Genomic DNA, 243,793 nt, shown 5'->3' on the forward strand with positions numbered 1-243,793 from the left:
CCCCCCCCCCTCCCTCACCCTACCACCACCCTCACCCTCACCCCCCTCCCTGCAACCCCCCCCCCCCTCTTCCCTGCCGACTGCCCATTTGCTTCCTGGCCTCAGCTCGACGGAGGGGATGGGATCTGAACCCAACTTAGACACAGAGTTTCCACATTTCACAGATGGCTGGGAGAGGCTTTGCATGGAGGTGAGGAAACGGAGGGAGAGAGAGAAAAGAGAGAGAGGGAGCATCATCGCCGCCGCCGCCGCTTCCGAAGCGGGGCCGATTTCACACCGCAGCAGTGCGCGCTAAAGCAGGCCGCCGCTAATCCACTCACCGAGGGGAAGGCCCGGAGCCACTCCGCCGCCTGGCCGCCATCTCCCTCCACAAAGCCATAAATGGTGCATTATACAAGCGGGCTTCAGAGACACTGCTGATATGCTGATAGGCGGCGGACAAAGACCCAGAAGCAACCACAGGAGCAGAGCCGCATGCAGGACTGAGGGCCTTAGCGCTGGGGGCAGAGCAGCTCACACCGGCGCCGCGCTCGCTGAGGTGCGGGCCGTTAGCGCGCCATAATCTGAGCTGTCGATCGCGGCCGGTTCGACCTCCCGATTGGGCCTCGAGACGGCGATGGACATGTACTAACGCATCTTCTTCTGCTCTCCAACAAAATAGCTCATCCCCCCCTCCTATTTCTCTCCCTCTCTTCATCCCCACTGCGAATCCCTATCTGCAAAGTTACCAAAAGTCTCGAAGATGAGTCTTTGAACTCACGAAAGGCAATCATTGTGAATGAAAGGAGACAGGAAATATATAAACATGGGGGAATTTAAATAAATTGCCACAAAGAAAATCGCGGCGAGGGCAGCGAATTATGTAACGATAAGGCAGCCACCAGCCTAAGCCACAAAATGAGATGTTTTACATGAAACGAACAGCGGCCTAGATTAGAGCGCCATCCTGTTTAGACATGAAGCCAATTGGGGTTGATATCACATGTAGAGGAAATTTGAAAGATAAGTGGGAACTATGAGAATTGTTATAATCCAACTGTAACAAAAAGCTGAAGTACATTCTTTTTCTTTTTCTTCTCCCCTCCCGCAGAAGCACGGCGCGATAAACATCTCTGATGAAAGAAGTTCATTACTCCCGTGGCGCGTAATGCAACTCATTGTGAGTCCGCGCCAAACTACAGCGAGAGGCGGTCTCCAAATGAAGCCTCAGGCACTTTAATGGACATCATTAGGTGAAAATACATAAGAGATAATTATGGTAATTACAAATCCCTTTTATTGGCCCTGAGTCTTTGACAAGAAGGTTGTCATATCAGCCACTTCAAACAAACAAAGAGTTGTTGTCTCCTTCCCCCGAAATGATGTCCGGTTCCATTTGGATGGGGATTGTTTTCGGATTATCCTTTTTCTCCTCTTTTTTTTCTTCTTTTTTTAATTGTTGGGTTAGCGGCTCTGAATAGAGGCTACATTTCTTTTGGGGGTGGGGAGTCGAGAAAAAAACTTGATTAAAACAAGCGATTCACAATAGTAGAATATGACTTGCATTTGCATAGGCACTTCATTACAAGTGAGACCTTGATCTTGAAAGCAGCCCCATTCAAAGCTAATGGACATGTCTGTTATGTCTATTAGAGATGGGCTCTCAGAGGAGCCGAGGCCTTCTATTTAATAGCGCAGACATCACTACGGTGCACCCAAAGGCCCGTCTTATTACATTTTATCCAGCTCCATGACAATAGCAAAAGGAACAAACACTGTCTGGCAAATACTCCGCCTCATTCTGCCCCAAAAAACAAAACCCAAAACATCTTCCACGAGTTGGTTTTGGTTAGACCTAATCCAACTGTTAGTTTTGCCACGCGGGGTCAAACCCGGAGCAAGCCTTGTCACTTCATCTTAGCGACGCGCGATCTGAGGAGCACATGCAACGGGATCGCAAAAGACTTGGGTGTTTATTTACAATATGCATCCAATCATCCTTTGTCACAGTTCCACGTCCCCTCCTCCTCCCTCCCTCCCTCCCTCCCCCAAAACCGCAGAAAAGAGACACTCCATAATGGCGGAGATTCCATTTTTTGGCCCTCTTTGCTCACACAAACTCATAACGCGGTGCCGTCTTATCAGATCCCGCTCGCAATAACAGATCCACTCTTGAGTCAGAGGGAACCGTTGTTTAACCCGTTCATTCCCACTGGGGGGAAAATTCAGCTCAAACAAGTCAGGAGACATCTGCCAGTCCACGGCGGCAGCTGATGATGTCAACGGGTCGCCCCCCCCCCCCTCCCCAAGTTTTCCCCCCAGCACTTTCAATCACTCCTCGTGAGATTACGGCAATAGGATATTACTGTACAAACTATGACCATGTGTCCCCGCTGCCACAAAGCTTAGCAACATATTACAGTTTGTCAAAGCAAGCTATTGCGAGGGGGAGAGATAGATACAGAGGGGAGGAGAGGAGCCGTTGACCTTTGTGTCCTTCATATTTGCCTAGCTTCGCCTCCACCCCAATCTCAAAGAGCCAAATCATCTGATCCCAAACTAACTGTCAACTGGCGTGTGATGGTGGCAAAGCCAGCAGACATCAATCAATCAGATTTTCTCCTCGTCTATCAGAGGAGGCTTTTTTTTCTCTCTCCCCTGTTTTGCCCGGGCTTATCATCTGACCCAGTTGTTATCCTGTTTCTGAAGCTTTAGAAAAAAAAAAAAAACTTGATTATGGTCAAATGTATGTCTCGGAAGATTCAGGCACATTCTAGACCGAACGGGAGGGGAAAGAACCCACTATCACCACAGAAATGAATGGATGTAATGATCATTCTTCTTTTTCCCTTTCTTTTTTTATTATCAAAATGAGGCTCTTAATTCTACACTCATGGTGGAAATAAGGAGTTTGAGCCAGTTATCTTTGGTTTTCAGGAATGCGTGAGCCCAAGATAAAAATCCAATCTGATATCATAAGACAAAAAAAAGAAAGGGAATAAAAAAAAAGGCATTTTAGTTGGCTACAGCACTTGCTCAATGTCAACAGTTTTTTAGTAATTACCAGATAAGCATTCTCTGGAATACACAGAGAGAGAAAATTGGCTGATTCTGAAATAATAGCGGCTGCGTCTCTCTCTCTCTCTCTCTCTCTCTCTCTCTCTCTCTCGCTCTCGCTCTCTCTCTAGATGTTTACTCTGTCACTTCACAAAGCCTGCTTTGAAATGATCAGAAGCAGGAGATGCAGCACGTCACTCCTTTCGTCACTGTCCAATATATATATATATATATATATATATATATATATATATATATATATATATATATATATATATTACACTCCCCATCCAATCTGCTTTGCCTACTTTACACTAGGTAAATCGATCATCATCACCAGTGCTCTGATAGCAGCGTGGACCCGTTGTGGCTATTTCCTGCACAGCGGCGCTCGGCGAGTGCTAATCACAGGCGGGGCAGACACACGGCCCGCCGATCACGTGACGCGTAAGCCGCGCTGTCAACAGCTTGAGCGGCTTTTCGCGATGGCGCGAATCAAAAACACGGCCTTTTTTTTTTTTTTGAAGCATTAACACGTTTCTGAAGTTTGTTTTATATTTTCAGCATATTTGACATAAATTGTTTATCTGTTAACAAAGCTTTGTCATTAGCGATTTTCCAGCGGGGCCTTTAAGTTGCTCGCGCCCGTCCGTCCCGTCTGGCGGGGAAATGCTGATGTACAAATTGAACTGAAAGGCTTGTTACTTAATCCGCTGTTGCCACCCATCCTTTAACTATGGAGCTGGCTGCATTTCATCCCAATGCAAAGTTCTGCCCCCCCTTCCCCAACACACACACACAGACACCACACACACACACACACGCACAGACACCGACACAGACACACACACACACACACACACACACACACACACACACACACATCTCAGTAATTCCTGCCAAGCCAGAGATTTACACTGAATAACTATTAGGGTGTGCCAGCTACTACCCTGCTCACCAAATCATCCCCTCCTATTACCATCTATTAAGACAACAAAAAAAAAGATCTTTTTTTTTTGATGTGCTGAAACAGTTCATGTGGTTGGAGTCAAACTCAAGGCTTCTGCTGTACACTGCAAACAACGTATTGTGACAATGCCTGTCGCGAAACGTGAGTCACATTCCCAAGGAGAATTTCCCATTTCCCTTTTTCTCTCGTCCAAGATTCAGTAAAAAAATTCCATGAAAGCGTTTTGATGAGCTGTGGCTAATTCGATTGCAATAAACAGAAAGGGTCTTAATACACTCATACAAGTTGCAGCGGAAGAGTGACAGACTGTGTTCCTTGAACACGCCGGCGAGTCCCCCCACCTCTTCTGTTTTCTCTTCTGGGCTGTGGCGGTGTCAAAGCATCGCACACGCGACGAACCCAATATCCATATCCATGATACATCAAAACCCCGGCGCGGCACAAAAATAACTGCAATACCTTGGGAGCGACCTCAGAAATCCCCTTAATTGAGCAATATCTCCATTCCTGATCCATGTGCATCACCGGGGCGGGAAGGGACCGCGCAAGTTAAATGAAAGGAGAATTCATGATGTGTGGCGGCCTCTCTCACTCACCCTGGCTATTTCCCCTCTTGGCAGGGGCCAAATAGAGAATGTTAAATGAGGCAATTGTGTCCCGGAGGCAAAAAGAGGAAGAAAAAAAAGAGGGGAGGAAGCGGGCAGTGCCCTGCACTCTGCTCTAACCCGGAGGAGCATTCTACAGCATGATGAGCTGCAGCCCAGCACCCGGGCCTTCCCAAATAGCTCAGACCAGAACTTCACTCTCATACACAGCGTACGCTGCTCACTAGTATGTCCTGATTATGTCCTGAAAATATTGACCTTTTTGATCTAAACTTCAGCGACATCTCAATAAGCCCAGACGTTTGTCTGATATTGAGAATCAAATCAGAATAATCAAAGTCATCTTTCTTGGAGTCATGAAAGGTGACTCAGTACATTTACTAAAGTACTGTGCTCGAGCACTTTGCTTGACTATCTCAAATGTATGCTGCTTTTGATTTTATATATATTAAATATGGAACTTTCTACTCCCCTACATTTATATGTAGCTGATGGTTACCTTTGCAGATTATTGACACGCAATCGTCTTTGAAAGAAAAACGTGTTCAAAACGGCACAATGGACAGAATAAAAACAGTAAAAAAAAAATGCCTCAAGTTGAATCGGTCCTGTCGAATAATTTTTCATTCAGATCGACACGACTGGCGAGCGCCAGGATGTTCTGCGCGAGGGCCGAGGGCCGCAGAAATACCCAAATACCCAGGATGTTAACATTCTGCGGCTGCAGGAAACTGAATCCCCCCTGCAGCCACCGCACCGTCAGCCATACAGACATACTCCGAGGTGACACGTCTGATAATCAAAGCTTTGTCTGGGTCTTAAAAGGACGTACTTGAAGAACAGCGAGACCAGAGGCCCTCTTTGCTTGTAACAGCCTTTGGACATCAATATTTAAATCTTACATCTCTGTTGTGATTAGAATGCTGCCTTTTCTCTGTTGTTGTCTTCTTTCTTTTCTTTTTTTTTCACCCCTCTCTCCCCCGAAACAACAAGGTGGGGGTAAAAAAAAAAAAAAAGAACGACTTAAATCGATGATCTTTGAGTCTAAACTAGATTCCCAAGCAGTTTGCCACTCTCAGCAGCAAGATAAGATAAACTCTCTTTGACCTAAGAGATGAAGTTGCCATGACGATCAGGGAGTCCACTTTCTCTATTGATATTTCGCTGATGTAACAACAAATGGAACCAGATCCCGCCCTTGATAATGGTGATTAATTAATACCAATATTGATCCCTACAAGCAAGAGACAAGGCTATTAACTTAAAGCAGGCTGAAAGTCAATTGTTACCCGGGGGCTCAATGGGCGTCATTGATATCAAATCTAAATAAACGGAGAGGAGCGCGGTCAGGGAGGGAAAACACAGCCAGCAGAAACGGCACGAGCAGGATTTTGCCTTTTGCACACATTCTCTGAAATTAACACTTTGCTCCCAAATCGTTGACAGCCGCAGCCCGAGTTCAAGAGAACACAGCGGCCACAGCTTTGAGCGGCGGGTTATTGGAATAATAGCAGTGGAATTCAGGAAAGAGGAAGATAAAGAGGAAGCGGCGCGAGGAAGTGACCTCCACCTCTGCAGCAGCCCTGCCCACATTTCACACTGCTGTCCAGGCACACTTGCAGGCCACAGCGACAGAGAGGGCAGGATCAGGCACCGTCAGTCCATCGCCTGCCAACCACAGCTCATCCAACGCATCACACACACACACACACACACACACACACACGCAGAACTGATCTCAACAAAGGAAGCAGCAGCTGCCATACATTCCTCTCCCTATAGCTGCTGTGACATAAGCAGCCTCTGCACAAGAAACATTGTACTTTTAGAATAGATACGAAAATAAAAAACATTACGAGAAGATGACATTCATCTGCATTGTTGCTTTGTGTCAAAAGTGAGGAGGCAATTGGGGATCCTTCAGCTAAGACGAGGCAACGGCACAAGCTGTTATTGGCAGGGAACAGATGTTTGAGGGAAAGTTGGCATTCAGCGACCATTCTTCTTCTGACAGAAATCAACAAGAGAAACACGAGAGGCAAATCGGCGATTGTCATCCGATGAAAGAGAAACCCGCTTAAATATACAGGGAGGCTGGCATGCAAACACCGTGTTTTTTTTGTTTTTTTACACCCCCGAAACATCTGACTGTTCGAGTTGCCAGCGTTCGTTGGTGAAAACGTGGCGTCTACCACTTCCACGGCAACGCTTGACTTGTACGCAAAAGCATAGTTGTAGTAAAAAAAAAAAATCAAGCTAACAGCTCTGACCCTTCTGCTAAAGACGCACGAGTCGTCCCACATACCGCACAACACACACACACACACACACACCCACACACACACATTCAGATACAGGATGTTGGCAGTCAATTCAGTAAACACTCCCCTTATCCCTTACTACTGTAATCTGCCTCTGATAAATGCCCCTCAAAGATAGAAATGTCACCTGATATGGTAAACAGCATGCTGACGTTACATAAAGTGGCTTCATGCTAAGGAGTTGGAGAGATTAACTGTAGAGCAGAGATGGAAAAAAGAATAAAAAATGGTCGCCACGATAAAAACAAAACAAACAAAACAAAAAAAAAAATACTTTTAGCTCTCGCAGAGAATCTTCTTTGGCTGTCGTTCAGTTCCAAACGGACTAGTTGAGAAAAGCAGGGATCTAATTATACAAACCCAAGGGTTGTACGTCGTACAGTATATTACATTTAAAGTAACACAGTTGTCAGTGTAAACAGAAGTAAACAGTGACAAATAAACAGTTGGCATTGCATTCCTTAAAAGGCAACATATATTCGTAAAAAAAGAATAAGAAAATGGATTAGGAAAAAGCTATATTTACCAAAACACCACTAGTTCCTGCTCCAACTTTATCCACAAGGTATTATGGGTAAAACAAAATAAATAAATAAAACCACAAAAAGGCATTACTGCAGTGGGCCAGCTTTACAGATGTAAGATCGCTATCGCGCGAGTAGATTAGGACGTTGGGGGGACAGTAAGACACAGCGGTCGGCTCCGGGGACTCGTGCTGTACAAACTTACAGTGGCACAGCAGCGTGAATGGCGCTGGATTCTGGTTGGACGGCGGCGAGCAAAAAAGGAGGCAACATGAATTCTCACACGGTCCGTACGGTGGAGACAACAGCCGAGTGGGAGAGCACTAAGTCAGCTTAATAAGCACATTTGACATGAGGCCTCAGAGGGCCGCTCTACGCTGCGCACCCATAAACACTGTGCGAGGCACGCTCCCTACATCATCCTGATTCCACCTTTAACGGCGGGGGAAACTTTTGGGGGTGGCAATTTTGCAGAAAAATTACTCTGAGGGTGTGCTGGTTTCAATTCAGCCTGTTCATATCGGTCCTTGCTATTAAGCATCAAAATGTTCTCCCCCCTCAGTGTGAATAGAGGTACGGACGACACCGGCAGCAGGGGAGAAGCAAGAAGGGAGGGGGGGGTCGCGGGGGGGAGGGTGGAAAGGGGGGGAGCTTGGAGGAATTCACACATCATATTACTAGCAGCTAATCGCAATCCGCAGAGCATCGGCGATATTTTCATCATCCCTGTCAAATTCCAGCGATCCGCCTTTGGAGCGGCTAACAATCCGGGGCAATTTATTGGCATATTGGCACGGGGTGATAAGGCTAAAAACAACAGCAGCTAGCAGCTGGCCCCGGGAGATGGGCTGATAACATTGATATGTTCTCCCACACAAAACACCACCACCGCTATCTCCTCTTCCTATCAAACTCTTATTACAATAAAACTGCACGGGTCTTTTTTTCCTTCGTTTTCTCTTGGAAAAGCAACGAGGGGAAGGGGATGCAGAAAGGGGGCCCAGGGACATCTATTTATATTTTTATATAAATATATATATATAAAAAGAAATCAGATGTAACGTTTCACAGAAAGAAAACAAGAGGGGAAAATACATAATTTATCACTGTATTATCGGGATATCCAGGCAGCCTAATCAAGGAGCACTGAGTGACTATTTTTTGCCTTATCATCCAAAGTGGTGGAAACGGAGAAGGAATTATCAGCCAGCTGCAGATTGCTGGGCTGGAATTTTAATGGTAATAATCGGGGTTTCTGATGGTATATCTTCCCTGCTTATCTTTCCCATTATCTGGCCTTATCTCCCCAGTCATCGGAGCAAATTAATGGTGCTCTTTCAGCATCGCCTTTTTATCACCGCTCAGAGAGCACCCAAGGGGAAAGAATAAGCAAAATATTAAAATACTGCATAAATCACAATTTTAGATAACGGCCCAATGTATGCAGGAGGTGTGGGGGGGCGAGGGGGGGACTGCGCCCAACAACCTTTTTGTCCTTTAGAATGACTGTCTGTGCTGACTTTCTGTGCAGTGCCTCCTCTGCTCCTCTTTTTCTTCTTTCCCCCAGAGGTCCCAGGGTAGCAGGGAGGATCTAGGCTCCTCGTGACCTTTTCTGCTTCCAACTAGGGCTCGATTATACGACTGCACACCGGCCTCCATATTAACAAGATCTTTTACACATGACATACTAATTCACACAAGGCCGGGGTCACAAAGAACGAAAGTGCAGCACACACACACACACACACACACACACACACACACACACACACACACACAAATGTTGCACTTCCTTTTGCTCGACAACAAACATTTGGGACGCCTCGACGGGATTGGCCTGGAGACGAGTCGAGGCCGATCGCGTCACGACGTCGTCGCGCTCCTTTTGTTGATGAGAAGCGGTTGCAGGTTTGCCGTGATGGCAATAAATACAAACACGAAACTCAAAGGCAGTCAAAGCAGAAAGGTGTTTCTTAAAATATATATATATATAAAAAAAAAATATATATATATATATATATATATATATATATATATATATATATATATATATATATATATATATATATATTCATTCGGAGTTAATGGCAACTATAGTGTACCAGACTGTCCTAAACTGTTTGTGTAATTAAAACAATTAATTTTTTTCAAAAATATTTAACAACACCCCGTTTCCCAATAATAATAAAAAAAGGTTAAACCAGTTGATCGTAAAAATGTTACAAAATACAATACACTTTAAATATTACAAGTGAATTCTCGATTTTCTTTCACTAAAAAAACACACAAGATTGCCTTTAAAAAATAAACTTTAGTTTTAAATGTACGAGCCATGAATGTGTAAGAGGTGAAACAATAATAATTGCGTGCGACACAAAACATGACGACGCACAAAATCTCTTCAGTGTCGTAGAATCTGTGTCACGCAAAAGTAATAATAAAAAAACACTTGTATACCAATGTGGCCTCGTGAATGCATGCATGTGAGCTCTCACACACACACTTTGCAAGCATACACACCCACACATGGACACACGCACACACACGCAAACATACAAATGTTGCCTTAGCTCTGAATTCCCCAAAATGTCTCGCAGCACAGATAAACAGTATCATGAGTACGAGACAAATCAGTAGAAGTGGTTTGGTATTTTGATATTTTGACCCCAGAGAAAGCTCAGTTTAGTCCCAGCAGCAGCAGCTAGGAGCAACGGCATTCAGTGGACGAGCTGAACGCACACACACACACACCTACACACACACACACACACACACACACACACACACACACACACACACACACACACACACACACCTACACACACACACACACACACACACACACACACTCTCTCACTCACTCAGATGTCAGCTGAATCTCAAAGTGTGTTTAGTTCTTGTGTGTGTGTGTGTGTGTGTGTGTGTGTGTGTGGGTGTGTGTGTGTGTGTGTGTGTGTGTGTGTGTGTACACATCTCCATGTATTTAAGAAATCATCTACAGGCTCTTTAAAATCCTTACAATGTGGACAAGTTGTTGAAAATATCTTTAACAAAACATATATTTAATACTACTAATATCCAGCAATGTGAATGCGACACACTTCTGAATTAATTGTACTTCATGAATATTTCTGCGCCTTTGAAAAACAAATGCCAGTGCTCTAAATTTCCATTTCAGTTCCCATAAAATGGCGATAGTCAACATCAACACTTTGCACAGAGCTATTGTGGTGTACAGATCAATTCAATCCAAATTATAACCAACCATAACTTCTCACACTTTAGCCCTTCCACTGCCACACCACCAGGTATACAGCTGCTGAGCAATATTTACACCCTGAGTGAGCTTCACTGCCAGAGTTTGGAAGAGAAGGGAACAAAAAAAACTGTGTGTGTGTGTGTGTGTGTGCAGGGTTTTACACCTGCAAGCCAGAGTGTGTTTTAGTGGAAAAGGAAAAACATATCTAGCACAGTTTAAAGTGAGTGTGTGTGTATGTGTGTGTGAGTGTGTGTGTATGTGTGTGTGTGTGGTTGTGTGTGTGTGTGTGTGTGTGTGTGTGTGTGTGTGTGTGTGTGTGTGTGTGTGTGTGTGTGTGTGTGTGTGTGTGTGTGTGTGTGTGTGTGCAGGGAGGAAGAGATGCAGGTGTGTGTTGTTATCTATGAACAATCCCATGTCATTACCGAGCGAAGGCGTATTTAGCTGATTTCCCCCAGTTTCAGTGCTGTTGTAATTTGTGATGTATTGTTCCATAAATAAACGATAGCAAATGTCAGTCAAAAACAAATCTTATTTTTAAAAGAGTCTTGTGATACAGAGTCACTGCGTATTTTGTAGGATTACAAGTTGGAATAAATCCGCAGCAGTCCAACTTCGGACGACAACTATAATAGTGCATAAAACAGACCACAGAATAAATAACTTCATTTTTGAAAAATCTTTATCTTTTGCTACAACTTGGCAACATGGAGGCGGGTGTCGGTGGTAGTGGTGTCGGTAGGAGACGGGGGGGATTTCTTGGATTGTAAACGAGCCCTTCAAAGCATATTTTTGCGGTGGGAGACCGGGAGCGTGACGGGCAATCATCCCACAAGCGTCCGCTGAATCAGCCCCTCAAGCACGGACACTTCTCGGTTGCGATATTCCGCAAACTCTAATGATATGCTCCGCGGACGCGGCAGTGCGGCGGCTAGACGACGTTAATAAACAAACAAAACAACAACAACAACAAGAAAAAAAGCCCAAACAACTTACGTTTGATCTGCCTCGGGTTGCTCTGCTTCCGTCGGGACATGCCTGCTGCGCGGCTGGTCAGTGAATCCAGGTGTAGTACTGACAGATCGATAGCTTCTTGTTCATCCAAGCAGCCGGTTTGGGTTTGTTTTTTTCTGCGTGTGTGTGTCTGACGGAAATTGAGAAAGGAAAAAGAAGAAGGAGGGGGCACCGGTACTTTTTCTCTTTTTCTTTTTTTTTAACGCACAAGTCTATCGTTCCGTCTGTCTTTCCTTTATCTTTCTCGTGTCTCTGGCTCCAGCGCTGCTTCTCTCTCTCTCTCTCTCTCTCTCTCTCTCTCTCTCTCTCTCTCTCTCTCTCACGCGCGCACACGGTTGCACACCCTCTCTCTCTCTCTCTCTCCCTCTCTCTCTGTCTCTCTCTCACCGTCGTTCTCCGTGATGAGGCTGCGCTTCGCCGCGATCCGCACGGACTGACTGGGGAGGTGAGAGCGTTTCGCGCTTTTGTTTGAAGATAAGGTTTGTTCCTCCCCGGGTACCGTAGCCGCAGCTCGGTGAACTTCACTTGATCCACAATTACTTGAACTTCCAGTTATTAATTAGCGTCGCCCTTAATTAGCGCACGTTTTTTTGTAGGGGGGGAAGATGGAGACAAACTGAGCTCATGAGGGACCACAATGATGATACAAATTCATAATATTAAATATTTGCATCGCATTTATCTCAGGTAAACATGTTATCACACCTTTCCTAAAGGGTCTATTTGACATCAGTGTGCTGCAATATTAATGCAACTGCTACATTTTTTATATTGTACAACACACACACACACACACACACACACACACACACACACACACACACACACACACACACACGTGCGCACGCACACACGTGCACACACACAAAAGAGATGTTTGGAATTACCAGGACCATTTAATGCAGCACGTGGTCCTCATATCCACCAGCACATCTGAACCCATATTGGTCAAATACACCAGGATTAGCTTGGTTGCAGCTTGGCCACTCATTCCCCCATAATGCACTCTGAGAGTCTTGACCTCGCTTTATTTATTTTCTTAAACAGAATAAATAAAAGTCTGGTGCTTTCTCTGTTAATAAGCTGTGTATCCAACCTTTTACTTTAAAATATATTTAAATGAGCACACAGTGGATTTCCAGTGAGAGATTCTGATTATAATGTTTTGTTGTTGTTGTTTTTTATCAATATTTGATAAACTCAATTTTTTTCCTTTTTTTTATACAATTAGTCTGCCTATGGTCGGGAAAAATATTCAGAATATTTAAAGAGAGAGAGAGAGAGAGAGAGAGAGAGAGAGAGAGAGAAAGAGAGAGAGAGAGAGACGAGACCCTTCAAATCACTCCGATTTTGACTGCCATGTTCTGAGTAGTTGCCCAAACTGGAAATCACTCTTCAATTAGCCAGTTGGACTGCCAAGGAAGACAAGCAAGTGGCCTGTGAAATTATCTCGTAACCCAATTCCACAACTTTGGAATGGAGTCTGAAACTACAGAATAATTTATGTGGCAGACGGGTCAGCGGTGGTTCACCTTGAGGAGAGCATCTGTCTCCCGAGCCCTCCTTGGTTTGTCTCCCCCCCCCCCCCCCCCCCCCCGTCCCCGTCCCCGTCCCCGTCGTCCACCAACGTTTTAAGTTTTCTTTCTTTCTTCTTCACATGCAGGTTAGGATGCAGTGTGATAAACCGGAAACCGTTCAAAACATCCCAGCTTGTCACACTGCACTCTGAGGAGAATGATGATCCACTCAAAAGCAACAAATAGTGATAATCAATTTGTCAACCAATTGGTCGTTTTGGTCTTAATTAAGATTTATTAATTTGAAAAGTCTTTCTTTTTTTAAATGCTTTTTCAATCTGAATGGCTTGGACACATGTCTGGTAAACACAAAGACTTTAAAGTGGTGCTTTTGTGTGATTATTTGTGGAGAAGCTCAGATCTGTCGATTAAATCAACTGATCAATTTGTCAACAAATATTTTCTTTGTTTCAGGACAATAAATACAAAATAAAATTAAAGATTTCTCTGTCAAACATGCAATGAACTCTCCAAACACCCACAAGTGAAATAACATTGCCTCCAATTAGAAGGTTAAAATACAGCCATCCTACGCCCTCGCTAAAATCACCATGCTAAACATCCATAAATAGAGTTTACCGGCCATATTAGGGAGCCAGCACCAAAATCAATAATGATTTGTGGTGAGAGCAACAACATAGTGAGAGAGGGGAGTCAAATTGCCAGCTGCAGATTAATTTAACGCCACTCCTAAATCCTCTGAGACTGGAGCGTGGTTCTTCTCTGCTGTTCCAGAGCCCCAGTGGCTTGTTTGAAGCCGCCTTTGATTGACAGGTACAAATCTGCGAGAGGAAGAGAAAGCTTTTTTTTTCTTGTTTTTTTTTCTCCTCTGCTCAGACCAGATGGTTGTGATAATTAACATGATACTGTTTCCATCGCAAGGGAAATCACTGACACAGGGTTGGTCATATTAATAGGTTAAGGTATACTGTATGCTGTGGAGATGCTGCGCAGTGCACTCACATAATCTGATTAAAGGGGTAAAGGTTGATTTAATGCGCTAAATCATTTGATTAGAACTGCCAAGTCACATTTGGGGAATGCCATTCAGTGTTTGGGGCCGTGGAGGTGGGCTGTCTGGTGGCTTCATCATGTTCATTGTTAAGGGAAATATGCGATGAACAAAAAGGTGCTTCATTGGTATGCCCGGTAGTCTTCTGCCGGAAGTCACGTCGGCACGTCTGTGAACTGTAAGTCTCTTTTTTTTCGGAGCCAGAAAATGTTTCGCAAGAGCGACATGTTGATGTTAAATAATAGATCAAGTTTTGTGGAGCGATGCGGTCGTTCACTGGCAGCTCTGCCACAAATGATGGTGGATTCTTTTCACGTTTAAGAAGAGGGTGGTGGGACAGGTTTTCTTCAGTTTTACCTGCATTTTGCAGTCAATAAAATGTCACAATGTGTGTCAATAAACATGTTGCTGTGGCCTGATCTCGGTGGCACGGTCCCATCCTATCGTACACTCCTAATGGTCCTGTGTTTACATCACATAGTAGTAAGGGACTGCACCAACATGATTTGGATGCAAATGAAAATTCAAGACCTTCCATGGCAATATTATTTTCTGCACTCTGTGGAATCGGTACAACTCAATTTGTGTGTACAAAGTGTTCCGGATGTTGTGCTCTAGTTTAAGCCGTAATGCAATCAATTCTTTTTCACTTTCAAATCGCACAACAGGAGTGGAATTCACAGTATAAATAAATTTACGGAAAGCAAAGTAAAATGAGGTGTCCTGTTAACTTACTATATAAGCTGTACTTTAATGTTTAATCAAGAGCTGTCACTGTCATTTTATATGGCACTTTTAACATGTAACTATACTGTACTTCTGCTCTCTGGTAAGATGCACTTTTTGGAGTTAGAACCCTATAAAGATCCGCCACTTTTGTATTCTGTTTGAATAAAAGTTGCGTATTGATTCTAAATGATTTGGATGAGCAAAATAAACCCCTAAGACAGAGATAGAATTGTTGTCCTCATATTGCAAAATGCACCTTTGGAATCTGCGGCACTCACACACACACAACAAATCCAACCTTTTTATATAATTTTTTTGTTGTTGAATAAATAGAATCTTAATCTGTGAGAGAAAAAAAGTCAAAAGCCTCCTCCCTTGATCCCCCAAAAATGTTAGAGTGCCCTCCCTGCAGCAAAAAATAAAAATAAAACCTCCCCCTTTGTGATCCCAACTCCTCCTGTTCATTCTCGTACTGTCCCTATAGTGACGCGCGACTCCATCGTAACAAAGTTACAATACAACATGTCTCCAACAGTTAGGCATTACATTATCTCCCTGTGCAGTAACTTCACCAGGTGTTCCCAGATGTTAAAAATAAAACAAAATTGAATTGCTGCCATAATAAGAGCTGCAGTCTTCTGCTGTGCTGACCGGGTAACGTCACAGCGAGTCTGGCATGACACATTACTGGGTTGATGTTGTGTTTTTTTAAGGGATCACACATGTACAGTGGCACTGGGAGTGACAGCCATCAGATGGACGGGGGGCTCCATCCTTAAAGAGCGGCCTCAGCAGCTCAGCCTGGACATTGGTGTTATGAGGTTGCCTGCTGTGGTGTCACCCTCTGGCTGTTGGTGATTGGTTTGTCTCCAGAGGATGCAAGGTGTGTGTGTGTGTGTGTGCATGGAGTACAGTGATGTGTGGGTGCAGGGTGGCTGTGGCACATACATCACTGTTAAGGTCCTGAGTGTAAAAGAGATACAGAGGGGGAAAAGAGAAACACATGTAGGAACTGAAACCAAAAGGTGAACAGTTTTTATATTGTCTTTGCGTAATATCCCACAACTCTTTGCAATTTTACGATCAAGCATGTGTCCTTGAATGCTCCCCCTGTAGCCATGCATCCCAATGCTGACAATCACAATAAAAACAAATAAAAACAAACCCTGCTTTACTCATCGCAAAGAAGGCACTCCTTCCGTGTGTGTGTGTGTGTGTGTGTGTGTGTGTGTGTGTGTGTGTATATATATTACATTATAGGATTCCAGACTTTCAGCTAAAATGTTGAGTTGCTGTTGTCGTTAGGTAAGATTGCTGGTGCTGTTGTAGCTGAATGCTCCAGCCCCCCATCCCCACTCCCCCACCCACCCAACCATCCATCCATCCATCCAGCCAGCAGCTCCAGCAGCAGTGAGCAAACAGATGTCTGAGAGAGTGCCCACTAACGCTGGCTGAGCTGCCAAAACCACCCGCGGCCCTGGAGGCCTCGGCGCCAGCTCTTTTTCCAGGGAGGCTTCGCTCTCCGCAGCGCCGTCCAGGAACATTTCCCTCCTTTACCATCCCCTTTCTGTTTACCATGCAGGGAGCTATAGTAGAACATGCTGCACACTTTGAAAAAAAGAAGAAAAAAAAGAATCACAGCAAAGAAAAGAAAAAGAAAAAAAGTCGGAACGTTGAAACATTTGAAATCTAAATGCCACACGTCCCCGAAGCATCTTTAAAATTTACAGCAGAACGTTAAAGTCCAGGCAAGTGATGGAAGTGCTAAAAGAGGGCTGGATGAACAAACTATGCTCCTCCCATTGGGAGTGTGTAAATGTGTAAATAAAAAAGCTTTGTGTAGAGGAGGGCGGAGGAGGAGGAGAGAACCACGGGGCAGTATATTCTCACTGCTAATCTCACTGTCTTTTCATGTGGTCAAAAGCTGAGATTGTGACACCTCCTCCAGGGGATAACCAGCGAGCCCTTTTTGTGGATTAAAATCATAAATATCCGTACTCGTTTCAAGATGGTTAATTTTCTAAAATATTAACGTTGCATTATTTAGGACAAAGAAAAGAAAAAAGATCTGACAGTGGACAGTGAGGGAATGCCGCCTGTAGAATGCATTTGTCCATTAATGCGTTTCAGTGGGAAGCTTGAACATTAAACCAGAAGTACCTTTTAATAAGTCACATATCCACGAAGAAATACGCTCGGTTTCTGCCATACATTTGTAATGAAATAATATCTCTGAATATAAATATATATATATAAGGGCAACCAAATTAAAAGTTAGGCAAAAGGGAACTGATAACACTCGTTGGCTGTTGATCCCATAGGTTTTAACCCCGCAGGGGACAAAGGTGGCCGTGTGGACAGGATGGGAATAATGACGTCAGTTCTCAGATGATGGCTGCACAATATAGAATACTTAACCACTTCCTATAATTCCCTTTCACATGAAACATCTGTGTAACTCCTGCACACAATAAATTAATGCATTTTTTATTTTTTACTTTACACTGCATGGGATTGCAAAACACCACACATTCATGTCAGCAGATCAAGAGCTATCTTCTAACAATACTAGCACAAAAATACAACAAAACACTATTTAAATAATTTTCACAATCAGATCTTCAGACCTTTAACGGCTACAACTAAATTAATTGTCAAATAAAAAAAACATTCATCCTAGAGAAACTGGAGTCAGTCACCAAACTTAAACACATAAACAACTATTCCAACAATTTTACAAGACACTTTTTAGTGTTTTTGTATTTGGGATTAAAGAAAAATTACTTTCTCAAATCCCAATAGTTTGCATTGTAAGAAATAAATCACACAAACTGTTTAGCTCTTGAATAGCAGAAGAAGAATAGCAGTCCTCAACTGCTGTAAATACTGGATCCAAGCAATAAACATGCAGACATTAGTTTATGACGTCTTTAATTTATCTCTTAAATATAATTTCTATATCTTCGAAATCCTTCTTAAATTCTAGCACAATCTCAAGGTGAAGCATCTGCTATGATCTCAGTCAAGATCTGGCTATAAATCATCAGTTAAAAGGTGCACTATTGTGAAGTGTGCATGTTTCAATACATCACTGTTTGTACGTGAGTAAGTGGTTTGGATGCCAAGTGTCCAAATAAATAACATATTTTTGCTGCTGTTCGTTTTGACATCCTGTGATTTCACATTATTCATTTTTATGAGGTCAAGTAAATTATATTTAATACATGTAGCAGATCCCCCCCTTTTCCCCATATGTGCACGAATAGCTGAGGACCCACATCTAAACGCAGCATTATAATACAGTCTGTTGATGTATTTTAAAAGTGTGTCTGCTGGTTTATTACATATGCAGAGGCATCAGTGCACAGCAAAATGGGGGAAAAAAAATGCATCAATCTATTCACAGAAAGGCAGGCCCGTGGACAGCTCAGAAAATAAATCTACATCTGCCAGGCTCCATGCAAACAGCAGAGCCATCCTTAATGGCGAAACCATCGATGAAAACAGATAAAAATATTAAATATTCAGACATTCCTTTCAGCCAGTATCAAAAGCGTCCAGATGTGAGGAGCTGAAGTTGTTATCACGAATCCGACGACAGGCATTGAAAGGAATTCCTCTGAATTTTCAACCATATAAAAGTATTTTATGCCATGCAAATAAATGGTAATTTTTGACTATGGAGGAGGAGGGGGAAGGGGGGGAAACATGCCAATAAACCCTATCATTTGGGACTAAAACTCCACAAACAGGAGATACTTTCAATTTGCTTTGCCTGTCTCCCCGCGTTAGATGCTTGCGATTGCCGCGAAATTAATCCATTTAACAATCTGTGGCTTGAATTTGAGGATTTTGAGCCTTTTTTTCCTCCCGAATATCAATAAGTTCCAATTGAAGAGAGGATTCTTTTGCAATTCAGGCATGTGCGGGCGATAACGGCGGAGTTGGCATGAAGAGAGGCAAAGATGGATTAATTATGCAGGGAACATGGAAATTCTGCTTATCATCGCTTAGCAAAGGAGCCCAGCTCACATAATCAGAAAACGAGGATGAAAAAAGAAAAATAACAATGCAATGGCACCTTCCAGCCCATCATCTTACAAGTTAGATTTTCCCTGTAATTAAAAAGTAACATACAATTATATTCATATCTCATATGCAGACTATGAGTGGGTGTATATTAAATAATTGCATTGGGATATAAGGGTTGATGTATAAAAAAAAAAAGGAGAAGTTAAAAAAAATATCTTGTCTCTCAGGGGAAAAGCTCCCCTGGGTTGGATTGAACTACTTAGAAACTGGAAACTTAAATTATCTTTGGAAAGCCAAAACAAAGACAAAGGCTAAAGAGAGAATGTATATTTACTTATTTATGTTTTTCTGATACGTGCACTTGGTGCATTCTGCAAACAAGCATAATGCTGTCTAAAGGCGGTTCTGCCAAATCCCCCTCTGAGGACGTATGCTATGGAAAGATATATATATAAATATAGATATTTATATACACGTGTGTGTGTATTTGCTGCGTTTTGTTTCTCATTTCATGTCGCCGTCAGATTTCCCCATCACAGTCGGGCATTGCAGGGTGTCGAGGAGCCGTGTTCAGCCTGCCAGCTCTGTGAGCAGCAGCTAATATGTGCTGGGCTTAAAGCTTCGCTTCTCTTATTCCTTAAAGAGCAGCAGATTAAACTGTTAGTGTTGTACAGTCGTCGCTTACAAACGGGCACGAGGTTTAAGACCTCTTTTCCTGAGAGACCTTTGGTTTAAACCAACACATGTTTGCATTAAGGTCAAAGGCTATTGTATTGGTTGGATTTACAGACATATACTGTAAAATATCAGAAATGTTGCATGCAGGGTGAGCAGAATGTTCTTGCAGAAATCAATTTGGGATCTGGCTAATGACTGGTTAAAGGAGCCTTTGTGTTGCTGTATAATGCAGAATTGTCCCATCCAGCAGTGACAAAACCAATCCCGTGTTACCAAGGAAACATAGAGGATGTGTCATGTTATGTTTCGTTTCATTTTCAAGTCGAAAGTTGCTCATGTGTAAAATAAAAAGTGATCCAGACTCCTTCCAGCATCCGTTCTGTAATTGTTCCGCCGCGTGCCTTCAGGAAATGATGAACCTCCGCTAGCATCTCACGCTAAGAGATTCCCACCAAATCCTGACTCCCTCAACTGACCTCGCCAAGCAAATCCCTTGGAACTTCTCGAACCGGCATTTTTTCTTCTTCTTCTTTTCTTTTTTTCTCCATCCGAGATAGCTTTTCCAGTTCACTTGCAGATTGTCGGCAGCCCCTTTTCAGACGCCGCACCTGTTGCCCGAGCCTTGATTTGGCTTTTTGATCAGAGCGGCCCTTCGACAAAAGAGGGAAAGAAGAGGCCGAAGAAAAGGCAGAGGCAAGAGAAAAGATCCTTATCGAATGCTCTCCACCGGACAATGACATTCTCCCCCCCTCACCATTCAAATGTATCTGCAGAATGCTTGAGTGATTCATTACAGCAGATTCTGAAGTGTGACAATGGACCTCAGAAATGAGTGATGGTATCTCTTTGCTGATTTCATTTCCCTGATCCTCCTTATCCCCCTGGCCTGTGTACCTCTATTAATTAGAAAGTAGGGATTTCCACTCATCAACTGATGGGTTTCATGCTCTGCTCTGTCACAAATCTCCTGTCCATGCTATCTCTCTCTCTCTCTCTCTCTCTCTCTCTCTCTCTCTCTTTCCTCCCAACCCACGGCCGCCTCGGAATGAACGCGCTCGCCGCCCCGGCTTCAATCTCAGCTGCGAGTCAGGGTGGCTTTGGCGATTCATAAATATTTATAAACCGATTAAGAAAGAATAATAAAGTTATAAGACAGTGGTTGGTTACCCTTGAACAGTGCTGTGGATGACTTCCTCGCATGTGATCATCCTCACCGGTGCTTCCTCGCTTAGGAAAGCCTCCCTCCCTCACTGTTTTGAACAGCGGAACTATTAGTTTATTACTTCATCACTCACTTGAGCAACGTCGTGAAACGGTTATTAATATGAAATGTATGATGATTAGCCGCCATATGGTCCGCAACATTTGAACCCTTTTGTTGACATTGACCGCCTTATTTTAGGCCCCAAAGATCTCACCCTCTCTCTCTCTCTCTCTCTCTCTCTCTCTCTCTCTCTCTCTCTCTCTCTCTCTATATATATATATATATATATATATATATATATATATATATATATATATATATATATATAAATATATTTTATCATTACTATAAATGTTATTCTTCCCTTTTTTATTAAATATGTAACACTGACTGTAAGAAAACATGGAAAATTCTCAAAGAATTGTCATTACACCAAATCTTCCATGTTTTATGAGCTGTGCACGAACACATGCATTATTTAGATAGTTAACAGAAAGTCACCCAGACAAAGACACATACTGCACGTTATCCCTCACAGGGACGTCACTCGCTGTATTTTCTGGGTCAATCGAACCCCAGAAAGCTCAAACTCCCGTTCGGCCTCTTGTGTCATTGAACACAAATAACACGACTTATTTGGAAGAGAGAGTGCCATGTGAAAAGTACAGGTAACACCAATAACATACTATACGTAGAGTATATGTGCCTTATTTGTATTTATTCTTTTACCTTTTATTGTAATTCTGTGTTAGGAGGACCCAGTGAAATAAGCTTTTCATTGTATAGAGTTAACTGTCTGTTATCCATATGACATACAAAAATATCTTGAATCTTGAATGCAAATGGGTTGTATTTAGCCAAACAGAAGTATTGCTTCATTTTTTTTTGTTAGTTCAAAATCATATTTATAAGAAATTCTCCCTCCAAAAGCAGGGTTCATTTACAGTCGCCGCATCATTTTAGAGTCCAATGCATGGCTGTTTTTTTCTGTTCATATTTTTCATTATAAAGAAGTATCTGAGTGTGTGTAATATTCACTGTGTCTAGAATTACAAGAAATGTACTCCGGAGAATGATAATTTTATTTGAGCTGCTTTTTTTAAATTTTAAATAAGTCTTGGATAGTTAATTAGGAATTTTGACAAAGTGACAAATCTCAGAGCGGTGCTTGTCTCCTGCTGCGAAGCCTCTCATAAAATAACAACAGTTCCTGAGAGAAGAAGTTCTCTGCTGCCATGTAAAAAAAAGGCTACATCTGCTCGAGCAAACGACACAGCGTAGCTCCCAAAGCACCTCTCGCCTCGGTTTTTAGGGACAGGCTGACTCTTGAAAGTACCATTAATTATTAATGATACTCAGCACGGCTGAAATGGCCAATTTCCCTGTTGTCTCTATGACTAGAAGGGTGCTTGAGGGCAAGGACCTGCAATTAGCTGCTATATGTGGGTGGCCATTCTAGACAGCATCAACTCTTGTTAGTAGCATGACTGCAGAGGAAAGGAGACTGAACCCCAAGACTAATTATCCTCTCCCTCTCCCTTAAATATGAAGACATTAAAGTTGATTAGTCGTTCTAATTAGGTTATGCTTTTTGATACCACTTTGTGGTTTTTGCTTCTGGCTTCTATGTACGATAATCTCTCTTTTGCATACTTGCCGACAAAGTTATTCCATTGTGGTCGCACACACTGGTGTAACAGACGCGGAGACAGGAAGCACACATGGGCTGAGTTTCCATGTCCATGTGTGAATTAAATACCTTGTATGTGGCTGTTATTTTACTTGCAAATTACTGGCTTTTTCTTTTGGAGCGTTTCAGCACGTTTTTGTATTTTTTTTTTTTTTTTTTAACAAAAGGAAGTCCACTTCTACATGCATCAAGTTGACAGAGAGACGAAACCACAAGAGCCACTTAACCCGAGATGCTTCTTTCAAATAACAGATAAATCTGATATGCCAACCCGCCCCCCTTCTTTTTTTGTTGCAACGGCACACACACACACACACACACACACACACACACACACACACACACACACACACACACACACACACACACACACACACACACAAGGACATGACTGGGCAGAAAAAGGAGTCCTCGTCTGTAAGATTAGGTTTGGCAACTCCACTCCTCTCCTCTGGATGTCAGATCAGCGGAGTAAATTATATTGAGATCCTCTCAGAGATGACAGATGAAATCTGTCTCTTTGGGCTCGGCGTGGAGCTGCAGGTGATACATGATATGTGATAAGGCGGTGATGTCACGGCCGCAGGTGGCTCCCCTCCCCTCGTCCCCTCCACTTGTGTGGAAAATGGCAGCACTGTGAGCAGCTCACAGAGAACTTTTATCTCTCCCCATCTGTGTGGTCTCAGGCGCGATGATCTTGGACTCCAGCCATCTCAACCTTCATGCCATTTAAGAAAAAAAGAAAAATAATGGGTGGGGGGAGGGGCAGCAGGATGGAGAGAAACAGGAGGGAGGGAAGGGGTGAAGAAGGCTGTCTGAAGTTTTAGAGCAAGCAAGCAGCTGTTGCACGCCTTGTTGTTGGGCATTATCTAAACAGGTTCTCGTCCTGTCACTTTGCCTCATGCCTTGTGTTTATTGATCTAATTCATTTTGGTACTGTTCGTATTCTTCTATATTTAATGTTACAACCTTTTTAGTCAGATGGACTCTCGCAGCCCTGCATCCACAACACCTGGCATATTCCAAATGTCTTCTCATGAAGGGATTTTTAACCAATAGTTTTATTTGGAAAAGAGAGTGCCATATGAAAAGTACAGGTAACACCAATAACATACTATATGTAGAGTATATGAAAATGGGTTGTATTTAGCCATACAGAAGTATTGCTTCTTTTTTTTTTGTTAGTTCAAAATCATATTTATAAGAAATTCTCCCTCCCAGAACAGGGTTCATTTACAGTCACCGTATCATTTTAGAGGCCAATGCGTGGCTGTTTTTTCTGTTCATATTTTTCATTATAAAGAAGTATGTATATCTGTGTAATATATTCTGTTCTATTCTTGATGCACTCTAACAGCCCTTCATCAACAACAACAACACCTGTCATATTCCAAATGTCTTCTCATCAATGGATTATGAACTTGAAGAAAATAACCACTAACAATATTTTTTCATCCAATTGGTTTTTGATTTTTAGGCTACTTTGATTGTGTTTACATGACTAATTTTCATAGTAAAATGCTTGCAGCTTACTATTCCAACAGTGAAATGTTTTAGCTTGTATTTCAATAGTGAATAACTATTCCAACAGTTTTTAGCTCAGTGGGCAACACCAGATGTTTCACAACAATCAGTATTTTATGTTTCATAAGGCTTGAACTAAACTCGGGTTAAGTCTAATTTTCGGGACAAACAGGACAAGAATCTGAATTGGGGACAGTACTTAGTTAGTAGTTAGTATTTAGTGAAAGTTAGTACAACCCCCTGTCACGTGCAGACCTACCTCTGGTTGGGAATCGCTGCTTCATCTACTTAAAGTTAGAATTATTAAACCTTGCTTTAAGTGCAAATTCAATGAGATACGAAGCACAAAAGGAGCAATCAAAAATATGATGTGTAGAAAAAGTTAAACAGGTTAATGGCTTCACCCAGCGCTGCAAACAGGGAAGGTATTTTCTTGCCAAGCCTTCCTGAACAAACAGGTACGCCTGTAGTTCTTGATAGGGGCATCTTCACACTGCAGACACTGAGTGCAGCTTGAAGGACTTATCATTTTGAAATGAGGAAAAGTAAATATATGTTGCTTGTCAATAATTAGAAATGCCTCGCCTTTTGTTTCTATGCAGCAACTATGTATGCTGTTGTCAATGTGCCATTTTGGACTCAGCTGCACTTCAGAGATATAGAGGCTGGGCATGTTGTCTTCCCTGTATTGTGATATTACTGCTTGGCACAGTTCTTTCATGTTAAAGGATAAACACATGGCTAACAGTATATCAACCCTCAGGTTGTGTGTGTTTGTACACAGAATAGCTTTTAATATGGGCTATAACGTGGAAGATTGTTTTAAGGTTTTCCCATACAGTAACGCTGGAATTCAATTAATTTCTACGATTGTCTAAGCGCAACGAGACAGGGGGGCAGCGCCAAGGCACAACATTCTGCTAAATAGCTTTGAACTACAGATAGTTTCCATTAATTAAACTGGATTGCAAGTTGTTTAATCAATTTCAGAGCCCCAAACAGTGACAATCAAGCGCCTGCAGCCAGTGTGTGCGCTGTGTGCACGTGTGTGTGTGCGCGCGAGAGTGCGGTCAGAAAAAGAGACAAAAAAACGAAAGCGTTTGTCTGTTTGCAATGCTACCGGTGGCGCTGGCGTGTAGGGTCTCACTAATTAACCTCCGCGTTGATAATGTGCTTAATTACTTTATATTGTGATTTAGTTTCCTTCCTAGAGGTTATTCTCTCTTTCAGATTGCAGAAATAATCTTGCATGCCTCAAAGGTGTTGAGCAGAGAATGCGATGCCCCGGTGAAGCGCCGGCGCGGGCCGGGCAGGCATCTGTGGATAGACTTTGTGATTACCAGCGCATTGACATCAATGGGAACCGTTTGACACCTGGCCCAGGGAGAGGGCAGCGTCAGACTGCAAGAGCTTTGATTAAATAGGAAAGAAAAAAAAAAGACAAGCATAGTCGAGGGGGGGGGGGGACTTGATGTAATTTTGTCTGATCACCACACTGGCCCTGTGTCCTATCAGGCAGAGGACCTCTCATCACCTTTACATTTCTCTGGGCTCATGAAAAGACCAGACACAGGTTTGATACAAAAAAACAAAACAAATGAAAGACAGAGAAAAACTAAGGCAACACAAAATGGGGTGGAATGAGACTCTGATCCACCGCCTTTTGATATCTGGTGGAGTCATGGGCAACAATGTACCTGTAGTACAATTTGAAGCCCTTTGAATCCATGCAGGCTTGCAGAGAAGGGATAGACAGCACAGAGCAGACGGAACCTTCTGTATTGGCACGCTGAAACATGCAAAAAAGGCTCGTATCAATGGCATTGCATGCAGATTTTCAATGCATTGTTCCATATAAGGAAAACATGCAAATTAAGGAAAGATAGCAACAATAAGGAGGAATTTAAAAATTAGTTTGTATTGTAATGAGGGAATGTAAAGGACATATTAGTCCAGCGCCGTTTATTTATGGAACAATATATCACAAATTACAACAGCACTGAAACTGGGGAAAATCAGCTAAATACGCCTTCGCTAGGTAATGACATGGGATTGTTCATAGATAACAACACACACCTGCATCTCTTCCTCCCTGCACACACACACACACACACACACACACACACACACACACACACACACACACACACACACACACACACACACACACTCATCCCCCCCTCGCTGTTTGTTTTGGGCAGTGAGAAGAACACCTGCCTCTTCCCCAGTTAATGGTCTTTTTAATTCACGGCTCAAACCCATTTAAAGGCGAACCCTTTCACAATTTGCTTAATTTCTGATGTCATTTCCACCCTATAATTACTGTTTTCTCCCTCATTTATCAGTCAATGTACCTGCGGTGAAAATACAAGACCTTGACACCACTTTTGCCGAATCAAAATAGTATTTAATTTGATGTCTTTGGCCGTCAAACAACATTGTTCGAGGGACGTAATTAGGACAAATGTATCTTTTTTTTATTTTTTTTATTTTATTTTGGGGATATTGCCAAGACATGTGGGACCTTTATGATAAGAAGAGGGAAGAAAACGTTTGAACGCCGCTGCCCAGTATCTCGTGGTTATTGTGAATGGCTTTCAGAAAAATTAATGGCGTCGGGAGGGGTTGGGGGGGGAGATTGCAGCGTGGCCGTGGTAACAGGATGCAGATGTGGTTACAGGGCATGCAGGTAAGGAAGCAGTCGTTTCCTGAACGCAGCGCGGATACACACACACACACACACACACACACATAGATATTCACATACACACACATGCACGCTTGTATGTGTGAGAGGCAAACTAGGGATTTGGATCATTGTCATGGTGTGTTCCTACTCCCACCGTTCTCTCTTTTGTCGTTTGTGCCCCTTGACCCACCTCACCTCTCCCTGAACATGTAGATCTTTTTTTGTTGTTTTCAAGACTCCCATGAACATGGTTTGCTTGATAAACAATGTGACTCTTTTATTAGCTCCAGAAAAGTAAATTAGGTATATAAGATGTCCTTAAAATAGCCTCTGCTGTGTTTTGTAATATAAACATGAATTAAGAATAAGTGAAATTATGTTTATCTAAATATAGAAGCATAGACAAATAACAATAGTTAAGGACACTGTGGAAATAAATTGGGTACACTTCTTTCATTGGCCTTCGCTGGTCTATACACATGGGGAGGAATAAGTGAGGCAACTGCTCCCAGCAGAGTGAAAAATGACTCCTGCTCCCGTGTACAGCCAGATTTTCTGTACACAACCTGCTATATGTTATGTTGTCAAGAGTAATTTTTTTATTTTTTTTTTTCGCAAAGGGAAATTAATTGCAAAGAGGGACAAGAATTTGTTTTCATAGTGGCTCGGTGGAGCCGGGTGCCAGGACGGAGGGGGACAGCTGTGGGGGAAGGCTGGCCGACCCGCTGCCTTCTGCCTCTCCCATGCCTAGCTGCACAGAGTCTGTGACAAAACAAGCCTCCAGGAATACTGGGCAAACACTGAGAGCCTCTCACTGGGAGCCGCACTATTTCCCCGAGAGTGCCGCAGCCAGAAAAAAAAGAAAGAAGATGCCTCACACTTCCCCAAAAAATGGCGTCTCCCTAAATTGAATTGTTGTGTCCGTATCACGTCGCAATCAAAGACGAGGAGGGGTGTGGACTCGTCACGAGACGCTGGAATTTGCGAACAAACACGTTCTGCTCGCACGCTCAAACAACCACCGCCACGAGAGAAATAAGGTCAAGCACGCTGTAAGTGATTCCACCTCTCTCCTTCTCAATCTGCGTGCTCTCACTGTACGCTCAGCCAGGAGAGATGGGGGGAGATAGGGGCAGGAACCATTTTCACACCGCCACAATTACAGCAACCGTCATTACATTGCACACTCTAACTCAAATACAGATAGAAGGCCCACCCCTCCCTCCGTCCCCCCCAAAAAAAATGTATGCGCAGGCTAGGAGGAGAAAGTGGCTCACTTCTGTTTGCTAAATTAATCGCTTCCTAAATGGCTCCAGGCCAGGCAAAGTTAACATTTGCAGTTTCAAAGGTTTTCAGCGCTTGCAATGAGCCATGAAATTACTGCATGCCGTCGAAAATGGCAGCTGATGAAAAGCCCAAGGAGCAGGTCCCACAGGCGGAGAGGGAGCTCGGGAAGTGAAATCTTAAACACAAAGTCTCATTTCTGATTCGGATCGTGGTGAAACTCAGAACCACGACTGGAGAAATGCGTGAGCCGCGTGTCCCGACAGCAGGACAGGGTAGTTTATATATATATATATTTTTTGTGACGAGACAGATGAAGAGCAGCTGCTCTGCGGCCCGGCAAGTGTGCTGCCTGGTCCAGGCTCCTTTGGGTGGGGGGGTGAGTGCAGAGGTTGGGCTGAAGGAGCGTAATGATGATGTTGAGGTGCTCAGCTGCAGCCAAAATGGACTGACCCAAATTAGGTTTGATTAAATCACAGGGGTTAGGTGACGCTGCAGTTCCGCAGCACATCATTAACAGCGGAATGATTATGGCGGAGCACTTTTGGCTCAGCTGAACGGCCGACCAGTTTCGCACCATCGGTCTGAATGACGAGAGAACTCACATTACACATACATGTAGCATTACACCTGCTACAGAAAACTACACTCTGCTTTAACTCCCGTGGGAGATGGAGAGATTTGCACCCACAGCAACGCCACGTGACCCGTTCCCCAAAAAGAGAACAAGAATCCAAACAATCAAATGAGCACAATTAGGAATGTTACTTCCCTCCCCAAAAGGTAAAAAAGTAATAGATAAAGGTTTGACGAGAAACACATATAATCTGTCGTCATAAAAATGTTTAGATCCCTTTTTGCCAATTTCTTGACTTTTGATTCCACATTCCTCTTTAGTTGGGTAAAAATCATACCTCAGAGATGAACGGTTCCTGAAAACTCCCACTGTGCTTGGGATCTAGCTGCTGCCTTGCCAGGGAGAAAAAAAACCTCCCCCACATATCAATCTGCAATCATAGAGCCTAGCGGACACTTCGGATTGCAGAAACTTTGACCTATTTTTCAATGTTGGAGTGACCAACCAATTTAGGAGCCAATTTGATATATATATTTTTTTCATTGAGCATGTGTGACATGAAATTAGATCCTCAGTTAGTTGATATCTGGAAGAGCTTGTAGATAATCATTTCATGTTGCATGTGCATCTCCTAAAAGATGGACACCTTCTAAAAAACACTCTGAATGTTAAGTCCAGTCCGTGCAGCAGCACTTCAGCTGTGATGTATATGAATTCTGAATTATTTGGTCAAAAACAGGGGAGGGGCACTCTTAGCGGAGACACACGCCTGTTCCTGTTCCCACTAATAGAATTTTTTTGAGTATGTTTATCTTGCTGTTTATGTATTAATGACATTTAAATATGTTATGCCTCCGCCATAAAACCTTAAGCACTCTATTGTGAGGTCAAATTTGGAGTGAGACAGAAGTGGTGGCTGTTTATAAATGAGAGCTTAATTAATTAAAGAATGCATTAGATTTTAATGGCGAATTGTTAACTCTCGCCGTAGCCTCATTAACATGTGCCCCATGGGGATTGCAGTGCCATCGTCTCACCAGCAACCTGCTGGCTGCAGGTCCCGTGGCTATTTTATGGTGCCGGAGATTGATGGTTGACAAAGCAATTAATCACACGCTCAGTGTGTGTAGCAGGTGGAGGAACGGTTGTTTCAATTGTTAACAGTGATGAGCCAATGCTGCATTTCACACAATTCCAACGAACAGAGGAATTGATTTTCTGAAAGCAAAAAAAAGTAGATAACTGTTTTTTTAAGGGTCAGTTCACTGCAATTGTATGGAGTTATTTTCCCACTCAGTGTTATGGAGCCATGCAGAACCTTTTGGTTTAGTTCCCCCAGGTTTTGAGGTGTCATTTAAAGGTGGATGAAATGTCATTTGAAGCAAACGTGATCGTGCATTACTACGATATTATCGCATTATTTATAGACGTTTGAAAAAATAATAACGCTGTCAGTCATAATCATCTGTAACATCAGCCATTGTGTGCTCTTTTTTTTGTTTAACATTTTATTCTTTAATTACCCTCGCGCGGAGAGAGATTCTGTCGCCATAATTGTACAAACACTTGATTTAAGAGGCGCTGGATCATCTGCAAGTATCTAAAGGATAAAAGAATATGTATCCAAACTTGATGACACATTTCAATTTCTATCCAATCAAATTCACCCCGCCGTCTTTCGACACATCTGCAAATCCACGGTGGATTAAACGAGTCACGCTGCTTTCAAGTTTGGTTCCATCAGTGACCCTGTAACGTCATGCGACGCAAGCACACGAGCAGGCGCACACTAGATTTGACAATGGCTGCAAAAAAATACTGTTCTACTTTCACGAGGAATAAGGGACGTAGTTTATTTGGTACAAATGAGGAAAAACAAATGTGTGTGTCTCGTTTGCGTGTCCGTCAGTAAAAGATGCAATGTTGAGCGCTGCTTCCCCAAAGTCCACAGCGGCTTTTCATGGGACTTTCCGGGCTGGTTGCCGCAGAGAATGTGAAAGGAGCTGAAAACACCGCGTCAGAAGACAACAGTCTCTTTCCCCCCTGAAAAAGGCCAACACAACAACAGAGGTTTCGCTTGGTGGCGCACCCTCTAACGAAACACGGACCTAGCAACGCCATGAGGACTATCCAAAGGGCAAACAAATAAAATAAAAAAACCTGAAGCAAGTGTGCAACCATAATGATGGTTCCCAATATCCACATATTGATCCACACATCTAGCTGTGGATCGTTTTGCGTGAACTGGCCCTTTAATGCACGCTTGACTGCACAACCCTTGCACTGTTAGCTAATGAAAAAATAAGTTTAAAAAAAGGACAATGATTTCTACAGTTTTTAGGGTTTTTTTGTGTTACAACACTGATGCTGCGAGGAGAACCCACACAGCGGGTGCAAACATGTTAACACGAACACAACAATGCCATGTTGACTGGCCAAAAGGGCGCACAAATCCCTGCGCCACTTGAATGCCGTTGTTTAAAGCCTCTCCCTGAACCCGGCCGCTCCGAAGCCGCCATCTTCTCTCCTTTCGCTCCTAATTACCACAGCCTCTCCAGAAAGTCCTCTGTTGCTCCATCTGTCCCCTCGTGCCACTGACAGAGATGCTCTAATCACCTCGCATAGCAGGGCTCGCATGGGGAAAAAAGACTACACAGCCACCATACTGCCTCAGATATAGAGCCGCCGCCAACGGATGCCAATACCTCGCAGGGGGGTAAGCTATAAACACTGGCCGCAGCCTTGTATGGGATATGTTCAGTGATGTGCGCCTGAAATGGATCCATCTCATGTTACAGATCTCCCCGACGCTAATGCCAAATGAGGTTTTGTATGAAGTGGATGTGACATATGCTGAGTGTGCCGGCAGTCCATCAGTAGCTCACATCAAAATGACACTCGAGGGATGAAGCTCTGTTGTGTTTTAGTTTTGGACGGATACTGCAGGTTTACATTAAGGTACACACTGTATGTGAGCATGAAGTATCACAGCGGGAAGGCTTGGAAGGGAATGCGTTTTTTTTTTCTTCTTTTATGTTCAAGAATATCAGAAAAATAGCTCTAATTGAGAGCGAGAGATAGAGAGGGAGAGAGAAGAGCAGCTAGTAATTGAAAACAAAACTTTATTTTAAAACCCTGCATGTGTTCTAAAGCCATGCCTCCACAGATCCATGCATTATTTAATCTTAAGCCTGTGTGCCCTGCAGCTTGATATCTCACCCTCCTTGTATTTGATTTCCGTTATTCTCACCCAGGTTGACACCTCCCAACGTTTTTTCGCCTTACCCCACTCCTCAACGACTTTCATGTATTCTCTTTCTGCGGGGCCCTGCAAGTTTTTTTTTTTTTTGCCCATTCCGAAACTTTTTACCCGAAGCAAGAAGAGAGAAACTTTCCTGCTTCTGCCAAGAAAAGCCTTCTCATCTTGGCGGAGGAGCAGCCGAGGGAGCTCTCAAACGATGACAGCCATCGTGAAAGGGCAGATAAGCCCGTGTGGCTTTGCCTCTGATTGTATGTTCATCTCATTCTGATCCGGCCGCGATTCTAAGCCCCTGTCTCGCAGTCCTCACTCTCCCAACAGTTGATCTTCTGCATGTCATTGAAATCGTCTTATGGCTGATCCAAGAGACAGGGGGGGAAAGTGGCTGTTTGTCACCCAACTTCAGTCTTGGCAAGGAAGACAAGTTCTGCTGTATTTCTTTTCCTTTTATAATGTGACTGACTGACCAGTTAGTTTTTATCCCACTGAGCAGTACAAGATGAAACACGTAGGCGCGGTTGCAGAAGGATTCCAGATGAGTATTTTTTGTGTTTTGTCATGGGGAGATCAATATTTTAGTTCCCCCAGATAATTGGCCAATCGGACGATGTGATGTCATGTAGGCACCGAGAGCCGTTTGGCGCACATGGAAAAAGTCAGCGTAAAAGATGCAAATCTGGTGATCACCCCACGTCGCCTCAAACGCCCAGAATGCAAGAGTCCGTAAGACGCACTGTGTTTTGTAAAGGGCATTATAGTCGAAGCTCGCTCCTTTGCTCTCGCTAAGCCGTTCCAACAATGTCTTCAGACCCTCTTCCAAGAAAAGAGTTGTAAACCTGTTTGATGGTCATATTGGTGACTACTGATTGATGAACTAGACAGCAACAACCGCCAAAGATGATCTCATGACAAACCATGTACCGTCCATTCATTATCCAATTAAAGAAATCCAATTGAAATGTGTTGTGAAGGGTACAGTGTTCTCTGTTTTAGCTGCCATGCCTTTTCTATAAATCACACGAAAACATGAATCAAAAAGCCAACGTAGGCTGTTACCTACAAAAAAGCAAAACACCTACAGATTATTTGACAGTTTTTATTTAAATTAATTTAAATGGCTGACTCCTTCATGTGTGGGGGGCAATGAGACGCAAAATTAAATCAATCGTTACCACACGATCAGAAAAAAAATTGCTTTTCAGGAATGCCTTTATATCCGCCTCTAGGGGTGAGGTTATACATTTAATATACGGCTCCGTGTGGTACTCTTCTTTGTTTTGAATTTAATTTCAAAGCTTAATCCAGACGTCCTCTTTCCTTTGTATGTCCTTTAGTATTTTTAGTTGCATTACAAATTGTTCCTGATAAATATTATTCACGTCAACAGCCACGGGAGTTGCTAATAAAAATATCAAGGCAACAATTTCAACCAGTCGGCAGTAGTCAACTCCAGTTATATGAATGTAGAACATTACACATGAATACGAGACTGTGTAACTTCTACTGAACAACAGCCATTGTGTTCACTAGTCACACAAAATAAGGGATAGTGGTACCTGTCAGTGAAATGACCCATTGACCTTCGAGACATAGCAATATCTTATAGCAGCAACTCCCTGAGAGTATTATGTTAGAAAAGGGTGTTTTACTGCTCATGCATTCAACGTTCCCCTTGTGAGAGTGAGAATGTGTTATTTCTGCTTTCAAAAGACACGTTTGCAAATAGCATTCTGGGGAAACGTAGGGAATCGCTCGCAGAAGTAGCTTCAGCATGTTCAACAACAAAAATATACATCAATTAACAATATATATCAATGAGGGTTATTCAGTTGTCCCCCGCGTGCACTGATGAGATCTGAACAGTGCAAGAGCATCCAAGGGTTGACTTTTATCTTCAAGGCAAGTGGAGCAAACAGGAAGCCTGGAAGCAACTTGATGCTCCCGAGTTGGCGCGAAGCGATACAGTAGCCCATAAAGAAAGCTGAAAGGTTTATTTTTTTCCACTTGGAAAGACACATCTCCTCCACCACGGCTTATCAAAGCTTAATGTATGATTTTACTTGACCATTTTCCATAGAAAAAACAGGATAGCCACTGTGCGAGTGACAGACCCTCCCCCACCCCCACAGGGAGGTACGTACCCTGCTTACTAGAGTGTGCAGGCCGAACAGTTCCCTTCACTTAGCTTGACATTTCCAGCTGCACTGTCTGCGGCGGGTCCTGCGTGGTGTCACATCTACAGCCCCTGCAGTATGCACCGCTGAACGCCACGGGTCTTAAATGAGATCCCAGAGGGAAAGCCGGGCTGAGCATGGAGGGGTGGGGGCTATTATCTTAGCCGCTAATGAACAATTGTATAATTTCTATCAAAGGCAGTCATAAGGCCTGCTCAGTCTTACGGTATCTCCTCTAAATGCTGTCACGATAAAGGGACTGTTAAAAAGAAGCGGGCTGGTGGAGTGGGAGGAGGGGCTTGGAGCTGTCAAGAGGGGCCACTGTGGTCAGGAGGAGCGCAAGAAAGGAAAGTCTCTTCGCCTTTATCTGCCATTTCCTGCTCTCTTCCTGGCTGCATTAATAATCTGTAAGAGCAGACAATCACGCCCGGTTGTGGGAGATAAAACGCTGACAAAATATCAACTTCCTGCTACGAAAAAAAAACTCAAAGCCGTTATTAGAATATCAGGCACAGGCGGTAATTAATTTCAACTTTAATTACTTCCACTGTTCCTGTAGATTAGATCACAGGTTTGAGATGGGTTATTAAAACAACTAGGGAAATCTGCAATATAAAAAAAAAGAAGAAGAAAATGTTAATTTCTCCAACCCCGTCTCTTAACCTGCTTGTTGAGTGATGCAATTACATCTTTGTGGCGCAGACAAGGGTTGATACGATGTAGATGAAAAAGAAACCCCGATCGCTTCGGCTGGAAGCTGGGAGAGTTTCTACATCCAACACTTCTAAATGGTGATGGTATCGTCTGATCACGAGGGTTACGATGACCTCGTGTTTTCTATCTATGTCAATGGCAGACAATAAAACTGGTGTAATCCACTGGATCTTCAGGCGAGATAAAGCAGTGACCCTGAAGATAACAGCAATGTATCAGTAATGCAATATGGGCCTTACAGTAGAAGCAAGAAAGTCTATTATTCTGTTTGTTGTTTTTAGAAGAACTGAATGTATTGGTAAAGCCGGCTTCATCCGTCCTGGCGGGACTCGGACAATATTAATTTGAATTTTTTTTTTTTTTCTCCAAATAGTATTCAGTGACTTTATTTAATACCACTTTCTTTCTTTTATTGTTATAGTTATTTGTGTGGCATTTTTGCTTCTTTATTAAAGGAAGGATGTATAGCTTATAACATATGTAGATGTGAGGTGGCTACCATAACACATGGATACACGTGTTGCCCGTCTCGCATTGTCAATGCTAGGAAAAATACGGAGGTGAAAAAATGCAAAGTGAAGAAGCAAAAGTCCCAGATTGACCAAACACAAACCTGTCTCTAAGAAATGACTTTCACGTCTTTCCTGATTACATTTTGTTATTTTTCTGACTCCTGTCATAAAGGGAAGGGAGATGTGGTGAATGGGTCCAACAACCAGCAATCTTTTCGCCAGGAGACCACTGTCCGTTCCCCATGTGAAACAAGAAGTCAACGTTGATGTTTTTGTCACATAACTTTAGTATTTAGTCACGGCACTCTGTGGTTATTTTAACTCCAACAACGATCCTTTCCTAAACCTCACAAAGTAGTTTTGTTGCCTAAACCTAAGAAAGTGGTGGTGCCTAAACCTAACTAATTATTTTACAATATATTCCCTAACCTAACTGAGTTTCCTGTTAAGATGACAGTTTATTCAGAAAATACTCTAGGGAATTGACACATGTTGCAGGCTTTCGCAGGAAAATGCACGAAAACTGAGAATGACCTTTTCGTAAGATATCATTAGGTTGAATAAATACGTCTCAAGTCACTGCAGACTTTGTGTGCATTAAACCAGACCTAACAGTAACCAGGACTGTGTGAGTGCTTCCACAAGTTAAGAATTCTGTAATCACGACAAGTAGATATTGTATTGCCATGTTGGCAGGAAACAAATTAAATACTTTTTCAGTGAACATTTTAATGATATGATTTAATGATGATTTCAATTTTTTTCCAGATACGTTAATTGACCACATTTTCTCAATATGTTAACAGAAAACGTAATCTTGGTGGCTTTACATGTATTGTGCTGTTACATCGTTGGACATAAACCTAATATTTTCCTGCAGTCAGGGTTTCCATCACCGCTCGGAACAGTTTACCCTTCACTGTCACTTTCAAATCCCATTTTACAATGTTCACCTTTTCAAATCTGTATTTGAGCCCCCTTAATTAATTATGTGTTGTGTCCTGTTATTTAACCATTTCTTTTTATTTTGGTTGCTAAATTGGGTTTCTGTTTATATTCCATAAAGCGCTTTGGTCAAATGTACTAAACGTTTGCACAAAACCATAAACAGTGAATGATGGAGTCACGAGAGTCACATTTCATACACAGATTAGAGAACATGGACTCAAAATTGATCTCAAGCATAGATTCATTTATGTATAATTCTCATTCTCATTTCACACAAGGTGTAATTTCACATTATATCAAGCGTATCTTCAAAGAACAGGGATAGAGGGACAGTAAACAGCGCGCCGCCAACAAGACAGTGATCTTGCGACAGCTCCACAACAGCTTCAGTTCCATCACGACCGCAATTCCACTTGTTCTTCTCCTTGCCGTGATACTCTGGCATGCATTCAGCGATATGTTTAAATGTCCTTTTAATGGAGCATTCATGGTGTCATAAAGGGGCCATTCGGGAGCAATCCTCAAATATATCAGCACGACTGCATGACTTATGAGCACAGCCGATATGAGCGTGATGAGGCCTTGATTTCTATGCAGTAAATAGGACGCCGCACTCAGCCATGTGCCTTAAATCCCAGCCAGGCAGCCTTAGGACGACTCCGTATCGCTTGATTCAATGCACACTTTTCTTCATCAATCAAAATAACATCAGACGCCCTTTTCATACTTTTCATACTTTGCAACCTATATGCAAATAATCTGCTCCGAATGGTAATATCATACGAGCAGACAGCGTATACTCGCCGGATTATAGAGAAGAAGAAAAAAAATGCATTGCAGATATGCCATTTCAAATTAAACGCGCAGCCTTTCTCTGCTATCTGTCTTTAGATAGTCTAATTAATTTACTCCAACTATAAATAAATATTTAGCTCCTTCCTAGCACAGCACACAGGGCCTGTGCTGATTTGGTGCATCAAGTCTTCATTATACAGTAGTGCTAAGGGGTACGTGGGAACAGCTAATCTTCAAAATCCCTGCCACACAATAAACAGAGTGACAGAAAGGAAGGATGTATGAGATAAGTCGCCAGTAATGAAACTGGATGCCAAAAGGAGGGGACAGTATGTAATGAAGAGAGAGCAGAGGGGACTGTTTAAAATAAGTTCAAGAACAAAGATAAAGCCCAAGGATGATGTTATCTGCAGGATTGCAGAAAGCATTTCAGCTACAGAATGGTCACAATCACTTAATCAGCCTGACTCCACCCAGCGCCGTCCCTGTCTTCCATCATATGCGATTTCCCCGCGTGCCAAACAGTCAATTTTCACCGTGTGTGTGTGTGTGTGAGCGTGCGTGTGTGTGGGCGACGTCCGACTAAAAGGGTTACGGAAAGCGCTGATGGCTCTGTCATAGTGGAGGGTGGCCTTGCATTATCAAAGCGCTGCACTTCAGGCAGTGCGGCGTGTGAGTCCTGCTGAGAGGGCGGCCCATCTGAAACATGAAACAATGCATGTTGGGAGGGAAGGATTTCAAAATGTTTGTCCGTGGTCACGAGTGGTTCAAACTAAAACTGGTGCATTTGCATCAAGTACTTCAGCACAATCTTGAGGTCCCACTACTCCTTTGATCTCTATAAGGAAACAGGACAAGATGTTCACATCGGAAGAGTTTTGGTTTCCGTTTGTAGTCGATTACTGTTGACCAATCACGTTGGAGCAAGCTTTGGTTGAGTGCAGGTGTGGGGCGCAAAAGAGGTGGAACTCACTGGCCACAATGCATTCTGGGAACCCATCAGCTGTTGCCTGAGCACGATTTTACATTTTCTTGTCAGAGATTGCTGCTTCACTACATTTCAAAGGCAAATATTGTACATTTTAATATATATATATATATATATATATATATATATATATATATATATATATATAGCTGTAGTTACATATTAACTTGGTGTTTAATAATTTACACATAAAAGCAGCTTATAAAATTGTAAAGAATAATCAACAGTCTATAAACATTTTTGTTTTATGTATCTCCATTGTGACCTAAACATTTTGCTCATGATGGCTTTGTGGTACTAGAGTTTCAGTCTAACCCAAAGGATTAATCTTACATTTTTATAACACAAACAGTCGTTATTTAACTGTGTTAAATTTAATTAACTGTGTTTATTCAAGGGAAATAATCATTTATGATTAATACAAGCATTTTATTTGTACTCATTGCCAGCACTTTTAAGAATGTTGATCTATTTAAATCTTGTGGAAATTTCCTTTAATTTCATACTGGTAGTAAACGACTGCCAGACCCTGACATCATATTCCTTGGGTACACTTACATAAAGTGAGATAGCATTCATATGGACATTTTGTCCTCGATAAAGTACATTTAGCTGATGATACTTCTGTATTTCTACTTGTAAACAGAGTATTTTTAGGGGCTTTTCCACCTTACTCAAGTAAGTATGAGTTCAGATTTTAGTCTTCACGACAAACAAGGAATGCTATAATATATTGATCTTCTCAAGGTGTCAGACATAAAGTAACTAATGCTGATAAAACAGCTACACATATTATCTATTCGGTGGCTGAGCTCTCTCTAAACTTCCTCCCCTTTCACTGTGATCCAGCGCTGTACAGTACAGCACCGTCTCCCCAACAAGCTTATTTCCAAAAGCTGCCGAAGCTCTACTCAAATCCTCTAGATCCCGGTCCCTGCTGGGGCCGGACTGCCGGGCCAAACTGAGATCCTCAGACAAAGACTGGCCCCAAACTCCTCTTGATTTGGACGGGCACCCGGCTGCCGTGCTCTGCAAACACCATAACACCATCTCTGCGCTCATTTGCGAGGCCTTTAGCTGTTCATGAGTTTGCGATTAGCAGCGCTTTGGTTTGATGGCAGCTCACCAGTTGTAAAAGTCGGCGTGGACAGTGGCCCTCCCTCTGAGAGAGGCTGGTAACTTGGCCTCTAATGCGCCGACCCCACATGTACCGAGCAGGGCCCGGCCACAGTAACGCCGCTCAGTGAGCAGCTTGAAAGATAATGACATCACAGACTGCACAAATGTTGAAAACCCATGTAAATATAGCGCCAGAATGGAAGATAAGACTGCAGGCATCCATCGCTGCTACCTGCCTTGTTGTGTGCGATCGTGGCCCACTGTAAATCACTTTCACATGGCAGTGCAGAGCCGTTCTCAAGCTGTTCTGTTTCCCTTTCCTGAAAATGGTCCCCAGTTCTGAGTTGACCTTGATTCTGTAGGGTATCATTCATCAATGTTTGCGGATTTGTTACAGCGCATAGAATCACGGAAGGTGTAGCGGTAGCTTCCAAGGCTGCTTAGTCTGCTTGGATTGTCTTAGTTTTGACTTGTTTTCTATTTAAAGGGCACATGTCATGCTCATTTTCAGGTTCACACTTCAATTTGGGGTTTCTACTAGAACGTGTTTACATGCTACACTGTTCAAAAAAATACTTTATTCTTCTCATATTGTCCGTCTGAACTTACACGTATTCACCATATATCGAAAATGCTTCGTTTTAGCGCCTGTCTCTTTCAGCCCACCCCTCGAAAAAGCAGTCTGCTCTGATTTGTCAGCATATTCCGGTCTTCCACACCTGCGTTGTCGCAGTCTTCACAGCGTCACTGTAACCCGGAGAACCACTGTGTGTGTGTGTGTGTGTGTGTGTGTGTGTGTCAACTACACCGAGTTAGCGACAATTCTGCTGGTGACTGTACAGCTGAAACATCACATCCTAGTTTAAAGGCACAGTTTCTGAATATGGACTGGGGATTTCTCTGTGGATTTAGCGTTTTGATAATTTCCCAGTATGTATATGAATTACACCAGTGTACTCACAAGTCCAGGCCCAGCTAGACACTTAAAAGTCTATTCCTACTAACACGGTGCTCTGCTAAGTGATTCAATGATTCTGTCAAAAGATTGTTTCACTCCACAAATTGAAACATACGTGTCACAAATCATAAAAGTACATACCTGCATTCTGGCACACAAGGAAAGAATACATGTAAAATGTAATGTAAACATGTAAAATGTAAACATTACATTAATTTAGCATAATCCACTTATGAATCATTATTATTCAAAATATATATAGAAATGCATCCCATGAATATGATGATGTCAAAACATTGTCAGTGTCACATACAAAATACAAATATGTGCTAAACTGGCTCTCACAGAAGATGATTCACATGCTGGGACTAAACGGAAACTCATTTAAAAAGGCTAATCATTCATTATGCTCGAATGGCAACACTTTATTGGGGGCAAAACGGAACACATTAGGATCATTATAATAGAATATTATTATATTATAATGTAAATAATATAGTATAGTGCTCAAATGATGAAACATACAGCGTCTGTGGGAAAGAAAGTATGCATGTTATACTTCCAATTCAGTGTTGCAGTAGATTTTTAAGAACCATAAATTGCACTTTGCTATTTTAGTTTTCAGTTATTTATAATATCGTCATAATTAAAAACAATTGTTATGTCTGTACTGCATACATTGTAATGTGTTTGAACATTTAAAGCCCCACTCCAACAGCCCCAACGTGGTTGCACAACATGTTCTTTTGAATAACAGGTGTTGAATTAGAATGTGCATCTACATCCTGTACTGTGCATGTATCCATAGACAAATGCACAACACACACACACACACACACACACACACACACACACACACACACACACACACACACACGGTTATATTGTTTTAATGCCGAGGTTGTCTGTCTCTGCGTTTCTGTCCATCCACCTATTTGTCCGTCTGTCCCATTCTCGTGAACGTGATATCTCGCATACAAAACTTATTTTGACAGTAACTCAATTATTGTTATGCCTATTGTGCCAAGTTTAATGTCTGATAGGATACAATGGTGAAGTGATGACATTTTGAACAGACATGGATGTAAACTGCAACGAGCTGCAACTGTCATTACTGTTCCTTCTTGTTGGGATTTTAACTGAGATACTACAGGACACTCCAACTCCAATGGGCAGGACACAATTTGTCTCTGAAGTTAGAGCGGGACCACAACAGACAGGAGCAGTAGTTTGCATGCAACAGTCGAATCTTGAATCAGCTGGAATCACATCTTACATTTTATTGTATTTTCTCAACCAAAGCAGCTGAGTCCGTCTACATTTCCATAATGCGCATTCCATAATTAAACTGAAGAAAGGGTGTTTTACCGGTGAAAGAGATAATCAAAGTGTTGGACAGAGAGAGCGTGGGGTAAAACTCGCAGAAGGCTGATGGTTGCAGTAAGGAAAGACAAATAGACTTCAGAGTTCACTGGCTGGACAAACGGCTAATGTCTCCGCTCAGCGGGCCAGAGCAGAGCATACGACTGTCCATCATGGTGTTTACAGCTAGCAGCTCCTGGACTCAGGCCGTCAGGCTTTGGAGGGGATTGGAGGCCTCCGCCGTCCACGCACGCAGACTTCAGACTGTGTGTGTGCTATGGAGCCGGAACCCTCTGAAGCACCAGCTCCAGTAGGGACGAAAGAAAACACATTCAGGGGCTGCACGGCAATGAGCTTAGATTTCTTTTTCAGCTCATGCTCAAATATGTTAATGGGGTGTTAATAGCGGCACAGTTTGCCACAGCATGTGACGGTGTTAACAGAGAGTCACGTCTTTGTTGGAAACGATGCGCCAGTGCAGATTTCTGTACCGTGATGTTCCACAGACATACTCTACACATAGCATGCTAGGTGCTATTAGCGATCCAAATCCCCTCGTTTATTCGGCTGCTTGGGGAAAAAGAAGAGGTCTGCTGATTGTGTGAATGCCGCTTGATAGATCTTCAGAGCATGGGCCCAGTGGAATGTCTCCCCTCCTCTGTTTAAACAAAGCCTCAGATAAGATTTAAGGAGAATCCTTAAGGTGATCCAGCTGCCCTCCTCCAAGCTGCAGCAGGCACGGAGCCATAATGAAGACTGAGGGAAACGGGCTCAGAGACCCACCTCCAGAAGGCAGCGCTGCAGATGAATACATTCCCTCTCTCGTTTCCTTTACAGCTTATCCTCTCCAGAAAAGAGAGAGAGAGAGAGACAGTCAAAGAGAGATGAGAGGAAGAGGGATGACTCTGTTTTAGTTTTGTCACACTCCTTACTATCGTCCTCCTGGTGTGTTTCAGGGGAAGCCGCTGCTGTTGTCCGTTCGTTTAATCACGACGCCCCTGTCATATCGCCGGCTTTTTTTTTTTTTCTGTTTTGGATTTACATGTGAATTACTCCGGAGAGCAAATCATTTATGTGTCACATCCATTCCTTACAGCGCATTGCAATGATTACTCTGTGTTTTTGAGTTTTCTCAATTATTCCACGTCCCCTTCTCCTCCCCCAACTCCCTCCTCTTTCTCACTGTGGGCAAGAAAATGCATTTTGCCTTTTAATTGCACACAAAACTAAAAACTGAAAGAAAAAAATAAGTCAACTGCCCAATTGCATGAAAAAAAAAAGAAGCCGAGCATGCATATGAATGCATTTTTGACATACGAGCGATTACATAACATCAAAAGGATGTTAAACATTTTGTCCCATTGCGCTGTAATTAATGCAAAACATATTTGTAAGAACAACAGGGGGTGGGGGGTATGTATGAAATCATCTTTCGGGCCCGATGCTGCATGTTGCTCGGGATAATCCAGAGAGAGAGAGAGAGAGAGAGAGAGAGAGAGAGAGAGAGAGAGGGGGAGAGAGAGGGAGGAAATAATTAGCAGAGAGAAGCGATTGCACTAATGAGAGGAGAATTTGACTAGGATACTTTACTTGACCCCCAGTGTTCCTTGGCTGTCCAAGAAAAGAGAAAAAGAGAGAAAAAAAGGCTGATTTATAATTATACTCTGCAATGCACCATGAAATTGTTATTGTGGAATACCTTTTTGAAAATGTTATCAAACAATTACTTTAATTTTTTCCCCCTGGAAACTGTTGCACATGTCTACCAAAGAGAGATGGTGGAAGCAGAGTCTCCCGCCTGTCATCCACTGCTGTTCATGCAGATGAGCTGGGTTTTGTGTGTGTGTGTGTGTGTGTGTGTGTGTGTGTGTGTGTGTGTGTGTGTGTGTGTGTGTGTGTGTGTGTGTCTTCCCTCCCTTCCCCAGAGTCTCTGTTCCGAGGGATGCTGTGGCAAATAAAATAATACTCTGATAAAACTGAAATATTTTATGACAGAATGATAATCATTGCAAGCATACGTGCCACTGATATGGGGCTGTTGCGGTTGGGGTAGGAGAGGAAATAATCCTTTTTGTGGGCTTTAAAAAATGAATCTCAGTTGAATCACATCAGAGGAAAAAAAAAAAAAAACTCAAAGACAGTTCCAAGATGAGCCAACTCCAGGAGAAAATGACCTCCTCGTTTTGGTGATAAAGTTCTAGCCAAAATATGATATCAGCCTGCGACGTGACTCATTAGAAATGTGTGTATGGCGCGGAGGCAGCTCTCCCTATCTGCCAGTGCCTGGCTCGCCGACTGATAAGAAGCAAATGCAAATGTCCTGATAAGAACTGAATGCAAATATTTATGATATGATATTCCCTGGGAATTATGTGTGGATAAAACAAAGTGTTATTTCCTTGTAATTCTTTCAGGTTTGCCAAAATGTCCTCTCTTTTTTTTTTCTCCAGAATTTGCATTTCTTCAAAATTGATTGGGCCTGCGTATTATGTTAAGCTATTTGTTTGCTGAGGATGGTAATTAGTTACTGTAATTACAGCGATGACAGTTGCTAAATTGTTTTTAAAGCATTACAGTGTGTCTGTGCCAGAAGATTGCAGTACTTATTTTAGGATTTAAGCATTTGCTGGAAACACTCCAACTCTAAGGCCAAAGTGGGAATTTTTTTTGAACTACAAAGCATCCATTTTCTAAGCAAAGACATTTTTTTTTTGAAAATGTCTGTTAATTTGCACTAATTGCTGGTTTGACTGCGTTGTGTGGTTTCTTCTCCGATCCGGGACTTGTTACTGATAGGATGTCTTGGGGGATCAAAATGGGCTTGAAATAGTTTTTAATACAAGTGTTTGTTAGCTTTGTACGCTCATTGGAGTCACACTTTTAATGTTCTGTGTCACCCAAGAAACAAATTGTTGTTGAAGGCACATTTGTAATTGTGGTTTCCCAGTGTAGCCTATACAGGCTTTCAAGTTTAGTCAACATTAATTAGCGCGGACAGAGACAGTTGGGTGTTTTAGAGGGCGTTTCATGTACTGTGGCGTAAACAGCCAACGTCTGAATCACACGGATCAGGATGGCCCGAGCTGCGTGTGCACATTTCTAATGTGGCGAAACAAAAGCAAATCAGGGCATACTCCACACCATAATGATAAATAATAACTTGTGATATGTTTCGGTCCAATCAGAGTCTCACTTGTACGCATTTGCAGCGCCACAACAGTTGTAGGGCAGCAACTAACTACATTTACACTTACAAAATGAAATCAGTGAATTTTTGTTTGTAAAAAAAAAGACTAAAACAACGAATTAATGCTAATTAATTTTCTGTTGATTGTCTAACTAATTGTTTCGGCTCTAAACGATTCTATTATAGTGGAGCAGATTTTGCTGAAATAAATTAGGATTCCCAACCTCTCTGACTATTCCTAATATTTTAATTGACATTGATGCAACAAACTTAGACGTCGAGGTAATTACTGTGTTTCTCCGGAGCATGGACGACTATTGATCCCACCGTTTTGCAAACGCAACGTACCCCCGGTCCCACTTTTCGAGGACCCCCGTGGGCAACAAGCCTAGTTTCCTTCTCAAGCATTATGCCACAAGTGCATAATTGGATTTTCTATTAACATAATCGGACAGCGTGTGTGTTGACTTGGATATTCCTCCATGAGCTGCATTGCATCTTCTATAAACATATGAGATGGTGAACGTCTATCCTGGTCCCATGAGCTGGCCTTTTGTTTCTCTGATTTCAGCCCGACTCTAGCACTAGCACTTGTATACCTACACTGGCTTAAAGTGATACAAAATTCTAATCACAGAACATTTTCTAAAGCAGGGTCATAGGCCTCCAGTAAAGACACCTTGTGTATCACTGTAACTTCCCTTAGAATGAATGGGCCGCAAGGCAAATTGTTGAAAAGAAACACTTAAATGTGTAAACGAAGCAAACATCATAACATTTGAAAGAAAAATCCAGCACCTCATCGCAAAGGTAAGACACGCACAAAGGAGGCGTTGGACCATGAGCAGCGAGGTTCAGCGGCAGCAGGGGGACTCTGTTTCTTGTTTCTTGTAGCAAAACGAAAACTCTACCTAAGAGATACAGATTTAAGAGGCGCATACAATATAGCGAGGGAGGGGGACGGTGCAGATAGAAGAATGCAAGTCAAGCAGAAGCACAAGTGAACATGTGTGGCTCTGTCTGTGAAAATAGCTCGCTATCCAAGCAGAAATGTCGCCTTGGTTTGTGCGGTGAATTCCCACCTTGTGTTTCTGTTGCATACATATACCCAGCACCCCACAAACCCAGCTCTGACACACACACACACACACACTCACGCACACACACACACATACACACACACACACACAGCATCCATATTAGATGCACCCGCTAGTTACTTCTTAATTAACACCTACTGCAGCCATAATAATAGAATCGCTTTCCCCCCCTTTCTGAAATCCCTTTGAAATTACGCAGGATTAAGGAAAGTTGGTTGCTAAATTGGTGTGTGCATCTGTAATTTAATTGCATCTGAGGCCATTAATTAATAAGGTGCCTCCTTTAATAGTTAATGTATAATTGCTATTAATTAACAGCCCGTCTTGATAAAGTGTCACCAAAATCAAACAAAAACAATTAGCTTTTTGAGGTAAGTGTCTTTTAAAAGCCTAATTATTAGCACTAGAGGTAATATACAGTAGTTAGAATGATAAAGAAGCCTGCGTAGATTTTAATTTGGATGCGGAGAGAGCTGGGGGGGGGGGGAGAAAAAAACCCACAGTTGACATCCATAAGGGAATTACCATGCTGTAATTAAGGGATAAGCTCATTGTAACATGATAAATAATGCAGTGAATCTGTCCCCTCCAGTTAGGTTGTCTCCTCTTTTTACGAGGATGGACTTTAATTCCACGTCTTGTGTTGTACTGGAGCATATTTAGGTCCATTTAGCGTCTCATCAGTGTGGTGAAGATTGATCGGGACTACTAGCTTTTAAGACAAATGTGTACTTTTCGGACTTGAGTTTGGGCATTTGAAGATATGTGTCGCTTGTGAATCTCCGCTGCGCTCTTTTCTGGATGAAACACAGTCGTGTGAAGGCCCCGTGTTTAGGTCTCCGTCACACGGGGTAAACAGATCAAGTAATAACTCAGACAACAGGTGTGACCGACCGTTCATACACTCGTCGCGACTAGCAAGGGTTCGTGTTTGAACCAACGTCGCTTCGAGGCGCACTCAGGCGTGGAATAGCACCAAAACAATGCATTTGCTTTGTTCGTCTTATCTGGTATGAATCAGTAGGTTGTGGTTTTTAGCCGGGATTTAAGATTGGGGCGAGTTGCCGGCGCAAAATGAATTGGGTGCCAGGCTGAGAAGCATAAACACACTTCTTGAGCACAGAACTTTAAACAAACCCGACTGTTATTTGCGGTGCCATATTACCATGAATACAAATGACGGCGTGACCTCAATTTTCTGCACTGTGTGAGAGTGCTGAGGAAACCAACGGTTTTAAGTGCTGTTCCATCCCAAAGTGCTTGTTTGGTCTCAGTTTCACTCCTATCACAAAGTCAACAATCACGCTGTTCAGTATTGAATTGGTAGGAATAATATTCAGGGTCCCTGTCCACGGGCAACTGTTATAACAACCCTGCAATACGGTTTGTTGATATACATCACCAAACATACACACGGCAAGGCGGGCCTGTTTTAGCCTCTATTTAATGAGGCCTCGGCAAACGAAAAGAACTGGCAGTGTGGCAAACTGTTAGCCTAAGAAGTCCCGTTCACCTTGGTTCACTGTGGAGAGAGCAGCTCCAATCCACTCGCTGAACAATTACAGCTTATTAGCTACATGTCAGTCAGACCTTCCGATACATCTCCATTTATTTCCTCTCTACGTTTATCCTCCCCGTGCTCGCAGCCTCCTCTCTCCTCTCCCCAGACGGGCGGGGATGTGCAGGGGAGTCCGCAGGGAGCCGAGGAATATTTCACTCCGCCAGCGAGGCACCCGGTGGGAATAGGGGTTGAAACTGTGCGAGTGTGTATCTCATTAGTTCAGTTATGTAATTTGGAGCACTGATAATCCTCCAGGACTGCCACGTCGCGCACCTCAGAAACAAGAGTCGGAGTCGTCAACATGCAGCCAAGTAAAGACTAAGCTGCTAATTGCTGGGTGTGCTAATGCGACTGGTAATGTGAGCCATAGTCCTCTGCGGTATTAAGGGTAAACACGTGGTACAGTGGGTGAATGAAATGCTTCAGCTCCAGGTAATCAATTCTGGAAGTAAGAGAAGCAAAGATTTGCAAGAAATGCAAATGTGTGTGACATAATTTAGCATTTAGAATCAGAGGATCATACTAGTAAACTGTAGTTCAACAACTGTAAACATCTCAGGAGTTGATGGAGACTACAGCGTCAGAGTGTCCTGATGGGGAAGTGTTGACTGTAAGTTCCAAGCTCCGTTGTTTACGACCAAATTACGAACCACACAGAGTATTTCCAGTATGAGAACGCGTCTGACACGGAAAATCTACTGTTGTGGGCTAACTGTGTTAAAGGGCGACTCTGGACAATGTCCTGACCTGATACTACAGATATTGAGTTCAAATGAGAAAACAGCTTAAAGGGACAGTTCACCTAAAAACGGGGGTCACTAATAGGCGGACCTAGGCCCAGTTGTAGCTGGACTCAGACTTAAATGGACAGACTCTTATATGTTCAATGTTCTCACAGGCACCAATGTGTCTCATATGTTCAGAGACAGTGGGGATTTTTAAAAGCGGCAATATCAGCAATGTCACTACGAGACAAAGCACACATCTTTTGAGCAAACGTACGGACGCACATCCAAAATGAAGGCATAGAAAAATACACCTCAGAGCCCAATATGATCAGAACTCTAACACATTCATTCACTATCCAACAATGATGTTAAAAGAGAGGAGAATAGAGCTGAAACAAGTGGTTTCAATAACCAGATATGTCTCCTTTTAGAAGACGAGAAGCATATCATATTGTGTCTTTTTTGGGGTGGCATCTCCTCACACCTGAATTAACAAAATTTAAAGCTGCAAGACAAATCTGTTCCGTTATTTTTTTCTAGATAATGCACTTTTTTTGTATAAAGCTTTTTGTTTTGTGTTTTATTTTTTTATCTAGTCCTTTTAATCCAGTACATTTTACTTGAAATGAGAGAAGATCAATTATGTATCATTCGAGTATGTTCAAATTCCATTCCATTATCTGAACCATTGATCCTATTCAGGGTCGCGGGGCGCTGGAGTCGATCCCAGCTGACATTGGGCGAAGGCAGGGTTCACCCTGGACAAGTCGGCAGTTTATTACAGGGCTCATATAGAGACAGACAACCATTCACACTCACATTCACACCTACGGGCAATTTAGAGTCTTCAATTAACCCGAAGAGGAAGCCGGAGAACCTTAGAGAACCCACGCTGCCACGGGGAGAACGTGCAAACTCCACACAGAAGGACCGGCCAAGCTCGGGCCCCTCTTGCTGTGAGGTGACAGTGCTAGCCACTACATCACCATGCACTTATTCAAGCATGTATTATTTATAATTCATCCAGTTCAATTTGAAAACTGAAAATAAATATTATTGAGATATTATTTAATTGAACTTTCTATCATTCATTAGTTGACTACATACAGTCATTAATACAGCCGCTAGGCTACTTCAATATGGGACTAAATCATTCAGACATGATTGTGATGTTCCTGACCTTTGCATGAGGAAATAATTGAATACCCCTGCCCTAAAATCTAAAGATATTTTCCCTTTTACATGAAGTGCTATTTATCAATCTAGATTGTTTTTGTGTACGATGCCGAGTGTTGTGGTTAAATGTCTGTCTTCACTTGTGGGGGTCAAAGAAAAAAACTCAACAGCAGAGTCTCTTTCCAGAAATCATAACCTGGTTACTCAAGATAATCCACAGACCTTGTTGTGAGCAGTTGCATATCAGAAGTAGAATTTAGAGCAAAAGGCGCTTTGGACTCCACAAGCCGAGTGCCATACTGTCCCATTATGATGGAGGGAAGACAGACTTCTTCACGGACAATATTTAAACGAGGAAACTCGCACCAGAAAAAATCTAAATTGATAGATTGTAAGAGGACTAATGCATTTTAAATCTTTCAGCAAGCTGTTCCCGCCCTTCGTACACCCACAATTATTTTAGCTGATTAGTCTTCCTCTCATGACTGTGTGGAGGGGCACGCTATGCTTGATTGACATCTCCTTGATTCTCCTTTTAGTTCTTGTTGCAACTTGGGGTGGGGCAGGTTACACCATTATCATTCTTTTTTTTAAGTGTATATATTTTGGTGACCTCATCAAACTCCCATTATAGCTCCATCCAAGTTCACCACGAGCGGAGCGAGGTCTAATCAGCCCAAATTGAAAACACCTGAGTGGGTGTGCAGGGCCTTTAAATAAATAGTTTAGTCAATGAACTTTGAACCTGTGCTACTTGATCCTGGTCTGCTGCACTCAGAGCTGCCGGGTTTCATTCTGGGCAGCTAATCAGTGAGTGATGTACAGCTAGAGCGGCGGGTGAATGCAATTAGCTAGCTGGTGGGACGGATGCGCAATCGGAGGAACCCTGCACAAATCATAGTCGCAGCGTTTTACCCAAATCTGTGAGTAGAATGTATGTGATTGAAACATCCTTTAAAAAATTTAAGGGTCATTTTTGTTTGTAGAAAAATGAGACCACCCCAGTTAAAATTGGTAGCCGTCAGCCCATTTGTTTCAAGGTGCAGCACATTGGTGTAGCACATTCTACAATGTTCCGCAAAGAAAAAAGCTAAAAGTCCACGTTGTTTTTGTTTCGTTGTGTCACATAATAATAATGTGGTTCAGAATCTACAACTCATACATAGAAACTGTTTTGATCTTATTAGGATTTCCAAGTTGGATGAACTGGCACATGTAAACCTGTGCACATAGGCTAGCTATTTAGAGCAAACAGGGAGTTAGGAGTTTTGTTCCGAAACATGAGACTAGTTTTGATTCATTCCCATCGACCGAACCAGCTCAAAAAGTCCAACAAATACTGATTATGATAGTCATTTTGATTGCGAGGCACTTAAAATTGTATTTATTGCAGCTTTAAGCTGCAGCTAGGATAAATCACAGTGGCGAGGCATGGTTCACCGGCTGAGTGGGCGAAGTCTTCAACACTTGATCCTCTTCTTGGGATCACCGCGGGGCCTCGGCCTCAACCCAACCTGGAGCAGGAAAAGAGGAAGGGCAGAAAAAGGTGTCAGTATCATGTAGTGTGACATGCCATGTCCAATAACAACGAACAACATAACATCATTTAACCTTTACAACACTTGTATTGATCCATCTGGTTGTTATCACGCCGCGATCACAGCTCGGGGCTCGGCTCAGCTCAGCTTCAGGGGGCTGTTTGAATCCACTCGCCGATATTACCGGGAGACAAAGAGATCCAGGCCTTCTGTTTTTTTTAACCCTGTCCTTGGATCATCCTTTTCCCCAGCCCACTTTGTCTGTGGAACAGTGGGAAGATGTGTCACTGGCTGTTTCCTTGCGATGACTAAATATACAATGGTTGGTATGAGATATAATCTTGGCACAGTGGAGTAAAATGATTAAGAGAAAACGCCCACACAATCCCCTTGATGATTTTCCAATGATGCAATGAGTACTCATTCTAAACATGTAAAGATGTGGGGGGTTTTCTTATTATTTTTCTGGAAAATATGATTCACAATAACTTAATCAAGTTTTTTTTTATGTATTCATTATTTTATCTTTATTAGCATATTCACATAATAGATGCAGCATCAAAGCGCATATTAATGACCATTCACATTGATATTCGCTCCCTTTACCTGTTAAAAATACAAGATGCACCGTGGATTTAAGTAGAGCAAGAAGCGTTGAATACTTTAAAAAAGTACAAAATCATGATATAAGCTACAGTTGAGAAAAGTTGACTCCCTCCCTCAGGAGACATGCACCCAGATGGATTCACATACACCCAGATGGCCCGAGTTGACAGTCTGTTCTATCTAAAGCTGTTGCTCAACATTTCACCTTATTGGGTATATCTTTCACTTGTAGACTTGGAAATCTGAGGTCTACACCACATGAATGAATGCTTTGTCGATGCTCATGTACAGAGTTGTGTATTCATGACTGTAATCTTAAAAGAAAGATGGAAGATAATTGGTAACAGTGACTTTACTATCATGAGAAGAACAATATTGTCTTATGATGACAATTTACTTTTTGCTAAATCCCCTCCCCACATCCCACAAGCAGTGATTGTCCAATCATATAGCTAAGCAACCAGTTATGGCCGGTCAAGCTTTGGATTTGGCAAAGAGATGGTCATGTGGCTGTAGGAAGAGAGATACTATCATTTAAGGAGTTTAGAGGGTTCGGTCCTATTTCAGAATCACTTTTATAGAAACAAAAACAAAACAAAAAGAAGTTTGGTTGTCTGCTTTAATGTAAGATGCAATTGTTTGCATGTACGGCGAGCTAGCACACCACCTGCATAAGTAAGCTAGCTTAACTTCTTGTAATGTTGAAAGATTTAAAAACGTGTCTGAAAAAAAAAACGCCATATAAAATGTGATAATATTGATGTATAGTATCCCTAAAAAGTCATAGTATGCCAAGAAGTCATAGTAGGTCAGCTGGAAACATTTAAAAAGTTCAACCAACTCATGGCACTAACGTTAATGAGCTAGCTGTCAATTCAAGTGACCAAATCGATGGTCACCAGCTTTGTCTGCCTCTGTCTGAAATCAAGGACCCATTGTTTTTTTAAATGAATAAGTGCTTCGACTGTTAAACTTGCCACCATTATTGTAAACCACATACTGAATGTGCCATGGCGAGGATAGAAAGATTCACTGGCGTAACTGAGGGAGGCGGGGCTCAGAGACTGGTCCGTTACAGTAGTTTCTATGGTTGAAGGTTTTTTTGTTGCAGTTGTGATTGGACTTATTTGATGATGGCTTTATTCATCGCAACAAATACGAAAGGCAAATGTTCACAAGCAAGAAAAATAGGTCCAAGCAGCATCTTGTGTGTAGACTATAGTCAAATCTCTTCCAATTAATAACAGAAAGACACCAATGAGCATTAAAAGAGCACAATGACAAAGCCAGAGTTATCAAATTTTCCGTGAACGCTGATAATAGATATGTATGCTAAGGAAAAGGGTGCTTTAATAGAGTTTTTAACTGTAGATCTAGAATAGAAAATTGGACATACATTCTAATTGAATACCTGGTTGAGAATGCACCGAGCACACCGTTATAAATCATCTGGAATCAGTTTTCTCGAACTCCTCTCTCCCTCTCACCCACTTTACAAACACAGAGCAAGGCTTTTTCAGCCTCTGATAAGTGTTAATAAATTACCTGAATTTGAAAATTAATGGCTAGCCGCCTGCTTCAGGGAGATATCATTGTGTTTCATGAATATTTTGATTTTGTGATTAGATCAAAATGCTGTGAATTCCTAAACAGCCGTGCCCAAGCTCCACTGATCATAAACTCTTCCCTTCTTAAAAAAAAAAAAAAAAAAATCCATTCCATGCAAATGTGCTGATATGGAATAATTAAAATGAGTTTTGCCAGTATTTTTCTGCAGTAACATTTGCATGACTTTAGATCTCGCCCGACTGATCTGCTCCAAGCTGAGTGGGAAAAATGTATGTTTTTGTGCAGCTCCCCCCAAAATTTACCTTGCCAGACGAGATAATGGCTTATATTGTGATGTTAAAGAGGCTTGTATTTACAAAAAGAAACAAAGGCGACCCGCTTGCCAGTCCTGGAGGACATTGATTAGGCTCTTCCTGTCATTTCCTATTCACACACTGTATCAGTGGCATTCCAGCTCATCTGCTTTTGTGCGCGATAGGGATCAAATAGATTTCTGCAATGTTCACAGGTACGGGAATATGAGGAGGGGGGGGGGGAGGGAGTGTGAATAGCCGTGCAAACTTTGACTTAATAGCATATTCTTGCACGGTCTCCCTTTCCACACATGAAGTCTCTCTCTCTCTGTATTACGCTCCTGCCACAACCAAAGCATCATGTGCGGCATTCACATTTTTGTTTGGATACATTTTTCTTCTTCTCTGCTGTTGGCACTTTTTACGCTCTCTAGTTGGCACACAGGAATGTGTGTGTGGAGCAAGAAAACATATACTCCATGTGAAGTTGTGCGACTTCAGATCTTAGTTAGCCAAAGTGTGCTTTCAAACATAGAGGGATGCTGGTGGCTGCATGTGTGTGTGTGTGTGTTTGTTTGTTTGTGTGTGTGTGTGAGGGAGAGAGGTGGGGGATGTGTGTGAGTGTGTGTGCATGCGCACAAGTGTGTGTGCCCGGCAGCTGCACGGGGCCCCAGGGACGGGCCTGTGTAGATTGGGTCTCCTCAACCCACAGCTCATTAGTGGAGAGTGAAAGGAATCCACACAGATGGCTGTCAACGTTCAAAAAAGTCTGCATGCGTGAGACATGTCAATTGAGGTTTAAGTTCCTTCTGCTCATTTCTGTGACATTGCAGTATTCAAGCGATATTTGTTTATTCTACCCAAAAAGTACAAAAACACAGAAGCCTGGTGACATCTGAAAATGTGTTTTCTAATGAGCGCTCAGACTACTGAACAGGAGCCTGCACTTGTCATTCATCACCACAAATTACTCGTTCTAACTTGACATGTTTTCAGTGCTACAGATGACGGGCTTGTCTGTTCTGCAAACACCGAGAACGGTCCGCGTTTAAACTGGAAATGTGGAGTCGGAACAGTCCGGCGAGACGACGCAGAAAAATCAATTAGATTGTTTACCTGTCAAAGTTGGAATGGAGGCCGCGCCACTGTAGCAGTCGCTCATCATTTTCACTCCAGCGCTGTCACCTGCTCTCCTCCTGTTATTCAATTAATGCAATTGAACACACAGTTGTGATACGGGCGCTGGGTTTTACAGCGGGGGTTTGTTTGACCTCGCTCGCTCTCATAATATGGTTTACTGTAAACCTGCCCCTTGAACCCCATGCAAAGTAAAAAAGATTTTAACTGGCAGGATAAAAGCACTTTAACATGTTAGATGTTTTCTGCTATTAACATCGAGCAGCAGCAAACACAAAATGCATACGACTTCAAAAGGAAACCCTGCATACTTTAACTCACATCTGCACTTGTAATTCAAATTAACCCTGTACTCTGACATATGTGGGACTGGTAAATGAAAAGGTTGACCGTACATGTTTAGACGCGGCGGTGCTTTAATGTTATGGTGAGGGAAACGTACAGTAGCTGGAGGAAACTACTAGATCTGTCATAAAATCTCCAGTCGGCATGCAGCAAACAATTCATAACAGCTGTGTTTTGACAACAACTCACATCAGGTACGTGTAGAAAACCAATTTATAGAACAAACTGTTTGCGGATTAGGGATGACGTTTAAAAAAAAATATTGTTGAGGGAGAAGTTTACTTGCTCATTCAGTGGAGTGTGGATTAAAAAGTTACTCTCGACCAGAGATGCCACTTTTCAGTAATTGTACATAACAGCAATCTGAACACCACTTGAGCTGACCTACTTCTGGGGCTCAGAAACTTTTTATCCTGCAGCCAAGTCTAAAAATAACCCCCGTGGCCAGTTTTAGATTCATCTCAATGGTAACCCTGACAGTTTTACAGAGTGCCAGTGACAGAGTCCTGTTAAGCAGCAGCAGTCTGCAACAGCTTAGGCGCTTGTTTGCCCCATCACTGGACTCTCCTTTCACTCCACACGAAAGCCTCCACTTGGAAATGAGCGCACAATTAAAACGCCGTAAGTTGAACATGCATTCTCAGAGCTAAACACGGCGAGTACAATACTGCCACGTTATGCAACTGTGAGCTCAATAACTTAACACCACACAAATCACAGCGGCGCAACTGGGCTGGGAACGTGGAATCTTTGCATTTCCTGGTTCGGCTTGGGTTGCTTATTGAGCTTTGTGCGGGAGATCAATGTGAAGTGGCTCCCCCTTTAATCATTCGCTGTGAATGGCGGTAAAAAAATATTCTGTGAAAACAAAATTGGCTTCATGTCCAAGCGGAAATCACATGGAGTTTTTGTGTTCTCTTTTCTTTGCCTCCTTTTCTTTTTCTTTCTTCTTCCTTTTTTTCCTCGGCATTGTGCAGACGTTCCCTCTCTCGCCGTACGCATCGCCCCTTTAAGATGATTTGGAATTAGGGGGGCTTTTCATACAGCACATATTATGTAGCTTGGTGGGACTCCATTAGCCTGAATCAAAGAGGACAGCAGCCTGCGTGGAGCCACACAATAATGTGGCAGCCTGTGTTTCAGCAAATAAATAACAAATCCGCCGCTTACTGTACCAGCCAATGCAAACTAACTAATTAAAAGATGAAAGGGGGAAGGGGGGCGAAGTCTTCCCAGCAGTTTGAGGATGCTTTTTTTCTTTCTTTCAGTAGAATGGTAACACTGGAGTCTTGAATACTTGGCCAAAATGAGTGTGACGCTAAATAAGGATCTAGAGCAGCTAACAGCGTCGATTTTTAGGCGTACAAGGGGGTGCCCGACCATAATCTGCTGCTTGTGGAGAGAGTGCAATTAGGGCCAAAATGTTGTCCCCGAGCTGACACTGGCCGCTGGGAAGACAAAACTAGCTTTTTTCTCTCCGTTGAATCCATGGTCCCCTTCCACTCTCCACCTCCTCTCCGCCAGTGTTCCTTCTCTCCTCTCGGAGCATCTTGGGAGCGTTGAGCTCAGACAGCGGGATTAGTCAAGGATCCATCTTGAGACGCAGATAATGTTTTTTGCGCGCAGACTCCCCTGCTCTCCGCTGTCTTCTGCTTCGCTGATTAGAACTCGAAACTCCACCAGAAATGGCTATTTGTTCTTAAGCTGTTTTTTTTCTCCCTTTCTTTCTTTCTCCCCCTCTCTTTGTTGAGCTGTTTTTGTCAGCCATCCCTCTAATTCAGCGCAATAACGAGTCACAAGTAGGTCAAGACAATGCTGCAGCCTCTGAGCGGACTGACAGCAACATGGAAGAGCCACAGGGCTGTTTAAATATGCCCTCTGGTCTTTCCCTCTCGCACTCGTCTAAACGGCTGAAAGTGGGTGGTGTTGCTCCAACTTTTCTTCCTCCACAATGCAAGCCAATTTCAGGGTTTGTTTGAGTAGCAGCGCCTTTACCTAACACGAACAACTTCCTTTTTTTTACGCCAGCACTCCGACTAGCATAAGTTCAGTGCACTGTTCCCCGATGGCGTCGGAGTAACACACACCTGGAGTGTGTGTGTGTGTGTGTGTGTGTGCTCGCTGCCTCACCTGTCTGTCATCGTGAGTGACAGGGGAAGTGGGGGGGCGTTCAGGAGCCCAGCAGCTGGCTTCACACCTGCACAATCGCACACACAAGTCCATTTAGGGACCACGGCGTTCCCTCCATGCAGTGGCACTTTACAAATAATTAATTTGTTCAGTCTTGTTTTGCCATTTCCTTCTGGCCATGTGTCGTTGAAATAATTCATATTTAAGTCAGCAAAGATAGACATATCTTGGATTAAAAAGAAGCCCAGTAGAGAGCCCAAGTCACTAGTCACACGTGACTAGTGACTTGGGCTCTGCTACTCGTCACCTGAAGTGCTGATGTAAAGCGGTGAAGATAAAGCGCACTACATACATTTAAAGAGGCAGGTTTTTGGCCTGTTTAGTCTCCACTTAAACTCTCACAAGTATTTAAATCAAGCAAGTTGACATTTAAATATTAATAGTCTCCACTTGCGCACATGAAACAATTACATGTTTTGTGTGATTGTCAAGAGGGGTGAAAAAGAGCCTCAGTTTCCGATTACACACACACACACACACACACACACACACACACACACACACACACACACACACACACACACACACACAAATGCACATTCACAGCGCCGAAGCAGGGCCCGAGCAAATTTAATTTAGAGACATTCTCTCCTTCCCTCCACATCCTGGGCTTTTAAGACACTGAAGTGACTGTTCTCCGCCCGTGTAAAAGAACCCCATTATCAAAGCATTAAGATATGATTAAACTGACATTTTCTTAAGAAAACGAAAAGAGTTGGGAATAAAGGGAAGGAGAGAACTACATATTCCAGATCTTATCAGGAGGTAGGGAGGCGGGGAGGGGGGTGTGCATACTGATCTTTGAAGGAGCTTATTACAGAGCGAGCTAAGAAGACAAGCACAGTGGTGTACTGATCAGAGGTATGCAAGCCAAATGCACCTGCTAGATTTCACTATCATTCACAGAGTGTCAGTCAGTGTTGAGGCCCCTGACTGACACTCGTGCAACCTGAACGCTTCTGGGGGCACGCTGCAAAAAATATCCAGCTTAAGAAGCCATGCCGTCCAGCACTGAGTCGAGCAGAAGAGCACATAACAGCCTCCCATTAGGATGAAATCATTTCACTTGTTAACAGTGTCGTTTTGAAGTATTGTCACTTTATAGAAAACTGGCAAATGCCAGTCAGGACTGTGGAATATATGGCTTTTTATACATTGAGTTTTCACATTATGGATAATAAAACTGATAAAGTTGTCTTTTTTTTTGGTATGTATGATATAATTATTCTATCACATATTTAATGGGGTTGTCTATCAGGGGATTTCTGATAGAAGCTTCTTATTCTGAGTACACATTTTTGCTTGAAATTATAAGGTCCTTACTCAACACAAAGCATTGAACAACGTTTTTTAATGCATACTTACGATACAATTCAATACGTTCTACAAACAATTACTATTATTTCTCAGTACCACATCATGGACTGCGGTACTTTTTGTCTAGACGTTGCCTCGGTATGGTGTATTGTGAATATTCTTATTCAACTAGTACTAGTCTATAGTAGTAGTCTATAATAGTAGTCTATAGCTTTACTAAAATGGTATCATTACATAAGCCTGTGTGAATGAAGCTTTACTGTCAGTGTCTGAGCTCTGAATCTAGTCACTGTCATCATTTAATGTTAGCAGAAGTACACCAGTTACAGGATAAGACAAAAACCCAGTTGCATCACATCCCCAAAAACCTGAAACCGTTGAATGGGAGTGTATAGAGCACAACTGTTGTCGGAGCTGGCCGATCACTTTATGTTATTCATCATGTGATTTTAAAATCAAGACTACACTAAATCACTTGTTAAGATGGACATTTCTTGCAGTGTTGACCAGGGAGTGGAAGCGGCACCACCTTCTATTTGTCTTTCATCGTCCCCACAGACAAAATAAAGCCTACAGTAGATACAGAGCTTGGGGGTGGCGTGCACGAATGTCAGGATTTTCTTCTGAGGCTCCCAACTGAAGCCGAGGTATGCTCAGCATGTGATGTGAAATCTGTGTAATTTTTTGAAAGGCATCACACAATCAGGAGGAGTCAAAAGCTTTCTGGCAGTAATTGCCTTTTGGCCACAGACAGGATGTACAACACTTTGCAATCTTTCCCTGCAGAGATTTCTAACAAATAAACCCAAGGATGAACTCTGTTCAATCTGTACTGCTGGAATTTGCAGTTGTCTCTCTGTATTTACATATTAACCGAGTCACTGTGCTGTGGATTTCAAAGCACAATTTAACTAATAAGCTATCCACCATGCATCATCTTCTTAAGTCCAAAATGAAGCCAAGAAGAAAGGCTTTTAAAAGTACCAGAAGTTTTTTTTTTTTTATGGGCAAAGTCTTGAGTGGATTTGACTACCTCAATAACATTTATGTTTTTAGATTTCAGCATCCAAGAGGAGGCTGGAAATGGAATCGTTATGTACTGTACATCTATACGCTTGATGTGGAGCCAGCTGCCATGTCGCGTGAGGAAAACAAGCAATATACTGTCAAAAGATCTGAACCGAGATATTACAGACACATTTTGATTTATAGTCTGATCAGCTCCCGTCTGCGTGAGCCGCATGATACACTCTCGCTCACTCTCCTTTTAATTATCACATCTCTTTCCTCTCTCGGAGCCCACTTTCAATTTTCTTTTTTCGTTCTTTCGCGCAACCTTTATTTCTCTCTTTTTCTTTCTGCTTCAACTTTCTTCTTCCCGCTGAACCACACCCCACCTCTTAAAACCCAGCGGATGCTCTCATCTGGTTTGAGCTGGATCGTCATCCAAACACTAGGTCAGTAAGTAATCAAAAGGAATCAGTGAGCAACATAACACAGAGCAAAAGCTCCCCTTCCCCCCCCAAGACTCTCTCTCCTCCCTTGTCAACCCAGTCTCTCACAAAATGACCTTCCCATTCAACCAAACTACACTCTCAATTACTGCTTCAAGGCAAACATATTATATTTCGGATTACGGTTGCGGGTCGAAACAATTTAAAACAGGTGGTTAACATTGTAAATTGAAAACGCCACATAACCACTTGGTTAGGTTTAAGCATTAAAACTATAATTTATGTTGAAGAGACAAAACTACAACTTGTTTTTGTTAAAGCAACAAAAGTACTTCAACGGGACACAAACAGCATCTCCGGAGTTTCAGTTTTTTTTGTGTGTTATTATGTGTTATTCCACAACAAAAGAGCATTTCCCTCGAAACCTTATTCACAATGTACTTCCGTTGTATGGGAACGTAATTTCTTTTTTAGGATAAAGCGCTTCCCTCGTTTCACAGGCTGGTGGGAAGTGAGGGGAATAAAATGTGCATCGGTGTATTGAGTGGCTCGGCGTGTAGCGTTGTTGCTGATTTCCACAGCTTCACTCAACACACTCCTGCTGAGTTAATAATCCTGACCTGTGCTTAATTAAAATAGCAGACCATCCTCCACTGAGAAGAAAAAAAGAAGCAGTTTGAGAATTATTCAAACTAATCACTAATTAAGATTTAGCACACAAAAAAACACAACAAGAAACCTGTCGAGGAAGATGTATCTATTTTTAGAGCATGTTCGGAGGAAGCAGCAGCTGCGTGTGGACACTCAGTCTTCAACCAAAGAGGAGCCACAGTTCCTCTTGAGGGAGCAGTGTTACTGCTGCTCCAGTAAACTAAGAGAAATGGAGTCAAACTGGTGCACATGACGCTGTACGACAATTAGCAACTGTGGCGCAGAAACAAATCCCTTAAAACGAACCAACCCAACAAGAAAATAATCACATTTACAAGTGCTTATTTGGGATCTGAGGGTAATGCACCCCTTTCTGAAGACGGAGTCACAGCGTTGCTTCCTTAATTGCTCATTTTGTAGTGTTTGCTCTTTTGACTGAGCGAGGTGAACGAGGCCACAGACACAGTCACAACAAAATGATTGTGCTGTAATAACTGCGTCTTCTCTCTAGTCTCAAATCTTGGCCCCTGCTGCCGTGAGGGCTGTAATGCTGCAGCAAGGAGCGTTAAGAGGATATCATTATCATGTGTTTTCCGAGTAAGCTGGAGTTTTTGGTTAAATATAGTGGCGTTTTTTTTGTTGTTGTTTCCTCTCCTTTTCAGTTTTGCATTAAAGCTGGGTCAAGCCGACCCCTCCCATGGTGATTCTTTTCAAACGGAGCTGCCAAAGCGCCTCCTCTGCCACAAATGTAGCCAATATCGATGCCATGCTCAAAAAACTGATTGAAAAGAGACTTACATGTTTCAAAGCATGCTGGGAGCTGGGGGCCAGGCGGAAGCCCAGAGTATTAAAGCTGAGATAGTCACCAGTATGCTATAAAAAGGCAACATATGCCCACAAGTCCGACCAATCAGTCCACGTTATAATTCTGAAGATTTTTATATATATATATATATATATATATATATATATATATATATATATATATATATATATATATATATATATATATATATATATGGAATGTTTTCTTTACAATATTTTAGTTTTGTCTTTATTTTGTAAAAACACAAAATTAAGAACACAAATAGTCGTATTTCTTTAACATTTTTAAGTGCTGCAATATTAAGCAACACTGATAAATGAGGGCCAGGTGTAACGACATAAAAATAAAATGACTTGTTTTCGTTTGAATGAAGCTTTCACATTTCTGTCCCTGATCTGATTGAATAGTTCTTGTTATTCCTTTCATTCTCCAAAACCTTGCAGGTAAATGGGTCACAGCTTCTCTGAAAGCATCTTTATTTCAAATAAAAACCGACTTTGAAGAACATAGCCGAGCTGGTAAAAGAGTAAAGGACGTGACACTGCTGACTTAGGTTAATTAACGAGTGTGAATTCTATGAATCCCATTTTATTCTCTGATATTCAAATATCTTTTCTGAAAGTATCAACAGCAGATTTGTGGAAACAAGATTTTTAATTAGTCTAAGCGAATGAGTAAGAAGTGTCGTGATTTCTTCCGCTGATATCTGTAGTTTATCAGAAGATCCCCCATTCATCCAAATCCCCAAAGAGCCCCATTGTTATCTCAATATACTGTTACTCTCTAAATCTGAGCACATAATAGAAATTCTGCGGTGAAGTGTGGAGCTGCGCACTACGTTTGCATATTTATTCAGCTGTCATATCTATCTGAGCAGATCATCAGAGGAGATAAACTAAAGAGATGAGGGAATAATGGCTCTCGCTGAGAGGCTGCCGAACGACACATAGGCGCATTCCTGAAAAACACCAGGAACTTGGTAAACAAAACACACACACAAAAAGTACTTCTACAAAGCCACGCGATTGGAGAGAAAAAAAAACGAGCCTGCGGTTAATGATGATGGTGATGATGATAATGATGATGAAGATGCTGCGGATGAAATTTGAATGATGGAAAGTTTCTCAGGGGGCAACGATGCAAACAAACTTTTCTACTGACATGAGAGAAAACGTGGACTTTGTTTGTTTTTTCCCTCCCTTGTGTTTTCCTCAACGTGACAGAGAGCATGCATTATTTACTCGTTTCATGTCCAACACTGACCTGCCTGCATGCACGAGCTCAGCTCGTTAGAATGGAGTTCTGCGTAGATGCAATGAGGGTGGGCAAAATATACCTTGAACACTGGGCAACCTTTTGTGGCAAAGCATGTTCCTGAAAAGAACACGGCCCCTGACATTTCGTGAAGGAAACCTCTAAGGTCAGGCTGCGAGAAAAAAAAAAAAATTGAACGTCATCAACGGGAGCCAAGCGACACAGAAAAACGTTTCCCTTTGATTCACACTCGATACATGCATGTATCGCTTTTTAAAACAGGGTGCACCGCGTGTTGCACTTGTTGGAAACATTTGTATTTATGCCGCCGCTGCGACACGTAATAGGCGTTCATCTAATAAGTGAGGGTATCGTGGGGACCCTCGTGCCGTCCGTCCCTCAATGCACATGTACGCCCATTCAGTGGGGACAGTATAGGACAGTTAATTGAACAATATCCAGGAAGTGACAAGAGGACACAGCGAGGAGAAACTCTGCTCAATGGTGCCATCTAGTGGCTGCTCGGCTCCAAACGCAGTACAGTAGGAGCTCTCCCCTGCTGCTGCTGCTGCTGCTGCTGCTGCTGAGGAAGTTTGGATAACAATTATCTGTTGTATTTGCATTAATGTGATTGCTTTGTCTGCAGACTCATCTGACTGCAATTATAAAGAGTAGCATTAAAACACTAATTAATTAACTCAATTGTGGGTAGATTGATTAATTCTAAACAAACATGAGATCGCAGCAAGCAAATGAGCTCTGGAGTGCCGATGCATCTGGGAGTGCTTCTGCAGAAGACATTTTGATTATCTGCAGACACATGTAGTTGCAAATCTTTTAATTACCACAAATAGATAGTGGGGAGCCGCAGTCGGTTGTGCGACTACCCTGCTCGTTACACTTGTAATCATAATTTGGTCAGTTTTTTTAAAAGAATGAGGGTGTGAATGTGGACTGTGTTTTTATTTTTTTATTTTTTTGGAGACAGTGATGGAGAGGCAGTGCAATTAGTCCAAAGTGTGTGTGTGTGTGTGTGTGTGTGTGTGTGTGTGTATGTGTGTGTGTGTGTGTGTGTGTGTGTGTGTGTGTGTGTGTGTGTGTGTGTGTGTGAGACAAAATGAGTCTTGACATCGAAAGTCATCACACAAAAAAGAGATAATCAAATCATGATCAAAACAAAACAGATGGTCACATAAATCATCCATTCACATGTTGGACTGGTGCCTTTGTAGCAGAACAATGAATCACCGCCTATCAATGCTAGAATCAAAACATAAGGGCCGTTATGAATACAAAAAACATCTTATTATTACATCCCAACACACATCATAAAGTGGACATCACCTCGAACGTTTTGTTCGACTTCGAGATCTACAAAAGTCCGAAGCCTAACTATGAGAAATACACCGATTCTTCTGACTTTTTTTTTATCAAAATGTTCCCTACCGTCAGAGATTTTTCCCAGATTTCAGATTGTGAGGGGACAATATTCCCTTTTTCCAGCGTAAATACATGCATGCACCTTCTGTATCCATACAAATGCTGAACTCCGGAGCTAGATTTGAAGGGGAGCAGTCAGTCAAAGCTCCCTTTCTCGGTGTGCTGTCAGCATCTGCACATGCAGAAAAGCCTAATCAGAGAGATACCAGTAAAGTGCATGTAATACTTTAGAGATTTAATGCAGTTTTTAATTGGATAGAGGCCCATTATTTTTCAATACAGAAGGGGCACTGAGGCACATAAAGCTCTTGAATATTTTTGCAAATCGTGTTCAACAGCATAATGATTAACCATGGCACTAAATTTGCCTCACAAAATGAAAAGCAAACTTCATGCAAGGCGTAATTTAATTGTTTCCCTTCACATTTTCTGCCTCCCATTGTTGGAAGCTTTACATTTTTAGAGTCTGCTTAACAGCTGCCTTGTGATGCTTGAGCTGCAACAATGTGACTGACAAATGTTTTGAAGTAGCTGCAGACTTCTCTACTGTCTTCGTGGGCAAAGTGTCAGGGAATCTTACATCACTTTGTGTCGCATTTGAAGCCTTATTACATGGTTGTTGTTGTTTTTTCTTATTTAGGGCTGCCACCAAATGCGTCATTCAGCTGGTGCCGTACTTGACATTTAACAATGTATTCTGATTTTTGGTGAACAAAATCTGTTCACTCTGAAACCGTTCACAATATTACATCAAAATCTGAGATCTATATATTCCAGAATTGCCCCACAAACTTTAATTTGCTTCATCTTTTGAAACATATTTCACTATATTAGATCATTTAAAAACATATCAAGGTCTTTATTTGTATATTCCAAACATATCACATTCTTGTTTTGTGCAATACAAATCTTTCAGCAGACAGAACGACAGGTCACATTTCATTTCAACCTGAGGAGAACACTGCCATCTGGGCTGCAATTAGTGGTAATGCAATCCTGAGCCATTCGTTTGTGTGCATGAATATTCAGAATGATGCCTCGAATCAGGTCATCGGCTCACACGTATACTCCTTAACATGTGCTGCTAAGAAAAACACAAGGATAGGAGGATTAACAAATGGGTGAAAAAAAGTTAAAGATATAAAAATGAAATCAATTGTTAAAATAGGAAAGACGGTAAAAATGCAGTGGCTACACACACACACACACACACACACACACACACACACACACACACACACACACACACACACACACACACACACACACACGCAAATAGGATGCAAGTCTAATTGGTTCATGTATGCACAGCGACTGCTGGAGCACTGCATACCGTATACACTGGACTGTATGAATGTAAAGTGATATAACAAATGAAATACGGAGACACTCTGTCTGTGATAACCTTCGTTGTGCATCAATTGACGTGACCAGCTGGCTATACATGTCTGCAAAATGAATCACCGGTTAATGTTTGGAAACTGTCGTCACGCACTCACATGGATGAGTGAATCGCTCATCAGTGTGTTGCATTAATTCTTCTCAGGAGGCTGTAGTCCTTCGTAGTGCATGCCAGGGAAGATCAAATAGGCTGTGGTCTGGTTTGGAGGGCTACACCTCCCCTTGCCTATTTTATTGACTCAACAAAGTATCAACAGCCTGCGGGTTGAACTTCCTTCTGCTCGCACAGGAAGCTCATCTTCTGCTGGGCTTCTTATATGATCGTCTCCCACTTCAGGCGCTGAAAGACTGTGGAGCCCAGAAAAGCAGAAGCCTCAGTTCAGGCCGAACTCCAGCGTGCCCCACAATTGTGAGCATGTTCAGATTCAGGTCTTCGTGATTGGACCAGCAGGCCAGTTGCTGCATATCCATGAGTCACTTCGCACTGAGTATGACATGGGGGGGTTAGTGCAGGCGGAGGCTGGCAGGCTAAATTGAGTGAGCTCAGCGTGGATGTTTGGGTTGCTATTGGTCGTGTTGCAGCGAGTAAAGTGTTTGTGTGTGTGTGTGTGTGTGTGTGTCTGTGTAGGCTAATACAACCTTTCAGTAATGCAGGTCATCTGGTTCTCCATTTACCTCATCTTACCCATTTGAATCACATTTTTCGCATGCTTGTGAAGACATGTATTCTTTGCATTTTTCTTCTTTCATCCAGTTGGATTAAAAGGAAAATAGAGCTAAAATAGAACTTTTTGCATGACAAAAATACAAGACAAGCAAGTCTGGTGGGATTGGATTTAAAAAATAAATCTAACTAGATAAGAGATGAAAAGAGGACACACGTTTAATTTCCAACAAAACCTTCCTCTTAACAACTAAAAACAGCTATAGAAATGCCAAAACGACAGATTTATAATCTGGCCTTTTTCTCCTTTTCAGATTAGTTGTATCTCTTACACACATTTCGCTGTAGCCGCAGTGTGATGTGTGAAGTTTAAGCACAAGCGCGGTAAACAAGCCTCTTTGTGCCTGAGCACAGCGCGCTGATAATCTGCCTGAGCATTATCTTATGTCACTTTTTTGTGCATGCTGTGCCCTTCTAATGCCAGAGTTTTACCTTGTCAACGCTCTGGAGCTGCGCTTCGCTGAATTTGAATGCAGTCGAGAGAGAAACTGACATCTGTGTTGGTTTGTAATGCAGGTTGAGGAAATAGAAATGATAACAACAGCCTTCGTCTAAATCCAGCGGAATGGCAACTTTCCTCATTCAGCAGCACAGAGACTTTTGAGGAGATGCCATTGCTGCCTCATTGGTTTTTCACTCCCTCTGATTACTCCTCTCATCTTATGTAAATCCTCTTAAGTCACATGTTATTGTTTATTGCAACTGTGAAGGTTAGGTGTTCCTAAGCCCTGTGCGCACGCTTATCTCACCAGCGCATGCATCTTTGTCTCTCCAATGTGTCTTGTTTCCGTAATACACTAATGGATGAGAAAAGTTGTCTGGACTGATCCGGCGCCGACAACCAATCCACTGCAGTAAAATGCTAATCTCTCCCAGTGGCGAACAACTCTTCATGAAAGAGAGCCAGTTGCATGCTCCAGGGATATCACAGCATTATCAGAAGCCTGCTGAAATTGTGGATTTTTTTATTTATTTTTTAAACAACAAACAATTCATAAACATACAGTCACTTTTTTTTTTTTTTGACTAGTCAGCTTCCCTGCCTCTGTAGTGCCGCTATACTATTGCTGTCACAGGTTTTCTGAATGACCAGTCCGAGATTCTCATAGTAATGTGTGGAAAAAATGTACCAAAGTAGTTTGGAGGGAAAGGCCTGTTTAAGGGAGCATAGCCATTATTCATGTTATGAGTAAGTCATGATATAATGTCAAAATGTCTGTCAAGAGGTCTAAAGAGTGATGAAGACAAAAGACAAAATGTACTATATGTAAGAAAAGAAAGATTGCATAACTGAGGTGACATCTCTGGTTTCCATTAATTCTCTTACAGGGACGCTGGCTGGAGAAGAACAGGGCCAACCAGAGGGATGCTTTTGTGGTTCAGGCTTCACTGGCTTACAATGACTTTAAGACAGTAGGTAGTGAAAACAAGGACAATTTAAGAGAGTGTGGCGATAACATGTTCAGATAAAGCATGCTTAAAGGTGATTATTCTCAATGGCTTAGTATCTGGTTTACATTCTCCATCGTGACTTTCTCAATAATAAGACAATTAGAGTGACAGCCCTGTGGCTGTAAGCCTCCACCAACCAGTCTAATTGCAGTGTCCTCATTTCAACTTATTAGTAGATGTCTGTTTGAAATTGTCGTAATTTGCGTATTTATTCTTAAATTATGGCCAAAAAAGTGAATGTGACTTGGCTTAAAAATATATAATAAATATATCATACTAACAGTAGAATGAGGATACGTTGTATTTATCTTCCTCCCGGTATAAGGCAGTCCACTGATCAGGTGCAGTAACGTGACCTGAGGTCAGTTGTGACCGCTATAGGTTTGGGAACGTGCATAATAAGGATACTGGTACTACTGGTCTTTCAGTGTTGCAACTTTCACAAGCTTATATCTTGAACATGCTTTATATTCATATAGAGGGCTAATCACCCAGTTGCCAGAAATGTATTGCATTATACTGAGAGGTGCCTCTGTTATTTCAATTTCAAAGCCCTCAGAGGGCTTTACAATCTGTATAGCATACGACATTCTCTGTCCTTGGACCCTCACATCAGATAAGGACAAACTCCTTGAAAAAAAAAAACTTTAACTGGGGAGGGGGAAGGAAGAGATGTCAGGGAGAACAACGGAGGAGGCAAACCTCTCCCAGGATCAACATGAACAACGTGATAAGATGACAACAAAGTCAATCCATATGACAGCAATGATACACATAATAACAGCAGTAGTAGCAGAAATAATAATAGAAACATAATTACTAACAATAACAACAGCTGCACTGGCTATAATAGGAGGATAATGATAATTAAAGCAGTAATGCTGATAGAAATGTGACTAATAATAATAATAATAATAATAATAATAATAATAGTAGCAGTGGGTGTCGGCAGGCCCATGGCAGCAGGCTCAACTCCAGGTCCAGGTAAAAACCTGAACCACGGAAACCTGCGAAGTGAGAGAGCACAGCGACTCCGGGGAAGAAGCCAAGTTAGTAACACGCATTAATGGCCATGCATGCATCCAGATGGAGAGGGAGAAGGCTCAGCGTATCATAGGAAGTCCCCCGGTAGTCTAGGCCTATAGCAGCGTATCTAGGGGCGGGTCCAAGGCGAGCCTGAGCCAGCCCTCAGCGTTGTGAGAAGAGGAAAGGCTTAAGCCGACTCTTAGATGTGGTGAGGGCCCCCAGCTGAAGGCTCTGGCTCCCATTCTACTTTTGGGCACAGAAAGGGACCAACAGTAACCCGGCATTCTGGGAGCGCAGCGCTGTGGTGGAGTAATGGGGTACTATGAGCTCCATAAGATATAATGGGGCCTGACCCTGAAGGGCTTTGTAGGTGAGGATAAAGGATTTTAAATAATATTCCGGATTTAACAGGAAGCCAGAAAAGAGAAACTAACAACGATAGTAATTTGATCTCTTTTCTTAGTTTGTGTCTGTAAACTTGCTGCAGCATTCTAGATCAACTGGAGAGTCTTAAGAGACTTAATAGAGCAGCCTGATAGTAAGGCTTTTTTTTTTGCAATGTTACGTAGGTGAAAAAGGCACTCATTATTTACAGTGAAGTTGGCCAGTTGCGTCTGGCTTGATCGATATATATATATATGTATTGTCTGCATAACAATACAAATGTGTGGATTGCCTAAAGGAAGCATATATAAGGTGAATATAATTGGTCTAAGCACAGAACCTTGTGGAACTTGTGGAGGATTCATCGATTACATGTTCAAACTGGGATTTTATTTTGTATCTTTCTGGACGAAATGCATTCTTGGGGGAAAAAAACTAACTCTATGAATTTGTCTAAAAGTGGTTGTATCTGCTAGAGCGATGCTTTTTAAGATGTTCTGCTTTGGAACATTCTACAGGATACACAGCTCACACTTTTATTTAAGAAGCACCAGTTTACTAAAAAGCTGTCCATTCTACATACACATACTACCATTTTGTATAGTATGCCAGAAAAAGACTTGCATACTATGTCAAATGCAGCGTGGCAAAAATACCAGGATCCCCCTGTGCACCCAGCCACACTTGGCAGTGTGCAAGCCGGCATGTTTGTCTGGCCCTTCTGACCCACTGTGCTCTATGCATCAGATAGCAGAGGGGTCAAAGTTCAAGATGCAATGTTGTGAGGAAGTAGTTTGTCCCAAATGAATGCATAATGCATGCAACAGTAGGCCACATACTTTATACGGAGCTGTGATGATGATGTCATGAACGAGGAGAGCGGTGTCTAACAGAGGAAAACGCGCTCATACATTGCACAAGTCGAATAACCGCAAATGCTGCGCGTGTCCCAATCTTGCATGAACTTTGGAGTTGACCTACATGCGTTTCTTTTTTCTCTCCTTCTGAACTCCTTCTGAATACGTGCTACTCTGCTGTCGCCTCAGTTCAGTCGTCACAAACCGTCTTTTGTTCCTTCTGTCTTTTACACTCTCAGGTGCACAGCGGGGATGGCCGAGCCCAGCGGGATCTTGATAAAAGGGGGTAAAGTTGTGAACGAGGACTGCTCTGCGATCAGCGACGTCTACATCGAAAATGGGAAGATAGTCGAAGTCGGGCTGAACCTTCAGATCCCGGGAGGGGTGCGAGTCATCGATGCCACCGATAAGCTGGTGATCCCGGGCGGCATCGACACGCACACACACATGGAGTTGGCGTTCATGGGCACCGAGGCGGTGGACGACTTCCACATCGGAACCAAGGTGAACGCGTTCACGTCAGGTGTAGTAGTGACGGAAGTTACAACAATCCAGCATGGTCGTCAAGGTGTAATTATTGCATTCAAAATGTTCCAGGAGTACAAGTACAAAAGTATTTGCATCAAAATATTCCAAAGGTTAAATAAAACATCATTCTGATATCCTGACTATCTTATAATGTATTAAATTCGCTGTCTCTGGTAGTAACACCTGGATGACATGTACTGCTGCACCCGAGGCGTAGGATTCATGTGTGCTATTGGCATAACATCTGCACCTTTTGGGATTTGTTTAAAGTATTTTAAAGGAGCTTGTGCTAAATTCGATCCCATTTGATTACAATGCTGTATTTATCTTCAATTTGACGTGCAGTTGGTGTTTTATTTTGAAGGTTGTGACCCGAAGTGTTTTGAACTTGTCCGACTTAACTGCAAATGAGGACAGGGTGCACACACATCATCTGGAAGGAACTCCAGAGTTCCTCATGTTTCTGTTATTTTGTCCATACCTGGCAGTTTACCAGGCTGCTAAACAACTGAGTCATAATACATCAAAACCAATTAGCAGTTTGTGTCAGCTTTGTATGAGTAGTATCATAGGTATTATGGTGCAGGTGTCAGGGCGACATGAAGCAGCTCACAGAGGCACAAAGAGGCCAGAGAGTCTGTCTGAACGCATCAGTCACAGCCCTGCATGGTGTCAGGCAGAGGGAAACATAAGTATAGCAGTATATTCTCACCAACAACTCCTTCTTAAACTACAGCCTGAATAACAGCTTCACATTGGCAGTGCACAGGTCACATGGCTCCTAAATGTTAATCTTTAACTTGTATCTCACTGTGTGTGTTTCACCAGGCCGCCCTAGCAGGAGGGACAACAATGATCATGGACTTTGTCATCCCCCAAAGGGGCAAGTCTCTCCTGGAGGCCTACGACCGCTGGCGAAAGACCGCTGACCTCAAAGTTTGCTGCGACTACTCGCTGCATGTCGCCGTCACGTGGTGGAGCGACGAGGTGAATGAGCAAAAAAGAAATTGAAAGAAATTCTTGCCAAGTATGTTTGCCAATCCTAAATAAAATCGCATCAGACACGAGTTTCTGCTAAAACATAAAAATGTCAAAAAGGACTTGTTTTGTGTTTAAGGCACAACCCTCCTATATATCTGCCCCTATTTCAGAGGGGAACTATATGTACAATCAATGTTACTCAGATCTATTCCTCCATGTCAACCCTTTTCTTCTCCAGGTCAAACAAGAGATGCAGACGATCACGAAAGAGAAGGGAGTCAATTCCTTTAAGATGTTCATGGCCTACAAAGACGTGTTCATGCTGCAGGACTCTGAGCTATACGCGGCCTTCTCCCAGTGTAAGGAGGTCGGAGCCATAGCCCAGGTGCATGCCGAGAACGGAGACCTGATCGCAGAGGTTCGTACAGCGTGAGCGAAGGTCATAACCTGTTTATCAACCGGAGGGAATTCACTGAAAGACTTAAAGATTTGTACTCAAGAGCTACCGTACTACTGTGCTGGTTTGTTTCCCATTTTTGTTGTTGTACGTGATATTGACTCTTCCTGCTCAATAATGACTCTTATAGTGACACTAATGTGTTATTAAGGAGTATAACAAATACACAAGCTACTCAACACTTTTCACATTCATCCATAATAGCGATTGTTTCCTTTTTTTCTAGTGAAAGCTAAAAAGCAAAATAGTTAACTACGACAAATGTTCAGAATTGAACTAGTAGAAACTTCTTCTTAGGATGAACAGCTTTTTTGTTTGATATGTTGTATCCGGTAAAGCACCGGTGTGATTAGATGGTCCATTTAGAAGTGCTGGCTCCAGGGCCTCTTTTTCTGCTTTAACAAGTCAGAATGGCCAATCTTTTTTTTCTTTCTGAAATGTGTCATTACAACAATCCACCACTAGGAGGCAGCAAATGCCCAAAGAGTGAAACGTCCGGGCCTCTAGTGGCTGGAAACACAGGATTAATGCTGCCACTGGGACATGAGCTAAAGGTGTAGTTAGCATACATATGTGTTGTTAACCCAAATGATCTGTTCTGCTTGACTTCCCATTACTTTTTTCTAGCTTCATGAGAATATGCTTATTTTGAACTGATAACACATTTCAGAAATCATTACTTCTGTTTTGGTTCTCCAGCTGTAAAACTACTGTGCATTTTTTTGTCTGTGAATTACTTGTCAAACAAAATGAATATATATTCGTCCATGCATAGCACATACATACAGCATATAAAACAGATATTCTCTTTGTTGTTGCTCTGTTGTCATTTCCGTTTTCGGGCCCTTTCAAAATCTGCCAATCCAGTCTGAGACAAAGGGAAGGGGCACAAATTTAATATGTCTCTACATTTGTATTTTATTTTTTAAAGATCAAAAGAAAAGGGACAAAATACTGAAAGATTTTGCAAGCATTATCATTTATACATGTGTAGTGTTGGGAATGACCAGGAAGATCATTTTAACACAAGGTTAACATTTTTAAAGCACCGCTCTGAGTTGTTAGTCCATGCTTTCATATGCTCCTTGCAATATTAGTTTAGTTTGACCTGTGTTGGTTACAGATACTGTGCCGTTGTCATCCTCCCATCTCCAATAACCTTTACGCTGTCTTGATGTCTCCGTCCCCGCAGGGGGCAAAGAAGATGCTGTCTCTGGGCATCACGGGGCCAGAGGGCCATGAGCTGTGTCGGCCGGAGGAGGTGGAGGCCGAGGCCACCCAGCGCGCCATCACCATCGCACACGCTGTCAACTGCCCGCTGTACGTGGTCCATGTCATGAGCAAATCTGCCGCCAAGGTGGTGTCTAGTGCACGCAGAGATGGTGAGTGTGGGTTTTGCTGCCCCCTGTTCTTGAAATGGGGCAAGGTTTGTTTGTTTCAAAGAGATGAGATTTGCCAAGTGAACTTTTCGTCTTCAGCAGGTGGAACTTGTGTCATCATGTGACCACTGAAGAGTATTTTCTTGTCCTCTCTGTACAGGGCGTGTGGTGTTCGGGGAGCCCATTGCCGCTGGACTGGGCATCGACGGCACTCACTGCTGGAACAAAGACTGGGCCCATGCTGCTGGCTTTGTCATGGGTCCTCCCCTCAGACCTGACCCCAGCACCCCTGGGTACCTCATGGACCTACTGGCCAAGTAGGTGGAACTGACAGCTTAGCGACCAGACTTGTCACCTCAGATGAGCGTGCTTTGTAACTTAGCATGTGTGTTTTGGAGCTATTGGTTTTTGTGTTTTGAGAACAGGAGGGTGAAGATGCGTAAGCTGACATGGCAGCGTGAAAAAAACCAAGATAGAATTCACACAAATGGGCTGATTTGCATATTCACTGACCCTCAATGATTCATGATTAAAGTATGGCTGTTATGTATTTGTTCTGTATTGGTTATTCATTCATTACTAATTCACCCATACATATATTTATCCATCAAACATGCTAGTGATGATCTCAGTGTGACGGGGACGGACAACTGCACCTTCTCTGTGTGCCAGAAGGCTCTCGGCAAAGACGACTTCACCAAGATCCCAAACGGAGTGAACGGAGTGGAGGACAGGATGTCTGTGATCTGGGAGAAAGGAGTGGTGTGTACAAATGATAGGAATGCACTCTGACATTATTCAGCACTGACACGTCTGAAACAGCAGGAGTGATGTGAATTGATCTAAATTTGTAACCCCTACCGGGATATCATCAAATGTAATGTTTAAGCACGGATAATGATACTTTCCTCATTTTATTTGAGCGGAAATATCAAGTATTTTAGGGTTTTTTTCTATAATACAAACAAAGAGGCAAAAAGCTTTTGAAGCTGCAGATTGCTGCACAAAGCCGGCGTTGCATTTTCTCACAGTTGTTGTGAAGCCCGGCTGCCCCAAGGCCGCTGGGAAGATTCACCAACTTCCACAGCGCTTACAAATCACACAGGAGATGCTGCTTTGTGTCACGCCGGAGCACTAATGAAAGAACCCAAATGCACGACCCGAGGCAGAGAGTAAAGTTCACAAGAATTCCTTTATTGATAAAGGTAATATTGCAACAGGATAGAGTCTCTGGAGAAGGACCGCCGAAGGTTCTCCCGATGTAACTGGGGAGGGACTGAGGCCGGTCGGCAAGGCTCTGACCCGCTGTGGTGAGAGCAGCTGTCTCACTCAGGGGAGAGTAGAATCGCCAACGTAAACAGTCCAGGGTCATTCACAGGAAGGCAGTCAAACTCGGCAGAGGTACAGGCAGGGATCGGGCTTACTCGGAAACGAAGGGACGTCGGAATCAGAACAGGATATCAGGCAGGAAAACGCTGGTAAGTTGACTCACAGGTGAAGAAAAACAAACTGGCAACGAGACAAGTGAAGCACCGAGTATATATACACACTGGGAGGGGAGTTAACGAGACACAGGTGAAACACATCAGGGCAGGGAGAGGTAATCACACATGAGGAAGTAAAGACAGCGGACATGACACAGGAGGATGATTTCAAAGTAAAACAGGAAGTGACAAGACAACAAAATAAAAGCACTACCGTCTAGTGACGGTTGTGACACTTTGGCAGAAACGAGTTGCTTGCTGCTGCAGTTAAACGCTGACCTTATGCCTGCTAATTCTGTATTTTGTTGTCATCCACCGCGTTGCCCCATTTACTCGACCCGGCCTCTTTGTGCGTTTCCTCCCCTCAGCACAGCGGCAAAATGGACGAGAATCGATTTGTAGCCGTCACCAGCAGCAACGCAGCAAAAATCTTCAACTTCTACCCGCAGAAAGGCAGAATCGCCAAGAACTCGGACGCCGACGTGGTTATATGGGACCCAAAGATGACAAGGTGAAGACCCCGACTCCTCAGCATCAACACAACACTGTGGGTGTGTGTGTGTGTGGGGGGGGGGGGGGGGGGGGGGCTTTTGAAATGGAGCAAAGGGACATGGCGTGTGTGGACAGTTTCAAATGTGTTTGACTCCAATACACAATTCTGAACACTCTCTTATCTCTTCAGTAGGAAGTGAAACATTTCTTCCAGTGCTATCAGCAGCTTCTGCAGATGCAGACGGCAGATGGTGCTGCTGAAACATCGGGCAGACTTTAAAGCACGTCTCCAGGGTGTCAAGCATAGGGTTGAATAAGATAAAGTTAGTAAAGTTTAGCAGTAAAGCATGCATGCTATAGATACAAGCTACTAAAAAGAGAAGCGGTGTATCTTTCATCTTGTGCCACCTCATGTGTGTGTGTGTTGAGGTGGCACACTTACACTTACTTAATCGTAAGCCGATTGTGCTCTACCCAGAAGTCAGGGTATGTCATCACTTATCTATAGCTGCGACACAATTTACATATGAATCACATTCATCAGTCGGTTAAAAAAAAAATGGAATGATTCATTCTTTTCCATGTTTGGTTATTTTTTTGGAAGGCTTTTAACACTTGCTTGAGCTAGATGCGCACAGCATCAGTGGGATGATGCTGATGGGTCATGGTGAGGATCTTAGAGATGACAAATATTTCACGTGGGAGCTAAACCAATTTTCATAGTAGAGAGCACGCAGCATTACGGCTATTTTCAGTTAGCAACTCAGAATATCACATGAAAAAACAGTCAGGTGTTTGTTTCTTTCCATTTTCTTATTATTGGATCTGCATTTGGAGCGGAGGACAGTGTGCTGTCCTGCAGAGCCCGTCATGCACAGACGCAGGCTGCGGAGGACAGTGTGCGTTCCAGTAATACTGTGGCACACTCAGCCTTATATAAACCACAATGGGCTCAACCCCTCGGGGAAGTCACTAACCGCTGATGTGAATTGGAGAAGAACACATTACACACTGGTGTAATTTGCTGTATATGAATTCACTGGCAACAAAAAACATCTCGTGTGAGACCTGCACAATTCCTGCTGTGGAGGAGTTCACCGTTTTTCCATCATCTCGGGCCGGTCACCTGGTCCCGCGGGTCTGTGGACGCTGCGATGCCTTCTCAAGCACGACGGCGCCTTCGTGAATTCATCACGTGAAACTTCGTGATGAATTGCCCCCGGCGCTAGTGTCACTTCATAACATCCAGGACCAGGGGCCACAAACGGTTGCGTAACCAGGAACACCTGGAAAGTTGTGTCGATTGTGTCTCAAGTGGTGCTACTTGGATAATGAGGACACATCTTGTTTTTGTCAGTGCACACTTGGCATGCTGTCTGGCTCTACAAATCAATGGGACATGTGTGAATGTAGGGGGAGAGCTCTCTGAGAGAAAAAAAAGGAAAAAGACATTCACTGTGTTTCGTGGAACTGGCTGAGTCAGAGTTATTATACCGTGTCACGCTGATTTAGCCTTTTCAGTTCGATCTGATTTATATGGCAGACATCATCAATCTGTACAGTGCAGAGCGTTTGATTATTTTAATATGAAGCGTTTTAATTGGCTGTCCATCTCAGAGATTTATTATTTTCCAGAAAGCCCTTCCACCACCCTGATGAGAAGGTGCATTACTACCACTATTAGTAACTGCATCCAGTGATGGAAGGTTCTGTACTTAATTCAATCCTTTTACTAAAAGTGGATCACAAGTTGGCTCACAACGCGTGTGTACGCTCATAGTGAAGAATGTTTAGAGAAACACCTCAGAGTCGCTTTCTGTCTTTCAGCTCGTTCTTTTTGTTTTGCGATCGGAGACGTCGCAGTTTGGGCTCGCTGCTGTTGGCTGTTTTTTCGGGCACAGCCGGCAGCAGTTTGCAGCACTCTGGGGGGAAAAAAAGTACATGGAGTACATAATAATACACAATTAAAGTACAAATACCACAAAATGTTGTATTTGGTTACATTCATGATCGTGGTTGGAGAGGGTTCATAGCAGCAGCATGGTGCAGTTCAGTTAAAAGTATTAAATTATGAGTTTTACATAAATCTTGAGTAAATTAACCACAAGTGCTGTCAGATAAATCATTCACATAATTGTATTAATTTCTGCCTATGAACTCTATCGCAGCCATGCTACATTTGTTTGGGCATCGTCATCAAAACGTGTTTCTTTTCAACGTCCCATTCCAGCCTTTTTGCAGCAAAAGTAAAAAGACAATAATTAATTATATTGCTTGTTGACTGCAGTAACTCGATATCTGTGCATGAATACATCTTGGCAGTTTAGAAAATAATGCATTAAGCTTTATTAAATGCATGCGATAAAGACATTTAATTCCAAAATCTTTTTAAATTGAAATGTAGTTGTATCTTTGTGTCTTGGCAGGAGGATATCAGCCAAGACCCACCACCAGGCCGTGGACTACAACATCTTCGAGGGCATGGAGTGCCACGGTGTCCCGGTCGTCACCATCTCCAGAGGCAGAGTGGTCTATGAGGATGGGCGGCTGAAGGTGTCAGCGGGACACGGCAGATTCATCCACAGGAAGCCCTTCTCTGAATTTGTTTACAAAAGAATCAGACAAAGGGATCAGGTCAGTCAATCCCCACGACTTTTATGAGTAGAAAATAATACCCCAACTAGTACAAATCAGTGTCTGAGCTCCTATAGCCCTAAAAACCCACTATACACCTACCTGATCAGCACCAAACAGCAGACAGACGACACAGCTGACTAGCTGGTAAACGTAGTGCAGCGTTTAGCTACTCGGGAGGCACACATTTCCCTCAGGAGTTGGTGGAGACCAAAAACAGAGCTAAAACAGACTAACTATTGGACTTGCCTTCACCAGACTACAAATGAAATAACAAAATAAATGCTAATGCTGCTATGCATTAGCTCGATGTGAAGGCAAGTAACTGTTTATCACCATGTCAAGGTATACCAGTGTTTTGTTTACAACTTGTTTCTGTTGCCCTCAAGAGGCAAAGACAAACAGCTATTGCAGTTGTACACCAAGCGACAAATGGCCACTTGAGCTTGGCTCTAAAAGCGAGTAAATTCCCATCAACCCCTTTTTTTAAATGCCCAACTTTACCGCAGGAATGAACATGTATACAGCCTGGTACTAAAAGCAGTTTGGGACTCTACAGCTAATATCTCCGATCCACGTCTTTCTCCTTTTTTAGAGTTAGGCCGTCATAGCTTCATAATGGTAGAAACCTATGATTGACGTCATGTTGACAACATCCATATTTTATAAAGTCTATGAATTACACTCTTCCAAGAAATAGTCCAGGTATCGACTTTCTCAACTAACTCACTTTTGCTTTGTGTGGAATACTGAATGAGGGAGTGATTTCAGCACTGACGAACTGACTAAATATTTGCTGACAATGTTGATTCATCATTTCTTGTTTCATTATGTGAGCATCATAATTGTGAGCATCACAAATGAAACATAGAGGACACTGCTTATATGTAAAGCATCTTTCAGGGGGGACTGGAATTCAGATTTAAATTCAAAGCAAGCAAATATTGATGAGCTACTGGACACAAAGGTACTTAACCTTTCTCCCTCTGCTTTGTGTTTGGCCTGCAGGTGGGGACGCCTAGAGCTGTGATCAGAAAGCCCTATGAAGGCAAAGTCATTTCTGTGTGAGCAACTACATACATTATTCAGCCATTGGCCTTCAGCCAAACCACTGTGTGCAGTGAAGGTGGCGGTGTGGATGTTTAGGTCATCAACATTAAGGTCAATGTTCCGTTTACAGATAATACCTCTGCTATGTTTGTTCAACTGTGTGAGGTTTCGAGGTCAGCGCTCGGCACACAGCTGGGTAGAGTATATGTGCTCGAACACACATTAACATAAATACATTATGCAATCAATTCACTGCGAGGAATGAAAATAGGGCTAATGCATGATGTCAGGGTTAAAAAATGTGGTTGGATTTGAAAAGGGGATCTTTCATCATTTTAAAGTTTGTGCATCATTTTGTCATAAAATAATTAGCCCAAAACTGGCTTTAGATTCTTCTTCTACTGGCCTTTTTTTGTTTTTGTTTTATTTCTCTTGTTTTCCATCATGTTTGTTGCCATTGGTAACCCAGAAGCATATTTCCCTTTGATGAACTATTCATTAAAATGACAATATTTACTTTGTTGACCCAGATTGACTCTGTATTTGCAAATTCAGCCGGATTGCACATTATCATATGCACTCTAACTATGCCCATGTATGGACTTGCATTCATTTCTTCCCATGGTAGAAAAAGAAGAAGAAGGTCTGCGGCTGTCACCGAGCATCATGTGGCAGATTCCTATTGGGCTGGCACGCTACCGTGCTTTTTTGCCACAGGGCCAGTTGAGACATAATGTGAGTTTATCATGTTGCCACACGGGTCAGTGGCAGCGTGTGAGTCACAGAAGGCCGACTCATCCTTGAGCTGTACCACTTCCTTCCTCTTGTCTCTGACAGCGGAAGGGGTGGTGTGGGATCGTGTAGTCGAGAATGAGGATCTCTGAAAATGTGCCTTACTGAGGTTTCAAAAAGTAAATAACAAGGAAGACTTCTTTTTTTTGTTGACTCAACATTTTCGACATTGGGGAAGTGATTCATATCAAATTAACAATTCAACTCATAAATGAAAGGAAGTTAACCATTTTAGCAGAGTTGGAAAAGTTATTATTTTAAACCGGAATAGGTCATTGCCTTTTTTTCATTTTTATTAAATTGAGCCACATATGTGATTGAGAACAAACTATTGTGGTTTTACATCACAGCAAACTCTGATCATCTAGAGCATTTGTATGTTAAGTGTCCAGACTGAGAACAATATTTAAACATGTAATTTAGTTTAATTTGAACAACTCTTCCATCCTTAGCCTTTGTCCTGGTTACACATTGTGATGTAATGTCCATACTTTGGGGAGTGTTTCACCAAGCATGCAAGGTCTGACCGCATTCACAATAAACTGATCATAACTGCTTGTATAACAGCAATAGAAATGGGGAAGATATTGTAATATTAAACACAATAACACCAGTAACAATGCAGGAACACATACTTGCCCTGGTGCATGCTGGGAGCTTCCTCCTAAACACCTGTCAGGAGACTGCAATATAAACTTATACAAATTATTAATTAAAGATAGAACTTTGAATAGGATTGTTCTAGATTATTGTCCTACCCTGCGAATTTGATTAGAATAAAATACAATGGAATGTATTCAAAAATCTGAAGAATAAATTAATGAAGTTCTTAATAAAATGGAAAGAGCAATATATATACATCTAACTACTGTGAGATGTGAATGAACAACGACTGTGTTCACTGCACATGGAGGGGACATCTGGCTTATGTTATGTAAAGAAAAATCATTGTTCTACTCTCTTCAGTGGAACATTGTACATGGAGGTAAAATATAGAATCCTGTGGTTTAGGTTATTACAAGCTGTTTTTTTCTTTTATTTATTTATTATGTAAGATGAACACTGTAGGGCACTTATAAATAGCAGGATTAACGGCTATCGTCACAAATCCATGATTGTCGACTAGATTGTTAATTAGACTTGCAAAGTAAAATGAAACACAAGCTGTTTATTTCAATGCTCCAACAAGCCTCTAACTTTAATGAAATGTAATATGTTGTTCGTACATCACTAATCTATTTGATTGGTTGGCAGTACTGTGGTATCGATCCTAAATGTATACAGTATGTCCGGTTATCTCGAGGATCACAGTACACACATAGAATAATGTCATCTGTCTTGTTCTAAAATCAACATGATGTAATGTCAGACAAAGACATTTACATTTCTAGTTTCTGAGAGCTCATTGGAACCACACTGAATTAATTTGTTTGTGTGAAAGGGTTTATATAAAGCATCTATTAACCATTCAGGTTTACCAATATTGTCAACTGGCAGATTGGCCAGCTATGTCATATAATGTAAGTCAATCATCTACCACAGTATGCTGAATAACAGGTAGAGTCAAGCAATGGACCAACACGTATTTATTGTTTTAATATTCTATGGAATATAAAAAAGTATATGAAAAAAATATATTTACACAACACATACACACACTAATATAATACAGAAAATATCAGAAGGGACAAGTTTGCCTCAGTTGTGTTTCCAGTTAATACCTGTGGTGGCAGGGGTGTGGTTATGCTTAGCTGCGGAGGGGGAGGGGAGGAGCGGCTCAGGGAACAGGTGCCGTGATGAGGCCTAATTGGCCTCAAGCTGAAACTGTTTAGGTGTTTGTCTTGTCCCTATATGAGGCTCAGTAGGGATGGAGCGGGGAGAGAGGAGGGAGCAGAGGCACAGTCTGCCAGCGTGTGCATATGACAATAAAACCAGTTGCAACCGATATCTCAAGTGTGCTTGTGTCATTGGTGCTGGGAGGAGGAGGGGGGGGACTCAGAAGTAACAGGACCTTGTTACAATTACAATTACAAGGTGCATACTTAGTACCGGAAACCAGTCTTCCCTAGTTCAGAGTTGGTATTAAGAACTTTTAAAGCTGTCCTACTAACTGATCTGATGATAAAGTGGTTCAATTTGCAAACAGTATATCTCCTTAATCTATTGTATGTAGAATAGTTGATTGCATAATATACTGTATCTGTTAGAGTTCCATTATTAATATAGATCAGTGTGAACATCAAACTTGGTGCTTTGGAGTGCTTTGGAGTTTAGTTTACAAAATTATTTGCAATGATCAGTTGGAAATGTTGTATATTATATAATAAATATAAATTATGCATAAATAGCAGACGGCCTATTATTGATCCATGTGGGACACTTTGAACTTGATTTGAAACCATCTGGAAAAGCAGCTTATTTAACTGAATATTATACTGTAATCAACAGTATCAAAAAGCCTTGATCAGATCTACAAACAGTCATTGGACCAGGTCTTCAACCCTGACTGCTGCAGCTGAAGCACATTATTTATGGCCAGTGCTTCTCGGACAGACAGGACAGCTTAGGTATAAGCTGTCACCACCTTTGTTCAATGAGGTAAAAGTTGATTTAAAAAGTAAAGACGTAATAACAGGATCATCAGGAACTTAGATTCCGTTGTTCAAAGTTGTCTTCAGCAGGTGACCTTTTTATGCTTTCTTATAATAGAATAGATTATAGATTATATTTCCTATACTTCCTTACACGACACTTGGCGGATCCCCTTTGGGCCTGAAGAGGAGTGGGCACCAGAAATGTGGCTGAAAAGAGAAGAGAATCACCGTTAAGCGTCACACAGAGATTTACAAACGTAACCAGGATAGACAGTCATTAATACCTTTAAGTAGAGTGATGTGCGGCTGCAGTTGTCTTTTCCCTTCTTGTTTTTGCGTCTCTTCCTCAGGATTTTGGCGTGCAGGTACTCCACTCTCTCCTGCGCGGCGCTGGCGAAGAATCGCTCGCAGACCATGAGCCTGAGCTGCGCCGCTTTGGCAGCCATCAGAGCCATGATGAACAAGGTGAGTAGGATGGCAGCCAGAGGAGCTACAGAGTTGTAGAGCAGCAGCTTGGGTTTAGGAAGGCATCTCTTCTCAAACAGGGTCACAGAGTAGGAGAAGTCTTTTTGATGGTTCTCCTCAACAAGCGGTATGCCTATTAAAGTCGCGATCCCCTGAGAAGAAAAGGGAATTCATATTCAGCGACTGTCGGACGGCGACAAATACTGCAAATGCAGAAAGGTATCAGAAGTTCTTTCACCAGCATACTTACTTTGATGCTCATTATCAACGGGACATGGAATGGCTCCAGCTCTGATAGCTTTCTTGTTACAATATCAACAAAGCAGTACAATAGGGCATCCACAGTTATGAATAGGACCCAAGCCATGAAATGGGAGACAACTGGAACACCGAACTTCAGCATGGCTCTCCCCTCTCTGGCGGTGGGACGGGCCGAGGGGACGGCGGTGTACAGCTTCTCTTCCTCGGCCGTGAGCGGCAGGACGTGGGGCTTTCCCTCCGTCTTCCGCTTCTCGTCGAAACCAACAAATTTGCTGCTTGTGAACCGGTTTTGGTATTTTGCATCGCCGCGGTATTTTTTGAGGTGCAGCGCTATGAACAGCATGAGCACGAGGAAGCTGATGGCAGGGAACATCCTATCGGTCACAGAGGAGACCGTATTCATGAGGGACTGGACATACTTTACGGTGTCGTTCAGCTTCTGCTCCGCTTCACTGAGTTTCCACCTGAAGTTCTCTGATTCCAGTCTGGGGGTCACTTTGAGTTGGGAGTCGAGGTTGACCACCCCTAAGTCTGTCACCCCCTTGAGCATGCTTCCTAGCCACTTCAACATCTTGACATAGTTACTGAAGGGAGCGACGATGGCTGCTTTCTTGGCCTTTAGGTTGCAGATCATGCTCCGGACCAGGCCTGTGGTGTTCTCCAAGGTGTTGCGGATATTTCTAAGAACCACTAAACTGGTCCCGGCGGTCAGGAGCAGGTTCCGACTCTTCTTCATGAAAAGGGAGATCACAAATAGAGCCGCCGAGCACCTGACTCTCTTTGATAGGAAGAGGGCAACGGTGAGTAGCGCCTCAACGCAGACGGCGATCCCTCCGGCTGCCGCCAGCTCATAGTTCAGGGTGAAGAGGAGGTAGAGGAGGAGTAGGGAGCTGAGCAGGAGGCTGGAGAAGCTACATGTGAGGAGGAGGAGGAGAGTTCTTCGAACGCCATCCCTGTTACCAGTTATGAAAACATCCACAGCCAGGTAACCAATATCATCGAGGCTCTGTTTTATTGCAATCATAGCATCCTGGACACGGGGAGGCAACATTAGAGTACAGCAGCCACATGGAAGAAAAACAACAGAGGCTACATGAACAGATAGTTGCAAAAGATACACAACATGCAATGATGAACAAAATGGCTTTACCTTTCAGTCAAAATTCTAAAATCTGAAATTGCTCTACCAATAATGCAATCCGTAAATACATACCTGCGGTGCATCTGTTCATCTGTTCTCATGCATGTAGTTTGCAGGCTTCTTAAATATGTCTAAAACAGGAACTGTCCTGCCCCCTCTAACCTCAGCCATTTGTCAGTCATCCCTATTTTAAACCAAAAGCAGAAGCAGACAGGGCTAATATGAGCGTGAGACTGGCTTGTGCTTTTGAAGATTGCAAAGCTGTCTGCCACTAGTGGATGAATGAGTTCAGAATACTTGCTGTATATATGCACCTTAAAGGGACAGTTCACCCCAAAGTCTAAAATACGCAGTTTACAACAATGACACCTTTTGAACTGAAGGTAATATTTGTTGGCACAGTTCAGGCCGGGACACTGATTGAGAAACTTTGTTCAAACACAATAAAGGTGGTGCAGGAAAGCAAATTGTTTAGAGTAAACACTTTTGTATGTTAATACTATGTAACAAAGTATTCAAACAGTTTTTTATACTTTTGGAGATACATACACAAATTAAATTATCACTCCAATAAACCCTTTGGATCTCAAGATTTCAAAATGTATCTAATATATCATATTATTACGTCTGCTACATGCTTGAGTGTGCAAAATTAGTATAAATGTGAATGGGACATTACTTTGTGCCACTCACCATTCGTGCCACTGACAGGCATCGCCTTCCGTAGTGTAAACGTGTGTCCCACCATGACTACAATATTTGCATCTTGCAATAAATATTAATGTTCTTCATTACTTTGTGTTGTGTCTTTTTTCCTTTTCTGTTGAGAAGATAACAGACTTGTGTTAGCTTTGAGGCACTGCTGGCCTTTCAATGTCATTTATTAATGCTTTGTAAAACATAGATAGTCCTCACTTTAGATGAGGTCACATACAATACTTAACGACTAGTAACTACCTGAATTAATCACGATTTTCAGTATTAAAACATGTATATAAGCACATGTTAACATAGTGCCTAACCATTAGTGCATATCTAAATCATATGTATCAATAAATGCATGAAGAAATTACCTTTGAATACTTTTCTTTACATTTACTAAGACTTTAAAATTATCTCATTAAACATCTTTAAGTCCTTAATAATTGGTTTGCCATATACATTACTTTATTCACAAAATGTGGAATCCATCATTTATAAAGTATGAAAACCCAATCATGAAACGCATAATAGTCACGCTTATTAATCAAAAATAAAACTTTTATAACTGTGTTTATGAGTTGCATACTAATGAGTGTTATTGTTGGAACAATACTTCATGAATGATGAATTAAGTGTTTACTCATACTTAACTAATGCTAAATAGCGTGTAGTTATTATAAAGTGTGACAGGGAAATGAGCTCCAGATCAGTGGGTCTTTCCGGCGAATCACGGAAACGACCGAGAGGAAGACCAAGAAAAGGATGTTTTCAAGTGCTGATGATCCCTGAACACTCGTTTACTCAGAATTATTTAGGTGAAAAGGAAGTTTGAAAGGGGAATATATATTTATTTAATTATGTTTTCTTCAGGCATTATTATTAGGTGATGATGGTATGGAGTGATTGTGCAAGAGCTGTCACTGCTTTATTCCCAGTGATTATTTATCCTTGCAGGTGGTGAGGAGTTGCCAGGTGAGGTGAGAGTGGGCAGAGTGTGACATCACCATGGTTACCCCTGCTGCAGTGAGCTCTGATACTCTCATCATACCTGTTTTCAGTTTGTCTGTGCAGCATCTGTCCCTGTGCTATCGGCCCTCTCCAGAGCAGACAGCGCTGATGAAATATTTAGCTCAATTTGATTTGAGGTTTGAGTTGGTTTATATCTGTTATAATTAAAATATGCTTATATTTAATGTATAAAAACTAATAAAAATGCTGTTAATGATGAAGAGAATATACATAAGTGCAAAGTAACGTGTGATACAAAGTTAAATTATACCTGTAATGATGCCCCTCATATTTAATTTCTTCAATCTGGCTTTAATTCACCGCCTCACCATCTGTTTTTGGAGCTTGACCCTTACTGAATCCATACAGGATTATATTTCTGCAGATTCTATAGAAAGCATGTCACACTCTTGTGCGTGTGTGTTCCTCTTATCACCACCCAACTCTTGGCATCAGTGTAATATCAATTTTTTTTATTTTTAATTTGAAAAATAACTTACATAAATCTCTGTACTCAACCATACTTAACCAAGACATAGCCTTGGCATTAACACATTGCACCAAAAAGAGAAAATGAAAAGGCATTCAAAAGGATAAATAACATATGTCTTTGTCATCATGTGAGGCATTTTTCCTGTTCCAAACGAGTCTTTCGATCTATTCATGGTAGCTTGTTTATTCAAATTCTGACATCTAAAGTTATGTACAATGAAAATTAAAATGAAAATATATGCTGTAGCCTGTGACAGCTTGTGACAAGGTTTTCTTGGACGTTAAAAACGCCTCATCGTCATATGGAAAAGGAATAATGCCTCAGTTCAATTTCATTCAGACATACTGCAACTATAAGATTCATATACTTCCCAAACAAGAGAAGTATTTTATAATTACTAAAAATAGAAAATAAAAAATAAACTGGTCTTGGCTTTTAAATAAAACTAACAAAAATATAGTAAATTAATTTCATTTTCATTAAAACAAGAAAAAACATTTTCTGTGGCAATATCCCTTGTTATTTGAACTTGTGATTAGCTCATCTTCACAAACAGTGCCTGTAAAATGGAACCACAGCAACACACATCTCTTGCATGTTTGCTGCCTCTTGATTAGGTGTAGACCTCTTGCTGTACCAATACAGATTATTTTTGCATGTTCGTCAACAATACTGAAATAAAATACACTTGCAATCACAACTGTTTCGTCAACCTTCATTAAATATAAAATATTTTCCTTGTCACTTTTTTTTCTCAAAAACCTGAAAGAAAATATGACCTTGGGGGTGGAATGTTTTTGTTAAAACTTCAATAATTGGCCGTGGAAGACCAAGAACTAATTTGTCGTAGAGTTCAATTTAAGGTGAGGGAGAAAAGTAATGAAGTTGACATGCACTGTACAAGAAACTGCAAAAATTCCAAATATCATCTTTATCAAAACATGCTGAGTTACTGTAAGGTGTGCCCAAGCCATGTTGCAGAAAATCCTTTTCAACATGCTTGTTAAACAAATCAAATCCAAAATGAAATACATACTGAAACAAAACAGAACTGTAAAATAACCAACAGTCCTCAAATCTGGACAATATCAGGGGACTGAACAATGGTAGCAATGAATAGTACAATGAGAAGTACCCTGGGACAAGGAAGAAAAAGAGAAACATGTACAATTTGCACATAATGTTTACCTTGATAAGGCATGAGCCTTTTACAATGAAATAAATAACTTACATTTATTTCCATTATCACTTTTTGTCACATAAACATTTTTCTGTTAAATAGCTCCAAAAGTTTCCTTTAAGTTTCCCTTATCTGCATGTCTGCAAAACACAGACTCATGAATGGTCTAAAGAATGATAAACAATGTCTTTTTTTTAATCACGATGTTGCATTCACTCCCCTTGAAAACCATGCACTAGTGAAATTTATCTTTAAAAATAATATTAATTGTTGGAAATGGCTGATCTGTTTTATTTTTCATCTTTTATGCAAGTTGCAGCCTCAAGAAAATAATTTTCTTTTCTTTTTTTTTTATTCAGCTAAATTTGTGTCCATGCAAATGAACTAAAAGGGAAAAAAATATTATTTTTTCTCATTTAATTTTCATACAATATATCAACAGAGAAAGAATGATGGTAGATTTTACATCTTTTAATGGGGTTTGGATCGTTGCTGCATATTCTGGAGTGTTGATGGTAGCCACTTCAATATTGCCTCTGATTAACTTTGAAGTCTTTCTGGTCATTTACCAGTACGGTTTGATTTAGTACATAATGCAGGGTATTTCTTTTGGGGTGTGGATACAAGCTGGGACACACCTCACCCAAAGTGATGGTCTCCAAAACTCCATCTACACCGCTAGGTCTGTTGGCGTGGCGTGACCAAGCATCTGGTTAGAAACACTGTCACCCCTTCAGATATAAGAAGAACATTGACTCTAAAAAAAAGAAAGAAAAAAATAAAAGACAAAAGAAAGAAAAATAAAAGAAAGAAAGAAAAACATTTATTTTTCATTCGAAAAGGGCTTCTGTAGAACTCGTTTAGCGGTTCCCAGTACTGACCCCCATGGCTTCGAATTGGATGAAAACCTGGAACTGACGGATTCCTCGTGCTAAGGAGTTCATTCCAGCTTCCTCCAAATAACAACAACAACAACACCCGGCAATCCCGGCCGCCGGGCGCTTGCGACACGCTTCGCCCACGTGCACAATGTGCGCAACGTTTTTGCTCAAAAGACAGGATCACGTTTTGCACCCCTAGAAACAGGCTCAGAAGACACAACATCAAGCATGCAGTGTAACCGGGGGGCATGACCTGTAGTCGCAACACTGGCTGCTACAACAACGCTATCAGTCCGCACGCTGCTATGATCGAGAGAAACTGTCCAGTGACGATTGGGAAGCTCTTCTTGTCAGTGGGGCCAGAGTAGGGTCCACCAATGAGGAAGGAGGAAAGAGCTTAAACCAGCCAATCACCATGTTGGACAGGTCCAGCTCATCTAACAGTATCTGAACTGCTCCCATGAATGATTTATGGTCCATGCGTCCATAGTCACCCCAAACGATGACCTGCAGAGAAGAGCACAGACAAAGAAATGATTCAAAAGGATGAGACAAGTTGAAACAGTGACACATGAAGAGGTTTTAGTAAGACTGATTCATTCCTGTGGGACTGTTCGTACCTGTAAAACCTTCCCTCCTGGACTCTCTTCAAACGGCAGTTGCTGCTGGTAAAGAGGATCCAAGGTTTTTCTTGCTACTTTTGTTTTCTTTTTGGCTATGCAGACTCCGTTTTCTAAAAGGTAGACCTTTACATATGGTGCTGAGAAGAGAGGAGGAAAGAGGAAGAGCCAAGAAAAGTTAACAATACGCACAACCTCTGAACTGAAGTGTGTGATTGCCTGTGATAAGGTAAGGTGTGAGAGCTCCTCTAGTTACCTGGCAGTGCCTTGGAACCTGGTTTTCCCACAAGGCCACGGGCTCTGATGATCTCCACCTCCAGTGCTCCTTTCTTGTCCACCATACCGATCTGGATGTCTCCTGAGTAACAAAAGTACCTGCACTTTTAGCACACTACTGACTGATGTCTATCAGCATATAAGGTATAAGTATATAAAAGTTAGTGAGGTATACATATATATTTAGTTTACAGTATGTAAGGAATAACATAATATATCACTTGCAAGAGTATTGTGCTTGCTTAATTAAAATGTTCAACTCTTAGTAATTCTCAAGCCAGGTACCATAAATGTATTGAATTAAAGGATTATTGTTCTCACCCATAGGTGGCGTAGCCAACGTCTGTCGTCCCACAAGCTGAGCGGGGCCAAGACCATCCAGGAAGTCACTGAACTGGGCGTCTGAGGAGAGCCTGACACCAGGGAAGATGAGACTGAGGAGAGAAGGACACCCTGGTTACCACAGAGATGTTGGCATGAGACAGCAAACCAATGGAAGTCATGAGGACGAGGAAGAGTGAACCCTAGTATGAGTCATCAAATCAGATTGTTTTCTCTGTACGTTCAAACTGTTCCCAGGACAATATGTACGCAGGAGCTTTTTGACTGATGAATGTGCGTCTCCTTACTTTCCCTCGGAGCTGTAGCTGTTCATGCTGCCGTCCGTGGACTCCCGGCTGGCCTGCCGAGTCATCCTGCTCCTCATCTCCACCGCCAGGCCCGTCTCCGTACTCCTCTGGATCGTGCTGCGCAACTTCTTACCTCCCGCTTCTTGCACACAGAACGACACACGGGCGAAGGAAAGAGAGGAAGGGAGAAAGAGCGATGGAGACTGTCAATCCATGACGTTGCAGCACTTTGTGACTCATACAGCGAGTAGCACTCACACAGATTATTACCGACATTCCCGTGCTTTCATTTGTTTAAAGAAAAAAACACTCATTCTAGAAGGGAAACAAAACACAAAGACTACTCTGTGAATGAAAATCAATCTCAAGAACAATCAAGGAAGGTTGCTAACTCAACAAGCTCTACAGAGGTGTATGCGTCGAACAGAACAACATGAGCAGCTCCTCTGGTCTGTGCTGCCGTAGCGTTGCCTACGGGGGTCTTGTGGGAGCCCTGGTGAGTTCATGCTCCACCCATAAACATTCAGCGTAAACCCCCCCTCACATCCTCACTGATCCAAGATGACAGCTGACTCCAACCATTAGCCCTGCTGCTGCTCATCTCCACCCAGTCTCCCTGACATGGGGGCACGTGGCTGTGCTTTGTGGCACAAAAGTATTAATGCAACACGCCCACACACAACACATACACTACACATAAAGAGATATTTGATACAAGCCATTTAGCTTTGGAAAACTAGTATAGATAGAAAGTACATCTGTCTGTCTGTCTAATATGTTCTCACCCTGAAATATATCTATAATCTACAAGGGCTATGATAAAAGATTAATAATCCGAGGATTACAAAATGTTATCGCAACTATTACTGTCATGTCGTCTCATTTCTCATACAAATGAATGCTAAATGAGGGCATCATGTTATTTCCCAGAGGTCAATAATCCCTGCAAAACCAGACGAAGGTGATAACGCAGAGTTTATCATCACTTCACTGTTTCCCCCAAGTCATGACAAGCAATCCATAGATTTCCTTATGCCATTTCCTCTTTGTCATTTCCCAGTTTGCATGGATGAATCACATCTAGACTACAGCAGTCCTAATCCAGCACCATCACGGGCCCTTTCACCCTCCCTCCTCATGTCAGAGGAGAAGAGAGGTGATCCTGTTTCCTGTCTCTCACACGGGCATCAACACACATACAGCCTTTCAGCCTTGAAATCTCAGTTATTCAGCCGGCCTCCGCCTCCTCTTCCTGCTCTCCACACTTTACAATAGGAGACGAAGCCGCAGAGGTCGTATGTGACGTCTGTAGTAAACCGCAGCTTGTAGATGGGGGCCAATCAGGGGCCAGCCGGATGTTATCAATAGACATTGATGCAGAATGAAATGCATTTGTCACATATACTAATACTATGCTTACCATAATATCAATGAATGAGAGATTTTACAAAATAACTTTACAAGAGTTGCTTTGACAAAATCCTGTTTCCATACATACACACATATGTGCATCTACATTATAGACACAAATACACAAACACACACAGCGGCATTAGACGCAGGGACAGATGAGCCCTATCAACACTGGAGAATGTGTTGGCCAAGCACTTTGTACATGGCAACGTGAAGAAGCAGTAGCCTAAAAGTCAGACAAACTGGCTCGTCACCAGAAGGTCACTGAACTCAAACCTGGGCCTCGCCAGACAGCAAAACACAATGACTAGTGGAGAGCTGCTTGGTGACCAAACAGTGGAAGTGTGAGTGTGTGCGTGTGTGTGTGTGTGTGTGAGAAACTGTAGCTAAAAAAAAGACGGTACGAACAGTCAAAAGGTCGAGGTATGCATTGCAAATCCATGACCTTTTTTATTTGTCTCTAAATAAAGAACCCACAATGCCACAAGAACAGGAAACGATAGGAGCATCTTGCGAGGCGTAAATATTGTGCATACTGTGAAGCGTCTTCACTTCTGTTCAGACAGTCATAGGGCGATGTTGTATTTCAAAGCTAAAAAAGCACCCTCGCCCACAAGATACAAAACAATGATTCAGTCCAGTTACTAAATCCTTTGTTTTCATTCACAGAGCCAGATCAGGGGGAAATGAGATATTGTGACTAACATGATAATATAATGTCAGACTGGTTCATGTTAACACCACCACCAGCGGCAGTAGCAACAACAAAAGAAGAAGTGTGTGGATGATGAATTGACTTCTCTGGGGATGCAGGCACAGATATCAACTTTTAAATTATAATGTTACACACGCACCATCATCCTAATTTGTTTCTAATTAAATCTCTTAACATGATCTCCTAACAATCAATACCTCTGCATCTTCCTCCTAATCCTAAACCCGTCTCCTCCCTCTCTGTCGTCAGTTTAAACGTCTGTGCTGCCCCCCTCAGCCAGCAGCTGCTGCTGGGACACTTCCCCAGATGTCATCTTACCTCCATCCTCCTCTTCGAAGGAGTTCATGCAGGGGAAATAGACAGCCAGCGCTTCGAACGATGCAGAGAGGCTCATCTTGCTCTGGGAGCGCTGGATACGCATCCCGGGGACCGCAGCAGAGGTATCGTGCCCCTGCCTGCCCATGGTGACCGGCAGCCGTCCTTGTCAATGCGATAAATCGAATTGAATGCACGAGACGTCAGCTTTGCCTTCTCTGACTGATCTTGCAGGCAAAAGGTTTGAAAATCAAATCAAATCTAGTCCAGCAATAGGAGACTCTGTGCTGTGAGAGAGCAAATATATGCAGCGCTCTAGTCGGTTTCTAAATGCTCTGTCGACTGCATCTTAGGGAGGGCTTCAGAAAAGCATTGCTTCAGTAGCTGAGTCTTGCTCTGTCTGAATCTGACGTTCCTACTGCACCTCTTTCTTCAGGGGGGAGGGGAAAGAGCTGCATCGCGCTCCACCAATCAGAGAGCCAGGCTGCTCCGGCGCACCTCGGCTGGCTCTGCGGGTAAACGAGCTCTACCCAGAGATATTGAGCCCCCCACAGTTTGTTTCTCAACATTTACTTTAACCTCTTCTTCCATCATTTACTTTCTATTTTTGATTCCTCTACCTGCTGTTTTGTTTCTTTTGTGCTATTCATGACCTATATTTTCCTTCCCCCCCTGCCCCCCCTCCCCTTATCCACAAAGTGAAAACAAGCAGTCATAATTCCTGCCAACAGCCCTGCTCCTCTGTCAGAGGGCTTCAGCCACATGGCAGTCACTCAACATTCACGTGCCAAACGCCGATACTTTGTTTTTCTATTATCCCAAACTACCATACCACAGCTGTGTTGTGTGTCGGGAGGAATTCACTCTGCTTTTGCTGGCAGTTATTAGAGTTGCTGAGAATGTGAAGTGGATGATTATATTCACGTGCTAAGCCTGACAACTAAATCTGTCTTCTTCCCACAGCCTCACACAGCTATGTTATGATACAGGAAATGCGTTCTCCCCTGATCAATCACAAACCACACTTTCAAACAATGAACAAGCTCTTTGTTTGAACCAGACTTATCTAAACATTAACCTTTTTTCAGTCTATTTTTACCATTTGTGGACAGCTGAGATCAGCCCTATTTAAACAGTCGAGAGCAGAAAGACACAACAGTGGGGTCAAGAGAAAATATCTCTTCACCGGTGGTCCCTGGAATACTGATACATTTGCTACTGGCATGGTGTGTCGCACAGGGAGCAAATGTATGTCTTTAAACTAAACTCAAGCCCGTCTGCTAACTGTCTCTAGTGCAGCTTGGTATAACAAATGTTCTGCGTTGACGCACTGCCAGAGAAGCAATTATGGTGCTTTTGTTCTAAACATGTGTCTTGCATATTAGGCACAGGACAAGACAATTGACAATAAGCCCCGCCTCCCATCGCTTCTTCGTTAGGCTTTCAGAGCTAACATGGAGCCCACACTGTCACTGACTGCACTCTCTAATATAATCTAATATAATCAAATCCCTCAGGATGAATTGTAATAATTGTGTTGATCCCTTCCCTTTTTTTATCCAGCGCCATCCTCTGGTCAAAATATGAATTGGTCTTAAGACCAACTTTGGCCCTCTGGACAATCTAATTCCCTTCGTCCTCTGCTGTACTTGATGTTTGGTGCCAATAAACACATGTTATGGTGAACATGGTAAACGTTATACCAACATTGTTATTGTGAGAGTGTTGCCATGACGGTGAAACAGATGTGATTATACACTACAGGTCCTAAAAGTATGACCTGACAATGTTTCTGTTTTCTACTGTTTCCTACATGACATTCCACCACAAAGATGGATTTACTGATGAGACATCAATCAAACATTTTTAATATGAACTATTATATTGATATTGACCTTTTAATCATCACCTTGACTGAGATATTTTCTTTCTGCCACTAAGAGGACCTAATAATAATAAGATCACCAAGTGTGTAGTTAAAAGTATTTATTACAGCCATGGCAGGAATCTGAAGAACGCTGCCACTTCTACTACAACAACACAAAGGTGTAATATCCCAGAAGTCACACGTTATGTCCGTCTGGCGGGCGGCAGAGATCACAGGTGGAAGCTTTCGGAAGTCTTTCTGATTGATGATCCCAGGCCTGGCCCAGCGTCAGAGAGCGACTCTGGCACGCCGCACTGTAAACACGGCCTAATGGAGGGCTCTAACCCTGGCACTCACATGCACGATGTAGGTAAACACACATATCTGAGCGCTTACATGCACGCAGTCCGGAACACGCACCAATACTTACTCTAATGCAGGCAAACACGCTCTCTCTTCTCGCAGTTTACATTCCCTGCTGCCTACCTTGATGCCGGCCAGTGCCACAGACAGTTTGTCCTTTCTGTCTCGCTCAAACCTAACAAGCTTCATCAGGGGAAGTTTCTATTGCAAAATAAAATGTGACAACACCTTTGAGCTTACTACTGTTTCAACACTACAACACAAAGCTGCATTCATCATTTTTAGCTTGTAAATGTGAGACGCACACTCCTAACATATTCCTACCATATAAATATATTGTTATGGTTAATGTGTTAACAGCTACCAACTCAAAACGACCAGCAGTTTTTTTAGCTTTGAAAACATGAAACAAAAAATATTGGGGTCTTTAACTTGCTAGATATTTCACTGTCTTCAGAGTACAGTTTACTTATCAGACTTTTGTTGGAAAATGTTCCAGGCGGAGGTTAATGAGAGCAGTGAGACTTAAAAACTGTGGAACAAAAAAGAAAAGAGCCTAAAGAGGCTTATAAAAGCTGCATAAAGCCGCAGAGTTGGCTTTTAGTGTTCCCAGAGACGCATTTTGATTCACAGTAATATACAAATATGTATTAATGCAGCTTTGAATCCTGTATGTCCTGTTAATGCGATTGAAAGTCAGACATTAGCCTTGATGTCTCACATGAAATTAAATATGTGCCACCCAAACATGTGCGCACACTGTCCTGCCATTTACTTCACACCTTCACTGAAAAGGTTCACACCTTCAGTGAAAGATGTGAGGTAAGAGGGGCATATTTGAAATGGGAATTGCAGGAGGTGTAGTTGGAACAGTCTGTCCCCTGGCTGCCTGCCTCCTCTCAATGGTGCAAACACTGAGCCAACAACAGATGGAGAGCTAACAAGAGAGAGAAGGGTAATCTACATACTGCCAAGCCGTATATGTGAAACATCCTGATAGAGACTACCGACGTCACCCCAGCTGACATGTCACAACATACAAGCGTGATATGCGGAAAAACATCTCTTGCGTATGAAAACTGAAGCAAAAACAGGAAATTAGCATGTTTTTAACCATTTTTCATGACGAGGAGGACCATGCTTACGCTCCATGTCTACCCTGACCACATTGCTCATCGCGCATCCTCTTCGACTGACAGCTGCTGTCAGCGTTTAAAGACAAAACAATCACAGGAGGAAGTCATATTTTTAGCAGCGGTTGAAAAAATATCTAAAAATGTAGGGTGGAAGTTCACTTTTAGTCAAGTTCGGATAGGAGGCAAGAATGTACTCCACTGGAATGTGAGGATGTGACTACACAAGTGTGTTTTTAAAACTGTGTCCAAGCTTCACACTCAAGTCAAAGAGACATATGGCTGAGGAGCACGCGCCACACTGCAGGCAGAAAACAGAGCAGCTGGTGGAGCACGGCAGGGTTGAGAAGATGAATCTACAGCTTCTAAGCTGCGGTCATAGAGATAGATGCATTCTCTACTGGAAGTGATATTCCACTATTTTAGTGTTAAACTCTAAAAGTAGGATGGAATTGTGACAGTGAGATGTTGCATCCTTCATGTAGTCTGCTGAAATTCACGTGAGTCATAATGGATTTTGGTATGACGCGTTAAATGGAATATCTGTCAGAAAACAACAGGACATGATGATGATTTTTACCGCAGTGCAAAAAGAATGAAGACATTGTAAATGGTGCGTGCTCTTAGTTGTTCAAGGGTCAATCAGTACACAGCATTGGTTTTCTTGTCAAGGCAATGAGTTGGCAGCAACATCAGCAAAGACCAGAGCTTGGCTGGGTTAGTGTCCATGTTGACTTATCACAGCCTGGGATCACAGCTAATTTAGGCTATCTTTAAAACAAGAACATTGGTTAATTTCTCGAATAATGCAAAGTACACCGTGTGTCTGCTAAGCGACACCGTGTGCTGCTCTCAGAGGGAAAACAATTAATTTAGTCCACCAACTCTGATATTCACATTACACCTTGTGAATAAACATGAAGTCATCAGTGATCGTAATTCAACACTTTCAATAGAACCATTTTGTATAAAGACTGAATCTCAACAGGATCCATCTGTGATTCTAATATGAAAAAATAACTTTATCTCTTTGCACAGTAGATCATAAAAATGTGTCGGGGGAAATAAATTGTCTTTGATTAAAACATTGAAATTATACTTTTATCTTTAATGCTCTGCCACTATGAACCCTGACAGTAAAATATTAAAGACAGGGGTAAAAAAACAAAACTATTTTACATATCTTCATTTCATTACATCTTCATTTAACGGATGCTATCCTGATGACTGATGACAAAATGCGTTCCAAAACTGTCTTTGTTTAATGCTGACCTCGTGTGTTTAGGTTTTGCTGCAGGTGCACAGCAGCTGAGATAAAACATACAGTGGCCACAGAAACAGGAACTCTTTCAGTACTGTACATTAGATTTAGACATTATTATAAGTTTGAGTTTGAGTCTTAAAGTCGGGACAACACACACAGACACTTGATCAGTATGACAGTTAATGTCACAATATAAATGTGGGATACAACCAATTTTGGAAAACTGCACAAGGAAGAGGAAGTCTTGACACCTGCTGGCCACAATGGGACTCCAGAAATACTGACCGATAGCCGATGGGTTCCAAGATTGCTACATGTAGAAACTACTATCACAAGGATTTTGAGCATGGTCTTACTGCGGTGGCGTTTTCTTTGTTAATATAATTTGAAAGGTATAAAAAGCTCCGCTACTTCCGTTTATTTACACGTATTTAGGTCAAGGCCGAGTCTGAGAGCTCAGGCGTTAAACAGCCATGTGTCCTCTACAGAGCGGTTGTAAAAGGGATAGGGAGAGAAAGAGAGAGAGAGAGAGAGAGAGAGAGAGAGAGAGAAAGAGACACTGCAGAGCTGCTGGAAGAAACGAAGCAGAGAAGACACAGGGGAAATTAGAAAGTGAGGGAAAAGACAGAAGGGATATGAATGATAGCGAGATACAAATGTCAGTTTGGAGGGAATGAGAGAGTAAGTGAGGTAGAAAGAGGGATGGGGAGAAATCAGTGGGGCACTGGTGTCCCTCTGCCGCGGTTGTACCTGTGTTCCTATCATGCATCATCCTGCGAGCAGCATGTCTGCTCCGGCCCCCTCAGAGATTAATTAGCAGCCGCAGCTAGCCGAGCAGCTGCTGATATAGGCACCCGACTTAACTCAGAAGATAAACTACCTCCGCTGAAAGCCCAAAGTTCAGCTATTTTACCACATGCAAAACAGTCTGTCGCAGGACTTTGGAGGTCCAACTCTATGTGGTGGAAAATTGTTCGCTCCTCTGTATACATTTGGCTATTCTGGACATCGCCAGTGAGGTGGCATACATACTCCCTCTTAGTAAAGTTATACATTCATCATCGAACACAGTGCACCTGTGGTTCTTATGGTGTATTGTAAATCCAAAGGTATAACATAGCTGCACTACATTACTTGCAAGCATCACCATCACCTGGTCTTTTCAGGACAGTGATTTCACAGGTTGATTTAAACTCACTTTTAGAGCCACTGCTATGGCATCACGTGTAACCTTCATTCTGAGGGAAACCGAGTGAGTGACATGCCCTAATTTAATCCTTCTCTCTAACAGATACAATTCCAACTGAGAGAGGGACACATCTGGTCCACATAGTGAGGTAGAGGAAAGTAGGACGTAAGAAGAATCACGCTAGAATAGCCATGGCTGCACCCAGGGGAACAGACAACTAGATACTGTACCAAGTACTCACAATCCTCCTCACTAATTCCGTTTTTTTTCTTCTAAATCATTGCTGGCAACCGCGCCTGTTTTTGCCCATTAAAAAACAATTTATTGTATTTCCTGCACTGTTCACCTCCTCATCCTTCACAATTGGAGGCTGGTGCTGAGCTGTAAAAGCATTTCTGAGACACCATTAGGAGTCTTTTAGAGGCCATAATGGGGCCAAACCACTGACATGGATTATCAGGTAGAATGCTGCTACATGCTGATTGTACAGATGGTAAAATAAAAAGCTTAATAATTCTGTAATACTGTAAAAGATATAGCATTCATTTTCAATCCTGTAATTCACAATGCAAACAGATAGTTCACCTCATGCACAGCACAAGCAGAAACCACTTCATAAACCTCGTTATTTACAAAATAGGTTTCAGATCCATACAGTCCAAAAAATACTATGTTTTCTTTGTAATTGTTATACATATACATTGAATACATTAAAATATATCATTAATGTATCTGTGTGTGTGTGTGTGTGTGTGTGTGTGTGTGTGTGTGTGAAATGCTTAAATGTGTTTGTTTTAAATGAACAACCATGGGGTACACTAAGCAGCAAACACCAGAGCCAATAAAGATTCACAGTAACACTGAAGTGAAGATGTGAACAGCAGGTCAATCCTGTAAAATGCTGACAACGTCTTCATCAGCATATTTCTGATGACGGCGTCCCCACTGAGAATATGTAGCATAGTTAGTAAATGCACTGGAATTAATGGACAGAGAAAACAGGCCTATTGTTTTCAGATGCCAAACAAAAAGGAAAACGCACGGAAGAAATGCACGGAAATGCACAGATTACTGCACGGAGATGGGTTTTCAATAAGCCTGCGAGATTTGATTGTTACTGCGTGGTTTCAGCTGAGTCGGGCCGTGTAGCAGCAGTTTAGCTCTCTATTGAGTTTAAAACATAATGTAGCAGGGACAAGAGGACTGCTGACTGGTGGATGGTACAATTGAGCTAATAAATCAAATTGATGTTTCAGCTTGCTCATGATGACCAGCAATAAAGTCCCTGCACAGGCATCGGCTGATTATTTTCAAAAAGTAGTTTTCTAAAAATTGAGACAGAGAAACTTTAACCATGCACAAATAAATAAATAAATTGAAAAAAACTGCATCTAATTTATCATCGAATGAAAAGTAAATAATGTCTTAAACATATTCTTGTTTTCTTTATCCCAGGTGTGTTACTGTGCTTTGCATCGTGTGTTTTTGTGTGTGCGTGATTAATCAAAACCACATGAATGAATCGGTCTCAGAGTGTGTCCCCATTCTTCATCAAACAATTGTTCACTGCTAGACTTTCACCTGTTGGATGCTACAATATGCTGAAAGTAAAGTCTCCTCGCCCCCCTTGCACACAGGTCCTGTTACAGAGTTATGGATGTATGCACGACGTAATCCTTCATTGCAGTTGGCAAAATGAAGCAGTTATGACTGTTCGTACACTCCAAGTGCCTTCCAACGAGGACTGAGAGGACAAAACCAGCAGTTCACATCTAGAGCTGCAAACTGTGTACACACTACTCAAGGCCGGGCCACCTGGGAGCACATCCATTCCATCTGACTAACCTGTGTTTGTCAAAGCCAGAGTTGTGCTGCCTGGCGGATCGGACAATCCCCCCACCACAAGCACTTGGCAGCGCCCACAAACTTAAACTCGAGCATCCTTTGAATGCACCCTTCAAGCGGGCGATGAGCCTCTCAGGATAACACACAGCAAAGTAGGGCACAGGGGCAGCTTGGCAGTGTTATGGGCTGGTGCAGAACCAAATACGGATCTCAAACATAGAAAGGTAGATGTGTGCGAGCTCCCACAAACTCCATCTGATGCACTTAGAAGCACAGAGTGAAATATTAATAGCTCCAGGAGATTCAGGCTACTCAGTTTGCACGGGGAAGGAGTGTGTGCGTGTAACTTTGTTCCTGCAGTTGTGCAAAACCGTTCTAATGGGTAGCTTAAAGTAGATGTCACAAATGTCAGTTGTTTTTTATTCCCAAAAGTAGACTCGTTAATAGTCAATAACACAAGTCTTGGAGAATTGCGTCACAACGCAGTTACTGATTAGGAACGATCAGTCATCCAGCAGCCATTTCTATACAAACATACCTAAATGCCACAAAAATAGGGATTGACATATTGATGTGATTAACTCAAAGATAAGGGCCAGGACGGTGCAGCACCAAGAGAGCGCACCGCCCCTCTCACCATACATCCATCTCTCCATACCTCGGCCATGCTATCCGGCCAGAACTGGACAGAGAGCACTGATGGGTAGAAATGATTATCGACCACTTTAAGGTTGAATAGATGAGATGAAAAGGCGCTCAATGCTTAGAAATACACTGGAGAGCCGCGGCAGCGGAGGGGAAGTGGACCAATCAACTGACTTTTTTTAATGAAGAGAGCAGACCCCAATCTGTCGGCCAGAGACATCACCGCTCTCCACCTGCTCGGCTGTTTTTTCACACTGTCTGGTAACAGCTCAACCCCTCACAAATGGTTATTGAGCGTGCTTGTAAAGAAAGTACCGTAGGGGAAAAGTAATAGCCCTATGTTCTGCAAAATGTAATCGTTTTCCTTGCAGGAAAATGCATTTAGTTGCTTTCAGCTAAAGGAAAATAGGTTTGAAAACAGCAACACAACACACCGGTTCTTGTTCATATCTCGCATGTGCACACACTCTCACATGCACTCATCGTAACAAATACAAGCGATGCACACGGACACAGTTTGAGGTAGTGTTTCACACTGGGAAAACACGAGCGTCAAGAGAGCGTCACAACATAAGCACGGTGACAAAAGGTGACCTGCGACAAGGTCCATAATGTGGCAGGAAGTGCAAATCAGTTACAGCATCTTCCAAAATGAAACGACGGATTATTATGAAAGCACAATAGATCGTCGGCATTTTGCATGAAAACACAACCCCAGTGGCGTAATAAGGAGGAAAACGGAGGTAGAAAGACAGAGAGGAGTTTCCACAAGAGCTGTAACCTAGAAGAAAGAAAGAAAAAAGGTATGAGAAAAGGTCACGCTGGTTCTTCCTCTCCAGAAAAGGGCCGTGCTGAGTCCGAAGCCCCTTCAACAAAGAAACAACTGGAGGAGAAAGAGCAGCTGTATTAGAAGTCAACATTCACAACAGAAAACAACAGAAAACAACACACAGACAGAACAAGAGGCCACAGGACAGATGCACATATGAACACACATACAGCACACTGGCTGTGCAGTGGGATGCCCTACCTGTTTGGCTGAGCTGAGAGGTGCTCCGGCTCTTGCGCGACATGCCGACCATGGCCTGCATTTTGGCACCAATGCTGGAGCGCCTCTTCTTGTCGTCGGTGCCTACCGTGCCGACCGCCGTGTCCGACTGGCTGCCGTCCGTCTTCTCCAGGTTACACATGTCGCCGCTGATGCTTGTGCTCTTGGTCATGTTAATGCCGCCCGACGAGCCCATCTGCCTGTTTTTCATTTTGGATGCAAAGTCACTGTCAGCCACCACCATTGACAGGAGGGGGGGAGGAGAGGGTGTGCAGGCAAAGTCAGAGAAGAGAGAGGACAGGGCAGAGGAGAGAGAGGATGGCCAGAGGAGAGGATGAGAAAGGAGAGATGACGGATGAGGAAACAGAGAGGATGGAAGAGGGAAGAAGAGAGGACGGGAGATGAGAAGGCGTGGGGCGAAAAGGAGAGAAGGACAGAGTTCAGGTACAGGAGCTCATGACTTACAGTATAGCTGAGTTTAGGGTCTAAAGTGGATGGAATTTCTGTTGTAAAAAGATTGTTCATGCAGTGAACTATGACATAGTCTAGTAGTCTGTGTCCACTAAGTGAGGTGTAATTTTGACCTGTGAGAGTTGCCTTGTATTGTATTATGTCAAACACAAAGCAATTGCCAAGCGAGTGAACACTTGAACCGACTGTGACTCCATCGGCCAGGAGAAATTGTTCGTAACGTTTTAAAGTTATGGACCACTTCCAGAGTCTGAGTGCTGCAGTCAGGGCTTAGTCTATGAGCATGTCATGTTTGGTCTTGATATGTCAGTCGTATCATTCTAGGAGGAGATTTTTTTTTTGTATGTAAGTATGAGTGCACAAAGAATGTCACTTACTTTTAAGTTTTAATTTCATTGTTAAGGAGCATTTTAAGGAGTGCATGTTGGCTGAAAAGTTGATACTGAAAGTTAATTCTGGACCTCAGTGGCATAGGATGGAAAAGCTCCAGGATAGCTAACGATGTATCCTGTGGTGAGATTGTTTTGTTCCAACTGCTGTTGAAGAAGGAAAGGTGTCTTGTGGTGTTTTCTCTTCAAACAAGCGGCCCATTTACATTCAGTGTTCCTCAACACATTGTGTGTTACCTTGAGGCCTAACAAACATGTTGGATGCATTTCCTTCCTGATTTAAATGTTTTACTGTAAGCTGCATTATTTACATCCACGTTTACTTTACTCTCAGTCTTCTTCTTCTTCTTCACTGCCTTTGCCGGAAATAGTCCTGCGTTTCTTGGCACATTACCGCCACCTTTAGAACAGATTGTAAAGCCCTCTGAGGCAAATTTGTAATTTGTGATTTTGGGCAATATAAAATAAATTGAATTGAATCAGTGGAATACAGTGAAACCCCCCGCAGGACTGTACTAGTGCATGGACACAGAAAACAGGGACCCACATAGTGTTTGAAAGCGCCACAGGGTCACTTTAGCTTTTAATCTCAACTTTTAAGGCGACATAGACAACGTGTCCTTGGAGTTCTCAGAATAGAGACATTTATTTGTCAAATGTTCCCATTTATTTCAATTCTAATATTTCAGAGCAAATGCACCACATGAAGATGACTTAGTGTCTATGTTTTATGTTATGTTAAAGTATTGGTTTATTCACATATATGCAAGTTCTTGCTAGTTCACGTTTGGAGCTCTCTTGCTCTCCCTCATGTCCACCTGGAGATGAAAAAGCAACTTCTCTGCGTTGTGACCGCACTTCAACTAACATGGTACGTTAAACTGCACACAAAAGGAAAAGTTGTCTGTCATCAGCATTATTCTCCAGCACTTGCCGTTTGAAAGGAAATAGGCCAGTGTCCAAATTAGGATCTTATTTTAGCTCCGCTCGTAATATTATCTTTAAGAGACAAATTACATTCTGTATCATGGGCTCTGCATCCTTAATGGGATAAGTTTCGTGTAGCGCCCTCAGGCTACTACTCATTAATTAAAGTGTCTGACCTCTGTCATGTAACTGTCTTATAAAGGAAACTTATGGAGAGACACGCCGACTAAAATGGGAGAAGAATCAATGCAGTTCGACAATTGACTCCATCAATTACTTCAATTAGGCTCCCTCAGATTCTGCTCTTTCATACATTAGACATTAGTGTTCGACTCCATTGTATCAGAATTAAGAAAATGATCATTATATAATCAAGATTATGTCCGCCATTGTCATAGGATTTCAAGTGCAGGCAGCAATATTGCATTACCTCAACATTGAAGGTGAGTGATGCTTTTAATTTAAATGTTAACCCTTATGGGGTCTTCGGCATGTCCACATCATAGCCTGGTCTCTGGTGTTTTTAAGCTTAAAGCTGCCTGAGAGAGACAGACAAAGAGCTCCATCTTGCTCTCGAGGAGCTGGACCATGAATAATACTTGCCACTTAATGAGTGTATGAGAACACAGAAATGTTTGCTCGCTGCTAACAAGGACACTATCCACTATGCATGTTTATACATCTGATTTTGGTTGCCAGCTGGTGGTGAAATAAGTCAGATGTGCTCTAAAAGAGCGTGCACGCCTGGTGCCTAAGCATGCAGTATAAAGTATTTTGTTTATGCCGGTTTTTAATGCCAGTGGGTTCTGTTATGGATCAGCCTGTACTGTAATACATACATATTTAATACTTATTGGGGGATTAGCACCTTTGATCAGTTGATGCGGTCCAGGGGCTTTGAAGCCGACTTCAAGCGTCTTCTCACAACACCACGAGCGATGTGGTACAGGTGACATTCTAAAATATGCTCTTTCGCTGTCACCGCAGTGAGGCTGCACTTCATCTGGTCCACACAGGGCAGGTGATAATGCTGCTTCTTCTATTACATCATTCATTACAGTGGCAAGGTCAGGGGGACTGGGCTTCTACAAAGTATTGCCCACTGAGGTTAAAATGGATGGGCACAGAGATGATTCAGACCCTTTCAAATAGATATTCATGTTGCAGGATATATGTTTAAAACACATTCAATAATTGAAAAGTAGATGCAATGTATTCATCTAAAAGGACCAAATATTCTTCTAGTCAAACTGGAAACAGCGTACTAGTCAACATGTTTATATCTACTGTAGTGCAATCCCTGTTCCATGTCCAGGAAGTGGGCATGTTTAAGATGGCCATTTGTCTAACATGCCCTTCATTTTGTCCTAAATTAACAATGTGATTCTAATAAGACATACTGCCAGAGTCTATGTGGGTTTATTTGATTTCCCTAAAGGAAAAACGTCCTGCTGGTCTTTTATTTTTGTATTGTTTCTCAATTTCCAGTAATCCATTCTCCTAATTTGATATAAACAGACACATTATTTTGATGCAGATTATTAAATTGGTTTAAAGTGGCTAAATAATTTGTATAATTTCGCTGGGTATGTTATGGTGGTCTAAATGAGCATGTTAATTATCTAAATAGATCAATCTTCCTGATCAAACATGACACATGGTTGTACTGATTTACAATAAACATACATGTACACCAGCATCTACTCACTGTTCCTCAGACAGCCCCTTTCAATACTGTATCTATACTCTCTGAACAGGTCTTGGCACTCTAGCCGGTCTCTCTGTGTAAAATGTGCATGCTTGGAAAACTGGATCTCAAATCCAGGGGATTTGAGATTTTCGACCTCAGCCCAAAGAACATAGTGTTCTTCATCATGCAGATTGCTCACCGTGCATTTTCATCTAGGCCAAGATGTTCCCAAGGCAAAACAAGACCCGGAAATGTCTTTGTCTTGAGGAATTGGTGACAGCATTTCGTCTCAATGTGAGATAACAACAGCATACAACCTCTAGATAAAAAGGTAAGTATACTTTTTCACTTGGTGATCATCACAAGACAAAACAACCATGAAAAGTAATCTGTTAACAGACTTGTAAAGTGTAAATCAATGTTTTTAAGACTTTATCTTCATCTAAAAACAGAATATCAGGAAAAATAAGCGGCATTACTATAAAATAACGTAGTGTACTTTAAACCTCTTGAAACCTGAGGCTCGTATATGGTTCTTTTTTTACGTCTTTATTTTATTCAAGTAGTCGTATGAACCCCAAATGAGTTATATTACTTGTATTATTCATAATTTATTTGTGAATAAAATGTATATTTTCAAAAAAAACACTTTTTTAACATATTTTGATCATAACTATTAATGTCCAGCATGATCTATGCTAGATTTCCCCCCAAAAAAGTAGCCGAACTTTTACAAACTCCATATTTCAGGCCCTAACCAACATCCAAAATACTAATAGGACACCTTTTTGGAAAGCTTAGGACCTAAATAATCAGAATATGCAAACAAAAACCACTGTAAAACCAAGCTTTGATAAATTTGATATACATTTGATATATTTTACGGAGAGGATCACTGCTTCTTTGTCAGGTGAGGCAGAAAAATGCGTTGCCATGGCAACTGTGCCCCCGGACGGAGCATCAGCATGCGTTCATGCCTGCCAACACAACTCCCTAAGATCTTTGTCAGAGACCGAAGGTGATTAATTGAAGCCTAAAGCTTGTCATGAAATGTTATCATTCACCGTAGATGTAAGTCCCTCTCAGTAGACACACTTAAATGGGCTGGGTGGCCCAAGGGGTTAAAGTAAGCAGCCCCTCCCTTCTTTTTAGAATTGATGAGCCCCTGTCTTTCAAAACACCAGTCTGTACTCTCCCTCACATGAATGAGCCATGACCCAGGCTAAAACGTATTGCATGAAAGAGACACCAAGGAGCAGAGGTGATGTGGGATTTAAGAGTGCTGACGGAAAGCTCCGGCTGGACACAACATCCGCTTAGAGCATGTGAGCGTTTGCCTCTCTCACGTCGTGTTAGTGGACGGGCCTGTTTAATGTGTCGCAGATGTAAATTTACACTGTGACATCGATACAAAGAAGATGAGTCATGAGTCATGAGTCATGAGATGTGAAATCATTCCGCTTCGTTGCTTTCATGCATTGATGAGCATGAGAGCAGGTAACAACTCAACCATTGCACCGCAACTTGCCGACTCTTCCAAAGATCTGTGGAGATTACTGTCAGTATTACAGTATCGACCTTGAGGCTCAGTCCTCTGTTCACTGTTTAAGTTCAGGCTGCTTTGAGTGTGGTCACTGGCAGAGCTTACGTAGCAGTACATGGAAAGTAGAAGTCCCTTTTCTTTTCCCTGTGGTGCAGAACATTTCACACCTCTAGGTTTTTGAGGTTGAAAAACAACAACCACTCGTCTCATATTCAGTTTTACAGAAGTGAGATTGGTGGCTTCAATATCCAGAGCCACACCTTTAGAATGTGGCAGGCATCGAGACTGTCAACTGTCTGTAATATTGTTATATTGTAATTGTAATACAGCTATTACACCAACAAAGATTATCGAATAATCTGCAGATTATTTCTTTGGTCGATCAATTCTTTATTTTGTCTATGGCATGGCCATTTTAATAGTATTTAATTTGCTTTTGTTTTTTTTAAAGATTTTAAGCTGACAACAAACAATAGAAAACACATTTTAGAAGCTGAAACTAGCAAATTATTTAATTGAAAATTACCTAAATGATTAATTGATAATTAAAATAGTCGCTGATACATTTTCTACTGATTGAATGATTTAGTCAAGTAATTGTTTCAGGCCCAATGTTCTTGATATGTCACACAAGTCTTCATTAAAGATAATGATATGCTTCCTTTATAATTCAAGCAATGACTTGGCTGGAAAATCAGTGAGCACCTTGGGGCTGATAATAACAATAATAATAGTGCATGCTATAATTTCCTGACACAATGTGACATTGCTCACAAACAAATCAAAAAGCAGGAGCACCCAAAAACAGGTGCTGGGGCTTAATAACGTGTCCTGAACTCTAATTGCCAAATTTGATATTCTGAAAATGACCCTTTAAAATAGGATTATTGTTTGATTTATTTGGAGCAACTTAAGTTATTGTAATAAAGGGATACCGGTAGTTTGGCTTTATTGAAGTGGGGAGGGTACAAGGTACATATCCAGAGTCAGTGTAGTTCCTACTGTAGATAGTGGTCGGCAAGGAGAAACAAACAGGAGTATTAACATTGGACCAAAGAAATGACCTGCTGTAAACAGGGGCAGCAGGAAAAGGTAATGTATACACCTAAAAGAAAGACCCACCTAAAACATTCAAAAGCCGTTTAAAATGACTGTTTCTATCAAAGGAGTCTTGTGGAAAATATTCTAAATATAGCATAGACTGATATTCTTCTTTTAGGTGTCTACAATACGTGTTGCTGCTGCCCCGGTCCACACTAGTACCTTGCTTTGCTACCGTGCTGGTTCTCCTGTATGTTTCTCCAAACTGGGGATGCGCAGACCGCCATCTACTGGAGGTAATACATTGACTATGATCCAAGTACCTCATACAACCCCACTTAAAACAATCTGAACTACCCCTTTAATGTCAGTTCATAAAAACTACAAGCTGAGTGCAACTCTCGCATGAACATCTTCACTCAAGCTGAATGAGTGGTAGAGCGGAATGCTTTTCTGTTTGCATTCCTTGTGTCCAAAAAAGAAGGATGTGTGATGTTAAAAAGTCAGTATGTTATAGATTTATACTGTAGCTGTCATGAAGGATTTGGGGTTGATCACACAGATAAGAGTTGTCAGCATGTTGAAAGCAGGACCAATCCAGTTCACTTTCCGTTAAGGAGGAAGACAATGTTTGAATTTAGAATAACGTAACTGAATCAGAATGTATCTTCAGAACGCCTTTGCTCAGGCAAGTCTTTTGTCACATGAATTATAGTTTCCAGTAACCCTTAGCTGAAAGCGAATTGATTGCTGTTTTACAGTCTAGGTATGAGGGTTGTGGTGTGACACACAGACAGAGAGAGAAATGTTCTTGGCATGGCGAGGAGAAGCTAGAGGTATGTGAGAGGTTTCGGTTGACAAGTTGCAGGTGCAGAGCGACGCTGTAGGACTCAGACAGCATGTGGAGACAGACAGCAGGCAGACAGACAGACAGGCAAAAATACTAACGCAACATCCCAGCACTGAGCAGACAAACAGTAAAGCAACTCAAGACTGCAGCCACAGTAGACTAAAACTGCACCTACTCAGGATTTGTACATCTTCTTTTAGCATTAATCTGTATCTAAGAAAATGCACTCTGTAGATGTTGTACCTGTGTAGCTTTCAGTGGATCTGCTCACATTTCTGCTATGGGCATTTGGCATCCCACGCATGCATTTTCTTAATCAGACTGTACACACTGGCGCAGTGCTAATCACGCATAAGAGGGAATAGCTTTTATCTTAATGAGTTTTCTCTCAAGTCCAAGCACACACTGTGCAGTACTAATATGGGTAAGAAGCACTAACTTGGATCCTGCTGTGAATCTGATTTGACAGAGAAGACATCTTAGTAGCTGTGTAAGCTAGGCTTTTATCCTGCTGTGGGATTCTGGATCAGTTTGTTCTTGAATTTGCTCTTGACATACTTTTACCACCTGCTAGCCGTGCACTCTTCAGAAATGAAACGTTACTCTCTTGTGGCCAATTAAATAGTGTCATGTTAAATATAGTCTTATATATATAGTATAGTGTTATAGTTAAAACTGCAGTTTGATGCATGCATGAACTTACAAAATGAACATTTTCTGTACATGTATATGTGATTGATTACAATGAAATACAATCAAATTGTATCATGCTACATAATGAAATATAAATACTTAATTCAAATCGCTGAGCTAAATAATACTCATCAAAGTGGCTCACAAGGCAAAACTATCCATCGAGAAATTAGACAGGCACTTGACAACAAGAGGAGGATTGTAGAACAGCACTGTTACTGTGAACGAGATGTTTAACAACTGCAATCTGTGAGCAAACTGCAAGTTTACATTTTTAGTATTCTCTGTGCGAGTGGAGTTTGTTAAAGTATCTCACCTCACTGCTGTAGGTATAATTGAAAGATCTTTAATTTTCTCCTAATTACACCTCGTGGTATCTTACCATGCAGACATGCAGGTTTGGTTTTAATCACAGAGGTTTTGAGATATCTGAGGTTTCTGCATTCCCCCAAAGCCAATGGAGCTTAATATTATTTAGATTCACCTCCTTTGTCCTGTATTGTGTTTTTGATTTTGTTTCCATTTTCAAAAATAACAAATATTTTGACCAAAGTCAAAGGAAAATATTCTTTGATGAAATCTTTTGGCAGTGAACACTGGATTAGAGTCACCAGGACATTGTTTGTATAAAGAGGCATTGTAGATTTGGAGATGGTGGGAAGACAAAGATACCATTAATGTATAATAATTTCTATCAAATGTTCTCATGCTAACACTCTACTCTTGCAAGTAGTACAATTTTACCTAAACTTATCATCACTTCTGCTTTCCTCTCCTAACTGCGACTCATATCTATACATAACGTATATACTGCATATGTATGTATTCCTGCAGACGATATCTTAAAATCTCTGCAAATTAATCTGAACCTGTCGTCATAAACATGTTTTTTTTTTACTCTATAAAGAATAAGTGCTACTTCGATCTTGAATCTCATCTTGAATGCTTGTTGCACTGCTTCCATGTAGGAATGCTACTCTACTTTAGTACTGGTATGGGTTAATAGGGCCACCGTTATCACGATTAAAGGGTGGAGGACAGTCACCACACTTTGCACATCGTTATATAAACGTGCAAAAGTCAGCGGGCCACTACGGGTCTACGTTGTTGTTAGTAGGAGTCTACGTTTAGAGGCTGCCACACACGCGTTACCTGAGGTCAGTCTCTGAGATACTCCTTTGGCGCAAGTCCTCTTCCTTCTCCACCAAATCTTCCTGATGCTCCTTGTCTGTGTCTAACACCCCCCCTCCCTGCGATCTCCCCTCTTTACTCGCCCTCCTCCCCTCCGCCCCTGCTCCTCCCACGCCCGCCTCTTCCTCTAGCACTTCTCCTAACTGCTCGTCTCCCTCCCGAGACTGGCTCCTTGATTGCAACTGGCTGTAGACGGAGACGGAAGCAAGTGAGCGGCTCATGCAAAGCAGAAAGAAAAACCACACAAAGCATGAATATTGTCAACAACAAGAGAAAGAAAGACAAACACAGAGACAGTGCAAAACAGATCAAAAGCAGACTGATTCAAAATAACAGAAAACAGATACTGTATGTAGACGTACGGCAAAGCACCATGCAACATTTTTCTGTTGTCGTTTTTTTGCTTTGATATGAGACAACACCGAAGAGATGCAATGTGTTTTATGTGTTAGTGTGTGTCGCCAGAAATGGACAAACTTCCCCCCACAGCCTGAATGAGCAGAGTTCAACCCTTTGGTTCCAGATTTCTTCATAAAGCGGAGCCAAACCTGAACTCAACACAGGGAGAAAATGACACACGGTGCTAGGCGGTGCATTTCCCCCTTTACGTTTAACCACGTGCAAACTATTTCAGAGCTGAAAACGTTTGGACTTGGCAACATAAATGGTGAGACATGTTCACAGCTGAGGGGGATTTGTCCATTCCTGATAACAGCTTGATGGGTTTGAGGAGCGAGACGAGTTCACCGTCCTACCGGATTTTGCGGTTTCCTTGCGGCCTTTCTGATTGGACAGACATGTAGCTCGTGCTGCTGAACCGAGAGGCACTACTGGTTCTCGAAACAGCGGACACGTCGCTTACATCACTGTCCGATGACTTGGCCGACAGGTTGTCTGAGCCCCGTGGATCTCTGCCCGAACGCTGCAGGGAGGACAACAACAAGACAATGTTATGGTGAGGTCTTATATCACAAAAGCATATTTCTTGTGCTTGACTTGTGCAGTCGAAAAAAAATCCAATTTTAACTCCACACTCTTGTCAAATGTGCGTATTCATACTGCGAGACACTCGTTTAATTTAATAAAGTATCGAAAGGGTATGAGCTTCAAGCGCAAACAAAGCGCTGCAGCTGATGAATGTGAACAATGCAGACTTATTGGTATGCTCTCACAGGAAAGCAGAGAGACAGAGTAGGGATGAAGTTGTTACAGAAGGCGTATTAAGTGTGCTTTCTGAAATGTCGGAATGTATTTTTCAGTCAAATTAACCGAGAAGAAGATACGTCTGAGTGTTGAATCTTGCAGGTTTCCTCATTGTGAGAGGACCCATCTGGGAACACAGAAGTATGTTCACATCATTTAGTCACCAGCAGTGAATAGTTTCATTATTTCATGTTGGAAGTTTGATACTTTCATTCATCCTACATTCATCTGACAGAAACACGTATAAATTACCTTTTCGATCAAGATTGTTATTACTATAAAAGCATATGATTATCTTAAAAAAATACATGATTAATCTTTATCGGTCATTTCTTTTAAATGCAGTTTAATTAAACACAACTTTATTTCTGAATATGAACCATGTGAGCAGATTAATTCATAATGCGGGACGGCCCCTTGAATTTCTAAATGTGCATTTCATCAATTACATACAGCCACCTGGCAAACAGGTAACCTGGGGGTCTTAGAGGCCCAGAGGTCTGAGGTCTGATGGTAGTAATCCAGCCTTACCAAAATTATTATATAATGTAAAGCAGTTACATTTAGCTCTATCCCGACTAAATAAAACAATAAATCCTGCTTACATGTTAATGCATCTGTAATAATCATTTTACTTTTGATAAATTAAGTATATCTTGCTGATGATAATATGGGAAAGCAGACCGTGCCACATAATGTGAAAAAAGTGATAGAGTTTGACTCAACTATTTACTATGAGGCTCAACTGGGATGACGAGTTTGGCATCACCCTGGTTCAAGAAATAGTCTAGAACTGGATGTGTATATATAACAATCCTTTGTGTATTTTCTGTATATTGTTTACTGTAAGGGAATCTGAACTGAGTGTCACAGTAAGTGTTTCGTATTGTATTTTAAGAGCAAGCGCTCAAGTCTTGTTTAATAACGGCGAGAGCTTTGTTTTGTCACTGGCGCTTCTAAGGAGGATCATGTTCAGCAGAAAAGCGACACCTCATAATTTCATCTGCTTTTTATGGGTTCCTAGCAAACACATGGGCAGCTACAAATGCTGCAGTTTTCATTCCAAAGACTTAAAAGGAGAGCGGCCCAGACTGCAGTGAGGACAGCAGGCCTGAGCTCTCTAAACGTGTTCAGCACCTCTCCAGAACAGAGCCGTAAACACTCGACTCTGCACACACTCACTGTCACATTCCTCGAATTTACAACAAAGGGCTTAAAGGCTCAGTTCACCCAAATGACGCGAAGAAAACATATTTTCTAACTTTCTTCTTGTTGTATCTAGTCTCACAGACAGTTTTGGTTTAATGTGCTAAGCTCTGGAGGTATTCACTGTTTGTAAGACTGCACTGGTGACAGAGCAGTGTGTCTTCCCAGAATTTTTGTTACTCAAGAGAATCCACAGACCTCTCTGTGAACATGATTTATTATTATTACAACTATTTCCCTTTCTTCAGCTAAAAACATTTCCCAACAGAAACTGATGTCCGGGAATTATCCTGAGTTACTAATTCATGGTTTATGGGAAGGTACACTTCACCCTCAAAATGACCATTTGTAGTATATCAACTGAGAAACGGACAAAAAAGGAGACACTCTTTGATTTTGTGTGCTGAGCATACGACTGGATAAATGAGAAGTATACTGTGTGATTAGCATGAAAGTTTGCACACACATGTTTTGATATAGTTTTGCTGTTGTTTACTACACTTTCGTCCGTCTTCAGATTCTCCGTTTCCCTGAGTCATGCGAGGAAAAACAACGTTTTCTTCAAGAATTCAAGGTAACAAGTCGTGAGTAATTTAAAAGGTCATTTGAAGGGTGGTTTATTTCTCAGGTGGAGATTCATATATATTTGGATTTTTTTGTGATTTGGGTGAACTGACCATTTAAAAAAATAAATTGAAACCAACTCTGTGCTCTCCAACCTTTGAACAGAGTTGAGTGTTTACCTGTTCATGTGACTTTGTCTGTGTGTGCACGTACACTATGCAAACATCAGTGCACACATGCAGTATGATGTTGCTATGTGCATGTGTAAGTGTGCCATATGGCCAATGCTTACTGCATCCATGCAAACAGTATACTGTAGGTGCATGTGTCTTACTGAACATTCAGCATGTGTCGTGTTCTTACCTTGTGGTAGTCCTGCTCCAGTCTGGAGTCGGAGTCCGCTCCTTGCTTGTACTTGGTCATCTTCAGTTTCATCTGCCTGGTCCTCTCCTCCATGTCCATACCTAAGCAGCACAGAGACAGGCGACTGTCAGATGGGGGCCGACGCCGCGAGAGAGACCGGATGGAGGGACATACTTTTATGGTGAGAGACAAGCTTCTGCCGAGCTATGAGCCATGAGCTATGACGAGGACAGATCCAATGGGGTAAAGCTGAATGGTCGGCTGTTTTAACAGAAACACAATTAGAAAATGCTGACTGGTAAACGTAAGTTGCATAACATATCGAACAGCTGCATTTGTAACCAATTGTCACAATTCCAGGCTAATCATTGACTAAAATGCTCTCTTTAATTGGCTGAATAATAATCAAATAGCACAATGTATTGATTCCTGCTTCATAGAATAGAAGCTTTGGACACTAATACTGCAGCAAATAAAATGTTCGACTTCCGACAATGCCCATGTTGGAACACATTTACATGAGATAAATGTCAACACATCCCTCTGAGCTCAAACTGAAAGGCTTGCAAAATCTTATTTTTTTTCCTCATTTCAGTGCTTTGTAAAATCATCACATCATCTTGTTTGCCCATCTCATCTCTTCCTAATTTCAATTCCATCACTGTGCTACGTTTCATGTTGCTCCAAGTGCAATTTGTATCGAACAAACATCAAGCCATAATCAATACAGAAGCTTAACCTTGTTCTGCCGGAGGTAATAATGCCACTGCACTAGAACTGTGCACATTTTGTGCAACTAAAAAGAAAATAAACCCCCGAAATGAAAACCTCACTACAAATACTTTCTGCTGAAACTGCTTTGTGTTGCCACTTTCCTGCTGTGCCTGCATCTCCATTCTCTCCACTTGCTCTCTGCCTATACTTGTGTGTCATATGATGGCAATGATAAAGTGAAGATGAATGTACAAGTGCCATGCGCACATACAGTAAGCCTATAGCATCACGTACATACACACACGCGGACAAAAAGAAAGTGATACAAGCTGAGAGCAAATTAGTGACTGCATCGTTGAGGCAAGGTGGATTTCATTAGAATGGAGTTCATTCTCTGCCTCTCTTGGTTGATTTATTACCATCACTAAACTGCTTCTGTCTAAATGACAAGAATAGGGTAAATTCATCTGAAGGACATAACAAAAAACTGCTTGTTATGTCACACAATTTCAGCGATTGCTTTAGAACATCTGCAAACCTGAAACACTTTTTCATCTATTGCAGTTATGCTGCTCTTTAAGCAGCTGGTTAACTGAGTTTAGCAGAAGAAAAACAGCTAGCCTGGTTCTGTCAAAAGTCAGTCATTATTTAATTTCACAGCAAATGTGGTGACATAAAGCCAGATAATTAAAAACATATGGTCTCTTGAATTATTCTTAAACGGGCTACACACTCAATTTAGGGAAATGTTGAAAATGTGTGTCCTCAGAGAGAGTAATCCAAATAAGGAGAATTATTCTGCCATACATTGACGGCTAGTAGAAAAATCACACTGGTCCAATTCCAATCCGGCCCCTACACCCTCTCCCCATCCACGTTCATTCCGTTTACGCACTGGTGTGGGGGGAAGAGAGGGGGTCTGCCATATTAAGTTCTATCCCAAACCAATTCACAGGGAGTGGTGGAAGTGGGTTATAAACGCCTCTGAGAGTGTGTCTACATTGATGCTGACGTAACCAGATGCCCTAATTGATTGTGTTTTGTGTTGGAAAGCGCTCTGAACAAATGGTTCTGTACGGCTACCGGTACACACATTTACTCATAAACTGCTCAACGTAAGACGGACATTTAATATTGTCATACAGGCGACAACCACTTAACCTTTTGAAAACCCACCTATTTTTAGGCCTCTGCACGAAAATTGCATACCCAAACTAAAAAAGGTGTATCTCTGCAACCACTAGGGCTATTTGAATACTTTTAGTGTTATAATAAAAGAGTATAATGTGAGTTGTGTGTTCAGATGTGTAAATATCAGTCTATATGTTACTGGTTATGAGTAAATGAAGAAGTTAATTATACAGTTTTTATAGCAATATCTGCCATATGGGCTCCACAGTTTTCAAGGGGTTTTAAAGGTTACATCGTATTTAGGCTCAAGTATACCCTTCATTTACCTGTTCATTTTATTGTAGTGTTATATGTGTGTATTTATACACAGCATTACAATAATTTAGTCTGGCATTAATCCTACATTTATTTATACTGTGCATTTAAACTTATATTCGTAATGATTTATACTATTCTTGAATTTTCAACGATCCCATTTTTCTGTATAATAATTTACACTGTTGTTATATATTGTAGTTTACATAATTTAAATGTTTCCTATTTATATTATTACATATGTATTGTCATTATATTGTAGTATAATGTACATATTTTTACATACCTATTTGTTGGAATTTGATATATCTTTATCCAGGAATTGGAGCAACTGTAATATTACCCAATATCCCCCCGAGCATAATTTAGGTATTTCTGACCCTGATATATATTCATAGTTTCCTCGTGGGAGAGAAGGGAGTTCGTCCATAAGCTTTCCACTGTGTTTATACCCTACACCTTAAAGAAGGCGCTTCATTCAGCTGTGAGTGTGACTAAAACCGGAATGGAGGGGTGTAGGGGACATTGGAATGTTACCAGTGTTCATGTCTAGACCTGCAGCAAATAAACCACAGTGGCAGGACCATTGCCACACAGCACACCCACAGCTAAATACACACACATGACAAAGAAGCCAGAAGCATCATCTGCAGAACAATTAAGGGCGGAACAAGAGAATGAAGGCGAAGCGGGATGAGATATGAGGGGAGGTGGTTGGGGGAGGGCAAGCCAGGAAGATGTACAGAGTGAATAAAAAGTAGAAGAAGAAGAAGAAGGAGAAGAAGGAGAAGGAGAAGAAGAAGGAGAAGAAGAAGAAGAAGAAGAAGAAGAAGAAGAAGAAGAAGAAGAAGAAGAAGAAGAAGAGACAGACCTGAGTTCGTCCAACCTGGTGAGTCCGTGTCTTCTGGGATCACATCACAGAATGGACAGACACAGACAGAAGAGAGGAAGATGGATGTGAGAGGATGCACGAGGGGCAAGAGGGGGGGGAGAAGAGGAAGGAAGGAGGAAGGGCGATCCCATCACCGTGATCGCCGAGTATGCCAGGTTTGCAGGGGTCAGAGTGAGGAGGGACACGACACAACAACAGTACGACACGACAATGACAAAAACGACAAGAACAGAACACACAAACAAAATCATAGAGTACACAGAGAACACACACACACCACCATGGGCACAGTGAGAAGTCAAAACAGGAGAGGCTGAGGTAGAGGCTAAGAATTTGGTTATTAGAGATCGGGGGGGGGGGGGGGGGGGGAGGTGAGCCTCTGTCCTTTAAACGGAAAAGGAGCTGAAACAGTAAAGAGATGTTAATGCGCCCTACCAGATAGAAACTCCACACTTCTGGGGATAGGGGGGTGGGGGAGGGGGGGTGGGGTGGGGGGGTGGGGGTCAAAAGGAGAAGTGGATGTCACTTGAGTCTGCATGGGGCTACTGTGGGGAAAGCCTGGAAAAAGAAAGGAAAGGAAAGGAAAAAACTAAACAAACCAAAGTGAAAGCACAGAGCAGCGAGCGCACAAAAGAGAGAGAGCCGACTACCCTCACGAGGGTTCAGCAACAAACGTGAAGACTGGCAAAAAAATACAGACGTAACCTGAGTAGAGTGCACATTCTCAAACACACACACACACACACACACACACACACACACACACACACACACACACACACAGCTACAGTATCTGTCTCAAAAAAAGGTTACGTAACAACAAGATCGACTGCTAGCTTTGAGGCATCTCTGTTGCTTCCGCTTACATATGTTCCCCTCTTTGTGTTATTCCTTTTTTCTTTAGTCCTGACGCTGACCCTGGAATATTTCTGTCTTCTCGTTCTCTCCAGAGAAGAGCTGTGTTTTCATTTCTCTATCGTGTTCTCTTTTTATGGTGCAAGCAACCACCGATGGACCCGCGTAACCTCAGATCGTGGGTTCGACCTCAGTCAGTTTATGACCTCGTGAACTCCTCAGAGTCAGACTGTCCCCTCTGGCCACCACTCATATTGCGCTACTTCATCACCCTTCAGGTCTGATCTCTGACCAGGAGTAACCTGCCAAAACCGACGGTGACAGCTGGGAGGACAAAAGGAGCCTGCTGCGATCAGACTTCATCTTTATACACCCTTATATAGCATTTTTTTGCATTTAGCTCAATTAGTGCTCAATTAGTGCTCCATTAGGGTGAATAATGAAGTGTCACATGAATTAAAAAAGACAATGTGAGACATCTGCCTCACCGGCTTTCATCTCTTTGTGGCAGCTAACATCATCTCATTGATAATCGAGAGAGCAAGTGATTTATTTTGTTCTCCTTCTTTCAGCTGCATCATGTAAGTCATCGGCATAAGAGTGATATGCGAAGGCAGAAGGAGTGAGTGTGGGAAAGGTCTTCTGTTGTCTGTGGGTTAATACTGTTTGGTATGAATGTCTCATATTCTACCCAGATACAGGCCCCAGCTGCTGACATGCAGCAAGGTATCATTGCTGAAAACATTTACAAATGATTCTTCATAGAGGTAACATAACAAGTAGGGTGTTTTCACTATAGAGGTACCTACAGTTCCACAATAGTGAATGCCATTGTGGGTCAGGTCAGTGTTACCAAGGCACTACGGAGGCTGAAAATGAGCTTGGCTGCCATGATGCTAAATTATACAAGACACACTTTTTTTCTCTTTTCTCCCAGGCTTTCTACAAGTAAGTGTTTAACGTAAATGTTTCTTATGGGAACAGTCAACGCAGTGTCAGTGCATCGAGCATGTTTAAAAAATAAAATAAAATAACATCTATTTCTGTTTTATTTTTCTTACTAAAATAAAGTACTCCTTAGTTCCCAGAAAATGTAAACAAAGTACCATGGGACCATAGAAAATAAAATGGAACTCATGGTCCATATCATTGAGAACGGACATACAACACATAATGCTTTTCTTCTTCCGGAGAAGAAAACTGGGCACACACATATTTTTGCTCTTAATATATACAATACCATCCTAAATGTACGCATGCTTGTTCTGTTCTTTACTCTCAGCTTATACGGATTCTCTTAACGGACAAATATGGATCTCTTCACTATTAGACTGCTCCACCTGCAAAAGGCTTCCTCGCATCGCCCCTCGCTCATAATTCAGTCCTAGGCATTTTGTTCTGCTGCAGGTCCAGACAGATTAAATGACTGGTGTGGGAAACTCGTGAACAGTAGGTGGAGGTGAGGGGTGCGATTCAAACTCTCCCCTCACACAGAGTCGATGTTGAGCCGCCGCGTTGCCTCAACTTGAGCTGTCTCGCTTTCTGATTGAAGTGGCAGGAAATTACTCTGCGTGGCAGGAAGCAGTAGTTCCTGTTTGATATCCAGAAAAGAGCAGAAAAGGGGAGGAGTCGGCCTCGCGGAAAGGCAATTCAAACCACTGATACTAAATATATATTTACACCAATTTGTTTAAACAGTCCCTATGTGTATGGTGGCCCTGAGCGCTCAATACACTGCAACTCATGAAAACATCTTCACCAACTTTACAACATTTAGGAAAAATGTCAGAACACAATTGAATATAAAATATATTGCTGCATTTTATCTATATGCTCTAATACAAATAGAACATTTTGATGAAAGTTTGCAATACAACTGCGGCTGAAACCTTTGGAGGATACAAAGAGAAAACAGAGCTACACAAAATGTGTCAAAACCACCAGGTTCATCATTAGAGGAGTAGTCCAGCATTTTTGTTTTTGCATAAAGTTCGAGCATTTGAGAGAGAGATATTTAAAAAGAATGAAAGAATTGTCAAAATAAAAGCTGCAGAGGCCGAGATATCCTGATTTTTGGGCACCAAAAACTGTGGATCCTCCACTTCCCAGAATGCAACTTCATAGCATCTTTCGTGAGGGCTTCGCTGCCTGGTGAACACACACATCCTAGTGAGCCTCGACCGGCCTCGAGATAGCGTTGAGTGTTAATAAAGTAACGAGAGTGTGGTAACACAATATGCAGAGGCAAAGACACAGAGAACAACAGAGAACCAGGGAGTTTAAAGAGAGACAAGGGGGGGTCTGAGAAAGAAGAGACCGATTTATGAGCACTTAAAAACTATGCGGATGGTAGAGAGTCTGAGCTTAGAGCGTCACTTGGTCACACTGCAACAAAACAGCACAGAAAACAGTAAGAATGCTCATAGAATCAGATGTTTAAACGTTTAACAATATCACTGTTAAACATCAGTTACATCTGAAGCCGCCACAGCCGAGATCATGTGGGCACTGCATGTCTGCGAGTGACATAGCAGGTAAATATAAAGGAGGCTTAATTCAAAGGGAGGTGGAGACGTGTTTCCATGGCAGCACATTAAGCTAATACAGCAAGCACAGCACCTCAAGACACTGGCGGAGTCATTACCTTAGCAACACATCCCATGTTCTCCTGCAATTCAACCATGGATGACAGCGTCTCATCAAACTCCAGACATTTCTTGTTGTTGCTTTGTTTCGGGTAATGGCATGTGCTGTGCTTTTAGCACTGGTGCTTTACAATTCAACCACGATCCGTTTTCAAATGCTTAGTAATGAAGAAGAGTGTGTGGAGAAACATCAGCTCCGTGCTGCACTGCAAAACCACACCAAGAGAGGAGAGATAGGAAGAAGGAAGGATGCCATCCAGAGGCTGACCTGGGTAAACTCATGTTAATCATCTTTTTAAATCCTTCTGTTGGCCAATTCAAAATATAAAGAGAGATTATATTTTTAATGTTTCTTTTTTTATGTTAACATCCAGCTTCTACAGTACAATGCGCAGGTCTGACTTTGGTGAGGCAGTACTCCAGCTGAGAAAGAAACCACACAAACTGTGAAAGATAGCTGCAGGAAATCACTGTTGGCAGAATGTTGCAGATTTTGAAACTGCAAAACTTTACACGAGTCCATGAATAAAAAAACAGCAAAATATTGTTTTTTTGCTTTGCAATCGAGGAAAATTCCTTTTACGGCAGCTCTCAATAACTTATCCGAGATTCTCCTGAAACTCTGAATTCCTGTGATCATAAAACAGGGTTCTCCACACTGAATCAAGCACTTCTCAAAACTGTATTTTCAGCAATTAAATAGGTATGTGGGACAGCATGAGTTACATTGGTAGCTTTTGAACAGTTAGGTTGGTTTAAAATTGTATAATTTGTCAATGCGACCGCTGGTCTTTTATTCAATTCAAGTATTCCTTATTATTAAAGTGGCACACTCAATTGACAGAAAATTACACGAGTAAGCAGATTTGGTGCTTCGCTCAGGCTCAAATGTCAGATGATGGATACATACGTTGCTGGTGGATTGAGCTATCTCTGTTACGCCACAATCTTACCACAACGGCGAATCCTTCTGAAAGAAGTGTTTTCATTCCGTCGTGACAAAGTCACTCAAACTCATCGCTGTGCTGCGATAAAACGCCCCGTCAGATGGCAGCATTCAATACCTTTTGTGTTTGTGGCAACCGCATTGTCGGGACCGATTCAGTGAGAGTTTTACTGTTCATGGACTCATACGGTTGATTGTGACGAAAATTATAATATTCTATCAGAGTGAAACGCAGCGTTTAAAGTGTCAAAAAACCACACCCAGGCCAACCAACCTGCGTCAGTGAGGGTGGAGTGTGGCTGTGTCCCTCCGTCAGATAAAGAGCCATTCAGCCCTCGTTGCTGGTCCTCCCATGTCACTTCTACAGCGAGACACGCACACATACAGTACAGATTTTTACACACACACACACACACAGGTCCACTGGTCTACAGCCATTTTAGAGACCTTGGATTATCAAGAGAATGTATTGTATGCTGCGTTAAATGTACAAAGAATAATAATGTTTATAGCCTAAAATCACAAATTTGCCTCGGAGGGCTTTACAATCTAATCTAAATATTTAACAGTGATAACAGAGGCCAGTGTAACAATTGGTGAGAAAGAGAAAGACCTCTTTGCCACTTCAGCACTGAATTCATGGACAGCTCCTCATCAAAGATAATGAACTTTGCTCCATCTGCTGGCCAACAAAGGTAACAGGTCTAGATTAGACTCTACAGTTCTTCCACGACAAAGTGAAATGCACAGAATTAAGCAAACACTGCGCTTAATTATTATGTGTTGAGAAGCAATGATCAATCGTAATTTCTCTAATAATTTAATTGTTCTGCTCTCTGTGAGGTTGAGCTGAGCAGAATTCATTTCTATTAAAGTAGACGGCAGATCTGGACCGTCCTGGAGCCAGGGAGGGACAGACCAGCAGAGACCACAACGGCAGCTCTGTACATATTAACATCACAACTATTAAATCTGATCACTCCAAATCAACTAATCACACAGTATATATAATAGATGACATGTGGACAAAGAGAACTGCGTACGGCTAATAAGAAAGAGGAGTCACCAAGAGTAAAGAAGCAATGAGAATCACAGATGCGAGCGCATGTCACACATGAAGAACTCGTGTTAACCGAGAAATCCCACACAGCAAACTCACGGCATCACACTACTCTGGCTACTTGCCTTTCCTCCCATTTACCGGTGGGCCTTGGGGTTTTTCCTCATAGTCTGCTGCTAGTAGAGAGAGACAGATGGAGGCTTGTGAAATGATGGAGCTCTGAAACCCTCATACTGGTAAGTCATATGAACACGGCAATTCATTTCTGTACTTAAACACAGAGGCACATACATCCACAGATCCACACACAAACACACCGCGATCTCCATGATACGGAATACTAGTGCACTAAATTCCATGATGCTACTTCTGGTAGCATCAATAAACCTGTGTGGTTAATTGCACCATGCATGTGTTACCATATTATACAGCAGCATTTGGCCTGCAGAACATCACTCAGCACAATGATTATAGACAGATTATGTGGGTTTTTTTAGAAACCTTACACTGTTTCCATTAAGTCAGCCAGCACTACAGCGATGGCAGTGTTGAGTAATAGCGCCGCGCAGTCAAAGGACAGAAGCACGCCACATAAACAGATGGGAAAGTAGGAAGTGGAAACTGTGGGGAACTCCAGTTTCTGCCAACAGTCTGGTCGTTCATTCAAGCCTGTGGATGAATGTACTGTACAGCAACACGTACGGTCCATCCAAAAACGAGGTCGTAACTGAGCTTGTACTTATAATATATCCATTGTGATCAAGCATTGGATTATTATTAAATCAAGCAGCATTTCGAGAAAATGGAGAAAAAAATATTGGTACAGGATTGGGTTTAAAGTTTGTTTCTGTAGTAAAAAGAAAACACACACCTGGGCGACCATTTTGGGGTTTAGACGCCCCGGGCTCCTCCCCTGCTCCCTCTTAGGAGTTGCCACAAAAAAACAGATAACATATCAGACAATTAGCCATGTGCAAGTGTGAGGTATGACTATAGTTTGAAAAACAGCAGCGAGACGAAACAATAGCAGGTTTATCAGCAGTCTATCTCTTCTCTGTAACCAGCACGGGGCAATAACATGATCCGGTCCATAAAACTCTACACACACACACACACACACACACACACACACACACACACACACACACACACACACACACACACACACACACACACACACGCACAGACGTTTGCATTACATAAGCCAAGTGGCATACGGCTCTGTGGGAGCTGCAGCACAAGGTCAGATCAATACCCCTCCCCTGCCCACACACTGCCACTGTCCTGCAAGGTAAGGCAGAGAGAGAGAGACAGAGAGAGAGAGAGAGAGAGAGAGAGAGAGAGAGAGAGAGAGAGAGAGAGAAACACAAGCACAAAGAAAGAAAGGAGAGAAAGAGAAAGAGAGAAATAATGGATAAACTGTCTGACAGAGAGCAAAAGTAGAAAGACAGACTGGGGCAGGAAGAAAGAGGAAAAAGGCGACACAAAGGAGCAATGGCGAGGTCCAGACAGAGAGAGCTTCAGAGTGATAAAAAAAAGATGGCACAGATAAAGAGGAAGGACAGGAGAGAGAGAGCAAATAAGAGAGTGAGGAAGATGGAGCAAGAGAGAGAGCGAGAAAGAGAGACGGGCTGGTTGGACGCTGTACAGAAGACAGGGAAAGCCCTCATGGACTCTGACAATGATGAAAGAGTTATGCGAGTGCTTTGACAAGTCCTCCAGAGCTCCAGCTCCCCTCTCTATCTTTGACCCAGTCATTCCCTTCCAATCACTGCAAATCTACAATAGTCGTTGTTTTTCTACTGCATCTCAAAGATACAAGTGAAATAATCACTGCTTTCATTGCGGGCTCTTCTTAAGGCACACGCCACAAGTCGCTACAGCATTCGTTGAAGGAGTGCTGAGGAACAAATTATACTTCGAATGTCACTTTGTAGTAGCAAAGATGTTGGCAAATTCAAAGCACCAAGCTTAACCTGTTTAGTTAATGCATAATCAGCAACTTTGGTGGAGTATCTCAGCAGTCCAAATAGTTCAAATAAATCAATAACTCCAAGACAAATACAGAAACATGTTTAGAGTGTAACTCAAAACAGGGAGGCTACATTTAAAACACCACACTGGTGCAGTCAAAAGTAGACTCCAGAGAGGCCTACAGGTAAGCACAACACAGCGGTACAGGACATCCAAACTGTACGTTAAACACAGCTGCAACAGAGGGAGGGTTCAAGGAGCACCAAGTAGCCTCCAGTGAAACCAGCTGCCCGCCATTGCAGACTGGGTTTGGGCCTTCAGAGTAAGGTGCAGCTCAACCAGCGCGCCCAGTCTGAAAGACTAAACCCGCACATTCAGGTACAGACCTTCACTAGGCTCTGTTCCTCCGTCTCCATCTTCTGAGAGAGAAATGGAAAAGGGAACCGAGTAGAGGTGTTATAGGGGCAAGGCAAAAGTAAACACCAATGAAACAGAAAAACAATGAGGAGAAGTCCTCGCGTATAAGATATGAGGGATAGCTAACCAGCAAATCAAAATGCTACGGTCAAAAATGAAGCGTGAAAGTCAGCTGCCGCTGTCACACCAAAGCTACTTCTCAGCCGCAATCCGTTGGGCCACCAAATCAAAATGATATCATCATGAGGCTCATCGTGTCTTCACGTCTCTTCACAAACCCTGTAATACAAATAGAAAACAACCGAGGTGACTTACTTCTGTCTTTCCCCGTGGCTGGAAGCTGTGGGAGTTGCCGTCCTCGTCTATTGGACATGGGAGTACTGGTGGGACTGGTCTGGACTGATCCACTACGAGGATGCGCCCTACATGACAAAAAGTGGCGGACAGTGGGGTGAGACAAAAAATTAGGACAAGATCTGATGGTGGATGCAGGGCCTGGCCATGTCGCACCCACATCACAGTGTGAACAAAGTAGAGGCGTTAAAAACAAAAATAAGAGTTTTCAGGAGGTCAAACTTCACATAAGAAAAGTAAAGCTATCTACTACAAGTTTAATAATTTATCATCTAGATTGGATTACATATTTATTTATTTTGATGCCAGTCACTGTCAGGCTCAATTGGAGATAATCAGTGACTGATCATTGTATTTGTTTTAATGCTGAATTTAATGTTGGATTTTCAAGATTTCTTCTTCTTTTTTCTACGAGACAGAACTTATAGTGGTTACATAGCTCCATGTAAAGAGTTATTTAAAGCAAAAACTATAAAACCAATGCACACAGCAATGACGTTTGGCACATGGGAGTGGAGGGACACATCAACTGTAGGGAACTGAGCTGCAATAAAAAAAGATGCCAAGTGTGAACCGCATGTGCAGTCGACTCATCAAGCTGCAAGGAGAGAAGAGTTCAATGCAGGAACGGCAGACCAGTGCGACCATGCGTTCAGACTGTCCCCAAAAGGCTTCAACAAAACAAAAGAAGAAAGGAAACAGAACTGCCATTACGGGATAAACGGCATCAGTTGATGTTAGTAATGGAATCAAAGTAAAAACGTCGGCCCATCACTGCTATACTCACGCAAGCGTATGAGCAGTGTGTTCCAAATTAAAACGTCAGCACGCCACCGACGGTGTCTGTGGTGTCGTGCCTGGAACATGGGGAAAGTAAATACAGCACCAGTGCTTTTGGGGACAAAACAGAAAGTGGCTGGGTGGTGGGTGGTAGTTGTGAGGGGGAGGTGGGGTGAAGTGAGGCGGGGAAGCAGGGTATTGGGAGGGTGGGAGTTAGGTGGTGATGTTTTTTTTGAGGGGGGGTACGTTCATTCTGTGAGTAAGTCAGGCTCGGGGTGGGTGGGAGCTCATGGGACGGGCTCTGAACTGGTTTGAGTTCTACAAAGGTTCTAGTGATGCAAACATTTAGCAGAGGTAGAGCTGCTCTGGGGGCAGAAATAATCCAATTATCAATAAATTGATTTAAAAGAACCAGAGATTTTCACAAAGTAGCTGATTTCTAGCTAGGAGCTAGACTTGTAGCTTAGCAAGAAAAAACACAAGAGAATATTACAAATAATTACTCCTTCTTGTTTACTATGACAAGCAAATTCACGGAGTCAGCGGCCTTACGTTACCTAGCTATCTAAATAGCCTAATATGAAGCTATTTGGGTAAGCTAGGTAGTTTGCCTGGTAGCTAGGCTAACTAACTAACCTCGATAAGATCTCTGTATGTCTATATTGCATATTCCTAGTTAGCAGCATAATATTAGCCTTAATGAATTCGCTGGGCTTTAGTCTAATAATGACAGATTTTTTTGTCGACTTATTGATGTTTTAAGTGAATGTTTAAATTATCTCTCCCTCCAGAGTAGCTATGCCTCAGGGAAATGATTGTACAGCTAAAACTCCAGTCTGCTTCTGTGCTAAGATGGTTAGCGTCTCTGATCCGGGTCACACCTCGTCAAGGCAGGTGAGGGGGGGGCGGACCTCCCAGATGGCAGAGACGGCATGGACCTCATGAGCGAAGAGTCGTGGGGGCGTTCAGTGGAGCGCGAGCGGGACGTGGGCCGCTCTATAGTGGGCCGCTGGTCTGCAGAGCGGGACCTGCTGTGATACTCGTGTCTATCCATGGCTCCGTGGTTCCTACAGAGGTTATTGAGAGATAGGCAGGCACTCAGTGGGGCCCCAGCAGGGCAGGGACAGTATGCTTGGCAGGGTGGACAGTATGGAGGGCTAAGAAATTTGCAGCGCCCTCAAAACTCGTCCAAAGTGCATGTGTTTCAGTAATATACCTGTTAGTTGTTTTGCACGTTTTAACCCATTTACGACAAATCACATATTAGAATTTACATTGCTAACTATTTTACATATCATACAGTCCAATTTCAACATGTTTTCCTGCCTTTTTTTCTGAGATCTTGACACTCAAAGAATGCAATCAGAATGAACATCATGTATGCTTCAGCTATGGTTAAATTCTCCTACACTTGCACTGCAATGTGGGTGCAAATATATATATATAATATTCACTGTCATTGACCACCAAACAACTCACCAAAAAATGAATGTATCTTAATATTGTATGTTAGGTTGGAATCTATTGCCTGCTTTGGTAACAGGTCTGCTGTTATTTTAAGTACATGTGATTTATATGCAGTCAATTTACTTAAACAAGCAAAGATTCAGGTATGGTCATGTGACCACATGAACATATTCAGCAACTCTCAGACAATAAAAGGTGCATTCTGTGTGGCCTATGTAGTGAATTAAGAGTGAGGTCGTCAGGTTGGTGGCAGGGACTATGTGCTGTCTATACGTGGTGAGTGAGTGTTCATTTACGCTCAGTTTGAGGTAGAGCGAGATGCAAGGGAAAAGTGAAGTGCATCTTTACGTTGCTTTTGGCTTGTCAAATCTGTTATTTCCTGAAAAATGCATCCATGTTAAGTATTTTTGGCACAGTGAGGATGAAGGCAAAATCGTGTTGATCTGACGAGCTGGAGGAAAGAAGCAGGTGAGGTTTCTCAACTAGAAAAATAAATCAGTGATAGTGTACATGGATATTATTTCACTTTGCAGAGAGAAAATAGGAAGATATAAACATTTTCATAAAATTGCATCATACTGCACATCAAAAAAGTAAAGGGAATATTCAACTTAGCCTTTGGACACGAGTTGTCACGAGCATAGAGACGTTTAGAGCATGCACACTGTTGGTGAAACTGTAAAAGTTCTAGAAAAATGTGATTGGTAAATCTTAAGATTTTCAACAGTTGCATTTCCATAGTTTTTATGTTTAATGAAACAAATAGTATTTAACTAAACCATTTCACCATTCTTTTCCTAAACCGAAGGAGGCATGTTGGTGTCCTAAAGATACAAAAAGCTGTGAACTGCTACTCATCGGGCTAATAGACACTAAAAGACGTTTTCTAAATTGTAACTTTTTCTGGGAATATGGAAGATTTTCTTTCACATTGGAGTTTTAATAATTTTAATTGTAATTAAAAAGTCAAACTTGCCATTGTCTTGTAGTGTCTGTAGCCTTTTGCAGTATGAAAAATTGTCCAGTAGAGGAGATGTCCTTTTTGTCTCCAATAGCAAAACAATGGCCCATCAGTCAGCAACCTTAAGGAGCCTTTAACATTCTTCATCTGCAGCTATTCACAGTGATGGTCAACATAATCATTAGTGGATTCACATCGGGAGGTTGTTATGGCCAGGGATTTATGGGTAATGTAAAGGTTATGTCTGCTGCAAATCAAACATCTCATTAGGTGTAATTTGATGGATAAAGCCCCGACAGACTGCACTTTGGAATCACACTGCTCACGTTGTCACTGGATTCAAACCGAGTCCAAAATATTAGTTTCTGTACTTGGAAAAGCTGCTTTTTTGATGCGTACATGCTGCAGACTTTGTCCCACTCAAGGTAGACTCTGGGGCGATGCACTTAAACAGAACCATGACACATTTTGTCTCATGTTCTGAGGGGAAATCACCTAAACTAAGACACTTGCCAAAAGGCTTAGACTATACTAGTGCTCTCCGCCGCTCATCTTTGTCTCCTTTTCCATTTGCCTCGTGTTTCTTTACTCTGCCCTCATTTCTTTTCAGTTCTCAGTGCTGCTTTTACTCTGCCAGGGTGCAGACAGAAATAAACTGTATCTGTACGAGAGGAAGGAAATCTATTCTACTCCTCTGTGGATAACACCGAGATGCTGGCTACTTTCATTCCTTTCTGTCCGCTCAGACAAAAAGACAGGGAGGGAGAAGAAGACAGAGGGCTCTCGTTAATGGCTATCTGGGCTATAGGCTGAGCCTGAAGTCGAGCCAAGCCGGGCCTCAGGGAAACTTTGTGACACTTTAATAAAGTCAGTCAGGCTCTCGGGCTGGGTTTTGAGGACTCATCACTTTTTTTCCTCTTGGAGCCGAGAGAAATGGCACAAACGTCACGTCATTCCCGACTGAAAGCCAGATGGCAGCAGGCGAAAGATTGAAGACAGAGAAAGGTGGAGTCATTTACAGCCTTTATCTGGGGGGGGGGGGGTCTTTTTATTAGTGCATCAGGATGCTGCCGTGGGTCCTGGGGATGGATGGATGGGTGTCAGCAGGCCTTTCCATGGTTGCTTGGAACGGCCTGGCAGCCCATTCTGACCAGACGCTAGAAGCCAAAGGGCTAAACACGGAATTTACAAAACTACTGTGCAGCCCAGAGCAATGCATCGGAGAGCGATACGCAGCTGCCAATAGCATGTCAAAATAAAGGACAACACTAAAACACCACTGAGCAACATACTGCTGTTGGTATAATGTACATGGGTACATAAACAAGGACATCAACAAATAGACAATAATGTGCTGGCCAGCACTTAACCCAACATCCAGGAGACATAGAGCCGGCGTCAGCAACACAAATAGCTCTGAGGCCTCGACATACAGAGGCAGTTGTGTATTACCCTTTCACCTCTACGCAACTTCAGAGCTGTGATGACGCTTTTTGCAGAAACCGATATCGAGACAGGATATCATTTTCTGTCATCACATGTACGATCACGGATAAATTAAAGACAGACGAAGGACAACTTGAGGGGACCACAAGATGACGGATGCACAGATGCAGCAGCAGTGCATGTCAATACCTCTCGTAGTCATAGTCGGAGGAGTAGGCGCCCTCAGAATAGGCACGGGCCATCCTAGTGGACCGCAGTAACCTGACTGCTTCCTCTCGGCAGATTGGGTACACGCGATGGTTGCGGCTGGCGGGAAAATATCAACAACTGGTCAGCATTTAATTTCTTTCTCCAGCCAAAAGGGGAAGCAACATGAAAAACAAAATAACCTGCAAGGGAAGACAACTTGGAGTATACCATTTTTTTTCCCATCACACACCCGAGGTAGGGTGAGAAAATGCCTGTTCTCTGCCTGAAAACATCTCTATCCTACAGATCCACAGTGATTACATATAAACTGAATTCTGACACCGTGGGGGTGTTTGAGGGAGAAATCCCCTCTGCTGGACAAAATTTCACAACCAGCGGACACTTATCCATGTTCAGTATTGCCGTAATCACTCTTTTGGTGGGCATCACACTTGCTCACACTGCAAATGTTTGGAGCAAAACGAAAGGAATGTTTACATGACAATGCCTGAGATGATGAAAAGAGAGAATAAGCAATGCTGATACCGGATGGATGAAGTGTCTCATTTTGTCAATGTACTGTACGACACACACACAGTATATATTTGATCTTTTGCATAAGAAATATATACTGAACACAACACAACACTGATGACACAGACAGTGGCCAGATAATATGAAGCATTCACTTTCAGTGCATCCGGAAACCGTGTTGTGCATTAACAACAGTGATTAAAAACATGCCATTTTGTCAGTACCATGTGTTCAACATCCAAATGAAAGATTTCCTCAAAGAAAATAAAGGGGTTGAAGGTTGAACTTAAGATGAGCGCGTCATGCATGCTCAGGTATAAATCTACCTGGGGTCGTTTTGAGGATCATCAATAGGCTGGGTATGTCTGGTTCGAGGTAGGGTGAGAAAATGGCTGCGACCACATGGAGGGAGGAGAGAAGATAGAGATGGATCTGAGATGGCGCCGAGGAAGACGCGGAGGAGGAGGAGGAAGAGGAGTAGGAGGAGGAGGAGGAGGAAAGGAGAGACACAGAATCATAGGCAGACAGATGGAGGTGTGAGGAAACGGAGGGAGAGAGATTTCTCAAAGAAACAAGGATGTAAAGAAAGTGAGAAAGCTCATAGGAGAGGTTGATGTGACAGTTGTAAAGAGGAGAAAAAACAGGCGAGGAAAATGAGAGATGCTGAGAAGATGTCTTCCTCAGCTTAACCACACTGACAGATGAATGTGGTACACCGAGCACACTGGCAGCATTCACGGAGGGAAGAGCAGAAAAGCAAAGTCCAAACACCTAAACCTGCATGATGTTACCTCTACTGCATGATTAGAAGAACTTAAGACCATGCACAATACATATGATTTCTTCTTTCACATACACAACAATTCAAAAAGTAGGAAAATATAAGGGGGAAAGACATGAAAAAACGTTATATTGTTGGAGTTCTGGTACATTTCCAAATTCTCCGTGACTCATTTCCTGTGTCATTTTAAACTGTTTTCAATAAATAACCGGCCGCTGTTAATTAAAGCAGCTGAAATACACTCAAGCGAGCACTGTCCCAGACAATTTAGATAAGTGCATTTTCTGCATCTGACACTGATTTAGGCCAAGCCTCAGAAATATCAAATAAACTTAATTGGACGGGGGAAAGTAGCTGCGGCCTGGCACTGCCAAGGCTATGATTGGACTCTTGGAGCAACATTTTCCAACCCTCACAGAAAATAAGTGCTGATGGGGGATAACTGACCACTTCCCCTTGACCACCTTTTCCATAAAGATAGCGAGATACATGCAAATGATGCATGCCGTATGCCGTATGCAGCATTTGAAGCACTGGAATGTTTCCTGCCTCCTCGATATAAAATGGAAACTACCTATTTGTAAATTACTCCTCACACCTGGTGCAGTCCTACAGTCTTGTGTTCATGAAGGATTTTAACTGTCCTACAACTGTTTTGAATCCAGACTTTTGTATCGGATTCTAAAATATTATGATGTATTTTTGACAAAGTATGGAGAAAATTGCTCTCTAAAATCAGGAATACAAGAGAGATTTAAAGTCCCCATAAACAACATCAGTTCCCAGAGATGTTAAGGCAAACGGCGTCGTGCATTAAGTGTATGCGTGCATGAAACACCTCCCTGCATGTCTGCTCACCAGCCCCCACTTGTGCTTGTCAGCATCTGCTCCATGCATGCCTGCGTTTGTGCATGCATCCACTGTACACACGTGTAAGCTGGAGCATGTGTTTGTGTACCTGTCAGGTGAGTAGTTATCTTCGGACACACTGTGGTGGTCCACTCTAGTGGAGGAGCTGTACTGACAAGGCCTAAGGTCAAAGGCTGGGTCCAGACTTCTGCTGTGTGACAGAAGTGGACCGGATCACCCCTCATGTAGTTTACATCACCACACACTGACCCGTACTGGCCAAGGGGGGGATGCACATCGCCTCATGTTTATTGAGGCACTCAGAGCAACTGCGAGAAATATTGCATCATACATACATTTTGGGCTAATGATGTGGCATTTAAAAGACAGTACAATCCCTAAACCCTATAGATTCCTTCAAGGAACTTAAGGCTAGAAAGGACTTCAGCAGGGTGTTAAATACATCTATATCGAAAAAAGAAAAAGACACACAGTTTCCACCCAGAAATCAAGCCAGTCAGTAGTTACCTGGAGGGTGGGGGAACGCTGGGAGAGCGCGACCGCGCCCGGTTAATATCGGTCGACCGAGAGCAGTGGTTAGACGACATCACCTGCTCAGGGACGGACAGCGTGGAGCTCTGGAAGTCTCTGCCATTTGGCCGGTAGTCTGTGAAGAAAGAACAGATAGAGGAAGGGAGATATAGAGGGACAAGATGGAGAGGGTGTTGTTGTTTTTTCCAGATGGTTCTGTCATAATATTCTGACACCAAAAGCACTGCAGTGCAGTGCTTTGAATTACAAGAAAAATACAACAGTCACACAAAATTGCTGTGCCAATTTCACTTCAACACCTTGTGAGTTCTCTGTATATCTGGCTAAATCTGCTGCATTTGATAATGAAAAAATATGGCAGCTAACGATGCAGATCCAGTTTAAACCCAGCCTTAACTTAGAAGAAACAGACCAAACTTTATAAAACATGTGCTTATTCTTTTTTCATTATGCTGAGTCTCTATATTCCAAAAAACGAGGTCTAAGTTTCAATAAAGGTGGAATTCATCTGCTGTGTTAACGTTGTGCATTAAACATGAAAATAGCCTTCAAAAAAATATCAGAACCACTATAATGAATTTTCTCTGCGAGGCTGATTGGTCCATTGAACTTAAAAGAGTTCATTAACCGATAATCAGACGTGGCTAGCAGCCATGGTTAAGGTCAATGCTTAGCACTATTAAACTTGATTGATATTCAATAGAGTGTATAGCACATTAAAATGAGTCAAGGAAAACCCTGAATCAAAGTGGGAAAAGGAGGAAAGGCAGGAAAAATTGGAGATAATATTATGTTGACCTTCACTCGAGGAAGTTGGACTGAAATATGAGTTAAGAGTTAAGAAATAAGAGTTGACCGCACAGACAGATTAAAAGATTCATACTAAATAATGTTCAGATTGCAAGTGGACTAAAGTTCAATGCTGAAATTCTGATAATTTCAGACCATTTGTATACCAATTTTAATAACTAAAGGTTCAAAAGTCTAGATTGATAAATAGTCCTAAAGGCAATAGGAAAAACATGTATTTTTGATTTTTTTCACGCAAAGACTGCAGGGAAAACTGAGACGTAATGGAGTCTGTGTAAAGAGGAGGGTGCGACCAGAGCTGAATGAAGGGGTATTCCTGAAGGTGACTGCCTGGCATGGTGAGGCAGTGAGGGGCTGATGAGAATGTTAAAGAGGCTGGACTGGAGGGGGATTTCCCTCAGCTACAGTATCATCAGACTGATGCTGTCTGTGTGTCAGACAGGCGCCTCCATCCGAGATTTACGAACAGCTTTCCTGCAAACAAGTTCGGCACAGTTTCGGCGGTCTTCAAGCGGAAGGAAAAAAAGGAGGTTTTTAATTGAAAGAGGAGAACAAAGACCATACTGCATCTTTTTTTATATGAGAAAACAAAAGCAAGTCTCTATGTTTTCCGGTTCTGCTGCCTCGTCCAGCATGGTTTCCTTCAAGGTTGATATCGTATGTGGGCAAATATCAAGTATTTTTCAGTCTTTCTTTTTGCCGTTTTTCTCTGGCTCTCTGGCTGCTAACGACAGAGCAGAACTTCTGCTCTTCTGATGTGCAGTGTGGGCGTGCTGCTGGAGCCTCGGTGAGCACAACAGAACAGCAACTAGCAGTGCAGAGGCAGACACAATCTCAGTGCTCCTCGCTTTGCTGCAGCTGATGATGGGCTGCAGCATTTCACCCTATTGTGATATATAACAGTAGTGTAAGCTGCTCGGCCAAGGAAGCATTTGACGGATGGTGGCATGTCGGTGATGTGGTGAAAAACAATTATTAAATTATAAATATATAATATGGCCTGGTGAAACTATGTTGTGACTTTACCTCCAGACATTTTGCTTTTCAGATTTCATTCACATGAGTCTTAAGTTAATATGACCTTAATGTATTACCTGTTATTACCCCAACACCATCTTCACAATCGTAGTCTGAGATCTCACTGTCACTTATCCTCTGGGATCCTTTGAGATAAAGAGAGAAACATTGGAAAATACAAGAGACATTTTCATTCCCTCCATCTATTCACCCATTTGTTGTGTGTATTGTACCTCCCTACGATGTGCACCCGTCCTCATAACCCACAACTACAACAAACGGTCCTGCAGGAGAGCGATTTGGATGACTGATGGGAAATTACGCATCAGCTGTAACAAATAACGCCGCATTTCACTGATCCACGGCAACAAAAAAACAGCAGATCTGTCTTCGACACACACACACACACCTCCTTCACCATTCGGTCAACTTAAATCAACCTAGAGCTAGTGTGCTCTATCAGAAATCAGAAATGACAAGTGCTGCACTCTGGCAGCGCCGCTCCAAACCTCTCATCGCAGTTGGCTGGAGACTTTTTACAGCCGTCAGCTCTTTCACCTCACACTTTACACAAACGGCCAAAAAATCATCCTGGTGGGGGGAAGCGAGCAAGCCTTAAGTGTGTAGTAGGAGCACTACAGTGAAGCAGTGCTGCGTAACGCGGACTACTGTACTGCTGTCTGAAGCACGTTCACAAGCATCTGTTTACAGAATGGTGAGAGAAGGGCCACACAATGAGCTACACAATGTGCTACGACACCAGCTAAATAATGCATTAATAAAGATAATCAACGCTTTTTTTCCGTTTCTCTAATTTAATAAACCACCACTGTTTAAAGTAGCAGCATCATCTAATTTTGCCCGTGATCAAGAACACATTCAAGACACACAAACACAAGCAAAGTAGAATGGGCTGCAGAGTTTTCCAAAGCATTGTGTGTATTCTTAAAAGGGGAAATGTTGGTAACTCCTAAAATAATCAAGTAAAATTTGCATTACAGAGGAAAGGCAAGTGGTCAAAATCAAAGCATATTGTGTCTGCCAGAACTGGCAGATCACCTGGGTTTTTAGCACATCACGTTTTGCAGGATATGGTTTCCGGGTTGCAGGATGAGATTGTGAGGAAGTTCACAGGTGAGTACACACAGAGGGAGAGACCACTGTGTCCTTAATCTCCGTTTCCCTGGAGCGTGCATGTGTCGGAGACCCTGAGCGGATTTCTGACGCGTGGTGTAAAAGTTTACACCAGCTCCCCTCATTGAACCCCATGTAAGGCAGCGGAGACATGCACCCTTCATGGGGGAATGAACAGGGTCGGAGAATCAGGGCACAAGGATGGATCTTTGCAGAGGACAGGAGAACACTGAGAGCATAGAGCTCCATAGAGCAGCACTGTCTTTACCTGAGTTGTATGAATATGAGCCTTTGTCTGTAAAAGCAGAAGCAGTAAAGTTGATGTGACATGCACAACAAACACAAAATATGCATACACTACAAAGCCTTCATTTACTGATTTACTGTTTAAAAAGGGAATTAAAGAGAATTAGATAATTAGGATCAACCTACTCAGACTGCCGATGAGCCACATATACTTTGGAACGTTGTTTGGCTGTACATTTTTTTTAACCCAATTTCTTACTTATGCTGGTAAACTAACACTGCTGTTTGAGAATAAAAATGAAAACTAACTTCAGTAATTATTTAAATTCATTTAATTTATACCCACATTTTCTTTACTTAGTGTGTACTATTGGAGACAAGATTGTTAAGTAAGTTTCGAAATGTAGCCACCCAGTTTAATGTCTTGTTTTTAGTTAAGTTATTTTATAACTGATATGGCTTGTAAATGTTAAGTGGCATGACCCTTTAGTCACAAATTCCTTTATGCCTTGCCAATGAATTTCAAGAAATCAATCAGGAGCTGTGTGTGTGTGTGTCAGTGACAGAGGGGTTACGCACTCTGGAGCCGTCGCGTCGGACTCTCTCCATGGAGCTGCCTGCGCTGTGTGTTCGGGGAGGCACGTGGGAGTGGGATAGAGGACACATCGTGGGTTTGTAGCTTGTACCAGTGTGGCTCGTCATCCAGAAGAGCCGTCTCAAGCTCAATAAGGATCTGCCAGAGGTAAAAAAAAAGAAGAAAAAAAGTCCACAGTTAAAAATATCTTCACTGCAAATGGTTTGTAAAGTATCTTTTTTTTTTATGATGAGATTAGAGCGACACACACCAGTGCCACAATACTCAGGTCTCTTACAGGCAGTGCCAGTTAAAAACAATCCTTTCCCTCCATTTAACAGTGTTACACAGTAAATAAAAAGACCAAAGCTCATTGTCCGTGTCGGACAAGGACTGGACCACCACCACCTTGTCAGAGCTTTATCAGGGGCTTGACCTCATCCAGAGGATTAGCTGAGCTACTGTCAGTGAGTGTACCTGATGGGTGGGGTTTGGATTTCTTACCTCTCCCAGGAATTCGCTCTCCTCCTCCCTCACCCTGGCTTGGTCCCACAATGTGATCTCCAGCATGCGCTCCCGAAACTCCCGCCGGTGCACCGGCGAATACATAAAGGTCTGGTTCCATTTGGGCTCTAAGGATTTCTTTACTGTTTTTGTTCTCCTCTTGCTTTTGTCGCTGGAGGAACAATAATTCAAACTGTTTTTATTTACAACCATGATAGAGGAGAGCCACGAATACAACAGATCAATAACACGACACAGCACAGAGCACATCACCGCGGCATGCTGATGATGGCAATGAGATGGTGAGGAAAATGTTTTCCTACATTCTATCAGTGCATAAGAAAGAACTGCTTAACAAACGGCCAACAAAGTAGTTAGGCACATCCACTTAAATCCCTACAGGCTTTCCTGAAGCTAATGGCTAAAAGACATTGACACATGACCTTGTGACATCACATCATTGTTCCAAAAATGAATACACACTAACACAGAATCAATTTTTTAAGACATTTTATAACTCAGTTTGGCCCACTAATGTCCAATAACTTCATGGACGGTGTGAATCGAAGTGACATTAAATGAGTGAGGACGGTAAAACGGTAACGGTTTCTACTCTTACCTTCTATCAGGGAGGAAGTAGATTTTGACGTAAGGGTTCCTTGGCCGGCCGTCTTCTCTGGCTGGCAGGTCTTTGGCGCCCAGGATGGTGACAATTAGCTGATGGCCCACTTTGTCATACCACAGTTTGACCTGCAGGGGCAGAGCAAAGACAGCCTGCTGAGGGACTGATCAAGGCCAACAGGAATACAAACACACAGAGGGACTAACGCAGGAGAAGACAACTGCATCAAATTAGAAGTAAAGTTACTACAGGAGCACTTGTGTCTTCTTTTACTGGGAACTCAGACCGTTTTTGACTACAGCATAGAGTCTTCTCCTGTATTTACCCTTCAGGGAAGAGGAGGAACGTGTCTACCTGCTAGGATGATGTCCAGACACATGCTTGGTGGCACAATTGATCAGATTTTAAAGAGATAGTTCAGATTATTTACTTCCCTAGTGAGTTCACCGACAGTAGATGGTATACTGCACGCCACCAGTTTGGAAAAACAAACAAGACTACCAGCATGGCTGTACCAGCTGCCCCGTCCACAGCAGGACATTGCTTTGCTCCCGTCAAACTGGGGCCTTGCAGTATGTACTGTAAGCAATACATGAACTATGGATACCTCATAGAAGTCCTTTTAAATACCAATCTGAACTATCCCTTTTAGTGCTCATACAACGTGGACTTACTGTATCAGTATGGTATGTTGATGCTAAAAATGTATTTATGATATTTTAGTCTCCGTGTGCTCTGTTGAAATGATACCGTCTAACAGTGATGATGCTGGCTCTAATAATGTTCTCTCAGATATTTAATGGGCATTGATATGGAGAAATCAATCATGCTGTTGCGAGAGGAATCGAAGACAGTTCACACTAAAAGGGAAGTATGGACTCCAAAAGAAGACACTTAGAAGAAGGAAAAACTCGAACCGAGGCCTTAAGAAAGTAAATGAAATGAGGAATACAACTTCTAAGCTTCTGTCCATACTTCTTTGAAAATATGATTATGGAAAGGGTCTGAGCCATTTAAAAAAATAAAAACTACCAGCAATACATGCAACAACGCAAGAAAGAGCATTCAACACAAGTCAGTAGATTTCATGGAGGCAAAAACAGACAGCAGAGCTTATGGGAAAACAAATTGTACCGAGTAAACTCCAAACTTGTAGCCCACCAAAATACCAGATACTGCAAAGTTTGATATAGTGTTCTGTCTGTGAGTGATAAAACATTTATGAAAAGATTCACCTTGGAATCATGTTGATTATATTATGAGTGAAAACACATGTAGTTCATAGTACATAATTAAAATATACAAACTATATGGCTTTATGTCCATCTAATAACGAATTAACTGAAAAATATAAGCTTTTCCTAAAGTACATACATGAACACACACACACATAAAAAAAATACTTATTGACCTCTATTCAAAGACCATATCATTTCTCCAGACTCTAAATTTGAAAAATCACACCTGCATGCTCTGTGCATAATGACAATATCCTCCCATCCAATCCATATAACGTTTCTTGAAGCTAACTTTAGGGAAAACAAGATACTGGTACAGTGTCAATGCAGTAGTGTTGACCTTCACGTTACCTGAATCAATAATACAGAATCACACAAAGTGATTATACTGCGTGTTATTAACCAAAACAAAGAGAAAAGGCTCAGTAATATTAAAGGTGACGGATTAAAAGAGACCCTTTGAAAACCGTCAAAGCTTTGTTCACTTTGCTATTTGGGAGGTACAATTTGCTTGAACTCTCATCTGGAAGTGAAATTTTGGTTTTCAAACGCAGGACGGTGAACTTGGTATCTTTTCACTGCAACATGAAATGCAGACCCATCCTCCACAAGCTGCTAATAACACAACTCCTGTAGATGAGTGTTGGGTTCACCAGGCCTGGGTTCATGTCACTTGAAACAGAAAACAACACAAGGTCCTTTGTCCTGAGGAAGTTCAGGGAGACACCCTCCTGCATTGCCAAAGATACAGAAATGCATGACACAAGGTCGGGGTCAATTGCTGGTGCCAAATCAGGCAATGGAAGAGTGTCTCTTTAAATGTGTGCAGATTAGTCCAGCATGCATAACCTAGGAGGAATGAGGTGAATGGGTTAAAATGAGATAGCAACTCTCATCATAACGGTGATACCAAGAAATCAAATTGAAGAGAATGACACAATGCACTGCACTGAGGGAAGCTGCCATTTCCCCGCGAATGCATTTTTCCAAAGTATGGAAACAGAAAGTCAGCCAGTCAACAGTCAAATGAGAAAGACCAAATAGAGTGTGCCCTTCAGACGGGGCCCATTACCTGGACCCTAGGGGCAAAAGGCGTTGTTCTTCTACTAAGGCTTTGGCTCTGGATAAGCAAAATGAAACAGCAAAAAAAACAAGAACAGAAAAGAAAATGCAATAAAACCAAAATCCCACAAAACAACAACAAAAACTTACAATACACTCTAAATAACAACAACAACAGAGGTTTTTAGTTCCGCTTAGGCCATTTAGGCCAGTGGGTTCATTGTTATTTTCATTTTTCTGATCACTTGTCCCTGAGCTTCTTTGCTCTGTTCTGCATAACCCCTTCGTAGTTATCAATGCCTCCCGATCAAATCTCTGTTTCTGCTCTGGACCTTTTATCCTCTGCTTCAGTGACGTTAAAACCCTCGTTGTCCTGAAACACAATTTAACGACGGCTCTGAAAATGTCATGGGGAAGAACTCATCAGGCACTGCAGATATCACAAGGTTAATTCAGTGAACTGAACTGCCTCACTAATCAGTTGTTTTTTTGAATTTCAGGGTCAGTTGCTTCATAGAAATGTTCCCAGAAGCATCTGGGCAGAAATCAGTGCTTGTTTTTAATTGGTTGACGCAGTGTTAAAAGTATTATTGTGAGTCACGTTATTCTAGTCCACTGCAGCAACTGAAATCAGCCATTTTCACAAGACGCTAAACATACAAAAAAACTATTGTGAAGATTGACAGTGGTATCAGCTTTAAAACCCAACTATTTCTTATAAATATCAATGTTCTGGAGGTGCTACCTAGATGCTAAAGCCTTTTCCCTGCTGAGAGTTGATCTATCTCTTTCTTTAATGCAGTCCTTTACCCAATTTACCCCAGGAGGGTTTTTACACTAGATAATGGAAAACACACACAGTAACCTGATCTACAATCCGGTGCTGGGTTGGTAAAGGGCCAGCTGAACAGACAGAGTGAGAGAAGCTGTGCCCGCAAGCCCAATGGTTTGATCCAGGACTTAAGGTTGCATTGCATTATATATGTGAGTTTAGTAGTACACTCCAAAAGGTAGTCATGTGAACTTAATAACCCATTTTACTCATACGTTTTCAGCATTGGTCAAAGCAATCTAACAAAGGATTTCACATAGAGTCATGCTGAGGTCGCTTACTGAGAGCTGTCCTGACAGGTACTGGGGGGCGTCCCTCAGCATGCTGGGACTCATGGGGGACGTGACGGAGATGGACGGGCGATCCATCTTCTGAGACTCAAAAGAACTCGAACCTGACGGGGGCAGAAACAACTGCGGTCAGATTATTCAGTACTGAAACTGGTTCGTAGTTTGTGGTTTTAGTGACATCGAGAGATGTCGGAGAGTTGTAGTCGGGAAGATAGAGAGACACAGACGAGAAGAGGGCAAGAAAACATGCCGCGAGAGAGACAGAGAGGCGGAGCGACAGAAGCAATTCTCTGAGACATTTCCTTGACTTGATGTTTCTAGGCTGATTAATAGGATAAAATGCGATAATGAAATAGGCTAAATATTTTTGACAAGACTCACTTGATTCCAGTTGTGCATGTGTGCTGTCTGGTATCCTTGGAATATCTCTGGAAAGAAAAGGATGAGAGCGTGAGCGTGTGAGAGAAAAGAGAGGGAGGGAATAGAAGGGATCAATTTGAGCTAATGCTAACTGCACCATTGCTCTAATGACCGTAAGCACCGCATTACTCTTCATTCACCCAGTAGCTCCCTCAGCAACACAAAGCAGCTCAGATATAGGGAATCTACGAAGTGAAGGTGCCCCTGCTTGTTTTCCCACAATTTCCCTTTCCTCAAAAACCAATTGGAGGAGAGCGTGCAGACGAGGCGGCAGGCTTTCGTTCTGCTGGACGGCGTTGTGCGGTCCACATACAGGGCCCGGGCCAGTGGGAGAGAGGAACAAGTGTTGAATAAAGAAGACAGCGCCACTCGTTCTTAAACAAAACCTATATTCCCTCTCAGATTTATCCGATTCAAGTCAATTTTATGGAGAAGTCAATTCAAAGTTATTCAGACTGACGCAGGCAATGACGTGGCCTGAATGAGCATACCGACTGTAACCGGAAAATAATTCTCAATGTAAAGCGCATTATTCTTGCTTTAATTGGTTTTAGTTTCGGAAATGTTCATTCACGTAAATAATTATTTTTTTTAAATACCTTTGTTTTATCTGACTGAATCACATCAAAGTGTTTTTGAAATTCCTGAAAAGGCTGCATGTGCATTAATTGCACAACTGTTCAATTAATGTTAAAAGCTCTTTACAAAAAACATAAAAACCTTTAAACCAATTTATGTTGCCCTAGCACTAGCTACCTGGCAGAATAATAGCATTTAATATGGTTAATAAATTCATCCGCTCCAACTTATCTTTTTTACATTGTCTCAAGGACCTGGTATTCAACTGGTAAGAGGCAGGACCTGATTCCTCATTACTATTTATTAATTAAAGATAAAAGCTCCAATAAGTAACACAAATGATATAATCATTCCTTTTGCCTAACACCTCAGTCACCATCATCCAAGGCCCCGGCTCTTACTGCTCGATAACACCCACACCGCCGGCACACCGGTCTGGTGAAAAGCTTTTGTGTGACAGTGACGGCCGGTGAGCTCTCACCCTATAGGCCGTGAGACAACCAGCTCCACCTGCGGCTCAGGCTTAGATTCTAGAATGATATTGTAAACTTCTTTAAATGTGGCTCCTTGTAAAAGCTTCCCATTCCACTCCAGCACCTGGTCACCTGCGAAAAAACACCAGAGACACCCAATGTCACACAGGATATCTTTCATGCAAGTGTAGAAAATACACATCATTATGCTCCTTTAAACCCTATTGAATGCGACTAAATCTACTATTTGAGTTTCTACATACGTGTGTGTGCGTGTGTGTGCGTGTGATTTTAATACCTGGTCTGAGGTGTCCAACAGTGTCTGCTAGACTTCCTTTCCTCACTTTAGTGATAAAAGCGCAAAGTCTACCAGATTCTGTCATCTTGCCTCCTACCACCTGTAGAAGCAGAGAGGTGACGGGGTTAGCACTGAAATACATGAGAAAACCCACTTTGTGTTGGTGTTGTTATAACTGCGGGTTTAATGTGACATGCTAACTCGTCGTCATGACATAATTGCAGCTCGCAGAGAAAGATTGTTTTCCTCTTAAAGTCTTTGTCACAGCTTTAGCCTTTGCCTGCAAGGTATGAATCCCCAATAAAAGCATTAAGGAGAGGGTCAATGGTCAAAGCGCATCTCTGTTCAAAATAAAAGTTGAGGGCTATGCTTTCACCCCAAGGGACACACTCTGGTTCCAGTACAGGCCCGTGGGCCAGAGCCGGACTGTACGGTCCTGAGCTGCTGTACTCCACTCGCCTCAGCTTACATGGGCATCATACAAATAAAAATCCCTCCTAATGGCAGCTGAATGCCAACATACAAAGGAGCTTAGGGAAGTCTGCTAAATGAAATGGCTTTATGTAACAGGGCAGGAGCCAGAGAAGGAGGCTCGCAGAGAAGAGAGATAGAGATAGAGAGAAAGAGAAAGAGAGAGAAAGAGAGAGAGAGAGAGAGAGAGAGAGAGAGAGAGAGAGAGAGAGAGAGAGAGATGGACAGCAAGGGTGAGGCGGGCAGCCTGACTGGTGGACTGTTGAGTTGGCTGTCTGCTGCTGAGCGGGCAGAACCGCACAGAGGCACTGAGCAGACACAAACATGCCGTTTCAGGAGGCTCATTCAATCAGTAATGATTTTTCCCCTTCTCTCTCTTTATGTCTCTGGAATTTGGCTGCTCAGCTTCATTTCTTTTTTTCCACAGTTTACGCAACAGTGAAAAAGTGGAGGGAAACCAACAGGCGACGAGTGACGACACTGCAATAACTGACAAAAAACCCGCTTTCAATCATGTGCCAGAATATGACCTATAGGAGAAGGTTATACAGCACTAAAAGAACAAGACATATACATATGATAAGCATAGAATGTAAAAAAAAAAGATGTTTAAATAGTTTGGGCAGTGACGACACTGACTTGTTTCCTCCGAGCTGCTGAATGCAGTTCATTAAAGTAGTTCAGTGTGAGTGAGTTCAGAGAATTACACGGCTCAATACCAAACGCTATGCATTAATATTCATCAGGAACATAATCAAGTCTTTCATGAATATGAATACTGAGTAGCACTACAATGCAATCGATACTTGGGAAAAAAAAGAGGCCACAAAACAGTAGATCACAGCCGAGAAGTTATTATACTGTATATTAACATTACCCACACTGACAGTCACCTGGTCTATCAACTTTACCCAGAATTCCTGGATGTGGTCGGCTGAAGTCTATACGCCAAACGTGTATATTTCGACAAGTTATATTGGTAGTGTGATGATGGTGTGCATTGTTTGGTATTTATACGCGGGTGTGTGTTTGCATCATACCTTCAGACAGAGTCATTTTGAGCTCACCTTCAGACCGAGCAGAGCTCCTGAGTCTCGAGGCACGCTTCCATCTTTCATGCGCTTGTTGAGCAAAATACGCCCTATTAAGCGATCCCCATCTTTGGACGGCTGCCACGTCACCGGGTGCTACAAGGTCAGAGCAACACACCTGCTGTTTAACAACTCATCCGCTTGAATTGAATTACTTCAGAACAAAGCAGACAAATGTTCACAGTGAAAAAAAAGGGGAGGGGTGGGGCAGGGGGCAGAGGGGAAGTGTTTATTCACTCAGGGAAGAAAGTTCACACAAACTCTGTTGCCTCATCAATACTGTTCATCTTTCTTTCTTTTCTTTTTGGTAGCAACATGCTGAATTATTTAAATGATAAAGGATGGAATATTAAATTCCTAAACTAATCAAAAACTATTGATGAGGAGCTTGTGTGAACCTGCCGGTGTGAGGGTGGAGTGAGCTTCATGCAGTGCCCCATGCAGAGTAAGCAAGCAGCCCGACACTCCTCCTCAAACCAGCTCTTCAAACTGGAGCAGACACACAACCACCATCCAGTGGAGTAGTGAGGGGAAAGCAGACAGGGGAGGGGGGAGGGGGGAAGGTCGACTATGATACTAATGAGGTGGACCATGAGGTGCCAGTTTAAAGAACAGACAAAAAAAACGAGACATACACCGCACAGAATAAAGCATGAGAGAGAGATAGGGTGAAATCACAGACGCGCAGTGGAAAGGGAAAAAAGAAAAACGTGTTTTCATTTTTATTTATTTTTTGTGTGCAAGACAAATCCAGTCTCCCTGTTTTGTGTGCTTATACAGTCATTTGGGGTTTTGCGACAGAAGTGAGTGGAAAATTGGGACGGGTTCTGTCTGGACTGGGTGCTGTGGGGTGGGGCAGCAGAGTGAGAGGGACGTCCTGAGTAAAAGGTGTTCCTGCTGCACTAAACAGGACCGCTGCAGAGCAAGGACACAACATACGGAGGAGAACGAGCATGCAACTAGGAGAGACCCACATTCCTGTGTGCCATGACAAAACAGAGAGGTTGTGTGTCAATGCTCTTTTTTCTTTTTTTTTTAACAACTACTGTAAGGTGTGTTGTTTCTGGTTGGGGAGCAAAACAGCAAGTACAAGTAGCAAGCAAAGAGGGTGCCCCCAAAAAGAGATTTTTTTTTCGGCAACACCGACCAAGGTGGAGCCAATAGTAACCGAAAAAAAAGGAACGAAATCGCAGGAGAAATCAATTTGTACAACGTCAAATAAAATCCAGAAAACAAACATCTCACCTATGTACACTGAGTGACAGAGAGCAAACAAAGACTGGATGGGTAGGTCATAAATAATAATAATAATAATAATAACAAAATGCAGGCTAGATTGTCTCAGTACCTTCTCACTATGGCTATGCTCCTCGTTTAGGGTAGTGCTACTGCACGTATCAACTCCCGAGTCTTTAACCTGCGGTTCACACCATGCCAAGTCCTCTTCAAATGAGTGTCCCCCAAAGCGCACCATTTTCTTTTGCCTCTCAGATAAGGTGTGTGTCGGCTCGGACATAAATGTCTGCTCAATAGTTTTTCTTTTTCCCCTTTGACTTTCCCCTACAGGTGTGGGATAAAAAAGAAAGAAAAAACAGAAAAACAACATGCAAAGGTGTAAATAAAACGAAGGAAACATGAAATGACAAAAGACTCTTGGAGAAGGGGGCGGGTTGGGGGGGGGGGGAGGAGAGAGAGAGACAGAGAGAGGGAGAGAGAGATGGGGTTAAGGGGCGGGAGGGAGGGAGGGAGGAGGGGTCAAGGCAGGACTCCACATGTCTCACCAAAGACATTGGGGAGGCCTCGCTGCTATGCCAAGACGCATGGTCCCACCAATGGCCATCCAAATCTCCTGTAAGGTGGGGGTAGGGGGGGGTGGGGGAGGGCGCACATACACGAGAGAGGACAGCGAGAGGGACCGGTGAGGACACCACAGACAACAACAGACAGTAACAGCCAGACAGGTACACACATAATACACGTAGAGCACTAAACAAGACGTCCAAACGTTCATCTTTGCACACACACTCTCTCACATACTGCTCAAACTCAAGTCGTCGTGTGCCTAAGATGCCTGTGGAGAAAGAGAGATGCAGCTCAGGTCATTATACACAAAGGCACAGCAATGATTTGACCGCCGCCATGCTGTACGGTAAGGGACGGACACACTCCTGCAATCAGACACACGACTCTCAGTTGAGACATTCATGACCATCTGTTCCTCCTTCTTTTCCTCGCCTTCCCTACAGGACATCAATTAAATCCCACATCGTCACCATCGTAAAGGTGCAAACTCAACAAAGACGGGACCAGTGGTCAGATTCTCCTCATATAGTTCTCAATAAATTTAGAATGAATTTTAGAATCTCCCAATTTCTGCTTGGCTATCGGCACTGCCTTTCACATTGGTTTAAGATATGATTTATTATGAATCATGCTGTACCGCTTTACAATACATAGGCAATATCACATCATTTATAATCCATTAATGAATCCTCTTATAAGTCTTGCTGGTCACAACACATAGAATGGGACTACAGGTGAAGGATGGAGATGCTTTAAATAAAAGTATTTTAAAAGTACGGTAAATGCCATATGTTTAAGGGCAGATCGCTAATGTGTTGTATTCAGATTGCAGTGCCACACAGCCTTAACTGACCTCAATCCAAAGTGCACCGGGGAGAGTGTTTAAAGATGAGGCTCTGATTACGACTTCTGTGGTAGCGCACAGCAAGTGGTTATAATGGTTTCACAGCACGGAGGATCCTGGGACATTTCTATGAACTTTTTCTTAATTTTCTCGTCAATCCAGCAGAAGGGTTAGAGAGGAACTGATGGTGGTTAGACCCTTAAGGGGGGCGATCAAGACCTATGACTTCAGCTCTTGCTGCAGACGTGCACACTTTCGTTAAAACAAAACAAAGAGAAGCAGATATTTTATGAGACGAAGATACTCGCTGCGAGTATTTCTTCTCGTGGGAAACTACCCGTGCAAAAAGAAAACCTGTTTTCCGATGCAGATGCACTGAGCAGACAGATGGAGTGTGCTTTCAATTTGACAAAGAGGCTTTGCAAATATAAGCTAATTAGAAATAGTGAAACTTGGTGATTCCCAATGGAGAGTGGTGTGAAGGTAAAGATGACAGAATGGTGAGGCTGTGTGAAGACGGGGAGAAATCATGTGCTGCTTTTGATGTCCTCACATGCTTGTGTGATTGTATGTACTGCATGTACATAGCTGGAGTGAACCTCATGGTCACGGGCACATGAAGGTCATCTGAAAACGCCGCAACCCCTGAGCCATATACATCACTTTTCCCACACTTCACTTCCCCTGCAAAGAGCTGCAGAACCTAATGGATTTTTACAGGACAGGCCGCCTCCAAGCATTATCTGGCTGAGCCTGTCCTGAAAGCAGGGGACTCTGATGGAAAGGCATAAAAATAGCCTGCATATGTTTCTGGTAGTAGGGGGGGTTGAGCATACAAGGGTGAAGAGGAAAGTATTTTCAATATGGAAAAAAAGATGACATTTCCACACTTGCGATTTCCTTGATATTCAGAGTTATGACTAAGTTGCGAGGTCAGTCTGAGCCAAACTACCCAGCTGTCCTCCCTCTTCCTCTCTTCTATCAATGCTTTCCATCCACCAGTCAAGGGGAGTGCTAACACGACTAACTGTACACAGTTATGCGCTGTGATAAAACATTATGGATGTCTCTGGACAGGCTTTGCCCTCTGCGGCCCTCCAACCAACAGCTGACAACAGTGATTACCCTCTTCGCCTCCCAGCTGCTATTCTGTCGGCGGCGCAAACACCAGAGCCCAGTTCAGTGTGGTGGACACTCTCCATTGAACGAGTCACTTGCCTAATGTGGCCATGATAGTGCAAACAGCTTACGGTCTGCCGCTATGATTAGGGAGAGGAAGAAACACGTAGAGATGAGACGTTTACATTTATTTGACTTTTTTGGAGCAGACACATTTACACGCTTCAGAGCTTGTCTCAAGGTTGTATCAGTCACAGTTTCACCTCTACCTGTTCTTCCTCCCATCATACTCCTCCCACAGCCCACCCTCCACATCTGTCAAAAATAATTTGAGTGGGCGCCAACACGAAGCTGCGTCCAGCCTCTCCCTATTCGCGAAGCTTTATTAACAGTGGCACACTACAAGTGGGCACTGATCCCCGGCGAGGCACTGTGTGCGTGTGTCTTTTTCTTTCTTCTTCTTTTTTCAGGGAGCAGGAAACTCATCACAGCCGTAAATTGTGAGCATCAGCAGTCTGCCGTTTTCGCCCCCGACTCCACGCCCCCCTGCAAATTGCTGATTCAGGACGGAGGCAGAGAGCAGGCGGCGGTGGAGTTCACCACCAGCAGGCTTTCCATCACTTTGACAGCTCAATAAAAACCAGTGTAAACTATTAATTGGATCATTAATTATTGATGCTGTTTTTACTACAATTCGAGGGGCGAGAGCAGGAAAGAGGCAGGGGTGAAATTGCGTGTATGTTTAAACATAGTCGCCACGCTGGGAAGGTGATACGGTGTCACGTTAAACCCCTGGTGGAGGCAGATCTTACAACAAGAGCTTTGATTCTGAAACAAAAGGCCTCTACCTAACTTCTACAGTACAGCACAACACACGGTAATACTGCCCATTACGATATAAAAGGTTAAATTAATAAGAATATCTTTTCCAATAGCCAGCTTGAAAGCACGGACTACAAACCAAACTGACTTACTGAGGTGCAAAAACTGATCCCAGAAGATCATTGATGAGGATGTAACTTAGGCTGTCACTACACACCATCCACCTCTCTGCCGTAGTTAGCCAGCCAGCCTCTCCTTTTCTGTCTGTTCGGCACTATTATGAGACGGCATGTCAGGGGAATCGATAAAGAGGAAAACACAGGGAGAGGAACACCGCGATAAATCAGTCTCCATCGCTCGCAGGCACGAGCCAGACCCATTACAGCTGGCACACCCTCTCCCCTCCAGTCTCCTCCCCCACCTCCCCTTGGTGTCCTCTCCTTCTCATCCCATCAGGCCCCCCTCCTTCCTCTGGCGGGAGCCTGCTGTCGCACACCCGTCTCCTGGCCGAGTCCGTTGTGGCCTTACATGCAATTATAATTGGTGTTCTTTGCTCTTCTGCTCTGGCTGTTTGTTTTGTTCTTCTTCCTGGACTTTTTCAAGTACATTTTGTATCTATACAGCCCAATATCACGAATCACAGATTTGCCTCAAGGGGCTTTACAATCAGCTCAACATAAAACAACCAGTTGTCCTTTGACCCTCGCTTCAGATGAGGGTTAACACTCTCTACAATTGATAATGAAAGAGGCTTGGTTTGTATGTGATAGTACATGCAGGGAGATTCCTTGATTGTGTCAGCAAAAAAAACACCTGCCGCTAAATTGCACCTGAACTGAATTTGTAAACTCGATGTACTGCCAAAACTGACTGATCTTTCGTGATGGCCGGTAGGATGTCACATGTCATAAATCTGGAGCCTGGAGTTTGGATCCCCTTATAATTAAGTCTTGACAGAGGGCAAACAAGGACACTAATACATGGTTCCGTAGACATTTCTGAACCATTTATTAGACTCACTGCATGCGCCAAATCATAGCAGCCTTAATTATGCCATAAATGAATGAATTGTGCCAATTATGAGAAAACAAAGACCAAATATAGCTTCATGAAATCAGCTGAGTGTGCGCTTAAGCTAGTGTGGTTTGCTAAACTTATTCGGGTCAACAGTTCAGCTCTATCCTTTGTTTTTCCTCTCTCTGCTACGCAGGCTGACCTGTGGATGAGGCAGACAGAAGCAGACAGGAACAACAGAAACTCTGACCCTCAAAACAGCCTGCTGCTTCTCCCTATTTCTGTACCGCGGCTACCTGGAAACCTGGAAACTCCCACATCAATAATGTAGCGCTATTGCTGGGCCGCTTCCTTTGGTGAGGAGAACAGTTACATAATGGAGCAGACCGACTGAATTCCTCCCCTCTCCTCCAGATTAAACCTTTCTGAGCATATGGCAGGCGCTTTGGGTCTGCTGCTCCTGACAAAAGTAAAACTGTGCTACTGTACTTTTCCTCCTTTCAATCTTCTATTCCACCATTTGTCAACTGTGCCCCCTCCTTTCTTTGGTGTTCGGTGCTTTTACCATTTCCAAAGCAAACGCCTCCGTAATTACAGGTTTGACAACAAAATCAATCTGCAATTACGACAACTGTCAAGTAGGTGGAGCAGTCAAGAAGCTAACAGCATAAACGATTGCTTTTGATGTTGATTCTATGCAAAGTGGCATTTAATTCAGTCACTCTGACCGTTTGCTTGCCAACGCGCGTTTGTACACTTCGAGTGCGCTTGTTTTTTTCCAAGCAGGTAGGACATTCTCCATGAGCGAACTGATGTCCACTCAGATTTTTTTGTTGTATTCAGACAGCAGGACAGGACAGGAAAGGCGGAGCCAATAGCTGGCATACAAGTTCAATTAGGAACACTGTTGTTAACTGCGCTTAGAATTAAGTCACATTATAATTTGAATGTTTAAACTTAAAATCCCTAAAACTACTGTTCCGTTTTTATCTTTTACCTCCAACCACCATCAGCGTTTGCTCCCTTCCCCACTGGACTGAGCCGTAATCCTACTGCCACTTTGTGACGGGCCGCTGTACCAGGAATGACATCATCAGGCTGTCAGCAAAACAGTATGGAAGTAAAGGTTTACAGAGGAGGTGCAGCATACTGCAGGAAAACCCATAACCACCCTCTGCTCTTCTATTACCTTTGTTTTAATAACATTCATTCATTCGTTCATGTGCAGCAGTGATGACATAGAGCTACTTGATAAAACACACTGCAATTAACCCAGCTCACCCTGGGTCACTAGACACCCACGCCCTGGCCCTCTCCCTGTGTCCCTCTGTCTGTCAGTTACGCAACACTGTCTGTTAGAAGGGGCCGATCATGTGACACAGCTGTGATAGGAGCCGGCCAAATGGGCCATAAGATGCCAGCAAAAAACGTAGCTTAGCGTTCGTTTCAAAATCACAGTCACACACATGAAGCACACATCCACACTGAAGCTGATCTGGCTGGCTCCTCTTCACAGGCACGGGAGCTGTTAAAGTAGAGTCATAGATAACACACGTAAAACGCAACGCTGCTTTGCATAGGTGTAAGGCTCAGTGTCTTTGAGAAGCAGAGAGTTAAACCAATGTCATCACACACATGAAGCTGTTGTGTTTTCTGCCGAACAATTAACTGTTCACCGCAGTTTAGTAGTAGTTAAGAAAGTAGAAAGTGATGAGAAAAAGGGAGAGAAAATAAAATGTTGCAACTGATTGTGCCCCAAAGTCACTCTAAGGAAAAAAATTAAAAAATTGCGGATCTACAAAGTGTAAAAATTGTGTTTTCTTAATTTTTTTTACCCATTTTTAAAAGATCTTCACCGGTTCTTTTTAAAAAGTACAACCCTTTCTCAAAAATAATGAGCCCTACACATACAAACACACATGTAGACATACAAACACACACACACACACACACACACACACACACACACATGTAGAGACTGTAGACTGGGGAATCTGAAGGTTACATCTGAGTCAACAGCTGCAAGAATCGATATCAACATGAGACAGCAACAATAATTCAATTATAATGAACTGAAATATTTTTTTCTTCACAACATTATGTCAGTATGCTACTAGAAAAAGATGGCTTTATAATTGCATGAAAAGGCATCAGAGAAATGTGCATTTGTGTCACATAAAGTAAATAAAGCTATCTATAAACAAAGAAAAAAGCAGTGCTGTGTGTGGCTCCTACCTTTCTCACTGACTGACTCACTCTCTATCTCCACGTCCTCACAGCTGGTGTACTCTGGTGTGGTGGCCAGCTCCTCCTCCGAGCTGCTCAGCGACACCTGCCGCATCTTTCCTCCCTTTTTGGTTTTGTGGGGCTTGGGGGGCGGCGGGCGCACCGACTCCGACTGGTCCGAGCTGAGAGAGTCATTCCTCAACATGCTCTCCATCTTCTCCCTCTTGGTCTTGCGGACGGCCGAACTGGGGTCTAAATGGTGTTGCTGCCTCCTCATGGGATCCCCGCCGACACCCAGGTCGCCTCTACGCAGGTCCCCGGATCGGTCGCCCAGCACGGGGCTGCGGTGTGGCGTCGGGGGGCTGTGGTTGGAGGTCCTATGGCCTCCAAGGCCGGGACCCATGGGCCCTGGTGAGGAGCGGTCGACGGAGTAGGAGCGCTGTCCCACCATAGGCGGCCGGCGCTCGGTGAGATGCTGTCGGGACAGCCGGATGGGGCCCGGGTCATCCTGCTCAGTGTAGGCCAGTGAGACGTCGCTATGGCGGCGCTCGTGCCTCATGCGGCCCACCTCAGCGTGCATCCTCATCTGCTCCTCGTAGGGCTGCGGCTTCACCGGGTAGCGTGCCAGGTTGGGGTCGCTGCGATAGCGCGTCTGGAACTCCTCCTGGCGCTGCCGCTGCAGGTCGTACTCGCTGGGTGGTCCATCTAGCTCCTGGTCCAGCGGGTATTCCTGGGAGTGCCATCGTCCGGGTCCCCGCCGGTCCCGGTAGCCCATCCGCGCCGCATCCGCGTCTGGGTACATGTGTGGGCCCCGCGGAGCCCGCCGATGGTCCCCATCCCCATAGTCAGACGGTGATCTGGGCATGCCGCCGTCCGTCGGGGCATACTGTGAGTGGTCGCCCCCCTCCCTTTGGTCGTATTTTTGGTTTGGATCCCTGGATGCAGATGGACTTCGTTTCCTGTAGATCGAAGAGAGGGGACGAAAGAGTGGAGTTTAGTGGTTAGCCCACTTTGAACTGATGTTCTCTGACTCTCTGAATACACTGCACATATAATGATATATTTCAATAAAAGAACTGAGATTTGCGTGTGCATGCTGATGCTGAAGGAGTATGAACACAGGCTGATAAACCGGCTTTTGCCTACACCCATGCAGTGTTTGATTATCAAATTTGATTTAGAATGTTGCAGTCTTCACCCAGACAACGTTGTATCCAATACTGGACTCTTTTAGTGCCATAGGCAATCTTTAATTTCCATTTTGATAGCATCTGATTACTTTGTGGATATAGGTGCTTAAATCATCATCATTTGCAATGCATTATAAACAACAGGATGACACAAGATTAACAACACGGCCTGCCTGGATATGACCTGTTTGTATTTCCAAATTAATAGTGTGAGTGTGTGAGTGTGTGTGTGTGTGTGTGTGTGTGTGTGTGTGTGCGTGCGTGCATGTGCATGTGCATGTGCATGTGTATGTGCAAAGGCAGAGAGATGAGGAGCCAGACAGCTACTGAAAGTATTACATTGATAAATGAGTACACAGTACAATGGACATGAAGGGACGTAGAGAGCCAATAACAACCTGTCTGAGTTATGTTTGAATTTATGAACCTCAAAGGAAGGTGCACATTTATTCATCTCGACACCTTTTTTCCTACCGGTGAAAACATCTAGTTCACAGAGAACTTCATGAAAGTACACACTTAGTGAGAATGTGGACTAAAGCCATAACATCATTGAACTCACACTTCATACCTTTTGTTTCAAGAGAAATCTTGAAACGAGCAGTTATGTTGGACGTTACGTGACTTTAACTTCACAGTCGGGAGCGCCATATTTAAAAAACAAATTACCTATCAATCATTTTTATCATTGTCCAGCTGTCACAGAGGAGGGCTAACTGTGCATTAATGCATTCATTCTTTTGTTGAGAATCAATTATTCGTAAGCCACTTTTCTCCTACATTTCTCCCACTTTTCCTCCAAAATAATAATGACATTTTGGTGAGGAAAAAGCTCTGTGAAGCATTCCTTTAATTTTGTACGTGACAACTTTTTTATAAATTTCAAAGGGCTTCATAAATCACTGCTGCCAGCCTTGCTCAGTGGCCACGGTAAGGGCTCCTAACGTGTGATTGGCTAATTCACTGAACCATGGAGGAGGTTTGTCCCCGCTTACGGTCTCACAGACCATCCGGGTTAGCCTGAGTAGAATACATGTACAGTATATGTACAGTGAACATACACTTGCATATATATAGTTGCCATATATTGTGTATAATACACAAGGGTTTAACTTTGGTTTGAGAAAGACAGGGCTCTTTTTCTGAGCTCATGAAAAGTTGACTTTTTAGAGATGGTTCTCACCGGACAGCGATGCTGATGAATTGCTGTCGATTAAACTAATCAGAAATATATTAAGGAGTTCTAATTAGCACAACTGTAAACATCTACAGCAGTAAAATACAACATGTACATTACAATAGCAGCAATATTAATCCAGAAACATCATATATAAAAGTAAAACTCTGACACAGAACATTTTACTGGACAATGAATAAGTACTTCAAATATGTTTCACTGATAATACTTAGTTACTTAAAGTTTTGTAGAAGTATTTTTTCAGTATGTTCCCTTTGTGGTATTAGTATTTTAACTGGAATAAAGGATCTGACTATTTCTTCCTCTGAACTACTAAAAACGAATATGTACGTTTTTTAAGTTTAAACTTAAATGAATAATTAGACCTCGGTTCTCTGTCCATGGTGCTGAAATATGGGCCAGACTATGTGATGAAGGAGGGCTTTTTTTCCTCTTTTTTTTGCATGTCTATTCATTGTGCTTAAAGGCAGGCTACACTTACATTACTGCTATTTTACAATTTGTAAAATTATATTCCAGTGATGGATGGGTTGACCGACCCCTTGTTCCAGTTCCATAAGCTCAGCCGACTACAAAATATCACTGGTTCGAGTGAGCTGGTGACAAAGCTGTGCTATGGGTAAGTTATTAATACCTCACAGAAACATTAGTCCACCATCTCTTCCTCTCCCTCAATCATGCACACACACATGCACACACACACACACACACACACACACACACACACACACACACACACACACACACACACACACACACACACACCTATAGGCTATTAAGCAGGGTAAAAAAGAAAAGAAAAAAAAGGTTTTGAAAAAGAGGGGAATGGAAAATGTGTTTTTTTTACATGCGCTGTGTTCGATTCCTATGTTGAGCTTGGCCTGGGAGATATCTGTGTTTTTCTATATCTTTATTTAAACAATTGACGATGTATAGAAGAAAAGAGGATTGCACGTTGTGATGAGTATTGTCACCTGACTCTAAAGAGTGTTTCAGTGTCTTTTAGCTCTTCTTTTTTTTTTTTCGTTTTGTTTTTTTGTTTTTTTCCATCAGGAGTTGGTCCTAAAAGGAGAGTGAATATTGGACTGCTAACCTGTTTGCCATAACAACTTTATAGGATCATATTATGTCAGCTTTGTGTTTGTGGCATGTTTTGCTGCCCCCAAGAAGCCCATTAATGCTGCCTTAACTGTTAAATTGACAGTTGATCATTTCCATTTAAAAACAATGACTCCTTGTCACGTGAAGGGCCTGCTGTACTACTGATACTGAGAATGTATTTCTTAGTTCAGCTCTATGTTCACCTGTTTTTGCTGAATTTGTAGGCAACATTAGGCAAGAACTGATGACTGCTGCTGGGACTTTACTTTAGATTCCACTGCCTCCCCTTCAGTGGTCAAACACTTTTAATGTAGCTTTGATAACTGCCTGCATTTAAAACCAAAACAATACGAATTCACTCAATTGGCGAATAATACAAGTATTTTGATTTTCCATTGTAAATTCCTGGTATGGTTATGATTCCCCAAAGGATAACACAGGAAGCGCGTCCCTCTAAATATCTGAATGCATAAACACCACATCTGAACAACTAAATGCCACCACCACCACCTACATTATGTCATCAACAGCAAATCCAAGATAAAAGATGAACAGCCACAAACTGGTTTCGTGATGAGGGATTCCTTGCAAATGGACCTCAGACACACAAAAACATCTTAGCGCCAAAGATGCAGCGGAAATGCTTGTGCACAACAAAAACAAGACTAATGGCTAATTGGCTAATGCTCACTTTAATGAACACATCCTTATTTACAACAAAGACAGGAAAAAGGCCATTTGGAGTCTTTGTGATGCAGCGAGCTCACACAAGTGACCTCTTCTCTCTGCTTTTAGAGCAAAACAAATGCCTCCCATCACCAAAGCACACGGACACAGCCTTGCTGATGATTCAGAGGCGGCGAGAGAAGAAGAAAAAAAACACAAACACACATGACGGTCGCTGCATTATTCATGACCTGCTCCTGAACACAAACTAAGCTGCACTTCATTCACAAATCCAAAGTGAAGCAGCAGCAGAAATGAAACGCTGAATTCAGGGACATCTGCCGTGATGAGCTTGAGAAACATCCTTTTCTGGAGGATGATGACAATGGAGGTGTGTGTGTGTGTGTGTGTGTGTGTGTGTGTGTGTGTGTGTGTGTGTGTGTGTGTCTACTTGTGCATGTCTCCACAGCTGAATGTGAGTTTTCTGTGCGCTGCACTGCTTGCCTAAGAACCCTTTGACTCACAGCATGTCCTCTGGGCTTCGTGCTAACGTCTCCTCTAGGATGCTGTCTTGAAATCCTACACCCTGAACACACACACACACACACACACACACACACACGCACGCACAAGTGTGCACAGAACACGCACATACCGACTGCAACAAACATTAACAAACTGCCCCTTTGACGAGTTCTAACTCGTCTTGACGCGAGCATCACATTTCCCTGCTCCCGTTTAGCCCTGTGTGTCCTTCCTGTCCAAACAGAGCAATGTCTATGGCAGCTAGCAAGGGAGCTAGCAACCAAACTCTGCTCTGTCGGCATCTTGCACCGTCATACTATAGCGCTGTTGGGCCCTAAACCAGCCTTCAGTAAGCACAACGGAGCGGTGGCGCAGCACTAAATTTTCTACTGTGCATTATTCCCCCATTGCTCCAGCTGCCACTGCTACTGTAATAGCTTCTCTGCAGATACCTCTGAGCTCTCCACAGCTCTGCCATAACACACTCTGCTGATCTTAGATTTGCATTTCATCCTCGGCAACACAGACAGAGATAGAGAGAGGGGGAGAGAGACAAACTGTGAAAAGGGAAAGGGGGGGGGGGGATCATCGGCAATGCATGTGAATTAGGAGAAGCGTAAAAAAGTAAAGCGGGGAAGACACCAGTTCTATGTGACCTAATAGCTCAAAGTGCAGCTGGTGTGCATGGTGCATTCAGCCAAGCTTGTGAAGGCTCAAGCGTGAAGTGGCAGGATGGGACACCGTGGGATCGTGATGCCGCACAGAAGGCTGCTGCAGCGACTGAACCGCACGGTGACACGCTCCCTCCATCGTGTTCCCTGATATAGCAGGATGTGCGAGTGTGATGTCACCACGGACGTGGCACTGAGCCGCAGCGCGGTGTGCAAAGGGAAATCGACCAGCAGTGAATCATCCTAACAGGCCGACAATAGAGAGGCATGTTCGCTGTCTGCGCGGCAGGTGAATGCTGCTGCTGCGCCGTCCTGCACGTTGCTGCTGAGGGAATAACAGCAGCCCTCGCTACTGCTGTTGTCCTGAACTATAGAAACCCTCTGCTGAGACACCGTATGAAGCACAGGGCCTCGTTCAGTTGGTGACAAGGGCGGCGACGAGATTCAACTCAGGGAAGGTGACACCGGCCTCACTGCATTATGGGAGGACTTTTATATCTAACATGGGGAATAAGACAAGTCATGCACCTGTGACACAGACAGCGTGGGTGGTCTTTGTGGTCCTATCTTATCACTGTACAATTTTGACATTATTGTAAGAAAAAGCATCACGGGTTGAAACCAAAAACAAAGGGAAGCATCTCTGTATTGCAGACGGGTAAACCTTGATACTCTCTGTGAATCGGAAAAGACACAGACGTCTCTAAGAAGCCGTGTACACACGGTTTCTGTATTTGCTGTCAGTGCAGCACTTCTAAATTATTATTATAATCATCTTTTTAAAGTACACTCTCCTTATCAAAAGCAGCGTAATGTATCAAATCCATGGCTCACAAAAATCAAGGGATTACACTATTGCCCCGAAAGATTAAAAAGTGCGACCCTAAAAGATTAGAAGTGACCTGACATGCTCGCCACGATAAAACCTCTGCATGCTGTTATTTTTCTCTTGCGACGCGACACAAATAACCAATCGGTGGAACTTCCCGATAAACTGTGCGGCATAACGAGAAGTGAGTCTGTGAGGGGCGACGTTCTCTGACCCACTGACGGGGTCCGACTGGAAACATCCACGGCCAGTTCCTCGGCTGCAAATGGACCAGATTGTCTAGCGGTGTCGTTCTCTCACTCGGTGTGTGTGTTTGCGTGTGTGTTGCACCGCCTCAGCTATGATGAAAGGCCCGAGATCAAGCAGGAAGCCCCTGCGGTCACAAAATCATTAACATTTGATGTGGATTTACGATAAAAAGGAGGGAGGTTATAGCACATGCGTTTACACAGAAGGCTAGTGATCACTTTACTGTGTAGTGTGAGACACTTAAGCCTTTCAAGTAAAAAGCCCCAAGCAATCATCTCTTGAACACAAACACAGGCCATGATCTCTATGCCATCCTGCTGATGCGAAACATTGGACCGGCTAAAATGATTATGAATAATTTGCTCAATACTGAGATCCTGATCATTTCTTTTGCATTATTCATCCAGCTTTGGTTCATTAAAAAATGAAGAAGAAGAACGTTTAACACACTGAACAAAATGTGTTGAATACAATGAGAAAAATAACAAGTAAATCACCTAAATGCTCTAATTGTTCTTTATTTGGAGTGTAGCTAATCATGGAACAGTATGTTCAAAACAAATGCCTGTCAGCGGTCAGTTTACAGATTTAATGCACCAGAGGAATAACACTTTCACAAACATTGAATCCTGGTCTGCAGCTCAGTTCAAACCTCTACCAAAGCATTCACAAAAGCGGTGCAGTTCACTCCCAATTACAGCACCAGTGCTGGCTCCCAGCCTACGACCAGAGCCTTGCTGTTTTCCCAATGCTCTCTCCTAAAGCGCTAAAAAAAAAAGTCCATGTTGTATTTCTAAGAGGCTACGGATGATCTGCACACGGCAGCAGTATATGGAGTCTTGCGGCAGCGCTCCTCGGCCTGAGCGTCTGACACCAGCTCTGTCTGAAACATATTAAATAAGAAAGCCAAAAGCAATCAAGGTGAAAATGCAACGCTGCCCCCGCGGGGATCGTGCCACCTCTACTTTGTGGATAATGGAGAGAAGTCAAATGAGAACAAATGAGTGGCGGCGTTTTGCAGAGCTCTCCTCTTAGAGGGGAATCTGGCCCGCTAATGACAACAATACATCCTGGAATGGTCTCTATTGAAATGAGATAACTAGAAAGAAGGCAAGAGCGGAAGGAAAACAAGCTGAATGTGCGCCTCTCCACCCGTGAGCATTCAGAGAAGAGATGAGGGGAGGAACAAAATGCCTCTTATGGTCCATTTACGGATGCAGCGCCACACACCCCTCCAAGACGGACTCAGTCGGCCGCTGTGTATGTGGGACGCCCCTCAGAGTAGAAGGAACACATCCAAATCCGTTACCTGGTACAATCAAAGCGGTTTAAAATCCTGCAGCAACCCGACAGTTTAGCTCCAACTCCTAAAATCCAAATGATATGGAAGTATCAGCATGACCTGCTTTGTTTCTGCTGCGCTCGCAGTGTCCTGCACTCTCTGACGGATGTGGATAGATGGCACAGTTTATGACCAGGGCTGCAAAGGCTTCTGGGTTGCCTGAAAGCAAGCTGACTTTCGGGTTTAACACCATCGTCATGTGATCGCTCCGATTGGCTGGCGGTCGAGCAGCACCGGTTCTCTGTTTTAGAAAGGATTACACTGCTTGGTTGATTACTAGCTGACATCTATCACCAATCGCAGACAGAGCAGGAGGCCTCACCTAATCTCATTCAGACAGAGGTCTTGTGATCCTTAAACTAAACAAATTACATGGTTTATGTATTTTTTTATTTTCAGGCATCAAATCAAATACAGAGGAGGGAGAGAGAGAGAGAGAGAAAATGAGAGAGCAAGGGATAATTAGAGAGAGAGAGCGTGCAAGGGAATAAAAGAGGGAGGAGTAGAGAGAGATAGAGCGATTTCTCTTCCCGCATCATTTCTGTGCATTACAAAACGGATCAAAGACTTTTTTTTCCCTGGTTCTGCACCACAATGACGTGGCTGTTTTTCAGTGACCTGGTTTGATAAGTGACTGTGACTGGCTGTGTCTGAGTGTTGTTAAAAGTCTTTCCTCCTGCCTCTTTCTCTTCACCCCTCTGCCTCAACACATTTCACATCTGTCACAGTGTTTCTTCTACGGGACGGGCTCTGACTGAACATGCACCACTGGAGTAAGTTCTGTTTGTGATTGCCGTGGTGACAGCTGACTGACAGGTGTGTGGAATCGGGGAGGGCAGGACGGAGGGGTGGAAGGAGGGGGAATGGTAGAGGACCATTGGGTGTGAGTCAAGAATGGGGCCAGTCAGCAGGGCTCCATGGAGCTTTGAGGGCAAAATGCTATGTGTGCTGCTGCATTTTTAGTTTTACTCACAACTTACATTTCCCATAAACGCCACATACTGCAACAGAAGATTTATCTCCGTTTTGAAAAGAATATATAGAATCAAATCCGTTTAAATCCATTGTGTTTCAGTTAAAGTCAAACAGCTCTTGTTCTAGTGTTGAAATAAAACCTCCCGTAGTGCTGCTAAGTGGCGCTCCTGCTTCTCTCCTCAAGTTCGCCCATCCTGCGAAGATTTTGCTCTGTATTTTCACTCATGCACATCAGACTACTTAAGAGCTCACACTTGATGCTTGACACGGTTCAGGTACATCTGCTCCTACCACTTCAAAAGCATGGGATGTAGATTGCTCAGGGTCGTGAGAAAAAAGATGCACCGGTAACTTGCAGGAGAGTAGGTGTTTGAGGACTGAATTAGGAACTGCTATTCACACAGCAGGCAAGCTATATATTATATAATACAAGATGGCAATTTGTTGATATTAAGATCCTGCAGGAATCACTGAACACTTGGCCACTTTAAGCATCTTGGAGCTGATCTGATAGCTATCTGATTACAGACAGAATCAAAGGATTGGACTAAAACAAGGAGGTTGTTTGAGAAGCACTCAAGCCAGATGTTAAAAAGATACGCAATCTGTGGAACGAGCCACTGACATGCAGCTGTCCCCTCTGATAATGTTAGTTTATGGGCAGCTGTTGCTACCTAGCTCCATTGTTTTAATTCTGCAGCAGCCTGGACTAAGTGCAAAAGCACTTCTAACTGCTAAGGACTTACGACTTAATTCTTCCTCTAGCATTCTTGGTAGTCGCAAAACAATACCTCCCCCTGTGGACTAAAACAGGGCTGACCTGATTTACATATAGCCCGGGAAAGACCTAGGTGATCTTTGATCTGGCCAAACGGTGAGGCTCGGTGTAAAGGAAAGCATATTCAAAGTGTATTTTATCTGGACATGAGACACTTGATAAGACAAGTGTAAAAAGCCTTGTGCGCAGCCTGATGCAGCACCGTTTCCTTCACAGACGACAGCCTCTCCCTGCCCTCGTCTCCCTGTTCTGTAGAAAGTTTGAAGTAGACACAAAGTTGTGCAGCTCCCCATCTATCAGCTGTCTGCAGATCTGGGAGTCTATTCGCTAATTGGCTCCATGAGCACAGGCTCTACCTCTCCTGTCGGAGAGTAGGCCAACTGGTGCCTTCTGTGTTCATGTTCATACTCTGTGTGGTTAATATGTCTTCCGCACTGCACCGTCTGTTGGGTTTCCATTTTTTTAAGAAGAAGCATCGCTAGCACTCTATGTAGGCCAAGCCCCAACAGAGTATGCCATTAAGATCAGGACTGATACGCTGCTGCCTGCTTCTCCCCTCCCTAGAGAGAAAGGTTAGAGGAGCAGAGCATGTGTGCATTTTTTTTTATATTTTTTTTTTTTTATCATATTGCTGCTGAAAAAAAAAAAATCATAACATAAACACCTCTGTTGAGCGGACACACAACCAGGCAGTACATTTGTTCCAACGAGTCTGTTATTATTGTTATTGACACTAAAACACTGATGGGTAATTCACTTTTTTGTTTTACCGACTACTAGTGGAACCTATGAGAAGATACACGTGATTGCCGCATCAGTCATAGCTGCTAAAGAGACCACATAACAAACACCATGTGGGAAACCAGAGCTGGCTTTTGACCGGCTCACTTCTATTGGGTCTGTAGGCCTTTTTACAGACCACATTTTGACATGTCACAGCAAGGAAACGACTAACATCTGGAAAAGATCAAGTTAATGCCTGAATTATGTAGCTATAGTAGTATGATATACCAGTGTGATCATTCTAGCAAACTAATCAGAATCTATTAAGTTTGATTTATTATTCATACAATTTCAATTGTATTTTTCACAGAAATACAGTTTGCGGGTGGTACTTTTAAACAAATTATTGTTAATTTTATTTAAAATGTATTCATTTTGTAATTCATTTATTTTGTATGTATTTATTATTGATAGACTGACTTTTTGACTTGCCTAATGCATTCACTCGAAGACCACATTTATTTGGAAGTCAGTTCTTGGTCGCTTTAATTTTTAAGTATAAACTCTCCCTGTTCCCTGCTCCCATCAAAATACAAACACACACGCCTGTTATGCACATCCACGTTCATACGCCAAAGTAAGTCGGAACGTCTCATGTTGGCGGCTATTCATATTTGTACTCCATGTTCGCAATAAACTGTCATTTACTACTTCCCACAAAGCACAAGCTGCAGCACAATAACATAGCATAATCGCTATATCGCCGACCCCTACTGTGAATTGTATTCAAAGAGTAACCTTATGGGCGTGGTCCAAAATGATGTCACGTGACATGGCGCTTTCACGGTGTGCTGACACACCCTGGAGAACACTGCTGCATCACTGCAGTTATTTAAACCACTGAAGGTCAGCACAAACTGAATCAGGGGGGTTAAATGGACTATTAAGTGACTTATATATCCAAAGTACCCATGCATCACCTTGCTGTATAAAATCACACAGGTAATGAGTAAACAAATATCAATAACTACAGCTTCATATTAACATCCTCGACGCACAAACCCAAGACGGAGACTTTTCAGAGACCCTCCCTTCCCCTGCTGCTGTGCTGTCGCATGTGTAGAGAACATACTGAGATAACCCAGCAAACTGTTGTAACCAAACACTGGGCTGTATTTCTGCACTGGAAGAAAAAATGAAATGTCTTAAGAACATCGGTCCCCCAATCTCTTTCTCTTTCTGACACGCAAGTAATTGAACCCACACGAACACTCTCTCTCTCCCTCTCTCTCTCTCTCTCTCTCTCTCTCTCGCTCTCTCTGAATTTCTTCTTGGTTCTGCTAAGTACGCATTTTTCATTCCAGTGAGCAAGCTGCATTTGAAATCAAAGGTGGTGACGCTGCGCGGCTGTCTGGCTCCACGGAAAGCAAGGGGGTAATGAAAAAAGCTGAGGGGTGAGTCAGAGGATGCTTTAATAATCCTTGCAGCCCAAAATAACATCTCAGGAGTTGGACGGACAGACGACCCTCCTGGCAAGAACCAGCAGCGGCCCAGGCCGGTCTGGACTCGTCACGTCGCCCCCCCACATACACTTTCCTCTCCTTCTCTCTGTTTTTCTCCCATCTCCTCTGAGTCTATTATTGTCAACAGATAAGACTGCAGCAGCAGACCCTCCCTGTACCAAATATACGACAAGGCTAAGCCGGGCGAAGGGTTGTGTCAGCTGCAGGAAGTGTGATCCAGTCAGCGGGAAGGAGGACTATGACGTCCCTTCACAGGTGAGCAATGTGTCTTTGGTTATTGTCCAATCATTGCTGACAAATGGTGATGGGGTCCAGGCTAAATAGCTCCTTGTGTTGGGTTCAAGGTTGGGCCTCCGTCGTTCCATATATAAACGCTTTCCCCTGCCTGTGCACAAGGTGTTCTGCCCTGTGCGGACGGACAGAGGGAGAAAACGAACTCGTCATCTAGTGTTACCAATGCCTATCTAATATTTCTGCACAAAACCTCTTGAACTCACTTCACATTCTTTAATTCCACCAAATCCTGCTCACAGCATTTACTGTACCATCTTTTCTATCCTTTTTTTTTTACAGGAAGCTGCGCTCCCATAAAATAAATACACAGTATAAGTTGCCGGTCCTTTAATGTAGCCATGTGTCATCAAAAAAAGACTGTGATGTTACTTGAATAACAAGGGTTTATCCTTATAGCAGGACATCTCAGACTCAGATAGCTCTATATTGTCACACGTGATTAGCATGTTAACGTTAGCACCAATCTCATGTGCACATGCTCATATGAGCATTATTCTCAATGCATGGCTGAGCTGGACAATCATGTCGAGGTATTCCTTCATGGAAAGTCACTGCATCACATATTGAATAATCTTTCAGCGTGATGCAGCATTGGGTTATTATTATTCTATTTGGGCTAAGACTGTTAAGGCTCGGTGATGTGGCTTATAGATGATATCTCATCATCGTTGACGAGATACAATGTACATCTCGAGATCTTCATATTTGTTTGATTTAACCGTTTGATGCATATTATCACACTGGCAAACTGTTCGGGAATCTGTTTAGTTTGACTAATTATTCACACACTTCAACGCACCTATTGTTCACTTAACATGTTGAATTCATTTGAAATTGCCTCATCTCATTCATTCACCACAAGATTTTATTTTGAAGTCAGTTCTTACTTGCTCTTGCTGAGGTCGCTATATCTTCCATAACTGTTTCCGACCTCAACACGTATAAACTCTAGGCTCTTTCCCTGTTCCCCGCCACTTGGCCACTTGGTTTCAAAGCATAACTGCTTTGCAGAAGTGTTGATCTCAGAAGAAAAGAGGCCGGAGTCCATTCATGCTCAAATAATGTCTAGGCACACGACAGACCCAAAGTGGGTTGTAGAGATCTGGTTACATACCTGAATGTTCAGTTTACTAATGCTACATGATGAACAGTGAAACTGTGACAAGCTCACGTATTTTATGGGAAGTGTTCATACTCTGTGGCGGAGAAAACACTGAATTTTAAGAACTGAATTAACACAATGAAGAGAAAACACAAGGAAAAAACGAGGGAGCCCACTTGACTGCAGCATTTCTATTTAAATGTGTCTTTGTTCCATAGCGGCACACACTGCATATTGCCTCAGGCAATCCAGCACATTTCACGTTTATCACCGCAGCAGCTATTTTTAGCACGAAATTCATAAATTACAATTACAACCGATCATGGTAGGAAAAGCTGTGTGTGTGGTGCGGGGCACTTCACACCTTTTCGAATCGGTTTAAAAACTAGAAATGTGTCGAAATGTAAGCATTTTTTATAAAGATGTGAGATCTAATGCATCATATAAATCCTTCTTATTACCCTTTTTTCTACAAACTGCATAGATGCTGCTTGTCATGAACCTAAATTGAAAGAGAGATTGCTAGGGAAAGGAGATATTAGCATTCTCCAATTACATCCATAAGGAAGGGAAGCCACTGCAGCCAAGTTACCCCAATGCGGCTGGGCCCTGGGCATAATCAAATCAAGATGTATGCTACTTACACACTGAGTGCCCAGCTTAACAAACTCTGATATGGCCTGACTGCAACGTGACTGAGGGCATCGTGCAGCACACTTCACATCCTCGAGCCAACATTGACCATCTCTATCAGGTTTTATCTTCATCAGGGCCAAGTTGAAGTCCCGCTGTATGCAAAGGGTAAATTGCTCCTCAATGGTCTAGTTTGGAGAGATTCTAATCTTGCTCTTTCTTTAATTGAGCAAAAGACAATAATTCAAGACAACAGCAGATACATTTTACAAAATGCTTGTTTTAGACAGTAACTGAGCCACACAGGTATGGTCCTACAACAAGCTAAATTAGGCGTGCAATGTTTGAGAAAGTGCAGAACAGCAGAATAATGGGAGCTGTTCTGGGGCTAGTTAGCAAAGCATGTTGATAGATTCATTTCTGTGCTTTTTTTCTTCTTCCTCTTTTCAAATTACTGCTGTTCACCCCGTCTTCTCATTTCAGTTCCGTAGCCTCAACCCCGCCAGTCCCTCTTAAGTTGAATTCAAACAGATCGGATGCTAGAAGGCTTGCCTGGAGGCAGACAGGAAGCTGTGCATAATGGGAAGACGGTTCCCGAGCTCTCCTCTGAAACACTTTCCCTGTCTGAGAGATGTCACTACACACACACACACACACACACACACACACACACACACACACACACACACACACACACACACACACAGATCAAAGAGACAGTGTGCGCTAAGTACAAGGGTTGAAGAGTTTGGAAAAGCCAACAAGGGAATAGATATGGGAGATAGCTGTCTGAAAAAATTCAATATGACTCTCAATAACTTTTAGCACAGAATGAGATGTCACCAAAGATATATTTCTAGTCTTTAATTATCAGTTTAATACTTACATCATTAGAGCTACACTGTTGCTTCTAAAAACAATAATTTCAACAACCGCCAGGTGGGAGAAAACTTGGAGTTTTTACCCATTTTTGGGGGGAATGTGAGCTTGGGACCAAGTTTTGCCTTTCCTCCTTGTTTGATAAAAAAAACACTCGCTGTGTCCCTGTGTGCTGAGCAGGAAGACCTTTTCTACTGCGCTCAATGGCATTGACGAGCCAACGTCTCAATCGATGAACCCGCGGTCAGACCTTTTCAGAGCGAGCCCCAGACCAAAGGGCTGTGTGAGTTAATTGTAATTGCATAGGACAGCGTCTGTAACACAGCGCCAAGGAGCTGAACGGGCCTGGAGGGGCTCTGGTCTGAGAAAACATTCAATCTACGACGATGGTTAACTTCAACCGGGGACATTTTCTTAATTGGCAGAGTTACGATTCGCCACCGTTTTGCGCTGATCCCTAGATTTACATACATCACAGGAAGTAGCACTCTACTTGTCGGTTTTGTATACAAATGGGGGTTTTAAATTACGTGTCATACGGATGGGGACAGTAACTGGATCCTCCGCTTCCATTTTGATGTACCACTGCACCAGAATTTAAAAAAAAGCCTTCAAACTTTAGCTATAGTTGTACAAATGAGAGCAGAAGCTCTACGCTCTTTCGTAAGCGGGAGAACTATGAATGGTCTTCTGACAGGATCAAGAGAGACATATGAATAAATGGAAGGGCGTGTGAAAAATAGGTAAATCTTCAAAGTCAGCTTCTTTCCTTTCCCTAGCCACCCCTGGAGATCAGATCAACTACTATCCTAAAACCTAATGAACTAGTAAACACTGGGAATTAAATGAATATTACATGGGGTTTCATTAACGCCAGCCAGCAGACTCCAGAAATAATGAAGGCGCGAAGCGGAAGCGGGAGGAGATAGTTACTGGAGCTGCTTCTCCTGTTTACTCAGCATCTGCCTGCCAAAGGAGGAGGCTTTTTGATCACTCCTCGGCTGGGTTCTCCTCTCCGCTGCGAGGCAGGAGAAGCCCAGGGAGGCCGCCGAGCGCCGCCAGGGCCACTATATTTGCAACACAAACAAACTGAGCTAATTGTACTCGTGCACGGTGCAATGTTTGCAAAATATGGAAAATAGTTAATCTGGTTGAGTTTGTGAAATACAATCAGTGTTGCGAAAGCGGATTTGAGCGCGGGGCTGAGGATGAGACGGATGATGATAGCAACGGGCTGGATAGACGCAGATGTTTAGATTAAGCGTCTTCATTATTGCTTTATCACACAGCTTTTTCAAGTGTATTTTTGGTAATTGAATAAATTGGAGCATGAAATAGATTTGGATTTGGGGCACGGCAACAGGATTACGCGTAGAAGCGGGCCTTTTCCCATTCATGAAACAATGCATGAAGCTAATATACCATCGGGTCAATTGTGCGTTGGAGGTGTGGCGTGGATAATAACTAGGTTACTAAAACAGATTCCTTGAGAATACTACATATATATCCTAAAATAGTCTTAGGCTAATAGGTGGATTTATAATGGATTTATGCACACAGAAATAACTTAATGTAAACTGACTCAAGGACAGCGTAGCCTGAAATATTTGTTCAGCTGTGTCGTGTGGACTCCACTGCACTGAATAAAGTCCACCTCTTGACCTTCCAAAGGTCAGACTTTATAAGCCTCTTTAATCAATAAATCAAATGTAATACCAGAATGATGATGTTGTGAAGTACCTTGAGGAGGAGAGAGCCTTAACTTTCAATTAGCAACTCCACTGACCATCAAGGCCAGAGGAGGATTTGTGGGATAACACTGTTAAGATCCTAAACGCAGGCAAATGTAACCCCTCTTCAAGCTGTTGTTAAACTGCCCGCTGACATTGACAAATAGCATCACACATCAAGGCATATGGTTGAGAGCAAAGCACTATCCATGCGGGAGTATGCAGTTTATGCATACCGTGGCTATTTGAAAGCAATATGAAATCAGACATCTGTTTGGGAGCAGAAATAAATAGGTATTTTATTTTTAAGAGGTTTTTAAAAAAAGACCTCTTAGGGTCTGGCCTTCAAACACATGAACATGCAAGTGTCGCCGCATGCACTCTCACAGAGAAAAACAAAGAAAACAAAAAGAAGAGCTAAGTTAAGGACCTCGGGCAGTTGGAAGATGCTCCTAATGCCCGACTGAAATAGTTGGATGCTACTGTAATGCAACCATTGAAGGTTGAGGGTCACAATAACACACAAGTACGTTCGCACACAAGCCTCTTCAGCCTTTGAGAGAATCAGTCTCGCTTCATAAGCATGAACAGAGTCCAGCGCTCTGCACCGCTTGCTGTTTCTGTTTGAAAAGTACACCATCTATCCTTTGTTGCTCTGTGACCCCTTTCTGTGCCTTCCTCATCCAGTTTCACCGCCGAGGACGGGCTGGTCGGTTGAACCTGTACGTCACCTCTTACTGGGTGACATAACGCGTGTCTCTGGCCATGGCACCGCGCTGTAGCAACCTGTAACCAAACCTCTGCAAAAAGACTATTTCACCTCCATCTCTGGGCAGCAGCATCATCAGCGGGCCTGGGGCTCGGGACATTAGCCTGATGCTTATCTGGCTACACAGCCCATCACTAGCTTCTCTCTCTCTCTCTCTCTCTCTCTCTCTCTCTCTCTCTCTCTCTCTCTCTCTCTCTCTCTCTCTCTCGCTCTCTCTCGCTCTCTCTCCCTCCCTGTCCGATGCTGAGATATGATTTGGTGAGAGCAAAGAGGAGTCTGGCACATCGATTCAGCCTCTCCCGCCGTCTCCCTCGCACTATTCATCCACCTTTTCCTCTGCGCTGCTATGGTTCCAACTCTCTTCACTTTATCTCTCCCTCTCTCTCTCCAGTGCAGTGTACAATCATAATAACCCCTCTCTTAGACACCCAGGCAATAAACCAGTGCTTCCCTTCTTCCTGCGCACGTCTCCCTTGGCGAGGACAAAACCAATAAAGGGCCAGCTTAATTACAGCTGCTGAGTGCCGCCAACACCCAGGTGCAACACCATGGAGCTGAGGGTGGGCTGAGCGTGGGCGAGGTGTGACGGGATGTCGGGGCGGGGTGGGGCGGGGGGGGGTTGCATAAGAACTACTGAGGATACAGTTTGAGTCTCAGTCTGACTCCTACACCAAAACCCTCAAGACGCTACTTTATAGTACTCAGAGAGATGAAGTAAAAAGAGAGGATGATAGCCTAGAGGCAAGCTGGGAAATTGTGGGTAGGACTTGCATTCAGCAAGGCATTTAACTCCCAGTAGCTCCAGCGGAGGGGCTCAGATGTTTGCATCTGTGAGGCATTAATGTGTAACTTTGAGAATGTAAAGCAGGGCATGGAACTAAATATACACTCAGACCACTTACCTTGGATAAAGAAGGGTGAAAACAGGGGATAGGGAGATGTTACATATGCTACAATCTGGTCAAGGATATATCAAGGTGAATACACCTTTAAATCATCGAAAGTGTCCAGGACTGTGAGGAGCCAAGGGAGGGACTGCTGTGAAGTCCTAGTCGCTGCCTGTTTCTAGGTCTGCAGTCTGTCTCCTCCTCCTCCTCCTCCTCCTCCTCCTCCTCCTCCTCCTCTCCTCCCTTTCCTCCTATTTTCCTCCTCTCCTTTCCCCCAGTTCTGTCACATCAACATGAATCTGGGGCTCCAGGGGTTCACAGTCCCACAAGCTGCAGCCCGCTACGTCTGCCTCGTCTACAGCTCTGTCACCATGGTGACTGATGCCCGGGTGTTCCTGTCTCCTCCTGGTACTTTCTGTCGTCGTCACTCTGTGTCCTTTCCTTGCTTTGTCTCTCAATACAAAACAGATTGACAAGAGCAGACATCAGTCTGTAGCTTTTATGCTCCATGCATGACAGACTTGATGGGAGTGTTTAATGAAGTTACTTGAAGCCTATTTAGCCATGAGAATACAGTATGTCACTTCTAATATAAATATGTTTTACTCTCTTGTAAAAGAGATATTGAACTCAATGACTACCTGATTAAACTAAAGGTAATAAATGTTAAACTGCAGAATTTAGGAAAGAAGAAGAATATATGAAAACAAACACCCAGTCATGTCAAGATCACAGACTATATGTATAGAATGATGTCTCCACTTCCTCCCCCTGTACAGAAGTGAAGCCAAAATGTGCCGGATACAAGAGCTGCCATCTTGCGCGTTTGACAACATTTAGAGTCTGCGCATTACTGAGCAGGCGATGGAACCGCAGCCTCGAGGTCCCGCCCAGACATCCCCTCCAACCAAACGTGAGCCAAGCATGGCCGCACCTTGTCAGCGAGAGAGAATCATAGCTGTCAATCATGATGTCACACACCCTTTTCATAGCATTAAATAGCTGATTAAAACCAAATTTCATCAGAAGAAATATCACTTGAGCAAACATTAGCTTAATAAGAACTACCGACAATGACAGAAACCATCCTTTGGAAAAATTCTGTTTATCCCATCGGCTAACATAGAGGGGGTGGGGTTTATGACCTATAAAGCAGCCAACCAATGGGGGGCCATCGAGATGCTGCGGTGTCACTTTTGGGTGGCTGCCATGGTCTATGGTTCAGATGTTGTCCAGACCTGAGATACCTGAGTGCAGCATCAGATGTAGATGGTCGTTTCTGATAACCACTCAATCAACGCTGTATTGCTAAGAAGGATAGATAGGTTATCCGCCTTTCAACATTACGGTCACTTGTCATAATTAATGGTTAGTCTAATTGCCCAAACTCAAAATGTCTGTAATGCAACACTGCTCTGCTAGCAAACAGGGAAAGGTTGTCCACTGTACTTACAAACACTCATTGCTTAACCAGCACAATCTATAGCTGCTACAGACAAATGAGCTGCTTCAGATGCGATGCTGAAAAGCAACTCAGAGTTTGCTCTTGGTTAAGAGGTCTCACACTTCATTATAGGAGTGGATTCAGGTCCCATCACTGAATAGGCTTTATAGCTGTTTCATGAGGCCCTTTCTGCGCTGTATGTGTATTCACACAAGTATGTAACTGACTAAGATTAAAGTTTCTAGTTGAGTTCAAGCTTTATCAGTCTTTTTCAGAATACTTGGCCATAAACTTTGAGCCTGCCACAATACAGTCCTGTTATCATGTTGAAAAATAAACATGTCAAGACAGACGAAATGTCCATCTACCCTCCATTTTTTGGGGGCATTTTGTAAGGAATAGCATCCCTTGCTCCATGCCTTCCTTTGACTTTTTAATCAGGCCCTGCTCTGACATCAGGATTGCCAGACAGGGAGCATATAGTCACTGCAGGAGAACAATATATGAGAGTGTGGGATGAATTAAACAGCTGTGGTTATGAGGATGACTCACTAAATTCGCATCTGAGATTGGCCAGCCCGTTTGGAATCATTAAACAGCGGCAATATGGGTTTTATTTAATATACTGGATTTGAAACACTGCGATGCTTTCAAAACATTGCATCTGAGCAGAACAATCAAATGCAGCTATTCATATTCATATCCCGCTTATAGCATCGCACAGTTTGCAAAAGGCTCATCTGGGAAAAGGCTGTATGATGTGAACCACAAACCAACATGCCCTCATACTTACAACGGTTTTGTTGCTAGAACAACAAAGATACGTGGTTAGGTTTAGAATACGATCGTGGGTTAAAATAAGTATGTTTGTTATGTAACTTAAGTATGTGGTGTTAGATAAGTACGTAACAAAAGTTACAATAAGTCTAGTCATCTTTTGGCTTCACACGGGACACGAACAACGGTCTCCAGGGTGAGAGTCCTGTGTCCATCCTCCCGACACAGACTTTGTCGCTCTATATACTACGACACCTGACGTCCTCACCTGCACGTCCTGGCTTACAATTATGTGCGTTATATACAAATTACAGGGCATTACATTTCGTAGGAATAAGTACAAACAGTGAATGAGAACAGCCTCACAAACTCAGTAACGTCCCGTCTATCACTTTATACACCAGACACACTTTGGTCTCAGGCATTTCAGGGCAGTGAGCGCAAAGAGCTGCCATATAGGGTTAAGGGGAAAGGGAGGGATGTAAGTGTGTGTATGAGTGCATATTAGAGAGGGGGGGGGGGGGGAGTATGGTTGCAGTTTAAATGTAGTGACCACTCAATTCAAAACCATTCAGGCCTTCTAAGAACAGATCCCCACACCCCATTAGGACCTCTCCTGACGCACACATGCATAATACATGGGCGCTGGATCTAAAAGCATACAGCCCATTAGGGCTGGCCAAGAAAGAAACACAGAGAGAGAGAGAGAGAGAGAGAGAGAGAGAGAGAGAGAGACAGACAGACAGACAGACAGACAGACAGACAGACAGACTCACACACAAACAGCCCTGATCGAATGGATAAGGACAAGCTGACTAGCACACACTGCCGGTTTGCAGAGAGTTGTGTTGTTGTTGTTTTTGTTGTTGTTGTCGTTGTTGTTTTGTATCGGTGAGTTTCATTATCCTACTTACAGACCCAGAAATGAATGGACTTAAAGGCTGACACTGGAGCACCATTAAAAATGACACACCTTCTAGTGAGTTGCACCACTCAGCCAAATACAACAATATGACAATTAAGCAGTCTTGCTGTTCGACGACCATTCAGAGACGGTTTCTACCACAGAGATTTACTGAGGAAAAAAAAGGGTAGCGATGGAAAATAAGTTACATTTAATCAGTCAGATGTGATGATTGCTGGATCACAGTTTCCAGGAACAGAGCCCCCTGTTCAGCGCTTTCAAGTGGCTCAGTGTTCTGAATGTGAGGTGGCAGGGAGCCCAGCAATGCTGTAAATTATTTCTGACGGTAGGGTGGGGGGGACAAGAGGCAAAGACTTGCTGTCCCCGGAGACAGACAGTGTGTGGCGTGGAGACATGGGGCCTCCGCCTCGATCCAGAAGTCAAAAGAAGCCTGAGCGTTCTCCGCTGCTGCTGCAGGAACGCCAGGAGTCTGTTTGCAAGTCCGAAGTCCTTCTGCAGTCTGCAAAATGTGTCTAACAGCCATGCCTGGCCAGATGACCAGGGACCTCTTCGTGGGGGGATCGGAGCATTTAGCAGACTAATCATAATATGCTCCAATGCATCTAAGTGAAATCCAGCTTCTCTCTCTCTCTCTCTCTCTCTCTCTCTTTCTCTCTCTCTCTCTTGACACACAAGCACTTCTCTTCCAGCAAATGTAAAAATACAGTGAGCATATGTTGCAGTAACACTGTGGCTAATAGGTAGCAGCTACATTTTTCAAATAATTGATTGCCCAAGTCAACCAGAGGCATACACTGTATATAATGTATATATATATTGTTTTCTGCAGCTTCGTCTCTATTTTATCAAATAAGTCATACCGGTTATGTATGTACTTTTTGGGCAGTGTATGCATGTGTATGACTTGTGTGCGTGGGGTGGGCGTCTTCACTAATTTCCAAGACTTTATTTTAAAATGTACATGTACCCTCTTCACCCCCTCATGTTCAGCAGCAGCAGCAGCAGCAGCAGCAGCAGCAGAGACATTATAGCACACATGCTGCAGCAGCGGTGCGCTGGGGCATACGCGCACGCGCACACATACATACACGGCCACGAGCACAGCACAGGCACACCTCGGCATGGTCTGCCTGCCTAAAACGGCTCCTCGTTTTGCGTGCACGGCAAAACCGCGGCAGCATCACTGATCGGCCCCATTATCCAGCCAGGAAATATCTGCAGCAGCAGCAACAGCACGATACTGTAGGTTGTTATTACGCAGGCTGGCTGCCGATCAATACCCCCCCCCCCCCCCCCGCACAATACCCGCTTGACATACCAACGGGGAAGCCCTTGCTCATTAATCAGGCCATTTCTTTACAAAGGAATCACTCACCCGATGTTGCTCAACGCCTGCTCGAAGAGCTCCGTCTGCAAGATGTTCTGAGGCGCCGAGAAAGCCCCGTTGAAATGGGATAAAACCGAGCTACAGAACTGACGCAATGTCTCAAACTGCATTTTCCCCCTCCGTTTTCTTTTATCCTCAGTAAATGATCACCGACAACACATCCCGAAGCCTGCGCTCTCTCCGGACGCCCCCCTCCGCACACAGACCTCCTCAGTATTCTGTTATTATTGCCTCCCGTGGGCGCGTTAGACGCAGAAAGGACGCCGAGCAACTTCCATATTTTTCCGGCCGCTCCTGGCAAAAAGTGTCCTCAGACGAGACGCATTCCGGGCGGGATCCGTCGGTCATAATGCTTCCGACTTGGAGCGGGGGGGAGAAGGTAGCGCCGGTGTCGGTAACGAGCCTTTTCTCCTTCTCTCTTCTCGGTGTGCAGGGAGAGGCGAAGGAGCGCCCGAAGGGTCGGAGGAGCGGAGCAGCATCCCTACGCGGCGGCGGCGGCGGCCAGCAGCAGCAGCAGCAGCAGCAGCATCCCTTACCGGCGCATCAGCTGCTGCCTCACATTCAACTCATATTTCCCGTCGCAAGCACACACTCGCGCTTACAGACGCACGCACACACAGCGCAATTGTGAGCACCCGTTGCCATACCTCTCTATCCTCTCTCATGCACACCCTTGTATACGCGCACAGCAGCAGATATAGACCACGGTATAAAACAGGGGAGAGACGCGGTGCTGTCGTCAGTGTTCTCTTTTTTTCTTCTTCTCTTACATTCCGTATCTGGCTTCAGAGCATCCGCTCCTTGTCAGTAAGAGCAGATGACAGTGCAATACCTCTGAAAGGTTGAGTGTGCCTGTGAGGAAAGGGCATACATATAAGGGGTGCTTCCCCGGGGGATTAGCCCACTTATTTGTTATGTTTTACTTTATTCAGTTCTGAATGTGACTTTGAAGAGTCAAAGGTAATTGAAAAGGTTCCTTAAAGCTGTTGATATGAAGCATTTGACTACACATGTTTACAGGACAATCAAAAAGTCTGTGCACTTGAACGTGGAGCTATGATGAACCTTTTTCGAAAAGGGTTCTATAAATAAGCAGGAAGATGAACCATGTGTCTGTGTTCAATATATGACTAGAGATAAAGTATAATAACACTACCAATAAACTATTCAGCTTTCAGTTGGTTAGTCAGTACCATAATGCAGACGACTACATCCATCTGTTGAAACATAATCTGTTACTATAATCCAGCCTCATTATAAATTCCTCCTTAACGTTACATTAACATTAACGTTATTACCCCAATTAAATGGAGTAAGCATTTACATTCACATTTAATTCCTTGTCCAACAATGAACTTTAGTACACTTGCAGTTAGTTGTACACCTAGTTTTACATACAAAGAATAATTATAATGGAGCTTTCAGGTGTGTTCACTTTGGGTCTATGTGCTTTAGAGTTAAACTGTGGATTGGTTTTAAATCTGGCTGAGTGCCGACCTGCTCCTGTTGCTTACTCCATTGGTTTTGCAGCGGCAGCATCTTCAGACCATAGTTTCTCAGTAAACATGTTTTGAAATGTCGTAGGAATGATGGTGCAAACTATAGAAAAAAAGAAAAAAAAACTGAACTCCACGTCAACGTGAATTATTTGGTGAAATTGCTACTTTCAGGCTCGTCCGGCTAATGGGGCCGTTAGACTGAAAGAGACTATCTTAGACTAAGCAATGATGAACTGAACTGTGCAAAGCAGGACTGGGTTGGGCTGGATGTTAAAGGGCCAGTGTGTTCTTCCTCCTCCTCTTCCTCCTCTAACATTTCTGGCAGACTGAGCGGCTCTGCGGCCCAATGAGTTTAAAGAATGCCGAATCTGAAGAAACTCCAGCAGTGAGTATGTTCCGATCCCAGTGTAATCATTGTTGTTTCATCAGCCTCGCCAACACTGCAGCTGTCCCGGCGAATCTGTGTGTTCATTGGAATGACACCTCCGAGACCAAGATAAATTAGAAGCCTTCCCAAGTTATTTCTCCTTATAAATAGACTGTCAGCTTTTTCCCCCCCTCCTCCTTTCTTTCTTTAGCAGAACAGATCCAGGAGTTAATTTAAACATTCTTTAAGATTAATGAAAGTGGGTTTTGGTGCTTATGCAGAGGGAGTTATATTTACGAACTCGCTGCTATCCATCATCAGCATTATCCTGTGTGTTTTCAGAATGCCAGTTTCCTGTTGTGTCAATGCATATGTGGGCAATGCCAAAGCGAGAATCGCTCTCCGGTACCATCTCTACCTCTCCAGCCGTGCAATCAATTAATATACAGTGCAGGGCCCGGACTGGAGCAGAAAGTGACTGGATGACTGAATGCTTGGAGCGGTCTGATCTATAGTCTGATCTATAGTCAGTCTGATCCTCCATTAACACCCCCTTAAAGCAGCCAGTCATTTGAGGAGAAGATGGTTTAAGTACTTCAGTAGCACTGAGATACAAAATACTGTTATCTGCATCACTCTTAAAGGTTTACAGGGTTGAAGCTTTGATTACAATTTGCAGTAACAGATGATGATCGGCTCTTTATTGTGTTACTGTGTGTAGTCAGAGTACAGAAACACAACAGATGAGGATAACAAGGACAGCACAGGTACACCATTTTACCTTGGTAAAAACAGGGGAGGAATAAATATCTATTTTGGAGGCTATATAGAGTATGTGGCACAGTTGCGGAGCAGCCTCATTACAGTGTAAAAGCTCTGAACGTATGTACACTCACCGCCGGTTAATGGGCAGGTATGCGCACATATCCATCAAAACATCCATTTAGAGCCAAATATCAGGCAATTAAAACAGACGGAGTGTTTTCCCCTGGAGCTCCTCCATGTTTGCTGGTACAGAGCGTATCGAGAAGTAAATAGGAAGTCGAAACAGCGAAGAGATGACACAGAACTAATGAGTTGTGTCTCCGAACATACTGTGGGCACAGGCTGGTTTGTCCCTATGCGAGACCAGTGGGGGATACGGCCCACCAGGTGTACATTTACAAGGTCAGCAGAGAAGAGGAAGAGGGACAGAGGCCGGATTGGGATTGTCAAATGAATGGCACGCTTTGTTACATCTGAGGAGGAGCAAACGAGGACAGGAGAGTTGTGGCTGAAAAGTGTCTGTCCGCCTTTCTTTCTTGATTACGGCGCAGCACCCTTTGCTGCAAGTCATTCTCTCTCTCTCTCTCTCTCTCTCTCTCTCTCTCTGACAAGCAAAACAAAGCAGAAATCCCCAAAAAACACAATCTTAGAAAAGGAAACACACTTCTCGAGAGTCTCTTCCTTCCTGTGAAAGAAGAAAGAGGAAGGAGCCCCCGTGTGGACAGCAAAGTAACTACCTTATCTGACACCAGTGTGAAGAAATAGGCAACCGGGAATGACATTCACAAACGCAGCGTGTCCGTGTCGAGTGTTGTACTCAGAGGGGGCATTTAGTGCATATGACAAATGGAACACAATGTTCTGCATTGGAATGCGGCCTGTTCTTGCTTTTCTGCTCCAAAAGCATCTTAATGACGCTCCATTTGCAAGCCTTGCAGTGACCAAAAATGCCATTTCCCCCAAAAGTAAAGACAGTATGCATCCTAGCTGAGCCTGGCTCAAACCACCTGTGTTGATATGTGCCGTGTGCTGTATGTGTGCGAGTGTGAAGAAGAGAGAGTGGGTGGAGGACTGTTGTAGAATTGCTGAGTTAGTGGCAGTTAAAGTATCTGTGTCTCTGTGTCCTTTTATAGGCCTCATGGGCTCTATGTACAAGCCGTTTTATATGGGGTCTTGACTGGCTTGCTAGGAGCCACTGCTCTTATTCTAGGCTTGAATCACCACTGTTCTGCACAAACTAAAATTACCAAATTTCTCTGTGGTAATGCCAAAAAGGCTCTTATGCAGTTGCCTTCGTAAAGTGGCATTGTATAATCATGAATTCTCTAATCCCCGATCAAACAATCTACTCAACATGAAATCTAATGTGCTTGACTCACAAGGAGCGTGTCGTGGGTGTGTGCTTCTTTTTCTTTTAAATGCATATAGAACTGACCTGTCTATGGATGCGTCGCCGGGCGCCGAGTACCTCAGCCCCGCTCCGTTGTCAAGGGACGTCTGTCTGGGCAGGAGCCCGCCGCGAGGTCTGCTTCTGTCTGACGCTGGTGTCAAGTCCCCTGAGGCTTCCTGGTAGGGGTACAGGGACGGGTCCTGCAGTTTGGCCTTCTTCCCTTGCGGTCCGCCCTCAAACACGCCCCGCACCTGACCAGGCCCCGAGCCGAAGAACCACGCCCCCGATTTGGTGAGGATTTCTTGTTGTTTTCGGCACAAGTTGCATACCCACATAACCTGCAGGGAAGAAAAGGGCAGTGTTGGTATGTTGGAGTGGTGACTGACAGTCTTATATAACCTATGATGAGCTGTAATGGAATGATTTGGGTATTTGTTATGTTAAGCTGTAACATAACTGTCAGGGATATGGCTGTTGCTGGATGAAAATATTTTTACATCCAACTTTGTTCAGAAACTATGAAGAAGTAAACAGACTTGAAAAAAAAGAGAGAAAAAAGCGATGATAATCAAAAACAGTATTAACAGTTCACGCTTATGAGGTGAATGATGAAATATTTCACACATGCAGCAGCTTTTGATATCATTGAAAGGTCAATGGGTTGACTATTATTATTTACACATCTTGAGTCTGTGAGTCTTAATTTCTTAATCTTTAAGCACAGTTTGTTATTATTAAACTATTGCTTCTGGTTAGCACACGGCAACAGTTCAGAGCCTACATGACTACCGATTGCAGAGACTCATTGAGGGTACAGTAAGTAAAGCAGCTACTATTGCAGGTAATGCACTTTGATAAATTAAATGGAAAAGAATCAACAGTCTCCTGTGAAAAGGACGGGAGAGATGGAGGTTTTTATCTGTTCTACACTGCAGCGCCCCACGTTAGCCTCATCATTTCGAGCAGCAGACAGATGCCCTGATCACTACACACAAAGGTTTGATCATACATACACACACACACACACACACACACACACACACACACACACACACACAGTTTTTGTGACATCTTAGTGTGGCTGAGAAGACTAGGAGCTTGCCAATTGATTGACAGGCCAGACGGCCAGAGCCACTGGCACATTTATGCAGTGCCTGGGTGGAGAAGAAGAAAAGACGCAGTCGTCCAATTAGGCAACTCAAAGTTCAGTCCGCAGCCTGTAGTGTGGCTGGCTGTGTCGTCAAATGTGTCAGTGTTCATGGGTGGGAAGTCAGTGGGAGACCGTCACTGAACTAGTGACTTGCTGGCTGGTCTGGGCAGGACGCTTGTACAAAATCTGGGGTTTTAATAAACTTCCACAACATTACACCCTCCTCGTGAAGCTCCCAGCTGGAAGCTGTCTGTGCCCTCCTCAGACTAACAGCGCGAGATAGCAGTGACAAGTACAGTGTGTTCATAGTCAGTCTTTGTGATTTCAATATCTGTTTCTGTGTGCGAGTAATTGGAAGGTAAAATTGGCATTTGGACTGCCCATATGTGCAAAACAGGTGATGCACACAGACAACAGTCATTATGTGCCAGGTTGGGCTGTTATTATGTTCATATTATATACTTTAAAAACCTCTTCTTCTTTTTTACTGTAGATGCAGATGTATTTGTACATTTGCATTAGAGCATGTGAACTATGGTGAATCCCACAGACACATGAGCAGCAGCATCCTTACTATTCTTCATGTCATCTTAAAGCTAACCAGCGATGATGAATTATTTAAAATTTAAAATGTAGTGCACAAACAGCTAGACTGACTAGTCAGCAGGCAGCATGTACTGGCCTACGCAATGTTGACACACAGGCATGTATGGGCAGCTATCAATGTTAAAGATGGGCTATAACTGTGCTGACACACAATGGAGGCAGGGAGGCTACAAATTGTTCTTTATGTGTCCCAGGGGAGTGTCGCCGGTGAGGCCAATGACTGTCTCTTTAACTGGGGTCATGTCGAGAGCTCTGCAGTGAACCATGAGTCATCAGCTAAGACCCGGGAGCCACCGATGCCAGTTTTTTTTTTGCTGCTCATCAACCACACATCGCTTCCTCTACCTGGAAGATGCACACATGTACATACTTGCAGTATACATGTACAAGCGTGCACGCAAGCTTTATTTATTTTAAAATTAAAACAAGGAATTTAGGTTCCAGGGGCTGCAGGTGCCCAACTTCAGACAGGGAAAAAGTCGTAGCTAACGTCCCATCAGATCAGACAGGCATCAGTACATAGAAATTATCGGGGATGGACCCATTAAAAAAGAGGTTTGCCATATCCATCATCCAGAATAGCAATTACAACCAATGTAGACCTGAATTACTGGCAAACAAGTCGTCAAATTAAAAAATCAATAAACATTGCGACAAAGAGTGGAAACCACGGTGTAATACAGATGGTGGATGGGTGGACAGGCACATCTGAGCCCCTTCAAATCTGAATAAAGTTCCCAACTCATGTGAAAAAGATCCCTAATCCAGCAAAAAAAATCCCTATACAGCAATGAAGGGTTAATGCGAACTATATCCATCTGTTACAGTTCCCATATCTAACCAATAATAGCAGCAGGTGTAGCGGTGAGAATATTACACTTTTCAGTTAGAGGAATGCAATCTTTATCCTAAATATAGTCACCATTAGTAATGAAATGTAACATGTAGTTTGAGCTCTATTCATAAAACAGATTATGTATCACCTGTAGTTAATTACTCAAATCTGCACTTCTCTTTCTCTGGAACGGCCCAATTCCTTAACAGAAAACTGCCGCCCACGAGCTACATATTTCCAAACTGCAATTAACTTAAGAGTCAGTTGCTGTGCACCTCTCTGTTCTGCCAATAATAATTAACTGCATTCTCAGCTCTTGGACAGAACATGTCAAGCTCTGTTATGTCATCAGTGAATACATGGTAGCATAATAGTATAAAAAAAAAGAAATTGTGCATGGGTCCAGAAAATGTTGAGCACACTCAGACATACATACTTGGATTTGATTTGCACTTTGGAATGGATGTCAGAATGAAAATGGATGTTTATACATTGATCAGGCAGGAAGAGCAAAAGTAAAGAAAATGTCACTGCTGGGGCTGAATCCTCAAATGTCCGAGACATTACATGAACCGCAAAAATAAAATAAAAGAACAGCCTCATTTTGAGCTTGATGGCGGTGCATTTTGAGATAAACTAAAGGGATTTGAAAGAGCTACGTGGGCCCAAGAGGTTAAGGAGTGTTATCAACTGATAAGAGAGGCATGTGGAATATGAGCTTTTAGGCTGTAGGAAAAAGCAACCTATGTCTATAGGATGCTAAATGGATTCAAACCACATCTAGGTTGAAATGGTCTTTAACATTATATCATGAACAAATGCTCCAATCTCCTGGATTTTATAAATAAACAAAATTCAAGGAAAAATCCAATCATGCTGCATCCTGCCAGATATGCGACAGTAACAGAAACATGTTGTTTCATTCATTACACGCTTTTTTCTCTCTGTCTTTAGTCACACTGGCAGAGCCATCACACAGCATGAGGCCGCTAACGGTCCATCTAGGGAAGCAGGCCAAAGACAGTGTGAGCTCAATCCGCACTGACAGGAAACTGTAGTACCCATCATTCCCTAATAGACCACGCCGACGCGCCGACTCCACAACAGATGCATGCATGCACAATGGCACACACAGGTCAAGCAGCTGTAACAGCCAGAGGTATGTTCGCTTTCACTGCAGCCATTCTGCCCAAGACACTACAAAAACACACACACACACACACACACACTCCCCTCCGGCTTAACTCTTCACGGCTGAGCGCAGGCAGGGGGTTGGGGCTGCGGCCCTCAGGCGGGGCCATTTCTCCCTGTGTTTGCACATTTCATAGTCATTGAACCTGCAGCTAAAAATAGAAAGCTAAAAAAACCTAGCACTACCACACGCTGCAAACGGCAGGAAGATATTAAATGCGCCATAGGCTGTTTACTGAGGCACTGAATTAAGGGAAACAAACACCCGGTGCCGTGGGATCGATAAATAATTTCCTTTCTAATACTTTCTCTTCAGACTGAAGGTGTTTTCAGGGATACCGGCAAATATAATCTTCCAAAATATGTGTGTCTGCTCAGAAAAGCGAGAACAGCAACAAAACAAAAAATACACCGACAAATGGCCCCACTGAAGGACAGACTATCTTTGACAGTAAACATGTATCTATTCCAAAATGGTGTGTGCCATACTGCCTGTCTCATAAAGATGTTGTGGTTTAGATTTTTTACGAAAAACAGACTCTTTTGAACCAACTAGTCCTACTTTATACAGCATAGGCTACACATAACTGTGTAGGAAATAACATGGACGCTTCAGCAATGTACTGTACATGTTCCCTTTTTGCCTGCTTCATTCAGAATTTCCCTGGAGGAGACTCACACACACACACACACACACACACACACACACACACACACACACACACACACACACACACACACACACACACACACACACACACATACAAACCAGATAGATTTGCAGTAAGAGAGAGCGCTGAGCTCTCTCTTGTGGTCATTAAACTGCACTACAGCATTACTTAACAGAGGCTCCGGAGTGAATCAGCAGTATCCTTGCATTCATATCACAGTGTGCCCAAATGGAAAGCTAGCGCTAATGGTAAATTAAATCAATGGCTTTCATTCCTTTTGCATTCATCCATTCATAACAGTTGATGTTAAAATTGCTGAAATGATTCTGTTGATTTCACAGGAGGCGGTTTAAAATTTAGAGAGGGCCTTTTCATTGCTGCCACATTCATTCTATCTGGGAGTTGACGTGGTATCCTGGTTGGACAGTGTCTCAGATGCATCACCCTCGCTGTCTGTTTCACAGTTTCCTGTTGGCTGAACGAAAAAGGCAAAGATACCAGAAAACAAAACTTCCAAAAGAACTAAAGCAAAGACTTGGAGATGGCCCACGCTGCAATATTGATGTGGCGGTAAATTACCTGTCATAGGTATCATATTGCTTCGGTGTTTTTATACTTCACCTGAACTGAGGTGAACTGAACCACTCATTAAAGACTCATTGTTTGGAGAGTGGAGTGCTCCTCACTACATCCGGGTCTGGACTGAGTCCAGTTCAAGCACATAGGCAACAATACCATCTAATGCACTCTTGGGTAAATTGTTGCCACATGGGGGCTACACATGTGTAATGGGCTGTGATGAATGAATATAAATATTGTACAATACAGGTGGCACTATCCATGAACATGCAGATGTATCTTATTATGTTGAGGAGCAGAACACATTGCATGAAGTGAATTTGTCCTTGACAGTATTGTTCTCTGCATACTATAATATAACTAAATAAAATAAACAGAAGTATAGGTTTTTAATTATTATAATTGTTTTCCTCCATTGAAAAGTTTACAAGGCGCTTTGGTGTGATTCATTTGGCGGCCAATGAGAATGAAATGGGAGCGCCTACATTCACATGCTCCAACGCTGACGGCACGTGGTGAATTACATTTTAATGAGCTTCTAATTTTAGTGTGTGGCGCCAGTAATAATAATAGACTTGATGAATATTTATGCTCCTTGTTTGAAGTTCAGAGACATGAGGAAGAGGAGGGGGAATACTGTAGCAATCGAGTGGTTTTACACAGAAATGGCTCATGTCTGTCAGACCCACATCGCCTTCAGCCTCTCACACCTAAATAAACGCGTTAAGACATTTGACTAAACATGATGCGCGCTGAATGAAACAATGTCATTTTCCAAAAGCAAAAAAAAAGGTCGGCAAATGCTGCAAAGAAAACATTAAATTGACAAAAGCGCTCCGTCTTGAAAGGCACGGGTGAATGGCATCGTTTTCTGAGACCCATACTCCCCGTGAGAGCTGAAATTGTCACATCTCCGACAAACAAAATGACCGGTGAAAAAACGCGATGCAGTCGCATGCTCGTGCTCACGCAGCTTACCCATGGTGCTGCCGCTGCGGAGAGATCGCCGTGTTTAAGTCCTCGTAATGTGGCGACGACGGTCTGCAGCTCCTGAAGAACACGGCCGACCTTCAGCACCGCGGACAGCTCCAATCAACGGGCTGCTGCCGGTCAGCGGGCTGCTGGGAGCACCGTGAAGGTTACGGAGGGGACTTATCTGATCCAATCAGAACCAATCGCAGTCTTCTTCTTCGTCTCTACCGACAAAGCAAGTGCAGCGCCCAAAAGACGCCAATACATTGAATGGGAATAACGGATTCCGCTCTTGGATCGTTACACCGGATCCATCGAACCGCGTCAAACAGTCCCAGACTCAATGTCAGCGCGCAGGGAAAGGAAAGCACGCGAGCCGAGCAGCAACGCGTCAAATCCCGTTGTGATTCCCACCACCGCTGTATTAGTTGGTCTGTGTGCTGCCGGAGTTGATGAGAGCTCATTACTTATGCGGTGCGTCCCAGCTCTGCTCCCGCAGACAGTCCAATGGACGGACGGAGCAACGCGGCGACGCAGACACCGACTGGCCGTCCGTTAGCTTTACCGAGCACACGCTGTCATTTCCGACTCAGCCTGTGCTGTGACCACATATTAGGTTTAGATGCAAATATATATATATATATATATATATATATATATATATATATATATATATATATATATATATATATATATATATATATATATACGTGTTGTGGGAAACATTGGCTCGTTGATGCGGTTTGAAACGACTTGCAATATGTCTAACAAACGGGGGACTTAGTGAGTCATACTGTGACTATATCAATTAAATAACTAGAAATGGCGGATGGGCTATTGCAAACCAAACTAAGCTCCCACGTTATCACCTGAAAGGTGGAACGCATATGAGGTAGGGTTATGCCCATCATCTTTCCCATATGCATCATTTTGTCTAGGATCAGGGGGAATTAAGCTAACATCGTTAGCACCCTTTAAAAGTCACATTCCTCAAAGTTCTCTTCACATCAACATTGCTAGCATTAGTTTGTTAAGACATATTTAACACACAGGAATAACACATTTTGATTATTAAAATACGTGAAAATGTGGAACACACTGTCCAGCAGGTAACAACATATGGAAAGAAGAGATAAGGTGTCTTTAATGATGAGAATGATTTCTGTGGTGCTTTTAAAAACATGCATATCTATTTAATTCACTACGATATGCTGTTTAAAACGGGACCACACAGTACAGTGCTTCCCCCTTCTGTTTTATAGCAGCAATGCGGAGGGGCCAAGAAGCACATGTAACGTCTTCGAGAGTTGCTTTCATCACAAATGACTTCCTCCCCAGAGACTGTTGATTTCTCAGGCCCTTTTGAAGCCACATCAGAGGAAATGGCAGAGAGCGCCACCGCTACAAGCAGGGATTCTGAGGACTTCGCAACACTGATACAACGTTTATCTATATCAAAGGCATTTCATATTTGTTACCCCCAAAACGTCACCCTGTACTTTGTTCTTCGAGCAACTGCTATAGACGCTCATCTACCTGGTTCAATCAGAGAGCAGTGATAATGATTATCAAGGCAGATATTCTGTCAGTGTTTCTATTTTGTTTATTCAGCTTGTTGTGAAAAGGCATTTTGACTACCGTAGATTCAGCAACACGCTACGTTACTGAGTAGAGCTACAAGTCTTCTGATGGGTCAACTCTTAAATTCCCATACCAGCTGTTTAACTCTCAGTCCCTCTATATCGTATTCCCGCGTGCCATAGCTCTACTTGCCCCAGACATAGAGACTTGTAAATATTCAATGGCGTTTCGCAGAACAAGATCTCTCTCGCCACTGCTGTCACCATCAGTGAGAGAGGGAAAGAGTAGACGGATGGAAAAAGGGCAGATTTCACCGCTGTGCACCTCTTTCACTGACACCCAAGATTTCGAACAAGCAAGGTTTACCAAAATGTGGCCCCCGGTTTTCATGGCAGGTTAATCAAAGCTTCTGTCCTGCTGTGACACTACAAGCATGACCACACACACAAAACAAATCTGCAATCAATATCACAATAGCTCTGGTGGACTAACTCACAATTAATGCCCTGTACAGACTGGCGAATAATGTGCAACGAGCGTAAAATAACTTTCACCGCCCAACAACCTACCTACTCTGTAACACTCATCTACACAAGTTCTACACTTTGTCAGACTACGCATTCATCTTAAAGGTTAATGAAAAAACAATGAATTGCAAAATCATTGATAATACATAATAGCTGTAAACCAACCCCAGACACCCAACATCAGGTCAATTGTGAACTGCTATCAGGTGTTCACTTGGTTAACTTACAACTCAATGGCGTCTCCTCCTCACATCCTCTTCACAATCTCCTGGCGAAACAGCACTTTTAGTGAGACACCGATCCGCTTCCACTGGAACGCAGACTACAAGAGGTCCTTCTTACCAGCTCTCATCCAACCAGCCCCCTCTGTGTCAGGACATTGGGTTCGGGTGAGTTTAAGACTGATACAAACACTCAACATCTTTCAATTATCCAAACCATAGCTGTCCTAAAACGTACTATATTTTTCATTTAATGTTGCACTAAGTCCTCCTCAAAGAACGTTACCTCTAACGTATTGAAGATATTGTATAGACAGACAATCAATCTATCTATCTATCTATCTATCTATCTATCTATCTATCTATCTATCTATCTATCAGAACATCTTTTCATCTGGTCTTAGCTAAAAGACCCTGTAGACCCTGTAGATAATAGTCAGAGACACTGGACTCTATACCAGATAAGTAGAAAACTGTGTATGAAGAGAGGACTAGTGAACTAACCCACACCCAAACCCCCTCGCCACCTATCGTGCTCATTTTCACACTGGACGACTGACGCTGTCATCTGAACTTCTGTATCCTGTCATAAATGCTTACTCTGCTCCCCTGCTGAAGACAAGTCAATGCATAAGCACTTTCTTTGAGTTTATACTCATTCTGAAGGCATATCTGCAAAAAGAAATATGACAGTATTGTCAAGCACAAACAGTGGCGTGAGTGACTCTGGACTGGGATCAAATGTTAAATCCTGCATTTTTCTTTGGGTGTTTGCAGCTGTATATCAGTATAGACCCGTATAGAGTGTCCTTACATTACATTGAGCAGGATTGACACCAGCATCCACGTTGTATATGGAGAATTGACCTTGACTGCCGGGAGGCCAGGGCACCACCAGGTATATAGCTGGCATTGCCTCAGTGGCACATTCCAGGGCCTCTCTGCCAATGCCCTGACTGCCCATCGCCAGCCTGCTGCCACTGTTATTACTCAACACCATCTGTACGACAAGGTAACCGATCTCCCAGCTATTATCTACCAGTGAACAATGGCAGCCTGTACAACCGGGGTCTTGGCGCCGGAGGGAGCAGCCAGTTCGGAGGTCTCTTCCAATGTTCATGCTGATCCGTTTGGTTGGATCGAACCTGCTGGTGTGTATGAGCTTCCCTCCACTGTGGCTTATAGACCATTTAGTTACTGTTTGGCAGTCAACAGCTTAATACTAGCAGGTTGGAGATAAGACAGCTATGGGAAATATATGTCATACATGGACAAGTACAATGATATGACCCCTGAGAAGTGTTAATCTCTGTGCAGCTAACTAAACAAATACAACACAGATACAGATAATCCCCGAGGGTATTCAATACTGCAATCGGTCATTATAGCTTTCCCTTTCTGATCTGTATTGTTCTTTGCATCACACGTAGGACTACATGTTAGCATTGAATTGGGATCGTTTGGATCGGGTGTGGGGTTTCATATTGATCAAAACCATTTCTACCAATAGTGTGGTTACAAAAACTAACTGGCTCAACTGCTTGTTGGAGAAAATAGTATTACAAAGCAATATTTATCAGCAATTAGAACTAAATTGGTTCTGTAGCTACATTTCCACATATATTTAAAAAGAAAGGTCCCATTTGAACGCCATTATGCTTAAAGTGGCACTCCAGGCATTTAGTTCATCACCTACAAAAAGTTCTAGGACTCACAAGAGACAGATTTTAAAAGAAAATCGGTGGGGCACTCCTTGTTTATTCTGTGATTTTTGTTTAAGCTTTATCCCTTTTAACTCCAATCCTAGCTGGCTTTTGTTACTTAACACTCTTTGTATCTCAGTTTGAGAAGCACAATATCTAAACATGTTGTACCTTTTTTTCCAATGAGCTTGTGTTTATTTTAGCATAACATGGTAGACTCACAGACAAAGACTAATCAGGACTATTCTGGTCATTGTTGGCTGCATGTGTGTAAATATATAAAAGTATACATATCACAGTATTTCATGAACAATGTGTGTGTTCAGGCACACTCCTAAGAAACGCAGAAAAAGGATTTGCTAACCACTTTGTCCTCCTGTTGCAATTCCATGAAAGCAGGAATGCAGCAGAGAGAGGGAGACAGAAGGGAAGGGGGCAGGAAAGAGGAGAGAGATTGTGAGTGGCATTAGTAGGTCCTGGTAGTACTGTCACATACTCCAACAGCAAAGGATTGGATGGCATCGCATAAAAACACTCACGCTCATGATTCAAATTTAAGCAGTCTGATACTAAAAGCTTTGGCTTAGTCTGTGGGGAGGATTTTACAGAGGTTAGTTTTACAAAAGCCGCCATAAGGTTCCTTTATGGGAAGAGAAAAGGAGGAACACTTCCCCCCGGTGGTGAAATAGAATAACTGTAAATTACAGTAAATATGAATATGAAATCTACAGCTGTGAAACAACACATGCGAGTGAACAGATTTAGAATAAAGGCATGCAGAGAGACGGTGCTGGAGTAGATGCTGATAATCTCAGAAACATTAGTAGCTATTCGAGCTGCCGCTGTTGGCTAAATTCCCAGATTACAATTTCACTGCAATGTTTCATAACCTTGGATTTCAAATAGAAGTGTAGGGAGGAATTTGCCCGAGGGTGGGACATCTGCATGTGTGTGTGTGTGTGTGTGTGTCCCCTTCTAAATGGATAATACCGAGCATGTGAGCCAGTGTTACCTTATTTGACCGCAGAGACACTCGTCCTCCGCACCGAGCACAGAATTTCGTTTGGCAATATGAACAGAGGTGGCCACAGCCATCGGCAAACTTGGTTTTGTGGCATATCCCGCAGGTTGGGGCTTCGCTCTTCAGGTCCTGGGTCGGCTTAGTCTCCTCCCCCATCTTCTTAACCTGGTCCTTGTACGATTCAAACTGCTGGTGCAACTTCCTGTAGGCGAATGGGAAGGACAGAGGTTAGGAAAAGGGAGATGCGGTTTGGTGACCTAGAAGACGAGAGGGGTTGTGTTTGATTCATTTTTGGATCGAATGCATATTTGTAGTATAAAGTGAGAGCCAATGCTACATCAGTTTTAGTCTAAGGGACTAAATGCCTGTCAAGGGACTGGCCTTTTAAATAGACATTTATCAGCATAACATTGACCTATTTTCCCTTTTACTTCAAATGTTTTTCTGAAACAACTCCACACAAACTCATATGATGTATGCATTGTGTGTAATCAGTGCTGGCATACAGGATAAATAAATAATCATGCCCCTGTTATAGTCTAACTGGCAGACACATGCATATGTTTATGGCACAGTTGGATCATGCGCACCAGTATTATCCGTTCAGTCCTGTTCTGAAAATCACACTTACCCAAAAGCCAGACTAACTGATACAACCTCAGACGTGTGCAGTGCGTGTGAGATTTTGACAAGCAGACACATGCCCTTAGAAGCTTCAAAGCTGAGCTCCTCCTTTGATACCGCACCTCTACCAAACACAAGGGGGGAGGGATATCTAATTTGCTTTGCAAGTTTAAGAACATCACTTAATTCCACTTTCTCAGGTTCCCCTGCGTTTAATGAATCATTTGCACCTGTGTTTCTATTTCGGGACAATCGTAAGGTGAGACAAAGAACAACTCACTGCCATCCTGTTGGATAACCAATTCACACACTAATTGTCATTGTTTCTCTGTTGTATTTCTTATAGCACATAATTTGTGTCACAGGCAGTCGAGCCCACCACCCATTAAGCATTTGTCAGGGCAAAGTCTATTGTGTTACTGTGCATGTCCTATAGATGGCCTCCCACTGATACATTACACCTGATCTCATACAGTAGATCCTTAACTCCTAACAAGTCCTGAGAGGCTACTGAAGAAAAAAAACTGCATGACTCGCATGCATTTTGTATGACACATGTCAATTGAGCGTCTCCTTAGAAACTAAACACTGGGCTGACTTCATAATATGGCGATTAGAATTGGTTTCGCCCCACATATCCCCTGCAACATTCATTAGCACTTGTGAATTATTGAGCGACGCTATCCTTTTACCACATACAGCTCTGCGTTTGAGATAAACGTGCTTCCTTTGCCCACAACCGGGCCCTTTTCGGGCCAAAACGCAATGGCCACACAGCACCTGAGGACTATCTGTGTCTCTGTGTGCCATCTAAACATTAGATGGAATGCCACTGGCATGCCTCCCTGTTGTACCCACTGAGGGATTAAAGGGCTAATTGTGTCACAGCCTTTGTGTGTTTACCAAGCAGAGATTAGTGTGTTGCCTTGTTTAACAGATCCCACCAAATCTAATTTACTGACAGAGGCCTGATTACAGAGTGATGAAGACTGTGATACAACGGATAGAGCCACTGTCTCCGAGGATCAAGGGAATAAAACGACAAACAATCGTGTTTTATTCCCACTTAATCTCCGTTTACGCTCAAACGTTTACGGAGACATGAGCTTTATCCCGGCCACTACAAGGACTAAGGGTCTCTGCTCTATTGTTAGGTCTAAGGCCACTGAGAAGCGCTGTTGAAGATAACCAATGATTACCTCTCCCTTCCTCTGTGTCAGGTCACTTCTTCCAACACCCACTCACCTCTTGGGGGGCTAAATAGGCTAAATGTTTTACACATTTGACTGCAGTATGTATTAAATAATATGTTGATTTTGAGCTGCACACTGAGATAGATATCAAGGCGCAAAAAAAATCAACAGTTTAAGTGGAGAGTAAATATATATACTGTATATGAATATAAAGGAGAGAGCATGCAAGTATAGCAGTGAGTTTTGAATGAGAAATTTAAGTGGCAGCAGGCAGCTGGTACACAGTGCCCATGCCAGAGGGGTTTGCTTATTCGGTCAAACACGGTCAAATGTAGGTGACACTGCTGACGAGTAATCATACGCTGCTCATTGTCCCATCCCATGCTAGCGTATCGGAGCTCTCTTACCTCTGGGCCGCACCAGAGCGGCTACACACAGCCGGTAATCTGAGCCGCTCTCTTTTGGACATACGACAGACCTGACAGCGAGGGTGAACTACGAGCCTCTTCGCAAGCTCCTTTTTTATACCTCTGTTTACACATCTAGGCTAGCTAGCAGACACAGCACAACATTACCATTTATTTACGGTCAAGTTTCTGGCCATTTGACAAATTATAAGTCCAATATGCGTTCTTCTTTCTGCTCTGGTTTGGTGTCTACAAACGTTTAAGAAAGAAAATATGATGTTATCTGTCTTTAGCTTGCTAGCTGCTCTACTGCACAAGCTAGTTGCTAGCTAGCTTTGTGCTGCCTTACTGAGTAACGCTACGTATTTTACAGTGTAGCGTTAGCTAATTATTAAGAGTTTTTTTTATTTTTGCTAAAAAACAGTTTCCTGCTGCTATTGGAAATGAGGTTGAAGACAGCATTGTAACTGAATTTATGAGGAGCTTACATTGCATTACCTTTCGCGCCTGAAAAACAAAATAAGCTAAAAGAGGCTTAAGGCTCCATAGTGCTGCATAGTTCAACGACAATTTCACATCGTCATAAAAAATGTAACATTAATTTCCAGTTTATGGATTTTTGGTTCAATTAAAACTTACATTGATGTGTCAGTTCAGCGTTTGTCCTCTAAGAGCTACCGTGTCCTCTAAATCCCTTTTGAGTTCCTTTGACACGCTTTTTTCACAGCAAACATCGTGACTTGTTCAAGCAGGAAAAGCACAGGTGTAATTAATAACATTAATGATTCAATTCACTCCAAAGCCCTGCTATTGGCAATACTATCTCATGTGGTGTGATGTCTGCTGGGACTTATTGGAACAGAGCCCCCATCGGCATACTGCAATTTAAGTTACAATTTACATCTGTACTAATGTCTCCTATGAAAAGAAACTCATGGCTGGGTCCAAAATCACTCTCATGTTTACTTGTTCACTATTCCCTACCTGATTAACATCCAATAGTTCACTCTATAGTGAGCATTATACAGTATAGTGCATACTTTTACACAATTTGGACAAGTAAGTAAGAAGTGATACAGATACTGCTTTATTCCTCAAATATCCTGATTAGCTGACTCACTAATTCACTCTGTATTTTGAGTAACTTGAGTAAAACTGCATACAACATGGCTGACGGCTTCAAGCTACTCACTGCCATTCACACCGGGGGTGAAAAATTTATAATGTAATTCTTTATAAAACAAAAATAAATGTATATTAAAGAATTTATCCTGTACTCTCCACGACATCGTTAGCAAACCACCAATTGTATGCCCATTGTCAGCCAGCGCCATTAACTGCAACAGTTGATACAACTATTTTTCTTTTTTTTTCAAACACATACACCAGACACTATAGACAGGTTTAACCCTACAGACCAGCTGGATGACAACAGATAAAACTCTGAGCGCTGAGAGGAGCTAAATATGTAGATACATCTTGTGTTTTTAACTTGTCAACTCAAAAAATATTGCATTAGTTTATTCCAGCTTAGTTGGTCATGTGGATCATATTGGCTGTGAGACTGGCGGAGGAGGCAGGTTGTCGTCGCTCCATTTTACTCTTTGTCCCTATATAAATGAATCTGCATTATGAGTACATTAAATGGACATATAAATACATGTAACAAAGCATTAATTCTATCAATACATTTACCTTACATTAGTCAGAAAGCTATTCTAGCTATTCTATTCTCGGCATTTTAATCACAGATCAAAAGTATTTATTAAGTATTGCTGTGGTACATATCATGTAATGAACTATTTTTTCCCGTTTCATTACATAAAATTAATAATATCAGGGCCAAGTAATACACAAACATATATGAAGATACCTGTTGTGTTAGTATATTAGTACTGGTTCCACCTCAAGAAGTGTTACCATAATGTTATGTATAAATAATAATGTGGAGTCCATCATGGCACACCACCACTCTCTCCTCGTATTCTTCGACCAACACACAGAGAAATAGTGTGATATTGTCAAATATCCACCTCTGTATGTTTGTGCCTGCTGGGAGGAGATCAGAAAAGGGGTCTGTACTATTACTTACGCATCTGGCTCTGGCTCCTTGTCATTTTGGGACTTTTGCTGGGGCTGAAGGACGTTATTTACCAGCTCAGTGATCCCACTAAAGGGAAACCACCTGTTCAAATAAGCAAAGTGTGACTTGAACATCGCGATGAGTCATCATGGGAGAAAACAATGTTTTTTTTTAAGGAAGCAGGTCAGATTCTAAGAAGTGAAAAGTAGCGGGGACATTCACTACAACCAGCGCAGAGAGGAGGAGGCCGGGACACAGGCAGGAGCGGCGATTTGTGGAACATTGACAACAGTGTCAGAAAGAAAAACAAAGAGAAAAATAGAAGAAGGTAAGAAAGAGGATACAGACAGACTTACAGTAGAGGGAAGGAGAGAAGAAGCAGGAAAGCTCTTCAGCCAATGGAAATGAGAGCTGCATCAAACGCTCAGCTGAGGGTAACAGGAGTGTCATTTATTCCAGCCTGGTAGTGCAGCAGGGGTCAGGTTGCCCTGACTGGTGGATTTCGTCAAAATGCAGCTACAGTACAGCGGAGCAGGGCAGGTGCATCTAGTGAAGTACGAATTACGAATTACGTGGCTGCACAAGCCAATCAGAGTGCAGATATGAGACACCGGGTGAGAATGGGCAGCCAGTTGGAGACCAGGGACAAGAGGAAGGGTTCTGGGGGGAAGGGGACCTGGCTATAACAAAGCTGCTCGAGAGGAAAAGCCATCATCACTGATGTCACAGAAGCCGGCCGTTTGGTTCCCAGCACCAAATTCAACAGTCTGGTCGATGCGAATCATTCAAAGCTTGCAAAAACAAAATGCCACAGTGCAAATCACTGAGCTGCCTTCCATGACATCAGCGACATCTCTGTCGTTTTCCTCCCAGACGAAGAGGAGAAAGCCACATGAAGCACACAGCACCCACTGACAGGAAGTGTGTCAACGCCTAGAGCACTCTGGGTAATGCAGTTCACTTACTGTGCCGGCTGAGGCTTTGGTTCTTCTTTGATCCTAAAACATAAAAAAAAGGAAAAAAAAGAAAAAAGAAAAGGTGTGCACAGCTCAGTGCATACAGAACACAAAGAGATGAGGAAAACAATTGAAAGGACACAAAATATCAACACAACTGATAGCACTAAAGATGCATATGACATAAATAATACTTCAACTATAATATGAATAACATTCAAGATATTATAGATGATGCTTTAATGGAAATGGCAATGCAGTGATGACAATGGTAATGAGGTGAACAACATGGGGGAAAAACATTTTGAATGACTTTTAAGATGATGTAAAGTAAGTAAGGGGTTTGAACCAACTTCAAATTAAAATGACTGCTTCATGTGAGTAACATCCTCTCTCATACTGAATGTGCTAGCATGGAAAAGCGTCGCTTTTTACAGCACTTTGGTTCTTTACAACAAGAGGGTGGATCCAAAGTGCATGGACACCACTACCAGAGGAATTCATTATTAATAGTGGTCCCATCACCATGAGCCAACCAGTTCCCAGAAATATAGCCACGCATCTGCACAAGTTCAGAGTAAGCAGAGCAGACGTCTGAGCACTGCTTTTGAATTGCAAGCTGAGATGATTTAGAAGGTGAGGAAGGAAGCAGTCGCTCATTCTGAGTGAAGTTCAATTAAGCTGAGTAACACATGCTTGATTAGAGTCCATTATGACTGATAGGGCTGGGAAATATATCGATATTATATCGATATTGCGATATGAGAATCTCCGATTTTGGATATTTTAATACGGCCCGGTTTTAAAGGCTGCTTTACAGTAAAGTGGCGTTATTTTAGGAAAGGGGTTATTCTTTTCCTTTATCCGCTTTTATTTCCATAGAACTGATGATTAAGAAAATAAATTAAGAAATGTCATCGAGTAAATAACTTTGTGACAATATCTATATCAAGAAATTTGGTCAAAAACATTGTGATATTTGATTCTCTCCATATCGCCCAACCCGAACTGATAGCAAGGTCATTAAACATCATATCACTTTTTTGATTTTATTTATATGTTCCCCTAAATTGCAAAAATACATATTGTCTCACTTTTAGACTTTTGTGGTGCTCTAAGCTTTGAAAGATTACGTTTAAATAATTTTAAAAGCAACAATCCGCAAATCTCATTGATGACAATTTTCACTAGAACTACTTTCTACAGAAGATAAGGTTCCTGAAACTGTTTCTGTTGGACAAAGTAAATATGACTTTTAAATCCTCTGAGCACCACAAGCGAAATTCCGTTCACTTCCATTGTGTTGGACTAGCAGCGGAAACAACAGAGGTGGATGTCTGAAAACATGTGCGGATAAAAACTCAACTCAACAGACTAAATGAGAACCAACCCGCCAGAAAATTGCAAATCGCTGTGACAATTTCTTACAACATCTATAAAGTAGACTTTCCCTCTCAGGACCACATTGTCTCAGAAACAAAACAAGAGCAGGAGTTACTAGAGTGTTACAACCGTCACTAAACAAAGCAAAGTCTTTACACACAAACATCACACATTCCTCATGTGGAAATGTTTAAGAAGTTGTAATCGGTGTAGCCAGAACAACCGAGACAGCACTCAAACACACACACACACACACACACACAACCACCTCATGAGTGTCTATCTGCAAACCCTCTAACACTGAAGTTCAGCCTCTGTCTCTCTCTCCTGGTTTGAGAGTAGATGTCACTACAAGCAGAACAGAGACAGCTGAGAATCACACGTCAGAACTTTACACACACCTCATCACATGCTTACGATAAGTACACAGTCCCTTTCATATAGCTGAGGGAAATTAAATGTGTTAGTTGGTCTGTTTTTCTGACCGAGGCACAGCAACATTTACTCCTCTGGCCTAATACTCAAGATTAACAGTCGCCAACTCATACCAGTACCAGTGTTCTTATGAAACTAGGTCCAGGTAACAAATATTCCAATTAAAATGACATAAAACACGGAGAAGGCCTAAATTAAACTACGAGTATTCTCTTTTCTTTCCTCCAGACATGTGTTGCTGGAACTATAAAAAGCCTCTGAATAGCTTTCAGACCATGATACTAAAACTCTCCCCTTGAAAACACTCTGTAGCTCCTTATAGATACGTACAACATCTATGAGGCGGCTGATAATGAAGAACTCACTGGCCAAATCTATCGCCCAATGAATAAAATGTAGAAAGTAGAAATACTCAGGATGGACCCCAGTGTCACACTATACATATGCCATCAAACTCCTCAAGGCTCAGGACTATCGCCTCACAGCAGTCTAGGTTAGCTAGAGGTGGAGAGAGAAACTTGTCTGTCTGATCCGCATCAGACGGCCGAGAGAACACACGAGAGAAGACATAGTCCTGTGTGTACCCTTCAGTCTCGCCGCTCTGTTTCCCCATGAGCCAGTCCATATTTATCCTCTCGCTGTGTTCTCCTGATGACCTGCAGCGTCGTTCTGTATTGATCCCATCAGCCCCGTCTCTGTGGTCGCATTACAAGCCTCATATTTATCTGATCCAGCCCGCTGCCTGCCTGCCTGCCTGCCTGGACGGCTGCCGGACAAAATGTGTGTGTGTGTGTGTGTGTGTGTGTGTGTGTGTGTGTGTGTGTGTGTGTGTGTGTGTGTGTGTGCACTGTACTCATACGTGTGTGCATATGGGAGTGGGCGTATTGTTTGACATGGGGCAGTAAAATGAGTGACGTCCTCAGTATCCCGGCTGCTGAGTCTCCGTTTTCCATCCCTCTTTAACCTGCACTCTTCTTCACATGGTACTCCACAAAGTACACAAAATAAGACATACACTATGCTACAGGGTTAGGAAAAGGGTTTGTGTCAAGCATCTTTGCATCTCACTGAAAGATTCAGATTCTCTCTTTTCTCAGTTTCATTGTGTGGCAGCTTTGATTCTTCGTGAGCCACATGCTGCTGTTATTTTTAGCCTCTTGTTGTTCTTATTTTGTTCTGTGTTTGGGTTTCCACCTTCTCCGTTTCACTGGTCTGTGCATGCAGGAGCACGCTGCTCTGACAATGGCTGGTGCTACACTGCTCTCTAGTGGACAGATGTGCTGCATAAACTTCCAAGAACTAGATTCCTGGAGTTCTATGAGGGAATGTGTGAGGAATGGGGTGTTGGTTATTGATTTAATGTTGGAGTCTTTTTAAGAAACCACCTTAATAAATGTACATAAACTGACTGTCAGAGTCTGAGGTTTGCCTTATCCTCGTCTGTCAATGTATTATTATGAAAACAGGAACTGAAACTATAAGCAGTTCATGAAAGCGTTTCATATGGGCCCACGTCTGCAACTCTGTCGTTAGGGATTTCTTTCAAACTCGGATGGGAGTGAGAGATCCCTATAGGAGAGCTGGATCGATGCAGCTCCTTCTGTACAGACAGCAGGACAATCACACCACAGGGCCGTCACGAGGACCTGAACATTTTAGTAAAATCTCAGAAATTGAATTAATCTGAGCCCTCTGAAGACATCTCTGCTAATAAACAGAGGGGATGGCGGAAGGAGAGGAGAGGAGTGGAGAGAAGAAGATGCTTAGCACATTACCTGCCCCCACTTCTCTCTCTTGCTTTGTTTTCCTCTTGCAGTCTTTCTAGATATCTTCTTTTCTGATTTTTCTTTTCTCTTTCTGGCTTTGTCTTCCTCTGCCCCTCTCCCCGTCTGTCTTTTAACAATTGTTACTGCTTTTTACTCTCTCTCTCATTCCCTGCTACTCCTTTGCCACAGTTCAGTTGTGTTCAGACAAAATGCATTGGCTGCACAACCAGCCCTGACACCTTACATTCCGACACACCCAGAGCGAAGGTCGGCCACACTCACTATAGCTGCTGACGAGCGGCAGACACGTGGCGCTCGAACGCAAAGCAAAGGCCTGGCAGAGATGACGCAGTCAGTCGTTCCTACGTCAGTCCAAACACGTGGGCACCGATTGTCAAAATCAACTGACAAAATAAATGTTGTTGTGCATCAAAGGACTTTTTTTTACCACCGCTTTTGGTTCAGCCTCGCAGCTCTCATCAATGGATTTCCAGCAGCAGTGTAAGCAGCTGTTTACAACAACAACAGTTGTGAAAGAGGCAAGTGTTAGCTAATGTCCACTGTCTTGTCCATATTAGGGTTGTCACGATACCAAAATTATGACTTCGATACGATACCTGCCATAAATATCACGATACTCGATACTTTCGATACGATACCAGAATACGATGCAATACCGGTATATTGATCTATAATAGTAATAATAAAATGTCTGCATGGTTCCCTTTTTTACCAGCTTGTTCCTGCCCAGCTTTTTGAACTCTTAACAAATGGCATTAATATTAGCCTACAGCAAGATATCAATGAAAACTACATGGAGCCATCATAGCATTGATTATACACGACTATGTAGGCCTGTTGTCCATATCTGACCAGATGACTACATAGTTATTTCCATAAGTATGAGACATTGTAGAGTTACATAATTTTACAGATGTGTGTTTGAGATGAAAAATAAATAAAGCTATGTGGGATGGGTACATTAAAGATGTACCCACATAATTAAAGGATAATTTCTCCCCTTTATTGAAAAACAACAATGAAAAACATCCCACCACATACCTTTCACCAATACAATGCAATTACACTATGGTGAACAATGAGACAGCCAGTCTCTATGCTGTCTGGCAGAATTGTGAATATTCACACTTGTTGATGCACTTATTACAACTATTTACTATTTAGTGAGTTTGATATTTTCACTTCATATTTTAGCTCAATTCATGGAAGTTATTTTTCCTTAACTAAAAATAATTAGCTCAAGATCCACCCAGTTTGCATCAATTGTGTTTCATTTGGTACTTTTGTGTGCATTCTGACCTCATGATCATATATGCTGGTCATCAAACTAGGCTGAGGCTACTCTGTTAGGCTGTATATGGTGAGCTTGGGCTTTTCATGTTTCTAATCACATTACCTGTCGTTCGTTGAACTCTTTGAAAAGTGTGGAGTGTCTGCCTGAAAGGTGCTTTGCCATGTTCGACGTGTTACTCCCTTAGTCTGTGTGGCTTTTTTGCAGACGGGTCTCTGTGTTAGACGGTCGACAAAAAGCTCCCTGCCGCCCCGCTCCCAGCCGCCCCGCTCCCTGCCGCCCCGCTCCCAGCCGCCCCGCTCCCTGCCGCCCCGCTCCCAGCCGCCCCGCTCCCTGCCGCCCCGCTCCCTGCCGCCCCGCTCCCTGCCGCCCCGCTCCCTGCCGCCCCGCTCCCTGCCGCCCCGCTCCCTGCCGCCCCGCTCCCTGCCGCCCCTCCTCCTTGGGCCCCGGCTCCATGCGCTCAATGCATGCAGAGAGCATGAGAGAGACGAGCGGAGCAGTTTTTAAGGAAGCGTGCTATTGAGGAAGTATCATACTTAAAATATGCAAAATCGTATCGTTTTTAAAGTACGGGTACCGCGGTATCTTTGTGGTATCGGTATACCAACATATTGACTTGACAGCGTGGTTTGCCCTGCCCCAAAGTGGCCAAACTCTCTCTCTCTCTCTCTCTCTCTCCGCGTGAGTCGCATGATAGCTTCACGCTAGTGGGAACGTATTCACGCTAGTGGGAAATGTTGACTACCGTCAACAAAATCCATGTCCCAAAACGTGCTGGTCTGCCTCTCTGTAACGGGCATCTGTTATATCTCTTTTCTTCTTTTAAACTATTAACTATAGTTAACTATTTAAAAAAGGTATTTAGGTGCCAGCACCAGTAAACACATTCCCAACCTGCTGTGTTAAAATCTAATCAATCTTTGTTTTTAAAGAGATTTTTTTTTTAAAAGCACTTCCGTCACTTTGCCAGCTGCACTCTGACGTCCACTTCTGTTCCTTTTAGTCACGAACAGCAGACAGTATTATCTGTCACACTGTACTGAGCTTCCACACATGCCACCCAAAGCGTAATTACTTTCCAATTACACCACCTCCCCATAGCCAGAGTGTGCCGGGCAAGCCCAGCCAGAGTCTCTCTCTCTCTCTCTCTCTCTCTCTCTCTCTAATCCCTTTGAGCAAACTGCAGCTCAGGACCTTTGTATTTCACTCAGAGAAGTCGGCCAGATGTTGGTGGGAGAAGCTATGAACAGGGGTGTGTGCAGTGGCGGGATCCCACGTCTATAAGCGGTGACCCTGCAGGCCCCTCCGAGTCCACCACGGACCGGAGTGATAATTAGATCATAAGGGAGTGATCTGGCTCTCCAAACTGTATACATAGTTAACACCGCACCGGCCAGTCAGTGCTGCCAGGAGATGAGGGTAACGTCTGCCTGAAGTCACTCGGAGGCAAGTGATCACTGGAGGCTCTGGAGGCGCTGCCAAATTCTGTTCTGATACAGAGTGTTTGTCGGTGCAGTACAGAATGGTGTTATTGATGCATAGTTTGATGACGCAATGAAGATTTAATTTTTTAATTGATCCCTGCAATGATGTTGTGATTAAATGTCACAATGTCTGAAACTATCTAGTTGGATTACTTGATCAAAATCGATCTGGTACCTCCATGGTTCACACTGTGTGTAATCCCTATATTCTTTAAATAGAAAAATAAAACAAGCTTTCTATTTTTAGTTGCAAGAAAATGTTACGTATGGAAATGCATTCATATGCATGTTATTTTTGCATTACCATGGCCTTGTTTAAGGCCATAACAGGCCCACTTACAAACTGTGCAATATATATATATATATATATATATATATATATATATATATATATATATATATATATATATAAATCTGCATGTCACAACTTGAACTTATGCATGTATGTAATGTAGCAGGAGAGCAGCAGCGTTTGCTGATAGCATGATTTGGGGGAAAGCTATAGGACCACTATGGGAATCCACTAACTTGTAGTGCCGCTGTCATGCTTCCACACCGGGCTTTTTCCTTTTTATTTTATGGTATTTCATATCTTTCTTCTTTTTTTTGTCCAGGTCCATTCAGGGATTGCATTTGTATCTTTTGTCTTGGTTTTCTTCACTCCATTTGGACATAGTTGGCGCGCTGCTTATGGCAGAACAAACCCAAACCAAAGGATACTAATGTAGGTGTGTGAATTATTTATATAATGTGTTACTACTCCGCCCATCCACAAAAGGAAAAACCAACATGCACCGTGTCAGCATTATCCCTGCAGGATGGACACAACAGAAATCCCCCGTTGCACACCACCCCTACTGTACATTCCACCGGGGGGAGAAAACTCCCAAGAAAACGGAAAAAAAGAAAAGCAGTGTGCACTAAAAATAGCAGCTCATTCAAAGACAGTCGATTAGGCCTGGAGACACCTGTTCATTCTACCTCTCTTAACAAATGCCAGAAGACGCTTAACACTTTCTCTGCACCTCGAGGATTAGGGGTTAGAGGATAGAGTGCTGATAACTTCCTCTGGCATGCGGCGATAGGCAGGGCGGTAGGGAACCAGCTCCTCGGGGTGCAGGGTGGGGTGTGGGCCAGCTACCACAGCTGGGGCCTTAGAAAGCACAGATAGGATAGAATCCACGGGAAGGGGGGCCCACTCATCAGAATGAGCAATCTGACAGGAAGCCCTTCCTGACCAAGGAATTAATATTCTGATTGTCAAACAAGAGTTGGCAACAGCAGATTATTTTTTTCTCTGAGTGGCTAATCTGCTGCCAAATATGACAAAAAAATCCATCTGTTTCCTTAGATTACCTGCCAGGATTCAATTGAGCTGCTCCATATCTCTCTCCTGTCCTGAGAGATTTCCAAGTGGCAACGAGTCAGCTAATCACCCGGCCCCACACACACACACACACACACACACACACACACACCTACACAAGTGTATTTCCATGCCACGCTCACAGGAAACATACAATATTCATCTTAATGCTGCAGGGTTCATTGTACAGTGGAAACCCATATCAACTATGTGGGCAGCGTTTGAGTCAGGGAGGGGAGGGGGAGCGCAGTGTTTTGTGTTCTTTGCACATATGTGCTTGTTTGTTTTGGTAATGGCACGCGTACACCGACTGAGTTCAGGTCTTTGTGTGTGTGCGTGTGTGCATGTGCGTGTGCGTGTGTGTGTGTGTGAATGCTTGGGTTGCTTCTCCTGTCGGCCTGTTTTATTCGCCCCGACACAGATGCGTTATATTCTGGCTGCAATCAGCACTTTCCTGGCAGCTGACGTTGCCAGGAAAGTGCTGACCCCCCCACCACCACCACCACCACCACCACCCACGCGAGCGTCACTCCGCCGTTTGAGCCCAACCCCGAGCCCCAGTAACCCGGGACAGACGCGGCCTGATTGCCGCCCCGTGTTCTCCTCTGAGCCTGGACTGCACAATCAGAAGCGCTCCTCCTCGAGCACCGATTCTGTCCAGTCTCGCATTCCCCTATTATTATATATATATATATATTCCCCTAGTATTTACAGTCGCACAGTCAGCACAAGCCTGATATAGTTTTGGCCTTTTCCTTTCGGTTTCTTGTCATTTGAAATCCCCAAGAGTAAGTGATGATCATTCATTATCTCAAATATCATCCTTTTGACGCTCTCAACTCCCACCAGTGCCACCCTCAGTCTAACCCATACCAAAAAAATAAAACCTCTCCACCACGTTGTAGCTGTGAGCCGCAGCCAGCTGTCTGTCTCTCTCTGGGCTATATTAATAATAGCCCGGCCGGGCTAACAATAGAGAGGTAATGGATACCTTTGTCTATTGTTAGCCCAGCCTGCTCTACCCCTTCTTGTCCCACTTCATCACAGCATGCACGTCACTGTTAGCTTGCTTTACTAAGAGCACGCACGAGGGGGCAATCTGATATGGGTAATGGGTTACACCCATCACTTTGCCCAAATAAAGGTGAAGTTATCCTGCACACTGCGCATATAATCTGCTTGAGATACATCTTTAGAAGATTGCCACGTTCGGCCAAATAAACAGATGTGACCACAATACTGTATGGCTGAAATTAAATTGAACCCGCCATCGACATCTGTCCCGGTGGTGGAGAGATCAGTTTTGTTTTTTTTCCTTTGGCTGCTGTAAAATCCTAAATCAAACGGATTCCCTTTTTGTTTAGCCGCCTCTCCGCGCGGCTTTAAATCCGGCCACCCAAGCAACCGCCTACCCGACGGATAAGGCCACCAACCAACCAGACCCCAGCACCCTCCCTCCTCCTGCTCCTCGTGAACACGCTACCGCGCGCACGGCGAGTCTGTGGAATGATGCATTCAAAGCCCACAAAGCCATCCTATACGGCCGCAGGCTGCGCGAGCGGTGCTCTATATGCTGCACAGTACGTCCTATAGGTTGCATCGCTGCGCCTGTGGTGCTCACACAGCGGGCTTACGTAAGGGCCACGGCCGCATCATGACGTTAATATGAGAGCGGCTGCTCTTTATCCTCTCGTATTCATGTCAGCTGGCTGCTTCTGTAATCTACCTACAGCAGCATCTACATGTGAAGGACTGCGATGCTATACCCGAGGTACAACCCTGCCCTGACCCCTGCTCTCTTGATGTCACAAGAGAGCAATACAGGTTCATATTGTTATTATGTATTTTATAACACTATTATTATTATTTTCTTCTTTTCTGTATATATTATTCTGCCTGTTCATCATTTTTATTTAGATATCACCTCTATCATTTCCTAATGACTGCAACGATGCACGCACAAGTGCAACAAAGCTGTATGTGAAAATAGGACTGCGGAATAAAAAGATGTTTGTGATAAATGATATGCAGCGCCAACAGGAAATAAACTGTTAACAAGAAAAAATAGGACATTAAAAGCAAGGAGCTTGACGGTAATATAAAAAATATATCACAAAATGACTATGTTCATAGAAGAAAAAAAAGCATATATGATGTGAGCAAGTTTCCCAACAGAATCACTGCACCAATCATTACTTAATCAAACACGACTGTCTGGTTGCCTCTCCACGGAGCTAATGTGTGTGAGTGTGTTTCATTGACAAGCATAGTAGGTCTGTGTGCCAGGGTTGGATGAAAACATGGAAGGCGGCATTTGTTTATCCAACGCACTGGATGGTTTGAGTTTTTTTTTTTGTGGCCACACAAAGGCGTATTAGGAGGACCGGCTGGGCAGGATCCATGTTTTTTGAGTCACCAGCTTGCACCTGCTCCAACCAGCTGTGTGTGTGTGTGTGTGTGTGTGTGTGTGTGTGTGTGTGTGTGTGTGTGTGTGTGTGTGTGTGTGTGTGTGTGTGTGTGTGTGTGTGTGTGTGCATGTGTGTGTGCGTGCGTGTTGTGCCTCTTTTTAAGAAACTGCAACATGAAAACTAACTTATTTTGGGTCTCAGTTATAAGACCAAAATAGGACTTATTAAGGTGGCCCACATATGAAAGCATGAGCTTGCATTCTGGGGTGATATTATTTGATATTATCCTGGTCTAAAAGAAAACTTGAAGAACTCCTTTGTTCGTGGCAACAACATTCACTTAATATCTAAGAGTGCTGGTTTGGCCACAGTGTTAGCGGTTAGCTTACTGAGAGGCATGCTAGGACTAGACCAGGTGTGGCCAACCAGTCAGAGACTAAGAGCCACATTTTTTACTGTATTACCGCAAAGAGTCACATCTTACAAATGGGCACACATGAACATCACCCCATCCCTTCACCCTGGAATGACAAGCCGCGACCAAAGCGAGGAACTTTTTCAACTTCTCAATTTGATTTAATGAAAATATGGTGCTGTTTGAACCTGAGATAGTATCACAGTATGCCAAACACAGAAATATTCCCTTTTACACTCAATTAAAAACCCAAAAGTGCATCTTAAAGACACAAGGTAATACAACACACATAATAATGTTAGAACTTCAGCCTTTTTGAACATAACATTAAAAAAAAGGTTGGGAATGAAGCGAACTATCACAAATAGTCCGATGTGTAAACTCACGCAAGTAAAGTGTGTGTGAACGCAGCATTGCGGAGTGTGTGAATATTCAATTCAATTCAGTTTATTTTATATAGCCCAAAATCACAAATTAAAATGTGCAATCTGTACAAATAACATCCTGTCCCGGGGCCTCACATCAGATCAGGAAAACTCCCCAAATAAAGAAAGTAAAACCCCTTTCACAGGGAAAACAGGAAGAACCCTTCAGGAGAGCAACAGAGGAGGATCCCTCTCCCCGGATGGACAGAAGCAATCGATGTCATGTGACCAGAATGAACAACACATTACATCAATATGACTGAAATTGAATAAATTGCACTCTGCTGCATTAAAAATCCCTTCAAAATAAAAGCACAGGATTTTTTTTTTTGCCCATGCAAAGGCCCGTGACGGACTGAAAATGGCTGTGCGAAAGTCTGAAAACGGGTCCGCGAAAGTCTGAAAACGGGTCCGCAATTTCATGGCTTTCAAGCCGTCGCGCCTTGAGTTTGACACCAGTGGTCTAAAGTATTTGCAAAATCAATAAAAAGATTTAAAATACAAAATAAAAAATACAATTCGATATGAACGTAAGAGCCGCATGAAACCAGGCAAAGAGCCACAAGTGGCTAGGGAGCCGCGGGTTGGCCAGGCCTGTACTAGACTTTTAGAAAATGAAAGAAAAAAAAACGTACATCTCATCCCAGAGTTAGATAAGAAGAAATATAACACTCTACTGTCTGTATGCGACTTGCAAAGCCACAGCTAGCAGGTGGTTAGCTTAGCTTACAATCTGTAAACAGATTAGCAGATGTAACCCAGGGAGACAAAATTAGCCCAGTTCTGTTAAGTTATAATCATGAGTTGTGATATTATTCTGAACAATACATTTTTTCTTTTTCACAAAAAAACAAACAAAAACTAGTGAGTCCTTTAATTTTGGCCATCTAAGTGTTTATTACCCTATAAGCCATTGCTCATTTAATGGTCAACAGTGAGATAGTTGATTCCCCTTGTGCAGCTAACAAGACACTTCACAACGGGACGAGATATGGAAGCAACATGATGAATCATGATCATTCAAATTTACTTTCAGACGGTTGGACTATGTCCTGCAAAGCTCCTTTTGACTTGCGGCCTGGTTTTCCTGGACGCCTAAGTGACCGCAGGCCTTTGCTGCCTGTTTAGATGCCTGGCTGCTTCGCCGGCTACTGCAGAAAAGCCAAACATCTCCACTATAAATAGTCCAACTAACAGCGTGGGGGTTCTCTCAGTCAGCTTGAGCTGACCTGGGGCCACGTTCAGACTTTTAGCGACTGGCCATTCAGCCGGCCTCGCATAACCGTCTCTGTCTATGTTTCTCTGTTCGGATCTCTCGCTTTCAGTCTCTGTCTCTCGCTAAATACTTTTTGGACGCCTGCACGGCTCCCACGCTACGAACGGGTACCCAAAAAAAACACTAGAGTTGGCAGGACATGTTTGTGACTGATTCAGCCTCATCATACACAGCGTGAGGAGATCATTTGCCCCCACGCCACGTGGTCCGAGGCCCAAAGAGTGTACAGTGTACTCGCTGTACAGAGTGGAGAGGTGTCTTTTTCTCTGACCTTTCAGGGTTCAACGATCATAAAAACCAGCCCTGAGGGAATGTCACGGGGGAGAGAAAAGGCACCACGTCTTGCTAGCTATACTTTCTGCACTGACGCAGCACCCGTCCCACTGCTTTGAACAGAAAGAAGGAGAAAAAAACCCTGCTATATGATTTTGAGAGAAACATTAAACCACCAACACTACTCCATAGCAGGCCCATATGTTCCTCAGAAGCACTGGGCTTCTCTCAGAGAGTCAGATGCAGTACATCTTCCTCTACATTGACTCTACTCAGCGTGGATGGAGGACAGGGAAGGGCAGGGCCCCCTTTTTGCCTTCATGTATCCACTTTCTTTGCTCTCGTTGGCTGAGGCTGCCTCTTGCGTCTTCTATTCATTGACCCCGCCTCCCTTTTCCTATCACTACTCAGCTCTGTCGGCACGCCTATCGCATTGTGTGGCTCTCATTCAGGCTATAGGCAAAGCATGCTGAAAGGGCTTATGTAACTGTGGGCCAGATGTTCTAGCGCTGGAGCTGTGGCGGGGTTCTGTTCCGATCCAGGAAAACTAAATTGAGCCAAACGCTTCCCATGCAAGCTGGAGTAAAAACAACGCTTTCTCTAGCTGCCGACTTGAACTGGCGGTCTTAATACACAAGGTATCTGCTTACGATTTCACCAATCCAACATAAGCTGCTTAAATACAGTTCCATATCAAAACATTACGGCAGCTTGAGGCACTGTTGACTAATTATTTAATACAACAGAACGTTTTCACTTTATTATATAAAAAGGAAATATATATATATTTATATATACATGTATGTAACATTCCTTGTACTAATTAACACAACCGACTTCTCATTCTCAGATATTTTCCCACTGTCATGTTTTGCCAAGGGCATCTCAAATTGCGCAGCCAGGGGCAGGAATATCCCTTCAAACTTTGCTCGAAGGATAAGAGCCCAGAAGAGAATAAAACCTATGCTGACGAATGCAGATGTTATTTAGAACAAAGCGCGGAGAGACAATGGAGCCCGGTGCTTGCGCTGTGCCACGCAAAAGAATAGCAGGCTCTGGGAGATGGCAGGCTGATTGCTTCGTCAACGGGGACTGAGGCTGTCATATCAGCAACGAGAACTGATAGCATCTCAGACGTCAATGTCGGTCCTCTCCTTTCCTTTCCTGTGCTCTCTTCTCCCCTTGTCCCCTCCTATGATAAAGTGTCCTACACTCTGTTCCATGGCTCCTCCTCATGTGTCCTCTCCTTTTCCTATTTTGCCCCGGCCTATAATGCTAAAAGGGAAGAGACTCATCAGAACGAAGAGTGCAATTAGAACAATTGTTAAATGTTTTAATATATATCAACTAATCAAATTAAACAACCAAAACCCATCAATGAATTTACCTGGCGAACTATTCCTGTTGAAAATACATCAACGAGCTGAGCCGTTCCTCTATCATCCTGAGCATGAGAAGCATAGATATGAATAAAATATGTATTTTCAGATGAATAGTTAGTCAAAGCTTAGTAAAGTATCACCCTAACATTCCCACTCAGCTCTGCGCAGCTTTTTAGCTTCTTTCAGCTCATTGTTTTGGTTTTTATGGGCTGCAACTTTACCGTTTCGCTCCAGTCTCACCGCTCTTATCCCTACATGTGGCTGTTTCCCGGGGGAAAGCCCTGATAGAGGGAACGCTCTGATAAACCCACTGCACACTAGTTAGCAACTAGCAAGTGAACACAGTAGAATTAAGCACGCTGAGGAAAACATTATATTACTTCTCAGTAGTTGGTGAGGACAAAAACAGAGTTAGATGGAAAGTGGATTAGATTTAAGCATTTATCAGTTGGCCAGAAACACAACTTTGAATGAATACTAAAAGAAATGGCACAAAGAAGTACAGGATACAATAGGTGAAACAGCTGATGTGTAAAAGTAGAAGGTATATGGATGGGAGAGCACCAAAGGCCCTCGACACTAGGGAAACACTCTTCACTACCACAATATACAGATTATGAGCAGCTGGTTATATATAACATTCAATGTATTCTAAATAATTCCACTGTCGTCAACTGTGCTCCAACCAGATTTCCTGTCCGGCCGCGCCGAACTACTTGACAACCAAAACGCAGTGTTACTTTAATTAGCACGATGATGTATTCATTTGGCGTGCGTTCTGTGCTTTACGGAGTCAAGACAGCATCCACTCTTACACTTTCTCTCCCTCTCTCCCTCGGGGCGAGGTGGTGGGGGATGGGAGTCTGTGGAACGATCATGACAGAATCTGCTCTTTGCATGGGAAGGCGAGCGAGCATGGGCAAGTGAGCTAAGGGAACGAGAGAGAGAGAGAGAGAGAGAGAGAGAGAGAGAGAGAGAGAGAGAGAGAGAGAGAGAGAGCATATACTGTATATTGTTCAGTGGGAAGCTTCTAAGCATTGCCTCGCTTCATTTCACAACCGTAGGTCTCTCTCTCTCTCTCTCTTTTCTTTTTTTCAAATTTGCTTTATTGGCATGAACATAACGAAGTACAGTACTGCTACAGCACGTTGTACAAGGTTTGCAATGCAAGTATACTTATTTAGACTGTATACAAGCTACACAACACACTGCTCACTATACTACAATATGCTGATGTCATCGCATTTTGAAGGAGAAGGGTACAGTTTCAAGTGTTGTTTCACTGGTTTTCTACTATTTTGCATATTTTGTTGCCCCTATGACATTGTCATTGACGTCAATCAATTGACGTCAAGCAAAGCTATTAGGTCATTTAGGTGTTCAACATGAAGAGCAGTGACCTAATAGCTTTGACTGATCCCATGCCCTTAACCCTGTTGATAGTCACGTAAACAATTCAGTTACTTTATAGCTCTATTCATAATGAAAGTTTCAAAGAAATAATGAATGTCTTATCTAATTTGATTCTCATCACTAATACTCCTCGGTGTACTTGTAGTGTAAACAGCTGGGATGATAGTGTGTAACGTGTGTATAGCAACAAGGTCATATTCAAAACAGGGCTGGGCAATGTAAATACTACTGAAGTACTACTCAAAATAGTTGTGTAATGTCTTCTGGGGGTTCGAGAGAGTTTTTTTAAGTCTGAAATAAATATCTCTGATGATGTCATCAGGGTTGTCTAAGCCTGCTAGGCTTTGAAATTGCAAATGTTTTAAAGAAATGTATTTTACAATCTAATTGAAACACATGTGATTCTAGGAGGCATTGGAGGTACAAGAGAGATGATTCTGTGAAGTTGCATTATGGGAATTATAGTTTATTTTCCTTTTTTTACACTAGGGATACAAAAAAAGTCAGTAAATCTCAGTCTCTCTGTAACATCCTCGTCATATTGTCATGATACAGTTATAATGAATGTTGATAGATAATAACACTGAAGCATTAACTGTAAATAGTGTGAAAGCTCATACTAAAATTTCTAATTCGGTACCCCTTGGATAAAAAATAGGTTTAAGACATAACAAATGTTCAAACATCCTGAAAACCTCTTGTACGCATTATGTTCCCAGACAGAGTGAACGGAACGGGAAGTCGGGCATCCTTCGGCCTGTGCAATAAAAAAACGGAGGTGCCCAAATAGATGGCGGAGCAGCAGACACCTCAGAGCCCTGGAAAAGCTGCATCTCAGTGGGAGTCCCTCCTACAACGCAGCCACTCTAATTAGCACTGTCAAAGGAGGTCCCTGAGTGGATGACACAGTCCCCCCAATTCAGGAGTTCAACACTGTCACAAGGAAGAGGTGGAACCGGTATATTCACTGGGAGTTATGTGGTCTTCAAAGTGGAAAGAGAAGCTAAATAAGTCAGTCAAAGTTGTTAGGACGGTTTTATTTAAAAGGTCACCTGAAGTTTGACCATCTTTCTGTGGTGAGTGTGTGTGTGTGTGTGTGTGTGTGTGTGTGTGTGTGTGTGTGCATGCTCGAATGGCAGCTCATGCCTTCATAACACAGGTAACACGTTATGCAGCACGAGAAACAGAAACGACGGCAAAGCGTTTCGAGTTTAGAGGCGTGAAAGACAAAGTCAGATGGAGATCATTACCACCCCCCTGCGCCCCTTGACCCCGTCCTGCTCCATCCCCAGCCCTCCTGGCTACCGAGCAGAACCAGGAAGCAGCCCAGGAGGACTGGGGGATCGGGGGGAAAGGAGAAGTAGCGCCCCGGGCATTCTGTGGGTCACCCCGTCACAGGCAGCTGATGCCTGCCTGTGGGATACAAAGTGTCTGGGTGGGTGGGGGTGGGGGTCCCATAACCCGTCACTGCTGTGCTGCTCAGAGTCTCACTGGCGCATGGAAAGCCGCAATGGCTCGGTGGAAAAATACACCTGGAGCCGCGCTTAATTGCAGTGACTGGGTTCTTGTTTTTGTGTGTAGAGATGCACTAAATATACTTCTGTGACTGCAGCTTTCGAGGACAGAATTCTAAGAATGAGCTATAGATATGGAGAGCGCCGCCTTATGGTCTTTAGGAAATGGATTATCATTGGTGCAGCACATTCTCTCCATGCAGACGGGCGCAGGCCTGCTAAGAAGGAGCCGGCTAAGAGAGAGTAGCTAATTGTATGCAAGTCAGCAGCACCGGATTCTCATCCACGCTCTCTGTAGCACCTCCCGTGAGATGACAGCAAGTTGGCAAAGTCCTGCAGCTGGAGGCCTCTCTCTCTCTCCCTCTCTCCCTCCCTCCTCTCCCTCCTCTCCATCCCTCCCTCCCTCCTCCCAGGATTCCCTCTGTTAGATTACACACTTTGATGTTCAAACTGCCACTTTCCCTGAAAGAAGCCGTCCAAGCCGCTGTTGGTTTTGGACCGTGACTGCGACGGGCTATAGGGTTGGATGATGCCGTGTGGATGTTTGTTTTCGACACTGCTGGGAAAATGCTCTGAACCACCCGATGACAAGTTAATCCACTGCAGTCGTATACCTATGCCAGGGCTTTAGGATATGTTATGCATGCGTGATTCATAGGTAAAAGAAAGATGGGATTTACTGTTGTGATGACTCATGATGAGTCACCTTGTAGATATAGACAAAACAGTCAAACTAACATATATAGTCTCGCTGTATGAAATAGTGAAAGAAAACTTTAATATTTGGCTGAAGAAGGTAAAGAGGCTTTTATTTTTATCTCTGAAACACAACAAAATGGTGGCTGCCAGCCCTTAATATTAACTGCATGTCTTTTGTCAGCTGTTTAGCATCAGCAGTATAGCCCTGCTGGCCAGATAAACCCTCAGGTAACCAAGGCATGCAGCAGATACTGGAAACGTAATTATTGTGCAAATCAGCATGCAAGTAACTGACACTGAGGCCTCTTTGACTTCCCAATGTCCTGCATGCTTTCAGCTGTGTGGCCTGAATCAGTTACCTAACGTTATGGTGAGACAGTCAGTCAATCAGTCATGTCCCTGGCACAAAAAAAATAAAACCAGCCCCTTTGACATCACTGTCAGAGTGACTTAAACTGACAATCCCCTTTACCTCAGAGAAAGAGAAATAGGAAATATACTCAGCTATTGGGGGCCTTGGTGATTCACACAGCACGCTGCGCAGCGGCTGAGGTAGCCTTGTCTTGGAGAACATGAGTCATGTTTCTCATGCAGCAGCACTAGGGATTGCACAACTTTCACTCCATTAGGAATGCTGCCGTAGTAGCAGCAAATGTGTACCGGATGATGGGGCCAACAACAGCTTTAATGCCTTTATAAAAAAAAGAAAAGAGAAAAGCTCCTGCTGATAGTGGCACACATCTTTCACACTGATGTCACTGGTCACTCTGGGACGCTGCAGCGACAGTGAACCTGGCAGAAAAGTGGATAGATTCCCTCATCGGCTGTCACCTAAAAATCTGTGGTGCATTCAAACAAAAATAGTCAAAGTACAGTGTCGCCTGGTTTGTGAGTGAGCATGTGCGTTCTCTTCATTGAGGGAGGAAAACTACAAGGAAATCAACAGGATGGAAACATTTAAGGCCATCAACCTGAAATCCCTATCTTCCTAATAACGTCAAGCCAGTGTGTGCGTGCGTGCGTGCGTGCGTGTGCGTGTGTTGCGCCTCTGTTTAAGCATTACAGGGTCAGAATCTTAGGACAAAAGCCTAAACAAGGGTCTGTGTGTGTGCATGTGCGTGTGCGTGTGCGTGTATTTATGACCAGGGCAATACGACAGAGAGTAATATTCCACCATAAAGCAGAGTTATGGCTCAACACAGTAAAGGTTAAAGCGATGAGGGCGGAAACAGTCCGGTCCACCTTAAAAAGTAAAACCCCACAGTGGACAGCTCCGTGGTGCTGAAACAGCTCCGAGCGACATCTGTACACAAGAGGAGGAAGGAGGGTGGGCGACAGCATCGACCGAGACTTTAACGTTTTGAAAATCACACACGCCTCGCGTGCGCCATTGCCACAAAGGACACCTTAAATGATCTTTCCAGTGTCATATTGTGTAATCTCGGTGACGCTCGTGGGGAAAGGTTAACCAATTCGGCGTGCTTTTTACGTGAAAATGGCGCCCGTTGCTGCTAACCCAGCCCATTACAGTAGTAAAGCTACAGCTACAGCAACGAGAGGGGGGAATGAGGTTGGAGTTGTATGCCGCATTATAATAATATTATTTTTAGAAATGAGACTCAGCCATTCAAATAAAGTGTTTCCTAAACGAGGAGTAGACGGGAGATGATAGCCGGGCCGTGGGAACGGCTCATCTCCCCTCGCTCCTACCGGCCAGTAGACGACTATTGAGGCTCTAGCTCTGGATGTCAAGAGGCAACACGACCCACCAGTCGGCTCTCTGGCAGAGAGACTGTTACAGAAATGTGCCACTGTAGTAACAAACCAACAAACACCCGGGAGGTTTGTTCACCACCGCCACCAGCAAACAGCTCCCCCACCATCTCCGCTTTTTAACTTACTTTAACATCGACTGCTCCTTCGCGTCCTCCTTCTTCTGTCGGTCCATGACACCGAGGATGATCTTCCTCTCATCCTCGGTGAGGTGGCTGAGGTCCGGCATCTCCGGCATGGCGCCGGCCGCTGAGGCAGCAGCAGGGCCGGGGCCGCCCCGGGGCCCGTGTGGAGCAGACATCTTTTACACACAGTGGCTACAATTTAAAAAAAATCATTATAATAATAAAAAAAAAACACGAGAAGAGCACTGTCAACCAGCATCATTCTGGGCGATGTATTTTTGTTTAGTTTGTTGTTGCTACATTTCATGGCCTCAAATCGTATAAATTGGCGGAGACACCGCGGTTTACAGGCGGCATGGCATCTCGGTCACAGGGGTAGTAGCCTCTCATGCACACATTGCACTTGTGCTGCAGAAATAAGCGTCAGAAATATGAATTACAGGCTTCGCCCCCCCCCCCCCCCCCCTGCCCGTCTATTGAATGACCATAATGGGGTTATCAAACACGCTGAAGCTGAGTGAGCGTCGCCCGATATTGAAGCCGTTGAAACGCCAGATTTTTCTCTTTTTTTCTTATACACACATGGACCTTTCTCAAATAGAAAAAAACGCTCAGGATTAGAAATAGATGCACTTCAAATGAAGCCAGAGTGCACAGACTGGAAAGGCTTCAACCTTCAGGTATTCCAAACACAAGCCTCCATCCATCCAGGGATAAAAAAAAAAAGAAGAAAAAAAAAAGTAGAGTATGAAAAAAAACTAAAAAAACAAAACAACTCTTGCCTTTTATTTTGCAGTCATGGTAAATCCTGGCTAACCCATCGCTGCCATCCTTTAGAAAGCCTTCACTCGCATGGTGGGATATCAAAGATGCCCAGTCCGTCCGTGTTTGTTTTCGTTTGGGGTCCTTAACCCTCCTCTGTGTCACTCGTGTTAGCTCGCTTTCCTCCAGGTTGGTAATTCTTGGAGATTTCTTAAATGCACAAAAAATGGATGCAATGAGAGAGAGGGAGAGAGAGAGAGAGAGAGAGAGTAAAGGGGGGGAGAATAAAATCCAGATAGGAAGAGGAGGCGGAGCGATGGAAACGCGTAGAGGAGTAAAGCCGAGAGGACGCGCTGGATGTTCATTGACAGCAGGCGGCAGATAGAGCCGCCGAGAAAACGCGGACCGGCGACAGCTGGAGCGGCAGCGCACCGGGAGAAGTGACGCTGCGAATAAATACAGAACATGACTAGTGACAATGAGTGTTACTGCAGGTGTGTGGCAGCGTCTCCCATCAGGGTTGATCTTATTCATCTTGCTCACACACACACTGGATATGTTGTGGCTCAAACTGTCCAGGACAATTTGTATGTATTTTTTTTTTTTTACACACAATTTTCATTTGAATTTTAAGCAATGTGATTTAAAATGAACGTTTTGAGGTTTGGGATTTTGGTCCAACTGCAGCCCCAAATGTAGACCAAATAATTGATACATTAAATTGGTAAAAAAAAATAATAACTGGTAGATTAATCAATTGTTAGTGCCTTCAGGATTCACATTTCACCCAAACCATTGTCTGCATAACCTAAACTTGAATTTCCTTGCAGCCCCAGACAGCACGATGCAGAGATCTTTATTACGCCATCATGTTTGTGTCAACCTCCTTGCAGAAATCTTCCCACTAGCACGACGCTCAGGTGATGAATTTCGAGACTATACTGCATTTCTTCGGTCTCAGGCTGCAGTGTTGATGGGATTTGAAGGACAACGTTAAGAGGAAATAGCCTCCACCTCATTAGGGCTGGAACTCAATTAACATTGCAGTGATTTGCTGCAACAAGAGGAAACTTGGGGTTGAGTTTGAATTCTGAATGATTCATATCACAAGTGTCGGTCCCATATCTTTGCCCCGCACCCTCTAATGTTATAGCTCAAAGAGGAATTAAGAGATTCTTAAACCGAGTGGAAACGTGGAATCATGAAAGTTTTGCGAGGAAGTCAAAACATCTGCCCTGGCTTTCCTTAGGATTTAATGTTCAGCAGATTTGCCATGTGTAAACGTTAATGTCAACGCATAGGGACGATGCAACACGTTCCAACTATTGCTTTAAAGAAAGGTTGGTCGGATCACACCTCATGAGGAGACTTTCCTCTTTAATAGCACTTAGTTAGGGCTGGCTCAGAGACATGCTGCTATAGACCTAGACTGCTGGAGGACATCAAGATACACTGAGCTCCTCTCCTTCTGTATTCATTAATGTCCCATCAATGCGCATTACTAAGTCTACTTCTTTGTGCTTTCACGCCTCACAGGTTTACATTGGTCGTGGTAATTTCTTTCATATGCATTGAATGTGTTGTAACTGTTATATTGTTCATTCTGTACACGGCATTGTACTTCTGTCCATCCGGTGAGAGGACTGTTGCTCTCCCGAAGGTTTCGGTCCCCTTGAAAGGTTTTTTTGGGGAAGTTTTTCATGTGAGGTCCTGGGATAGAGGATGTCGTATGTGTATAAATTGTAAAGTTGTCCGAGGTAAATTTGTAATTTTGGGCTCTACAAAACTAATTGAATTTAAAAATCGTCAAACATTAACAATTTTGGAAAATTACCAAAACATCTGGAAATCACTGGCACATGCTGAGCGATCGCTCAATTGTATAGTCGAAATTACAGCAGGGTTTTTGACTTCCCTTTGGCCAGACCATTGAGATGCGATTGCAATGTGTAGAACATTAGTCCCGTATCAACGTCTCCTGTTGAAACTACAAAAGACACCAAGAGAACGCTCACGGACAGCCAGGATGACGTCATGCTTTCAGTGTTTTGTCGTAACGAACACTTTTGCTCTGTAGAAGATGGCGGCTCATTTGAAGCATCCTGAAACCTTTACTCCACTTCGGGAGTTTTAAAAATCAACTGTAGCACGTGTCCGGAACTTCATTTAATGAAAAAGACTAATGAAACAGGCAACACATTTTGTTGCAAGTACAATACTACCAAGTCACTCATGACACTGGATAAATTAAAATCAGCTCATCATTTCTTAAAAACGTGTGATGAAGAACGCAAACTTGCTCAAAGCAAAATGTGCGATTAGTCACTTGAGTCACAGTTTTACCATATTTAATGTTTATGTATTTACAGTCTGTGTCCTTGGGCTTCAAATGATGCAGAACTTGTCTCTCGTCTTTCCCAAAACTGACAAATAAAAAAATATGCCCCCAACTCTTAAGTGAAAGCAGTCTGAACATGTCCCATGTGGGTGTGATCTGGGGTGGGTGGGCGCCTCCACCTCATCCCTCGACGGAGGGCCCTGCCGGTCTTCCGCGCTCTCCTCCGGCTCTGCCTATTTGACCACAGTCACAACGTGCTTCTCCTTCTCAGACACCAGAGGAACACTTCCCGGCTTGCTGTGCTTGCGGACATTCCTCTCCCTGGAAGAAAATAAAAAAAGGGGAAGAAGAGCCGTGAACAAACTGCCGGTGAGAATATTCAGGAGGGGGGCGGTGAGAGAGATGAGCAAACAGAGAGGAGGAAGTGAGTGAATATGAGACTGTTGACCTAACACCTACGTCACCAATGTACCCTGAAAATAATGCATAAAGCATGGATAGTAAATCATTCACAGTCCAAACCCATGTCTGACGCGTCACAATACTGACAGTAATTAGAAAAAAGAAAAAAAAGGCCAGACTGAGCTATGAATCACTGAAACGGTAAACTGGAACAATCAATCCACCATACAGAGCTGTAAATGAGTATGTAAGGGCTATTTAGACCATGTCATAGGAGGCAGTCCCATCAGGGAGATTTTCCATTAGGCCGGTGGGACTGCGTAGGTCAGACCTAAGCTGGCAGCAGCCCAAGTCACCACCACCATCACCTCTACGCAAACAGAGGGTGCATCGCGGCTATTCTTTTAGATAAGATGGCTAGCTTAAAAAAACTAATTAACACGTACTTCCTGCGGCGAGCCTCTTTCATAACCCTCAGCTCCTTGGTCTGGTGGTAGAGGCTCCTGGGTAGGTGTCGGTGATTAGCGATGCGTCTGATCTGCGGGTGGTGCTGGTACTTCTCCTTCAGCTTCTGTCTGTAGTTGGTGGCCTCCTTCTCTCTGGGGGCCAGCTGAGGGACACAAGAGGAGGAGGAGTTGGGCAGACAAAAGACAAAATGGAGAAGACCAGAAGAAAAACCAGACAAAGTCAGGAGAAAGAGACCATTATCTTTGCATGCCATCTCGCCGCGCGAGAATTCAGCTTTGCGTTTCTCTGAATGTACCTTCAAACTACTGACCAAAGTGGGGGGGGGGGTTCTCAAACTTTTTCTGTAAATAACTTCATTTTGTGACTCCATCTGCGCTTTTATAAATAACAGAATAAAGAACATTGTAATCACTTTCAAGTAAATCAGATTGTTCCAGACATTTTTTTATTTTTAAATTGCAATCACTTAGAACAATGAAAATAAAGTTATCTGTGCAAAAAATAACTAATATTTAGTTACTTCTAAATAGCTCATTGTGGAAAACAAACAGCTTTTTTTGCCAAACAAAACAGAATGAGTGCAGGTATGTAAGCATCAGGTTGCATCAGTGTTAGTGGAGCAGTGAGCCTCTACACATCTTTTATAAACAGGGTTGTAGATTTGATACAATTCATGCTCAACGTTGAGCCGAGATCTGTTTTCTGTTTTGAGACGCAGCAGCAGAAAGGACCAGCAAAGAGCCAAAAGTCGGCGAGTGGCGCATGCGAAACCTGTTAACGGCGTAACTTTCTCCATATATTTATTAATGACTTAGTTTTATGTCTGTGTACTTTGTACTTTTGTAATATGTGAAGCCAGCAGCTCATTGTTGGTAGAAGACACGAGCACTTTGGCTCGTTTCACAGAACTCCGCTGTGCGCGATGCAGAGCAGAAGTGTTAACGCGACCACGTAGAGACCGAAATGACAAGCTGTCGTGTGGATAATATAAATAAAATACGGCCGTTTAGTTTGTTTAATAACAGAACAAGGTGCAGACCTGTTCTATAGGAAAGAGAAACTTAAATGATGACTTGTGATCTGGCGCTATCGAGAAAATTACAGGGGGGCGCCCCTATTATAACTGTAGGGGAAACACTGCACTCTTTGTGCTAAGCTAAGGCCCTTCTCATCGTTCAGAGACAGTCGTAATTATTGTGGCCACAAGATGTCCTCATGAAGTAAACATGGGTCTTGTTTTTGGACATTTGAATTTCTTTCTTTTCCTCAAGTGATGACCGCCTCTTTGAGATCAGAACAGGCAACAGAGACGCCCGCTGCCAGCTCCGCATTTCTGAGTCAGCTGCCTTGTCACAATTAGCAACTGTTGCATTTAAACCTATAGTGTGAATGGGGAATTATGTCATTTACAGCCCCCTTTGGGTTCCCATGGTGACAAGATGGCTTTTCCCCGAATGCCTCGACTCCGGTAAAGTATTTCCCGGAGGCGATTACGAGCGTGGAGTTTGCTGCTGACTACAGGATGTAGTCTGCATTCATTTCAGGGGGCGTTATATTAATTACCGACAGTTACAGTGCCTATACATCATAAAATGTTGGCCAGTACAGTAAGCAGTAACCTCAGCACGACGATGCGTCTCGTTCAAAACGGAATCAATGTCCGTTAAAAAGTGAAGACACCAGCTCAACAACCCCCACCGTCTCCCTCATAAAACTCCTCGAAGGCTTTTATTCTAATTAAAAGCAATGATTTGTCTCAGATTCAATTTGCCGATGAAGAGCTGTTCGATGCTGATCCTGTGGGACTAAACTAACCCCCCCGGGCACACGTGGTTAGCTTGCTAAACGCCATTGATATGATGATGATGGAAGATCACATCCAAAAGTTGACCAGGTGACAACGGGGTGCAATTAGCAACCGTCATCAACCGTCATCCCACTGCTGACGCTCTGGACTCTGAACGACATGCAAGCAGCCACCGTGAAAACAAGTCGTACCCGGTTAGAAAGAATTCAGCCAGTGCCGAAACCACGCTCTGCTTATTGGTGATAACCCCTTCTTGCAGAGGAAAAAAATGTATCAAACAAAATATCAGTTGAGTAAGACGAAGTTGAACCAGGAAGTCAGTCTGTAAAATGTGACGGACGTTAACAGAGGACAGTTTAGGTCGTCATTTTTGGAAGCTTGCATTCTGCTGCAATAGCGAGAATCAAGCGGCGTTACTGCAGGGTTTGAAAATAAATAAAGTGTTGATAGTCAGGTTGTATTGTGGGTAATGTAGGCACCAGGTTGACAAAGAAAGATTTATGAAAGGATAAAAAGAAAAGTCAAATCTACTGCAGCATTATTTCTTAAACTGTCTTTTACATGTTAGCATAGCTTTGAGCTAAATGTCTTCTCTTAAGCTCATTGGACTGCTTGTGCTTCTTGCACCCCCCGTTTACACAGACGCTTCAGTTTCACTGGTGTCAGGAGCAGATACACTTCCATCTTAGTTAATCAATACAGCCGTCTACACCGGCTGCGTAATGGCCGAGTCTCTCACACAAGTGTCTTTGTAAGGCTACATTGACCGGGTATTGGGTTCTGACACGGGCGACCACGCAGCAGTGCCGAGGCGCAACACAGAGCATACACACGGATGGAGGATTGAAGTAGTTGTGGCGGCGCTGCTTTCACTATGTGGCTTGTGCAGACAGGTTGGTACCATCTCAGGCCGCTTAAAAAATAAAGTTTGTAACCAACTTACATTGTTATCTAAATATAAAGTAAGGAATCCACATCTGTGGCTATGTCCTCTGCAACTAATTAACTGCAGTGTCGCCAAGCTTTTCCTTGCTCGTCGAGTGTGGAGTCGCGGCAGCGCTACTGGCCGAGCATTCTGTGTTAAGCACGGGGGAAACGCACTTGTGATAACAGAAACGATAGACGGACCTAAAAATATCAAATTTGTATTGACAATTATCCTATAAATACATGATTCTTTTCGTCAAACTGTAAATACCTTAATATAGATCAAGAGTGGCAACTGATTGAAAACAAACGGGGCAGATGGATTCAACGCGTTTTAGGTTACGGCCTAAAATACAAAGAGGGGGTCCAATTCAAACTGGAGCCAAAGGCCAAAAATGTATGCCCGTTCAGCTGCTGATAGGAAAGTCCTGATGCAGACCAATCCTCCATTCAGCATTTCTTGATAATTAAAGACCCCTTCAGTGCAACTTGATTGTTAATGCTTCATTATGTTCGGAGTGGCCCGCTTTAAGTGATTGGCCGATCCAAACTGCTGATAGGAGCAGCCCTTGTCTGATCTCTTTAAGTGCAAAGCTTGCGGATAAATCTTCTCTTGCACAGTGACAGTAAAACAAGTGCCAAAAGCGGGCCAATTTTCCACTCCGGAGCTGCATTAAGAGAATAAGCAAGGGTGAAGCCGATTAGTGATGAAAGATGGCTGTTGGAGATGGCATTGATCTATATTATTCAGCCTTAACTGGGATTGTTGGGGGCATTGGGACACCTCCCCGGCATTTCATAGGAGCTTTATTTTACAGTTGAGCACAACATTAAGGCCACGGTTTCTGCTAGCAAGACATGTGGATATCAAGAGTCAGCAGAGATTTATCTTTTAGCTGAATTGTTCACTGATGATTGGTCATTTGAAGGGGTGGGGGGGGGGGGGGGGGGACTTCCGCCTGCCTCGAGAGCAGCCGTGCCAATTGGTACATTGTACTTATTGAGAGTGATTCTGCCCTAAGTCAGCATCCATCAGGGCATTTGGCAACGGTAGCGCCGTTGCTCCTGGCATAGTCGCCCGCTCTCACCCTGCTGAAGTGGGCCCACGGCTGTGTCGAGGAATGCAGCTAACACATAAAAAAACAAGGTCCGGTAATACGCTGGAGGGAGATACAGTATGACAATGGGGCCGAGCGAGAGAGAATACAGCTGTTTCCCTGCAGATACACCACTTCCTGCTCACCAAGAAGCTGCGAGTTGCTTTGGACGTGTGATCGATTGAAGCTGGAGATCTGATTTAAAGCAGGAGCGATATGGGGAAGACGAGGCTGCACTCACCACTCCTAGTTTCTCAGCTGCGTTGGCTTTCCACAGTCGGATATTCATTTCGTCAGAGCCGCTCAGGATGTACTTGTTGTCTGCCGACCACTTTATGCAGATGACATGCTGCATGCGTTTGGTGTGGTAGACTTCCCTAAATAAAAGAAGGATAAATAAGGCAATGCATTGTGTTAAGTTTACTGTTGAAAAAAAAAAAAAAAACACAGCAAATACTTAGAGGAACCACGATTACCAACACCCACTCTGATCAGGAACACTTTACGGGTTTAACACTCATAAACTAAAGTAATGTTTTGGATTGTGGCTGAAATAAAAAATAAATAAACTGCCAATGGTAGGAACCGGGACACCAACTGACTGTTGGCTTCTACTGAACATTTCTTTATCGTAAAAAAGAAAGAAAAACTTAACAGGTCCGAGAACCAAAACTACCAACACCACAAAGAATAATTATACTGCCTACTCCACTGGTTCAGTCAGAAGAACAGCAATGGAAAAGTAAAACATACACGGTAATGGTATTATTTTTTACGCCCGTGTTTAGGGTCCTACTAACCTGCTGCGGCCACTGTCCTTGGGGAAGATGCGGATGGTTTTGTCAAAACTGGCAGATACAAACTCCTTTCCAGTTGGAGAATAGTCAACATCCAGCGCCGCAGAGACGTGGTCCATGTGCACTGTGATCGGCTTGTCCAGGTACCTCATGTCATACGTGTAGAGGCTGATGAGACAAAACACAAATTCAGCCGTTAGTCAAACTGCATCAGTAAAAAGTGGACTGTGGCTCAGTTGTGAGTAGGATTGTCCTTCAAAGCAGAGGATCGGCAGTTTGATCCCCGGCTCTGCTAGCCCATGTCGATGTGTCCTTGGGCAAGACACTTGACCCCAAATTGCTCCCGTAGCTGTTCCTACCTACAGTGTATGAATGTTAGTTACTCCTGATGGGCAGGTAGCGCCTCAGCCACTGCCATCAGTGTGTGAATGACGACAAGTAGTGTTAAGGCGCTTTGGTGGTCAGAAAACCCGAAAAGCGCTGTAAAAGTCCATATACTATAAAAGAGTAATAAAAGGGCCAGTGCAATCATGGTCCATCTGGTCTGAAAGTTGACCAAAGTTACAGTTGTACATGCAAGACTCCTTCAGCTTGAGATCATGTAGTGTCAACAGAAATCATGTGAGTCACTGATACAAGCACCCACTCACTTGTAGTCCTCATTTGAACATGTGAAGTAATAGGCTTCCATCGGGTTCCAGCATAATGTGTTGCTCCTCATTGCCATGATAACCTAAAAAGAAAAATGGAAAAAACACTGGAGATAGAAATCATATAACTATGAAGAAAGGCGGGGAGAGAAGGGTTCATTCTTGCAGCGACTAATGGTAAACCCTGTACCTTTTTAAGTGGCGCTGATTCTCTCATGTCATACAGTACTATACTTCTATCAGAGGCACAGCTTGCAAGGAGTTCAGTCTGTGGAAAGACATAAACCGTTAGACTTTAAAAGATATCCGCAGGGTGGCTGATATAAAGAACCACTTTGATGAGTCAGGACATGAACAAAAGTGTTCTCCTGTGTCTCTAATGTGTCCGAGTGCAGCGGACACAAGGCGGCTCACCTCCACCGGGTTGAAGCGCACAGAGCTGAAGCTGTCTACGCCCCAAGCGAAAGAGCGGATTGGGCTGCTCCTCTGCTCGTCCCAGATGTCGACCTGCTGGCCACATGTTGCGAACACGGCATCCTTCTGGTGGTGGTCCAGGCCGGTGAAGACCGTCTGCAAAACGACAAGAATACGTTTTACAATGATGGAAATGCAATGTTTCACTGACCCGTTGATGTCACAGTCATCTAAAAGACACAAAGATACACATTTTGACCAATGGATTGCAATTACTTTTCCATGACCAAACATTTTGTGAAATCTTGGTGTAAACATGAAAAAGTGGGAAACTTTAGTATTTATACTAACAATGAGGATTCCAAAGCATACAGTAAACCTTAAATGACACAAATGAATGAGACAATAGTTTGATTAAAATAATAAACATTTATATAGATGCCTGTATGTATGCCTGCTAATATTTAGAGTTTCTTTCTTTGAAAAGTGTTTCAATTATTTCAAACTCTGCGTAAATGAACGTCATGAACACATGAATATAACACATTTCCATGACTTTTCCCAAAACCTTTGGGGTTTTATTTTTTTCCAAGGACTTTTCCAGGCCTGGAAATAACCATTTAAAAAAATTCCATGACTTTTCCAGGTTTTCCATGACCGTAAGAAACCTGTAAAGAGCAGTTTTTTCCCCTCTTCTTTATTATCCCAACTGTCTTTGAAAGCAATACTAAAGAAAATGCCCACTGATCACACCTTGCCCAGAATGGTGTTGAGTGGCTCCTCTTCCTCGCCGTAACCGGGCGCCTCCATTTTCCAATGCTTGATTGTTTTGTCATCACCAACCTGTTACAGTAACAAAACAACAAAAAAAAAAAAACACAGGAGTTGTATCTGAGGTCTGCTAACAAAAAAACAACGATTCTGAAAACCTCAGTGGTCGAAAGGGCAGTCACCGTGAAGAAGGAGGTTCCACAAGAGCGGACGACCATTCCCCGGACGAACCCTTCGTGCGCTTGGAGAGTGCGGACACATTCACGTTTGGTCAGATTCCACACTTTCACCTAAGCACAAACAAGAATGAGTGCATGGCACCTCCAGTATTGTGCGTACAAGCTGAGGTAATATATTTAGACTTTGGGAGGTAGTCACCTCCCCATCGCAGGAGCCAGAGAGCAGGGTGGAGAGGCTCTTGGTGTGCTTGGCCATGCAGTTCACCCCATCTCTGTGTCCGTCCAGAGAGGCCAAGAAAGGCTTGGCAAACACCCTCTCCAGCTTGGTGGCATTCATGGCGCGGGTGTACTCTCTGCTCACCTCAAACGGATGCAGTGTCGGGTCATAGTTTCTGGGGACTAACAACAGAGAGGAGTCACTACTTAATGAAACTGTAAAAGCACATTTTAGTTGGCTAAAAGATGTGATTCGTTCGTTTCAATGCAAGCAGTTCGGCTGAATAACATAAAACAGTAAATTTAAGTCAACAGTACATACCACGCGCTTATGAATGTAGTGTTGTTACTCTTTTGGAGCAATTCAAACACACTAAAGTTACATATTATTGCCGCACACGTGCTGGAGTCTCGCTCACGATTTCGAGTCGGCGACCTTAAATAGCTGCATCCGATTTGCTTTTTTGTATCGAAGCTTACAGACAACAGACAGCATCTCCAAATATAGTTCGTGTTGTATTGTTTTGTAACAACGTCCAGATTTGGAGAAATACAAAGTTCGACTCGCCTTATTTTACGGTAACAGACTGTGTGTGGCTGATGTTTGCTGGCTAGCACTAGTATCCTGTGTTTTAGCCTCTGCGAGATTAAAGTGCATCACTTACCACGTTGAATATCTAGTTTGGTCTCCCGGACGTAATCATCCGGGTTCCTCGATAGGACTTTAACCTTCATTTAGTGGAAGAGTGAAAACACACTTAAAAATTGCTGTTAACCTTTAGGTTTAACAAAATAAAAATATTAGCAAGCACAAGCCATGTGTTGAGGAAGAAGAAATTAGTTTGGCCGCGTTGCATTGTGGGATACCCAGTCCTCCTGGTTGCGTCACGGAGACGTTTGGAATCAAGGTGCGACATTTAGCGGAGAAAGACCGGAAATAAACCGATTTGGTCTTCAAACTGCTTCAAATGAATCTCACTGGCTACGAACTTTTACAATCTTGGTTCAGAAAGGCCATTCCAACAAAAGCAGCTTGACAATATTTACATCTGAGTATACCGAGTGCCACTTTTGTGTTGTTTTGTTTTTTAAATACCGGAATAATGTCCCTATTAAAGTTTGTCGTTCGCCTAAACTATTTTAATTTGAAGGGCCGGAAGCAGTACTCTTAATTATAGGCATTTAGTAAATACTTGCAGTAAGGTCGAGCAGCGGCGCTGGTGCGGTAGGTTGCATGTTGGATAACGTTACCTAAAGCCATGTTAACACCGCGTGTTGCCCGTGTGGTTCACTTGCTAAATGCAATGACAGCCAGGGAGTTAAAGCAGTGTCAGTGAGTTGTCGCCTGGCTGCTGGAGAGGAATATATTTGAGCATTAACGTTACGGATTGCGGAACTAGCTGACAGGAGCTAGCTCGGTTAATTAACTCATTACCAGTGAACATGACGGAGACCGGGTCCAAACCCGCTTCTGCGGTCTCGATAGCCGGACACGTCCGCCAGGTCTTCAGCCACGTGAAGGTAGAAAACCTGGTCGCGGGGCTCAGCGGAGGAGTCGTGTCAACGATGGTGCTTCACCCTCTGGACCTGGTCAAGATCAGGTTTGCAGGTAACGTTACAGTACGATATTGCACTTATTTGATTGATGTTTGACTTGTGCATTGATCTATTATTGCACTGTGTTTATTGTTTTATTATATGTCTGTTTATTGTTATGCACCCTTTAACCAAGTCAAATTACCTTGTTTGTGCAACGTACTTGGTAAACGATGCAGGACTCGGTGCTAGAATGGTGATATGTTCATATTGATATGCTTTAAAATGGTTATTTCCAGGCCTGGAAAAGTCCTTGAAAAAAATAAAATCCCCAAAGTTTTGGAAAAGTCATGGAAATGTGTTATATTCATGTGTTCATGTCGTTCATTTACGCTGAGTTTGAAATAATTCAAATGCTTTTAAAAGAAAGACGGGCATAAGCAGGCATACATACAGGCATCGATATAAATGTTTATTTTTTTTAATCAAACTGTTGTCTCTCATTCATTTGCGTCATTTAAGGTTTACTGTATGCTTTGGAATTCTCATTGTTAGTTTAAATACTACATTGTATCACTTTTTCATGTATACACCGAGATTTCACAAAATGTTTGGTCATGGAAATTTGGTTTAAAGTCATGTAAAAGTCATGGAAATCCATTGGTCAAAATGTGTACAAACCCTGTTAATGCCAAGGTTGCCATGCTGATATGGCAACCTTTTAGGAAATGTTGGCGTCTTGTGTCAAATGACTTAAATGTGTCTGTCGTTTCGATTTAGTAAGTGATGGACTGCAATTAAGACCCAAGTACAGTGGCATATTACACTGTATGAAGAGTGTTTGGCAGCAGGAGGGACTCCGAGGCCTCTACCAAGGAGTGACACCCAATATTTGGGGCGCCGGAGCATCTTGGGGTCTCTACTTCTTTTTGTACGTCAACTGTAAACCTAATTGATCATAGCTCTAACATGATAATTCCCATGATCTATAACACGTCTTCTCCCCCCCTGACAGCTATAATGCAATCAAAGGGTACACTAAGGAGGGCCGTCAAACTGAATTGAGTGCCACGGAGCACCTGGTGTCTGCGGCCGAAGCAGGTTAGTCCCACATGTGTCTGAACACTGCTGACACACTCGCCTAATCAGCCCACGCAGGTCAACAGCAGCAGCCAGATAGTACTGCTCCGAGCCGGCCTCAGCAAACGGGAGGCAGATGCAAATTGGTGCACAAGCCCTTCTGTTCACTCCGGTCACATGGGGCCACGTAGATCTGCTTCTTGCTGGTCAAATTATAGTGTTGGGGTAAGATGGTGCTACTGTCGATGTCATCCGAGTAAACAGAAGGAAGCCACATCTATAGTTGAGGTGAGAAGTTCTTTGGGATATGGCACATAATAGTGTAAAAGTACCCTTTTGTTGAAAGGGGTCAAGTGACATTATTCCAGCATGTATATGTGTATATATATATATATATATATATATATATATATATATATATATATATATATATATATATATATATATATATATATATATATTATATGGATTTATATATATATATATATATATTATATGGATTTATATATTATATGGATTTATTGGTGGGCCGCTTCACTTCTGGGCCGGCCGGTCGAGAATTGTATTTGTTGACATTTGTCACGTTAGTCCATCTTCTCTTAAAGTGGGCTACACACGTTCCGCATTCTGACACCGCAGCCTCTGCATGGGTTGTACCATGCGAGGAAGTTCACCCCTCCCAAATAGAGTTGGTTCGGTCCGTAGCCCATCTTTTCCAAAAATCTTTCTCAGATAGCTGGGCCGGCCCGACCGCAACGATACGCGTCAGGGAGGATGGACGGGAGGAAAGAGGGCAGGAGGGGCTGAACAAGCCAGGTTGAAAAAAAGAAAGACATTGGAGCAGGATGCTGCCAAATGTGCCAAGCTTACCGATTTATTTTCAAGAGGACAAACACAAGTGGCAACTGGTAAAGAGAGACGAAGGCCTAATGAATAGCAGCGTAAGTCTTCGGCTAACGTTGTAGCCTTGATTAATATCGTTGTCAACCTATTCCCAAGCAAATTATTAAATTGAATTAAAATATTAGCCTTTTTATATCACCCAAAATATGGCGATCCATATACTTTGCAAATATTGATATATAATATTGAACTGTAAACATTAGTTCAATATGCCTCTTTGTTGAAGAGTGGGATACGTTATATATATATATATATATATATATATATATATATATAATGAGATCGTACTATTGGGGCACGTTACAACAGATATAAAGATGCATTGGAACAAACCACTGAGCCATTGCTAAATTGTACTGTATTGTACTTCAATGCTTATCATCCTCCGCTCCGTGACCTCTAGTCACTGCAGTCTGCAGAAACAGGCACCAACTACCACATCGCATTCGATTAACTTCAACTTCGGTCCTCTATTCGCTTTTTGTTGAGGAGAACCACCCGATCCCGTCTTGCAGGGAGTTGCAGCCACATGCAGTAAAAACAAAACACTGACTGTTTTAAAGAGCTGGCTGTGTGTGTGTAACAATCATGTCTCTCCATTTTCATTAGATTTTGTTAAAATGTTAGCTTCATTCGAACACTGCTTACTTGCCGTCACCTAGGCATCCTGACGCTCACCCTGACCAACCCAATCTGGGTGACCAAGACCCGGCTGGTGCTCCAGTACGATGCAGACCCGGCCGGTAAACAGTACAAGGGGATGATCGACGCTCTGGTCAAGATCTTCCGCCACGAGGGAGTGCAAGGACTATACAAGGTTGAAGAGCAGTGTGTCTCTGTACTTTCATGTGATATAGCAATACGTGACATGCTTATGATGCTTATGAACTGAGGTTACTCTACCACAACCAAAGTTGACCTTTATCCTACTAGGCTGAAATTAGGTTTTCACCAATATATCGATCACCACTAGAGGGCACCAACAGCCTGTATTAGCTATAGTTGAGAAGCTTTAGTGAAATATATTTACCTAGAAGGATAATTGCAACCACATTACTCGGTGGAAATTTTACAATATATTTTGAAATGTGCAGAGAGCCACAGATGTGGACAATGTAGTATTCTAGCAAATGCATGCCATGGGTCTATTTGTGTGTCACGAAAGGCCGGCTTACGAAACATGCACTTGTCTTAGGGTTATGTTCCTGGTCTGTTGGGCACGTCTCACGGAGCGCTGCAGTTCATGGCCTACGAAGAGCTCAAGAGGGACTACAACAAATACAGGAAAGTGCCTTCAGATGCGAAGCTGGTGAGTCAATAACTCCACAGGCCACAAACCGTCTGGCAACATGCTCTGTGTTTTAATAAAAGTCGGGAAACCAAGCTTGTAACGTTGCCAGTGTAACAAGACCGAGCCCACAGTGGATAACCCGCGGTGACTCATCAGCTTTCCCACCCTGCTCCCGTCTCTCTCTCCATCTGTTTGTCTGTGTAAACAGGGCACGTTGGAATATATCACAATGGCAGCGGTATCCAAAATATTTGCCGTTGCCACGACGTACCCGTATCAGGTGGTGCGCGCTCGCCTGCAAGACCAGCACAATAGATACAATGGAGTTATTGATGTCGTCAGACGGACATGGAGGTAGGACACTGATCCGCTGCTAAAGGGGCCGAACACGCCATCCTATTCGGTTTCTAAATTTGGCTCTTGAGTCATGTCCATGTCATTAGATGCGTGGTCATGTTTCCCCCCTTTTTTCTTTTTCTTCTTTTTTTCTCTGCAGAAACGAAGGCGCTGTCGGTTTCTACAAAGGGATCATCCCCAACATGATTCGAGTCACTCCCGCCTGCTGCATCACGTTTGTAGTTTATGAGAATGTGTCTCGCTACCTCCTGGGACAAAATCAGTGAGGCCTAAAAGCGTGGCGGGGACCGCTACGAAGACCCTGAGCTCACACTGACGCTTTGGTGGCATTCAGAGGCACGGTGTGAAACGCGCCAGGCTGAAACCGCAATCCCGGCGAAGTGTAAACGTGCAGACGTGAGAAGCATTCATTTGCACTGAGAGTGACTGAAAAAGTTGCCAAAACTGAGCAACGGAATCAACAGTTTTTTGTTTTAGATGGATTGACGAACACTTTGACTTCTGGGCAAAATGTCGGTTGCTTTACACGCCACAGGACAGACGTCGTCGGCAGAGGAGGGTGCTAAACGTGTCGCCATAGTTGTGTTTACAATTGATGTTTTCCGGCAGCTGAAAGAGATGCGTGTTATGAAGAGCTGATTGTTCACACTAAATTGTAGATCTCAGGGTTCCAGTTGCATGTGTGTGTAACATTATTTTGTCTCTTTTAAATTATTGCTTTATGTGAACAGACTGCAGCAACGGATTGTTTTGCCCACAATTCATTCATTTCCTTCTTACGAATTGTAACTGCATTGCTTTATAACATTTTATTATAAAACACAAACTGCGCTATCTGCATTGTTGTGTTGGATTTCCATAAATACATTAAATATATAACTTTGTTAGCTACACTGAATTTAGCGCAGGGTACTCCAAAGCTCGTAAACACCACAAGTAGTTGGAACGTTTTTATTTAAATTCTTAACCAAAAAAAAAAGATGACTTTATTAACAGTAATAATTAATACAAATGTGTCACATGAGTACAGAGTTAAAATATGGTCAATGTCTGGTAAATGGTTACTGTGTACTAACAGCAGCACCCATGAGCAGAAAAGCTACAGTACAAAGGTTATTTCTGGTAGACAGAATGACACAGTACTCTTGTTTATAGGCCTGTCAACTAGCATTACAAAAAAAAAAAAAACATTCAAGTTCCCATCAGTGATGCAGTGACGCCTCAGCAAACCATACTTGATCGTTTTGGAGGCCCAAATAACATACTGCCACACGACCAGGACTGGTCCCTCCCTTTTTTTTTTATTTTATTTGGGAAGTTCCTCAATGATAATCCTGGATACTGAATTCCAGCCTGTAGATGCGTCACCTCTGGGATAGTCGGCGCAGGTCCCCACCCACACGGCCACATCCACCAGCCCTGCTTTGACACCCTCACACAGCCCTTCAACTGCAGATGGGGGGGAATAAACATAGGAAGACTGGAATGAATTTTAGGGAACAACTCAAACTGCCTCCACAGATGGAAATCATTTTTTTGACACAATGATGAACTTTCCAAATTTGTAAGAGTGTAACTTTAATGAAAAGACTGTTGATGCTTTCCAGCTCGCTGTTTCCCCCTTTATGTTATGCTAAGCTAACTGGCTGTAGCTAAAGCTTTTCAGGCTAACGTCTAACTCTCGTATTTCCCGAACTGCCGCTTGAAGCCAAAGCATGAGAGAGCAGGGGGAAAAAAGTATTGTTGGTTGCGGTTTATTGCACAATGACTTGAGTCGTACCTGAGGATGTTCTGTGGATGTTGATGGTTGAGTTGAGCTCAGGACTTCCCTGGTCTAAGTAGATGATGGACTCTATGGGCAGGGGTCCAGTGCACTCCGCCCCATTGAAGGTGAAGTACCACCTCTGGCAGCACGCGTTCTTACACTTGAGTCTGAGGGAGCCACTGAAGAGGACTCTGAGGGCGCTGTCCGAACGCAGCTTGGTGAAGGTACAGTCCTGCAACGCAGCACAGGGGAGTTTCGGCACTTTGATGCATTGTGGTGGCTGTAAAACATTTTCTGTGAATTTGTCAAATGATTGGAAGCCACATTCCTCACTATACTTACGGCTATTTTACCCAGGTCGATGCCATAATTCAGAGAGTTCCAGGCGCACTGCTTGTAGTTGGGCCTCCAGGACTCCTCGAAGATCTCGTTGATGCACTCGCCTTTCTCGCCCTTGAGCCCGTCGCGGCCAGGGATGCCTGGCGTCCCCGGGATGCCGTTGGTTCCTGGGTTCCCCTCTCTGCCAGCGGTGCCTGCTGGCCCCTGAATGCAACTGCCAAACTGCAAAAAAATAACAGGGGAAAGAGGAAGTCGTGACGAAGGATGAGCGCATGCAACAACATCAGTCTATTGTTAACTGGCTTCCTGTTTTAGATGTTCTCCCTGGGGTGGGCTGGTAGGTCCCTGTTTTGGGCTGCATGCAACGAAACGCTGCCATTCATCCAACCATCACACACAAGAAGCCAGAGTACACCCTGTTAACCAGTAAAGAAATACACTGCCAAAAGGCTGGAATAAAGTCTAACAATAAAACCCAGATGTGGACCAAGGCAAAGCAACAGAACCAGCGGCCGTGAAGCAAGTGGATAACAGAACACGTGTTAATGAGGAACTGAAGGCCCGGTGACAGCCTGAATTAGTAGGTGTTCGGCCACGTATCTAACGGTGTGATTCATTGTCCAGCTGAGTCTCCTGCTATGTTTAAACAGATGCTACATCTTACTCGAGCTGACTCAAACACACACGCCTGAGCTGCCCTCTACCACATACAGAGACAGACGATCCAAATAGCTTTGTGTAATGTGTTCCTCAAGGAGACATTTGCCCGACAGATTGCAGTGCGTGGGTCAGCTCTTTTTTTTTTAAGTTGGATTTTAGTTCACGTGACCTGTAAGTCTCCCACACTCCATTCATTCAGTCGGGGCTCAGTCATAAACTGACACGTAGAAGTGATCCTCGCCCTTGAGCCCAGACCCAAAAAGGATTCGGGTCTGGGGCTTTTTTTGTTGGGTCATTGCTGCTGTGCAGCTGTGGAGCGGTTTTAGAGTCAAGAGGCATTTAAAAAAAGAGTCTCCAGGCAGGAGAACAAAGAGTTTTTACTCCAGTTTAAAATGTCTTGTCTGGACTTGAATCCCTGAGATGAGGTAGAAAAATCAATTTCCGATGATGTGAAATCTGGAAAATGGCTTTTAATGTGGGGAGGATTACACTTGTGTCTGCTTTAGCCATTTTGCATGCGGCTATGCTGGAGCGACCTGGAGATGTGCAGTCTGACGTCATCTCTGGGAAAACTGGGAAGCCTGTGATGGGACTACCGGATCGTGGTTTTAGCACATGCTGTAATAGACCTGGAATTTGTCCTCAAGGGAAAGGGGACATATAGCACCTTGGCTATAATGTGGAAACACAGAGCCCGTCTGGTTGATATTCAGAGTTGTATTAAGGGTTGGGCTTTTGGAGACATTTCAAAGCAGACTAATGAATGAAACCACTGTCCTTTTTTTGCAACACAGCTGACTTTTATATTAGCTTCCAGTCTGCTGTTTCTGTAGTGGTGCTGCCTGCCTGCATGAATTAGACACTCCGGCTCCACTGGATATTAGTAGCACACAGTCCATTACTGTAACTGAAGCATAAAGGCTGCATTTGCTGAAAGAAAGTGCTGAGGAATCGCTAGTTCTTCATGCATTAGTCAACACCGAAGCACAGGGAGAAGTTCTCCCGGAGCATGCACAGCCGGGATATAATGATTGGCTTTGAGACTTTTTTGTTTTCCTTTTCTGTCCAGGATCTGGACAAGATGCAAAAATAAGATTTTATGATTACCATGTTGTTCAAATAAGCAGATCTTTCTTCTCCAGAGTGTCTAGTGCAGTTGTGCTTTTCTGCGTCATTCCCAGTGCACTAGATCCAAACGGTAACAGAAGGTGCTATTCATTATACCCTTCTGCTGTGGTGGTCTCTCTGTGGAATACGACTTTGGAGGAGAATGGAGAGCAACTGCTTGTTGTGGTTCTCCAAGAGGGGCATGCAGACTTCTAGGAGGGGGGTCCCAGCAAAATAAACACTAGTTTCACTTTCATTTGACTCCCCAGAGATTGAGAGAAATGTGTGTCCACGTTGTTCCTTAACTCTCCTTCAGCAAAGCAAGGAGGGTTATGAGATTATGGACAAAGACACTCTCAGATTGGAGCCAGTGTGGATTGAAATAGCTGAACCTTTTAGGTGTATATATCTATATCATTTCAGAATTCCCCCCAAACCAAAACCGTTCTTAAACTAGTAAAAAAAAAAAAACGGATAACAAAGAGAGACAGACGGACAGTATAGCCAGATCCCAACTTCCTGTTGGGGATTTTCTTTCTCAGACCTGGAATAATAGAGAACCAGCTGACCACACAAAAAGTCAGAATACAGCATTTCTCATCTGCTGCGGGGCCTAGATAATTTTATTTTGCCAAAGTTATGACCACACTCACTGAAAGTATACGAGTATGAATCAGCAGATTGCTTTTCTTATTTGACTTGTGTGTGTGTGTGTGTGTGTGTGTGTGTGTGTGTGTGTGTGTGTGTGTGTGTGTGTGTGTGTGTGTGTGTGTGTGTGTGTGTGTGTGTGTGTGTGTGTGAAATCAGTAGTTTAAAGATACCACTGGAAAAGAGCGCAGTGCCTCATGAGTGTATATGCATTAAAAATACAGAAATTAATACAAAGCGCGATAAATGGCAATGCGTCCACTTGAGTAGAATTACTATAATGTCACGTGAGCCCTATTCTTTAATAAAATCTGTCTAAAACGCATCATTCTCTCGCGGAGCGGCACGTGTCTTTCTTTTTGTCTGGGGGTAAGGATCATAGATCTTACCTTGTCGGCGTCAGGATCCTTTCGGTATCCTCTATTTCTCACCTTTTCCTCGCCATAAAGAGGTAAAGCCAAGAAGACAAGCAGCAGCAGGCGGGCAAAGAGCGGAGACATCGTGTATAACGGACGGCTGCGTGCGCGCGCGCTCTGGAGAGATGTGAGGCCACAGTTTGACTCGGGTCTAGTCCAGAGTAGGCAGGACGAGGAGGGAAGGAGCCAGTCGACGTGCAGAAACGTCCTCAGAGGGGAAAAAAGTCTCACAGCATCGCTGTGATAAACGTAAGCTGCCAGTACACAACATCTTAATGTGATCATTTGACTCTTTAATGGACCAGATGTGCAATCGTTGGCGTGTGCAAAGATAGAAGTGGTGTTTAATCAATCATAAACAGCAGTTACTGACTCACTTTTTTAATCATATTTTATTAAAATGAAATAGGATTGATACAAAATTCAGCTGACAAGATAGGCTGCATAAAAGAAATAAAAAAACACAGTAAAAATGGCTCACAAAAGTTGTAGAGCACTTCATAGACTATGACCTGTCCACATGCCAGAATAAGAACATACAACTGAAAAGGACTGACAGGACTCCCTTTTAAATTGGCATTAATGGAATTGTCTTCGATATGAAAAGGCACAGCACCTCAATGGAAGAATCATTCCCTTACACAGCAAAACAGACATTACAGCATGGCGGATGAAACACAGAAGGTGTTCTGGAAGCACTTGAAGGAGAATGATATGGTCCATGACCATATGCTATGAATAACCCCTGAACAAAGGCACAATTTCATTCTTTTTTCTGTTTGTTTGGTTAGAACTATTCATTACTCATTAGTGGTTTGTGTTTCTTTCACAAATAGTGCAAAGCCGGTTTGATTAGTTCCCTCAATTGGATTCTAAATCGTATGAATGAACAGACGCACGCACGTACGTACGTGCACACCATCTGTCGCTTCTTTGAAGTCCTTTGAAGATGAGGAACTACTCAAAGGAAGGCACATCCTTGTAGAAAACTATAAAGCTATACTTTATCCAAATTCACAGGACACTTCTTTAAAAAAGACACATCTGCACAATTAGTGGTTGTGCAATAGAAACTAGAAGGAACGCAAAACACATCAAGTGAAAGTATGGTCTTTGAAAGAAAACGTGAGAATCCTAAATTCGGCATAGTCTAAAGTCAAGTTTAAGAGTACACCTTTGTCAAAGAAGCAGTTAAGTAGCACACTGCATGCATTACAAGATGAGTGTTTTCTTCTAAAGGAAAAAACATTAAGACATAAAAAAACAGTTTTACCACAGGAAGACTTTCGTTGAATGTTTGGCAATATCATAGCCTTTCTTAAAGCAACTCTCAGTGTAGCAACTAGTCCAGTGAAAGACGTTGTTTCTAAAAATGTTTAACAAAATAGAACATTTACATAAATATTGCATGTATTTTCTAGTGTGCGTTTTAATGCCATTGAGCTACAAATCTACAAAACAGTAGACCTAAAGTTTTTTTTAATGCTATCAAATTGGTAGCTGATATAAAAGGTGGATCACAGCTGAGCGGCTGCAACATTTCTGTAGAAAAAGCTCAGTAAAGCTGAAAGACGCAGCCTGTCTCAATACTCCAAACTCTTTGAGCCCTCTGCTGAAACCCAAATTCTGGTCCAAGCATACCACAATAAAAATACTCGAGGTGTGGGACAGTTTGCTGGCAACGAACATTCGACTACAACGTAACCAATACAATCATGCACAGACACATAAGAACACGCATGACCGAGTGGACACAAGGATGGATGCACGGACACATTTGAGGACGGGTCCGATGTCTCAGCAGGAGCTGTCCTTCGCGACCTTGTTCTCCTCGGGCACCTGGTGAGCCAGCTGGTGGGTGGGGTCCTGGACAGTGCTGTGTGATGGGTTTAAAGCCGGGAGCTGCTGTGCACTGGGGCCGTGCCTGACCTCCGACAGCTCGCTCCTCGGAGTCATCCTAAAGCGGCACATCAGGGATTATCTGTCATTACTTGTATGGAGAAAAGTTCTCGAGAAAAAAAATAAAAATAGGCGCCCTAAAACAGAGCTGGGATGCAACAGTAGGTTCTATTATATCAGCATGTAAAATACTGAAAGTAGTGCAAGTGTTACATCTGTAGTCATCAGAACAAAAAAAAAGATTTCACAGGTATTTCACACCTGTTTCACTTACCTCCCATCTGGGACGGCACGCTCGGAGCGGCTGCTGATCTTACAGGAGCTCCCCCCTCTGCTTCGTCTCTCTTCCCTCTCCCTCTCCCCCCTCCTGGAGCTTCGGCTGGAGGTGCCCCTGTCCAGGTGCTCCCTTGCCGAGGCCTCAGACAGAGAACCGTGCATGCGGGGCTCGTGATTGCCCAGCGCAGAGGTCCCTTGATTGGCGGTGGACGCGTTAGTGGGTACGGTGCCGGTGCTCGTGCCCATGGACTTGGAGATGACCTTGAGCTTGTGGGAGTTCGACTTGTAGTGCTTCTTCTTGTGCTGGACGCGGCTGTTGTGCTTGAGGAAGAACTCGCAGGACTCCTGCAGCACCCGGCGGCTCTCAGTGATGGGACTGTGGGACGGAGAACACGGGAGTTTACTGTGTAACTGCACACTCGTCTCTCATGGAAAGTGAACTTGAACATGCGACAGGGAAGGCGCGGCCTTACTCTCTCTTGCGGGTCCTGTTAAAGAAGTAGGCCCACTCAGAGCAGGTTTTTTTACTGCTGACCCAGAACACGGCAGATATTCCGACTACCAGCGTCATTAAGTATTTCACCAGAAACAGGGAGAGGTCAGGGCGGTCGTGCTCTTTTGTCTGGAACAAAGAGACATGAACAAAGCGTCATAAGAGTCCCTGTGATTTAGTGCGTGAACTAACAAAATTCATAAAAAGACAAAATCAAGCTTCATGGATTTCTATGGCAAAATGTCCTTCTTGGTCAAAAGGTGCATCCATTCCTTTTTTGTGGAGCTAAATTATGTAATCACAACACATCTAGAGCTTCATGGGATCCTAATTTCTAAAGCTTGCAAACTATTTTAGGTCTTTTGAGCATTTATTAGTAATTTGAACATTTAGAATGTACATTGACCTTTTTCTCTTAACTTCCATAACACCTCCTGCAGGCGACTAAGCCACGGCTACCTTGTAGGGGCAGGGAATGCTGTACTCCTGACAGCGGTCGTTGATCCAGGTATTCTCCCAGGTGCTGCGGTGACTCTGTTCGTAGGTGTAGCAGGCCAACAGGGTGACCAGCGGGACCAGGTAGAGGCAGCTGAACACGCCGATGCGGATCATGAACTTCTTCAGCTTCTCCTGGTTGCGCTCATCGTGCTGGATGACCTGTCGCACGTGGTTGAGAGAGACGATGCCCGCCAGGATGAGGAAGAGGCCGACCACGACGCCCACGCATAGAGGCGCCAGGACGAAGTAGCGCAGGGCGTCCAGGTCGTAGAGACCCACAAAGCAAACTCCGCTGATGTTGTCCCCCTCGACCTTGTTCAGAGCCAGCAACATGACTGTTAGCACCCCGGGGATCCCCCAGGCAGCAGAGTGGAACCACACCTGAAAGACAGAGGCCACGAGGATCGATATATTCAACAGCGTCCATCGTTTTCCTGACTGCTCATAACTTGTATTTGCTCATTTTGTATTTACATTCTGGTAAATTCTTAAAAACACTTACCGCTTTCTTTTCTATGGCCTCACAGCTCCACTTGGGTCCAGCTGCTAGGAACCAGGTGATGGTGAGGATAACCCACCAGACGACGCCGGCAATGGAGAAGAAGTAGAGCAGCATAAAGAGCAGAGTGCAGCCTTTACTCTGAGAGCCCAGCACCACTGTGTCCACACTGGCGGGGTGAGACGCTTTGGTGCAGGCCGCGTTGTTCCCCAGCAAGAAACCGATGAAGTAGATGAGCGACACGAAGCTGTAGCAGACGGCGTAGAAGATTATGGGGCGCTCCGGGTAGCGGAAACGCTTGACGTCGATGAGGAAAGTGAGGAAGGTGAAGAGCGTGGCGCCCAAGCAGATGATGGAGCACACGCCGATGAAGTTCTTGGCGAATTCGATGTCGTGGGGTTTGAAGTACATGTTGGAGCAAGGCGGGGCGCAGTCCTGGGCGCCCAAGAACGCCGAACCGTAACCCGGTTTGGTCTTCAACTGCAGGGGGCACCAGAAACCAAGGTCCCGCTTCGCCGATGAGGAGCTCATTGGGGTGGTTGCAGGAAGCGTCGAACCACCGGGAGAACCACATGGGTCCAATCTAGTTGAAAAAAAACAAACAAACCCTTCAATGGACTGATCAAGAACCACAGCGGTTCTTTTCCTCTTGTGGATTGCCTGTTATGGCGGTTTTCCCACCGGTCACACTGTAGCTCAGGAGGCCAGGTGACACCGAAGACTCGGATGTCCTCCTCGCAGTCCGACAGGACGGCCTCGCACTGCTCTCTGCATGGACGGATCACCGTGTTCTCCTCGGTGCATGCTGGGACAAAGGCTTGGCACAGGAAGTGGTGGACGTCTGGAGAGCAGCGCAGGTTTGCCAGGGGCATGAACGGCTGGGAATGAGACGTTTAACAGAAAATACATGAACTCACCAAGTGTTTTCTACGAGAGCACAGACACACACCCTGTAAGTTTGCGCTCCTTTTATCACACAAAATTAAGAATTTAAACATTGCTTTCACCCTGAAAACACAACTTCCCGCAGACAGTAGCAATCTTTTTTGTTGTTGAAAAACTGGATGACTTGAATTTTACCTCTTGAGGCCTGCGAGATAAAACAAGACTTTAGTTGACCTGGTCATAATAACCCATAGACATAGGTTGACTCTGCTTCATTATAAAGGAGTCACCGCTCTACATAGACGTAGTAACTTCATTTTGTTTATCTGCAGTGATATACACAGCACCACACAAAGAGGCCCATTCACTGACTGGGAACCATATTCTTCCGTTTCAACACGCTGGTCAAAAGCTTGAGGACCGAGACGCGGCGGGGGAGGAGGGGCTACAGGTGACAGGAAATGACTGCTTGGACGTTTTGGAAACACACAACGACTGGCCAGGAGGGCTGGAATGCACAGAGCTGTTGATAGGCGAGGCTGCTGCTGAGCCGCCGTATCAGTGGGTCTCCTATTTATGCGTGGCATACACAGATCACCCTGAAGACGACTTGATTCCAGTTAAACACGTCCAGCCGATGTTTCTAAATCCTTGTGTTTTGAGTATATTTTATAGGCTCCTTTTTATTATTGCTTATGTGCTTATACATCACCAAGTCTACTTTGTTCACTCAGAGCGGCGCTAAGACCACATGGACGTTTTAGAAGACTCTTTGTTTGAACCTCATTGACCATTATCAGACCAACATGCATGGTTAGCCTTTACAGATAATATTTGTCCACAAAACAAACGCATACATTCCAACACAGTCCACTATTCAATGTTTTCCCCCTGAAATCCAGTCTGGCAGTAGGCGTCTCTGGGGCCTGGGCTTGCCCCCTCTGACAGTAAGAGACTTGTTCCTCTCCTGCGGAGGTCCTGGACTCCTTCTCAATTCCTCCCCGTTGCTCAACAATCTGACCTTTATTTGCTTTATGGCAGAGTTACTGTAAAAACTGACCTCGTTTCAGAAACCTTCAAACAGGATCAGCAGCACAAGTTGAGCTGATTCGCTCTTAAAAAAAGAAAGAAATCCCCTGCGGATAATTTCCTAGCAAAGTATTTCAAGGATTAAATGATTTTTCTTGAATAGCCAGAAAATCACTTTTCAAACTTTGACACCTTTCAAGACCCATAAGTGTTCCCTGTCCATTACAGTACTTCAATTACCCTTTCCATTCTCTTTGTATTCTAACGCTTCAAACTTTTCTGTTTCAAAAGCTGGCACACACACACACACACACACACACACACTGGAATCTGGGACCAAGGGCGGAAAAAGGTTATCCCTCTTCCGGAAAATCCTACCGATAGTCAGGGCTTTGTGAGAAATCCCTGCACGCTTTCAAAGAGAGCTATGTATAGCATGTAATGTTGAATGTAGGCCAGAGAGTGTAAGCGTGTCATCTGGGAGACGGGACCGTCGAGGTAAGACCGTGTACAGGGGGAAATGAGTGAGTAATTAACAGAGAGGATACTCGTCGTGGTATGCCGGGAAGGCTTTGTGTGAGACTGGGTGTGTCCCTCCCCTTCCTCCAGAAATCAAAGGTCCCTCACAACAAAGTCGATGAAGTTGCCCGTGGCCAAGGTTGCTACTGTGAAATAAGAAGCCTATACCTTTGCCAGATGCCACACAAAAGACTCCTTCAACAGATCACTGTTCACGCTCAGACACCAAATGTGTGTAAGCAAACCCTGGCCTTCAGGAATGTCAGGACACTAACTGCATCTCTACAGAAATTGAGTTCACGGCTGTGGAGAGACACAAGACTTTACTACGTCTAAAAAGACACGTTATGAAAACAAGGCCAGTGACAAAAGTCTGAATTGTTATCGTCTTATCTTTGTAAGAAAATATGAATTATAATGATAATGCAGTTACTGTGCATATCTTGCAAATGTTTTTGGACATATTTGTGGAAACAGTCTGAACTTCCAAGTGTCTGGGTGGGCGTTTCCACGCCAGCTGTTGACTGACATTTGAGGGCTGGCGTAACTAGGAAATGTGCCGTCAACTTTCATGGTGTAAGTTGTAGCCCTGCCACGGTGCAAACAATGATATAAAACATCCACCCCCCCCACACACACTTTCAACACGCACACACGGCATTGCTGCGTACCATTAGCGAAGTAAGAGATTTTTCCCGTTAAAATGTAGCATTTAAAAAAGGACCCATCATGTTTGTAGCCTAGGTTAATAGCTCACTGACTACCCAGCCAGGCAAAATAGCTCACATTACAAAACGGTAATAATGGTTTAACGAATATGCACTTCTCACTAACGGACACGGCACATTGCAATCATTTTGAGATGCTATTCATTGACGTTAAATATGGGACTTGAATTATCATTAAATTTACAAGCCGATGAAGCTTCCTTTTTCTATCATAGGTCGATATAAGTATAACTCCATGGAAAACCCAGACTGATGTGGTTTCTTAAAATGTGGGCTAACAGCTGTGAGACCACTCAACATAAAGTTTCCCTCTTAAAGCACCGTAAAAACTTATTCCAAACTGTAGGACAGTATCACAGATATATTTGGTATCCATGTGTTCATCGTTTCGGAATGTTTCTTTTGGGACCACAACTATTTTTTTGTGTTAAGCCAAATAGTTGCCAATACCGCAATTAAAAGGCCGCCTCATATCTATTGGGTCTTTAAATTAAGAGCTGATTAAGGAAAGTCATAACCAAACAATTCACATGTTTAAAAAAAAAAAAAAGAAAGTTAAATGCATATTTGACAGACTACTGTTTTAGAAATAAATAAGTAATCACAAACTCTATTGGCAGTAAACAAGACTGACTATCGCCAATCCCCAACAAGGTTAATATCAGCACGATGAGGACTCACCTCCATATTAGCGGCTGCGCTATCTTGGTCGTAGTGCTCCATCATGTTGGGAAAGAAGGTCATGTTGTAGGGCATCCCCAAGCACCGATGCACTTTGATGGGCTCGCAGGTGAACAGGCTGTGGGCACTGCAGCTTCCCACACATATCAGAGCCAGGCACGCCCACAGTGGTCCTGGCCTCTGCATGGCGACGGCTGATTGGAAGTGTGTGTGTATTTGTGTGTGTGTGTAACTTAAAACAAAAATATTTTTGGCTCAATGGGAGGATATTTTGGCCCAAATGTTGAATTTCCCTGGCTCACACTGTCATCCACATTTCACTTTTCCTGGAGTCATCTCGGTGGAGCCGAAGGGCATCGCTGCAGGTAAAACGTTCCCATCTTTGGTCAGCACGTGCGTCTGGGTCACAGACAGGAATCCCACATCCCTGAAAATGAAGTATTTCTATTAAAACTGAAGTGACACTTTCAGCTCCACAACAACAAGAACTCATCCTGAGAGCCTCGTTTTGGACAACCAAGTCAACCCACATTTCATGAAGATTTGTCTTCGGGAACCTCAGCTTTGTAAGTGGTTATTACTGCATTTATGACAGAATTGCAGAGCAGAGACAGACCAAAGCCCCATCATCAAAGCAGTGTATGGCACAACCTCTCATTGTGCGCATCATCTAAAAAGGATCTAATTAAGCTTATTAAAATGAGGTCCTGTGAGGTCCTCAGACTCCAGTTTGAGACTGTTTGGAGACACATGAGTCAAATGCAATGAAAGGGGACTAACATCCAGACAATCCATGCACTCACTTTACATGCATGCATTCACACTGGGTGGGGAATGCTAAAGAAAAAGAAAATGTAATACTTTTCGTGTGAATAC

General features: G+C 43.1%; 8 protein-coding genes across 11 annotated transcripts in view; 2 read left to right on the top strand and 6 right to left on the bottom strand.

The window, feature by feature from the left end:
- zfpm2a (zinc finger protein, FOG family member 2a) overlaps positions 1-11,763 on the bottom strand; it is a gene marked incomplete at its 3' end in the record, with an annotated part of 117,929 nt that extends 106,166 nt beyond the window's left edge. The window contains exon 1 of the mRNA XM_079227930.1: positions 11,709-11,763. Coding sequence (XP_079084056.1) covers positions 11,709-11,748 — 40 coding nt within the window. The 5' untranslated portion in view covers positions 11,749-11,763. The remainder of the gene's footprint in view (positions 1-11,708) is intronic.
- Positions 11,764-70,019: 58,256 nt separating this feature from the next.
- On the top strand, positions 70,020-78,790 carry dpys (dihydropyrimidinase; the record flags this gene model as incomplete). The annotated part of the gene is made up of 9 exons (XM_079227797.1): positions 70,020-70,271; positions 71,124-71,282; positions 71,515-71,694; positions 72,926-73,115; positions 73,273-73,429; positions 73,733-73,874; positions 74,965-75,107; positions 77,515-77,722; positions 78,731-78,790. The coding sequence occupies 9 exons, from the start codon at positions 70,020-70,022 to the stop codon at positions 78,788-78,790; spliced, it is 1,491 nt and encodes a 496-aa protein (XP_079083923.1).
- A 3,515-nt stretch (positions 78,791-82,305) lies between these two features.
- On the bottom strand, positions 82,306-88,295 carry dcstamp (dendrocyte expressed seven transmembrane protein; the record flags this gene model as incomplete). The annotated part of the gene is made up of 4 exons (XM_079227971.1): positions 82,306-82,365; positions 82,443-82,775; positions 82,874-83,914; positions 88,290-88,295. 4 exons carry the CDS (start codon positions 88,293-88,295, stop codon positions 82,306-82,308), a joined length of 1,440 nt encoding a protein of 479 aa, XP_079084097.1.
- A 297-nt stretch (positions 88,296-88,592) lies between these two features.
- Positions 88,593-214,656, bottom strand: rims2a (regulating synaptic membrane exocytosis 2a; the record flags this gene model as incomplete). Of its 4 annotated transcripts, XM_079228126.1 has the most annotated exons (32): positions 88,593-88,796; positions 88,910-89,049; positions 89,166-89,267; positions 89,507-89,619; positions 89,815-89,956; positions 101,594-101,811; positions 110,368-110,592; positions 111,162-111,328; positions 113,743-113,843; positions 124,661-124,693; positions 125,007-125,113; positions 126,707-126,892; positions 129,889-130,005; positions 132,581-132,719; positions 134,509-134,577; positions 135,834-135,860; positions 136,391-136,544; positions 136,890-137,061; positions 137,509-137,639; positions 139,822-139,869; positions 140,925-141,037; positions 141,315-141,361; positions 142,414-142,537; positions 142,704-142,803; positions 144,242-144,361; positions 145,614-145,825; positions 152,103-153,052; positions 178,757-179,049; positions 189,760-189,970; positions 194,085-194,177; positions 195,041-195,073; positions 214,484-214,656. In XM_079228126.1, 32 exons carry the CDS (start codon positions 214,654-214,656, stop codon positions 88,593-88,595), a joined length of 5,064 nt encoding a protein of 1,687 aa, XP_079084252.1. The 4 variants fall into 4 exon arrangements, with proteins under 4 accessions (XP_079084252.1, XP_079084251.1, XP_079084253.1 ...); XM_079228125.1 differs by lacking the exon at positions 135,834-135,860 and having other exon boundaries at positions 134,509-134,634; XM_079228127.1 differs by lacking the exons at positions 110,368-110,592; positions 124,661-124,693; positions 135,834-135,860 and adding an exon at positions 116,774-116,806 and having other exon boundaries at positions 101,594-101,838; positions 136,890-137,082.
- A 2,917-nt stretch (positions 214,657-217,573) lies between these two features.
- Positions 217,574-226,073, bottom strand: dcaf13 (ddb1 and cul4 associated factor 13). Its single transcript, XM_079227001.1, has 11 exons — positions 225,974-226,073; positions 225,292-225,491; positions 225,096-225,203; positions 224,896-224,985; positions 224,143-224,298; positions 223,919-223,996; positions 223,729-223,811; positions 223,082-223,246; positions 222,523-222,658; positions 218,429-218,592; positions 217,574-217,901 (listed from the first exon to the last, which is right to left on the bottom strand). The coding sequence occupies exons 1-11, from the start codon at positions 226,041-226,043 to the stop codon at positions 217,814-217,816; spliced, it is 1,338 nt and encodes a 445-aa protein (XP_079083127.1). The 5' UTR covers positions 226,044-226,073; the 3' UTR covers positions 217,574-217,813.
- Positions 226,074-226,612: 539 nt separating this feature from the next.
- LOC306745219 (solute carrier family 25 member 32-like) lies at positions 226,613-231,307 on the top strand (the record flags this gene model as incomplete). The annotated part of the gene is made up of 8 exons (XM_079227972.1): positions 226,613-226,637; positions 226,747-226,917; positions 227,625-227,775; positions 227,860-227,945; positions 229,490-229,644; positions 230,023-230,136; positions 230,327-230,472; positions 230,615-231,307. The coding sequence occupies 8 exons, from the start codon at positions 226,613-226,615 to the stop codon at positions 230,739-230,741; spliced, it is 975 nt and encodes a 324-aa protein (XP_079084098.1). The 3' UTR covers positions 230,742-231,307.
- A 105-nt stretch (positions 231,308-231,412) lies between these two features.
- LOC306744746 (collagen triple helix repeat-containing protein 1-like) lies at positions 231,413-235,494 on the bottom strand (the record flags this gene model as incomplete). The annotated part of the gene is made up of 4 exons (XM_079227427.1): positions 231,413-231,924; positions 232,256-232,472; positions 232,583-232,801; positions 235,384-235,494. The coding sequence occupies 4 exons, from the start codon at positions 235,492-235,494 to the stop codon at positions 231,782-231,784; spliced, it is 690 nt and encodes a 229-aa protein (XP_079083553.1). The 3' UTR covers positions 231,413-231,781.
- Positions 235,495-235,783: 289 nt separating this feature from the next.
- On the bottom strand, positions 235,784-243,103 carry fzd6 (frizzled class receptor 6; the record flags this gene model as incomplete). The annotated part of the gene is made up of 7 exons (XM_079228178.1): positions 235,784-237,367; positions 237,584-237,961; positions 238,059-238,207; positions 238,538-238,957; positions 239,079-239,658; positions 239,757-239,953; positions 242,918-243,103. 7 exons carry the CDS (start codon positions 243,101-243,103, stop codon positions 237,208-237,210), a joined length of 2,070 nt encoding a protein of 689 aa, XP_079084304.1. The 3' UTR covers positions 235,784-237,207.
- Between the last annotated feature and the right edge of the window lie 690 nt (positions 243,104-243,793).

Source organism: Taurulus bubalis, assembly GCF_910589615.1.
Source record: "Taurulus bubalis genome assembly, chromosome: 12".
Classification (NCBI taxonomy): Eukaryota; Metazoa; Chordata; class Actinopteri; order Perciformes; family Cottidae; genus Taurulus; species Taurulus bubalis.

Coding starts and splice junctions, on each gene's coding strand:
- dcaf13 (XM_079227001.1), bottom strand. CDS start 226,043: ATGAAGGTTAAAGTCCTATCGAGGAACCCGGATGATTACGTCCGGGAG. Junction 225,204..225,291: donor CTGGCTCCTGCGATGGGGAG/GTGACTACCTCC, acceptor GTTTGTGCTTAG/GTGAAAGTGTGGAATCTGAC. Junction 224,986..225,095: donor GTGGAACCTCCTTCTTCACG/GTGACTGCCCTT, acceptor TTACTGTAACAG/GTTGGTGATGACAAAACAAT.